A 288358-nucleotide genomic window follows, 5' to 3' on the forward strand; every position below is an offset into this window, starting at 1 on the left:
TTAAACCATTTTTCCTTGCATCTTTTTAAAATAATACACACTTTTAAAATTAATGATGTATTTAATATTGAAAATAAGCTAAAACAGGATGATAACGGGCAGACCATTTCAAATAGACGCAGAAGATCGCCACCTTGTGGCCACCATGGAATCTGCCACTTGGACTTGTACTGTTTTTTCTACTGCTAATTAAATTAAAGGACTCCTAATATGATCTTTTCCCATACAATTCACATCCCAGTCCTGCTCCTTCGCAGGTCAACTTGTGGAGATTTCCTGGCAGTTCGGGGGCAGGAGACTCTTCTAAGTGGCTTCAGTGGGTTAGCTGAAGGAAGCCTTTTGAGTCCCTAAACCTTGTTTTGGTCAAGAGAGGAAACAACTTCCTGGGAGCCGAGGTCTTTATTTTACTCAAACCCTATGTGCTCTAGATACATGTATCAGCATCTTTGAGGACGATATTAAAAAGCCAGGTTTCAGGGCTCCCCTATCCGAAGACCTGAGAATTGCAACGTCTAGGGATGGGTTCTGGGATTTGCATTTTTTAAAAACTCCTTAGGTGATTTTTCTGCACATTAAACGTCTAACAATTCTGAATTTTAATCTACCAAAGGAAGAAATTAGAGGACTGAAAAACTAAATGGGTTTGACCCTAAGGAGTCTCCCCAGACACTGGGGGGGAGGGGCATCCGGAGCAGAGGAGAGCTCAAGGGACCAATGCGGTGAGTTTCAGAAGCTCCTGCCAACCCGAATGTTTGCCGCTTGAACAAAGTCCCCTAGAGACTGCAGTGGCCCGCTGACTTCAGCTGAACCCTCTGAGAAGCCATCACCTACGGAAAGGGTGGCCCACTTGTGGAGGGCGCCACCCTCTGGCCAACGTAGGAAGCAGCAAACCTCAGCGAGACCAGGGAGAGACTCCCCACCCCTCCAGAAGCTCCTTGTCCTGCAATCACCGGGCTGCACCCTGGCCGGTTTCCGGGACGACTCTCCCACTGATCACTCCCACTGACCACTCGTGTGGACTTGGGCAGGTTGTCCTCTTCTGTAAAATGAGAGCACGTGCATGACCATTACTGATTTTCTTCCCAACTCTAGCATTCTGTGATCTCGTAATTTTGAGCTTTCAGTGGAAGACTCTTCCTGAGGAGTGATCTTAGGAGCCCTATATTCATTCCAAGCTCGGGATCAAGTCTTTGCTGTTTGAAAGAATTAATTCTTAGGAAGTGTCACAACCAAAGACAAGATCTGTCAACATGAAAATAACACACGTTTGCAATGTTACCTCTCTGTGGGAGAAAAACTGAGCACTGGGCCCAGAGCCCTTCAGATTGCCCCATAACCCCATGACTTCATCACTTCCTCTCCCCTCCCCCGCCACTACTGTCCAAAGACTTCAGCTCACCCTGTCATCACAGACTCCCTTCACATGCCCACCGCAGCCCTAGGCCTCTGGTCCGTGGACCCACCTCCTACCCAAGAGCCTATTTTGCAGGGCAACCAGATCCCTGCAAGAGATTGTCTAGTCAGAGGCTTCATCCGGCCCAACCTTCTTAGTCTTTCAAGCTCACTGCCACCAGGTGCCACTCCTCTGTGACTCCATTGCTACCTGGGCATACCTGGCTCAGTTCTTAACAGGTGACATCATCTGTTTATATGCGCATAGCCCTGGATGTAAGACCTGTGTCTGCCACACAGTGAATATTGATAAATATTTCATTGAATAAGTGAAACTAGGAATGAAAAATTGAGTGAGAAAAGAAATTAAAGAATTAAGGGGATAGAGGCTGGTTATAGTACGGAACCTCCACACCTGTTCTTCGAACAAGCCTGGTTGAAGAAAGAAGGACCTGGTCCAGACTTGATGGGCCCTGCAGTTTCTGGCGAGAAGCTGCGAGTGGGGGACTGTGCCTAGGGTTGAAGAAACATGGTGACATCATAACACTGTTTGTCAAAGTGCAAGTCACAGGCCATTAGAGGGTTGTGACATAAGTTTAGTGGATTTAGACCAAAATTTTAAAATGAAGTAGAGTAGAATAAAGTTAGAAAACACATCTCTTAGTAAGAGCAAACTGTTGTCATGGAGCTTTTGTCTTTATGAGCAAGTACTGCTTCATGAACTTTTGTCTTTATAAATAAGTGAATATATATATATATACATATATAAAATACCATATATAAATATATATACCCAATATATATCATGATGCAAAATATACTTCTATTCACGTGATGGTCAAAAATACTTAGAAGCACTGATCTAGGAAAGGTCATTTCTTTATACTTCACTGACTCCATTTGAAAAAATAACTTACTGGCTTATGGTGTGGCTTCCATTTATTGGAATGCAGGGACCTTTTTTTTTTAACATCTTTATTGGGGTATAATTGCTTTACAATGGTGTGTTAGTTTCTGCTTTATAACAAAGTGAATCAGTTATACATATACATATGTTCCCGTATCTCTTCCCTCTTGCGTCTCCCTCCCTCCCACCCTCCCTATCCCACCCCTCCAGGCAGTCACAAAGCACCGGCCGATATCCCTGTGCCATGCGGCTGCTTCTGCAGGGACCTTTTTGTAAGTAAGTGTACACGGATCCCATGACTCTTTGGAGATCAATATATTTTCTAATTATAAGAAATGATAATGATCTGATCTTACCTTATTTCAATTATGTCCAGAACAGGTAAAAATCCTTTCTAGAGATTATTATTGTAAGACATTTTTACTGAAAGAGACCTTACCCTTGTTTTTCCTTTGGTTTCTACCCATGTATTACCTTTCTATGATGATAGCATGACACCAGCTCTCCCCTCTTTTCCATTGGGGTGAAAAATCTATTTCTACTAAGAGTTAGTAGAAAGAAATGATAAAAGCAAATTAAAAACCTTAAATCCAAAAGCCAAACTTTTTTTAAAAAATCTATCTAAATATCTCAGTGGGAGATCACAGTGGAAAGTTGAGATGCTAAAATTAAAATCATAAAAGGAAGAAAACAGTTACTGACCTTGCTATGAACTTGAATCTAAGCACACGGGATACATACATCCTCTCCACCATGTTTTATCCTCTTCCATTGGACAAATGGCCATTTGTTAGCCTATCCCTGGTTTGGTCAAGACACTGTCCCCAGTCTTATCTGTTGAATCATACAGGATCTTGTTTACAAAAAGTCTCCTACCATCTCTAATATTATAAGAAGGTTTCGAAGTGGTGACCAGCAGACATGTGCTTAGGAAGACTGGCTCAGTGCTTAAAAAAAAAAAAAAATGTTGACACTCAAAAACTCAGAAAGCTTCATTTAAAAATTTAGAACTTGGCTTCTTTAAGAAAATCAAAATATTTGGCACTACGAGGCCCTTATTGCTGCACAGGGACAATAGTTCTTAACCTAGATCTATGGGATTCCTGTATTTTGATATAATTAATTTCCTTTGTAATCTTACATATTTTATTTCATTAAAAAACATCATCCTGAGATGGGATCCAGAAGCTTCACCCGGCTTCCAAAGGGGCCCAATAAATGTTAAGAACCCCAAGTCTATAACCAAAGAGCATCTGCCCCCTTTACCTATATCAGTGGCCACCATTCACGTCATTCTTTACTTGCTCTGAGGCTGTGCATTTGTTTCCATTTTCCACTGCACTGATGCTTTTTCAAGAGTCGTGAAATAGCTCCCTGTAATCGTGTCTTTTTCAAATGTTGGAAAAAGAGAAACGAACCAAGAGGATCTTGGAATTCTTATACTAGGCTGTCCCACTTATTTATGCTGCCTCAATGATCTCTGCCCACAAGGGTTACACTCAACACCATGGAACTTTGGTAGAGCACCAGGCTGACAATTGCAGACAGACAATTCTGGTGTGTGCCATCCAAACTTCAGTCCTGTGCCAGGAGTCCTTCTCATCCCTGGTGCACTGGGCTTCCCTAGCTCTCCGGACATCACTCCCTGCTGCATCCTCCCTTCTTCCTGGGATATCAGGGTGTCAGCAATGGGGCTGTTTAGAGCTTGCTTGCGAGTGTCAACACTTACAGTCTCCTGGGGAACTCAGAGAAGACCAACTCCGTTTCTGTTTTCTCCTTTCCAGCAAAGGAGCAGAGATGCCACCTCGAGCCTACCATCCAGTCTTTGGACTTGAGGGAACACAGAGCTGGTCCCAATAATATCCACACTTGTCATCCACAGAGTGGTTTACACAGCTCTCTCCCCAGACCTCACCTGAGGGGATCCTCATACCAACCCATCTGAGGAAAGAAAAGGAATGACCCCCACTTTGCAAAGGAGGACCACTGACGTCCAAGGAGAGTGAGATGCAATGTCAGAAGGAGAGCACAGACCTGCTGAATGTGAGTCTATCTGAACACCCTGAGGGAAAAACAAAACGCCGGCTCCTCAAGGAAAGTGACTTTTGGGGAATTCCACAGCAAGTGTTTAACAAGTATTGTTTAACTGAGTGCATTAACGTTTTAATAGAGTCTGGACCTTTCAAGTAAATCTATTTTCTTCCAAACAGCCACCTTAGCCTTTATGCTAATTACGGAGGAGGAGGGGAGAGACACCTTGGATCTTACAAGGGAGCTGGGCTTTTTTTTTTTTTCTTATCGCAGTAAAATGTTGTATTTTATTTTACTTTTAAAAATTATAATACAGTGAAATTGACTTTTTTGGGTATATAGCTCTATGAATTTTCATGTATGTATAGGTCTGTGTAACCACCTTCAGGATACAGATTCATCACTCCAAAAAGCTGCTTTACGCTAGCCCTTCGAAATGGTTTCAAAAATAATGACACTACAGGGATACTTGTAAACTAAAGTATGAATTTTGCTTGTAAGACAGAATTTCTGTGTGTATGTGTGTGTACGTGTCTTAAGGGATTTGATTTCCTTCCACTTGGGAGGATTTTAAATTGTTGAGAAATATCTGGCACAGGCCATCGTCGAAGAGTTTTTTCAATAATTTTTTAAAGGAAAATGATGGTTTGACTATTTTCAAATTGTGACAGAAGACCTTAGAGAAGTCCTGTGAACTGTGGGGTGAGGCCTAAAGTGGCCGCGGGAAGGAGGCCTGTGAGCACCCCCGTACAGTCCCCACGAAGGGCGGCTTGCCTCCTGCCCCACCTGCGGGGCTGCAGCCCCCAGCCCGCTCCCAGCGCAGGATCCTGGCGCCTCTCCACTTGCTCCTCTCTTCCTCTTTCGCCCTCCCCTCTCCCCCGCCACCTTGTAAATCCCACCTACTTGCCTCTTCCTTCCCTTTGCCGCTCTTCTCTGATTTTCTATATCTCCTACTCCTCTGGTGAGTATGATGGGAATGGAAGAGTCTATTGACAAAATGGAAAGGATTTCCTTTTCTCCTCCCACTAAAACTGTACCTAATACAGACTTCCTGTTCATCTAACATTACCTGAAATAAAGGGCAACTGTCTGCCCTGCCCACCTGCTTTTCAGCCAGAGAGACTAAGCAACGCACTTCCCCCGAAGCCACAGGGAAAATAACCAAACCCAAACCTTCCAGCCTTCCAGCCACTAAACTCATCTGGCTGCGTCCCCCCTTGACTTCTTCCCTTAGCAAGAAACTGAGGCTGGGAGTTAAGAGAGAAAAGAGAAGGGATGAGCAACTGAGTACAGATAAAAAGGAACCTAGTGCTCACACAGTAGAGTCCTACTGAGAAAAAAAGACAGTGCCACGTGCCTCGCCCTCTATGAATACTGAAACAGAGGGTGTTAGTCTTTTTTTTAATATTTATTTATTTATTTTATTTGGCTGTGCCAGGTCTTAGTTGTGGCATGCGGGATCTTTTAGTTGCGGCATGTGGGATCTAGTCCCCTGACCAGGGACCGAACCTGGGTCCCCTGAATTGGGAGTGCGAAGTCTTAGCCACTGGACCACCAGGGAAGTCCCCAGAGGGTATTAGTCTTAACCAGACCCCTGAATTCAGTAAACAGTTGCGTTCTTACTAAATGTTTTTGGAAGTAGATTTTTCATGAGAGTTCACAGAACTTTCGGTCAGTGACTTAGACTAGTGTCCTTTGGATAATGCTTCATATGGCACCACGTAAACGAAACTGTTTACTAAATACCTTTCATTGGTTATGACACAGTCTAGTTATCGTAGGTGACTTCAGTGGGAAAGAGAAGAAATAAATAGATGAATCACTTTCTCATTTTTAAAACACCATTGTCACTTTATCCAAACAAGATTACACATATTGCGTTAAGCTGAAGGCCATACCGTGTGTGTATGTACTTTATATATATATAAATATAGATATATTTAGTAGACTACAACTATTTTCAAAGAATGTAAGCTTAAAAAGAAGAAACAAAGGTAGAAAGTAAATTGTACTTCACTAAGAAATGTACAGGAGCTTGATATAATTGGAGAACCACAACTCAGTGATGAGACTGGCAATAAATAAAAAGCATTTGAGTATCTTTTTTTAAAATTAGTTAATTAATTAATTATTTTTGGCTGCGTTGGGTCTCCATTGCTGGGCACGGGCTTTCTCTAGCTGAGGCGGGCAGGGGCTACTCTTTGTTGTGGTGCGCGGGCTTCTCATTGCTGCGGCTTCTCTTGTTGCAGAGCACGGGCTCTAGGCATGCGGGCTCAGTAGGTGTTGCTCGCAGGCTCTAGAGCACAGGCTCAGTAGTTGTGGCGTGCTGGCTTAGTTGCTCCGCGGCATGTGGGATCTTCCCAGACCAGGGATCGAACCCATTTCCACTGCATTGGCAGGCGGTTTCTTAACCACTGCACTGCCAGGGAAGTCCGCACTTGAGTATCTTAATTAGTTTTTGGACTTAAAATTAGTTCTCCTTATGTGGGAACAAACTCATTCCACAGGCCTAAATCAGCTTTTGTATGTCCAAAAACAACATCTCTAAACCAGGTGTCGGGGGTATGAACTTTTCACAGTTTCAACACTCAGGTATACAAATATTTGACTTTCTCTAAGTTTCTATAATAAGTGGTGTTAGCTTTTGAATCCTTGTTTCAACTTGGTGGCAGAAAATTTAAGTTTGCCCATTTGAAGTACAATTCAGTCACTTCTGGAGTTAAAATCAGTATGTTTTGGGTAAATGGTCCATTCTAGATTCTTTCGTATTCCTCCTTCCCTCCAGGAGACATGTGAGTACAAAGAAGGCTTATGTATTGTCTAGAGGGGTGAATTTAATAGCTTAAATATGTTATTCTATAATTCACAAGGTACTTCTGGGTCACCTTTACTATAATAGTGGAGAATATTTTAAAAATAAAGTTAGGGCATACTCCATAAAAGTTTTATAGCTCACTTAAAATCATAGAAGAGCTGTATATTTCGAGATGAAGATTTAAACTGTGGTTATTTAGCAGGGTCTTGGGAGGCAGGAATTGCTGTGTCAACTGATGTTGTGTTCCATATTTCATTACTGCCTTTATGTTTTTTAAATACCTCAAGAATAAAGTTTATTCAAAATGTCACACTTTGCCAGCAGCACATTATGTTGTAGAGTATACTGGCGCCATTGCCGTTACTCTTATTTATTACGGTAGATTAGTTATGGACCCTCTGCCATGATATCTCGGCCTATTAACATATTGCATACGAAAAAGTGTAATGAATGTCCCCGTAATGAGCAGTTACAAAGTCTAGTCACTCCTCCTTGGCTCTCCTTTTTGTGCCGAGTGAAAAATTGAAGAGGACTGGACTTTTACCTGAAACATCGACCACCTGATTGAGCTTGTGAGGTGAGGAGGGAAGGGAACCATCTCTACACTTAATTATTGAGAAATCCTTGCTCTCGCTCCAGGGTTAGAGGTGAAGGCTAGCAATCATCAACGTTGCCTGAGCTAATCTCAAGTTCAAATTCCACAGGAAGAGGGGATAGGCTGGGTAATCGAGACCTAGGCCCGTAGCATTTGTTTATCGAACTCAGTTTTAAAAAATGAAGTGGCAGAAATACCCAAACAGTGTAGAACTCCACAGCACTATCTAGTTCACTAGAATATTTTTTGCTTACATAGATCGCCCATCAACTTCTGCACAGCTGGAGCCTTTTAAGAGATCCCTACGAGGTACTCAGTAAATACCAAGGACACTAAGAGAGGGTTTTAATGGAAAGGACTGATAAAAAATCTTTTCTCAGTTGACATTTTTAAAAAGGGATCTCTCATTTGAAAAAAATTGTTAGTTTTTTTAATGACCATAATCAAGATAAATTAGACGATGCTCCAAAGATTCCCTACGGGATAGCGATGTGGATAATTTTATTATCCATACTGTTGCTAGACCAGGTTTCCTGCCTCCTACAAATCAACTTAGCTAAGCATTCCAAGATACTCTATCACCATATAACCCAAGGATTCTTTTGGAATATAAGCATCATTTTCAAAAGAATTTGTGACCCAGCAGTTACCTGGAAACCAAATTTCCCTAGGAAACTCAATGGTTTGGTTGTTTTGTTGTGTCGGGGTGGAAGGTATGATAGAATTTGATCTGGTCCTGCTTGGGGGGCTGCTTCTGTGCTTTGATAATAGAGAATAGCTGTATCCACCTGTAGCAAATTATACGAGGCACATGTCTCACGTTTCATTGCTTAGTTTTATACTATGCGGCAGCAATTTGCCAACCACAGTCCTGTGCAGCAAAGGGAGCATTTATTATCAGAAACACATTTCTTTTCTGACATGAAGGGGAAAAAAAGGTCCAGATTAACTATACTTTTAATAGGAGATGGAGTGCTATTGGAAAACTGTTCAGGAAACTGTGGCTTTAGCTTGGATTCTGGGAAGCCTGTAACTTTACTAAACTTTACTAAACTTTACTAACTAAATACTAAATAACTTTACTAAACTTTACTACCTTCCAGCTTAATACTGCAGCAAAGCTTCTGCTCCAGGGCCCACCACTGCTTGAATAACTCTGGGGAAGATTGCTAGATGGGGTTCTAGGAGAGGCAGTCGCCTGCTGATGGGCTCCCCTGCTTAACTTTCTTAATTGATTCCACCAGACCCTCCTAGTAGACTAGCTGTCACCCCAACCCGTCTCCAGCCGTAGTCTGCCTCTTAATGCCGGCAGAGTCTTCTGAGACCACTTGCTGGTTCAGAGCTGGATCTCAGAGCTGAGGTTCAGCCTTGACGAGCAGATGCGTAGTAGAGGCTGCAGCCAAGTGCACAGCACATTTTCCGCTGTGGAAAGCCTGCATCAGAGACAGAACATTACTTAACAGTAGGTGGGCTGTTCATTCCGAAAATAGCTCAGTTCTTCCGCATCAGGGACCCTGCAGAAGCACACTTCTGCCAGCTGTGGGAGTAAGAGAGAGCTCTGGGAACTGCTGGGAGCACACAGTGGCTACAGAAGACAGTCTCTAGGGAAGCCCCCGTCTGTGACTTTCCTACGTAAACAACATAAAATAAAACCTCTGGGCTTGGGCTTCCCTGGTGGCGCAGTGGTAAGAATGCCAGTGCAGGGGACACGGGTTCGAGCCCTGGTCCGGGAGGATCCCACGTGCCACGGAGCAAATAAGCTCGTTTGCCACAACTACTGAGCCTGCGCTCTAGAGCCCACGAGCCACAACTACTGAAGCCCGCGGCTAGAGCCCGTACTCCGCAACAAGAGAAGCCACAGCAATGAGAAGCCCACGTGCCACAACGGAGAGTAGCCCCCGCTTGCCACAACTAGAGAAAGCCCGCGCACAGCAACGAAGACCCAACGCAGCCAAAAATAAATAAATAAAATAAATTTATTAGCAAAAAACCAGAAAAACCCTGGGCTTGCCTTCCATACAAACAAGCGGTACAAAACTTTCCTTCCCGTGCGTGTGCTCTTCTGCTGTTCGTCCTTCACAGCTCCCTTGGCTGCTGCTTAAAGCTGTTTTTGTCCAAATACAAAGGTGCCTAGGAGACCAATAGGTAAGCACCCGTCTCCTCAGGAAAAGAACTAATATTATTGAGTGCCTGTTGCGAGCAGTTAGAGAGCTGTGACGATGTGAGCCTGAAAACAGCAAAGAGCCAGTTAAGAAGCAGAGGAGAAAATGAGGCAACAAGCAAGGATACTCAGACACACCAGATGGAAAACGAGTTCTGCTAGCATTCAAATCCTCGCTTCAGCTCTCCCTGAGTGGACCACTTCTTCTGTCCCTCTGGCTGTTTTGTTACCTTCCTGTTCTTCGGATGCTAGTTCCAGTTGTGTTTCAGCCATGTGAAATCAGAGTTCTCCCCAGGGCAGGGGCCTGGCATTGCAAAGCTCTGTGTTAAGAGGTAAGGATACAGAGATGGGTAAGAAAGTCTCCCCAGTCTAGTGAAGCAGACAGGCACAAGGTCAAATGCTTTCGCAGGTTAATGAGGGAGCTGACGGTGCTCCCTCTGAGGGACCTTATCGCACTCCCTCTCAGCTTTTAACACAACTCTCCCTTCACCCATCATTAATTCAACCTGCATTTAGTGAATCCCTTCCATGTACTCCCCTCTCCTGCCTGTGACCTTTTAAACTGAATTGATGCATGCTCTTTCTTCTTTCCTGCTTAACTTCATCCAGCCTACAGCGAAAATGAAAAGAGAGGATCTTACTTCTGCCCGTAACTGTGAAAATGCAACGTATCTTTAGTGGAAAGTTTACAAATAACCACCAGATGGGGCTGCTACACAATGAAAGTAAAATTTTATGGGGTGCGAGGAGACGATGCAATATCGTCCAACTTCCAGAACCGAATATTTAAATCTTTCCTCACTAAAAACTAAGGAAAAATTATTTTATGGATGCATATGCTTCTAAACTTTTTATAAAATCAAAGCACTGCTTATAACAAATTTAGAAAACACTCCTTTTAAAAACCAAGTGATTCTTTTTTAGAAAAAAAAATACATGCTTATTACATTAGGTATTTTCCCCTCGGAGATTCTGCCCACATCAAGGTTGCTTGCTTGGCTTTCTTCCTGGTTTCATCTTCATTCCTCTGTCTCTATCAGTGAAAGACCATAATATGAAACGGAAATGCATTGATTTATTTTTCTGTTACAGATTTCTATGTGCTCTGCATTCAGTTTCAAAAATAAATGAATGACATTCGACATTTTCTATCAGCATGCTCTCGTTTCCGGGTCTCTTCCATCTCGACCTAATTTAAATCACTTTGACCTCACTACTTTTTCCTTCAGGTTTACAGTTTGAAGATCTAGACAATTCTTGATTAATAACGATAACAGAAGGTTGCCACTGTCTCAGAAAATCCAAAATAGACAAAAGGAGGGAGAGCCCCGAGTATGCCTTTGCTATCGCAGGGACCGTCCTCCTTAATAGGGCAAGGTGACCACAGGGGGGCGCCTAGCTGGATGGTGCCAATCCACCCCCGGGGTGCACGAAGCAGGGAGTCTACGGACAGAAGTAGGAAAACCGCAGAGAGGAGGCTTCCCTCCTCTTTCTACAGCACGATGCAGTCTGTGTCGCACTAACTCAAAACCCGGAATGTCCTGGTGAGAAATGGGAAACCTAAAAATAGATCTGCAGAAAGGACTTTGACCTTGGCTTGAAAGTCAGCCCAGTGCTATGACAAGAAAGACCTTTTCCATGAAGATTATGTTCTTAAAAGCCATATTTCATCTGCGTGCAGACTCGCTGTGAAACCACACTCAGAAAATCTGCATCTTGGCTATCCTTCAACTGTAAAATCATTATATTTTGGACATTAGATGTCTGTGTAAGGGTTTCATTTTCAAATTTCTCCCATAAAATGTTAGAGGTTATAAACTGGATTAATAGTGACATTTAAGCATGTCTGCTATTACTGTATGTATCCAGTACTTAATGATTTTTGGAAAGAATTCAAGGCCAGAGCAGGAAAATGTTGCATTCAAGTAATACAGAATGTACATGCTTTAGAATTAACTACAATAAATTAGTAACTTCTTTTTAAGAACTCTATCCAGAGTACCAAAAGAATATATATTTTTAAATTTTTAGTAAGTAAATCCAAAATTACAGGATACTGTCCTATAATTTCTTGCCTATGTTTGAGTTATAATATTTGAAATTTTCAATATCAAAGAACTTCAGGGGGCCTTTATATGTACTCCATATATATGTCAAGGATAACTTAAACTGATTTTTTTAAAGAGCTGTTAAACGGGAAAAAAACACTTTTATATACTTAGGTAACTTTCTAAGGAACAGCTGCCACCAATTAAACAACACATACTTTTTTTTTTTTTTTTTTGCGGTACGCGGGCCTCTCACTGCTGTGGCCTCTCCCGTTGCGGAGCACAGGCTCCGGACGCGCAGGCTCAGCGGCCATGGCTCACGGGCCCAGCCGCTCCGCGGCACGTGGGATCCTCCCGGACCGGGGCACGAACCCGTGTCCCCTGCATCGGCAGGCGGACTCTCAACCACTGCGCCACCAGGGAAGCCCACACATACTTTTTAAAGACTCTTGGGGGTTCAATGTGCCTTCAGTGGACTGAAAAATCTGGAAAAATGGACTTCATTAGCTACTAAAAAATTATTGAAAGGATATTTGAAATGGCGTTTAATACCTGCAAAGCCAGGAATAATCAGTGGTTTAAAGTTTCACCATAAAGATTGGTAAATAACACTGATTACAGGTCTTATTCAAATGGAAAATAATGAATATGTGATGAAAGGAGAATAATGGTCCAAATTGCTCTTAATCTTGGAACTGTGCCTATTGATTGGCCTAGAAATAATGGTGCTAATCGTATGGTAAGAAGGCCAAATGCTTGAGAAAGTCATTAACTTTGGGGAAACAGGATACCCACTACTTCATTGTACTAGTACAGTATTTTATTGAGTAAAGCCTTCAAACAACTGTGTGTTTAGGAAAACTTCCAGTGTTAACCCAAGTCAAACAACATTCCTTTCCACTTCTCCGGAATTTGTAAAAGCTATTTAGGTACTCTTTATAATTCATCAAACACTGACTGAACACCTACTGTATGCCTGGCACAGAATCAAACAAGTAATTTAGCATTCCGAAAGATAATTACTTATCTCGCATTGGCTTATTTCTAATAAGCTTAAGAAGTAATGATCTTCTCATAATAGTAAATTTACACTTTAGACTGGCTTTCCTGAAACACTTTGGCAAAGCGTCATGAACAGACATATGTACAATTGTCCTCTCTTATTCGCGGTTTTGCTTCCTATGCGTTCAGTTACTCAAAGTCAACTGTGGTCTGAAAATAGTAAAAGGAAAATTCCGTTAAGTGAACAATTAGTCAGTTTTAAATTGCAGGCCATCCTGAGTAGCATAATGAAATCTCGCGATGTTCTGAGTAGTGGTTAAATCTCGCGATATCCTGCCCGGGACTTGACTCTTAATTTGCCCGCGTATCACCTGTTGGTAATTGGGTTAACCTCTCGGTTGTCAGATCAAGTGTGAGGGTATTGCAGTGCTAGGGTTCAAGTAACCCTTATTTTACTTAATAATGACCCCAAAACGCAAGAGTAGTGATGCTGGCAATTAAGTTATGCGAAAGGGAAGCTGTAAAGTGCTTCCTTTAACTGAAAAGGTGAAAGTCCTCAGCTTAATGAGGAAAGGGAAAATACCATGTGCTGAGGTAGCTAAGGCCTGTGGTGAGACGGAATCTTCTCTGTGAAATTGTGAAGAAGGAAAAAGAAACTCGTGCTGGTTTTGCTGCCGCACCTCAAACTGCAAAAGTTATCGCCACAGTTCATGGTAAGTGCTTAGTTCAGTTGGGAAAGGCATTGCGTTTGTACAAGATATTTTGAGAGAGAGACCACGTTCACTTTAACTTTTATTACAGTATATTATTATAATTGTTCTATTTTATTATTAGTTGTTGTTGCTAATCGCTCACTGTGTCTAATTTACAAATTAAACTTTATCATAGGTATGCATGTGTATGAAAAAATATAGGGTTTCAGGCATCCACTGGGGGGCTTGAAACGTTTTCCCTGCAAATAAGGGGGGACTACCGTATAAGCAGGATAAAGAGATACGGTCCTTTAAAAAATTATAATTTCTCTAAAAAAAAATTATAATTTCTCATCTCTAGGAAAAGCCTCAAAGGATTCTGAATTTGAAATATTCTTACTTCCCATTAACTTTTCTTGAGGATCCATGTATCCAATTACAAGTTAAATTTACATTCTCTTTAATCCATTTTCGAGGCCTTAAGTATATTCTTAAGATTCTGGTCTTGACAATTTATCATTATTATTTTAATTTAAACAGTAATACATAAGCATGTGATTCATAGAAACAGACGTATACGGAAAAGTCACGCTACTCTTAGCAAATGTGTGTTGACCAAGGAGCTAATCCTTGTTAAGACTTGCCAGGTGAGGGCGGCAGAGAGCACTTGCAAAGCACGGGTTAGCTGAGAACCTCAAGGCCTGGTGGTTGCCAGGGAACCCTCAGGGCACTGGGGAACGGGGCAAGATCAATCTGTTGTGAGGAAATTAGCTGAATGGAGAGGCTGGTAACCGGAAGCACTGGCCAGGAGAAACAAGGGAAAGCAACAAGAAATGGCTGAATGCAAAGAGGAAAGAGCTTGGGCCTTGAAGTCACAAAAACCTGACTTCTGACACGAAGTGTGTCACATCAGGCAAAGGGCTTCATTTCATGGTTGGTGCTCTCTGTGTATAAAATGAGTACAGTGATCTATATTACTGTTTCCCGGAATTGATACAGGGTTATAAGACGATGCCTGTAAAGTGCTTACCACGTTGCCTACCAGTGTATGGAAGGGGCTTAACAGATATTGTGAGCCATTATTATTATTTACTGCTGCTGAGGCCAGAGAAGCTGGCAACGTGGAGCTGAGTGCCTGCCTCAGAGAAGGAAATAAACGGGTACCTTGAAGTCAGAGAGGAGAAGGAAGCAAGGCAAAGGGAGCCAGGATGGTGAGGACTCCCCTCACTACGCTTGAGTTGTGCTGATGGCTTATTTGGACACTTAAATCTTTCCTCTAGGGATGTCCACCCATCCCCACCCTGTCTTAGAGATACCTTCTGAGCCCAGTCATTGGTAGCAGCTGCTTTGGAAAGCAGAAGTTCTGATTAAGACCCAGCTATCTGACAAGTGCATTTATTAAATAAGAATGAGAGTGAAAAGTTAATTCCATAGAAAGGCTTCCTTAGGTACACATGGTAGGGCATTGACTGGAGATTGTTAGCTTGTTTATCCAAACAACTGATACTCGGAAGTTACTTTTATTTTTTATTTATGTAAATGGCCCCTTTATTTGCAAAAATGTGAAGCAAGTCCCTCTCTCTTATTCTTAGAGCAGGTGGTAAGGTTTCCACACATCTGAAGATAGATGCCACAGTTTGTGAGATGTGAAATGTTCTGCTTTGTAATGGGAATTATCGGCATTTTTAACTGGACTGTGCTCCAGAGCACTTTTTCTGGCCATAAAATGTTTGTAACCTGGACTATCCTCCACTTGCTGCAGTTTCAAAGTGGAGAGCCCAGACTTTGTAAAATGTTCTTGGGCACGTTTTGCTGATTACCTTAGCTGGGCAGTGTAGCTGAGGCCATCCTCTGTGGGGGGTGATTTTTCCCACCCTTAACCATCCTGAGATGGAAATGCACATGCCTCAGGATAGAAGAGAGAAACTGCTTTGCTTCAAGGGGACTGATGGCTTAGGGATGGAACTGAGGACATTTTACAGGTGAGTTTGAGCCGGTTCTGGCCACGCAGAAGTCTCCAGGGGCTAGCCTGGGACCCTGAGGTTTGTCTTAGGCCAGCTGTAAGCCCCAAAAGTACCCATTGGTCCCTGCAATGTCAAGCACTCAACTTGAGATTCCTTTAGCACTTAGTCAAGTTTTTATTAAACATCATGGTTTTTCCCTTTTTTTTTTTTCTTTTTTTTTTTGCGGTACGCGGGCCTCTCACTGCTGTGGCCTCTCCCGTTGCGGAGCACAGGCTCTGGACGCGCAGGCCCAGCAGCCGTGGCTCACAGGCCCAGCCGCTCCGCAGCATGTGGGATCGTCCCAGACCGGGGCACGAACCCGTGTCCCCTGCATCGGCAGGCGGACTCGCAACCACTGCGCCACCAGGGAAGCCCTGGTTTTTCCCCATTTTTAATAAATGACACAGCCATATAAATTCACCCACATGTTCAAGCTGGCAACTTCCCTACTCCTTCCCACTCCAGCATCAAATCCATCAGCAGTACTATCAGTTCTGCCTCCAAAACAGCCAAATCTCAAACCTGTGCTGCTTCCCTTTCCTCTCGGCCCTCCTGACCCTGCATCCACTATTTCCCACCCGGGTTACAGCAGGAGCATCACCACTCTCCCTGCTTCTTCTCTTGATTCTTAATCCCCATTCTTTACACAGCAACCTGAGAATTCTTTTTACAGTATAACTGAGGCCAAGTCATTCCCTTCTTAAAACTTTTCAGTTTCCTCAGTACTTTCAGGATAAAGACCCAAAGATTCAGCATATTCTGCAAGGCTAGGTCTGGACTTGGCATGCTTTGGAGAGGTTAGTGCGAGCTGTGGCCTCTGAGAAGAGTGACCTGGCACCCGATTACAGGGCAGTGCAAGGTGACTGTTCAAAGTGTGGGCTGCTGGGCAGGTGACAAGAGACCATGACAGGCTTCTTGGGATTCCTTCTGGAAGGTGACCCAGTAGAAGAATGGACTCCCCATTCCTGTGGGTGGGAGGTATGATAGGACAGTAAAGAAAACGTGACTTATGTCGTGGGAACAGGTTATTGAGGTCTGGGGACATATTGGTGATACACCCAACCTGGGGTAGGAAACAGCTTCCCTGTAAATCAAACCCACCCCCTTTCTCTTAGTCTCAAATTCGAGATCCCCAAATTGTACAACGTATACCTAATAATGGCTTCTGTTTATCAAGTACCTGCTAAGGGGCTGTCTTTATGCTGGGCACTTAATGTATTTGATTACAGCAAACTTACAATTATTGTTATCTCCATTTCAAAATTTTTTTTTGTTGGAGTGTAACTGCTTTACAATGTGTTAGTTTCTGCTGTACAGTGAAGTGAATCAGCTATATGTATACATATGTCCCCTCCCTCTTGGACCTTCATATGTGGAAACCCAGGCTCAAAAGTTTACTAAAAGTTAAATGATTGATAAGGCACACACTTTAAAAAATTACCAAATTACCTTTCTTAAGGTAAGAAGGGAAGGGACTGATCTCGTGTTTAACTTATCACCAAATAATGTATCATATAAGACTGAGTGTTTGTTTCTTATCAGTCTCTCACTAGAATGAGAGAGCCCCATGAGGGCAGGGGCACTGTTTACTTCACGGCTGCCTTCCTAGCACATCCAACAGTGACTGATCACAGCAGTCCTTAAATAGAGATTTGTCCACGGACTGAAGAAATGATTGAAAGAATGAATTTTGACAGCTGCTCTAATTACTCAGTGCATTTGATTCCGAGCTTTACAAAAATAGGAAAAATTAGTGTGAATATCTTTGTGTCCACAGATGTGGTTTTGGATATTTTTTCTTATACTCTCCACTCAAGAGCTGCTATTAAAATATAACTATGCCTGTTCAACCAGAGGTTTCCATTAGCAATGAGAATTAATTAAATTATGAGTCATCAGCAGATGACATACTGAGGCAGATTATCCCCCCAACAATTATTGTTTTTTGTTTTCCTAATTATAACAATAACATAATGAAGAACACAAGCTAGATTTATTAACTTTACAAAACAAGGTATGAACTGTTATGAAAAGATTTCCAAGATATATTTTTAGTGGAAAAAAACCCCCAAGATACAGAATAAGGTTCATGGTATGCTTTTATCCCAGGGGATAATAATAAGAATAGTTACTGAGAGCTGACTATGTGCCAGGCACTATATTGTACCCTCTCATTTAATTTGTTTAACAATATCATGTTGTTAGTACAATACCTCCATTTTAAAGAGTGCTTTTCTTTATTTTAGTTTTTATTTTGAAACAAGCCCAAACTTAGAAAAAGGTTGCAACATGCAAAGTATACACAAACTCATACAGGTACATTTTACGTATATTTACCCTGTATCTACATATATTAAAAACCATGAGATCATATGAATATCTATAATTCAATTCTTTTTTTTATAATGAATTTTATTTTTATTATTTACTTTTTTATTTTTGGCTGCATTGGGTCTTCGTTGCTGTGCGCGGGCTTTCTCTAGTTGTGGTGAGCAGGGGCTACTCTTCATTGTGGTGTGCGGGCTTCTCATTGTGGTGGCTTCTCTTGTTGCGGAGCATGGGCTCTAGGTGCGCAGGCTTCAGTAGTTGTGGCACGCAGGCTCAGTAGTTGTGGCTCGTGGGCGCTAGAGTACAGGCTCAGTAGTTGTGGCTCATGGGCTTAGTTGCTCTGCGGCATGTGGGATCTTCCCGGACCAGGGCTCCAACCCATGTCCCCTGCATTGGCAGGCGGATTCTTAACCACTGGACCACCAGGGAAGTCCCTATAATTCAATTCTTATATCAAGTTTTAGTTTTCTCTCCTTTTATATATTTACTTCTCTTTTCCAATAATAAGAATCCTAACTTCAATTGTCCTCAGTGTACTTTTATTTATTTTTTTTAACTAATTGGTTATTACTAGCTCTTAACTTTTAAAAAAATTTTTAAATTTATTTTTGGCTGCGTTGGGTCTTCATTGCTGCACGCGGGCCTTCTCTAGTTGTGGTGAGCAGGGGCTACTCTTTGTTGGGGTGCGTGGGCTTCTCATTGTGGTGGCTTCTCTTGTTGCGGAGCACAGGCTCTAGGCGCACGGGCTTCAGTAGTTGTGGCATGCGCGCTCTAGAGCACAGGCTCAGTGGTTGTGGCGTGGCGTGTGGGATCGCCACAGGCCGTGCTTAGTTGGTCCGCGTCTTGTGGGATCTTCCCGGACCAGGGCTTGTACCCGGGTCCCCTGCATTGGCAGGCGGATTCTTAACCACTGCGCCACCTGGGAAACCCCTCAATATACTTCTTATTAAATTGATCCCCTGCATATAACCAACCTCCTGTCACTTCTACTGTCCCCATCCCTGGCAAGGATGTCTTTCTCTTTCACCAGTCTCCCACACCCCACAGCAGCCCCTCCTGTACCCCCTTTCCTTCCCACCCAGGCTCCACCACCCCTACCAGCACAAAGCTCTGAGATCCTCCTTCCTCTGTGCCCGGCTCTCCCTACTCCACTTAGAATGTGACACTCCATGCCCCCAGCCAACCCCAACACAGCAGGGACAGCTCCCTTTTGCCCATTCAGGGGTAGCCATAAGAAAGTGCTCCTGGGGATCCAAAGTTTTGAAACTGGGTCAAGCTTAACATGTGTTAGCATCTTGGTGGCCCATTTTTGAAAAAAACAGAAGCATGGATGGCCATTTAGCCAGTCATGTGCATGAGGATGAAGCATGGAAGGTGAAAGAAGAAGAAGGAAAAAGAAAGGAAAAAAAAATTGTATCAGCGAGGAAAATATTTCCTGAGCTGAATCGCAAGCAGCCAAGTCACCACTGATGTCACAACAGTATTGCCAGCTAATAATGGGCTGCTTCTTAACTGTCGGGAAATGCAAACAGCACAACATTAAAATGGTTCTATTTTCTTCCATCCTTACAATAGCAACACAGCAACAGAGTGCTGATCTCCGAAAGACAAAGGCTGTGAAAATAAACATGCACTTGAGCCAGGGGGCACTTAGGTTATGAATTTTCTTTTGAAATATTAGGTAATATATCTAAACTATTCAAACCAACCCGGGACCATCTCTTGAGGTACCAGTCTGAGATCACCCACCAATCTCAAATGGCTCAGCAAAGCTTGTGGTCAGCCAGACAGCTGGGCTTCCTCTTTTCTTCACTTGCTTTGGCTGAGTTGCTTCCAAGGTGTTTCAGAGAGCAACATGCCAGATGCAAAAAAGAGCAGACACCCGGGCCAGGCCTGCATTTTCCTCTAACTGCGTTAACAGGCAGCTGCTTGGCCTCTGGTTCATCTGCCGCAGCCAAAGCCAGGCTAAGTCCTGCTCTTTCTCTGTAATTGCAGGATTGCCTGTGGTTCCTGAGTTGAAAGTTTATCTTTAGTTCTACTCCTTCCCCGTTTTGTTGTTACTTTGCTCATTCCCTTGACTTCATTTTTATCCATATATTTTTCCAACAACGTGTTTTTACCTCATCTCCCTCTCTTTTACTTGTATCATTATTTTTTATTACCTCTGCCCACATCCCTGGCTTCCTCTCTAAGGACTTTGGAAAACCAGGTAAATTTTGTGTCTGTGGAAGAGGCTGAGAGGCAGATCTTTAAACCTAACCCCAGTTTTCTCCTCCCACTTGAGTCCACATAAGGTGACAGCTCTCCTTTCTTGATGCGAATTCTTTCCAGTCCACCAGTAAAGCTGCCCCTTTCAAGAAATGGCTTGACTGAGGATGCACTCAAGGTTCACAACTAACGAACAAAACCTCCTGTTATGAGACTGCAAATTTCCAGGCACTTGTGACCTCATTGTCATAAATACGGACTGTATCTAGCAGTCTTCTACCCCATTCCAGGTTATAGAAGTTCAGTGTTCCCTACCTTAGGACCAGGGAAATCCTGAAAAGACATAGGTTTTGTGATCATGACCAGGAATAGATTATTCTTAGAACAGAGACAAAATGATGAGTCCAAAGGGACTGGGAAATCAACCAATAGGGTCAAATAGGTGTGATACACAACACCCAGAGAGAACCATCCAAACTAAGGCGACCTAGGGCATGCTGGACATTCTCCACTTGTTTCTCTAGTCTACTCTTCGCCACCCTTCTCCGTGTCCCAGGGAGCAGGCTGGCCTTGGACTGGAATGACAGGCTCCTGTGCCCTTTGGCTTCCTGTTAGATTCATCCAGTGGGAAACACAGGAGATCAGGAAGAGGTAGAGGTCTGGGTATTTATTCACTGGCTCCCTCTCCATGGGGTCACAGACTGGCTGAATATTCCAGCTCCTGTCATGTGTCTTCTTTCTCTGGTTTCAGTCACCATTCTGTCCTTTGTCGCTTCAGGCCTTGGAGAATAATAGTACCCTTCTATTAGCCCAGGTTACTGCACTACCCCTTGAGATTTCCCTATAACCTGCCAACACCTTTGTTAATAATTCCTTTATTAAACTCTTGTCAAATTACCCAACTCAAGTGGACCATCTGTTTCCTGCTACTAATTTGATGCTTACACAAGATCTCTGCTTAGGCAAGGCAGAAACAGGTATTTTGGAAAATTGTAATGGGAGATGATCAGGACCCAGCTACCTGGAAATTGAGGCCCCACAGGTAGGAATTTAAGTTACTCTTGACACAGAGGGACAAAGGAGAAACTTCTTTATTGAAAATTAGTGATGCAGAGAAGTGAATAAATTTACTGACACCTGGAGGTACCAAGCTCAGATTATTGATAATAATGTAAGATTTACTGTGCTTTTATCATAGGCCAGACATTGTGCTATGCTCTTAATACATTATTACATTTTAGATTATTTCACCCACTTTACTGGGTGAGAAAACTGGGTGCATTGATCATTGCTGTTTTGTCTACCCAGCATCCCTCCCTCAACATCTTCCAGTAACAAAACTGTTTTCTGCAAGGAACTCATTTTACATGTTTTAGGTAGGGCTAACTTTGGCCTTGCCAGAGTGCACCCCCCATGTGCAATATTTGGTTCAGTGATGAACATGTAACCCAGACAGACCAGTAAATCCTCCTTGAGTTGTTTTTGGTTTTTTTTGTTTGTTTTACAAATTTATTTACTTATTTATTTTTGGCTGCTTTGTGTCTTCATTGCTGTGCACAGGCTTTCTCTAGTTGCGGAGAGCGGGGGCTACTCTTCGTTGCGGTGCATGGGCTTCTCACTGTGGTGGCCTCTCTTGTTGTGGAGCATGGGCTCTAGGCGCATGGGCTTCAGTAGTTGTGGCTCGCGGGCTCTAGAGAGCAGGCTCAGTAGCTGTGGCACATGGGCTTAGTTGCTCCGCGGCATGTGGGATCTTCCGGACCGGGGTTCGAACCTGTGTCCCCTGCATTGGCAGGTGGATTCTTAACCACTGTGCCGCCAGGGAAGTCCCCTTCCTTGAGTTTTGATATATGAACTTAGGGAAAGAGCTAGAAGGATAATGATGTTAGCTGCCACTTCTCGTGGCCACCTTTCCCTAGGCTTGGAGGAAGCCATCTCCAGTAAGAAATCATACAGTATTATGCAAAGAGAACCAGCGAGAAGAGATAGGTGGAGAAAGCCAAGAGCAAGCCCAGGAGAGATGACCTCATTTCCTCCTGCATCCACTGTCGTCAAGTAGCTTCTATCCCTAGGTTTTTCTTATGAGCCAAAAAATATATATTTTTTTTACTTAATGTCAGCTGAGTTTCTGTTATTTATCATCAAAAATATCCTATAGGGCTTCCCTGGTGGCACAGTGGTTGAGAGTCCGCCTGCCGATGCAGGGGACACGGGTTCGTGCCCCGGTCTGGGAAGATCCCACATGCCGCGGAGCGGCTGGGCCCGTGAGCCATGGCCGCTGAGCCTGCGCGTCCAGAGCCTGTGCTCCTCAATGGGAGAGGCCACAACAGTGAGAGGCCCGCATACTGCAAAAAAAAAAAAAAAAAAAATCCTATAAATATATTGAGGTTTACTTAGAGATCCTTCAGCTGAGCAGTGATCAAGACATGTGTGTGAGGAAACAACCCAAGGTTGGGGAAAGACACTCAAATGGAGCAGGTGGAACCATCCTCAGAGCCCACATAGATTCAGAAATAGTTGGTGATCCCACAAGCCAGAATGAAAAAACTTTCTGATACATGGGACACCATGTAGAGTACTCAGAAATGTATTACATGGTTAGTAGGGAAAAACATCAGTCCTCAACCGTGTTTAGTCCTGCATAACAAACCTTAAACGCAAGCGTTAAAAGGATCAAACTGTTTCTAAGTAACTTAACTATATCCTAGAACAAAGCTCAAGAATACATACAGAAATACAAGAATATGCAGCATCTAAAAATGTAAAGGTCACACTTGCTGGTATCCAATCAAAAATTACCAGGCATGCAAAGAAGTAGGAAAATATAACCCATATGATGGAGAAAAACCAATTAAAACTAACCCAGAATGACACAGGTAATAGAACTAAGTAGTCAGGGGTGTGGTAACCACGTGTTCAAGAAAGTAGAGGAAGGCATAAATGTGTTAGGGGAAAAAAACAGATGATGGCATGAAAATGACCCAGATCAAACTCCTAGAGTTGAAAAATACAAGTCTAAAATGAAAAATATACTGAATGGAATTAAGTGCAGATCAGACACTGAAGGATAAAGCATTAGTGAATTCAAAGATATGTCAATAGAGACTATTCAGAATAAAACTCAGAGAGAAAATGACTAAAAAAAATCAGTAGAGCATCAGTGAGTTGTGGGACCAGCCCAAGCAGCCTCCTATACATGTAATTATAGTCCCCAAAGGAAAAGAGAGAGAATAGGGGACAAAAAAAGGATTTGAAGAAATAATGGCTGAAATTTTTCCAAATTCGTTGAAAAATGTAAACATCCAGATCTAAGAAACTCAGTAAACCCTAACGGAAAGAAGCATGGAGAACCCATACCAAAGCATATCATAATCAGATCAGGGAGCCTGTCTCAGTGGCAGCACTCCTGACAGTCATACCTGGCCTTCCAATGAGGGCAACCACAGAGTGTTTTAAAGATGCAGATATTCTTTTTTTAGTTGTTTTTATTTTGTTTTGTTTTGTTTTGTTTTGTTTTTTTGCGGTACACAGGCCTCTCACTGTTGTGGCCTCTCCCGTTGCGGAGCACAGGCTCCGGATGCGCAGGCTCAGTGGCCATGGCTCACGGGCCCAGCCGCTCAGCGGCATGTGGGATCTTCCCAGACCGGGGCACGAACCCGTGTCCCCTGCATCGGCAGGCGGACCCTCAACCACTGCACCACCAGGGAAGCCCGCCAGATATTCTTAATATCACTAGTTTATCACTCAGTGGCTTAATGAAAGGAATGAGTTTTGGGCCATCTAGTGGAACAGAAGTGGAGGGATGGATATGTAAGTTGCACATGGTAAATTCAGTCTAGTAGTCTTATCTCCCTCAGCCTGTGGATTCCCTCCTCCACATCATGCCAAGGAAGCTCTGGCCTGTCATCTCATTAAATGTAGGCCACCACCAAGTCCAAGTTTTAGTCAGTCAACCAAGGAAGATGTTAGAGTCACCTTCAGCTGCACAAGCTAACACATTAAATCTAAAATCTCTAGGGAAGTGCTCTTATATCAATGAGTTCAACCCAATCTACTGTTATATCTTCTTTGGACAAATGCCCTTAAAATGCACCACTACAAATGTTCCCCATGTTTCTGTTGATACACATAATTAGCAAGGCCTTGAAAGTCCTTGGGGGTATAAGTTATTTTCTCCTAGATCATAGCGCGTACCCATTCCCTGGAACGTGCTGGATTTGACCCAGTCCACAGGTTCAGTGGTAAGAGGGGAGGGTTTTGATAAGTTTTGCAGAGAATGGACATCCCCTTTCAAGGCATTTGCCCCAGAGAAAATTATCACAAGATTTTCCTAGCAAAAGAAGTATAACAATGGACTAAAAGCTCATGGAAATACATGGCCTTACCACAGACCCATTACTTAGAAAAGACTGGGCTATTGAAAGCTAGAATGGCTTACCAAAGACTCACATATGGTGGCAGTTGAGAGACAACAGCCTGCAAAGGTGTTCTGTATGTGCTTTAAATCGGTGACCATTAAATGATGGCATCTCCCCCATAGCCAATATACATAGATATGAAACCTAAGGAGCAGGAATAAAGGAACAATCGATCCTGAAAAGGGAATTCAAAAATTTATCTCTAGAGAAACCAGAATTTGCTACTATTTTTAAAATAGCTAATAGCCTTCTCTCCATTACTACTAAGAAACAGTGTTCTAAAAAACATTGAACTCCAACTTTAGCTACCTAAAAATGTGGGGGATCTTTATACATGTTCAATGTTGTATATTGTAAAATGATTACCTTATAATAAGAGAAATGAGCAAAGATGCCCAAAATGAGCAGTCGAGTACCTGGAAGCAAAACAAAAAATAGGAGAGCCAGAAACAAAATATTACGTGGTATCCCGAATATGTTTTATTAGTTCCCTAGTAAGTTCTCCAGTTCATCCTCCTATTTGATCTACTAATCAAACAGAGAAGCAGTCCTCCTGATGTTATAGGCAGACAAACTACCCTTAGTGTTTAGGGCAGTATTCCAAAGAAATGTTATGAGAAAACAATAGGGAAGGATCTCTGCATGTAGCCCTTCTTTATAAAGCCTGCAGCACTCTGCTACTACAGTGGTGTGAGGACACACTGCTGAGGTTAAAAGTTAAAGGTCAAGTTGATACTATTCTCTTGGTCCTTTAGTTGACTAAAAATGTTTGCTGAGATGCAAGCAATTAATGAAAAGAATTATGGTTACTTTATTAATATGACTGAACAAATGTCTCTTCAGAATGCAGTTTATCATTCAAAGCATATCATATTGCCTTAAAGTTACTTAGTCACTTTCTGGCCAGAAAAGGCTTCATTATAATAATTCCTTATTAAACTTCTCATTGATATGGGCCCTGATCAGTATGGCCTCCAGCAAAGCAAATCTAGGACTTGGAAAAGTGAACCCCTATGAGTACTAGCTGAACTTACCCAAAACATTGATTTTCAGGCTGCTTCTTCTATTTTGAATTCTAGAAAGCTCGAGAAGGATTTGATAGCCATGCAAATCCTCAAAGAACACCACTAAACCATAAAAATGGCTTTCAAAGGTTTAGAATTAATTGAAAGAATTATTTTCTTTAGGATCTATTTCTTATTTACAAGTCATTTTTAGGGGTTCAAACTTAGGCAACAATGTGACTAACTCTGACTTCATATTGGAAACCATTCATTTATTTGGTAAAGAGTAAACGAGTTCTGTGGGCAATAGGTGAGTGAATAAATTAATCATAAAATCATTTAGCAAGAAAAGAAAGGCTCAGAGAAAATTTGAACCTAGATGTTTTTAAAAAGTATGTTCAGGGAGTAGTCATGTCTCTTAACCAGAGCTATGGTAAATAAAGGTATAGCCAAAGCTATGGCAAGCCACGAAGGAAAGCTCTTCTCTTCAAAGGAGAGAGAATTATTGCCTCCACAATCGTGTGGACATAATGGGTGTGGTGCTATGGTCAGGCATCTCCTGCTCACCCAAGGTTCACAAGGTGCACCTCGGTTTGACAAGCAGTTAAAAACTAAATAGATTTAGATACAAACTTTAAAAAAAGGTTCATGCAAACAGGCATTCTCGCACTGAACTGGGATTATATATTGGTAAAACCAATCTGTAAGGCAGTTTAGCAAATATATCAAGGGCCTTAAAAGTATGCATGTCCTTTGAATAGGATATTTCACTTTAGCCTAAGAAAATAAGTTTTTTTTTACAATGGTCTTCATAGGAAAGAAAGAAAGGGAGGAAGGGAGGGAGGGAGGAAGGAAGGAAGAAAGAAAGAAAGGAAATGCCCAAGAAAACTGTTAAAGGTTTTTTAAAATTATTAATGCTCAGGAAGATCTTAGAATAATTTTTCTAGAGTTTTTGTATTTAAAAATTTTTCTGGAATGAAACAAAAAATTTTTGTTAAAAAGATTCAGAGTAGCCACCCACCTCAGAGTATTATGAATTCATGATTAAAGAAGCTGATTAAAAACAAGGCACCAGTGCAGTACTGCTCACATAGCATGTTCTTCCAAAATACCCTCCCCCATCTTCTATAATAGCTGCCTGCCTTTCAGTGGCCTGTAGCCTCAAAAAAGTTGTGAAACTGTGCCAATGTGTGTTCCACCATCCCTTAATTATTTGTGCCAACTGATGGGAGCTGAAATATGGAAAGCATCAGAAAGATAATCCTAAATTAATTTGTTCTTGGTCTTGGAACACGACCAGACACATGTGTTTAGACATGAATGTATTTACCCCCCACTAAACCTCATACCCTTTCCTCACCACTTCTTGGCTTGGCTCCCACTTACAGCACTGGGGAGGTCCCAGGAACCAAAGAAAATCTGAGCAAGGATTGTCTGGTGATGGAGATTTGGCTCTGAATTGTAGCTATTTGTATGTAGAAATGCAAAAGCATCCATATATAATTGTCCACATATTTATATTTCACATACAGTAGTTGATTTCCCATAGTTCTTTGATTAAAAGGAGAGTTTTATTTGTGCAGAATCCTCCAGATTTGGTGAAAGTGGTGACTGGGGTAATGAAAGAAGTCTTGGCAGGACTGGTTACCTAATTTATGAAACCCAGTGTAAAATAAAAATGTGGGACCTCTTGTTCTAAAATTACTAAGAATTTTAAGATGGTGACAGCAGAGCACTATACCAAGCCCAGAGCCCGGTATGAATGCACAGGTCACATGCCCATGAAGCCAGTACTGAGGCTTAGAGTCAGGTAGACATGACATCAAATTCTAGGTTTTTCATTTACAAGCTGAGTGTCTTGAGTAAGTTATTTAAACTTTTAAAGCTTCAGTTTTCTCCTCTGTAAAATAGGAATAATGATTATGTATCATTCTCAAGAGTATTGTGGTGATTAAGAGAGAACATTATACTAAGTGTATAGCATAGTGCCTGGCTTGTGGACACTCTGTCTTTTTTTGTCCTACATACTACAGTTAGAGTTCTAAAATGTAACCTTGAGGGTCTCTCCCCGACTTAAAACTAAAAACTATTTTTAGTTACCCCTTGTCTACGAAACAAAATGGAAATGCATATTATAGACAATGAACACCTTCGCTGTTCGGGTTTCATCCACTTTTCTAGACTTGCTACCTACCACTCTCACACGTGTATCAAGGTCCAAAATATAATTTGTGAGCATTTTCACTTTTCCTTAAGGGTCAGTAATTATAATAAACATAGGTGACATATGTTAACAAGACAGCAAGCCCAAAATGGGGTCACTTATGCTAAGTCCCAGGTCACCAAACCGAGAGTTAATTACAGTTTCCAGTCTCCCAGAAATGGAATCTTAAACCAGTCAATCAGGAATCTCCTGATCATCACTAGTTAGGTAATCTGCCCGATAGACTCCTTTCATCCCCTAAAGGAAAATACCTTTGCAATAACCAGCCTACTTTTTTGCCTAGTAAAAAAAAGCCTGCTCCTTTCTGCCTATAAAAATCTTTCATTTGGTATACAGCTCCTTGGAGCTCCTTTCTGTCTGCTAGATTGGATGCTGCCCAATTCAAACCGATTCTTGCTCAAATAAACTCTTAAAATTTTTAATATATCTCAATTTGTTTTCTGGCACATATAATAAATGTTTCTTTGTGCCAGGCGCTGTGCTAAACATTCTGCTGGAAGGAAGACTCATTGTCCGCTGCTGATGTTGTCTCCCATGAGAGGGAGCTCCATGAGCTGTAACCCTCCTGGATACATCCACCTCCTCACTTACCTTCCCTGGGAAGAGTGATTTATCTCATTGGTGAGCTTGGAAGAAACTGGGTATTTATAATCTAGCCTCTTCCTTTCTCTGTAGCAAATCCCCCCACAGGGAGCATGTGCTCCCAATTGATCTCAGGGAAACTGTAAGCTTAGTAGCAAAAACCTTTGCCCAGTGGGAGACCTATTGCCTAGGACTGTGACCAGGTGGTAAATCTATTTCTGGTGTTCCAGGTCAGGAAGCCTATACTCTCCAGTGTCAGCGTTATTGATGATATTGTCTGCTGTCTGCCTTACTCTTTGCCTATTTCTTAATTGGTTCAGGACTTGGGTGAGGAGAATGGGTATTTATAAAAGCTATGCAAATACCCCAATACAATCTACATCTATGAGCTCCTTTTAGTCTCATAACTACCATATGAGATAAGCATTTTTCTCATCCAGTTTTTTTACAGATAAGTGAGGAATACCGATCAAGTAAGTGGCGTAGTCAAGATCTGAACTAGGTCTATCTAATGCCGAAGATTATGCTCTTAAAATTTCCCATTTTGTTTTTGCGTGTAAGTTTCATAATAAACGATAAGAACATTCAAATTTTGGGTTGAAAAGAAAGCTAACACAGTATTATATCCAGTATACTTATATTCTATTTGGCAGAAAAGTAAGCCAAGCTAAACTTAAATTCAGCAAATGCTGAATTTTATTTTAGGAAGAGCAAGCTGCAACCATAACAAAGAACTGTATTTACAGCTAACAGCAATAACCATGTTACTGTATAGGTCTTACACTACGAACTGAAACTACATCTCATGATTTACAGGGTCTGAAAGGTAAACAGTAAAAGGTATTTTTTTGGAGATTTCTCATTAGCAACCACAAAACTAGCAATTTTGTGAGGAATTATGTTGTCTATCCTTCCTCAAAACACACGCAAGACATTTCTTTGATGGTGAACCCATTCTGATTCCAACATCCGACTATTTTCAACATTCTGGGAACTCCTCCACACCCTGCCTATCTCTGGGAAGGTTTGATTCCCTACCCACTTGGTGACAAGAAAGGAATTTAGAACATTTGAGGAAGCAGACTGCCTACTTATGACCTCCTGAGGAATGAGCTCTGCCTACCTAGTCCCTTCATGCAGGTACATGAATGAGTCATCAAAAATTCACTAACACTTCAGTTATTTATGCTGATGGCAGTTGTGCTAATAAGAAAAATGACAAAAGGGTGCAGTGCCCAAGAATTTGTAGATCTGGCAGATTTAATGCATCCACTTATATCTATAACTCAACCCCTCCTCCATACGATCCTGGTTATTGTGTTCCATAAGAATTCCCACCAAGACTCCACCCCAGTTCACCCCGCTCTCTTGTGGTCTTAAGAATGTCAATGCTATGCAGTATTTTCTTCTTTATCACGTCTATATCCCTTCATGCTTTGCTCACCAAGATGTGTTTTTCTCTCGTCATGTTTGTTTAATCCTATTGATTCAATGCATCATATTTCTACCAGGAAAGCAGTACTAACAAAATATGTAGTTTGACCCATACAAAGTACTGCCACGTATATACACACTTATGTCTGTATATATCTTTTCCTGCCTTTCCCATATACATTGCCTGACTTGACATTTCTTTTTTTTTTTAATAAAAAGCTTGCCACTCATGATTACCTCTTTAACATTCTATCCAAAATTGCAGCTGGAAAGGCAAAGAAAAGAAGGTGAAGGAAGGTAATTTGCACTTCTTGTAACCTTCATTATTTATCAAATACACTTTTTTTTTTTTTTATAACCATCTTTGTAGCACTTCAAGACATGCCTAACTGCCAGTGTTCACTTTTACAGGCCCAGTGGATAATGGAACTCCGAGAGAATCCTGGCTCGGAAAGGCAATCAATGAGGTTAGTTTGACACTACTCTCTATTGAAGGAATTGTCTTTTCTTTGAGAGAGAAGGTTGACTGATGGCAACCAGAAGGGGTTCTAGAGAGCAGCTGTAGACTCAGAGCACGGATTTTAGCCTGTGTGGGTGCAGCACCCTGTGTACAAAAAGGTTTCACTTTTATCACCTCACTGATATTCATATACCCCGGTGACATGGGGAATGTTTCGCCCATTTTTTAAATTGATAACTTGAGGCACAGACAGGTGAATGACTGGCTCAAGAACATGCAGAGAATTCAGGAGCATGGCACCAACATGGAAGGCTCTCCAACTCAAGGTTGAGAATTCCACATCAGGCTCTGTGGGCCTTTTACTCCCCCCAATAGTCTCTTGTTGCCTGCCTTCAATATTCTCCTGCCAACAGCGACCCTTACCTCTCTGGTTTAAGCAGGCGGTTCTAAATAGTTGTTGTTGGTTACCGTGGTAACAGATGCCTAGGTTTCAGCTTCAAATGCCCCTTTTAATGAGGCAATTTCAAGAATATTCATGATAAATTACCAGACCACAAACTTAACTGTGGGAAATTTTGCTTTGGAAAATCTAATAAAAAGAAAGCAGAAAGAATGAGCAGCAAATGCGCTAGAGAAAATGGGGCCAGATTTGGAGAGGCAAATGGAAGGGAAGCCAGGCCTGACTACCAAAAGCCAGATCAGCATCAATTCAAACCAGAGCTTTAAATTATAAATGGTCCCTGAAGGGCTACCCGCCAGGCGGAGCCAAGATTCCTCGGGAGGAAGAATGGTAAAATGAGAGGTGGAGAGGGCAGGAGTTGAGTACATCCTGCAGGAGGCTGTGTATTTTAAAGAGCTTCAGTTTTCTGTTTTATTGCTGACTGTGGTGACTAAATGTCAGCAACAATCTTCCTCTTGTTTCTCCATTTATGAAACCAAGAGACACTGTGACCTGGAGAGGACACACTTAACTAGACTGTGGAATTTGGCATACATGAACTTCATTAGCAACCTACGTCATCCACAAGTCCCAAAGACATAGCAGTCTTGATAATGTTCCAGGATTCTGTTATTCACCTCTTAGCTCTTCTACCTACTAAAAATCTCACAGAAAGGTAAAAGAAATTTAATACATCGCTACACTATTACATGGAAAGAAACATCATAATTGCCTAAAGGAAGACATGTCAATAATCCTTTTACGTTTTAATATAAAAACGTGCCTTGCCTATGTAGGATAGTAGAAGTGTATACTTCTACTATCGTTGAAGGCAAAAGGATAGCCTAAAAGGGCTTTCACAGACATTTAAAATCTCTGGCCAAGCTCCTTAGGTCGCTACAGGACCATCTTACTCTTGCTGCTCACAGAAAGCACCAGGGAACAGATGCATTACAGTTTGTGACAGGAGAACAGCCTGTGGATTCCGCCTACTCCCTCCAGTCCATCTGGGAGGTGGGTGAGACAGGGAGCCCACCGAGAGGGAGGCTCTCCTGGGAATCCCTGGGGGTACCATGGTTATTGGTGCTTTATTTTCAGTAGATGGCACTGTGTCTATTGAGATAAGCAAAAAGAGAGTCTAGATAGGAAATGTAATTGTTTCTGGAGAAAGCATACTGCATTTGAAAATAATGCATGGTATATATTTTTTTACTGAGTAACATGATAACACAAATACTATTTAGTATTCATGTTAGCACTCTCTTTTGGAGCTCAAGGAACTTTATGATTTATTATTCTGGCTCAGACTCAGGGCTGTGGTGGAGCCCAGGGCCATTCTATGAGGGATATAGTTGGGATAAGAGTAAATCACTCTGGGGCTTCCCTGGTGGCGCAGTGGTTGAGAGTCCGCCTGCCGATGCAGGGGACACGGGTTCGTGCCCCGGTCCGGGAAGATCCCACATGCCGCGGAGCAGCTGGGCCCGTGGGCCATGGACGCTGGGCCTGTGCGTCTGGAGCCTGTGCTCTGCAATGGGAGAGGCCACAGCAGTGAGAGGCCCGCATACTTCAAAAAAAAAAAAAAAAAGTAAATCACTCTGAATGTTCACCCACTTTACCACCCAAACACAGACATCAGCACCTGTACTCTATCTATGCCTGGATTCCCACCCTGGGCACTGGATTCCCCTTTACCTGAGACAGGACACTCTGACACTGTGGTTCCTGCCCAGCACACAGGAATCCTCACATCCCCAGAGTCAAAGCAACCAGATCAGTTTCTTACACATGGCTGGTCCTAGGTAGTAGATGCTGTAAGTTTCCCATGCATGCTTTTTCCGTTATAACAGACATCTAAGTATCTTTTCTCTCTTCTGAGTGCTTTCAGGAAAGTAGTCCCCAGCACCAGAAGATGAATCAAGTTTATTTTAGGCCGATTGTGGTCTCCCATTTAAAAATGGGAGAAGAACCTCAAGTTTGCTTCTTAGAAAATGAACTCTAGACACAGTGTGGAGGATAGAGTAGATGAAAAGAGGCTCTGTGAGTCAAGCACTGTGCTATGCACTTAATAGAATATTCTCTTTTATTCCTTATTATAATCTTGAGGTAGGTACTATGCTACCCATTTTACAGATGAGAAAACTGAAGCTCAGAAAGTTTAAACAACCTACCTAAAATGACCCTTGCTTTTGACTGAGCTTATGATGAGATTCTAACCATTAGAGACGTCTGCTGTGGGACTTCTGGGAAAGGGACATGCAAGTAGAAACCTCCCATTTCTGTCCCTTGACATGACCTTTTGAATATGACCCCTTAGACTGCAGCACTGATCTTGAGACAATTACAGGAGCCAACCTAAGAGAGTAAGACAGAAGTCTGAGGATGACAGAGTAGAATGATGCAAAGAACCTGGGATCTTGATGATGCTATGGAGCTCTGAATTAACCACCCCTCAAACTTCATATTTATGTTTCAGCCTCTTTGAAACATATCTTCTGTTACCTGTAGCACCAGCCTCCCAAATCCTAACTAATACAACCTAAGACCCTAGCCATAATTATTTAGAAAAATGATTAGTGCCTGAGCCAAAAGCAGCTAACCATAGGGTAACTGCCAAGGAGTCAGGATATGAGAGTCCACCCATCAGGACCTCTTTGCTGGATCACACCTAATGAGACCAATCAGACCCTTTCTGGGGGAGCCTGAATAGCATTTTCTCCCACCTCTTCAGGAACTTCCCTCCATCACTCTTCTGTATCGTCAGTGTTTTCTGCTTATACTAGCACATTCTTAAATACCATTTGAATTGTTCATAGTAAAAAAACTAACATAACACCTCTATCAAATATTGACTCTCTTACATATAACACTCTAACTAGCTTCTTTCTTTCACAATCAACTTAGTTGTCTCCAGTTCGTACCCTTCAAGTCACCCTTCAACCCACGGCAGTTGACACCTGCAGCGCTCCAACAGGACATCATCTCTTACGGATGTTACAGGATGGTCATAAAATAGGTTATCAACTGAGTAACAGACAGACCAAAAACATAGTCATTTAAAACAGCAGCCACTTGAGGTCTACTTTTTAAAATTTAAGAAAAAATTGCTCTGTGAACATATGACAGATAGTATGGCACAGTAGTTAAGAGCAAAAATGAGTTACAAAGTCAAACAGACCTGAACTGGTAATCCTAGATTCCTTAAGTAACAATGAATGGGTTTCTTAAATTCTCTATGTTTTTGTTTATTCAAATATAAAATGAGGAGAATACCAACTTACATGGTGGCCATAAGAATTCTACTACAAAGTCACAGCCTATCATTTTATTTATTTCACTCTGATCACAACAGTTGCTAGCCACCTGATACATTCTTCTTTATTTTTCTTTCATTGTCTATGACTACCAGCCCCACACTGGAATAGCAACTCCTTAAGAGCACAGATATTATTTGTCCTGTTCATCACTGCATTCCCAGTATGGGTACTAGTTCCAAGCACTCAGTAGATGCTCAGCAGATGGGTGATGAATGGAAAGAAGGAATGGAGGGAGGCAGGCAGAGAGGGATGGAATGAGAAGAAAAAGAGAGAAGGAAAGATGAAAAATGGAGAGTACTAAAATAAAACTTCAAAAAACGGTAAACAAAAACAAACAAACAAACAAAAAACTCGTTAGAAGCAGACCCCTCCACATGCCTCAAAGGGAAGATGCAGACGTGTATGTTTCAGGATCTTCCCACCAAAAACCCACACAATTCCTTTACTATTCCAGCCAAGTATGGCCTAGCCCTACCCTCATACCTGTTTTTCTTGGTTTACTAATAAAGAAACATAGATGGAAATAAAGAAGAGATATCAGGTAGAAAGATATAAAATAGTGGGAAAGATATTATAAGTGGAGTCAAGTACCACCACCATTTACTAGAAGTGAACTTTCAGCACCAATATTAATATGTTTTCCTGTTGTATCTGTAAAGTGATAATAAGTAATATGTACATAACAATTTTTAATTTACTCAAATCTCATTTTTATAACTAACTACTTCACAACAAGTAACATGCTAAGGCAACGTCAGTAGATGAAGAAAGGTAGTCCCTGGCCCCAAGCAATGTTGCCCAGGAGAAGACAGAGATATGTAAAAAATACAATACAGTATTGCGAGTGCAACAGTCAGGCATGCAGAAGTGCAGGGGTAGCAAAAAGGATCACAACACTAAAAAGGAAGACTGCACAAAAGACATAATATGTAAATTGAGTTTTGAAAAATGAAGTGGGTTTCCCAGGTGCCCCATAGGGAGAAAGGAATTCTTGGAGGAGGGAAAAGCATAATTGAAGACAGTGAATTGTTCATATAATCCAGAAGTGAAGTAGGCAATGGCAGGAGAAATGATTGGACACAGGCGTCATGAATACTTGTGTGTCTGCATTTTAGCAAGTCCATTCTAATGGAAACTTTGAGGATCAACTCGGGGGTGGGGGCCTGCGGCAGGACAGAACTAGTCATTCCTGCAAGAAACACTGGGACCAGTTTCTACCAACCCACCAAAAAAATGACTTCAAAGGCAACGTGATATCACAGGAAGGGCTTGTTTTATTGTTTCTTTGTTTTTAGTTCATTAGGCCTCACTTAAAATTCTGATTCCACAGTGCACTTGCTTTGGGATCTTGAACAACACTCATAACCTCTGCAAGATCCAGTATAGTAAGTTTATGTGATTACCTTCATCTGTAATATCCCTGCATTGCAATCTTAATGGAAACTCAAGTTCAGGTCAAAGACTAGTTTCTCTGTGACTTCTCCTCTGAATTGGTTCAAAAGCCATCTCTCCCGTGCTCATTTGGCTTCTCTTACGGAATCTGATAAGAACTTCTGTGACCTCTTTGGGGTTTTTTTTTTGTTGTTTGTTTGTTTTTTAATTGAAGTGTAGTTGATTTACAATGTCGTGTTACTTTCAGGTGTACAGCACAGTGATTCCTTTTTCACATTCTTTTCCCTTATAAGTTATTACAAAATATTGAGTATAGTTCCCTGTGCCATAGAGGAGATCCTTGTTGTATCTATTCTATGCCTTCTTTGAATGACCATAGCACTTGTTGTCTGTATCATTTTTGTCTGTTGTGGCTTTGTGACTGAAAATGAAAATTTTCTATTTGTTCAAAAAAAAAAAAAAACAGCAGCCATCGTTTATCGTTTTTCATGACTCTGCAGACTGACTAGGCACAAGTGGATAATTCTGTCCTGCAGTGTGTTGTCTGGAGCTGTGGTCATCTGGAGCCTTGACTGGACTAGAGCCTCTACTGTGGCTCATTCACAGGGCTGGTGGGTGGTGTTGGCACTTGGCCGGGAGCATGAGTCCTTCTCCTCATGGCACCTCCATATGTGGGGTTCCCACAGCATGAACGCTGGGTTTTTAGGGGGAGTGTTTCAAGCCTGTGAAAGTAGAAGCTGCCCAGTCTGAGAAGTTAAAGATCTCACTTCTGCCCCATTTTACTGGTCAATGCAAACACAATTCAGTCCAGAGTCAAGGGGAGGGAAATAGATTTCACCTCTTGTGGGAGGAATAGGAAAGAATTTGCAGCCAACCTTAATATATAACTGGTATTAATGGTCTTCCTTATTCCTAATTTCAGTGAAAATTATACGGTTTTTATTTTATGTGGCATCTCAATTACTGCAATATTTCGTTCTTTCAGCTTCCATGACAGCACACTCTTCTGGTTTTCTTGGTACCTCTGGAGCTACTCTCACCTTCTTGTGAAGAATCCTCTTCTTTCCCTCACACTCAAAATATTATTTCTTAGGATTCCATCCTTGGTCCTCTTCCGTTATCACTTTATATTTTTCTATTTATCTTATTGGACATTCTAATAAACTCTCAAGACTTCCATTACTGTATACATATTAATTATTCTCGAGTCTTTACTCATAGCTCCTACTGCTCACTTAAGTTCCAACCTAGGTATCCCATCTTCACTGAACATTTCCTATTTCCATTTAAGTATCTTATAATAACCATAAATACAAAATGTCCAAAATTGAGCTCATCATATTTTCACCCAAAGCTTCAATTTCAGTGTAATCTCTCTCTGTGAATAGCACCATAATTCCCTCAGTTACATAATGCAGAGAATTAATCATTTTTGACTCCTTTCTTTTGCTCAACCCTATATCGAGTCACGAAAGGTAGTTAATATTATCTCTTTAATATTTTTCAAATTTGTTAAGTTGCCTGCATCTCTTCTCCAGTACTGTAGTACTGAACTCTAGTTCAGACCACTATCATCTTTTACCTGATATATTTCAGCATCTTTTATCCAGCCTTCTCACATCAGATTGGCCTCCTCTTTAATTAATTTTCTACACTGAAACCAGAGTAGTTTTTTTTTGTCTTTTTGGGTTTTTTTGCCATACGCGGGCCTCTCACTGTTGTGGCCTCTCCCGTTGCGGAGCACAGGCTCCGGATGCGCAGGCTCAGTGGCCATGGCTCACGGGCGCAGCCACTCCGTGGCACATGGGCTCTTCCCGGACCAGGGCACAAACCTGTGTCCCCTGCATCGCCAGGCGGACTCTCAACCACTGCGCCACCAGGGAAGCCCCCAGAGTAGTTTTTAATGGCAATATTCCATCCTGTTGTGCTCAATTTGACAGCATATATACTGAAATTGGAACAATACAGACGAGACTAGCATGGCCCCTGTGCAAGAATGACAGATTTCTAAAGCATTCTTTATTTTTTTCTTTGTTGTTGGACACACAATCTATAAAGGTGTAATTTGCATGACAATAACAGCACAAATGAAGGGAGAGAGAAGATAAAGCCATGTAAGAGCAAAGTTTTTGTATACAATTGTAATTAAGTTGGTATTAATCTGAACTAGATTCTTATAAATTATTAATTGTAATCCTTATAGCAACTTCTAAGGAAATAACTCAGAAAATATAGTAAGAGAATCAATAAGGGGAATAAAATAGAAAATATCCTTTTAACACAAAAGTAGTCAACAATAGAGGCTGGAACCCCCCCAAAACACATAAGGCATATAGAAAACAAGTAGAAAATAGCAAATATAAACATGACTTTATCAGTAATTTCATTAAATGAGAAGGGATTGAATTGAAATGCAGAGATTAGCAGAATGGATTAAAAATACAAAATCCAACTATATACTGCCTATAAGAGGCACACTTTAGATTCAGAGACACAAAGAAGTTGAAGTACGGGAAATGACATACTAGGTGAACAATAACTGAAAGACCTAGAACGGCTATACTAATATCAGACAAAGTAGACTTTAGGACAAAAATTATTACTACAGACTAAAAAGAACATATGATAATAACAGAGTTAATCCATCAAGAAGATAAAACAATTATAAACATATTTACACCTGACAACCCCAAACTCAGGAATCAAAAACTAACAGAATTGAAGGGGAAAATGGGCAATTCAATAATAACAGTTGGAGATTTCTACATCTCACTTTCAATAATGGGTAGAACACCTAGACAGAAAATCATCAGGCAGATAGAAGACTTGAACAACATTATAATTCTATTAACAGAGACCTATAGGACACTCCATTCAACAACTACAGAATACACATTCTTCTCAAGTACACACGTGGAACATTTACCAGGATAGACTATATGTTAGGCCATGAAACAAGTGTAAATAAATTTTAAAAGATTGAAATCATATGAAGTGTGTGCTCTCCAATCACAGTGAAATGAAATTAGGAATTAATAACAAGGAAATTTGGCACATTCACAAATACGTGGAAATTAAACCCAATCATAAATAATCAGAGGGTCAAAAAGGAAAAAACAAAGGAAACTAGAAAATACTTTGAGATGAATGAAAATGAAAACACAACATACCAAATATTATGGGATGCAATGCAAATAGTGCCTAGAGGGAAACTTATAGCTGTATTTGCCTATATTTAAAAAGAAGAAAGACTGCAAATCAATAACCTAACACGCCACCCTAAGGAACGTGAAAAACAAGAGCAAACTAAATCTAAAGCAAGCAGGAAGAAGAAAATAATATAGGTTGCAGTGAAAATAAGTGGGGTAAAGAATAGAAAAACAATAAAGTCAACAAAACCAGAAGTTGGTTCATTGAAATGATCACAAAATTGACAAATCTTTAGCTGGCCTAATTAAGCAAAAAAAGAGAGAAGACTAAACTTACTAAAATCAGCAATAAAAGACGGGCTATTACTGCCAACCTCACATACACAGAAAGATTATAAGGTGTTATGGACTGAATGTTTGTATTCCTCAAAATTCATATATTGAAGTCCTAACACCCAGTGTGATGGTGTTTGGAGATAGGGCATTTGGGAAGTAATTAGGGATAGACTAAGTCATGAGGGTGGGGCTCTCATGATGAGACTAGTGGCTTTAGGAGAAGAGAAAGCTCTCTCCCTTCCTCCTTCCCTCCCTCCTTCCCTCCCTTCGACCCTCCCTTCTACTCCTCCCCCACTCCCAGCCCTGGTACATGCAAGGAAAGGCCATGTGAGGACATAGTGAAAATGTGGTTGTCCGTAAACCAGGAAGAGAGCTTTCACCAGGAACCAGATCAAATTGGCTGGCATCTTGGTCTTGGACCTCCCAACCTCCAGAACTGTGAAAAATATATTTCTACTGTTTAAGCTACTCAGTCTAGGTTATTTTTTATGGCAGCCTGAGATGACTAAGTCAACAAAGAAGATAACCTAGATGAAATGGATAAATTCCTAGAAACAGAAACTACCAAAGTTGATTAACAAAGAAATAGAAAAATCTGAAAAGATATATAACAAATAAATAGCTTAGGTTAGTAATCAAAAAAGTTCCAGCAAAGAAAAGCCCAGGGCTGTATGCCCTCACTGGTGAATTCTACCAAACATTTAAAGAAGAATTAACACCAATTCTTCATAAACTTTTACAAATAATAAGAGGGAACAGTTTCTAATTCATTTTTTTGAGTACAGTGTTCCCTGGTATCAAAGCAAGACAAAGACATCACAAGAAAAGAAAACTACAGACCAATATCCTTATAAATATAGAAACAGAATTCCTCAACCAAATACATACTAACAAACTAAATCCAGCAAAACATATAAAAGAATTTTATAACATTGCCAAGTGGGATTTATACTTGGTGCACCATATGAAAATCAGCTTAATATACCAAATTAATAGGATAAAGGGAAAAAACCCACATGATCATGTCAATAGATGCAGAAAAAGCATTTGACGAAATCCAACAGCTGGGACTTCCCTGGTGGTGCAGTGGTTAAGAATCCGCCTGCTAATGCAGGGGACACGGGTTCGAGCCCTGGTCCAGGAAGATCCCACATGCCGCGGAGCAACTAAGCCCGTGCGCCGCAACTATCGAGCCTGCCCTCTAGAGCCCGCAAGCCACAACTACTGAGCCCACGTGCTGCAACTACTGAAGCCCACGCCCCTAGAGCCCGTGCTCTGCAACAAGAGAAGCCACAGCAATAAGAAGCCCGCGCACCACAATGAAGTGTAGCCCCCGCTCGCATGCAGCAATGAAGACCCAACGCAGCCAAAAATCAATCAATAAATACATAAAAATTTAAAAAAAAATCCAACAGCCTTTCATGATAAAAAACAAGCTAACAAGCTAACAAACCAACCAACCAACAACCACTCAACAGAACTCCACAGCTAACGTAACAATGAAAGATGAGAAGTTTCCCCCCTAAGATCAGGTACAAGACAATCACACTCCAATCTGATATTACTTTATAATTTTAAAGTTATATGTGTGATAGTTAAAAGTACTTTTTGAATGGTATGATCCAGTTTTTATTCTTTAAATAAGTACATATGATGCACAGAAATGAGTTTGGAAGTCTGTACACCAAGAGGCTGGCAGTGGTAATCTTGGAATGGTGGCAATGGTGGTGATCTTTACATATGTTTTGTTTGTTTGTTTTTGGTTCTGTTTTTATAACAATATTATTGAGATGTAACTCGCATACCACATACTCCACTTATTAAGTGTACAGTTCAATGGTTTTTAGTGTACTTATGCAGTCATCACCTCTGTCCAATTCCAGAACATTTTCATTACTCCAAAAAGAAACCTTATACCCATTGGCAGTCACTCCCCACTTCCCCCTCACCCAACCGCTGACAACAACTCATCTAATTTCTGTTTGTATGGATTTGCCTATTCTGGACATATACCATATAAATAATATCATACATGACATCATGTTTTGTGTCTGACCTCTTTCATGTAGCATAGTGTTTTCAACATTCATCCATGTTGTGGCATGTATCAGCACATTCCTTTTTTTATGGCTGAATAATATTTCATTGTATGGACATACAAGATTTTATTAGACTCCATACATCGGGCTCTACTATTAGACTCCATACATTGGGCAGGCCTTAAGCTTTATCATCTGTCCCCAACCCCTACTTCCTGTGAAACCATTAAAAATGAAATATCAATATCACCAGAAGTTGACACATATGCCTATGGCAGAAGCCATCCCTGGTATTTCCTCACCTCCCAGGAGTTCAATGTTCACTTCAATTTTTGCCGCCTTAGAATCTTTGCTTTCTTGGCAGCTCAGTGATGTGTTTGAACGTTTTTGTTTGTTTCTTCATTTGTTTTTTACGTGTTCTATGGCAGTATTATTGCTTTCAGTTGGAGGATCACAATTTCCCTTGCAGCCAGCGCTAGCCATGTGATACAGTTCTGGCCAATAAGATAGAAGAGGAAGTCTGCTGACAATGATCCTTCCTTCTTCCTTCTGCTTTGAATACAGATGTAAGACCCAGAGATGCTGACATGATTTTTAATTCATGAAGTGATAAAATAACAGATTTGCCAAGAATGGCAAAATGGAAGGAAAATAGGAACCATAAACAATAACAACATCATGAGCTGTGGCACCAACCCTGGATGTATTACTCTAAACGTCTTAGTTAGAAAAAAATGTTATAAACCCTAATTTGTCTAAACTACAATTAGTTAGTTGGGTTTTCTGTTACTTGCCATCAAAAGTTAGTCATTTTTAGAAATACAATACTTATACATTCATTCATCCATCCAATCAATAAGCATGTATTAAACACATACTGAGTGCCAGGCACTGCTTATAGCAGAATTTGTCAATACATATGATAATTTGAGAGCATTTTAAACATTTGTGGGAAGGTTTCTATAGTGTTACGATAACTTGGGGCTACTACCATTTAATGGGTTGATACTTGGAATACAATATTTCTTTTTTTTTTTAACATCTTTATTGGGGTATAATTGCTTTACAATGGTGTGTTTGTTTCTGCTTTATAACAAAGTGAATCAGTTATACATATACATATGTTCCCATATCTCTTCCCTCTTGCGTCTCCCTCCCTCCCACCCTCCCTATCCCACCCCTCCAGGCGGTCACAAAGCACCGAGCCGATATCCCTGTGCCATGTGGCTGCTTCCCACTAGCTATCTACCTTACGTTTGTTAGTGTGTATATGTCCATGCCTCTCTCTCGCCCTGTCACAGCTCACCCTTCCCCCTCCCCATATCCTCAAGTCCGTTCTCCAGTAGGTCTGTGTCTTTATTCCTGTCTTACCCCTAGGTTCTTCATGACATTTTTTTCCCTTAAATTCCATATATATGTGTTAGCATACGGTATTTGTCTTTCTCTTTCTGACTTACTTCACTCTGTATGACAGACTCTAGTTCTATCCACCTCATTACAAATAGCTCAATTTCGTTTCTTTTTATGGCTGAGTAACATTCCATTGTATATATGTGCCACATCTTCTTTATCCATTCATCCGATGATGGGCACTTAGGTTGTTTCCATCTCCGGGCGGAATACAATATTTCTTAAAATGCATGGGACAGGCTCATGCAGTGAGAATTGTCCCATATCCTGCATACTTTTCGACACCCACAAAGACATACATTTAGGTAAAAATGGAGCTTTTAATTATCTGAACTTAGAACCTAACTCCATTTTACAAACAAATACCAAATATTTTCTGCACATGCTTAATAGATCCAAACTTTCTAGGAATATTTTGTTAGAAATTTACCGCAAGTTATTCAACCTCACAAGCAGCAATGCTGCATATGGTTTTTGAGTCTCCATTATAACACACCTGTATCAGTCTGCATTTATAGCGTTCTCATTTGCACTGATTCTACATATAGGTACAACCATTTGACTGTGTTATTATGTCTACCAGTCACACCTACACATTTTCAGATTGAAATACATATTATTTTATTATAAACAACTTCGCATTTATTACTCCTTTATAGACATTGTGTTTCTTTTTTGAAATCATGTTTATATGTAAGTTATATTAATTTAATTATTAATTTAATCTAGCAATTTAATCTCAGAATTGTAAGCAGGTCTTATAAAATATCTATCATCAAAAGGGGAGTTGGGCTTTGAGAGAGTTAAGAATTACTCGTTTTAATGGTAATTCCATATCTTTAAGAAATTGTTAAATAGCGTTTAGTATTTCTTATTAAGATGACAAGAAAATGTCTAAAGACAAAACTCCTGGTTGTTTGGAAAACTTGACCCTCAGCAAGGATTTCCTGCTTGTAGATTTTAAGTATGTGAGTTTATACCCTATGGCTGTTTGACTCAGATCACAGAAGTTCCTGCCCCTCTACCAACTGCCCCCATTCCTGGTACCTGCTGGGGATGGTGTGAAATCATCTTTCCAAGAATTTGGCTTTACTTCTCTTGAAGTGGGGCATCTTTCCTTTGAAGGGGGAACACAAGGAGGACCTACTGACTTAGAGAAAGAATGACAGGAGAAGTGTGACTTGGCTAAGGTCATGTAGAAGGTAGTGAGTGTTAAGAGCTAGGATGCAAATCCAAATTTTCATACTCCTGAGGCTAAATAAATTTTAATCAACTAGTATATGTTTCACATGTTGGGAAAAAACGTTGGGGGGATAGAGAAGAAGATGAGAATATCTATGAATGTTCAGGAAGAGCTCTTTCCTCTTTGAGGTTAATAACTTTAAAAAGGTGGCGGGCTTCCCTGGTGGCGCAGTGGTTGGGGGTCCGCCTGCCGATGTGGGGGATGCGGGTTTGTGCCCCGGTCCGGGAGCATCCCACATGCCACAGAGCGGCTGGGCCCGTGAGCCGTGGCCGCTGAGCCTGCGCGTCCGGAGCCTGTGCTCCGCAATGGGAGAGGCCACAGCAGTGAGAGGCCTGCGTACCGCAAATAAACAAAAAAAGGTGGCTCTCACTTCCATATGAACACCTCCTGTTGACCCTTTTCTTTTTCTAAGTAAGTGAGGAGAGTGAAAAAAAAGGAAAATCTCTAGGTCACAGGAATATTAATTGACAAGGTGGGGATCAAGCTCCCTGACATTCTAGGCAGACTTCTTTAATACAGTAAGGGAAGTTGATATTCACCTCTTATCAGGGCTTTAAAATGCTGTCATTAGCCAATTACACCAGTCCCCCATTCCTTCATCACCAGCCCCCACTAGTTCACCCTCATCTCTCTTACTGGGTACATGAAGGTTTCTTCCCTCTTTTACTGGAATCTTTCCACTTGGCTCTACCAGACACATTTTGTTTCAGAGAATTAGCAAAATCAGATGAGAAATTTGAAACACAGTGTGACACTTGGACTAGCCTAAGTCTTGGGCAAGTGTCTAAAACTCCCCAGACTCCAGTTCATCATAGCTTCATATATGTGATTATTTGTGCTTTATAAATACCCACTAGAAGATTATAATATCCCAGGTATTAATGGAGCCCATAAAGCTATTTTAGGTGGAAGATAAAGGGAAATGAGATGTATCTGGTTCTACTGGGAATCTAACAGGGTTTTGGCATTGTGGACTCTTTCCTGTTTTGCCTCTGAAAATAGTCCAAAACTAAAGTACAAAAACTCGTGAAGGGTATAGGGGTGAAATACAAGGCAGAAAAGTATAGAATGGAAAAGAAGAAGAATATATATATTGGACTTTCCTCGTGGTCCCGTGGTTAAGACTCCAAGCTTCCACTGCAAGGGGCACTGGTTCGATCCCTGGTCAGGGTACTAAGATCCTGCATGCTGGGCATGGTGTAGCCAAAAAAAAAAAAAAAAGATATTTTTTACATTTTGTAATTAAGAATGTAAAGACGAGTGCTCAAATAGTATCGCTATGAAACTATACTGACACTTTAGCAAATGGGATCATTTTGGCTGTAAATGACAGAAAACTCAACCAGTGGTGACTTAACCATTAAGACTATTCCTCAACTGACAGCAATCTGGAGGCAGGTGATCCCCAGTTGGTCTGAAAGCTCATGGTGTAGTCAGGGGTCCAGGCTTTCCCAATCTTTCTTCTGGGCCATCCTCAGCCTGTTGACGAAGTCCCCCATTGTGGTCATATAGAGACTGCTGGAACACCAAGCACAAAATCTCATATAACAGCTTTGATCAATACCTAAACAGGAAGGAAGTAGGAGTGAGCGAAAGGAGACTTTCTTTTCATGCCTTTCTCTTATCTGAGAGAATAGTCTTTTCCTAAAGTTCTCAGCAGAGCAGAGTGACATGCCCCTAGACCAATCAGAGAGAGAGAAATGGGATTGCCATAATGGCTTAAACCAATCATAATTCTTTTTTTTAAATTGAAGTATAGTTAATTTACAATGTTGTGTTAGTTTCTGGTGTACAGCAAAGTGATTCAGATATATATATATATATTTTTTTCTTTTTCATATTCTTTTCCATTATGGTTTATTATAGGATATTGAATATGGTTCCCTGTGCTATACAGTAGGACCTTGTTTATCTATGTTATATATAGTAGTTTGTATCTGTTAATCCCAAACTCCTAATTTATCCCTCCCCCCACCCTACCCCTTTGATAACCATAAGTTTGTTTTCTATGTCTGTGAGTCTGTTGCTGTTTTGTAAATAAGTTCATTTGTATCATAGTTTAGATTCCACATATAAGTGGTATCATATGATATTTGTCTTCCTCTTTCAGACTTCATTTAGTATGATACTCTCTAGGTCCATCCATGTTGCTACAAATGGCATTATTTCATTCTTTTTTATGGCTGAGTAATATTCCATTGTGTATATACACCACATCTTCTTTATCTATTCGTCTGTTGATGGGCACTTAGGTTGCTTCCATGTCCTGGCTATTGTGAACAGTGCTTCTGTGAATGTGGGGGTGCATGTGTCTTTTTGAATTATGGTTTTCTCAGGGTATATGCCCAGGAGTGGGATTGCTAGGTCATATGGTAATTCTATTTTTAGTTTTTTAAGAAACCTCCATACACTTTTCCATAGTAGCTGCACTGATTTACATTCCCACTAACAATGTAGGAGGGTTCCTATTTCTCCACACCCTCTCCAGCATTTATTACCTGTAGACTTTTTAATGGTGGCCATTCTGACCTATGTGTGGTGATACATCATTGTAGTTTTGATTTGCATTTCTCTATAATTAACAGTGTTGAGCATCTTGTCATGTGCCTATTGGCCATCTGTATGTCTTCTTTGGAGAAATGTCTATTTAGATCTTCTGCCCATTTTTTGATTGGGTTGTTTGGGTTTTTTTGTTATTGAGTTGTATAAGCTGTTTGTATGTTTCAGAAATTAAGCCCTTGTCAGTTGCATCATTTGCAAATATTTTCTCCTGTATGTAGGTTGTCTTTTCGTTTTGTTTATGGTTTCCTTTGCTGTGCAAAAGCTTATAAGTTTGATTAGGTCCCATTTGTTTATTTTTGCTTTTATTTCTATTGCCTTGGGAGACTAGTCTAAGAAAATGTTACTGTGATTTACGTCAGAGAATGTTTTGCCTATGTTCTCTTCTAGGAGTTTTATGGTGTTATGTCTCATATTTAAGTCCTTAAGACATTTTCAGTTTATCTTGTGTCAGGTGTGAGGGAGTGTTCTAACTTCACTGGTTTACATGCAGCTGTCCAAGTTTACCAACACCACTTGCTGAAGAGACTGTCTTTTCTCCTTTGTATATTCTTGCTTCCTTTGTCAAAGATTAATTGACCATAGGTGTGTGGGTTTATTTCTGGGTTCTCTATTCTGTTCCTTTGATCCATATATCTGTTGTTGTGCCAGTACCATGCTGTTTTGATTACTGTAGCTTTGTAGTATTGTCTGAAGTCTGGGAGGTTCTGCCTCCAGCTTTGTTCTTTTTCCTCAGGATTGCTTTGGCAATTCTGGGTCTTTTATGGTTTCATATAAATTTTAGGATTATTTGTTCTAGTTCTGTGAAAAATGTCATGGGTAATTTGATAGGGATTGCTTTAAATCTCTAGATAAACCAATCATAATCCTTGTCCTGGGATTAGACATATTACTACAAAAGAGAAGGTAAAAGAGCCAATGGGTAGGCAAACATCAGAGTCTGTCACATAATTAAACACACACACATGCATACATATACAAATACAAGTATACACGTGCACAGACTTGCAAATAAAGGTATACTAATACTTATTTTATATATTAGCCTCAATCTCAATGTTCTTTTTAAAAAATCTTAATATACTTCATAGATTTTTGTTTCTATCTTAGTACATATAGAGTCATCTCTTTTTAAAACTACTGCAGAGTATTCCATAGTATGAATGTGCCATTACTTATGTAGTCATTCTCTAAATGGTGGACATTTGTGTTACCATGTCCTTTTTAAACCTCCCTCCCCTGGTCCTGACTCCAGGATAAGCTGGGTAATTAAAAGATGTTTCATACCAACTGTGATTCTTTTATTTGATTCATTTCAATTCATATGTATTCAAGATACATTAAATGAGTAACTACTCTGTTCCAGGTACGGGACTTAACATGAGGAGTACAAAGATTAGTAATATAAATCCCTGACATTAAATAGCTTACAGTCTAGGAGGGAAGACGTATCCTTAAATAACTAAGTACTAAGATAGAGGTACATGATATTATGGGCATTTATTCCAAACTGGGAATTTACATCTCAGCTGAGTCTTGAAGGTGAGTCCATATCTGTCAAATCAAGAAAAGTGAACAGGAATTCTAGACAGAAAACACAGTGTGTTCAAAGATGTGAGACTTGAAAGAGCATAGCATATGGTTATGTTAAACAGTAGTGGTGAGAGCCTGCCTCACCAGGTTGGGCCCTAGTCATACCAACTTCACTGAAACTCTAGTAATACCTGTCTTACAAAACAGTTCCCAAAGGTACATAATATAAGACAGGCTATCGCCATTATTCTTTCATATTGTACTGCAGGTACTAGCTAGCTCTATAAAGAACAACAATAACAAAAAGGTAAGAGATAAAGATTTGAAAGAAGAAAAAAATATCTGTCATTTTTGTAGATGATGTGATCATCTATTTAAAACACACACACACACACACACACACACACACACACACATACTCACAACACAGATTCAACAAACTATCAGAACTAATAAGGAATTTTAACAAGGTTGACAGAAACATGACTGTACTAAAAATCGATTACCTTTACTCTCAGTAACTAAATTAAAAATTTTTTTAAAATAATTCCATTTTTTTTGCAACATAAGGAAATTATCTTAAAAGAAATCAAGATATTTTGTTAAAATTAACCAGTTGACCAAGAATACACAAGACATCCATGGAAGAAATTTTGAAATCTTAATAAAAGGCGTAGATATGACTTTAATACATGAAAAGACTTCATGCTCTCAACCTTTATATTTTAAAGATGCAATGTCTCCCCCAATTAATCAACAGATTTAATGCAGTTCGTCAAAACTCCAGTTAGATTTTGTGAGAAAATTTATACTCTTAAGTTTATATGGACAAGTAATGTCCTCAGATACCTATATTGCCTTTATAAAAATAGAATAAAACTTTATAATTTTAAAACAATAACAATAAAGAACAGGATGATATTTACATGAATGAGGAATGGAAAAGAAATGCAGAAACTCTGCTAGTGGTATACAATAATGATTTATCATAGTGTTAGACTCCATGCAGTTATGGGAGCTGGTAGAAGACTCTGTACAGCTGTTGCATCTGCATCTGGTGTTGAGCCTGAAGTCTTTACTGGTCAGATCAACCAGCATCTGGAAAAGAAAGCTAGATGTGGATGAGAGCAGACAAACTGGAACCGGTGAGGACACACTGAGACCCACAGGACAAAGGAGAACCAGCATCTGTCTCTCATCACCTTCAATCTCAATGCTGTGAGTGATCAGCAAAAGAAGGAAGCACATTTCACCATGGAGTTGACCATGCACTTGGGGCAGAACTTGGAGAAGATGTGACAGGAGCTGGAGGAGCTGATGTCTGGGTTGATTTAACAAGGTGAGCTAGCAGATGAGTGACAGCATGTGCAAGATGTCACTGTACCATTGACCTTCAGAGCATTAAAAAGAAAGAAAAAAAAAAAGAAAAGCTGCCCTTTCTTTTTTTGTGTGTGTGTGGTACGTGGGCCTCTCACTGTTATGGCCTCTCCCGCTGCGGAGCACAGACTCCAGACGCGCAGGCTCAGCGGCCATGGCTTACGGACCCAGCCCCTCCGCGGTATGTGGGATCTTCCCGGGCCGGGGCACGAACCCGTGTCCCGTGCATCAGCAGGCGGACTCTCAACCTGCGTGCCACCAGGGAAACCCTGCCCTTTCATTTTTTACTTTTCAAATATTACACAAAATGTCTCTCGTGGCCAACACTAAGTCAGAACCATACAGAAAAGAGAATTATAGGAAATGTACTTCAAGCATAGCTAATGTGACACAGTACAAAGCCACCACCACAGTAATGGTGGTTTGGTTCAAGAACAAACAGAGACAAGAAGGAGCAGAAGTGAGTGCCAGGGACATATTGATGAGGGAACTCAGTAGACACTAAAGAACAATGGCAGTAGGCACACAGATAAAACTGTATCTTTATGTAACACAACAAAAAGGATGGAGTCCAGGTAGATTTAAGAATAAATATGAAAGGTATAACTATAAATTAATAGAATAAAACATAAGAGAGCATCTTTGTGGCTTAGGTATGAGGACAGATTGCTTATACAAAACTTCAGAAGCACAAATCATAAAGCAAAAAAAAAAAGGAAATGATTTTGATTATATTTAATTTGAGGCTTTCTATTGAACAAAGAATACCTTGGACAAGTTAGTACATAGATGACCAAGTAGAAAGTCTAAAGATTATAAGAAATTAATATCTAGTATATCTAGTAGATAAAGATCAACTACAGGGTGAGCTGTGACAAAGCGAGAAAGAGGCATGGACATATATACACTACCAAACGTAAGGTAGATAGCTAGTGGGAAGCAGCCGCATAGCACAGGGAGATCAGCTCGGTGCTTTGTGACCGCCTGGAGGGGTGGGATAGGGAGGGTGGGAGGGAGGGAGACGCAAGAGGAAAGAGATATGGGAACATATGTATATGCATAACTGATTCACTTTGTTATAAAGCAGAAACTAACACACCATTGTAAAGCAATTATACCCCAATAAAGATGTTAAAGAAAAAAAAAAAAAGATCAACTACAAATCAAAATGAAAATACAGCAAGCTCAGGGGAAAATGGGACAATGGGTATCATTATAGCATGGGTTTCCCCCAAAACAGAGTCTGAGGCCAAGGTTTATGTGTACTATATTTTTAAGGAGTTCAATCCCACAGAACAGGAATGAGGGAAGGGCAAGTAAAGAAAAAAATAGAGGGAGAGAAAGAGAGGCTATTTATTTACACATATGTAGAGTCATAGTTTTCTATTTTATTCAATGGATTAGAGTCCTTTACATGCATAAATTATTCTCATGCTCAGATTTTTTCCTAATTTAGCCAGTGAACATCCCTTCAAGCTGGTTTCTGTTTCCCTGTTTTGTTTTGTTTTTTTGGTCTGCTCTTTATTTTTTTATACAATTTTGAAAGGTTACTTTCCATTTACAGTTACTACAAAATATTGATTACATTCCCCATGTTGTACACGACATCCTTGAGGGGCTTCCCTGGTGGCACAGTGGTTAAGAATCCGCCTGCCAATTCACGGGACACGGTTTTGAGCCCTGGCCTGGGAAGATTGCATATGCCACGGAGCAGCTAAGCCTGTGCGCCACAACTACTGAGCCTGCCCTCTAGAGCCCGTGAGCCACAACTACTGAGCCTGCGTGCCACAACTGCTGAAGCCTGCACACCCTAGAGCCCGTGCTCCACAATAAGAGAAGCCACTGCAATGAGAAGCCCGCACACCACAACAAAGAGTAGCCCACGCTCGCCGCAACCAGAGAAAGCCCGCGCACAGCAACAGAGACCCAACGCAGCCAAAAATAAAAATAAAAAATAAATTAAAAAAAAAAAAGGACATCTTTGAGCCTATCTTACAGCCAATAGTTTGTACCTCCCACTCCCCCACCCCTATCTTGCCCCTCCCACCCTTCTCCACTGGTAAGCACTGGTTTGTTTTCTATATCTGTGAGTCTGCTTCTTTTTTGTTATATTCACTAGTCTGTTGTAGTTTTTAGATTCCACATATAAGTGATACCGTACAGTATTTGTCTTTCTCTGTCTGCCTTATTTCACTTAGTATAATGCCCTCCAAGTCCATCCATGATGCTGCCAATGGCAAATTTTCATTCTTTTTTATATATAAAAAAAATTTATTCACTTATTTATTTTATATCCATTTAACTGTGGAGGGACACTTAGGTTTCTTCCATGTCTTGACTCTTGTAAAAAGCACTGCTATGAACATTGGGGTGCATGTATCTTTTCAAATTAGTGTTTTTGTTTTTTTGTGGATATATACCCAGGAGTGGAATTGCTGGGTCATGTGGTAGTTCTATTTTTAGTTTATTGAGAAACCTCCTTTTGATATTTCTTTACCATTCTTTGAGCATAGTTGGAAGATAATCTTCCATGGGTCTTTCATATTTCTGTACATCTTGTGAGCAGAAACTCTAACTGTGCTTTTGTTGTGGATCATCTTTTCAAGGATGTTTATATAGCAAAGACCTTGGAAGGTAGATACAGTAACTTCCTCCAGAGCAGAGGTCAGCTTGCTTACCATCTAATGTTATCAAAATAATGTCTCCCTTCAGCACGAAGGTCAGTCAGGTTGCATATGGCCTGTTATAAAAGTTCAGGTTCCCTAAACTCAGGGTTCCTCAGCTGTGACACAGACTCATTGCCTGTGTCAGGTCCCACAGGGGTTGGGAGGTCAGGGGCACTGGCACAAGTATGAAGTTCATGCTGCTTGCTGTTAGATATAAAGAACTTTCTGTGAGCATTGATGAAACCATGGCAGGCTAACTTGTTAGTTTGCAAGCAGGGTCAACTCTCTGACCCTTCACAATTCTTAACAAACACATGCTTTCCAGAAAAACAAGATGTTTTATGATCATCCTGTACTTTTCCTGCCCCAGCTCTGGAATCAGCCACTGCTTCAATGAATCCTAGTTCTCTTTGAGTGGAAAATGGTGTTTAAAAGCCACATGTGAGTGCTAAATGTGCTCCTTACTATTTGCATGCCACTGTTCCCAGTCCCTTTCAGTGGACACACAGAGGTGCATCTATTTTTTATTTCTATCTCTGTCTAAATCTATTAAAAACCAAGAGTTCACACCAACGCTTCCAATAACCCAAGATCAAGAGTTTATTCTAATTTTGTCTTTTCCTGTGTTTATACTTCCCTTCTCCAACAAGGGAAAAACTGGCTTCCACTATCTTTGGAATATTTACTTGTTTGATTAATTTTCCTGTATAGTAAATCTCCCAACTCTGCTGTCATTCTTTCTTCCACATATACGGTTTCGTCACCCTGATTAGCTCTTACTCTCCATTCCACACTGGATGGATACCCTCCTCACATTTTCAGAGCAGGGGGGTAAGGGTGGTATTATAGATATTATAGGTTGAGTTCTCCAGAAGCACACCTTGAGATAGAGTTTAATGTGAATCAGCTATTAGAAATCAACACTCATGGAAAGAAGGCGAAGGAAGTATGATTGTCAGAGGAAGAAGTTGAACTACAGTGTAATTCTGGCAGAATCTTAACAGCCTCACTGGGTGCTCTGGAATATAGACAATCACAGTTGTCCCACAGTAACCCCAAATGGCTAGGCTTTTATACCACCACGTGACAAATCATTGGATGTAGGTACGCTGAACAGGATGTGTTCTTGAGCAAGGCAATTGTAGCTGGGATTAACTCTGAAGGAGCTGAGGGATCCTTGTAGCTCATGTCCATATCCATTACAGTCCACGCTATGTGCCACTCAGATACATTTCTTCAGGTATATACATATAGATTTGGAGAGCTGTTCTTCCAGGATTCTGATGTACCTCTCTTCCCCAAAGAAACTTAGAAGGGAAAAGTCAGTGGGACAAATTAACAGCCCCTACCACTAGAGCTGGTCTTAGGACCATAACTGATACTTACCATCTTTCTCCTCTAATATCCATTCTAGATTACTGCTGCCTCAGCACAACTTCTGCTGGTTGTGGTGACTTATCTGATGGAATTACCCAGAACCTCATATCTGAGGGGTATGAGCCCCTGGACACCATGCTTTCCTGAGGCCAGGGTTGCTGACATGTCCCTTTATCATTACAGTTGAGCAAAGGGATAGAATGAAGCACTCAAGTATATTATCTGGATGTCATACATACTTATCACTGCCCCCGTAGTGTAAGAGCAGCTCTACTGCCTCCTGATAATCAGGGTCCGGGGTCCTGGCAGGGTCCCTGCCAAGATGGTAGCTCCTCTCCTTGTCTGCCAGTCCCTGGACACAAGGACCCTGGAGTGCCTAGGTGGTGGTGGTAGTCTGTATTTCAATGGGACACTTGCTGGGTCCCCCAGGAAAAGTGTGCCTCCTTTGGAAACCAGAAACTCTAACCCTACAGAGTCTAGAATTGTGGGGACAGAAAGGACAAAGTCCTCAGTGGGTCCTTGGGTGAGGTGATAATTGGAATCATTCCTGCTTCCATCCCTTGATTCCTAGACCTATGTATTAATCTTACTTAGGGATACAGTGTTATATAAATTTTTTGATTCAGTCTTCTGGAAGATGGATGGCTTTTCCTGTGAAGGGTTGCCTCTAAGCTAGCATTTTAACTGTGTCCTCAGCAGGTCTTTTCAATGCTCTATCAGGCAGGTAGCTTCTGAGCGGTATGGTATGTGATATGACCAGTGGATCCAGTAGTCATAGACCCACTCCCATACCTCCTTTGCAGTCAAGTGGGCTCCCCTCTCTGACACAATGTTATATAGGATATTTCCCCAGAGAAAAAATATCCTAAAAGTTCTTGGATGGTTATGGTGGCTGAAGACTTGTAGGCAGGAAAAGCAAACCCATTCCCAGAATATGTGTTTCTTCTTGTTTGAACAAGCCTCTGGCCTTTCCAGGATAGAAGAGACTCAGTGTGGTTATCTTGACACCAGTGGCCTTCTTGAGGAGAGCATTATATCAGGGACTCAGCCTTGGTGTCTGCCGCTGGCACGTTGGGCATTTGACGGCAGCTGCAATTAAACCAGCCTTGCTAAGTGGGAGCCCACGCTGTTGGACCCACGCACAGCGTTCCTCTCTCCTTACCATGGCCACGATATTCATGTATCCGCTGAGCTAGCACTGAAGTAGCTGATAACAGGCCTGGTGGAATAATCTTGTCTATTTAGCTATTTAGACCCTCCTCCATAGTTGATGCTCTCTCTGATGCTCTCTCGTGGGCTTTAACATACAATACAAAGATTTTCACACTTTGTTCCCACTCCCATATGTTCATCCGCCTCTTTGTTCCATTCTTTCAATCTTCGTCTTTCATGGGCACCTGCCCATGAGTCTGAATATAGTGTAATCTCAGGCCACCTCTTTCACATAAACTGGATAAACAGGTGCATTACCCAAAACTCTGCCCATTAGCAGAATTTTCCCTCACTACTGTCTTTCAAAGCCACTTCAGAATGAGGCTGCAGTGCAGCTGCTCCCATTTTTAAGCACCCACATACTAAGCTGTTCTATTTGTAAACCAAGCTTGGAGTTTTTGCTCTCCCATCAGCAGGTGATAAGGGATTCCCGATATGATCAGAGTGAGGTGAGGGAGAGGTGCTGGTGCACAGTGGTGAAGGCCATGGGGGTCTGGGCTACATGCTTATGCAGCTTGTTTTTGCTCTCTAGTCCTTCTCATGCTTGGGACTCATGCTCATTTTCCAACAAACTGCTACAGGGCTCAAGTGGTTTGACTTATGGACCCTTAAGCGAACCTGGCTTTGACTTGAGGGCTCTAGGTCAACCCAGCTCTTAATGGGCAGTTCTGGAGGCATAGCCATTTGGTGTCTCATGATCGGGCATTCCATCTGCATCAATGCCCAATAGCATGCAGAAGTTAGGATTGTTTTTTAAGTATATAATTCTCTTTGCGCCAGAATCTCAGGAGTCGCACTGTTATTTTTCCCACTGGAGCTTGCCATAAGCCCTGCTGCCACAGTGCATCTTTTCCTGCCACTGATATATCTAATACTACAGGACCTGCAGGGTTTTGTGGCCCAAGCAGAAGGGCTGCTTGCCCTGCTGCTTGGATTTGCTGCAGAATTCTTTTTTGACTAGGACCTACTCAAAGCTGGCAACGTTTCTTGTCACCTGGTATGTGGGGTGGACAATTATTCTCTGGTGTGGAATATGCTCTCCCTAGAACTGAGATCAACCTATCAGGCATAGGAGTTCCTTCTTTGTATGGGAGGTACGATATGTAATGATTTGTCTTTAACTTTGGAAGGTATGCCCTGGCACACCCCTGACTCCAAGACTACAAAATTTTACTCATGCATCACGGATACGATTCTTTACAGGGTTTATCTCACATGGAGCATGTATGTCTTACCAAGTCCTCCAGTGTGCTGACCATGTCTTATTCCTTAGCCCCACTTAGCGTAATATCATTGATGTAATGGATCAACGTGAAGTTCTATAGGATGTCCAGTTGGTCCAGATCTCTTTGGACTGTATTCTTATAGAAAGCAGAGAATTAACAGAGCTTTGGGAATAAAGTGTAAATATGTATTATTATCCACTCTATGTAAATGAAGACTATTCCTGATGCTATTTTTTGATCAAAATGTAAAAGAATGCATTTGCCAAGCCAGTGGCCACATAATACATACCTGAACCCATGTTAATCTGCTCTAGTAAAGATATTAATCATATTTAGTACTGCGACTGCAATTAGGGGAATAATTTGTTTAAATTTATAGTTAACAATCATTTTCCAAGATCCATCTGGTTTCTTCTGGGAGCCAGATTGGCAAATTCAATGGATATATGCTAGTGTCCACCATCCCTGCATTTTTTTTTATATCCTTAAAGATAGCACTGATTTTTGCTATCCCCCTACCCTGGGGTTGTGATATTGGTTTGGGTCCTTGGATGTGATTGGGGGGATGATTGAGTATTTTCAGAGGCTTCTACTTGGAATTCCCTATTCTGAGAGTTCTTATCCCCAAAAGGCAAAGAACCCAAAGTTGGAGCTCTATCAACTACTACATAGGTCGATCCCAAATATACATTTGGGGATCATGAAAATGACTGCTGGGTGGATCAGCAGATCCTGTAGAGTCACTGTAAGCAGGACCTTGGTCAAGACTCCATAAGCCTCCATTCTAACAGGGAGACGGTGATGATACTTTGGGTCTCCGAATATCAATATCAATTTAGTCCTTTGTTTCCCACAGTCTCCAGAATGATTGGGATACCTAACTATAAATGACTACTCAGTCAATGGGTTTTGTACCTAAAAAGTAACTCAGATCCAGGAGCTGAGCAAGCGATCATAACATTTAATTGTCCTCAGTCTAGTGGGCATCCTTCTTTTATTTATTCTGACAGTACAAGCTGCATTGTACCCTTGTTGGGTGCCCATCTATTTTGCCCCAAGGAATACTGTCTTCTCTTAACCATTTCCGTTACCCTCTGCATGTCAGCCCCCATTGGCTACCCTGTGACTCTGCCACTTATTAAGAAAATTACATCCACGTTGCTTTTGGCAGTTAAGTGCCACTACTTACTCTCTATTGTTTTGGAGTCCTAATGTCCCCATTGCTATCATTGAGCCTAATTCTGTAATGGCCTCTTCTACTGTTAACCCTGTCTTATAAACTTCTGAATGAGGCTGGTACTGCTCTCACCAGTGCATTACCTATGGCCTTGGCAATGATGAATACGATAGTCCTTCCCATGGTACATATCATCTGGTGTCTCTTCCAGCCTTACGGAGATACCTACTTCACATGCCCATTTCCCTTCACCTTTTAATCCCTTTCTCCACCGTCTACCATAGTAATTCTGGCATTTCAGCTTCATTTAGCATGAGACATCATTTTTTCCATGCTTCTAAGACCCATGCTAATGGTGAGTTCACACCATCTCCTCAGGTCCTTGACAGGGTGCTAAATCTTATATTTAGAGAGAGTGCCCACAAATCAATAAACTCTCCCCTATCCAATATATTGTTCCAGCTGCTTGGTGGAGCAGCCTCGGGATCCAGTCCCAGCTCCTACAGATACATTCTAGGTAGGTCTTGCAACTCCTTTGGGTAGGGTCCCTTTCATTCCTTATCAGTCCCAGCATGTCTCCAGCTATGTTATGTTGGAACTTAATCCTACTTATAGGCCTAGTGGCCAGGAAGGGAAATGGGGGCAGATCATAGAGAAGATGTATCATGCCTTCCTTCCTGGTTTTCAAACAAAGAATAAGTGCTAGCTCTTAATGGAGAGGGGTGGTCACTTCTGTAGGCCAGGAGGATTCAGAGAGGTCTGGGGTTCAAAATCTTAAATAACATTTACCCACATGTCCCCAGCTCGAGTGTAGTTTTCTTTTTTTTCCTAATCATGGCCCTGATCTTAGCATAACAGAGTTGCTTTGATTCAGCATTTAACCTTTTCCCATTATTGCTGTCAATTTAAAACAAAAAGCCTCTGTGTCTATACATGTACAACTGGACACACAGACATGTACATGCCAATGGACTTTGCGACCATTTAAAGAAATTTCTGGAGGAAAATATCAAACTTTTAACAGTGGTTAAACATATGGAAGGGAGTAAAATGGGGAGATGTGGAGAGAGGAACTTGAACTATTTACTACATAGTCTTTCGTGTTGTCTGAATTTTTTTTACAGACATTTGTATTAGAAAAATTTAAGTGATCATTGCCTTTGGGGGAGAGAACTGAAAGAAGTCTTTAGCAATGTTCCTGAATTCCCCCCAAGAGATTGGACCTCACTTGACCCCATCCCAAGGAGAAGGAAGGTATGGGTAAAGGCCACGTGCAGTGAACCAGTCTCCTGCTCCTGGAGAAGGTTATTATCTGTGATCAGCCACACTCTCATTCCTCCTTCAGAAGGGGCCTAAGGGCTTTCAAGTGGCAACTCAGATCCAGGGGCACAGAAACTGCATCAGAAGTAGATCAACCTGGGTGCCTGTTACAGAAGGGTGATTCAGCTGGGGGTGGTCTGTGAGTGATACCACAGGAGCGGTTGAATCTGTGCATTAACAACTCTTCTGAGCTTTTTGGCAAGTTAGCAGGATAGAAAAGGGCCAAAAAAAATCTATATAAATAGAACGAAGTTTCTGTTTCTTACAACTTTTGGTTAGACAGATTTTCAATACATTTGACAAATGTATTTAAGGTGGTGTATTAGTTTCCTGCAGCTGCTGTAACAAATTACCACAAACTTGGTGGCTTCTCACAACAGAAATTTATTCTCTCACAGCTCTGCAGGCCAGACATCAAAAGTTAGTTTCACTAAGCAGAAATCAAGGCATTGGTAGGGCCAAGCTCCCTCTGGAGGCTCTAGGGGAGAATCCTTTCCTTGACTCTTCCGGTTTCAGGTGGCTGTCAATATTTCTCGGCTTGTGGCTGCCTCACGCTGATCCCCCTCTGTCTTTACATTGCCTTCTCCTCTGTGTGTGGGTATAATCTCTCTCTGCCTTTCTCTTATGAGGACACGTGAGGCATTTGGGGCCCACCCAGATGATAATAATTAGGGCCCACCCAGGATAATCTCATCTCAAGATCCTTCACTTAATCACATCTGCAAAACCCTGGTTTCCTTACAAGTTAACATTTACAGGTTTCAAGGATGAGGACCTAGCATCTATGGGGGTCATTATTCAGCCTACTACAGATAGGCTGATTTAAAATACATAATACATGTGAAATCAGCTTTGGGGACTCTGGCTTTTTGAAGAGCAATCTGCTTCTAGAGCCTCAGACTGAGAAAATGTGAGTTTCATATATCTGCCAATCAGAAGGGGTTAAGACATCATGGATAGAGAAAGTAATCAGTGGTTTGAAACTTGAGCTCTAAACACCCCCTCCCCACCCCTGACGTACTGAATCAGAATCTCTCCATCTGATTCTCACCCTCACTAAAGACATAACAGTAGACACTAGTGTATAGGCTCCAGTTCACAGTCAAACTGTGTCTCACATGGGCAACTCCATATAGCTGACTTCTGGATAATTAGCAGAGATTAATTTGTTTACCATGTAGGATCCACCAAATAAGTCAAATTGAAGTAAAAAGTGTAGCTAACATTTATTAAGCATTTATTATATCCCTAGTACTGAGCAAATTACCTCACGTGTATCTTGTTTAATTCTCAGAGCTGACTTGGGAGGTAGATTGATTTTGCTAAGGCTCCTGGGTTGTATCCTAGGTAAACCAAGAAAAAAGATTTATCGGAAGGCCTCTGGACTGGTTCACAACCAGAAGAGCTGCACAAGTAGGGTTAGGAAAGAGAAGTGACAACAGCTCTGAGGAACTCAGTCTCAGCCCTTAGTGCTTTCCTCAGTCTATGGTGCTGTCGTCAGATAACTATCTAAGCTGCCTTCCACTTCTGTGGGTTTTCACTTGCAATTTGAATTCCAAGCAGAGTTAATCTGACGTTGCTGGGACAAAGCCACTGTCATTGGCCCCTGTCTGGGACAAAGCCCACCTTGCCAGAAGAGCGGGTTCAGTTATGAAAAAAGAGTTAAGAGGAAGAATGGACCAGACCAAAGTGATAATTGCTTCATAAATAATGTTACCTTCATTTTACAGATGGGGAAAAACCACGCCTCAGAGACTTTAAATTTAGTGGCAAGTTGTAAAGCCGTAATCTGAACCCAATTCTGCCCAATCCAGAGTCTCGTTTCTTAACCACTATTCTCATCCCCAAATCTGCCACAGCCCAGGAATCAAAACAGATTCTGAAGCAGTTTCCATGTGACGTTACCTGGAAGATTTGTGGTACTTTTGTGAATGTTGAGACCCAGGAAAGTATTTTGTAGAGTGAGATCTCTCTCTGTTCATTCATTTGGCGAGTATTGTGTGAGCACATGTTGATTGCTAAGCATTGGGAATGCAGCGTTGAACAAGGTGGGCACATTTCATAACTTAAGTCTGGTTGCAAAAAGCAAAAACTCAACTCAAACAAAATTAATCCAAACAGTATTTATTGACTCAAGGGAATGGGCAATCTAAGGGAGAAACAGGCTTCAGCAAAGCTAGATGCAGTGCCATCGGGGCTTCTCTCTCCCTCTCCATTGAAGGCAAAGATAGCCACCAGCATCAGCAGGTCTGCACCATCCCGACCGCCAGCAAGAACAAGGGAAGAAAACCTCTTTTCGCCCAGCATTTATGGCAATTCTGAAAAAAAAATCTGACTGGCCCCTCGTGGATCATGTGCTGAACAACAACTTAGACTGCAATCACTCTGACCAGGTAAATGGTGGACACATTCTGACCTGCTCTTCTGACTCCTGGGTCCATTTCCACGGTGGAGTTTGTGGGACCACATGATTGACAGACTCACCAGGATCACGCAGAGTAGGATAAAAGCACTCCGCCCAAATAAAAGAGAGGTGCCGTTGTAGAAAAGGGGGGAAGGGATGGCAGGCAGAAAAAATACCACATTATGTACAAACCATGATTCCCTGCTCTCGTGACCTAGAAACTCTACCTTCTCAAAGCTTTTTCTGTCTATGCCCGTCATAATCATAGGCACTGGAAGTATAAGCTCATCTTCCCTCTGCAGGGGAAAGTAAAAAAGTATATGAAACCCTTTCTGCAGATCAGCTAGTTAGAAAGGCTGAAAAACAAACCTATACCAGTGCGTTCAAAGTGGAATCTACCAACCAGTGGCAACACCATCACCTGAGAACTTGTTTGAAATGCAGGTCCTTCATCCCCACCTCACCTCATCAATCGGAATTACTTCTATATGATTCTTACACTAATGCCTGGTCTATACTGGAGTCTGCAAAATGAAAGTTCCAGAAGACACTGGGGAAAAATAAGATCATGTGGGAGAGAAGTAAATCAAAACTAGGATGAAACACAAAAAATAAAAGTATGAAATAAAGGGGAGAAAGGGAGAGGAAGAAAAGCAAAGATATCCACAGAAGTAGAAGCAGCATTTGGATGGACAAGGCATGTTCTCAGGAGTCAGACATAGCTTTCAAGCCTATGGGCTACTTTACCCTCAGGTATCTGAGGGTTTTGTGTAGAAGTGACGACTCTGCAGCACAAGAGTGGAAAGAGCATGGGCTCAGGAGGCAGAAAGGAGGCCTGGATGTGAATTCTCATTTTACCACCGATCAGCCTTATGAATTTAGGCAGATCACTCATCCTCTCTGACATCGATCTTCTGATCTGTAAATTGAGCATAATACTTTCCTCACAGTATCCTCCCAGAGGCTTGAGAGAGAAAATGTATGTAAAAAAATACCCAGCAAAATGGTTGTTTATTGTGTTCGTTGCCTCCTGTTTCTCTTAACCCTCTCTGCAGAACTAAGACTAAGAGGTGGAAAGAATTTGGAAAGAGACAGATTGGGACTCAATATTGTAAGGTCGGATCTTAACAAACGGCACCGCGAAACAGAGGAAAGCTTCAAGTGAGCTTTATTAGGGAGCGCTCCCGGGCGAGGTTCACTGGTGCGAGAGAAAGGGGCCAGAGAAGTCGCGCCCGGGGGGAGGGTTGGGCAAGATTTTATACGGGAAGAAGGGAAAGGGGTGTGGTGAATCTGGGAGGGCGCAGGGTATTCCTTATTTGGTGGTCTTTTCGGGTATCCTGGGGGACCATTAGTCCCGTCCCTCGAAAGGCCGGAAGGCTGGGCTGGTTTCAAAGTCCCCAGGGCAGTTTCTGGAACTGGGTGGTCGGGAGAATTTCGTTCTGATGCAACCTGTGAATCTGATTGTGTTCCCCTGCCTCGGGCCAGTTGGCCTAACAAATATGAGAAAGGGTTCATATGTTGGAACCCCGACCCCCAATGTGACTGTATTTGCAGATATGGCCCTCACGGAGGTAATTAAGGTGAAATGAGGTTATAAAGCTGGAACCCTGATCCAATAGGATTAGTGACCTTAAAAGAACAGATACCAGAGAACGCGTTCTCTCTCCACCATGTGAGGACGCAGCAAAGGGAGCCGTCACCAGGAACTGATTCCTGCCGGAACCTTGATCTTGGACTTTCCAGCTTCCACAGCTATGAGAAAATAAATTGCTGTTGTTTAAGCCACTCGGCCTATGGTATTTTATTATTGCAGCTGAAGCAAACTAAGATTCTCCCCTCACTGGAATCATTAAAACAAGCTGACAGTCACCTCTCAGAGATAGACAGGAACTTTCTGCAGGAGGACAGTGCATGAGAGCAAACGATCCCTAAAAGCCTATCCCAGGGCTTCTCAACCGTGGCTGCACATTAGAATCACCTGGGGAACTTTAAAAACAATACTGATGCCCAAGCTCTCCCTCCCAGGCCAATTAAATCAGGATCTCTGGGCATGTGCATTTTTAGATAGTGTCCCAGGTGATTTTACTGTTCAACCAAGGCAAGGTTGAGAATTACTCCCTTTAGAGATCTGAGACCCTTTCCAGCTCTGAGTTATTATTAGTTTATGCAGACTTACATCTGGTGATACAAGAATGGAATGTGTCATGAACCTCAGTTTACAGGTATGGGAGAGGGAAGGGATAGAATTGTGAAGGTAAACTCCCACGTCATAAGTGAGCTGATAGTGAAGTTATAATATCATATCTTTCTGTCTGTGACCTTTGGAACCCTCTAGTAAGATGCAAACTACTTTTAGCTGTGTAGTAGAAGTCTCTTGTTTTTGCTAGGCCAGCATCCCTACCCTTGTTTTGGAAGAAGCTTGTCTTTTGGGGGGACTACAACTTCTCAATTCTATGGAGTCTTACTAGGACTGTCAATCACAGGGCCCCCCCCATGACCCAAACTAAGCCAATCAGACTCTTTCTTCAGGGAGAATGACAGTGGGAATCTAGATTGTGGGTTGGATTGTTCCCGTGGCGCAACCTAAAGAAACAGCATGTACTCCTTACTAAGATCATGTTGCTCCCTGCTTTCCTTTCTTCCCAAGCCCTGGCTCTCAGCATTTCCTTTAATTATATGAACTATAAAGTCTGCTTCCAACAAATTCTATTTTCCACTTGGTGAGTCAGACCTTCTTTCAGTTGCTTGCATAAGTGGCTCAAAAATTGGTACCAGGCAGTGGACACAGCAAGAACAGGCTTTCAGCTGTGGAAATAGCAGAAGTAGGTAGGTGCAAGGCAGTAGGAATTCCCCGATTCAGTTGAGAAGGTTGAGCCAGTTCTTTTTCTTGAAATTCCCAGTTGTCACATGCACCAATAAATTTTCCTTTTGCTCAATCTAGTTCTGATTAATATAAACTACTTATTCGAGATGCAAGGAGTTACACTAGTAAGATGTTCTTCTTTGTCGTTATTTGGGGGATTGGAGGGCTGGGGCTGCCACTGGGTATGCCTGGTAGCACTTTTTTTTAACCCATTAGAGTAGGCTCTGTGCACAGCAAGCCCTGGCCCAAACCAAGCATTTTGCTTTTATAGCCCTCAAACCAATAAATGAGAACAGAAATGTAGGTACAGAGAGAAGTACCCAACCAAACTCCCCATCTTTCTAAGATTACTAGAAAGAGCCTATGGAAAGCAAAAAGGCAGAGCACAACAGGTGAACATCATAATTACGATGATGGCCACCATTTGTTAAGTCCGTACTATGTGCTAGACACTGGGTTTTATGTCATTTAATCCTAGGAGACTGATACTGTTTTGTTTTGTTTTGTTTCTAAGGTTGAGCTGCAGATGCCCAGAATTGAATTGATTCAATCAGTCGCTCTTCCGTTACTGACGTGATATAATCATCTGTCTAGACATGACCCCTCTTTTTTCTTATCTTTTTTATCCCTCATCCTTGAGTGTATCTCATGTGTGTCCTTCCAATCTATTTTCCATAGACTTACAGATCCACAAAAATATGTAGCGTAGTGTCTGCTTTTAAAATGTATATAAATGGATCATACTGCACGTCTCACTCTGCAATTTGCTTTTTTTATACAGCATTAAGTTTCTGAGATCCATCCATGTTGATATATATAGATAGAGCTAGTTCATCTGTTTAAACTGCTCCATTGTATACTATCATAATGATATACTATACCTTACCTATGAATTTTTTCCTAATGGATATCTAGACTGTTGCTAATTCCTGTTGTACAAAGTGCCTCAATGAATAAGCTTGTACACATCTCTCAATGCATTGTGCAGGAGTCTCTCTAGGATTTACCTAGAAGTGGAATTGCTGCACTTTAAGCTTCATGTATTTTCAGTTTTAGTAAATCCTGCCAAATTACTTTACAAAATAGCTTTACTAATTTACACTCCCACCAACAGTATATGAAAGTACTTGGAATAGATACTATTATTATCTCCATTTTGCAGATGAGGAAACATACAAAATGTCCAAAGTTAAGCACTGTATCTATCTGAACTATGTCTGTCTAGTTCCAGAACTATACCATACAATATATACTAAATAACAGTTGGAAATGCAAGTGACAGAACCCCCTAACAGTGGCTTAAGTAATATCGGCATTTATTATCTCACTTAACAAAGATATTAGAGGGAGGTAGTTCCAGAGCAGCTCAGCTGTATCATCAGCAAGATGGACACTTTTTTAATTTCACCATTCTTAGCTGTTGAATTTTCACCCTTATTCTGTCTCCTCTCAGCCCTAGGATGGCTGACATTGCTGACATCACTGCTGAGTTCAGAGCAGGAAAAAGAGGGAAGCAATGGCACTATGAAGCTCTGTTCTTGTTCTTATCCTTTTTCTAAGAAAGAAAAATGCCTTCCTTGAATCCCCACTCACCCCAATCTACTTCCTTTTTTGTCTCATTGATCAGAGCCTACTGTTGGACCAACCTTCAGGCAAAATGGAATGAGATTATTATGTCTAGTTTAGATCAACCATGACTCAGCCACTGAGGCTACAGGGAGCGTTTACCTTCCTGGATTTCAAATCATCTCCATGTCTAAAATCTGTTCTGTCAGCAAGAAAGAAAGGCAGTGACTGTTAGGTAGCAACTTGGTTTTTCTTCCATCTCTCTGGCCTTTTTCTTCCTTCAGACTTTTTTGCTGGCTTCTCCTGATCACTCAGATGTTAAATCCTTGCTTTGTCTTGGATCTTTTCTCTTCCCAACATACTTACAAGAAGACCAACAGATGGCCAGCAGGCCAAATTTGAGTTTGTGACCCCAACCGTATCCTTTCTCCCTATGCTGAGAGCATCCATCTTCATAGCTTCAATTACCAGTTACATATTGATAACTCCTAAATTTGTATCTTCCTCCTCATTCCTGAGCTTCAGATCCATATGTACCTACTTAGATATTCCTAAGACTCATCAAACTCAACATGTCCAAAACTGAGCTTTTCATCTCCCACCCAAACTCGCTCTTTCTTCTGGTGCATCCTATCTAAGTGAATACCACCCCCTTTCACCAGGTTGCTCAAGTCAGAGCTCTTTGAGACTTCCCACACGAGAGCTCTCAAATTTGTCTGCTTTTCTTCATCTCCACTGCAAACACCTTGATCTGAAACTCTGTTGCTACAGTGTTTGTTGTACGGACCAGAAGCGTGGGCACCTGCCTTGTAAATGCCGATCTTAAGCCCTACCCTAGACCTCCTGAATCAGAATCTGCTTGTTATCAAGGTCCCCAGGGAATTCATTCCAATTTGAGAAATTCTCATCTTGACTTTTGACAAGACAATATCTGGTCTCGCTGCATCAGTCTCTTGCCCCCTAAAATTCTCTCTCTGTACTGCAAACTGCATAAGTCACTTCCCTCATTGAATTCCATAACTAGCTCCCCATTGCTTTGCAGATAGAAGACAAAAGCTCATAGAATACAAAGCCCTACCGAAGTTCCCCTCCTGCCTAGTTCTGGTTTGCTCTCTGGGCTTCAGCCACATTTGTATTCTTCCAGTTCCTGTGCCAGGCCTCGTTTTTCCCCTCAGGGACTTTTTACCTGCTCCTTGGTGCATAGCTAACTCCTACCCCTTCACCTCCTCAGAGAAGCCCCCTCTCTTACAGCCCGTATGAGGTCAGCCACTCTCATGCTAAGCTCTCTTTGCACACTGTGCTCCTTCAAAAGTTTATCATAGTTGTACTTAAACAATGGAGCGTGTGTGTTTCATTGTTTAATAGCAGTCTGCCTCCATTGAATTGAAGCGCTCAGGGACTGCCACAGCTCTTGCATTGTTACATCCTTCCAGCGCCTAGCACAGTGCTTGATACATGTTACACATCAATGAGTAGCTGTTGACTTGATGAATATGAATGAATAATCATCCCCAGGGAGCTGTCCTGGCTCAGGGTGGCCTTGCTTTCTTAGTTCAACAGGAATCAAGAATCTGAAAAAGACTGAGGAGGGCCAAGGGAGTATAATTTGGCCACCAGCAAGCAAATTAGGATGAAAATGTCCAATTCTGACAGATGTACCCTGTGCACGTGCTGAAAAGAAAACAGAAGCAGCTCGCCTCAGAGTGATGGTAAACAGTTTGTTCCCTGGCCAGTACCCTCCTCCTCAATACACTCCGAAGCTGACCTTTGGAAGGACTTTTGTATAGTGGGAGGTCTCTTTTAACCTCCAGTGAATAAGGGTGTGAAGTGGTGTTTGCTTTTTTCCCTTTGTTCTCTGGCTAAGAAAAGTCTGGAGGCGGTTGAGTGAGGCTTAGTAATACAATTGCCTTCCCTTTCAAATGCTAAAAAGGGTTTTTGCTCCTGGTTTAGTATAATCTGAGCCTTGTAGAGGTCTGGAAGGGATCCACCCCCCTTCCTTTTGGCATCTTATTTCCTCCAGGCTAGGGACAACTTCACAATTAATAGAAAAACGAAAGCTGTAATAGTCAATATTGCCCTCCAAGCATCTCTGTGTGGTGAGCAGGCGTAGGAGAGTTAATCACTAAACTGACAGGGAAGGCCTCCAGGAGAAATGCAGGATGTATACAGTCCCACTGTCCTGGATCTGGCTAGAGATCCTGGCATCCGTGGCATTCTCTTCCAGAGGGAGCTGGAATCAGAGGTTGGCTGTTATCACAGCCTTTTAACTCCCATACAGGTGTGGATCTGGGGCTTGGGGGAGCACAGTGTTTATACAACTTGGAGGGCTCTCTTTAAGAAAGAACACAAAACTATGAATACAGTTAGATTTGAGGCTTTGAAAAGAACAACTGAGGGTCATCATTGGCTTCGTGATACCGTTACCCCAAAACAGGGTTCGCCTCCTGTTGGGTGTCGAGCCAAAAGACACAGCGAAGCCAAAGATCAGAAGGAAGGACTTATTTCTTGCAGCAAGTAAGGAGGACACTGGAGACCTTTCCCAAAGCAATGTCTCCCCCAACTGCAAAGTTGGGGGAGTTTTAAGCTAAGGGTACGTGCGTATCCATGAAGAGGGTTGGGGAGGTTTAGGTATATTCATAAAGGGCTTGAGAATTCAGCTTAGAATTGGGGCAAAGGTCGGCAGAATCCAGGCTTTAGTTGATTGAAGTCACAAGGGTCAGAAAAGGTCAGCGTCATCATATCTTAGGTTCTGACCAGCCTGGGGTCTCAGCATGTAGTTACCATCCTCCACCCGGGTGGGCGCCTTAGTTCCTGCAGAACTCAAAACTATGTATCGGATTGTGATGTATGTCCCTTCAGGAGTAACTAGGACTCTTTTATTGCTGAACTATTGTTTCCTGACTGCTTTTCCTCTGTTCCTGTATTCCCTCACTTCCCTTCCCATCATTAATTGCTGAGACCTGTTCAAAGGCAAGCATTGTGGTCAGGCTTGGAAAACAAAATGGCTTAGGCCAAAAATGGCTTCTCTTATGTCAAGAAAACTGCCTGGTTCTCTTTCTCCAGGGACCCTCTCTACTCTTTCTGCTTACAGGACCTCTGCTTCTGCACCCTAGCAAAGTATACTAGAAAAGCTGAGGCTTGCAAGCCCTTGGACAAGTTATTCCCTCCCTAGAGCCTTAATTGGGTAATCTGTAAAATGGGACCCTCTATATATAGAATTGATGGGCGGGAAAGACATATGAGAGAAAAGAAAGTATACCTAGTGTTTGATCGGAGGTACTTAATTAAAATGCCATTTTGGAGACCTCCTCTCTGGGAAGTTATGGATCTGTTCTGGGCTAGCTTCTCCTCTTCCTTGTCTCCTTTAGCTTTATTGAAGTTTTTTCAGGTATTATTGTAATCCACCTAGAATATATATTATTAGTTTGAGACTTAGCAGAAGTTCCCAAACTGGTAGCTGAAGTCAATACATTTTTTTGGAGATCGCAAGGATTTCTAACAAGTTTAATTTGTTTTACTTTTTAAAGAGCCAGTCCAAGGTAGTTGTTGCTATTGTTTTCTGTTGGGGCTTGTTTAATTTGATGTGTTGTTTAATTTTTTTGCCACTGTGCAAAAGGTAATCCAAAGGTCAGTCTGGTGTGTGGTATGTGGTGTGGTATGTGTGTGCGTGTGTGTGTGTGTGTGTGTACAGGCTGTGAATCATATTGTTTACCATCCCTAACGTCTGCCATCCCTCACCAGCTCCATGTTTATAATCCTGAAGACATCTGAGTTTATCATAAGTCAAAATCAGCTAGTAAATCTTCAGAGAAATGGAAAAGGAAGAAGGAAAATAAAAGGACACTGATGTGAAATCATAGGTCACAAGTAGGTCAATAGTACTGGGGTTAGTTGGGGAGTCCCTGGCCTTGTACTACCTTGTTCAACCCCCAGCCTTGCCACTTACCAGTTTTTAACCTATAACTATATTCATTTGAACTTTTAAAATTTCACTTTGCTCATCTGTAAAACTGGGATATTTATAGGACTTTCCTTAGAGGTTCACTGTGAGGATTAAATGAGAAAATCCTCTCAATGTGCAAAGAATAGTAATTGGAATAGGGTAAACCCTCAATAAATGGTAGTTATCATGAAGAGCACGTCCTGTATAGCCTATATTGTGCCTTATATACGTCACCTCATGTTCACAACACTGGGAGGTTAAATGACCTGCCCGAGATGGGGAAATGCAGTTTAGACAAGAACCTAGTTTTAACAAGTCTCCATTTACTGCTCTTTACCAAATCAAAGACCCATGGGTTTGTAAGATGAATGCCTATTTCCAAGTATTAAAATGTGGGGAAAAATATGTTTCTCAGAAATGAAATATAGTAGTGCTCTTTCCACCACACTACATCTTGCATCTCTCCCCCCAATTTCTCTCCATTAAAACTGTTAAAAGTTAAGCTGAGATATATTAAAATTTTTAAGAGTTTATTTGAGCAAAAATTGATTTGCATCTGGCAGCATCCAATCTAGCAGATAGAAAGGAGCTCCAAGGAGCTGTACCAAATGAAAAAGACTTTTATAGGCAGAAAGGAGCGGGCCTTTTTTATTAGGCAAAAAAGTGGGTTGGTTATCGCAAGGTTACTTTCTTTAGGGGACGGCAGGGATCTATAAAGCAGATTACCTAACCAGCAATGATCAGAGATTCCTGATTGGTTTAAAATTCCATTTCTGGTAGAGCGGAAACTGTAATTCAGTTAAGTCTCAGTTTGGTGACGTGCATTTTGGGCCATTAGTCTTGTTCTTTTTTTAAATAGCACATTGTTCAATAGTATATGCGCCCATTTCCGGCATTATTTATTAGCTGGATTGCATACAGAGACATCAGTGTTACATATAGGGACATCAGTGTGGGGTCCTGTAGAGTTCTCATTGTACCCTCCATTGTTATCACTTTTTTTTTTTTTTTTTTTTTTTTTGCGGTACGCGGGCCCCTCACTGCTGCGGCCTCTCCTGTTGCGGAGCACAGGCTCAGCGGCCATGGCTCACGGGCCCAGCCGCTCCGCGGCATGTGGGATCTTCCCGGACCGGGGCACGAACCCATGTCCCCTGCATCGGCAGGCGGACTCTCAACCACTGCGCCACCAGGGAAGCCCCACTGTTATCACTTTTAAGATGTGATCCAGATACATGGCAGATCAGGCTGGCAAGGCCACATTTTTCCTATCTCAGGAAAACTACTAGGCAACTTTGTGGTGATGTACAAACGTGTATCCTAATCCAAGTTTTAAACTGATAAACTCTGTAGGGCACTTTGGCTGAGGCTGGGGAGACCTGGATGTGGAAATCCCCCTGTGGGAAACACATGATGTAAGAAATAAACATGTTGTTTGGGATGGAGGAACCAAGTCCACCTGCAAATTCTTTAGCACAACAGCTTTGAGACTTCAGACAAATGACATTGTCTATAAAATGACACCAATAATCCCACCCTGCCTACTTCTGAACATCAGAGTGAGGATCCAAGAGATAACGCATGTGAAATATAATGTGTGTGGATGTGTGATACAGATGTAACCTTTTTTAATGTAATTTTTCATTGCTATAGCTTGTTATTTTTAGGGGAAATGAGATGGTGGAAGTTGGACAAGTTACATGTAGAAAAGGTACATGCATATATGATTGTGTGTGTATTCTAAAAAGCCTAGAAGGGCATATGTCAAATTGTTTATTGTGATGGGGTTTTCTTTTTTTTTTTTTTGGCCATGCAGCTTGTGGGATCTTAGTTTCCCCACTAGGAATCGAACCTGGGCCCTCGGCAGTGAGAGTGCAGAATCCTAACCCCTGGACTGCCAGGGAATTCCCCAGGGAGGGTTTTCATATTTACTTCTATGTTTGTGGATTGTTTGAATGATTTTTACAACAAACGTGTATTTTTATAACACTTCTATTTCAATAAATTCCTCAAAAGCAACAAAGAACCCCTGTGCTAAACAGAAGTTCTTTCAAAAGCTATGATTTGGACAAATTGAATCCATTTTAACACATCTTATTCTAGACCCCTACCCCACCCCCAATATGTTATCAGACCATGTGAAAACCAGCCCCTACTCACCTGCTTCTCTTTAAATTCCACAGCCTGATATTTGGTTGTTGTTGGTTTTATTAGATATCTAAATATCTATAGATAGATATTTAGTTAGATACCCTCATGTAAGATTGTAATACTAATTTTCATACCACTGAATACCAACATTTATAATCCAAAGGGATCCAATCAGAGCAGAGAATCAGCAATTTCCTCAAATCGGAAGCACAACATCTCTTAAATTAAAAGTTTCCCATAGAGTTCCCTGGTGGTCTAGTGGTTGGGATTTGGTGCTTTCACTGGTGTGGCCTGGGTTCTGTCCCTGGTCTGGGAACTACGATCCCTGCAAGCAGCGCAGCAGGGTCAAAAAAAAAGTTTCCCATAAAAGGTTAAGACAAAATTTACCTTTTAGGAAAACTGAAATATGTAATTTCACCTCAGTGGCCAGTCTTTGTCTGGCTCTTTTGCTAGTCAGACTTCTTCCTCTCATTTTAGAAATGGTCACATGTTTATAGCTCTGTCTTCAGACCAACCGACTCTCTAACGGACTTTTCGCTAGAGATCTCCTCCATTCCTCGATTCCCCATGTATCTAGTACTATCTCTTTGCATATAAATTCCAAATATTTTTCTCTAGCCAAACCACCCTTTTTTGTTTCTATAAGGGTTTTAAAATTATCGGGTCAATTTGGGTTCATTGCTGGTATCTCAACCCAAACAAACTGAAAGCCAAATTAATCTCTTTTTTTTTTTCCCCACACCATAATTCTCCCCAGTAAACCAGGGCTGGCCAAGACTGTCATTTATCTTTAACTTCTCCCTTCTCTGTGCCCCTCTTCCTCACAATGCTTTGCTTAGATTTTTATGACATCCTTTGCTTTTTCCCATGTCTACTCCCAGCTCCTGGTTCAGGCTTTTGCTTTCGCAAAAAGCAATGTGAGTGAAGAGAGACGAGCAACGGGAGGTCAGGAAGCCCTCACAATGGGACTAGCATGTGACTCAGAACTTGAAAGGTTTTCTCCTTAAGTGGAAAAAGTTATTCCAGAATAATGGAACAGCATCAATAGAGGCACCCCAGGCACAGAAATGCCTGGCATCATTAAAGAAAGGCAAGGAAGATGGTGGGGCTTTCAGGATGGGTATGTATAGATATTCTCAGGGATCAGGCTGGTTACGTATGTTCATTCCTGGAAGACTTTGAATTTCAATCTGTAAGTAGTGGAAAAATACAGACTTATGTGGCAAGAAAACCTGTTATAAAACTGTGTGATAGTTAAGGGGACAAATCATGCAAGCATTGATTATGGCAATAGGAATTGATACACAACATATTGGACTCTTAGAATCGATTGTTTGAGTGACTAGTTGCTCGTGGGAGCAGAAAGGGTGGGAGATGAAGGTGCCAGAGATGACTGCGTTTAGTAGCCTGGGTGTTTAGAAGCATGCCTTGCCTTGAGGAGAAATGCAAATTAAGCTTTGGGCTTGTGAATGACAGTCAAGCTCAGTTTTAGCCATGTAGAGTGTGATGTGTCGGTGAGATATACAGGTGGAGGTGTCTGAAACACCCTATTACCTCTGTGAGGATGATCGCCTAGGAAATCTATTCCTGGCTCCCTGTTGGATATATGGCTTTTATTTATATGTTCCATCAACGCAGAGACAACCTGTATAGTGCTGAACCCATCATGATTCATTCGCCACAAGCCACTTTCACCTTCCCACTGCCCCATGTTGGTTAATGATGTTTTCATTTCCTAGACTCCCTTGTCTACTACCTGTGGGTTGTTTTCAATTCCTGTCTCCTCTGATGCTCATGTTTATTTAGGCACCAAATTGTACTGATTTTTCTTTTACAGTGTCTCTCATGTCCACATGTCTTCTGCCTCTTCTAACTCTTTAAATTGCCTAATTGCCTGGTCCTTATTTTTTATAGCATAATACCCACCTTTTGATGAGACCCTTGTCTCCAGAATGTTTCCTAACAACCCATTCTGTCTACCACAATAAGGTTACTCTTCCAAAAACCCTAAACTGATCTTTTCATTCCCTTTCTCACAACTTTTGATTGACTTTCTGTCATCAACAAGAGAAAGTTCAAATTCCTTAATATTATGAAATTCATAATATATCTACTCTAGCATTCTCTCCAGCCAAACCGATCTATTTACCATCTGGGAACCTATTTTTCTCTCTCCCAGCCTTGCTTTATTGCTTGCAGTTTTATTGGAGTTCACAGAGAGTGAAAGATAAATTTATAGAAATACCTTGAAGTGTAAGAAGAGAGGGGCTTGGTATTCTGGCAGAGTCTCAAATGGGGCTCCACTGAATACACCCAGCTACCCTGGCATGCTGGTGGGCTCCAATTACAGACCTAAAGTCTAGGGAAGGGAAGGAAAAGAGAAAAGAAGAGGAAATGAGAAAAGAAGGGAAGGAAGAGGATATACAGGAAAGAGAGGTGTAGGAGTTAGCCAGGAATGGCACAAATATCAGAGTGCAAAATAACAGTCTTCATAAACTTCAAAGTGATTATCCTCTTGTCTCTGAGCTTCTCAAGGGCAGAAACCAGGTCTGATTTTCTTTGTCTCCCAGCACCCAGCACAAAGACTGACACATAGATGCTGCTCTGTCAAGAATTCTTACATGAATTGTCAGCAATTCTTGTCTTCTTCATTGAAAAGGTCTCCGTTCCTTCACTATCCCCCTCAGGTTGTATTTTGCAATCATAAAATTTTATTTTGCTTTTCATGTACCTTTTCTAAGATGTCCAGAACAATATTGAAGAAAAAAAAAGAGCACTTGAAAAAAGAGTTTTTTAAAATATGGCATATAATGGGAAAAATGATTTACCCCAACCTAGTCTTATTTTTTCATATATTTCCAGAAACATACTCGATTTTCTGTCCCATTTCCAGCAGCTTATGAGTAACTTTAACCATTAACTCTTTCCAGCAACTATCATTCATTGTTAGCCACTGCCCTTGTTATGCTGGTATATAATGTTTTCCCTCTTAATAAACATATTACTCTGTGCTCGTTGCTAATGACGTTCATTCTCTCTGACTCCACCTCTTCTCCATCTTGCCAGACCATTTGGAATTCTAATCCTGTCCTGGATGCCCGCCTTCCTAACTGACGATGGGTGTCATCTGCTAACAGCATGTATCATCTGTCAGCTCTAGGAGCTTACTTTCTGTTCTATCCATGTAAATCATTGATGAAATATTAAAGAATCAGTCCCAGAATAGGGTCCTGTGGGATATGGTTTCTAATATCCCTGAGTTTGACGTGAGTGCCATTGATAGCGAGCTCATAAGACTACCTACCACAGAGCCACACTTGCCCCAATGTGTTGATTGAATGCAGTCTTGGGGAAGATAACTAAGTCTTTCTGGGGCCAAAGAGCTATGGAGAAGTTTAGGGAGAAACTTAACATACTGACTGCCCACTTTTCTGCTAGGTACTTTACGTATATTAATTTAATCAATCCTTTCACAACTCTGTAAGGCAGTAAAGGGTAGTGGTTAACACCATGGATTCTAAGGTTGAACTGCCTGATGTTGCATTTTCACTCCATCAGTTTCTACCTTTCTGACTTGGTAAGATTTTTTTTTTTGCGGTACGCGGGCCTCTCACTGTTGTGGCCTCTCCCCTTGTGGAGCACAGGCTCCGGACGCGCAGGCTCAGCGGCCATGGCTCACGGGCCCAGCCGCTCCGCGGCATGTAGGATCTTCCTGGACCGGGGCATGAACCCGTGTCCCCTGCATCGGCAGGCGGACTCTCAACCACTGCACCACCAGGGAAGCCCTGACTTGATAAGATATTGAAATTTTCTGTGCTTTAGTTTTATCCTCTGAAAAATAAGAATAGAATTCACCTCAGAGGATTGTTTTGAGGATTCCATTGCACATAAAGCACTTAAATAGTCCCTGACACATAGAGAATCTTCTACAAATCTTGGCTGTTATTATCCCAGACTAAAATTGAAGAAACTGAGTTGGTATGCAGCAGAGTCAAAATCTGAGGCCCTGGGGTGTCTGACTCCAATTCTTAACCTCTTTCTACTCTAATGTGCAGACTTTTAAATTTGTATCCCACAAATTTCCAAAAGAGAGTTCAGATGAAAATGGCCATAGCAATCAGAAATGCATTTGATTTTATACCAAAACCTCATAATTTAAGCTGATACTTTTTGGTAGGGAGGTGTTTATATTTGATTAAAATCTTTTTAAAAGAGAAGTTATTTTATAAGAAAAAAAATCAACCTAAGTTTAAGATTATAAAATATTAGGTTTGAAAAACTATAGGGATCATCTATTTCAAACTACTAGCTAATAAGAGACTCTTTGGGAGTTTTTTTTTTTCTTTTTACATTTTTTCCCCTAATAACATAAGTGGTAAATGTTTGAAGTAGAAAACTTGGAAAACCCTGAGAAGCCCAGCAGAGGAAATTACCCATAATTCAAACACTCATGGTAATCACTATTAATGTTTTCTTATATGTACTGTTTAGTGTTATTTTTCTGTACATAAATTTTCTTTACAAAATGGTAACACAATATATATGCTATTTTAGTAGCCTGTTTTTTTCACTTAGTGATAGATTATAAGCATTTCTAACATCATTATTTTATTGATCTGTAAAATCTGTAAAAAATAAATCATGGGAGAGTACCATAAATAATCTAACTAATCCCCTATTGTTGGACATGTAGGTTGATCCTATTTTCTTTCCTACTATTATAAATAAAACTGTCATGAAGAATCTTGTATTATGTTGTTGCATAATTCTCTCATTATGCACAAATCCTTTTTATCCTTAACAGATGGTTAGCCAGCCTCTGTTTGATCACTTCCAGTAACAGGGAGCTCACTTCTTTGCCAGACAGCTCATTCCATTTATGGACAACTCTAATTGTTAGAAAGTTCTTTATTTTTAACCAAAATCTGTTCTCCTTAACTTACACTCATTGATTCTAGTTTTGTGGTCTGGAATTACCCAAAGCAATCTTTCCTTTTTGTACTTGGCAGCCCATCAAATACACGAAGAAGACCATAATGAAACTCCGTAAGTATTCTCTTCCTGAAGATAAATATCCATGCTTATGAGTCTTATGATAAAAAAGGATAAGGAATTGGTAGCAGTAGGGGGTTCCTCATATAGGATATAAATTTGGTAACATCATATTTCCCTTCTTGCTGTGGCCTACTGGAAGCTCAGAGCCTTATTGGTTGTCCCATCTTTGTAACAGTATGACCTTATCACCTCCATATATGTGCGCTCTTTTCCCTTTGGTCTAATCATCCTACTTTGCCTGTATTTTTCCTGGCTGTTATTTTTCCTTAAAAAAAATTTTTTTAACTGAAGTATATATCTCTGTAACCTCTGTACCTCTACGGTACAAGGTGTATCATAATCAAATAAGTTTCTCTATTTCCTTTAGCCATTCTTTGTATGAAATTAGTTGATCACTTTTGTTCCCTCTCGCCATTTAATATACATTCAAGTCTTTTACTCCCAAAAGCTACCAGAATAATGGAATAGTTTCAATTCCCTGCCCCTTTTCTCTGGTGGAGAAGCTTAATGGAATGGGAAGATAGAAAACATAATCTCAATCCTACTGAATCATTAATAGCTTCTATCAAATTCACACTATCTCCTCTGTCATCCAGCACCATTTTCTGCTCTTGAAAGAGCTTAGAATGCATATCTCACCAGCCTTCAGAGCAGTGATTAACATGCGTATGCCACCGCAGGGTTGACAAACCTTTCCATACCCACAAGAGGATGGATAATCCTCTCTGCAGCACCTCTGAGAGGATGGTAGTATTGTCCTCATCTTACCCTAAGGGAATAGAGGCTCCCAGAGGTGCGACTTGAACCCAGGTCCTCTAACTCTGAATCTGAGAGCCCAGCGCCGCCCCTGAAGCACACTGACTTCAGAAGAGCTCTGGCCTGGCCCGGACCACAAGGATTCCACTACTGTTGGACGGGAGGCAGGCGACTCTGCGTGTTCCTCCTTTTATTCGGAATCCAGCTCTGATTATCCTCTTCCCACAGAGAGAAGCGTGGTGGCTGCCAGTTGCATATGGCTTGACGAAGATAGGAGAGGACATAAAGGCGGCCCCCCTCCTCCCTGTGCTCCCGGATGAGAATCGAGCAGATTGTTTCCTATTTGGAGGAAGTGGATGTGAGAAACCTAAGGCAGCAGGCAAACCTCAGACGAGTGAGAATAAAAAATACTCCCATGACCCCCTTGCGAGGTTTTGCCTGGAGGAGCCAGGTATGAAGGCACCAGGCTGTCTGTGGGCCAGAGAGCTAGAATGTTTCTGCCCCAGGAGCTTCCTTCCTGATTATCCCCTCCTGAAGAGAGGCTGTGATTGCCTTCGGCCTCCCTGGAAGACCTCCGCGCTGGCAGGCTGGCCTGGTGTAACAGCTCAGAGTTGAAACCCTCTTAAAAATAGCTGTTCCCTTCTGGGTTTAGCAACTCACACTTGAAAAGCTCTTTATTCTTTATAATGAATAGAGAGCAGGGACTTTTCATTGAAGAAGAAGAGCTATAGCACAAAATAAAGGCAGGCTGAGGGTAGTTATTCTTTTGAAGTGGTGGACAGAGAGGAGGACCTCAGCACTCAGCTTTCACAGGTATCAACCCTTTCCTTGGATTATTCCTGGAATAGAGGCGTAGAGAGGCTTTCGAGCAGCTCTTGCTGTCAAAAGCCCGTGTGTGGTGGGCAGTATTTTAGGTGACAGCACTAGCTAGAGACCAGCCAAGCAGCCTGAAGCTGAAATTTCAATCTAATTAATTGGCTGAAGAAGCAAAAGACCTGAAGGCAAGGTTTAACTCTTTGCTACCCAAGCCTCTAAGGCTCGTGTCCATACCCTGGAAGGACTGAGAAGGGCTGAAAATAAAAGGATGGGAATGGGAGTTGAGGAAGCTGATGCCTACCTTGGTGGGAAGAACTACTGTTAGGTGTGTGATGGGGATTCTTGTTGGCCAGAAAGGCCAGATTCCTCAATTATGTCTTTTCCAGAAAGAAAAAGGAGTTCAGATGGAGAAATGAGGTAAAACTCTTAGTCTACAATGTCAAGTCTTGTTTCTAAGTAATGTATTTTCTTTAAGTCAAATGAAATGCAGCTTTCAGGATCCCATTGAGCCGGTGAGAAATTCAATCTCAGCTATTATCTGTAACTTCAGTTATAAGCATCTGGGAGGCATATGTGTTGCATGAGCAAGAGGGGTAAGACATCTGAATCAGGCGGTGTAATTAAAGCTAGTCATTAGGCAAAAGACTTCAAGTCACACTGTCTTACGATAAGAAGTTTATTTCTTACCCAGTCTAACGTGGATGTTTCTCGGTCAGGAAGCCATCCTGGGCAGCTCTCCTTAGGCGGTACCTCAGGGATCTGGGCTCCCTTCCATCATGGGCTCTTCCAGTCATTGTCTAGGCTTCACAGTCCTTTGTTTTCTGCCACTCAGACCAGAAGGGCGTTGGAGGTGGCAATGGAGAGATCATAAGGACGTCTTTAAGGGCCAGGCCTAAAAGCGGTGTACATTACTTCAGTCCCCATTGCATTAGCCAGACTTTGTCACTTGGCTCCTATTAGATGCAAGGGGGCTGGCAGAGAAATAGAGTTGACCCGTGTGCCTGGGAAGGAGGGGCAAAGTAGATTCTGATGAAACTTAGGAATCTCAACCAAAATATCTAATTTTCAAGCCACATGGTTCTTTCTGTTGTTCTCTCTGTTTACCCCCACGTGGTCCAAAGAAGGCTGGTGCTCTCTGTTGCAGTGGGATTTTTTTGTTTTTTGTTTTTTTGCTACTTTTCCCATATAATTTTTTAAAGTTGATATGTTGTATTTTCATTTTTATTCAGTTCAAGAAATTTTCTTTTTTTGGCCATGCAGCATGGGGGATCTTTGTTCCCCAACCAGGGATCAGACCCTCACCCCCTGCAGTGGAGTCCTAACCACTGGACCGCCAGGGACCCCCTGGGGTTTTTTCATATTTACTTCTATGTTTGTGGATTGTTTGAATTATCTTTACAACAAACATGTATTTTTATAATATTTTTATTTCAATAAAGTCGCAGCAGTGGGATTTAATGAGGCTGGAAGCCATATCCTCCGTGGTCTTGCCACTTCTCCTGGTAAGGGGCATCATGGACCCATCCAATTCTAATAACCCTTCTCTCTCTAAGGAAATCTATTTCTCCTTCTCTCTGATCTTCCTGTAGAACTCCTAGTACCACCTCTTCAACATGCTCAGCCTTTCACGGAAGATAAGAAGGAAAATTATCCTGAAACAGCTTTAGGTTCAGCCAACGAAAGACCCAGTAACCGAACCACCTTTTTAGAATGAAGGGAGGAGAAAAATACAGAGAGCACAACACAGATCTGTATCTCCATAAATCATCATGCCACAAAGTGCGTGAGCCCCTGGCATTCATGAGGCATCTGACTCAAGACCTTCAAGTTCAAGAATGTCATCTTTTTTTTTCTTTTTTTTAGCCTTTTTTACTTCCATCACAACAATAGGTGATAGCTTTTTGTTCAGCATCATTTTCATAAAGATGGAGAAGTTATAATCACCATGATAGGGTAAAGAGTAAGAACACAAAACACACAAACGAGATGGGGATATGCGGCAGTTGGTGAGGCCGTCACTAGCTAGGCACGCCGACGCCACTCACCATCATGAGAGTGAGCCAGAGCCAGGGGCCTCAGCAGAGTAGCAAATTCCTGACCATGGATCTCTGAGTCTCTCATAGAGAGTTGAAAATGGCGAAGTGATAACTGCCATAGTTTGTTTTAATTTTCCTAAGAGACAAGACTTGGTAGGAGTTCATCTGGTGGTTTTATGAGTCCAAGTCTGTGTCTCCTTGAGAATTCCATTCCATGGGACTGAAGGGAATTCAAGTGCTATTCCACAGCCACAGAAATCGCAGAGGAATTGTGCTTCACGGGAGTGGCTTTAAAAGACAAGGTATGGGAGAAGGAGTCTGATTTTTCAGAAAGGGGGAAAAGTGGGAATCATGGCAACTACGAATGTGTAACTTGGAGGCTGATTTGTTTTAATACTCATTTAGATTTTACTAATCAACAGGTGATTCATAACTTTTTAAAAGAACATAATAATTGCTATACACTGAATGTGTCCCCGCCCCCCCCCCCCAAATTCATATGTTGAAACCCTAATCTCCAATGAGATAGTATTTGGAGATGGGGCCTTTGGGTGGTAATTAGGTCATGACAGTGCAGCCATCATGATGGGATTAATGCCCTTGTAAGAAGAGACATCAGAGATCTTCCTCTCTCTCTCTTCCCTCCCCCCTCCCCCCACCACGTGAAGTCATAAGGAGAAGATAGCAAACCAGGAGGAGAGCTGTCACCAGAACCTGACCATGCTGGCACTGTAATCTTAGACTTCCCAGCCTCTAGAACTACGAGGAATACATTTCTGTTGTTTAAGCCAGCCGGCCTATGGTAATTTGTTATAGCAGTCCAAACTAATAAAGTAATCATTTCAAATTATGATGAGTTTACTCAAAATAAGCCATACCGAATTCATATCTTTTCCCTTTTGAGGTGGACTATTGTCAGATTAGGGGAGTATCGTAGACCTGCTTTAATCTTGATTAGGTTGAAGACCTCAATAGCTATATATTTTGGTGGATTTGAATCCGTTGAACAATCAAACGTAGAGCATTGTTTAAGATTGAGGTTTGGAAACAGTTTATTAATAATAAATTGTTCTTACCTGTATAAATTCTGAAGCAACAGATAAATAAATGCAGATATCAACCTGATAGAGAAAAAACCCTCAGCTATGTTTTCGGTAAAACTGATGGGAGAATATGGCTGGTTATGTGCCCACAAGCTATCCCCTAATCATTCCTAATATTCCAGTGCTCACACAGTTAGATATCCCTGTCCAGTCATAGGCTTAGCTGGACCACTGCGGGCTTCCCCCTAGGGGGCAGCTCAGAGCTTGGTGGAGGAGGAGATTTTATGAGTCCTGAGCGGAGAGACTGAGAGAGACTGCAAAGAACTCAGAGGCCTTGGGCAGGCATTTCATTGCCTTCTCCAAAATTCAGCAAGCGTGGTTGGAGGTAGATGGAGTGGACTAGAAGTGGTAGCTATTATGATCCTGACATTTCTGGAAGGGCAGAAGTTCTTATTTTACCAGCCAAGTTAGGAATGCAAGGAGAGAAATAGAGTGGTTACTTCTGGCAAACAATGAGGAACTTCGAGTCCGTCCTCTCTTCTTGCTGCTGTTTCAGTCCACATTTTGCTATTTGATTCATATGAAGATGCAGAAGGAATGCATATCTCTTTTGAAGTTGTTACCAAAATAGGAAGAGTAGCTGACATGATAAACGATGGAGCCCCAATTAAAAATCATCTCAACTGAGTGTGACCCAGGCTGGACTCTCTTAGAAACATTTGAATAGCAATAAATATCAAGGTTTTTATTTAGGTGAAAAATTTTTCAAAAAAAACTCCATACACAATGCAGCTGCTCAGATACAGGGTAGAGACAGACAGCTTTGACATAAATTTATATAAAAAATGTTCTGGAGTTTTATTTCATCTGAACTTAATATGACAACTATTATGTGTCTGCTAAAAATGTTAATGCAGTCTCCAGCTGCATATGTTCAATAAATGATTGCTTAGAGTGTCTTCTGTGGCAGGTACCATGCTGGGTCCTAGGAGCTGATGTAGCACAGTGTCTGGAGTAATCTGTCCAGTGAAGGGCACATAACTTTAAGAGCAGCATTAATGAATTAAAGTGGAGCATTGGTAGGTGGAGACTTAATTCTATTGCTTTAGGTTTCCATGAGGCAACTTCTAACCCGTGGGAATAACACTTGAGTATTTTATTGTTAAGAAATATTTTACCTGGAGATGACAGAAACACTGACATAACTAGCTTAAACGATAAGGAAATTAGTGTCTTTCAGAATAATACTAATAATAAATTCAAAGGTAGCACAAACATGTTATAATTGGAGCCAGAGATCTATATCTCTGCTCTACTTTGAACTCTTCCAGCCTCTGGGAAGAGGCTTTTTCTTCAGACCGTCTCCTCTTGTGCTTAGAAGATGGCTACCATCAGTCCTGGGACAGAATGCTTCCTCATTAGAAAATCTCTCTTCCAACCAGTGAATAAAAGTTCTCACCCTCAGTCTAATTAAGCTAGTTTGTATCATGCACCCATCCCTGGTCCAACAGCAGGCTCTAGGATAATGCCATGAACTGATTGGCTTAAGCTTACATTCTGGAACCAATCACTTGCCAAGGGGATTAGAGTTACTCTTACTGGCTTGAGTTGAGAATAGGATCAGCTTCCTGAGACATTTAGGCAACGTGAAAGAGAAGGGCTTATGTAAGTAACATCGGGGTTCTTTTTGAAAGGAGGAAAATAGTGGAGATGAATGCTAAACAGATACTAAATCTGGTCAGAGGAGAAGGAAAGTCTTATTGGATGTGTGGGTTTGGGGGAAGAGAAGCTACGTAGCTTTCCTTTCTTCTCTTTCAGGAAAACCTGTCCTCTCCTGACGGTGATACCTTTCTTTATGTGGTAACAGCTATAACTCTTACCCTTAAAGCCCTGCCCAATAGTGTAGATTCTGTTGTCCTGCTTCTCTGCATCTGACTGTGTCAGATTAATTCAGTTAGGTGGGGCTTAGTAGGAAGGGTGATTATGGTCAAGGTCTAGGTTCTACTCTCACTGTGTATTTACTGGAAATAAAGCTGACCATTTGATCTTCATCTGTTGGATTCCTGTGTCTATTTCTAATGAATTCATAACCAATAGGAGGTATGATTATCACCCCTAAAAACTTCAACAAGTGCACCCTCAGGAGCAAGCCAGAATCTAGAGGATTCTGAGAACTCTGTCACACAGAGGAAATGTAGAGTTCAATATTGAGACATTCAGCTGCCATCAGATATCTAGATATATCTAGATATTCAGAAAGTTCAAAGGGTGTGAATTTTCACAGGCATAGCTGTGGAGAAGGCTGTTCTGCTAGTAATGAGAACCCTGTCATTGGAAGTATTCACACACAGGCTGGATGGCAATCTTTCAAGTGTGCTTTAAAATGGAATTCTGCACATTTGGGAAGTTGAACACAGTTGTTTCTATAATAGAATCCAACTTTTAGTTCTGTGTAGTTCTGCTCTGTGGATATTTTAGACCTGTGGTTTTCAAAGTGTGGTCCCTGAGCAGCGTCAGCATGACCTGGGAAGTTGTTAGAAATGCACACTATCAGGTTTCACCCTAGACCCCTGTTACGGGTTGGATTGTGTCCCCCAAAAAAGATATGTTGAAGTCTTAACCCCCTAGTACATCAGAATGTAAAATAGGGTCACTGCAGATGTAAATTAGCTAAGTTAAGATGAGGTCATACTGGAGTAGGATGGGCCCTTAATGCAATATGACTGGTGTCCTTAAAAGAAGAGACGGACACAGAGGCACAGATACGTGAGAGGAGAATGCCATATGATGATGGAGGTGGGGATTGGAGTTATGCAGCTTCAAGCCGAGAATCATCAAAGATGGCCAGCAAACCACTGGAAGCTAGGAAGAGGCAAGGAAGCATTCTTTCCTACCCAAGGAAGGTTTCAGAGGGAGCATAGCCCTGCCAACACTAATTTCAGCCTTCTAGCCTCCAGAACTAAGAGAATACATTTCTCTTGTTTTAAACCATCTGATTTATAGTGATTTATTATGGCCTCCCTAGGAAACTAATACACCAGCTGATTCAGAAACTCTCATATTGATGCCCAGCAATCTGTGTTTAATCAGCCCTCTAGATGATTCTGATGCACACTAAAATGTGAGAACCCCTGATTTCTATTCTAGATGTAGACCAATGCCTTGCACTCAAATATGCATGTGAATGAATTGGGGATTTTGTTTAAATGCAGATTCTGATGCAGTGAACCTGGGGTAGGGCCTGAGGCTCTGCATTTCCAATAAGCTTCCAGGCAATACCATACCGCTGGCCAGAGGACCACACTTTGAGGAGCAAGGATCTTGATCAGTTTTGTCTAACAGAACTTTCTGTGATGATGGAAATGATCTCTCTCTGTGCTGCCCAATAAGAAAGTCACTGGCCACACGTAGCTACTAGACCCTCAAAATGTGGCTATTCTGAGAACGGAACTTGAACATTTTATTTAAGTTTAATTAACTTGAATTTCTATAGCCACATGTATTCAACAGGGCAGGTCACCATCTCCTTATTCCTAGACTTAACTGCCATGCACTGCAGAGCTTACAGGGCTCCTGACTTTTGTTTATCTGCATCATCACTAATTTAGTAGTCAGGACTGGTGGTAACGTGCAAGACTGTGTGCTCGATAGTACATTAGGAGCCACTGGAGAACATAAAATAAATAGATGACAGGGTCTTTGCCCTTAAGGAACGTCGTGTTTATAACTGACTCTCATTGTATGTCTACCAGTTTCTGCCAAGCCTGAAAGTGTTAGTTCAGTGTTAAAGGGGGGTGGGGTGGGGGGTGGAATTAAGCAATAATTAGAAGAGATGATGCTTGGCAGGGGCTTTTTTATCTCAAGGCTACCAGATTTTGTTCGTGGAATTTGAGAACATGAGTGATTTGCATATGTTGCATAAATTTGCATCTTGTATTCAAGCGACCTGACTCCAAGTCTGTGAAGTACAATTTAATTAATTAGTGGAACCTACTAGTGTTGTGTTAAGAACAGAATTCAGAGCATAACACACATGAAATAGTTAGCTGTTGACAGCAATTCAGGAGATTCCAGACCAGGTCAGGAGACATAGAAAAGAAGCAGAAGTTCACAGAGGAAGGGGAAAGAGAGGTACCAGGAGCTTTGTTATTATCCCTGCACCCCTGCCTTCTTTGTGCCTCAGGCCTTTGTGTCTTGGGTGGTGTATTTTCCACAAACTGCACTAGGTCAAGTGAAGTTCCGCAAATGAATGGAATTAGGATTCTGTGCTGACTAGTGTCCATTTCCTTGTCTTTGGCATATTCCACCCCCCTTGACTTGCTTCTTTGCCTACAACTGAATTCTGCATGGGTGTTAGCAGACATTTTAAAGAGAAAAGATCGAGTAAAAGAGATGATGCTAGGCCTTGGGGATAGAAAGTTAAATAACACAGAATCCTTGTCACAAAGGAGCTCCATACTACAGTAGGGGATCTGGACCTATGAACAGTAACTACCATGCTGTGTGAAAAGAACAATGATGAAGGCACGTCTTAGGAAGCGCAGGGCCAGAGGAGACAGACTCTACTCATGCGGAGGGGTGGGAGGAAAGTTTTCACACAGGAGGAGCTTAAAGAAAGAGAAGGACTGTGGGTGGGGTAGTGGATTCCAGGCAGAACAGTGTGTGCAGAAACAGCATGGTGTGTTTAGCAAACTGTAAGTGTCACTAAATGGGAAGGAGAGGAGGGAGGTCAGGGTGAAGTACAAAATCCAGATCAGCCTATAAATGCTTTATTAACTTGCTTTCTAGAGCAAAGGGAATGGAACTAAAATAGGCACTTTCGTCCACCTCACCTAGGAATGAAAACATGCCAGAAATCCAAATAGAAATCCAATAAGACATCTTCCCCCAGTGACAGTCATCCCCTCCTAGCTTCTCCTGACTTATGTTTGCTGTAAATCTGCCCTTAACCTTCTCTACATGTGCCTCTTGCTAGAAGAACCTGAGTTCTTTTATGACCCAAGTTGACTAGAAACAGGCACCTAAACAATATAAGTTCTGTCTGCTGCCTGTAACCAAATATACCCCTCAGCCTGCTGCGTGGCCTGTAGCGGTCAGTTAGAACGAGCTAAAGGGTCATCCAGAAATGATCATGCTAACCACCTGAAAGAGTCCCCTCAGATCATCCCATCTCTTTGTTGTGTTATTTACTCCTCCTTTCTTTTGAAACCTCAAAATCAAATGTGGCACCTGCATGCAGCCCCAGAGATACTGCAGATTCATTTGGTCCACCCAGTCACCAAACCTGAGAGCCACAGATCCCCCCATCACTGCCAAGCTAGTGGGATGGCACAAGGATAGAGACTAAGTGTAGTGCCTCCCCCTGCCTTACCCATGTAAATGTATCGTATGGGAATACTGGCTTCCATATCTCACTGATTTACTAAATATTTCAGAAAAACGCGCAAAGCATAGCGTATAAAATAACTAACACTCACATACCTGCTCCAGAAATAAACATTTTAAGATCAATTGAAGCCTTTGTGTATCCCTCCCTAGTCACATTCCTTTCCTACCTCTCAAGAAGTATTCATTATCCTGAATGTGTTTATCACACCAAATACTTGTCTTTATATGGTTACTATGGTATATTGTGTTTTAAATATTTTAATATTTATAAGAATGTTATCCAGTAGTATCCTGGTAAATATTTAATAGCATTTACTAGGGAGGTTCTCCAAGGAGGAAAAAAAAAAAAAGACCTGATTTAAAGCATCTGCCAATTTCCGTGGTGTAAACATTACCACGCTGGCCAACTTCAAGCTACTGCGTGATGTCAGTGCATGAGGAAGTGGGAAGAGATGAGCCCACTAAATGTGAGCCAGTCCCAGCACCCCACTGACTTGTTCTCCTGCTCTATGTGTCCTTCAGTCACCTGATTTTTTATTGTTTTGCGGTACGCGGGCCTCTCACCACTGTGGCCTCTCCCGCTGCGGAGCACAGGCTCCGGACGCGCAGGCTCAGCGGCCGTGGCTCACGGGCCTAGCCACTCCGCGGCATGTGGGATCTTCCCGGACCGGGGCACGAACCCGTGTCCCCTGCATTGGCAGGCGGACTCTCAACCACTGTGCCATCAGGGAAGCCCACCTGATTTTTTTAAACAGGAGAAATCGAACAGAAGGTTAATAACATGTATACATAGGAGAGACCCAGGAAAACTGAGTAACTCGCCGAAATGGCTGAAGCCCTCACCTTAAATACCATCTTCCACTATAGACTATAATATCTTGGGAAGGATTTTTCATTGGCTTGATTTGGATCACGTGCCATTCCCACGTTCAGTCATTCCAGCTAGAAGGGTGGGCTACTGTGGTAGCCAAGCCTGGGGCCTAAGCCCTCATCTGTAGCCAGGGAGTTGCTCCAGTTGAGGTTTGCATTGTGTTATAATCCCACAATGGTATTGTGACTGGCAAACCTGCTAAAACTACATGGAGGGTAGAAGATCAAATCCACTAAAGAAGGGATCTTGATAAATACAAATAGAATCTCCGGTGAAGCCACCCCTACTTCTCTAGCCCTCCTCACTCCTCTCTACTTCTGAACTGATACTATATCTAGAGTGTCTGTCTCTACTTATCAAATATCTTATGTTTCCTGCTAAATTATATTCTTCTTAAAGTGAGTGGTTATGTCTTCACTTCTGTGTATCCTCTGTAGCCCCTAACAGAGAACTGAGCTTATATGAGGCATCTGATAAATACTGATTCTTAGAACCTGTGGCCTGCTATTTCTAATGGGAGCAGATCTTTTCAATCCAGTCCTATTGACTTCAAACATAGTTTTAACTCAGATTAGAACTTTGACATTATAATGAGATTCTGGAGATAGTAACACTACCAAAAGTGTGTACAGTGCATTGCAATTTAGGAAATACTCTCACATTCTTTGATCCTTACAACTGGATAGAAGGCAGGTGCTATCCCCATTCTATAGTGAAGAAACTGGGGCTCAGCATGGTTAAATGTCTTGCCCAAAGTAGACTGGCTGGTAAGTGGCAGAAACAGATTAGCCACCTTCTAACTGGGCTTTGGGAGCAAAGTTTTCTGTCACGTTCCCTAGAGAGAGCTGAGTGTTATGGGAGGTGTGATGAGGGACTCTTCTGGAAACAGCACTCTGGGGGGCTGCCCTTGAGAAGCTTTGATCGCCTCTCCATCATGTGACGCGTCCATGAATGGATCAGCCTTTGGAGACTCTACCTACATTTGGGCATTCATCACCTGGAACATGTGTTTGAAGCCTGGAGCTAAAGCATCTTTGTGGCCCCGGAGGTTACTAAGGAGAGATTCAGCCCACGTTTAAATGCCAGATGATAGAAGCCAGTGGCCAGGCCATGCAGGCATTTTTGCCAAGTTGGAATGGGAGCAAGTGTGACTAAGCCAATGGGACTAGAGGTGGCAAACAATTCGTGTCTGGTTGGAACCAAGCACCGTGGTGTTGGCGATAACACTTCCAGAACAAGCAAGGGTGACCATAAACCCGTGTTCCAAGGAGCACTGTAAAGGAATGAGCTGCACACACTTCTGTTATTTAACAGAAATTCACCAGGGGGCCCATCTTCTAACCTCAGCAAGAACGGAAATGTTGGCAATGTCACCGTCAGGCCTTCCCCGCCTGCTGCTAGCCTGGCAGAAGCTTGTAAAGGCAGAACTTTGGGGCCCAGACATCTTGTTTCTGTTGCTTTTGCCAGAGAGTTGCTCCAGAGGAGGCTTGCATTGTGTTATAATCACATGGTTTGCAAAATGATAGTTAAGAATCTGTTAGCATTTCCACCCCAAACCTCATATTTTCAGCTGCTCACAGTGACTCAAATATAAGAATTCTCTTTAGGCTGAAATTTGGCACACAGGGTCTCAGGCCCAGCTGGGGAGCAATTTCAACCTTTTTTGGGACCGGATTTCAATAACATCCATTTGGCTGTTTTTGAATAACAGCAGAAGCACAACAGAAGAGAAGTTAGCATTTTTATAGCAAAACGTTGCCATTATATGACTCAAAAACTGGTATTGGGAGTAGGGGGGAACCCACCCTAACAGCTCTCAATACACTCTGGCAGGTGATTAGCCTTTGAGTGGACTAGGCATGTATACTATTTTCTTAAATCTATATCAAATAAAACCCAACCACTAGTCTGTTGTTCAGAACAGAAGAAAGATTTTGTTTAATAACAGATTGTGTTTTTGAAAAGCAAAGTTGACTCAGGAACAATGACACATACCAGTGGATATTGAATTTCTGCTACACCCACTCCTTGGTGCAGTTTGGGCAGTGGCAAATTGTAGGATGCAACCGAATTCCCAAATATAAAGGGAAAAAAATGGCAAGGGAGTAGGGGACAGGGGAGAGGAAGGCAGCACCATGACTGCCACCATGACTGCAAAGATATGAGGAATATCGATGATGATATAAGATCAGGGACCCAAGATCTTGTCCTTTCTTCTTTTTTTTTTTTTTTTAATAAATTCGTTTTGTTTATTTATTTGGCTGCGTTGGGTCTTCGTTTCTGTGCGAGGGCTTTCTCTGGTTGCGGCGAGCAGGGGCCACTCTTCATCGCGGTGCGCGGGCCTCTCACTGTCGCGGCCTCTCCTGTTGCGGAGCACAGGCTCCAGATGCGCAGGCTCAGTAGTTGTGGCTCATGGCCCAGTTGCTCCGCGGCATGTGGGATCTTCCCAGACCAGGGCTCGAACCCATGTCCCCTGCATTGGCAGGCAGATTCTCAACCACTGCGCCACCCGGGAAACCCTTGTCCTTTCTTCTTGCAGAAGGGAGGCATCAGACCTCAAATCCTCTTCTCCGCCTCTCTGCTCACTAATGATAACTCAACAAATTACAAACAACAGATTCCAAACAAGCAAAATGATACCAAACTTATTTTTGTTAATGAAATATTTCAGAAAATAATAAAAGAAGGCATAGAGAATAATACAGCACACACTCATGTGCCCACTACTCAGTGTATTAAATAAAACATTGCAAATATGATTGAGTCTTCTCTGTGTATTTATCAGCTTTTGTGATGACTTCCTTGTCTCTTAATACAAAGATTATTATTGTTCTTTATATAGGATGCTATGCCTCCAGTTTGTATTTCATAGGAGTAATTACCTATGATTCCTCTTCCTCCTACATTATTAAAGTTTATCTAAATTCTGTTTAAATTTATGTTTTTCCCAGAAGTTCCTAGGTTCCACCCCTGAATAATAGTCACCTAAATCAAGGTAGGGAACTTGAGACTCAAAAGCACCTTTCTTGGTTAAAGACAAATGAAGACAGTTTTCCTCAATCTCTGCCAAAATGGTGCCCCAACATACCTGAAGAACTTTCTGACAGTTCCATCGTAGGGACTTATACCCAGAGCCTGTAAATTCCAGCCTTTGCATGCTTTCTGCCATATCAAACTTCTGTTTTTTAGGAAAACTGCCTGTTGACTTGGCCATCACCCCTTCCGTGTTGGTCAGTGCCTTTGCAAATAGAAACCTTGATTACGGACGCCTTGATTCTGTGTGTGCTACCCCAGGTTCTCTCCTGGTTCATCTCCTAACCATGACCTCTAGGAGAGCGTCTAACCAATAAATAATTGGATAGTAATTAGAGTGTCAATTTTAAGACCCAGAGATACATTTGTCCCAAGAAATCTCAATGCAACAGGCTGTAGAAGTCACGGTAGTTCCTCTCTAGAAGCATCCCCCGCCTACTTCTGGCTCATAGACCCCTGATTTTGTTTGGGTATCAGGCAACCATATGCATCAGGGAGCTTGGACCCCTCCAGCCCTAGGGCAAGAAGCGGCACTACACACCAGCTAAGAATCTAGGCTCATGATTCCTCCATTAGTAATTGTGTGGCTCTAGGTAAATGACTACAACTTGTGTGTCTCAGTTCTACTTCTCTTGTCAGAGATTGTTATAGCTGACATGCTGGGTTTGGCAGAGTTAAAAAACCAAAAAAACAGGGGCTTCCCTGGTGGCGCAGTGGTTGGGAGTCCGCCTGCCGATGCAGGGGACACGGGTTCGTGCCCCGGTCCGGGAAGATCCCACATACCGCGGAGCGGCTGGGCCCGTAAGCCATGGCCCCTGAGCCTGCGCGTCCGGAGCCTGTGCTCCGCAATGGGAGGGGCCACAACAGTGAGAGGCCTGAGAACCAAAAAAAAAAAAGAAACAAAAAAACTCAAAACACAAAAACCCTGGTAACTTGTTAATGTTGTTGAGTCCCTGAATTAACCAACCACAGGGATTTTTGTCTGCTGTATTCACTCAAACATCTCCAACACATAAAGAAATACTGGCACATAGAAGATGATCAATAAATACTGGTTGAATTGAATTGACTTGAATCTCAGACTCACCAAATTTCAGACAAGTTGTTTTGTTATGTAAGATAGTAAATATCCTCTTACTTCTAGCTGAAAGCATCTTGATATACAGATATCATTTGTCTAGAAAACAACATTCTTTTCTAGGTATGACTGTCCCTTATACCTAAACAAAGATTGTTATGATGATTGCTAAGTTAATATAATGTGACTCCCTGGGCACAGTTAGTTCATTTGGGGTGGGGGGGTACTTAAAACCCCAAATGGGCCAATCATAGTCCTTCCCCAGGAGTTTGGAATTAGACTGAGAGATTCAAGTTCAGTCTTGCTGCTTTTTAAAATGAAAGAAAGGTGTTGGCAATTGTATTTCCTGAGTTAACTCAATGGTGAGCGCTATCAGCAGGTTAGCAGTCAGCAAGAGGATGGAGTGAAGCAGATTGATGGAAAAACAAAGACAGAAGATAGAGAACACTCATGGTATTTGTGTAGTTCCAGTTGTTTTTGAAACCCACCTACATTTCAGTTCTTGGCATCTGGGAAAAGCATGAATTTTCTCTTAATAAAGTCTCCCTTTTCATTGGGGTGTTCTGAGTTGGGTTCCTGCTAATTGCAGAGAAGAAACCCTAAGAGTGTTTTATTTAAGTATAGTTATGAATTCTGAGCAAACAGCACCTTACTTCCTATAACTTATATGCACCCAAGAGAAGTAAAAATGTTACATAAAGTAGAAACACTGAAGGACAAATATAACCCAAAACATAACTGTAAACTTTGGGAAACTTACACCAAGAACGAGCTATATGAAGCTAGTTGTCTCAAGTCTACCTTTAAGCCATCTTTTATAACCCTCTCATTCCAACTCTCTTTGTCTATACAAACGTGGTGACCAGTCTGAAATTCTTCAAGGTTTATTTACAATGCTGTGATCCACTACATGCCCTGGTTTTCCCATGTAGCACACTCTGTAACTGAAACCCTGTCTATTCTAGCTGTTCAGTACTTAACTCCTGCAGTTCTCCTTTTTTGGATTAGCTTCAAATAACTTCATGGTTTTCCTTTTATTTTTCTTTGAGGATTCAATGTACCGTTCCAAGACTACCTACCTTTATCAACCTGATACTATTGCTGGGTTCCATGTCAATAATTTTTCACTAGCCCACAGGGACCATCTGGTCTAATGCCCTGACTCTGTTTGCCATTTGTGCAGCTGCCTGCACATCTGTATGTTCTGATGAATCCTTTTATTATTTTCTGCTTTCCATTGCATGTTGTCAAAGGCCTGGGGACTGAATCTGTTTGAATTTTGTCTGTAGGGCTCTGAGCATTGAGCAGTGTGTGGCTTGGAAAACAGAAAACATTACCTCCAGCAAACTGGATTCATGGAGTCATGATGAATGGAAATGATGAGAGAGATTTGAATCCAGGACTGGGACTGGATTCCATATTCAACTCCTAGCTAAGAAAGATTATTTTAAATGTTCTTACACTGAACTACCATTTCAATGCTTTGAGCTGAGACCTACTCACACAATGGTTATTTCCTTGTAAGTACTTGTTATTTACTTGTGTTAGCTGTTTAAATATTAAGAGTTTTTATATTGGCTTTTTAGAATTGCTCACGATACATTCTTACTCTTTAACATGTATTCCCTACTCTCACTCCCTCTCTCTCTCTCTCTCTCTCTCTCTCTCTCTCTCTCTCTCTCTCCCTCCACACACACACACACACACACACACACACACACACACACAGACACAGGTGATCATTTGAAAAATCAGGCCTTAAGGCTGGATCTATACTTGGCCAACATCTTCAAGGTCACTGATTTTACTTCTTCTCTCTGCTGTGCAGGAGCCAAAGAGAGTGAGTCATCAGGGTGAATAATGCCTCTGTAATACTACCAGATTGTGTTTGTCTCCACTTCAAAGCTCTTAGTTTTAACAGAATAGTATTTCTCCACCCGCCCACCCAAACAGCAGTCTGGATAGCTGAGAGGCAACAGTTAGATGAACAGTAGCATCATTTCCATAGGATGGACTATGTCCCACCCCACCCACGCCCCCGCAAAAATCTAGCAGCACCCCTTACAGAAGTTCTCAGGCCAAATCCTAGTCAGGTTTTGGCTGACTAGTGATTGCATCTCATCACCGTCTTTTCTTTTTCTTTCTCTCCTCCCTCTCTTCCCTCCCTCCCTCCGTCCCTTCCTTCCTTCCTTTCTTTTCTTCTTTCTTCCTTTGTTTTCACCTCACCCAGGATTATAAATATGCCTTTCTTGATCAGTCTTCTGTCACTACTCATTCCTTTATCCCTTTACTTTCTTTCCATCCAAAAAACAATTTGTGACTTTGAGTTTGTCAGGAAAGAAAGAAAGGAAGGAAGGAAGGGAAGGAAGGAAGGAAGGAAGGAAGGAAGAAAGAAAGACGGAAGGAGGAAGAAAGAAAGTTTTCATATCCTAGAATCTATTCCCATTTCCACAGCACCCTCATGACTCCTCTTGCAAGGACTCGTTACTTTAAAAGTCATGTCTCTTTGGTGGAATTACAGTGTGGAGTGGCCATGATGGAAAGAATAATAGCAGAGCTACCACTATTGAGCACCTAATCATGGTGCCAGGTACTTTATACACATATTTCATGAAATCCTCACAATTGAAGTAGCCTTATTATCTTTCACACACATGATTAAAGTGAGGTTTGGAGAGATTGAATAACTTGCCCAGGGTCACAGCCAGTAAGCAGAAAGGTAAATAATATCTAACTGTATATGGTGCCAAGATCTGTGAGTTTTTGCTCAGCTGCTTCATTGAGAGGGGAGATATTAACCAGTCTAGAGTTCTAGCTTTTCCAAGCCTTTCTTTTCTTGATGCTAATTTATAGAATAACTTGAAAGAAAACAATTTTCTTTGATCATTCCTATGTCAGTTCAGCCCAAAGCACCTCCTCATTGTTGCTGATGGTATTTAAGGTTATCCTTCCTACAGGAGAATAACATGTCTAAGATATTTTGCCAGTCCTCTTTCGTGTCCTACAGGTGCTAGTCAAAGTTCCTCTAGACCTAAGATAATAATATAATTAATCATTCAAACTGGGACACTTTTAAAAATGAAAAGAAGTGCTTTAATAACTATGCTGGGCACTCTGGGGCTGCCACAGGCAAACTGGAATGAATGGCCACCCTCTTACAACAAACTATAACCAAGCGAGTGTCTCCTGTGGACAAAGAGAGTATTGATGATGGTCCACCCTTAACTAAACACTATGCAAAGCAAGAGAACAGAGGCATGGGGAAGAGAAGCTGGAACAACCAGACCCAAAGCCCTGTCTCACAAGCAGTTACTGCACTTCTGGGCCTGGCTGTGTGTGGTGGGAGAGTGAAGGTAGCTGGAAATGACTCAAAATTAGAATGATCATTGTTCCTGTTGCTTTAGGAAGAGGTTCTACAATTTCAGTGTACTTAAGAATCACCATCGGGCTTCCCTGGTGGCGCAGTGGTCGAGAGTCCGCCTGCCGGTCCGGGAGGATCCCACGTGCCATGGAGCGGCTGGGCCCGTGAGCCATGGCCGCTGAGCCTGCGTGTCTGGAGCCTGTGCTCTGCAACGGGAGAGGCCACAGCAGTGAGAGGCCCGCGTACCACAAAAAAAAAAAAAAAAAAAAAAAAAAAAGAATCACCATCATTTTTATTTAAAATTGGGATCCCTGAACTCCATAACTTAGAGATGTTGAAACTGTAGTCTGAGGTGGGCCCAGGAAACTGCATTTTAACATCCCCCCCCCCCCCCCCGCCCCCATAGAGATTTTGATCTAGGTAATTTATGAACTACCCTGGGGAGGAAAACAGTGTTCTATGATACAAAGTCTCTGCATACTAACTCTACAAAGATGGGCACGGTGGCAGAGGAATTCCCTGCAGGACTTAATAACACAAGTATTTACAACATGAAGATTTGTTCACAGGTAACGTCTGTTTGACCTGGATCACCATTTGGATCAAATAATTTGAACTATGTTAACCTTATAATTACTTTCAACATAGATTCTCAGAGATTCTCAGCCATATATGTGTATATACATATACATATATATATATATTCTCATTATCTTTATACTGAATTCAAAGAAGAGAGAGAACATGTTCCATGTTTTCTGATAATCACTATAATAATAGTTGCCATTCATTGAGCAATGCTCTTGTGCCAGGCATTTATCTACATTACCTCGAATACCAACACCCTCAGAAGTAAGTCGTGTTAGCTGTTTTATAGATGATGGACCCCTGGCTTGGAGAAGGTGACTTTCCTGAGGTGTTGCAGCTAGTACCTGGCAGACCTGCCGATTGATACCAGATCAGCTGCCTCACCCTTGAAATATTTAGTGAACTCAAAAGCACCGTGTGAGCACTGAAAAATACTTGTTGGAAGGCCCCATCATGCATGTGAGCTAGCATGATCCGCTGCAAGAAGAATTCCTAGACAGAGTAAACACTTGAATGGTGACTTTGAAAAATGCTGAGGCATCGCTTTGATATAAAAAGGCAGGATAAAGCCGATTCTCAGTCAACATTTGGGAAGCTTGGGGGTACATCTCACTGTTTACCAGGCTGGCCTCTGGATTTATTTCTCCTTTGCTGGCTGTGCTGCTGCTACGCTCTTTATTCATATTTTCAAGGAAACACAAGTAAAGCGACTGTTCTTTCACTGCGCTCCCTTCCCATAGTCAGCCTGCTTCTCCAAGTGCCACGGGCTGGTTCCACACGCAGCATGTCTTGTCGAAGGGCTGGTGGCAGCTGCAAGTTGGTGTGTGACACATTGAGTAGTCATATTTCTCTTCTCTGTGGCCCTCCAAAGCCCTTTCCAACATAACTTTTCCCCATCTGTTCTCGTTTGCACTGCATAATAGGGGACAGGTTTTGGAACTTGGGATTCAAAAAACATTAAGAGAAAATAAAAATGAGATGGAATTTGAGTAGAAAGAAACTCACTGGCTCCTCCCTCCCCCTCCTCAGTTACTGGGATCATTACCAGAGTATTAAATTGATCAAGGTTTTCCTCTAGTCGATTCTCTTTATGTGGTAGTGGAGAAATGTGAGAGCATTTAAAAATCTCTTTAAACTGTCTGCATAGCAATGAGATAGACAGCATGGCCGAGTCATTAGCAGATACAGCATTGCCCAGTACCTGACTTAAAGTTTTCCCCCATTTGCTTAGAATCTCTAATTTGCGTTAATTGCCTCATGCCTCAGGTTCCTCCCCTATAAAATTGAATGCGTGATGTGAATTTTAGAATACTTAGAGACAGGGTTTTCTAAAGTGCTGTAAGCCCACCTCTGTGCATGCAATAAATGATTTTGGAAATGATACATCATTAAATTTTAAAAGTAATAAATTTCTTCTGACATACACTAGGAAAAAAACTGCACATGGTACAATATACCCATGATTTCACAGATATTTTTGCATAAGATGAGGCTAAACTAGGCATTTAAGTTTTAAAAGTGAACAAATTTAAAGAAGAATATTCAGCAAATAATAATAAAGGTGAATATGGCAAAACAAAAACAAAAGTATAAGCTTAGCGGCTTAGGAAGCAACTATAGAAGAGCAGTCGTTCTTTTATCCTTTACGTTTATTTTAGGAAAACCTTTATTGTGTGGGCCTCGGGTTCCCAATGTTGGATGAATCGCACTATCATCGTCACTCTAGCAGGGGCTTCTAATCCTTTTGAGATCAGCCCTCTTTGAGAATCTGAGTAAAGTTATGGCTTTCCCCTGAACATGCGTATTACCATATACAAACACACTTCTGCATATAATTTCTCCGTTTTCAAGACCACTTAGAGTCCATCTTTGGACTCCTGGAGATTGGGGGCACATAAATTCAAGGTTGTGTCCACTTGCTTGACAACCTCATTCTCTGCTTTCTTAAGTTCACAGGTCAGTTGAGCCTTTAAGCCACACCTTCTATATTTCTGCAAGGAACACCATCTTCCTTCACTGCCTGCCCAGGGCAAAGCCAGCCAGCCTGCTGCCTACAGTTGTGTAGATAGTACAGAAAATAGTCTCTCTCGCCCCACTTTAAAAAAAATCAGAAATAATACAGAAAGTTCCATAGTTGAGACATGTTGTTGTTTGCCCCAAGCCAGACCAATCAGTGTCTTTTTCCATTTTCCATCAGAACTTGGAAAGAGAGGTACATGATATGAAACTCAGGAAAGGGTCCTTATTTGTTAATTCTGCAGAGAAGCATGCCAGGTATCAGAGAGGTGATCTGTAAATACTTTTGATGATATTGGTCCCTTCAGCAAACTCCTTTGGAGCTGAAAATGCTCTGTTTTAGTAAATTACTCCCATAACCCATTTTCCACCCTCTTCTCCAAATATCCAGTTATTAGTGAGAAAGCCGGTGGTAATATTACTGAGAAGAGTAATGGTGACCACCTGCACTTCATGAACATATCCCAGGCACTGTACCTCCTGCACTGCGGGTTATATGTGTCCCTCATTTAATATCCTCAACTCCCTCATGAGGCAGGTGGTATTATCTTCTCCATTTCACAGATGAGGAAACTGAGGTTATAGAGTCAGAAAGTGCTAGAACCAGTAATCAGAACCAGGACTGCCTCCCTCCAGACCTAGCAGTTTTTTCTTCTAAACTCTGAACTTTTTCCTTTTCAAAGTAGTGAAACATCTTATCCTGTCCCTGTCTTTCTATTGTTTCCATCCTCCCCCATCCTGCCATCTCCAAGAATTTTTGTCCAATTATACTAGCCAATATAGATGTATATCTCTCCTTTTTAAACTCAAATGGTAGCATATGATCCAATTTCCTGAAGTTTGCTCCCCCCCACCCCAGTTATCACTATATTGAGGAGCTCAGTTCATAGCAATACATCAAGAATTTCCTTATTATTTTTAAAGCTTCATAGTGGCTTATTATAAGTATGTATCATAATTTAGGGACTCACTATCCTATTGATAGATATTTAGGTGGTTTTCAACCTTGCATTTTTACATATAGCACTGCAACAAAAACCTTTCACATACATCACTTCACAGTTGGGTGAGGATATGTGCAGGAAATAGTCCTAGAATGGAATTGCAGGGTCAAAGGGCATGGGCATTTGTAATTTTGCAATACAATGTCAAATTGCCCTTCACAGACCTTGTACCAACTTCCAATTTGACCATAATGCATGAGGGTAAGTAATAGTATTCTTGATAATTTCACGTTCTTTTTCTACTCCCACATTATGTAAGTTTCATCTTCTGTAAAATGTCTCAAATTATTTCAGTAAAAAGAAAAACATAAGGCTTACACTTGGTTTCTGCTCCCTGGTCACATACACACATATACAGAATTTTTCCTGTTGCACGTTTTCACCTACTGTGCTTAGAGCTCCCCCTAACTTCCAAAGGAAGCTCAGAGGTTACACGGTTTAAGGAGTGACTCTCAGCAAGTTAGTCCTGGTGGACCACCCAACTTACCACTAAGCCTTTCCGGGAGTTTCCAGTAACATCTTCTTCCTCCCTATATCCCCAACCATCCCTCCTCTCAGTCCACTGTCAGGCACGCCCACCACAAAGCCCCCTGACTCCAGCCTTCCTAGTGGACCAATTCCGTCTGTGCTGCCATGCCACTCTATTTCTTCTTCACATTTCTTTGGGAGGTTAATGGCTGTGGAAATCTAAAACAGCCCCTCTTCAGGAAGTGGTAAAGTCTCTTGGAATAATAGAAACCAGCCTTGAAAGAGCTCCTGAATTCATCAGCATTTTCAATTAATTAGAAACCTTAGAGAAGTAATGATATGCATAAAAATTCAAGATGGTAGAATGAGCAGTGACCAAAACCTGGTAAATTAATATGGATACTGTAACCTTTAAGTATGAACAATAAAAAAAAAAAATCTAAAGGACAAGCAGAAGCACCTTCCTCCATCTCTCTTCTTCACAAATTCACATCCCTTGTCTTCCTTTAAATTATTTTTAGATATCAATTATGTAGCAAAGAAGAAGAACCAGAAGCAGAAGAGCCAGAACTGCTCCTCTTCTTAGTAATAAGGCTTTGTCTTTACAGGAACTCAAGTTCAGTTCAGAAACTTTCAAACGTGGCTTTAAAGGCTTTTGTGAGTCAACTGTTAGTGAATCACACAAAAGGGGCCTTTATTAATAAGCATATTCTGTTCATTATAAAGAAATGAAAGCCTCAGAATAATTTGCCAAATGTTTAAAGAGAAAACAAAAAACAATGTGGTAAACATATCAGGACTTGATGAGCTGTCTAGGTAATTGGTTGTTTCTATGCACCTGGTTCCAAAGACAATATTTAATGTGTAATCTGTTTCATTTTGCTTGGGGAAGTAAGTGTAACTCTACCCCCTGGATCACATCTGCATTAAAATTAGGGGAGGCAGTCTTGTTTCAGTGAGTGGAAATTTATGCACATGAGTTGTCTTTTACATGGAGACAGCAATTATACCCCTAGAAATGCAGTCTGTGGGAGAAAATGACATATTCAATGCTGGGGAACAAAAGCCTAATGCGAAGGGGACATTAACAAGGTTGGGAACCCCTTCCCAACCATTAACATGATCATTTACAAAATCTGCAATGTATAAAATTATTTTAAAAACATGTTTTTCAAAACAATGTGTTTTGCTCCTTCCTTCTCAAAAAAAAAAAAAAAATGGAAGAAAGAAAAACAGATTCAGCAGCAGCCATGCAGAATCTATTCCACTGTAACACACATTTTTAAATTGCTTCAGATATATTTAAGGACTGAAATAAACAAACTCCAGTGAGTGGTAGGTGACCCCTGGTTTAACAGCCTTATAAGGACTGAGGGGAAAATGTGGCCAAGAATTTTTCGTTTTTATGTGAGGAAGCTGTGGTGTTTGAAAGTAACAATTCCTAATCAGAGTTCTTGAACTCAGGAAGATTGCATACAGCATATGCAAATAAAAGTCTTTATTAGCTAAAACTAGTTTTTAAAAAATGATTTGTTGGTTGACTTATTAAAAAGGACAAAGCTGGAGCCATTAAAATGGATTTAAGTTTTGGTTTCTTCACTCCATCTTCTCTGGAGACTGCAAGAAAGGGATGAGGGAAGATATGTTTTTGGCCCTCATTTCCCTTGTGTTCTCTCTACCTTCGTGCTTCCTGGGAACATATGAACTACTAATGATCACATTTTATCTCATGTACTAATTGTATCACCAGTAGAAAATTACAAGCCCTGCTTAACTAAAATAGGTTTTTGTAAATCAATTTGTTTTTGAGGTTTTCTGAGTTTTTAATGCTTGATCTTAATTTTTGGTGCATTTTTGTTTGACTAGTTTTGCTTCAAATTCAAAGCACTAGTACTTTTTATTAATCTGCTATGAGTTTTTATTTTATTTTGATTTTTGATAACTTAAGTCTTTCAATTAGTTTTGGTATATTTTCAGAAAGTAACATTTATAGAGCAACTTCAATGGGCCAGGCATTGGGGAAATGCGAGCTGCAAATTGTAAATCCTGACTAACTTTTAGAAAATAGTAGGAATTTTAAATGTGAATAAACATAGAAGAAATAAAGTTTGAAATGTTTCTAATATTTTCTGAACCACTAGAACACTGAAATCATAGATACTGTAAAACAGCGTGACAACATGATATATGGGAAAGGGCATGGTAGAATGGGGTTAGGAGCTCTGAATCTACTGTATATTGATTAACTACCTCTTTGGGGGGAATTCACTCAAGTTCTTTAAGCCTCTATTTCCTCTACAGTTAAAAAGTTAAAATGGAGGTAGAGCCCATTGACCTGGTCTCCTCAACAGATCAATGGCATCAGCATCACCACTGCCACCACCACCAAGAACAAAAATGGGTGGGGTTGGGGTAGGGAGGGAGGACTAAATATTCTCAAAATTAAAAGAGACTTAATAAAAGGCCAAACAACTACATGATACAAGCAGGTATTGTCTGGGTCCTGATCTGATGAAAGACCTTTCTGAGAAAATCTAGGCAATTAGAATCTGAACTGGGGATGTACCAAGTAATCATTAATTTTGTTAGGTATGTTAGTGGCATTACGGTTGGGTAAGAAAATGTCCATATGTTTTAGAGATGCTTGCTGAAATCTGTAGGAATGGAATGACATGACGGCTGAAGTTTACTTCTAAATAAGACCCCATCCCCCCCCCCCAAAAAAAGGGGGTGTGAAAGAGGGCATGGGAAATAGATGAATCAAGTCTGGCCTAATCTTGATCATTGTTCGACCTGGTGATAGGTATATGGGGCTCATTATTCTATTTTTTTCTTTTATGTTTATCTTTGAAAGTTTTCATTAAAAAGTAACCATAACATCATGAAATCCTCAAAAAAAAACAGGAAAAAGAACAAGAAAAGTGGAGTTGTACTAAATTTTTCTAAATTCTTTTCAAAATAGAAAACCCCATCATTCTATTTCAAAGTCTGAACAATGATCACTGTAAAAATATAAAGCAATTTTTGTTTTGATTTTCAAAATCAAATAGTATCTAATTAAGGCTGTGTTCTGATTATTACGTTTCACTGACACCTAATACACAATTAACTGAAAATCAAGTAGAAGCAGACAATTCACAGTAGAAGAACTTCTGATGAACGTTTGATTTGTCAACAAATCTTTGCTTGATTTGTCAACAGGGTACCCCGACCTTTAGCAGCAGTAGAGTAAGCTTTTCTAAATTGAAAGCTCATCTCAGCTCTTTGAGAGGTTGCATGGAATGGCCTTTGCTGTGTGTTCACTCAGATCAATAAATTGCCTTTTTCCTCTCTCTTCACCAAATGGGTTACGTACGTGGCCATTTTCTATCCAGGAATAATCGCTGTCATCCATACTTTTTCCTTGCTGTTTGTGTATTTCTTTTCTCTTCCAAGGTCCTGAAGAGATTCAAATGTTTTCACATCCCACATGTTGAAACTCCAGTTTCTTAGCTGTGATCAGTATAACATCTTTAGCTGCTAAAGAATGATACGTTTGCTTTCTTCATTCCACACTGGATCTCTGTGTTAGAAACTGGAGGATTTGGGAACCTTTTGTATTCTGTGATGAAGCACTGGGAGGAACTGAGTCAGAGTTAATCTTCAGGCTGTTAATGAACACAACATTGTGAATCAACTCTACTACAGTAAAAGAAAGTTAATATCACACACACACAAATTCAGACTGTTCATTGGCTTTAAAACTCATGTTTGTCAAAAAGAAAAATGGAGTGCGACTTGAGTGCATTTTATATATCCTAGTATATGTGGCCCAGTGTTGATGTTACCTTTTACAGGGGTGGGCTGAACACAAGTTACCTGACAACTTAGGAAAATCAAAGCTTATTAAAACAGTTTTTTATATTATTGGTAGTAAATACAGTATGATTTTGGGAGCTTTAGAATGAAATTGTTGAACTGTTTTATCAAACTGCAAGGAACTTCAAAGAAGTTAGCAATTTCTTAAGTAAAATAGGAAAGAGTCCCCGTAAAGAAAGGCAGCCAGTCCCATTGCAAAAATGTGAGAAATAATAAGTGGAAACCAAGTCAATCTTTAAAAGTTGTTGATAGATTGGAATTTCTACCTGGTCGATGCTCAGCAGGAGAGAAAAATAGAAAGCTCTTTATACTCTTATCAATAAAAATAACACTAACATTCCAATGGAATAATAGGTAAAGGGCATTAACTGAAAAGAAAATTAGAAAAATACAAACAGTTGATATATTTATGAGCAAGGTACAACCTCATTAGCAATCAAGAGGATGCAAATTAAAACATAGAAGTTTTTAAATTTCCAAATTGGCAAGGATAATAGAGGGTGTGGTGACAAAGACAGCAAAGGGTATGGTGAGATGGACAAGCCACTGGAAGCAGTTCAAATTACTTAGCAATTGGAAATATGATCTAGGTTTCTACTTTGAGGAACCTATCCTAAGGAAATAATGAGAAGCTGTAAAAGGTTGTGGTTTATCCATAGGCTTAAATCAGGCAAAAAAATCATACTCAGAGAATATCTAATGACTTGGGAAAATGCTAATAATATAACTAAGACAAGTAGGAGAAAACTATGCTTATTTCCTTGTAATATATAAATATGCACAGAAAAGACCAAGAGAAAATTTCCCCAAATTTATATCTATTTATATCAGAAATAGTAAAATTAAGTGATTTTATCTCCTTTGAAATACTTTTCTCTATTTCCTCTGTATATTTTCATAGTGAATATTGCATTATTTTAATTTTCTTTCTAATAGATTTGTTTGTTTTTATTATAACAGTACCAATTACTTTAAAATTTTTAGGAAATACAACATAAGAATAAAAAGCGTAAATATGGTGAGCTAATGTGTACAGGGTATCTTTTGGAGGTAATGAAAATGTTTTAAAATTGATTGTAGTGATGGCTGTAAAACTCCGTGAATATACTAAAAACCATTGAATTGTACACTCAAATGGGTCAATTATACGGTATGTGACTTTAACCTCAATAAACTTGCTATAAAAACCAAAAAAGTATAAAGATCACCCACATTGCCAAGATTACCACTGACAGCATCTTATTCCATATCTTCCAAACTCATTTCTGTGCATCACACATATCTGTTTAAAAATTAAAAATCAGATCATACCATGCATATCATTTAAAAAGCATTTTTAATTACAACATGTGTAACTTTCTAATCAAAGTATAAAGGGACCTAAAGGTGATTAGGACAGCCGAGAGTTCCGAATCCAGCCTTACCTTAAGGAGCTGTGAGACCTTGAGGAATCACATGACTTTTCAGCAATAAACTTTTTCCTTGTAAAAGACAGAGCTGGGACTAGATGAGATTTTGGTCCCTTCCAGTCTTAGACTTCTGTGAATCTATGCTTACTTGAAGGGGGGAACAATAATAGTAGTAAAACTTGTAATTACTTCGTTGTGATAGCAAAGACTATTTAACAATAGGGCCTAGTATTATTGATATGGTGATAAAGGAAGCAAAGGACAGAAGAGTGCACATGTATAGTTTCATACGTCTACAATGTTTCTGTAAGGAAGCATTAAGAGGGTGGGTGGCTGGGAAAATGGTGATTCTGGAATTTACTTTTTGTTATACAATATATCCTTTTGTATTTGCATAATTTGTATCTTTTTTTTTTAAAACAAAATATATATATATATTTTTTGGTACCGCGGGCCTCTCACTGTTGTGGCCTCTCCCGTTGCGGAGCACAGGCTCCGGACGCGCAGGCTCAGCGGCCATGGCTCACGGGCCCAGCCGCTCCGCGGCATGTGGGATCTTTCCGGACCGGGGCACGAATCCGTGTCCCCTGCATCGGCAGGCGGACTCTCAACCACTGCGCCACCAGGGAAGCCCTAAACAAAATAATTATTAGGGGAAAAATCTTGTTAACAAAGGAGTACAGATGTCTTGGGTGTAATGATAAATGACATCGAGCAAATTGTCACTCACTCCTTTGCTTAAACCCCTTTAATCACTTCCCTGGCTCTAGTGAGACCTGCATGAATGGGCTGGGCCACCGCAGTCTTCTCTGGTCACTTCACCATATGCTCCTTTCATTCCAGTCCCACTGGCCTTCTGTTAGTTCCTAGAGAATCTTAAGCTCTTCGTCCCCCAAAATGTCAAACACAGCATCAACAATTGCAGATAATAAGCTTCTTAGTAATTCTAACTTGAGTCGTGGAATTTTGAAACTAAGAGACCTCTGAAATGCAACTCACCCCTCACTTTCCACCTGAGGAGAAGCTAGGCTGAAGCTAGGCTCTGCAATCTGAAGTTACCTGCCTAAGGTCACATAGCTAGTCCTCCGCTATATGTAATTAACCTTACTTAGCAGCTGATCTCTGGAGTTTCATTAAACAAAAGTAGGTTAATAAAGAGGAAGCCTTTGGATTTTAGATATTGGTAGAGTAGGGCTACACTAGGACTTGGAAAATTAATTTGATTTCTTATCCATGAAAATGTCTTCATGATGCCAGTGTTCGGAGGGACCAGTCAGGCAAAGGAATGTTCCTTAAAAACAAAAAGCCACTGTAAGGCTGGATTCTACCAAGAACTACACAGTTACATTCAAAATATATTTGTTTAATTTGAGGAAGGAATTAATTTGGTTGTCCTGAGGGCATTCACCAACAGGGAGTAGCTTTTAAAAATCCACATCTCTACAATGTAGCAAAATTAACCATAGTTAAGCGAATTAGAGACTCAAGCAGCTTCAGAATGTGTGCAAGACCGAGGACAGGGCTGATGGGCATCTAGCCCTCAAGGTTGCAAGGAAATGAGTCACAAAGAGACCGAGATGCAGGCAAAGAATGAGACAAGGCTCTGAGGCCTCTGGGAAATTTTCTTCTGAAAGATATGGACCTACCAGCAGAGCACAAAAATGCCTAATTTGAATTCTATTCTCTAATTCCTAACTCCCGCTTCACACATATAAGTCCATATACATTCCTCACCAGTTAGGTTTGTTCCATGATCGTCAGACCCTTTAAAAATATATGCATTTCTATTTTTATAATGATTATTTCTGCTTATGAAAGTAATATAGAAAACTTACAACACACAGACATGTGTAAAGAAGAAAATACGTTAACCCTATCCATGATTCAAAGATAATTACCACACATCTGAAATAATTTCCTTCTAGTCTTTCATCTTTGTGTATATGTGAGTGTGAGGGATTCGTGTGTTTATAAGGGTCATGGAATTGGAATATTATCTTGGTATCCTATTTTTTCAACTTATGCTTTATTTTTGGCATTTCCAAAATTATTAGATGATGGTCATTCTTTTATATAAATCTTTGTGTGATTATTATTTTCATAGAATAAATTCCTGAAATGGGATTAAAGTATCAGGTTATAAATATTTTTAAGGTATTTGATACATATCATTTAATTATCTTCAAGAAACTGGTTTCCAGTTTACACTCTCCACAGCAACTGAATGTCCTTTAAAAGTCAATCTTACCAACAGATAAGATGCTCACTTGCTGGCAAATTGTGTAAAACATTTTATCTCAGTTTTGTTTGCACTACCCTTTTAATTTTTAGAGTAAACTTTTTCCTAATGTTCATATGTAAAATTTATTTTTCCTTGTCTGTTATGACGTCTACCCAACTTTCTATTAAAAGGTCCATTTTGTTGATTGGTAAGTTTTTTTTTAATATATTAAAGATTTTAACCCTTTTGAGTATATGTTGTAAGGAGCTTCACTCCTTGGCTCCCCCCACCCCGTTTTATCTGTTTGCTTGTTCCCTAAGACATTTTAAGGAAAAAAATTTACATAGTCAAACAAACCAATCTTTTTTATTTCTTCCATAGCTTTTATTTAGAAAGTCCTTTCTGGGAATTCCCTGGCAGTCCAGTGGTTAAGAATTGGCATTTTCACTGCTGTGGGCCTGGATTCGATTCCTGGTCTGGGATCCTGCAAGCCCTGTGGTGGAACCAAAAAAAAAAAAGTCCTTTCCTCATCCAAAGGTATCTACCTATATTTGCTTTGAGTTAATTTATAATTTAAAAAATATGTTTAACTCTTTATTCCTTCTGGAAATATTTTCAGGAATGGTGTGAGAAGATGCAATAACAGGATTTTATCCAAGTGCCTCAACATTGTTTAATGAATAATCTTTCCTTTCTGCAATGGTTTTGTAATGCCTCTTTTATCACGTGGTTGGCTCATAGCCGCACACTGGTTTGCATGTAACCCGCTGTGCCAGGAATCACTGGATGAACTTTCCCAAGTGGGAAGTGGCTGTAGCTCCCACAGTTCTTTGAATACGGTGGATGTCCAATAAAGTCTTGTATGAAATGAACAATTAACGAGTCATTCACACACCTGGGAAAGTTTAACTGGAAGATAAACAAGTGTCTGTCCTACCTGGTTAAATGTTTACCTTTTGAGGAAAAGGGTGCCAGTCCTGATAGGATTTTTAGTGACCCTTTCAGGTTATGATTTCCCTTCCACCTCTTACTGTTCTGATCCAGTCATTTCAATCTTTGGAACATAATATTGGTTTCTTATGGGCCTCAGTATTAGGACTAAATTCTAGATCTCAGGGTCTTTTAATTCATCATTCGCCAGGAATAGTTATGATGCAGCTTGGTCAGTATTTCTCACACTTGAGTAATGTATGGACACCTTCAAAAGGAAAAAAATTCCATGGACCTTCAGTGATGCCTTAAATAATTTTTATAAAATTTCATTTAAATAAACTTCATGTTCTTTACAGGTACATAGCAAAAAAAGGGTAGTGGAATCATGGTTGCATGGTAAACATTTATATGATCCAGAATATGCATCATATTAATTACTTTAATATGGTATTGGGCTTCCCTGGTGGCGCAGTGGTTGAGAATCTGCCTGCTAATGCAGGGGACACGGGTTTGAGCCCTGGTCTGGGAAGATCCCACTTGCCGTGGAGCAACTAGGCCCGTGAGCCACAACTACTGAGCCTGCGCGTCTGGAGCCTGTGCTCCGCAACAGGAGAGGCCGCGACAGTGAGAGGCCCGCGCACCGCGATGAAGAGTGACCCCCGCTTGCCACAACTAGAGAAAGCCCTCGCACAGAAACGAAGACCCAACACAGTCAAAAATTTAAAAATAAATAAATTAATTAAAAGAAGGCTCAACATTTAAAAAAAAAATATGGTATTAATTCCTTTTAAAAATATTGTAACTGAAGCAAAAGAACAAATTTCACAGAGAACTTGGAGATCCCCTAAGAGTATGTGTCCTAGTTCCAGTCTAACAAAACAGAAATGGGAGAATTGCTTTACCATAAACCACATCCAGCCCTCAAACCGTGTGCTTTTTCTAAGCAGTTTGGATGCCTACCCAGCCTTCAACGCTCAACTTAGATGTGAATGACCACTCAGCTAGATGTAAACTAATCTCCATATGCCTGTAACCATTACACAACTTTACAACCAAAACTAAATATGAACAAAACTATAAAACCAATGCTTCAAATAACTATTTAATAAGACAGATGATATTGTCTTGCTGAACACAAATGTCTGCTCGCATGGTAAACATGGTACTGTTGCCTGCTGGGAGCAGGGATTTTTTTTGGTTCTACATGCCCAAATCAACCACTAATCTTTATTTTTCTTCCAGAAACCTCTAGCAATTGAACTGCAGCACATCAATCCATCATGATTCTCATCAACACCAGCTCTCAAACATCCCACCAATATTCTTCTAAAGAATTTGCTTGTAAAAGTTGATATATATAACTAAGCTGAATTTTGCTTTATAGGTTTTAATAAGCCATGTTCCTTTATACGATTATGAAAGGAAAACACTCTGGGAGCCAAAAAGAAATGGCTTTGAGATGAGAGAAAATCACTCACTGTAGTTGCTTAGATATTTTAAATGAAATCATTTCTAAAAATTATAATTTATATTCTGTATCACAATCTGCAAAATTTTATGGAATAAATTTCCCTGATTTTATAGGAAAATATTGTACAGGACTCTTAGGTTGCTCAAGACTCTGTTTCCTAATAGTTTTTGAAAGCTGTTGACTTTTAGAAATGAACATGTTGATCTGGGTGTAAAGGAGGAGGATATGCAGAAAACAGAAGAGTTGCCAATTCACAATGCAGCCGGCAATTAATTAACAAGAGTCCTGCTCCTTGAAACATACGATGGAAGAGATCTGGGAATCTGAGAATAACAGAAGATGTATTTCCTCCAAGTTACTTTACTAGTGTGATTTTCCACCAGAGTTAAATCAGTGGGTTAGATGTTGGGGTAAGTCGTGGTTCTCAATGGGCAGTGATTTTGCTTCCTCCCACCTCCCTAGGCATTTGGCAATGTCTGGAGACATTTTTGGTTGTCATGACTGTGGAGGGAGTCCTATTTACATGTAATGGATAGAGGTCAAGGATGCTGCAAAACCTCTTACACTGCACAGGACAGCACCCCACAATAATTATCCAACCAAAGATGTCTATAGCACCAAGGTTGAGAAACCCTGGATTAAGGTATCCAAGCCAAAGGTCTGTATTTGGGCTGTATCCTTGGTGGGCCTTGTGTGAAGGGCTGTATCCTTGTGTATCCTCCTGTTTTATACACACACACACACACACACACACACACACACTCTATCAATTTATCTATGTTACAAGGCTGCAAGAAGTACTCAGAATCCTCCCAGAGAGTCTCCTGGAATACAACTTAGTTTACATGAGGGTTGAGTTAGAGGGTTCTGCATTGAGCCAGCCACACAATAAGACCACTGTGAAGTTACAGATAAAAGGAACAGTCAAAAGCTTAACAGGATTCATTAGTTCATTTATTGACTTACTCAGCAAACCTTCATTGAGTACTCACATGTGCTACTCTGCTAGGCATGAAGATACATGGTAGATACAACCAAACTTGGTTCCTGCCCTCCTGGAGCTTACAGCCTAGAGGATACTACAAAGCAGCTTACCAAGAAGAGGTCAGTAACATGAGAACGCTGTAAATGGACCCGACTGAGGAATATTCCACACAGCAGCTTGAGAAGCTCCCACATGTGTGTAATCTCATTTGAACCGCACAACAAACTTCATGAGACAGGCTATATTCCCTCTTAAAGAGGGTCAAAATGGACCCAAAGTCACACAGTTTGTAAGTGGCAGGGCTGACGCTTCAGCCAAGTGACACTGAGGTACATGCCACATTGTTCTACAGAGCCAGAATACATACAGGCACTCTTGCTGGGCTGACCTGTAATTTCCTCTCCTGATTCCCACCAGTCATACAGGTACAAAGCCCTTCCCCTTATGGAAAAATGCCCCCAGCCTTCTACATCTTCTTGCTTGTATAGTACCTGGGGATTCTTTTCTAGGGGTTTCACGTATATTTGCCTTGTGTTTCTAATTAGATTGTAAACTCCTGACCTGCAGGGACCAGATCTTCCATTTTCTTTGCAGCCTTTTGCAGTACTGCAGACAGTCACCCTGTAAATGCCTGCTGCATGAATGAACCTGTAGAGATAAAAATACTTTATGGTATTCCCATTTATTAGCTTCACGCTTTTATTTGGCTTTGTGATAGAACTGTGCATTCTAAACTTCTAGAGGGCAGAGAAAATGGCTTGGTGCTTTCCTTACACTCAGCAGGCACCATGCAAAATTTGATCCTCACATGCCTTTTTGATGCTCTGGATAATATTAGCACACTGGTGTGTTTTGTGTATCTAAGGACCGAGGTTGTCAGCCTCCCTGTGGCGGGGAATGTCCCTTCCTATCCACTGTAAGCTCTCATGGCGCCTAGGACAGGGCCAGATTACCGCAGAACCCCCTCCCCCCGCCCCAAATGCATATTTTTATTACTAAGGAGGCGGACTGCAAAAATGGCAAGCTCTTGCATAACCCCAGACCTTACGAGGAAATGAGCCAAGTGGAAGGGGATCTGAAGACAGGTCAGAAGTGGCCTGGATGAGAATCCCGAGGCTTCTCTCCGAGAATCCAGCCTAAGTCTGTCAAGCTGGACTCCAGCCGCACGCCGCCCGAAGTCCCGGGCCCGGGAGGCAGCCCGCCGGGCTGCCGGCCCGCCGGCCCGCCCGCCCCGCGCGCCCCCGGGAGCTGTCCAGACGGCCCCGCCCGCGCCTACCTGGGCACTCACCCCGCTGCGCAGCCTCTCCACCTCCCACCCTGGCCGCGGGAGCCTGGCTCGGGCCTGCCCCGCCGCCTCCCCGCCTCTGAGGAGCCCCGCGGGCGGCGCGCTCGCAGCCTCCTCCTTGCCGGCCAGACAGCGCCAGGCGTGCCGGGGTCGGCTCGGCCAGGCTCGGCGGGGCTCGGCGGGCTCGCCCCCGGCTAGGCGCCTGCAGGGGGCGCGGGGACTGCCCCGCCCCGCCGCCTTCCCTCTCCCTCCCGGCTCCCTGGATCCGCGCCGGGAGGAAATGATGTGTTGCTGCCTGGTTAATCACAGCTCCAGACACTCATTGGCCGAGCGCTCCGCAGCCACTTCCTTCTCCTCCTCCTCCCGCTCCTCCCGCTCCGGCTCCTGCTCTTTGCAGCCGCCGCCGCCGCAGCCTCCCCCTCGGCGCTGGGGGAACTTTTCTACTCTCCAGTGACCGTCCTCCCCCCCCGCCCCCGCCGCCCCCCGGGCCAGCCCCCACCCGGCCCGCCCGCGGCCGTCTTTCCAGCCCGTGCCGCAGCGCCTCGGGAAGTTTATTCCGCCCGCCCTCCTCCCCTTCCTTCTCCGCCTCCTCTTCACCCCGCCTCCCCTCCCTCCTCCGGCTCTTTCCCCGGGGTGGCTGCCGCTGCCGCCGCCGCTGCCAGGCTGCTCCTCGACCAGCCGCGCCGGCCCCAGGGCTGGAAAGCCCCCGGCGCCCCGCACCGGCTCGCCGCAGCCGCCCGCCGCAGCCGCCGCCGCTGCCGCTCTGGGCCGGCCGCCGGCCCTCGGCCCCGCGGAGTTCCGGGCTCCCTCGCCGGCTGCACCGCCCCGCCCCGCGCCGCGCCGCGCCGACCTGCAGCGCCCGGCTGGCTCGCACTCCGCCTCCCCCGGCTCGGCCCCCCGCCGCCGCGGGACCAGAGGTTAGTGCAGGTCGTCGGCCGCGTCTGCCGGAACCGGGAGGACCGAGGGAAGAGGGAGCCTAGCGGGAGAAGGGGCAGGAATTGGGGGTGGGAGGGTGGGCGTCTGAGGTGCCTCCCCCTCGCTTTCATTCCTTTCTCCCCCAAGCCGATTCACTCTCGGTGGGGGAAGCCGCCGCGGAACAAAACTGTCTTGCTGTGGGCCTGAACTGCCGGTGGGATGTGGCAGAGGGCAGAGGCGCGGAGTGCGGTGGTCTCTGGTTTGCAGTGTGTGTGTGTGTGTGTGTGTGTGTGTGTGTGTGTGTGCGCGCGTGTGTGTGTGCGCGCGTGTGTGTGCATGTAGTGAACTCCTTCAGGGTGCGCGCCTCTGACTTGTAAATCGATCTGACCGCCTGGCCACGGGGCTCACCTTCCTAGCTGAGCTTGGTAGAGAGTAAAGGGATGGGCGAATCACTCCCACCCTCAAAATATCCGTCTCTTCCAAGAGGAATTTTCTGCTGGAAAGACAGCCAATAAACTCTGCTCAACGCCCTCCCTCCCTCCGTTCTCCCTAGCTGCAGTTTCAAAAAGCTTGAAAGCCAGGAATGTGGGATTCATCTTCCGATCCCCAGAAGGCAAATGTGGTTACAGATGTTGCACGGTACTTTGCCAAGTTTAAAACCCTTCCTTCAACACGGTCACCAAAACAGCGAGGCTAGACCCTTGGGTGCGCTGGGGAGAGATGTGGGCCTCTGGGGCTGCCGGACTCCCTAACTTCCGTCGGGTTCTAGACTGCCTCAGCTCTGTCCAGTTTGTGCCACATAAGTCTCCCACTCTCCCCAGACTCCCCTTCTTTTCCCCGGGAGTTTTGAACGCTCCTTGCATGGGAGAGAAACTGTAGAAGAAGCTACTTAGCGAAGAAAACATTCCACTTAGTAGGAAAAGAAAAGTCTTGGTTAAAAAGTTGTGCTTAATGTGGCTTTGGGAGAGAGGTAGCAAAGTAGTACAATGGGTTTGTAAATTTTATTGGGCTTTCTTTCTTTTTTGAAGTGTGTGAGGTGGGAGTTCGATGATGATGAGAAAAGGGACTGATCTCATACGTACTTCGTATATTTTTGAAAAGAGGCCCTGGCATTTAGACACGGACTTAACCCAGTGGTTTTAAAGAATCCTGTCCCACAGATGCAGACTGCTCTGACAGCCCAAGGAAAGGCGGTGGCAAAAAATAGACACCACCTCCCTTTTCCCCCCAAAAAATTCTTCCTGGAAAGGTGGTGGTAAGAAATTTCAAGAGCTGGGCTGATCCAAGTGGCGAGCCTTAAATGGAAACACTATAGTATGTCCTGGCACTTGTCTCTGGAGGTGGGTGGCTGGCAGGGGGCCCGGGCTCGGGCAGCCAGCAGACACTAGACTTGTGCTGACCTCAGACACTGGCCTCACCACCCAGTTTTACAGTGTGCTTGAGTATGAATTATGGATCTGCACCATGTCACTGATGGGGACACAGGGGTTGGGAGGTTATCTTAGGCCTGGTCAGGACTTGAATCACCTGGCTTCTAAGACCAAGTCTCCTTTCTTGTGATTCAGTTGTTTTTGTTTTCTGTCCTGGGATTAAAAAAACAAAAGTCTTTTGAGGCTGAGATGTGTAGGCCTTAGACTGATTGCATTGTGTGTTGGATAATCGCATTTCTACCGTCACCCCTTCTGAAAATACTCAAAGGTGGTGAATGATGTTGCAATAAATTCTGCATAGATGGCAAAAAAAAAGTCAAGGGCTGGGATGGGTTCATTCTCTCCTTTTCTAGAAGTATGGGTAAGTTTTACTTGAAATGGAGAGAGTAGTTTTAAATAAAACTTGATATAGGTAGTAGTTTTACAACTTTCGTACCTTGGAAGAGAGTGATCATTTGAATCCGAATAAGTTTCTTGTTACCTCTAAGTAATTTAAAAGGATACTAAGGATGCAGAGTGAAGATGGAGGAGTATGCCATATTCAGGAATGTGGCGAATTAATTTCAGAAGTAAGGAACTTAATTCCGTTAATAGTACTGTAATGTTTTGTTTCCAAAGTAGTGATTTACCAAATTTTGTGCATTTGTCGACAGAACGGATAATAGTGATTGAATCAGTAAATAGAGACTATGCCTCTATCTTACCCTAGATTGCACAGAACTAGTCCCGTGATGATCGTGATAGGCTTCTAGGTAAGGTTGGATTGAGTAGTCCAGCTTTCTGGGGGAGGGAGGGATGGGGTAGAAATGGATTTGAAAAATGATCCTGCTATTCAAGGTCACGAGGTGAAGATGGAATCGATGCGTAAATAGTGTACTTTAGGCAAACAGGAGCTGGGACTGGAACCTCTCCTCTGTGCTTGCTCTGCTGTTGGATCCCTGACTCTTGATTTATTTTTACATGTTAGAAATTAGGGAGAAGTAAACTACTGATGGTGGGACAATCCTCTGATATGTTTTGAGTGAATTTAATGAGAGATACGTTGATTTGGGGAGGAGGTGGACTGGATACAACATGCCAGGCACTGTGCTCAGCTCTTTACACGCACTTTTTCATTATATTTTCACAACAACCATATGGTTTATTATCATTTCATTCCTTTACAACAAGAAATAGAGGCTTGGCAAAATTAAGTTGCCCTAAGCTGTAGAGCTAGTCAGTGGTGGAGTGGGGGATTTGAACCAGGAGTTTGTGGGACTGTGGAACCCATGTTCTCGGCCATTCTTGCCAGTGTTTGCCAAAGGTCATTCGTTTGTACACTGTCTTCATGAGTTTACCATAGATAAGTCTGTCTCAGTCTATTAATTAGTTAGTATTTGTCTTTAAAGCAACGATTCACCTTAAAAAAAAAACCCTTAAAGACATCATCTTTTAAGAAGAAACAATATAACACTGCTGTATTTGGAAAGCCAACTCACTGGTTATGATTAGGAAATAATCCTAAAGATGCATTCATACTTTTTCTTAAAAAATTATTTATTTAGTTAGTTATTTTTGGCTGCGTTGGGTCTTTGTTGCTGCACGCGGGCTTTCTTTTTTCTAGTTGCGGCGAGCGGGGGCTACTCTTCCTTGCAGTGCGCAGGCCTCTCATTGCGGTGGCTTCTCTTGTTGCGGAGCACGGGCTCTAGGCGCGCGGGCTTCATTAGTTGTGGCGTGCGGGCTCAGTAGTTGTGGCTCGCGGGCTCTAGATTGCAGGCTCGGTAGTTGTGGTGCATGGGCTTAGTTGCTTCGCGGCACGTGGGATCTTCCCGGACCAGGGCTCGAACCCGTGTCTCCTGCGTTAGCAGGTGGATTCTTAACCACTGCGCCACCAGGGAAGCCCAATGCATTCGTACTTAGATTGAAACCCAAGTTCAGGACAATGAATTCCGTGTGTGTGTGTGTGTGTGTGTGTGTGTGTGTGTGTGTGTGTGTTGCGGGGACCTGGGGATTTGGGTGGGGTGGGGGAGGTAGGTAGATGATACAGTATTGGGTGATATTCTGGTTTTTGGATTAAGTGATGTGTTCATGGGTGCTGATTTTATTTTTAGACTTTATAACCTACATACACGATGCATACTTTTTTATAAAAAGATAAAGGAAATTAAACACATAACCATTAACATAATGATTACTTGGGGAGTATGTCACTGCACTATGTAGACTTAGCTTGGTGCCTGTGTGAAGTAGGCACGCAAGAACTGTTGGCTGATTGACAAGACCCCAGGTGATAATTTTAAAGTAAGCTGATTGTTGTCATACCTGAATAAGATTGCGGTATGTCTCCCCTGCCCCCTACCCATTTTCTCCTGCTTCCACTCTCATTTCCAATATCGTGACTAGAATAATAGCATGGACTGTTGCGTGGTCTCTCCTGACTGCGGTTATGGGAGACATGGGCTGGGCTGAAGCTGGCATTTCTCAGCATCACCTTGTCTTATATATCTAGTGCTCAGGATGGGGCAAAGAGCGCTGTCATGAAGTGTTAAAACGCTTTCGGTTTTACCCAGTGTAAGTGTGACCGTTCAGACTGGGAAGCCGCTATTTACGTTAAAGCAGTGCCTGGCTAAAACGTTCGCGGCATTAAACTGGCGAGGCTCTGAAATGAAACCATCAGAGATTTTAATTGGAGTCCACATAGTCTCCTGTTTTATTTTCCCAAGCAAATATTGGGCACTGCGGCTTTATTCCTGGAAATGAGGATTTGAATTGGGTTTCCTGGTACAAAATGCTTTCTTTGATCTCTTGGAGTGAAAACTTTGTGTTTCTTTCTGTGGCCAACTCCAGCTCTTAAAAGAACCAAATGGAATACTTACCTCTTCTTTTTTACTACTTGGCCGTAGACTGCTCTTGCTTGCCATGCTAGTTTAAGAATCAGAAATTACAAACCAGGATTTGTCTATTGGGACAAATAGAGACCCAAATTAAAGACCCCTTGTGAAAGAGCTTCGTCAAGAGTTGGTGTGGTCGGCACATCACAGCCTTTGGTTCAGATAGAAGGTAGTTTTACTTGAACTTATGCTCTCAAAATTAATAGGAGACCCAGCAGCTTCCTTTTTGAAGTTGAAACAAATATTTCCCCCTACCCCCAGTATTCAAACCGACTGCACAGTTGAATAATATTCTTGTGCTCTTGTATGTGTTTCTGGAAATCTGAGCTTGTTTATATGTCTAAAAGACTCTCCTGTGATCCAGGAGAGCTTTTTTCTCCGGAGCCACCGCCACTCAGTTGTTTGATTTTTGGGTTTCAGTCTTTGACCAACATTCCACTTTGCCCATTGGAATTGCTTCATTGTTTGCTCTGGGTATTTGACCTTTATTTCTGTGACTGGGAAAGTGGCTTTACATTTTAGCCTTTCCAAATTTTGTGGAGGGTCATGCAGCAGGTGAAGTTTGTTTTTGGAGGATGGGCTAGGTCAGAGGGTCCGATTTAGCACAGGTGCCCTGATGGATTTGCAGGAGTTCAGCTCTCTCATCATAAGGCTAAACCTTGGCTGCCCTATCCCTCTTTCTCCCACTTTTGAGGACAGTCAGATCCTTCAGGGCTCAGAATGGTTGGTCACTGCAAGCAAGAATGCTTCCTGGATTTTGCCTTTTGACATTCTTTTAGGGTTTGGTCATCTTCACTACTCATTCTGGGACTTGATTGATCTCTTTGAGGGCAAGGACTTCAAGTTATTCATTCCTCCATTTTTAAAGTTCTACACAATTCTTTTCTCTTCACCAATTTAAAACTTTTCAAATTCTCTTACTGGGCTCCTTGAGGGCAAGGACTGTGTCGTATTCGTCTTCCGTGTATCTGTTGCAACTAATATAATACCTGGCCCGGACCACACAGTCAGTAAATTGTTTTTTAATTGCTGAGAGAATGATTGGATGGTTGCACGTGAAAGGAGCAAAGGAAGCCAGTACTGTAGACAGTCAGGGAGGTGGTCGCAAGAGAAGATGATGCCAGACACAAGTCCTTAAGTGTGTTTGGGAACCAGGGACAAAAGACACTCTAGGTTGAACGAACTGTTTTTTTTTTTGTTTGTTTGTTTGTTTTTTAGCGGTGTGCGGGCCTCTCACTGTTGTGGCCTCTCCCGTTGCGGAGCACAGGCTCCGGACGCGCAGGCTCAGCGGCCATGGCTCACGGGACCAGCCGCTCCGCGGCATATGGGATCTTCCCAGACCGGGGCACGAACCCGTGTCCCCTGCATTGGCAGGCGGACTCTCAACCACTGCGCCACCAGGGAAGCCCTGGTTCCTTTTTTTGATTGTTTTTGGAGTTCAGGATGCCACCTCTTTTTTTGGGGAAAAATATCTCAACTAATTTTTCCTAGCCTGCAGAGCCAGGACTCCTGCAGTACCATGTGTGTGGCTGGGACTCAAACACTGGTGAATTGACTCCTCGACACTAACTTTCTCCTGTTGCATATGTTCTCAAACAGTTGACCGTGAAAATAGTGTGGTAGACAGTGCTGATGTGAGAGGTGGATGACCTCTTGGGAAAATGGACAGAATCCAAAGTAAAGTCCTCTTTCGGTAGGTTTTTAAGGGCTGATTTGAGTGGGTGTCCCACGTAGACCTTTTCCACTCGAACGTGTGACAGCTGGGTGCCTTGCTCATCTATGAAAGCCGGATGGGCCTTTGTGGCTACCATGCAGCATGGATGCCATTGAAAATAAGATTGCTCTAGTTTTTGTTTCTTTTTTAGGCATTTATGGAAGAATTATTGACTGAACTAAAAAATAACCTTGAGTTTGAAGAGAAATGTGCAGAGGGGATAAAGGAAGGTAGGGGTAATCTCAGACAAAGCTAGATATTAGATGTGGGATGATACTTGGCGTTTGGAGAGCAGGTACTGAGAAAAATGTGCCGTAAAAAGAACTTGAGGAAAAGCATTTCTGGTCTAGAGGGGATAGGTTGAGGAGCTATTTTAAACCAAGTTCTGAATCTTCACTTTTGCTGTGATTGATAAGTGGTGTTACACTCTGGGTGAAAATCCAGTGTGCTTGTTCACTCTCCTTAAGTGATAGTTCAGTGCTTATAAGCAAATAACCACCAAGAGAGCCAGAGCTTTTGGACTTGTAACTTGAGGTCAGGGACTGACAAGAGAGAGAAATATATGGAGGGACAACCAGTAGCAAGAAAAAGTGTAGGTGGTTTTCTAGAGTGACTCTCACCTTCCTCTATGGGAATAGGAAAGTGGTAAGGGAAAAGTGTGCCGAATGATACATATATATATATATATATATATATATATATATATATTTTGCGGTGTGTGGGCCTCTCACTGTTGTGGCCTCTCCCGTTGCGGAGCACAGGCTCCGGATGCGCAGGCTCAGCGGCCATGGCTCACGGGCCCAGCCGCTCCGCGGCATGTGGGATCTTCCCGGACCGGCGCACGAACCCGTGTCCCCTGCATCGGCAGGCGGACTCTCAACCACTGCGCCACCAGGGAAGCCCCAAATGATATTTTTTTAGGCTTTTTTGAGCTTGAAGAACTGAACTATTGTGCACAACAGGTGGCAAGAACAAACATTCTCCTATTTTATGAGTGTGGCATAGTAAAAAATGGAAAATCTTAGTCCCCAGAGATTATATAAACGCAAACGTTCTATTTGAGTATTTTAAAAACATTTTTGACTCTCAGCAGTTGAGTTTATATCATGACTGAGTGCACATACACACATACGCATGCATATTAAAGATAAAGCTGGATTACACATTTTACAAAACACTATTGCAATGCTTTCTAATTTCTGTTCAATTTTTGTTACAAAAAAATCTGGTCTCTATCTACCAAATTGATTTCACAACTTGCTAATGGGTTGTAAGCAGCTGTTTAGAAAAACCTATTCTAGGTATTGTGAAAATCAGCCTTAATTTGTTTATTCTAATCTGGGTGAGAATTCTGGTTTTCTTCTTGTATGAGTCTCAGTCACTTTGCAGATGGTCCGTGCCCCTCTGCTGCTCCCCCATCATCCCCCCAATCCTGGTGTTCTTCTCTCTGTGTAGGGGTCCAATCCTGGTGTTCTTCTCTCTGTGTAGGGGTCTTTGCTTGTTTCTCCAAATCAGATTAAAGTGACTAATATGTGTTTTGGACCAGCTTCAAGCGTGCATCATTATCTTGATCCCAATCAGCATCGAAGTTGGGACTCATTAATTTAAACTGGTGGCAGGAGCCACTTAGCTCCCTGTTTATTTAGATTATGTTTGAATGGGAGGGTGACTTTTCACATAATATGGGGACAGCAGGAGTGCCTATGCAGAGAGAGAGAGAGAGAGAGAGAGAGAGAGAGAGAGAGAGAGATGGGGAAGATACCCCTGTACATTTATTGTTCAGAAACGCAACACGTGGTTAGTAGGGTACAGCTCTTTGCATTCAACGATGTAAGTAAGAGCACAGTCCCATGGCGGCGACCATCACTGTTGTCATTGTCCTTATCATTAACATTTCCCTGCCCTGCTGCTGCTTCTGCTTCATCTTTTCCCCCTCTTTGTCCTTCATTTATTAAGCATTTGTCAAGTTCAGTAAAACCAAGTTGATCTTAAGGTGCACTTGAGTAAGGGGTTGAAGAATCACGCATGTAACTATAAAGGGCAGAACTCTGAGTATCCTGATCACAAGATACAGGGGGATAAGGATCAGCCAACACCTTTGAGGAAGTAGCTGTTTGGCTGGCCTTGGAAAGAGGTACCATTTTGGTGTTATCATTTGGAGAGGTATCTATATGTGTGTAGACTGTGGAATAGGCAACATTCCAAAACCAGGGAATGGGGCAAGTAAATACAAGATAGTTGGCTTTTGTTTGAGTCAAGTTGTAAAAAATAGAGTTGTACATATATTTTTTAAAATAAATTTATTCATTTATTTTATTTTTGGCTGTGTTGGGTCTTCGTTGCTGAGCACAGGTTTTTCTCTAGTTGTGGTGAGCGGGGGGCTACTCTTCGTTGTGGTGCATGGGCTTTTCATTGTGGTGGCTTCTCTTGTTGCGGAGCACGGGCTCTAGGTGCGCGGGCTTCAGGAGTTGTGGCATGCAGGCTCAGTAGTTGTGGCTCCTGCTTTAGAGCACAGGCTCAGTAGTTGTGGTGCACGGGCTTAGTTGCTCCACAGCATGTGGGATCTTCCCGGACCAGGGCTTGAACCTGTGTCGCCTGCATTGGCAGGCGGACTCCTAACCACTGTGCCACCAGGGAAGTCCCAGAGTTGTACATATTTTTAATCACCAGAATCAGACTCAGTGCCTTGAGGTGTAGCTTCTTGGAGAGGCATTAAGACCTGAGACATCTCAAAGGAACAGCAGATTCATGTCTCTGAGTTTGCACTAATTTCCAGGCCAAAGTGTCCTGAGCAGAATGGCCAGTGCTGTTTAAATGGTTACATTGCATACCCTGTCTCACTTTTATTTATTTTTATTTTTTGCCAAGCATATATGGTAATTCCTGGAAGTTATAAAAGTTAAAAGCTCTTTGTGATGTGATTGGCGTACCTTAAGGTGAGAGCACTTTAGAAGAAAACTTAGGGAGATTCAGAGCCAAATTATGGTTTCCTTTGAATGTCAGACTAGAGGTTTTAGACTTGATTTTTAAAGAGCAGCAATAAGATAATAATACCTGTGAAGGAGGACCTGATCAGGCCCCTACTTGCATTCTCTCATTTAAGGCTCATACAACTCTGTGAGATACTTCATCTTATTATCCCCATTCTACAGCCGGAGAGACTGAGACTCAGAGGGGTGATGGAGGATGTCTAAGGTCCCACGCCTGAGCTTTAACCCATCCCCAAGTCACCATGCTTTATAGCAGAGGTTGAAAACTAGATGGCCCGTGGGCTGAATACACCTCAGAGTTGTGTCCTGTTTGATACTGCATTCAAAACATTTTTTTAAATGGTTGCCAACATTTAAATATGGGGAAATTTCCCACAAAAAGTCCAAATTTCCACCTACTCCTGTAAAATTGAAAGCTCTGGCAGCAGCAGGCCCATATTCCTGCAGGAAACCTGTGATTGTGATTGTGTCTGTCTGAGGGGACGTGTGTGCTGTGTTTACCACAGTCCTGGCTCATCCTGTTTTCCTCTGGGTACTGAGGCCCAGCATCAGTTGCTGTTTATTCTTTATTTCTTTAGACTCCTAGCCTGCCTGCCTCACTACTGTGTGCTAACTGCATTGTCCCTTATAGGCATATGAGTGTGAGACCCCTGTTATATAGCCTTCCGTTGGCAACTAATGATTAGTTTAGTGGTGAAGGTAGATGGCCAGCACCTAAGAGGAAATGAAAGTAGGTAGAATTGGGTTTTGGGCTGGAGAAGCTGTAGAGTGAATGAATCATTTTTTGTGAAGAGAGGGAGGGATGGGTGGTGGACAAACGTATCTGACTTTTGGAACCTGGGTGACTAGGAGAATGGTGTTGATCTTAAAAGAAAGCAGAAGGTTGGTAAGAGGGGCTGGTTTGAGATGGGGCATGGCACTAGCATTGAGGTTCTGGTGGGACACAGACATAGAAGAGGGCTTAGCTGAGTCTAGTGAGTTGACAGGAGCCCTGTCAAATATGATACTGGAACCCTGGAGATAAGGGCTTGGAGCTGTGGAAGAGGATGGAAATGCCTTTTGGAAATGGGAAGAAGTGGGCTAAGGTCTGAATGATAAAATGAACCAGGTACAAACAGTTCAAAGTCTCTTATTGACTTTTTTGGGTCAAGTTCCCTGTCTTGCAAATAAACCAAATGTTTATCCTGACAAAGGAGTACAATAACAATCTTCAACTTTTAAACTTGGGAACTAATGAACATCTGCTCATAGAATCAAAGGCAGATATGCTTTTTGATGAGTGACACCTGTAACTTATGTTTATGCCTATTTTGCTAAGCCTTATTTAGGTGAAAAGGATTCAAGCAATGACTTTCTCTTTTCTTTTCTTTTTTTCTTTTCTTTTTGGTACACAGGTGATAGAAAATGTTCCTGAGATGGGGGGAAAATGTCAGAGAATGGTTCAGTTTAGAATGGAATGTCCTTTTCAAATTCAGATGAGGTTTTTTTTTTTTTTTTTTTCCTTCTCTTGGCTTGTTTGTTTAGGATTCCCTCCAACTCATTGTTACTTAATCAGTTTAGGTCCACCTCAGCTACTCTCCTTCTCCCCTTGTTCCCTTTTAATCCCTAAGGGTCTTATTGTTTTAGGACATTCTAAGCACTGGTGGAGTGAATCTTTTTCAGATGTGGATATTGAACATGGAAATCTTCCAGGAGGGCTTTTCTTTTGTTCTCATAAAGACTTTTATCTTGGATATTTCAGTCTCCTTTTTGGGCCATCTTACTCTTAAAAATTTTTTTTTCAAATTGGTGTTTTTATTTCTAATACACACATAGCTTTATTTCATTACATATATATGTTAATATGGGTTCTTATAAGTTTTTTCTTAAAAATCATATATATATATATATTTTTTTTTTTTTTGTGGTACGTGGGCCTCTCACTGTTGTGGCCTCTCCCGTTGCAGAGCACAGGCTCCGGACGCGCAGGCTCAGTGGCCATGGCTCACGGGCCCAGCCGCTCCGTGGCATGTGAGATCTTCCCGGATCGGGGCATGAACCCGTGTCCCCTGCATCGGCAAGCGGACTCTCAACCACTGCGCCACCAGGGAAACCCCATATATTTTTATTCATTAAAATATTTTCTGTTCTAGAAGCGAAATTTATATTATGTTACATATGCTCAAGGCAAGACTTGAAGTATAGGAAGGGTATATAGTGAAAGGTAACTTTTGTCCTCCAGCCTTCTACTTTACCTTCCTGGAGAAAAACCATGATTAAAACTAATTGTGTATCCTTCCAGTGATAGCTTTTACATTTACAAACACATACTAATGTGTTTTTCCTATACGCTGTATCATAATGTGCACATTTCAATTCTATACCTGACTTTTTAAATTTAATTTATTTTGGAAATGTTTTGCTATCACTACCGTGGAATTTCCTCATTCTTTTGAAAGGTATTTCGTTTTGTGGATGTATCATAATGTATTCAGCCAGTCTTTCGCTTGTTATTTTAGGTAACATTATGTGTTACAATGTTTCAGTGACTGTCTTTACATTTACTACTATATCTACATATTGATTTAGATATAGAGTATATGTAGATGGATCTGTCTTTCTGTCTATCTCCTGTATATCTGGGGGTAAATATCTAGGATTGGAATTGCTGAATTAAAGGGTATTTACATTTGAAATTACGGTATAGGTTGTATCATGAATTGGATATTGGGTTGTGTCAGTGAAGCAAAATGGCATGGTGGAAATGAGGAAGTAACCCATAAGATTCAAGCACTAGTCTGTCCTCTGGTGTAAACCAATTTTGTGGCCCAAGAAAGTCACTTTATCAACCTTTTTCTTTGTGGTACTTTTCTTTCCTCATCTGTGAAGAAGGGCATAGACTCAGCTCTTTCTAAAGTTTGATAATTTGTTGATTCTCTCAGTCTTCCTCCGTTTTGGTCCTCCCAGTAAGTGGAGCTTGATGATTTTTTTTTTTTCCTGTGTAAGTTTAAGTCTATGAAGAACCCTGGGCTTTGGGAGCCTTGCTAACCACAGCTTTACTTTGATTGTTTTAAAGCACTGGATCTGGTTTGTGCTTTATGTTAAAAGCAGAGCTTATACGATTGGTTGTCTCTCTCTCTTTTTCTTTCTTTTCTTTTTTTTAAATACAGTGAGTGGTAAGTAGGCATTAGTGACCAAGAAACCCATATAGTCAGCTTTCTATTATTGATCAAGAATAGAGGCAATGGATTTTTAGACTTAGGGAAAAATATTTTATTTTTATAATAGCTTTCTTAAAAAAGCAATAGGCCTATAATAGACAGTCTTTAAGAAACAGCAACATTTTATTTATGACTTTGGAACAGACCAGAGCAGACTGCTTTAGCTCTTTCAAAGTATTTTATAATATGAAGAAGGTAAAATAGAGGATTATTTAATATTTTAAGGTATTTAACTGGTATAGGTTAATAAGATGATTGGATTTCCTGGTGGTTACCAAATTAGATGTATTTAAAAATTCAAAACCAAGTAAATAAAATGTAATGTAAAATTCATGTTTATTCCCTGTACTGCATTTTTTCTTTGGAATTGGTTCCCCTAAAATTAAGCAACATGCTTGGATTTTTTCATTTGAAAGACTTGGAAATTTTGGGCTGCTAATATAAATGTAATTTTTCTGGAAAAGATTTTGAGCCCTTGGTTACTCATCAAAAAAAAAAAAAAAGCACTACAGCTCTTTAAGTGTACAAATTTATTCAAGTCTCTGTAGAGTAGCGAAAAAGAAAAAAATGGAAATGACTTAAATGTTCTACAATAACCTGTAAAGGTTAAGTATGTATACACAAAGACTGTGTGTGTGTGTGTGTGTGTGTGTGTGTGTGTATGTACACTGTTAGTATATCTGTGGGGTAAATATTGAGAACAGGGACTATGTCTATCTATTACTCCCTGTGTGTGTATCCTGTCCCTAGTTTACTGCCTTATCCATTGTAGGCACAAAGAAAATTTTGGAATGAGTAGAATGACCATGGAGGTTATATAAAACAACATTAAGTAGAAAAAGCAGGACACTAAAACAGTATAATTCCATATACATAAATTATGTACAATTCCATAAACATAAACCACAGTACAATTCAGGTTTGTAGTTATATACTATATGGATATAGAGAAAAAAAGACTAGTAGGAAATAAACTGGAATGTTAATAGTTATTATTTCTGGGCTGTGCGGGTCATGCATAATTTTGAAGAGAAAATCTTTAAATACAAAGAGGTGAAGTAAATATTGGAAGATTTTTGTCACCTTGGTAATATATTTTACCCTTTCAGCATTAAAGGTGGTCACCTTACCTAAAATGATGTATTACAATACTGTGGCCTTTTCTCCTCTTGAGTAAAATGTACTTTATCTCAGTAGTGTGACAGGTTTTATATCTACTTTAGAATTAAATTATGTTCTGAGAGTTGGACTTTCAAGAAACCGGTTTTAATTTCACATCAGTTGAAGGTAAAGGGCAGTGAAAGTATATTAGATCTGGTACAAGTGTCTAATTATAATTATTGACACATTTTCGAATGCTCTCTTTCTTAAGTGTGATACATTGCCCGTGATTTTGACAGCTGTGACTACATTAAACCTGCTCGAGTACGCTTTTCACAAAGGTTTGTTTAAACTTAGAATTGTCAGAAGGATTCTCTGTAAAGTAGATGAACGCAGATTTAGAGGTCAACGGTGTTGCATTTTCCACTGTGCCTGGTGATTTTAGTCTGTTAAATGTTAATCAGAAGATTATCTGGGTTTCGTTTTCACTTTGAGAAAATTGGGAATTTTATTGTTTTGTATCCTATAAAAAAATAGGCGATGATAGTCCTTTGTGGTTTGACTCTGTGCAATGATAGCATAAAAATTCTGCTTGTTTCTCTTGCTGGAGATCCTCAACCACAAAACTCCAAGCTGAAAATTGGATTCTGTGTAATAACCTCATTTTCTAAAAGTCTTCCCTAGACCAAGTTCATGCATTTCTTTCGTGTAGCCACTCCTTCCTTCTGTATAGATTTGTTGACTAGCTACCGTGTGCTAGGCCCTGGGAATATAAAGACAGAAAGGCTGTGAGAGAGCTCCGTTTGGGAGAGACAGAAAAATAGTCAAGCTACACCAGCGTGAAGCACCAGAATGGAGCTGTAAACATAAAGTTGGAATGTGCAGTTCTGTTTGAGAGGGCAGCAAGGTCGTCATCTCAGGATAATGATGTTCTCAAGCATCTTGAGGGATGAGTAGGAAGGCATCGGGTGGGAAAAGGGCCTTCGAGGCACAGAGGCTTGTAGGGAAGATAGCATCCTTTAGAACTGAGTGTGACCAGAGCCATGCTACTTAAATGTGGTCCTTGGATCAGCAGTAATGGCATCATTTGGGAGTTAGCCTCACTAGAAATGCAGAGTCTTAGGCCCACTCCAGTACTACTGAATCAGAATCAGCACTGCAACACTATCTCCAAGTGATTTGGGTGCTTCTAAAAATTTGAAAAACATTAGAACACAGGAAGGGAAAAGATGGGAGAGCTGGGAAAGTAGACCACTGCCAAGGAGTTTGGCCTTTTTTTTTTTTTTTTTAAGCATGAACTTGATAATGAGGAAGTGACATTATCAGATTCACTTTTTCCCAGAATTGCCTGGAAGTTCAAGTGAGGCAACATTTAACAAAAAGTTTCTTGAAACCTCAATCGTATAGTGCTCCACAAAAAAGGTCCTCATATGAGCTTGAGAAACGCAGGATATGTCCTTCTCTCAGACACTGTAAATGACCAGAGTGCACTGGAAGTTCCGAGAAGCTGGCGTTGAGGAAAACCATTAATTTAATCATCTATCCTGGGATATCCCTGGGGTCTTTCAAGTTTATTCCACAGTGGAACCCTTTATAGCCACACAGCTGTTCACACCCCAGGGAGAGTGGATGGTATTTTGCTGAACATGTTTTGGGAAATGCTAGCACTCATTCCCCAAACTTCAGAGGCTGCTTCATCTGAGTAGCGTGACCAACTATCCTAGTTTGCCTGGGACAGAGAGCTATCCTAGGATTTTCAGTGCTGGAATCCTGGGCAAACAAGCGTGCCCTTGGGCACCCTTCCTATTTGTTTACCATACCTTTGACTAATTACTTCATTTTTCTTTAAATGGGCACAGCCTTTTTCCATAAATACCTGTTTCAGGTTCATTCTAATGGAGTCATTCCCAAATTCGTCTGCACATTGGAAGCATGTGGGAATTTCCAAACCTGATGCCCATCCCCCTGCCCAGGGGGATTTAATTGGTCTGGGATGTATTTTTAAAGGTCCCCAGGTTCTTCCAATGTGTATGAAAGTCTGTTCAAAGCAACTGTCCTTGTGGAAATGTGGTCTCGATGTGCACCTTAAGAATTTATTTTAATATGTAATAGGAAAAACATTAACCATTGGAAAGAAAAATAAATTAAGAACCATGGAGCATCATGTTGGGGGACCACCAGTAGAACATGTCCCACACTTCGGGGACACTCATGTGGAGGCAGGGGAACAGCAGTCTGGTCAAGAAACAGTGACAAATGTGGCTGGAGAGGACAGTAGAGATTTCAGGGCTGTTGAGGGAGTTGAGCTGACTGATCTGCTCTTTGCGGTGAGGTAGAAGGAGGAGAATCTCAGCTTGCAGCGGGGGTGGGCAGCGATCACAGAACAGAATAGGGAGGCGCAGGGGATTCTATAAGGGGACAGGTTCAATTTGATAAGTCCTGCTTGAGCGGCTCTGGGACATCCAGGGGGAGTTGTCAGAAGAAAAGTGGTCATAGCTCGGGACAAAGGGCTGGGCTGGAGACCACTGAGAGCTTCTCCAGGTCCGGGCATGAAGTTCAAGGTGGGGATCAACCTGCCTGGGGAGAAGGGCTGAGGGGGTGATCTGCCCTGGGGTCCATGGGGTGAGTGCAGGGAGAAGGGCCGAGTCTGGGAACTGGGGGAGCGGGAGGGACGTCAAGGGGAGTGTCTTCTTCATCCACCTGGAGGAAGGGGAGGTTCTGTTCTCCCAGGGAGTCTTGTGACCCAAACGGATAAGGGTTCTCCAGGGCAGTTTGTCTTGGTAATCTAGGGTGGCATTAGTCCTGTTTGTGTAAGTTTAGCATGAGGGAAGAAATGAGATTAGAGTGGGTTGAGAGGGAGAAGACTTGCTAGAGCAAATGACTCTAGAAGTTCTAACTGCAGAAAAAGCCTGGCATAGCATGGGGCCTTAGGGAGTAAATCTGGGTTTGTTTGGGGAGTAGTCATCTTTGTGGTTACTCATGGACGTGACTTCAACAAGGAATAACGATTACAAGGAATATTCAGATATTCACAGGAAAATTGCCAGAACTCTCCGGAGCCCCATGAAACTGCTTTAGTTTCAAGTCATAGCCGTAAACCTTTTCTCCCCTCCTTTTCTTATTATTCCCTGGACACAACAATATCAAGTTCTGAATTTATATGTTTATAAATGTTACTGACTTTTTTTTATGGTTGATGATAAGGCAGCATATGATGAAGTATTCAACCTTCGTTCCTACGTAGCTCACATTTGTGGAGGGCTTTGCCGTTTACCAAAACACCACCACATCTTATGTGAGCCTCTAAATAACCTTTGCACAGAAGGCAGGGCCAAGATTAGTATTTTTCCATTTTACAGGAAAAAGAAAGAGAAAACCCTGAAGTTTAAATGTATTGAAGAGGACTTGCCCAAGATTAAAGACTTGGTGAGGGATCAGTCAGTGACGGATGCTGTATGGAATCCTGGTCTCCTGGTGCAATACTTCTTCCATTATATTTGGAGAGGGATGGGAGTGGAGAGTGTGTCTTCTTTTTTTTTTTTCCAACTAGTTTGTAAATTCCTTGAGGACAGAGACCTTATGTTCACTGTTGAGTTGTTTACTGACTCTTCCACTCACTGCTTTGTAGGGACCTTGGGAGGCGGTGGTGGACACGAGCGCCCATTGGTCCAAGCGTCCACTCTCAAGGGCCTTCACATTGGTCTTGACATTACTTTTGAATGATAGAGCCCCAGAAATATACCGACAGGATTGAAAGGAGGCATCCTGGATCATACAGCTTTGGACTTGTGTCTCATTACTGGACCGTGTAATTATCTTGAGACCAGCCCAGTAATATTGCCTGGCATGTTTTGTAAATATTTAAAACATACACAGTTTTTGTCACTCTGTCTTGACATTTCTTTACATAATACCAGAAGTCATCACAGTGGAAGAGGCCCAAACCTCTGTGGACTTCAGAGGGGCCCTCCTTTATGTATGAGATGCTCTGATGAGCTGAGTGGAGGGACGCGGGGATGAATCAGCTCCTCTCACAAAGCTCACAGCTTTGTTGAAAGCTGATCTTGTTTGGTAGCCCTTACAGGGCACACAGTGGGCCCTCAATAAATACTTGTTATTTTGAATCAAGGGAGCTGTTATTTTGTGTTACGCATTCTCTACTGTATCACAATGGACCACTGTCAATTTTTTTTTTTTTTTATGATCTTTTCCATGAATCATTAAAGATCCGGTGTTAGGATTTGGGGAAGGGGAATGATGAAAGAGAGTAAAGAAATAGAATCAGCAAGCTTTAGGACAAGAGAGGAGAGGCTTTGAGTGAGTGGTGAAAGTTGAAAGCAGGACGGAGTCGCTCAGGGGCAACTGGACAGATGTGGAGGCTCTTTTGAAAGAGCACACCCAGGGGAGATGAGAACGAGACAGGAGTCATTCGAATCTGATGATGTCCTAGAGGGGAAAACCGAAGGCCTTTTCAACCTTAATTGTAGCCACAGGACAAAAGCATATTAGAGCACTTTTTTTTTTTACCTCTTCTAAGGGCTAGTAGTGGATAATCTCTTTTGTAGAGTCATGTCTAAAAATCTGCTCTTCGGATTACATTAAAGTTTATTATTTTTTAGGGTGTTGTGGAAGAAGCATAAAAATTTGAGCTCCCTTTCTTGTATTTACACTACAATTTCAAGCTACTGGTTTATTATGAAGCAAGGAACTTTTTAGTCATTGAGCAGATTTCAGCGGATGAGTTAATGTTTGGTCATCGGAAAATGTATCATTAGAGCTTGTTTCTCTTGAGAGGAGAAAAAGGCAAAATATGAGTCAGATGCAGCATCAAGTCATTTCCCTTCTCTTAATTAAGCCACCCTCCTGCCGAAGGACCATCACCCCGCAAGGGTAATTCAGACGGTAACAACCGCTGGCCTTTGTAGTGGGCTTTACAGTTTATAAAGCACAGTTTTGCTCTGACTCCTGTATATAAAGTTGGCATTTCTGATGAGGGAGGCTCAAGTGAGTTGTTTTTCTAGGGAAGATGCTTTAATCAATTTATACCTAAAAGTGCCCTCTGCAAGTCTGAATGAGATGTTTTGTCTGGTGAGGGGTCCACCAGTTGTTCATTGGCGTTTATGAAAAATGTTAAAAGGTAGTAAACTAACCCGTGACATTGGGAGAGTGTAAAGTTTGTTTTACAGATAAACACTCTGCTGTGTGTTCTGTGTTTGCCTATTCTATTCATTCTCTTCCTGTCTCTTTGCTCTTGACTCTGTAGTGATTTCTATGTTGTGTTCCATTTTGCTGGTGACTGAGATAATCACCAAAACTTTGTGCAAATTTCTAACTAACTAGAAATATGTCTATGGGAGATGAATATGAAATGTTGGGAATAAAAACTGCTTCCATCTTCTTTCATTTTCTGTTTTCAAACTCTTTTATGGTCTATTTGATTCATGTTTTTAATCTGTTCTTTTTTTTTTTTGTTTTTTTTTGGAATACTGACTGTGTGTTAGGCCTTGTGCTGATGACACAGGGACCAAAGGTGCTATTCCTGGCCTCAGGAGAATTCACAGCTTAGTAAGGGAGACACATGAATCAGCGGTTCAAGTACAGCTTGGCAAGTGCTGTCTATCACAGAGGTGGGCAGAAGATCCAGCAGTGAGTCCAGAGGAGGAACACCTAACCCGCTTTGGGGGGAAGGGTGTAGGGAAGGTTCTGACTCAAGGAGGTTATTAAGTGCACACTTTAAGAATAAGTGCAACTAAGCCTGGCAATGTAGAGGCAGAATATTCGAGTGTAGGGGACATTCAGTCTAAAGGTAGAAGGCAGAAGGAGAGTGTGGTGCATGCTGGGAGTGGCAGGTAGTTTAGTTTAACCATAGCTTAGGGTACATGTGGGAATTGATATGACATAAAGCTGGAGAGGTGGGTGAAGACTACATCGTGAGGACTCCTTATTCTGTGCTGAACAATTCAGATCCTACTCCCAAACTATGCTAAGTATTAGGGAATTTTAGGGAGGAAAGGATCTGGTTAGATTTGGATTTTGGAGCAATCACTGGTAGCAGTTTTTGAGGATGATCTTGAAAAATGTTATCTATCTGTGCTCTGGACTGAATTACGTGTGTTTCCCCCAAATTCATATGTGGAAGCTCCAACTCCCAATGTGATAGTATTTGAAGATGGGGTCTTTGGGAGATAAGTAGGGTTAGATAAGATTATGAGGGTGGGGCCTTCCTGATGGGATTAGTGCCCTAAGAAGGCACACCAGAGAGCTTGCTGTCTCTTTGCCACATGAGGACACAGCAAGAAGGCAACCATCTGCAAGCCAGAAAGAGAGTCCTCCTCAGGCACTGAATTGGCCAGCACCTTGGTCTTGGACTTCCCAGCCTCCAGAATTGTGAGAAAATATATGTCTGTTGTCTAAACCAGCCAGCATATGGTGTTTTGTTATGACATTCTGAGCAGACTAATACAATCTATTTTATGTATTTGGGTAATTGTGAAACTAGGAACAGGAAGGATATTACAATAATTCAAGTAAGTAACAGTCATTTGGTTTAGTCTGTTTTGGAAAATATTTGACTGTGGAACTATTCATGTTAAACTTAAAGAATCTAGTTTTGAGATATTATTGTTAGAACATCACTTCTGTGATAAGTCTTATGGGAGAATTTTCTTAAACATCTCAACATACTACCTTTTATTAAAGTAATCCACTCATGCCTCGAATTTTTTTTAAATTGTCTTTTATTTTGCATATTGGTACAGCCCAGTTATCAGTACCTAATGCCTCAGGGTTAAGTCTGTTGGACAGTCCTCCCCTGCTTCATCTAATTTTGATACTATGACATGTAGACTGTTTTAAAGGAATCTTGATGTTTGTATGGTTTTAGGAATTCCATGCAAGATGCCATGATCTTCTATCATTTAGAAGATCATGGAACTATGGCAGACTGTGATATTTGTTGTAAAACTGGTACCAATCTTGGGTGTGTTTGCATAACTATTTAAAAGAGAATAATTTTAAATGCTTTTGTTTGTACGTGTGAGGATGTGTCTTAAACATGTTATCCAGCACTTAACTTTGTGCCAGAAATTTTCAGGTTGAGTCTAGTCTCCTTTCCCAAGGTCTTGCTCTTTATTTTTTCTCTGCCCTTTTCCCCCAAGCTCCTTCAATTTATCCTCTTTGTTGGCTTTTTCCCTTGAGCTTAGAAATAGGCTTACGTCTTTCCTGTCATTAAACAAAATGTTTTGAACCCTATGACTTTCATAAGCTGTTTCCTGAGGAAGCATTTTAGAAAACGAGTCTGCATTCATTGCTGCTGCTCCCTCTTCAGCCCCTGTCTGTCTTCTCCGAAATATAATGTCCTTTCTCTCTCTGTATTCTTCTCAAGTTGCTCCCATTCATTAGATGTTTCTGAAGAGATATGAGTGTCTCAGGAGTGTTAATCCTTTTCTTCAGTGGCCTCTTCTTAGTGGTAGAGTCACAAGGTTGGGAGGAGTTATTTAATCCAACCATCCAGGGTCTGCAGTGCTCTGCATCGTACCCTCTGAGTGAACCCCCAGGCTTTGCAGAAATTCTGCAAAGTTGAGGGATGCAGTTTCTACTACGAGCTCATTCTACCTTTGGACAACGCTGACTATCAGAAGGTTGGGTTTTTTGGTCTATAATAAGTGCAGCGTCTGTTTATCCTTTGGTCATAGTTCTTTTTCCAGCTATAAGTAAGAGAGTACAATACTATATTTACATGATTAGACCTATCACGTTCATCCTGATATTCTTTTATCTGAGCAAAATCTCTCCAGAGCTTTCCAGTGGTCACCGCCATCCTGCCCACCTTTTTGCTCATGCTTCTGTTTGGTTGAAAGCCTTTAAAAATTGGTTTTTAGAACTGATTGCAGTATTCTTGAGTGGGTTTTCTCTCCTCTTAATTTTTTTTTGACTTCCATGCTTGTACGCATGGAAACTGCTGTATTTCAAGAAGCACATTGTCCTACGTACTGAGTTGACTACCCACAGAAATCTCAAAGTTTCTCATATCATATCTATCTCATATCATAGATGCTGCTGTTTTCCTCACATTCTCCTTGTCTACTTGTGTCCTTGTCTTTTATTTCCTTTACTATATGTAGGACCTTAAATTTACCTTGATTAATCTCTAGTTTGTCAGGTCTCGCCCATAGCACTAGCCTGTTGAATATGTTGGACTCCATTTCTATCACGTTGGGAAGAGATGAGTTCTCCTTCTGTACCCTTTGAATGCAGTAACTCATGGGTACATCTGCTTATCTTTTTGACCATCTTGACCACAGATATTTCATGAGATACTTTGTCAGCTGCCTTGCTAAAATCTGTGTTTCCTTGCACTTCTAGTTTGGGAATCTTATTGAAAAAGGAAGTTAGGTTCATCTTGCATGACTTGCTCTTAGTATTGAGATCCCCAGGAATTATCTCTTGCTAAGTGTTTGAAATGCATTCTCAAATTTGCCTGGGACTTTGGTCTATGTCTGTAGACCTTGACATTTTCCCCTCACTTTTATTTTTCCAAAACATCTATTGATCACTTAATCCTTTCTGACTTGGTTTTTGCTGACTTCCTTTCCTTTTCCTCCCAGTTTTGGAATTTTCTGAGATAGCTTGTTTATCTCTTTTTCAATTTCCATCCTCTAAGGGTCTTGATACTTGCATTGCCCAGGAGGCAGCCACTAGCCACAATCTACATAGAGATTGTATTGGCTCTCAGAAAACTACTGACTTCAAGTTGAAAGCCAGAGCAGGAAACGCTGACACATGGAGTAGAAGGTTAAGGTTGACTATTCTGGGAATCCAGGGAAGAGCACACGGAGAGAAGAGGTCACGATTTAACCAGTCGGACATGTGTGTTGCTATTGCTGGGTTACACTTGTATAGTGTGTTCGTGGCCCGACGACTGCAAACAAAGATTCATTTTGCGAATAAACGTTAATAAATTTTTGTGTAGGGTATTTTTTAAAATAAAATCCTGTGTGTAGTGTGCCAAGAGATAACACGTTTTGGAAGCAAAATACGTCCTTAAATTGGCTATTGTGACATGTGATTCTCCATAGTGCTGCTAACCGTGCTAGGTTATTCAAATACTGTACAATAATGTTTGCCGCCATTATCCAGTGTCTGAATGTTTTCTCTATGCTTCAGTTTTTGTAAATACTACTAAGCATTCTTAGTTAAACAATATTAAAAAGATACTCACAATAGTAAAGAGTGAAGAATGTTGGTAATATTTTAAAAATGATTTGTGATTTCAAGAATTCTCAGGAATTTTATTTTCTTGTTCCCACATCCCAAAGATTGATATCTGTAGGGAATTTGGAAATGATAGCCCATAGTGCTTATCCCAAGAGGTATTTGTATCTGATCTATTATGTGATAGGTACAGAAGTTGGGTTTATGTGTTCAGAAACTGTTAGGGCACTTTGACATTGCCATGATTTAACATGTGATCAGTGGACCCAACTCACTGGACAGGGTGTTGTACAGAATTATTCTTTGATTGTGGTGTTTTACAGAATTATTCTTTGATTGTGGATGGTAAATTTAGTTGGATAATCACTGGTCTAGGTGAGAGATAGTGATGGCTTGGACCAGGCTTGGAGTTATGAGAGGAAGTTGGTTGGAATCAGGATATATTTTGAAGACAGAGCCAGTGGGTTTTGCTACTGAATTAGATGTCAGATTATTCTAGATGATCTTCACCTCTCAAGCACTTCATTTGTAAAATGGGGACAATTAGGAGATCTACACTTAAGATTATCATATCTATGTCAAGCGTTTCTCTGAGCTTGCTGGAGAAACTGCTGCTAATATAACTTCCTAATCCAGTCATATAATTCCCTTGACCTTCAGCCCTTCAGCTGCTCACCAAGGCATATAGAAGAAATTTTAAACTGTTTAGATTGACTTTAAGATATGTGGCATCTTCCTTCAGACTCTTTTCCATGGTTATCTTCGACCACATCCTCTTATACCCTTGACTGTACTGTTCCAGTCGATCTATTGCTGCACGGTAAACCGCCTCAAATGTAGTGGCATAAAACAAAACCCATTTTACTCTACTCACAGTTTAGCAAAGCAGGGATTTGGAAAGTGCACAGCAAGGACAGCTCGTCTCTGTTCCACAATGTCTGGGGCCTCAGCTGGGAATGCTTGAAGGTTGGGGGCTGGAATCGTCTGGAGGCTCATTCAGTCACATGTCTGGCTTGTGATGCTGGCTGTCAGCTAAAACACCTACATGTGGTCTCTCTACATGGGCTATTCTGAGCTTCCTTAGAGCATGGCGGCTGAGTTCCAAGAGCAAGTGTTGCAAGAGACAGGAAATGGAAGTTGCTAGTTGCTTAAGGCTTGGTCCTGGAGACTGGTACGGTGCCACTTCTACTGCAGTCTGTTGGTCAAGCGGTCACAGAGCCCAGATTCAAGGGTGGGGGGGAGGGGCACACAGATCCCACCTCTTTTCTTTTTAAATGGAAGTACAATTGATTTACAATGTTGTGTCAGTTTCAGATGCACAGCAAAGTGATTCAGTATATGTGTGTGTGTGTGTGTGTGTGTGTGTATTCTTTTTCAGATTCTTTTCCATTATAGGTTATTACTAGATATTGAATATAGTTCCCTGTGCTATACAGTAGGTCCTTGTTGTTTCTCTATTTTATATATAGTAGTATGTATCTGTTAATCCCAAACTTCTCATTTATCATTCCCCTACTTTCCCCTTTGGTAACCATAAGTTTGTTTTCTACGCCTGTGGGTCTGTTTCTGTTTTGTAAGTAAGTTGATTTGTATCATTTTTTTAGATTCCACATTTAAGTGATATCATATGATATTTGTCTTTCTCTTACTTCACTTTGTATGATAATCTCTAGGTCCATCCATGTAGCTGCAAATGGCATTATTTCCTTCTTTTTTAGGGCTGAATAATATTCCATTGTGAGTGCGTGTGCGTGTGTGTGTGTGTGTGTGTGTGCGCGCCACATCTTCTTTATCCACTCATTCATCTGTCAGTGGACACTTAGGTTGCTTCCATGTCTTGGCTATTGTAAATAATGCTGCTATGAACATTGGGGTGCATGTATCTTACCGAATTAGAGTTTTCATCTTTTCTGGATATATGCCCAGGAGTAGGATTGCTGGATCATATGGTAACTATTTTTAGTTTTTTAAGGAACCTCCATACTGAACTCCACGTGGCTGCACCAGTTTGCATTCCCACCAACAGTGTAGGAGGGTTCCCTTTTTTCCACACCCTCTCCAGCATTTATTATTTGTAGACTTTTTGATGATGGCCATTCTGACCGGTGTGAGGTGATACCTCATTGTAGTTTTGATTTGCATTTCTCTAATGACTAGCATAGATTCCACCTCTTAATGGCAAGAGAGCCAAAGAATTTGGGGGCCATGTTTTGAATCTGCCACAGCCAACGATTTATTTGCCAGCTTCCTCTGTACATTTTTGTGTCTAAATGCCTCAATATGTCAACCGCTTTCCCCCTCTACTCTCTACCCTCTCGCCAGTTCAAATGCCATTTCTTTCTCCATACAGCCTTTGTCATACCTCATCTTCTGGCTAAAAACAGTTTCTCCTTCCTTAGTGTTCCCACAACATTACTGTTTGTAATTGCTCTGTATTTTTCACTTTCTTTCTTTATTGGTAGATTATGAACTCTTTGAAGGTAAGGATTATATCTTGTTTACCTTTTCATATCTCATAACATATAGGTTCATTGAATTGAAGATTCAATATCGAATTGTCTCAAAATTGGGATGCTTATGGCTGGGACTTGGCAGTGGTCAAGAAGAAAATTATTATTTTTTTTAATTTTATTTTTTTTGGCTGCATTGGGTCTTCGTTGCTGTGCGTGGACTTTTCTCTAGTTGCTGTTGTCTTCGTTGTGGTGCTCGGGCTTCTCCTTGCAGTGGCTTCTCTTGTAGTGGAGCAGGGGCTCTAGGCACGTGGGCTTCAGTAGTTGTGGCACACAGGCTTAGTTGCTCCACGGCATGTGGGATCTTCCCGGATCAGGGCTTGAACCCATGTCGCCTGCATTGGCAGGCAGATTCTTAACCACTGCGCCACCAGGGAAGCCCAAGAAGAAAATTTTAATGAGCGTATTAAAAACTTTCCTTTTAATACAGATTGTTTCCTTTTTTTTTTTTTTTTAAAGCTGACCTCCCTTTTCTTTACCTGGATCAACCCTATTTATTTATTTATATTTGGCCACACCATGCAGCTTGTGGGATCTCAGTTCCTTGACTAGGAATTGAACCTGGGCCACAGCAGTGGAAGTGCCGAATCCTAACCACTGGACCACCAGGGAACTCCCAGGTTGTTTCCTTTTAATACAAATTGTTTCAAAGCTTTTTTTTTTTTTAAATTGGCTCTCTGTTGTAAAGTAAAACTTTTAAACTTTTCTCCCCTGTAGCCATAAAATTAGAGGAGAGTTGCCTTTTGATGTTATCATCTTCCTGTCCAGTTGAACTCCTGCTACCTGGGCCTTATTGTTTTTGCAAACTGGGTTGCAGTCTATTACTGGATCAATTTAATGAGTCAGACTCAGCGTTAGAAATAAAAGTTTTAAATAAAAACTCATGTGTTGCAATGGTAAGAAGTACTTCATGAAATTTTAATTTCAGTTTTATATATGTATGGGTGCAATGAGTTGAAATGTAACATTTTTTACTACAGTTGGGGGTCAAAAATTTTTGGAAGGTACTTCTATGTAGATGCTTTCTAAATGCTTGGTATTTCTAGTTCATTTCTTTTGTTTCTATATTTTTAGTTTATTCCTTTTGATGTCCTTTCTAAGGGCTAATCTGTAGGTCCCTTCTGGGGACCATATATACACTTTCTTTTATGCTCAACTTTTTCTTCACCCATCCAGCCTCTTTTTAAAATAAACCTCAGTGGCTCTGTGTGATAAATGTTACTTTCCCTCTTCTTATTTGGAGACTTTAAGCTTACTCTCCTGCCCTCAAGAGGAGAAGAGGTGGAATCAGCTTTTTTTTTTTTTTCTCTCTTTTATGTTTTTATTGAGATATAGCACACATACAGTAAAATACACAAATCTAAACCTACAACTCAATGCATTTTTTCATCTGTGTTCATCCATATTAGCATCACGCGGATGAAGATAGAAAGCATTTTCATTGCCCCAGAAGGAACCAGCTTATTCTTAAATTCCTTCTGGAACAAGATGGGTGGGTAAGTAAATTACTAGGTTCTCTCTACCTCCCTTGTAGGGCATATACTGGTAATAATGTTGAGCTTTGAAGTACACAGAAGTCTGAAGCAGCTCAGGAGGTGTTAAAACAGAGGATGCTGAACGTGAACTTCGGAAGAATAAAATGGAACCAGCTTGGGTGAGCCGGGGGGAGAAGCAAGAAAGGGGAAGAGCTCAGGGGAAGAAAGGTTTATCTGAATTTCATGGGAGGGAACATAAAGCTTAGTTTGCTGTTGCCACTGTGACAAGGCATGATACACTTTTAATATCTTGAAACAACGTAAATTTATCCTCATAGTTCTGGAGGCACTGAGGAGAATCTGTTTCCTTTGGCTTGTAGCTCCTTCCTCCAGATTCAAAGCACATGGCTTCATTGCCTTGTCTCACACTGTCTTCTTTCTGCAGTAAACCTCCCTTTGCCCTCTTCTTAAAAGGACCCTCGTGATTACATCCTACCCGCGCCCCCCCCCCCCGATAATCCGGGATAATCTCCCCATCTCAAGAGCTTTAATTTAATCACATCTGCGGAAGTTCCTTTGTCATATAAGGTAGCATTCATAGATTCTGAGGATTAGAACGTGGGTATTTGGTTTCTGTTCTTCAGGAATCTTTCTTCACAAAAGGATACTCTGCTGGATATTTGTTTCTAGTTCAGCCTGCTTTTCAATATTAGATTAATTTTCCTAAAACACCACGTTGTACATTTTATTCCCTTGCTCAGACGTCTTCGGTGACTCCGCTATTAGCTAATAAAATTAATATGACCTAGATAGGCATTCAAGTTGCTGTTTCATCCAAGTACGTTTCAGGCTCCTCTCTCACATTGTTCCTCCACCCGCAGCTTGTCTCTCTTGCCGTGTATGGTCTCTCCCTCCTGCCTGCCTGCCTGTAGTTCCTTGCCCCTGCTCTTTAAGGCCTTCCCGGCGGCATTCCCCTCACCATCTGTATTATATTCCTAGGGCTTCCATAACAAATCACCACAAACATGGTGGCTTAAACCAACAAAAGTGTGTTCTTTCATGGTTGTGAGGACCAGAGTCTGAAATCAGGATGTCGGGCCTGGCCAGGCCCTCTCAGAGCGCTCTGGGGGAGGGCCCTGCCTTACCTCTCTGGTCCAGAGTCTGCTGGCTGCAGGCATTTCCCGGCTTGTGCCTGTATTACTCCAGTCTCTGCCTCCATCTTCACATGGTCTTTCCCTCTTCTTTCTGTGATTCCTTTGTGTGTCTCCTATAGGGACACCTGTCATTGTATTTAGGGGCTACCGGGATAATCTAGGACAGCGGCATCTCGAGATCCTTAATTTAATTATATCTGCAGAGATCCTTTTCCCAAATAAAGTCACATTCACAGGTTCTAGGAGTTAGGATGTGGAAGTATCTCTCGTGGGTGGGGAGGGAGTATCATTCAACCCAGTACAGCACCTCAGTCATCAGTCATGGTTTATGTCTTTGACCTTGTGACATCACTGTCATAATTACATAATTTGGAACCCCTCGTCTCTGTTCTCTTATTTTGCACAGCCAGACTCTAAGCGCTTGAGGGCAAGAATGCTCTTTTGCTCTGCAACCCTTAGGTACTGGCAGGGTGCTTAAGAAACTGATATAAAGATTTTTTTTTTTAAATAAAAAGCGGCATGTAAAAATGTTGGCATAGTGATTATCGGGATGCTGTTTTGAAAGTGCTTTCTCACCTCAAGTTTTTTCTTAATTTCTGGTACTCTTTTTGGGGGAGCTTTTTATTTCTCAGGAACCTTAAGTGAGTAGCTGGGAGAGAGCAGAGCTGATAGTGGAATTGCAGAGCTGAAACAGAACAGAGAAACGCAAGGGCAAACCTAGTGGGCAACAGTGGGTTTGGAGGTCGGCCAGGGAAAGCTTTGAGGCTGATGGTGGCAGATATGTCTCTGTTGGTTGGGTCTGCCTGGTCTCTTGGAAGTGTTGCTCTCCACTGGAATCCTGTCCAGTGGATTTTATAAACCTAGAAGACAGTTCTTATAGGCACCTGAACTTGATCTTCCTCGGCACAGTGGAGGGCCATGCCGAGGGCAGCCCCCAGCCTTGCTTTCCCTGAGGAGATGCCTTCACAGGGTCATCGGCCCTACAGGCTCATTCCTCCCTGGCCTTGCCCTGTAAGCATAGCTGCGTTTTAAAGCTTAGCAGTGAGCACAGGTCTTAGGCTGTTTTCCCAACTGTTTTCTTCATTTGGCTTAATTTCAAGGTTATCTGATAATAATCTTCTTTTTTCTTTCTCTTTAGTCTCAGTCTTACCTTGAATGGATGCTGGCAGTCTAACCCTATTAAAGTTTGAGTGGCGCTCTGACGTTTTTTGTACTAAACATTTGAAGGTGACTGCTTTTCGGCCTTTTTGGTATTTTCAAGCTGGTGATACCTTCATCTGGAGTTTTATTATATCCACGAATCCTAATAAAACTGCTTGAGTCTGTGAAATGTAGCCATTGCTTTTAGTGATAGCGTTACATAGCAGGATTGCTCATAAGGTGCATGTTAATCTTCTCCCATGATATCCTGCCTGGAAAGGAACGCAGAGACTTTAAGGTAGTGGTTAAGAATGGCTGGTGGTGTCAGGCGGGTGTGGGTTTCAATTTCATTCTGCCACTTTTCCAGCTTTGTGACATTCAGGAAGTTACTTAACCTCTCTGAGCTTCAGTCTTATCCTCTGCAAAATGGAGATAGTAGTTCCTCTTTGTATGGTTATGCATGCTGGGAGGATTAAGTGTGGTAATATGCATGCAGATGTCTAGCAGAGCAGTGTCTGGTACCCGAGAAGTGTTCAGAAAATTGTGGCTGCTGTTATTATTTACTTTGCAAGGAAAATCAGGACACTAGTGGTATTGAGGAATGTTTCCATGTTACCCACAGTCAGATTCTAACTCGCAGGATTTAGTAAACAGTCCAGCATGTAGTGGGGGGTAGTGTAGCATTGAATACGTCAGTCATTGCAATCTGTATGGTATTGATTTGGCTGGTTTGTGGAAAGAAAAATGACAGGAATAAAAACATACTTAGTGGCTGTATTCCTGAGCTGACACTTTGATCATGTTTGCTCTGTAAAGCTACACCTCTCATTAGTTTAAGGCTCCTACCTCCAAACTCAATGGGAGGATAGAGTTTAGAGTATGGTTTAATTAGTATTAAATTTGTATTTTTAGCAATAATTTTGTGACTGTTAAGGTCTGAGAAGTTTATTCCGTATCACTTTATCATAGAGATTACAATACATTGTACTTTGTACTAGGAAACCTTGAATTCATCCGCTGCCTTGCTGGTTTCCAGACTGAAGAAAAGAAATCATAGCAGATGAGCCTTAGAACAGTTTCCTGCCCAGAGGCAATATTTTGGATTAAAATTCCTTCCTCTAAGCCCTTCAGTGTATCAGATAATTTCAGGGCTGGTGGGTGGTGGGGGGGGAAGATAGGGCACAGAGTGCTACAAATAGAGTAAATTGGGCCATCAGCTGACATTGAATATTGGTTTTGTGACTAGAGGTCAAAGACTTTTGCCAGAGTTATTTGGCTCATGAGTTAAAGTACTCCTTATATAGGGGCATGTGTTCTTTTTTTTTTTTTTTTTGCGGTACGCGGGCCTCTCACTGCTGTGGCCTCTAGTTGCGGAGCACAGGCTCCAGACGCGCAGGCTCAGCGGCCATGGCTCACGGGCCCAGCCGCTCCGTGGCACGTGGGATCTTCCCGGACCGGGGCACGAACCCATGTCCCCTGCATCAGCAGGCGGACTCTCAACCACTGCGCCACCAGGGAAGCCGGGGGCATGTGTTCCTATAATGGAGGGAATCTTCTTGGATTTAGGGCCTTATAGCAGGAGATACATGGTTACATGCATGAAAGAACTTCTACGTGGAGTTTTCTGCCTGAATGTAAACTGCACGAGGGTAGGAACTTGGTTACATTTGCTGTCATACCTCCAGTGCCTAAAACCGTGCCTGGCTCCTTGTAGGTGCTCAGTACCTGCTGGTTAAGTAGACGAATGGCTACGGGGAGGAAGGGCAGTGAACTTGGTAGGGTTCAGAATGCCCTTTTTACTCTATGCAGTTTATTTCTAAATTGGCCTTTCCTAGGGGTCAAGAAGCTGTTTGGAAGAGAAATCCCTCCATGCTGGGGGCAGTTACATGTTGGGACACCAACTGTGTGCCAGAGCTGGGGAGGAAATGGTTCAGAAGACCTTATCAGGATCTTCTTCAGGATTTGCATCATAGTTATGGTTTCTGTTTCACAGCAGTGGAGGTAACAAGAGATATTTCCCTAGAATGACCGCCCCTAAAGCACTGGGGTGATATCTGGGTTCAGGAGATTGGACAGATCTTTAACCATTGAGCGTAAGTCAGTCCTGAGAATTTTGGTCCCTGAGAAGCAGCTGGGTAATTGTGGTCATTTATTTACATGATTTCCCTGTCTTAGTGGCCTTCTGTGCTTCTTTCTGCCCACCCCCCCTGCCCCGTCCCCTGCCTGCCCCAGGTGGGGAGTCAGAGCAGGTTCATCCCTCACCCCTATCCCGCCCACTTAGATCCTCAGATAAAAGAATGAATGTGAGGGTCTGGAATTCCTTAATGAGCTTACGATGAAAAGGGATTGAGAGTGAGTTGGCCTTCTTATGCCCGCCCGCCCTCCCTCCCATCACAATTTTGAGCCTGTGTGTTCTACAGTTTTTTCTAAGCACCAGGCTGAGATCTTACATGATTTTCAGCTTTAAAGTCTCCTTTTTTGATCTCTGGGGATCAGAAGCCAAGTATGGACAAGAGCGGGATGGGAAACAAGGCTTGCCCAGGGCATTGAGTAAGCTCGTGTGCACGTTTCATCGTTTTTGCCATACCTGGTTGGTTGTGCTGAATTTCTTGGGGGAAAAGGCCTGCAGTTCTTTTACCAACAGGGAGCAGGCATTGTGGTTGCTGTCAGGCGGACAGCCAGGAGGATATTTATAGTCACAGTGAGTGGCTGTGGACCCACCATGGTTCTGGATACGCCTCCTGCCTTAAAGTTCCCGGTGTTCTTGAGCTGAACCCTGCCCTTGTTGGCCAGACAGTGGTTAATGATAAAACGAACGGCTGCAGGATGTGGCGCGCAGGATGACCTGGGCGGCTTACAGCCTGCAGGTGCTGGTGCTTTGACCGACCTGAACCCTTAGCGGCAGAGCTGGTGTCCCCCTCCCCCTTCTGGTCAGGGCTGCGAGGGGTTCCTGGCCTTTCCCTGAGTTGGCTTCATTGACGTGGCACTGATGCGACCATTCACTAACTAGAGTCCACTTTCTCTATGCCACACGGGCCAGGTTGTGTAAAGGTTTATGACACCAAAAGAAATTGCGGATCGTGATTTTATCTTCCTTATCTCTCCTTGAATTCAGGTCAGATATTTAGACTTGCCTTGCAGAGGAGGCCAGAATCAGGTGATGCTTTGCATGTGTTAGCTCACATTAGGGTATAAGGACTAGAAGGGAGACATGAAAGAGTAAGTTCTCATAGGAAATGACCAAAAATGCAAATTTTTTTCTTGTTTATGTGGTAAGGTATAGCATAAGCTTTTGTGTTCACTCGTGGGTGTTCTTAGGATGGCATTGTGGTTCATCTATTAGTTTGCATTTGCAAGGGGCAGAAAACAACCGAGGTTAAGCCTTAGTAAGATGAAAATCTAATGGTGGCCATCCTGGGGAGTCTAGGGTAGGGCGGGTTTTAGATCTGGGTTGACCCAGGACTCCAGCAGTGTCCCTGGGACGCTATTTCCCCCCTAATTCTTCTTCGTCAGTTCCATTCTCAGGCAGGCTCTCCCTTCTTGGTAGCAAAATGACTATGGCATATTCTCCGAGGTTCAAATGTAATGGGAAAATCAAACTTTCTTTTCCAGCAGTTCCCGTAAAATCCCAAGAGTCACTCTGATTGGACCAGCATAAGCCACATCCCACCCCTCAGTAGAATGCAGTGTGCTGGTCGGTCTAGTCGCCCTACTCTACCATCCTCTCAAAATAGGAGGAGCTATATCCCCAGCCCAAAGTCAGGGGTTGTTGCCGGAAGGCGGGAGGTGGTGTGGACAGAAACTGGGGAGGCAAACGGTTCCTACAAAATGCTTCTGTAAATCACATATTGGGGGCCTCACGGAAGAGTATTGTTTTTCCATCTCCTGGATTGTTACTTGATGGTTACCACCTTCTAAGTTCTGGGTGTGTTTTCTAGGTAAGTCTCTGACATCCCCTGGAAGCACAGGGCCAGTGATTTTGCTGATGCCCCGGGGATGCTCACTGCAGGGTATCGAATTACAGTAGGTCTTAATGGATGCCACACTTGGTAGCTCTATGGTGTGACATTAGCACGATTAGCTTTCCCTGTATGCCATTACATCAAAGATTGTAGCTGGACAGCCAGTCTTGACATACGTTTTGTTTGTCCCTGAAAGCACGTGTCCTGTTTCTCTCTGGCCATTCCCATTCATTTTGGGTGACGGCCTTGTCAGCTCAGAGCTGGGGAGAAGTGAGGAGAGGCTGCGTTTTGGCAGTGCTTCAAGCCCGGAGCAGCGTCCTGCAGCCAGCACCATAAGCTGGATAATTTGTCCACAGAGGCCTATGCATTATAGAAATGAAAATTCCTTCTCTGACAGCATTCACTGCTTAGCACGCAGCAATTTGGCTGTCAGAAACAGCTGGCCCTGCAGGGTGGGACAATGGAAAGGCGAGACCCCAGAGAGGCCAGTGCTTACTCAAGTCTCCCACTGTGAGAGGATCAGGTTACTGAGACTGTCATTAACAGCAGACTGCCAGGGGCTCTAAGGCAAAGCTTCCAGTGAGCGGGAGCCTGCGGCTCAGACAGTTTAGTGATTTCCTCCTCTTTTTGCTGAATGGAATGAAAAGATAAATTAAAAATAAACTATTAACCTTTGCTGACACTCAGATTTTGGTTTTCCTTAAATGTTCTGTTCTGATTGTGTCTTCTCCTTGGTGATAAGCAAGTCTGGGGAAGTAAATCCCTTCTAACCTAAGTAGAGTTGTTCTTGGTGCATTCTAGAAAACTCAGGAGTAGGGGTGAGGTGCATGACGGGTTGCTAGACATCTGCATATTTAGGTCTGTAACTTTTAGGTTGTGGTTATGTAGAAGCAATGCTCAAAGGACCACCACTGGAGACCCCACGAGGCATGTTCAAGCGTGAGGTAGAAAGCGGGTGTGCATTTTCCCCAGATGCATGTGCCAGGGACAGGAAAGGGACAGAGGAGCTGCGGGGGCTTGAACCTGCTCTATTGTGTGAATCTGCAGTGTGGCTGGCTCTGTGCATTTTCCTGTATTGATTCCACGACGCACGGAGCATGATCTAAGCAAAAAACGCACTTAAAGGACAGAGGAGACAGCTGTCTGTTACAGGAGGACGTGTTTTCTGGCTTTAGTGGCTCCAGTTTTTTCCTATTAGTTTGTATACTAGAGATGTACTCACCAGTAGTGTCTCAAAAAGGGTCTTTATTTTTTCTTCCTTTTTGGAAAAAAGTTCATTCTTTAAAAAATTATGTTCTAAATGTGATTCTTTATTTCACAAGTGAACTTGAGGAAAGCAGCAATAAAATGTTCTTTTTCCTTTTTTTTTTTTCAAAGCTACATGTTGGGAATTCCCTGGTGGTCCAGTGGTTAGGACTCGACACTTTCACTGCCTTGGTCCGGGTTCAATCCCTGGTCGGGGAACTAAGACCCTGCAAGCCTCGAGGTGCAGGCAAAAAAAATTTTTTTTAATTTAAAAAGCTACATGTCAAAATGGGATATTTTCCATATAGTGCAGGTCAAGAGGAGGTTTAAAGCAATGTGGTGGAAAGTACCTTGCCTTTTGAAGTGAACAGTGTTTCAGTGATAATAGGTGTCTCCAGATAAGCTTGGCTGTTGGAATTTGGTTGTTGTTCAGTGTGGCTGGAACTGTACTGCCCCCCGCCCTTTCCCTCTAAATCTGTTTCCCTTTTATGTGATAGAGGCTAGAGTTCCCAGATGTTGTTTGGATTAAAGAGTGTGTGTGGAGAAGGAAAAAAAAAAAAGCTTTCTTAATGATAATAACAGAGTCAGACTGGCTGGTACTGTACTGACAGGAAAATGGAGAGATAAAAACTCCATTAATGGTGTGTGCACTGCCTAAGTAGCCAATAAAACAATGCTGTCCTCACTGGAAGCTGGTCCCAGACTGGCAGCACTTCATGCCAACTGCGGGAGACAACAGCTGCAAAGAGGGGCAGAAGTGTTCAGTCAGGAGTCTGTGTAACAGGGCTGGCTTGGGGGCAGTTCTTTTGTTCTGTTCCTCCCCCTCCTCCTCCCCCCTCCTCCTCCCCCCTCCTCCCCCTCCTCCCCTCCTCCCTCTCCTCCTCCTCCCCTCCCCTCCCCCTCCTCCCCTCCTCCCCTCCCCCTCCTCCCCTCCTCCCCCTCCTCGTCCTCCTCCCCCTCCTCCCCCTCCTCCCCCCTCCTCCTCATCTTCCTCCCCTCCTCATCCTCCTCCCCTCCTCGCCCTCCTTGCCCTCCTCCCCCTCCTCCCCCTCCCCCTCCCCTCCCCCTCCCCCTCCCCTCCCCTCCCCCTCCTCCCCTCCCCCTCCCCCTCCCCCTCCTCCCCCTCCCCCTCCCCCTCCTCCACCCTCCTCCCCCATCCCCCCACCCCTCCTCCTTTGCTTCCCACTTTTGCCCGCTTTCTTTGAGGAGCCCTTCTTAATGCTCGCTGTTGCAGAAATTGAACCGCAACCTGATTAAAACTTAATGGTTACTCACAGAATGAAGTTGGCTGGTAGTTTCCAGGCCTGTTTGTCTGGGCTAGTTTGGGTTTGTGACAATAGAAACTTGTTAATTTATATAAAATGCATCTAAGTATTATGATCCTTGTAGTTTGAGAGTTCTACTTAAGAACCAGGAGAAGTCCTTGGTCACAGATGTAATGCTCTAGTTTCCCCACAAGTATCTTTGAATTTCCATGCTCAAACTTAGCAAAAAATTAAAGTAAAAAAAAAAAATCTCATTTTGGAGAGTGGCAAAGGCTTGGTTTACTTACATTCATTCTCTGTACTTTCTGAGCCCATTCTCTGAGTCACGCCCTCTGCTTGGACCCTGGGCCAGGCAAGGCTGCTAGCAGGAGACCTGACTTTGGGCACTTACTATCCCGCAGCCATGTAAGCCCTGGGGTCTCCAGAGAAGCAAAGGAAAGAAGTGCTATGTGAGTGGTGTAGAGAGCAGCTCTGAAAATTCAAAAGAAAGGTTCCGATGCCCGAGTCCTGTCTCTGTTTCCTGTGAGTTTGAAATCTAAGTTACTCTGACTCTTTAATGTATGGTGTATGATGGTGAGGGAACAGATATTTGGGTGTTTACTTTTGTGCCAAGTCTTATGCCACAGACTTTACATATGTTAGGAAGTTGGTATCTGTAGCCTCATTTTACAGGTGAAAGAAACATAAAGCTTGAGGAATTAACTTCCTTAAGGCTGCTCCTGTTCTTTGGTGCAGCTGGAATGAAACAAATTATAAAAGAACCAGTGATTTGGTATTTATTGTGTATTGCAGTGGGCATCCAGAAGAGGAGCTGGGGTGTTCTTTATCTAGACCTGTCAGAATGGGGGAGGGTAGGGGTATACAGTGCTTTTAAATCCAGGAAAGCTCCGTGGAGGAGGAGAGACAGTTATTTTTTAGCACACTTCCTTGAGTGCATGCCCTGTGCCAGGCACCATGCCAGGGCCTGGGGACTCAGAGCTGAAGAAGGCAAAGTCCTGCTGGCAGAGGGTGGCTGTCGCTTCCTGGTGGGCAAAGCCAGGGCAGGGCACGTGTGTCCAAGCACCCTGGGGGGAGTGAACCTTGACAAAAATACCTGGTGGTGGCTTGGCTGGGAGTGAAGCTTGCCCAGGTTACCCTCCTGAAATGGAGGGCTTTGATCGCAGAGTGAAGATGTTGGGTAAAACGTAAAGGGAAGAGCAGTAAGTCATGGCTTTAGGTGCCACCTGTGTTCCCCTTTTGGAAACTCCATGTGGATTGTGAGTGGTCTCAAGATTCCTGGCTGTAGACCTCTCTGTCCAGGCCACTTCCAGGCCACACCAAGTGGCGGTGGCCATCGTATCTCAAGTATGGTTTCTTCTCCTGTGACTAAAGTAAGATCCAAGGGCAGACTATGTTCTTTTAGGTAAGCCTTCCTGTTAGGCATTTTTTTTTTAAAAAGTGTGTGGTCTTTCCTAGTATAGTTTTTATTTAGCTGGCAAACTAGAGAGACCATTTTGAGGAAATATGATTCCTCAGTGATTAATGCTAGATATTGAATGGCCTTTATTTAACATGTCACGCTTCCACTACTGTGCCAGCTTGTGTTTTTCTAAATGTCGGGGCATCACTGTGTTAATTTTATATGTTTGAAGGACTTGGGTGAGTTCCAGATGTGACACTTTTCTTTTCATTTTTAGATTTTATAGTATAAATGGCTCCATAGTGTTCTTGATAGATGTTCACCTATGCACCCCTATTGAGTAGTACGTGTACTAAATTAAAGACGTCAGTTGGCTAGTTGGTTGGTGGTGACTTGCTTTTAGTGACCTCCTCACTAGATAACCCTTGGGGGATGGAATCTGCATACTCATTATCAGTGTGAAGGTTTCCCTTTAGTCTACCAATAAACTCTATTTTTAGAGTTTGAGGGATCCTTGGACTTACCATTCGTTTTCAGTCCTGCCTTGCAGCAGAGCTACACTGCAGTTCATTGTGCGTATTGCAGGATTGTTCTTGAGGTCAAGAAGTTCTGGTGTCCGTTAGAGCCATTTCAGTACCACCCTCTCCCGTGCATTCTATTAATGTCTTGCAGAGTCAGAGAAGACGGGAATTCAAAGACAAGTCAAAGTCTTTACCAGCCAAGTCAGAGTAACACTATTTTTTAGTCCTTAAAAGGTAAGAACTATTGAGAAAAACAAGGAAGTGAATATCACAAAAGTCAAGATTCTGGTTCTGATAATAAGAACAGCATCAATAATAGTGATGGCTTACCCTTTCACGGTGCTCCTGGTTGAGGTTCTGCCCTGAGTGCTTTGCATATATTCATTCATTTAGCCCTTAACGATTATCACTCTGGGAAGCAGGTCCAATTCTTTTTATCTTAATTTTACAGATGAAGGAAATGAGTTATGTGCCTAAGGTGCTAAACGTAGCAAATGGCAGGGCCTGAAATCTAGCTCAGGCAGTGCGGCCTCCGTTCCAGGTTTTACCCACAGTGTAGGAGAGAAAAAAACATTATGATGGAGGACACCTGAGAATGGGGTAGGGCATGGAGTGCTGGTAATTTCCTTAAAAAAAAAAAAAATTAGAGCCTTCACTAAAGGTTGTTGCATTTTTATTATATATGGATTGATTATATATTCATATAGTGTGTATTAAATGTGGATATATATACATATCCATGAATTCATAGTTATTTGAGAAATGACAGTAAATGTGTATGAGATACTAAGTTTCCTTAACAGTCTTTTTTATTTTTCTTTTCTTTTATTTTTTTATGCCGTATGCGGGCCTCTCACTGTTGTGGCCTCTCCCGTTGCGGAGCACAGGCTCCGGACGCGCAGGCTCAGCGGCCATGGCTCACGGGCCCAGCCGCTCCATGGCATGTGAGATCCTCCCGGACCGGGGCACGAACCCGTGTCCCCTGCATCCGGCAGGCGGACTCTCAACCACTGCGCCACCAGGGAAGCCCCCCTTAACATTCTTGATGTTTGATGTACAATAAACCTCAGAGTTGGGAACCACTTACCTCTCTTTAGAGACAGAATATATTCACATATAGAAGCTATGGAAGGTTTTCCCAACCTGACAGGCCCCTATTTCTATGGAATATTTATATTTATTTGCCTTTTTTTCCCCTAAATTATCTTACATATTGGATCTTGTGTTTGCTAATGGCATGAGGAGTTGACTGCAACTCTGAAGTAGCAGTTAAAGCATGGTGTGTGTGTGTGTGTGTGTGTGTGTGTGTTTGTAGGAAAGTTCACCGTACAAAATTATGTTTGAAATAAAATAGCTTCTAGACATGTATCTGACCCACTCTTCATATGTCCAACATGAAAAACTGTGGAAGGACACCTTCCGGTTGTGTTAAGCCAGTCTAAATTTGGCTATAAATCTAGGAGACTCAGTTGAATGTATGCTAGAATGTGTTGTCTTAAGATAAACCTGACTGCACAGCAATGCTAGTAGAAGCAACAAAAATGCACCTGAGACAACTAAAATGTAAAAAAAAAAAAAAAAAAAAGGTTATTATCTGAGAGGTCCCTCCCCTAATACTTAACACTTTCAAAATTAGAACTAACAGAAGCTAGCCTTTCCTTCCTTCCAATTTTAGAAACGAAGCCATTCTAACACTTATAGAACATTATCATTTCCCTCTGGGATTTAAAAAGTAAAAAAGCAAAATCAGGAGACAAATATTTATGAAACGGACAAGGGTTTAGTGACCTGAAAAAGCTCAGTGGAATGTTTCTCAGAATTGTTGACAGTGTGGATGGCAAACAGAGACAATTGCTAATGTTTGGTTGTTTTTTTTTCATACTAATCTCCTGGCGCCTTAAAGTGCTGCTGAGGAGGACTAGTTTGTTAACCTGTTGGTCTCTCGAGCAACTTGGAGTGAGAGAATTTAGTTGGCTGTGGTGTAGGCGCTACTTGCGGGGAGGACAGGACAACTTGCTCATCTTTTTACCTCTTCTGGAATTGCTTTTCGATGGTAGAAACGTGTGGCATAAAGTTTATATGTTTTTAAAATATATATATGTGTATGTGTACATTCACATGGACATATATACACACTATATATATATGTATACATATAATTTTTTCTTTTAATTGCTGCTTGGCAAATAGTGCACATTTTAAATGAGAATGATGTTATTAAAACCACTCTAAAGACTTTCACATTAGAAATTCTGGCCCAGTTGGGAATTTGTGTTATTGATGGTAAATATAGATTGTTTGTATTAATTGTCAGGTAAGTTGCTTCTTAAGAGTTGCAATACCACAAATGATGGAAAAGCTGAAGTTTCAGCTTGTGCTGATGTAAGTTAATCACAGGTGTGGAATCTTGAGGCTTGCGATGAAAAGACTGCTAATACACTCAACTTCAGGCATGTTTTATTGTATAGAATTAATCTATAAAAAATGAATCCTGGTGGAAAGCTATGTGTTCTGATTAACAGCAACCCAAATCAAGAGGCTATAATTCCATTAGTGGACTGAATGCTTAATGACACGTGAGGAGATGAAAAGTATAGAAAATGTCTCTGCTTTGTGGTTACTCATATAAAATTACTTGAGTAAGAATCCTGAGATTTAAGTATCCATAGATAAGGTAGTCTTGATAATAGCGCTTGCTCTGCAAACAGCCCTATCCTCACCCTCCCACTTCACATCACCACCACCCCATAGCATCATTGGAACCAAAAAGAAGATTCCAGAAGGGTTTGCCCTAATTCTAGGCAAGGCTGGCTTTGGTCCTGACTCTGCATTTGCCACATCCTTCCGGCTTTTGCATCTACCCTTTTGTCTCATCCCCGCCATACATCTTTTCTTAGAGCCCATCCCATTTTATTTTCTGCCAGTTACCATCAGTCTGAGCTTGGTGGTGATTTGCAGATTCACAGTCCTCTCATCTGATAGGTAGGTAGTGTCTGCTTGTTTTATAGCTGGGGACTGGGGCTCAGACAGTAATGTGCTCAAGATCCCAGAGCCTGGGAAGTGACAGAGCTAGGTTCAGTTCCCAAGCTGTGTGATTCCAATGTTTTGGCTCTTTCCACAAAATGAATCGGGAGACAGCGTATGCCCATGCAGTTAGCAGGCACTGCACAGCATACACGCAAGGTCTAAGTTATATAGAAAAAGGCGTAAGAGCTTTAAGAGTGATTTTTTAAAATAACAGTTTTATTGACTTAGTTCATATACCAAAACATTCACTCTTTTGTGATGTACAATTCAGTGGCTTTTAGTGTTCAGAGTTGTGCAACTGTCAACACTATCTAATATTAGAACATATTCATCATCCCCCAAAAGAAACCACCAGCATGTAAGACTGATTTTGAAGCTAAGATCATTGAAGTAGAAGTTGAAGTTTGGGCTCCCAATCGTCCTGTGAACTAAGTGAGAGTAGAAGCCAAGTTCCTGGACCAACCCCCTGGTTGACACCAGTTTTTGTTGACAGAATCTTCTAGAACAGTAACTTCTCAATCTTTTGTTTTTTAAACCTCTGTTCAATTTTGATAAACTAAGAGATCTCAAATTCTTCTGCCCGTTTGTAATGAGAAAGCAACCAGATTAAAAAAAATTTTTTTTTAATTCAAATTTTTTTATTGACCTATAGTTGATTTACAGTGTAGTGCCAATCTCTGCTGTATAGCAAAGTGACTCAGTTACACACATATAGACATTCTTTTCCATTATGGTTTATCACAGGATATTGAATGTAGTTCCCGTGTGGTATACCTTGTTGTTTATCCATTCTAAATGTAATAGTTTGCATCTACCAACCCCAAATTCCCAATCCATCCCTCCCCCTCCCCCTTCCCTCTTGGCAACCACAAGTCTGTTCTCTATGTCTGTGAGTCTGTTTCTGTTTTGTAGATAGGTTCATTTGTGCCATATTTTAGGTTCCACATGTAAGTGATATCCTATGGTATTTGTCTTTCTGACTTCACTCAGTATGATAATCTCTAGTTGCATCCATGTTGCTGCAAATGGCATTATTTCATTCTCTTTTATGTAAAAATTTTCTGAACATTTATTTATGGTTTTGATTTTCAAAATATGTCTGCCACCCCCCTTATTTTGATTGGATAATCATCTGCGTCTCAGGGCTTCTAGGTCACCTTCATCGCAGGTTTGCTTGAACACATTAAATGAATCAATACATCATGATTTGAAATGACTCATGCCTTAAGCAATTTTATGTGTAAACTTCAAGTGATCCCGGGCAGCCAGTGCTAATAACAGGCAAGCTTGTTCTCGGCATCTTCCTTCTCTTTTCCGTAGCATTCAGCTTTGGCCATGGGCTCCTTTCTCTTACCTTCTTTATGCTTACTGAGTTCAGTTGCATTATATAGCAATTCATGTATTTATTCTTTTCTTCCCACCGTGCGGTGTAAAAAGGTTGAGGTTGGGGAAATGGGTTGGCTGGGGAGAACCATTAAGAAGGTAGCATTGTCATGGGAAGAAGGACTCATCTTTTTCCCACTCTGGCCCCCAGCACCTTGACTGAAGACATCTGGAGGGAGGCCAGTGAGTGAGAGCCTAGCTTTGGGAATTGTGTGGAGGCCTGGCTCCACATGACCACCTTGGGAATAATTTTCTCGGAAAAAAAATTAACATTATTCTTGTAAGATGAATCATTTCCCTTCTTACATTTTATTGACATCTTAATTTCCAGTAACGTTACAGGGTTAGCATGGTATTTGAGTGTAGCTCTCAAGCTATTTTTCTGTATATATGTAATTTAGAAAAAGATTATGGTCTAAACTGTTGGAGTAGGGAATACTTCCTTGTTTTCATATGTAAGTCAGTAGGAAGCTATGGTTTAGTGTGTACGTTTAGTTTACGTACTGTCTTTTTGTATGAAATAAACACTTTAGTTCTCTCTTAGTCTCTTTAACCTAGGATCTGGGGGAGTTGTTTTGCTTTGAATGAAAAGCCATGACAACCCTAAACGTGGATTCTGGTAGGCCTACCTCCTTTTTTCCATTAGCATAATTATTTCTCAATTTTTACTGTTCATATTTCCCTTAGAGTGTTCCTCTTCTGCTTTGAATCCATTATCAGGGTTCACCCATTCATTCATAAACATTTATTAAGGACCTTTTGTTTATAAGACTATCCCTGATGATTCAGAAATGAAAAAATACTACTTATCTTTGAGGAATTCACAGGCTCATTAGGCAGTGAAATAAAAAAAAAAATTGAAGTGCACTTTTTAGGTGCCGTGATAACAACAGATGAGGGTGCATGTATCTTAGACAGGGTGTGGTTGGTCGTGGGGGCTTCAGGGAAGATTTCCATAGGGAGGTGATTCTTGACCTGATCCTGAAGTATACGAATTGACAGAAAAAACATTTCAGGCGGACAAGTACAAAGGCAGAAGGCGAACAAGAAGGACGCGTCCTCAGGGAGCTGTAAGGTGCAGTTAGGGTCAGAGTGCCTGGGGAGTGGTAACTGGATGAGGTGGGAGAAGTCTCAGGCCAGGTCCTAGAAATCAGGAATTTGCACATGCTCAGAAGAGCCATTGTTGGCACTGTTGGCAGGTTCTTAGAAGAAATCACTGAGAAAGAGTTGGAGTGCTGCTGGTGTGAGACAGGAAGGGCTGGGTGGTTCCACTGCATGAGATAGGACATAAACGAAGGTTAGCAGCTTTGGGTGGTGGGTGATGTAGACACGCTGACTTGAGTTTCGTTAATCCAGATTCCTTGTCTTGGGAACTGGACATATTCCCATACCCCTTGAGAGACTGGCCGTGATAGACACCGCCTCCCTCCCCGCACCCCGCCACTGTTATTCTGCACCCTTTTGTGCATTTTCTTACTCAGTTATTCTTCAGTTGGCAAACAAATTATTGGTAGGCAAATTAAATTAAAAGCAAACCTCGGTGAGTTAAGAACTAAATTGCTAAATTAAATGAAAAATGTTATTATTTTTTAATGAGCGGGTTGGTTCGCATTTCAATACAGGAGTAGATTGGAAAACCATCTTTAATTAAAGAGGTAGCCTTTCCTGTTAGCATAATTCTTACGGAATCCTGCTAGCAATTGTAAAAGAAATATCTAAACAGAGAATCTTTTAGGTAGGAGGAAACTTAGCAACTTGGGCCACCACTCTCAATTTCTAGGTAGGAAAAATGGATGCCGGAGAACACAGGTGACTTACCAGTGTCACACAGCTGTGGTGCAGGGGTGTGTCTGGCTCATTAATGTAATGTTTTCTCCACTGTGCCTGATGACCCCCTGCAATAGTCCTATCGAGATGATAGAGCAGGCTTTGAAGAAACCTAATGTTCAAGGCTGCTCGGGGAGTGATAGACCCAGAGTCCCCTGGATTCCTGACTTTAATCTTATTTTAAATTAATCTCATCATTGTTCTTCAGTCAGCAAGTATTTGTTGATTGTCTAGTATTGAAGGGATGGTACCCAATTATTATAAAGCTAAACAGTAAATAAGAAGCTATTTTCCTCTTCAAGAAGCTTGCATGTTAGTTTTTCAGATAACTCACTGCAGGTCTGGCAACTGCTTGTAAAATGCATAGCTTGTCTGACATAATTATGGATATTAGTACACACACGTAGCACACAACAAGAAAACACAGCCATACAAGATATTGTTCACTCTTAATTTTTTTAAACTTTACTGGATCTTTTTCTGTTTGTTACCTTGTTCTGTCCGCAAGACAGAACAGGGGGCAAGCGGTTTCCTGCCTAGCCTTGGAAGTGCCTATGGGTAAATGAAAATTAAACCAAACAATTAGAAAAAGAATGTTGATTGCCTTTTTTTAAAAAATTCTCATTGAATCTTAATTAGGGAGAATGATCTGGTGAAAATTTTATTTAGGCTGGTAATTGACATAAATACTTGCAAGAGGGCATTGGAAGAATGGTTTTTAAAAGCATTAGTTCTCTGTTCTTTATTTTGGTGCCCCTCTTTTGTAATAACCCCCTTCAGTGTTTCTGGAAATTTCTGTAGATATGGTTCTGAAAAACTTAACCTTAATGTGTAGTAGTTGTTTGGTGAATACATGTACTAGGAAAACTTACAGCCATTCTAAAATGAAGACTGCTTTTATGAAATAGTAACTTCTATAATTCTTTATATGTTTTTTTTTGTGTGTGTGTGTGGTAAGTGGGCCTCTCACCATCGTGGCCTGTCCCGTTGCGGAGCACAGGCTCCGGACGCGCAGGCTCAGCGGCCATGGCTCACGGGCCCAGCCGCTCCGCGGCATGTGGGATCTTCCCGGACCGGGGCACGAACCCGTGTCCCCTGCATCGGCAGGCGGACTCTCAACCACTGCGCCACCAGGGAAGCCCCATTGGATTTCTTTATCGAGCTACCAGCTGCTCTACAAGGCCTGCAGAAAGGCTTGCCATGCAGCTGGTAACATCAGCTGACCAGAAATGCTGTGTTTCCTTCCCAAAATGGTTAACAAAAGTCACCTTTGGGCCTTGTGTGGGGAAAGAAATAAGGAAAGAAAAGGAGAGAGCAGGAATGGAGAAGGAAGAGAGAGAACAAGTGAATTACATGGGCTACGTGTGAGCGAGGGTGTGTGTGTGTGTTTCTGTCTTTCTGTCTGTCTCTGTTGAATCTTCTCTTCCCTGAAGTCACACCTCCTATCTGGTGAGGAGTTGACGAAGGTGTTTTCTATTTTAGTCTGTAGCCTTCCCATCTGGTGTCTGGATTTCTTCTAAGGTGCCACCAGTGGAGGAATGAGTATGGGGTATTAGTCTTCCATGTTCTCTCCTTTCAGGCTTCTTTTATAATATTTATTTTTAAATTACTAGTTTTATGAGTCAAATGGTCAAATTTTGGCAGTTTCCTACGATTCAACCTATTAATTCAACCCTTGTGATTCTCATTCTTCCTCACTGTTTCCTCTTCTTTACACCTGCTCCTTAAATATTAAATTTTTATTAATAGCTATCATCTATTACCACCCACCGCATGCCGCGTACTTCACATATGGCCACTCTGCACGGGCGTCCTGATGCCCATTTTGCCTGGGAGAGACGGCAGCTCAGTTGGCCCAAGACTACCTGTGTAGTGACTGACAGGGCTGGGATTCAGCCCAGGACTCTGTGGTTCAAGTCTGGAACCCTCTTGCTGCTACTCTATCCCACTGCCTTTGTTTCCTTGAGTTTTATTATGATCCTCATGCTTTATATTTCTGGCACAAATAAATAAGCCTTTAAAAGGCTGGACAGAGAAATGGGATTTTGATAGGGTTCCAAACCACTTTGGATGAGGATGTTTGAAGTTATAATTTATAAGCATGTTATCTTCAGAAATACAGTCTGGTACTTAATTGCACTCACTCCTGTCATGGTCCACAGTAGATGCCTCTCATCTTAGCCAAATTGTAATTTAAATTCTGGAGGAGAAAGGTGCTCTGAAATTTGGACCTTAAATCCATCCCAGGGGCCAAAGCATTAGGAAATCTTGCTTTCTTCCTGTCTCCGCTTTGGTTGGTCTTCTTCCTAGGCTTTGAGACAGACCTTAATCTTTCCCTTGAAACATCCTGGAGACTTGGTTCATCCTCATGCTTGCCTCCTCTCCCCAACTCTTTTTCTGGTGTTGGATTCCTACTCAGCATCTAAATATACACCTGAAGAGAATAGTGCTTTCATGGTAGAATTCCTTCCCAGGATTTCTTGGGAAATTTATATTTTTCCAAATCCCCAGAAAAATCCGTTAAGAAAAAAGGTAAATGGGAAAAAGTGTTGACATTCTCCTGTGAGAATTAAAACAATCAACACAGAGACATAAGTACATGAAAGGAATCCACTGATGTCAAGTTGAAAGCTAGCCTACGGAACTGAAGGATAAGATTGACATTTCCCAGAGCCAGGTCAGGATAGGAGCGCAGAGGAGAGAATTGGTCATGATTGCTTGTAGCTGTTGCTATGTTATAAGTGGTATTCATGGCCCTGTCTGCTGCTACTGGTGAGTCATCCTTGCAAATAAAATAAATATAAATTTATATGCACAGCGTGTTGTTTACAAATCCTGTGAGTGGTATTCCAAGAAATACGTTTCCAAAGCAAAATAAGCCTTTAAGATGGCAGTTTCAACATGTGATTCTGTGTCGTGCTGTTAACCTGCATTTGGATCTGCGAGGAAGGTTATTTCAGGGATCAACAAACCTTTTCTCTAAAGGGCCAGATCATAAATATTTTAGGCTTTGCAAGCCATATGGACTCTGTCACAACTATCAACTCTGCTGTTTCGTGTGAAAGCAGCCACAGACTATACGTGAAATGAACAAGTGGGGCTGTGTTCCAGTAAAACTTTTATTTACCAAAACAAACTGAGGGCTGGATTTGGCTTGCTATTTGAATGCTATTAATGCTCCAATAATGCTCACTGACATTCTCTAGCATTTGAACATTTGTTACAGACTACGATTCTTTGGAAATACTATTAAGTTTATTTCTTATTTATTTAACCTTTCTTTTAGATATCCATAATAATGAGTAAAGGGTGTTTGGAAGTGTTTGTTGAATAACTTATCACTTGGGGAATTCTGGGGAACTTCCTGGACATTCCCATTTCTCATTCCCAAATCCCAAAGCATAATGTCTACAGGGAATTGGAAAATTTCTGGAGAACGAGATTTGCCGTATCCTTGTGCTCCTCTCTGCTTCCTGATTCAATCAGCATTTATCTTTCCTCAACTTATGTGGCTCTCCTTGTTCTTTGAGCTCTGTGGTGTCCCCCAAGCTTGTCTAGGGTGTGTGACCTATTGTTTTCCCCACTGGGAGATTGGGAATCTTGGGAACTGGTTGATATCTCTGTTGCCTTTTTTCAGAATTACTGATAGATAATACCCAGTATTATCTTGCCCACGTATTCAGGTATCTGGAGTAGATTATTCTTCAAGGATCCTTGACGTTTATATGCTTGGTTGTAGCGTTGTTATTTTAGAGCCAGAACAAGAGGACATTTGTAGTATCATGTGGCTGATTTGTGTTATTGTTTGGGATTGGTATACTTTATGCTTTTCTACCATGCTGCTTTAGCACTTTTATTATTTTAAGAGGTAGAAAACAGTAAAGGGGCCTAAGAATATTTACTACAAGAATTCATTTCAGTTCTTACAAATAGTCAAGATACAGTTTAACTTACAGGCAATTAAGAACACAGATTTTGGACTCAGCATAACTTGAGTTGATTTGTTTTACCACATATTTCAAAAGCGTGATCTTGGGACAGTTTTACTTAACCTCTCTATCACTGGTTTCTTATCTTTCAAGTAGGAATACTAATACCTTCCTCTCCATTTTTGTGGTGTTAGGATTAAATCAGATAATGCAATTGTGTGGTTAGCACAGTTCTAGAACTAAATGATAATTGGCATTATTACTGACTCTTAAAGATGGGAGATATTAACCTTGTTTTGTGGCAGAGGAAACTGAAACACACGGGTTAAATGATTTGTATAAGATCACATTTATTAGGTTAGAAAACTGGGTTTGGCTCTTTCCTAAGTCCATGTTCTTGCTACCATACGCTGCTTAAAGTAATTTCAGTTAACAGTAATTCTATATCAAAGATACACACACCATGGTTTATGAGGCTGGGTGGATAGACGGGGAAGGTATGAGATGATGTCTTTTGTCTTTTTTTTTTTTTTTAAATTGAGGCATAATTGACATATAACATTATGTTAGTTTCAGGTATACATTGCAGTGATTCGATACTTGTGTATATTGCAAAATGATCACCACAGTAAGTCTCATTAACATCCATCACCATACAAGGGATGATGTCTTGAAAGAGCAAGGATTTGTAGTATTTGAAAGCCACAGTTTCTAGAAGCCAAGGATATAGTTATAATTAAAAAGTTGAGAAAACTTGCCCCGATTTCCCTGTCGCTTAGCTGCTGTATTGACTGCCAAGAACATGTTAGATTTTAAGTACCTTTTATGCTTGCCTGTTATCAGTCCCATCATATCACCATGACTTTTAAGAAACTATGCATGTTATCTTAATTGGATGAAAGAAAAATGTACTACTATGTTAAGCCTGCCACTGGAGTTAGAATGTTTTTTGTATTTCTCCTTTCCCCCTTCCTCACTCCCACCCTCCACCACTTCACAGGAATGTGCCTCTAACCTTTATGGGTCAGATTTTCACGTGGCATGGTTAGTTGCCAATAATTAAACCTCCATAGCTAAACAAATAAATTGGCCAAGGTTTCGGAGAAACTCAGCTCAATGAAAGTTTTGTGACAAGTTGCTGCAGTTTGCTGTATGCACATGGTCTCTGACTTACGATGGTTTGACTTAACAATTTTTCAGTGTTAAGATGGTGCGAAAGTGATACGCATTCAGTAGAAAGTGTACTTTGAATGGTGAATTTTGATCTTTTCCCGGGCCAACGACATGAGACATGCAGTACGACCCTCTCTTATGAGGCAGGGCAGCGGCGGCTCCTACTCAGTCACGTGAGCACGAGGGTAAACAATTGATACACTTAGAGGCATTCTGTTCTTCACTTTCTGTACAGTATTCAGTAAAGTACATGAGGTATTCAACACTTTATTATAAAATAGGCTTTGTGTTAGGTGAATTTGCCCAACCGTAGGCTGATGTAAGTGTTGAGCAAGTTTAAATTAGGCTGGGCTCAACTATGAGGATTGGTAGGTAAGAAATAGTGAATGCATTTTCAACTTACAATGGGTTTATTGGAATGTAACCACATTGTAAGTCGAAGGATATCTGTATAGATATTTATTTTATCTTACTGATTTTTTTTTTTTCTTTGCTGTACGTGGGCCTCTCACTGTTGTGGCCCCTCCCGTTGCGGAGCACAGGCTCCGGACACGCAGGCTCAGTGGCCATGGCTCATGGGCCTAGCCACTCCGTGGCATGTGGGATCTTCCCCGACTGGGGCACGAACCCATGTCCCCTGCATCGGCAGGCGGACTCTCAACCACTGCGCCACCAGGGAAGCCCTACACCACAGTTTTGACTTCAATCCATGGGTTATTTGACAGGCTGATAATTTTAAGACAAATATTCAACTATGCTTAATTTGAAGACTTGATTTTTATCCAGTAACTCTTGAGCACCAACTGTATGCGAGTCGAAGAAGAAGAAAATGTGATCCTCGCCTATTTTTTGTTTGTTTTGAGACAAACCCAGTTCAAGGAAGAGGATTAAGTACCAGCTCATACAGAATTGAGTCCTATAGAATATTAATACAAGAGGAATTAGAATGGAAAGATCTGGAAAACGTGAGAATCATTAGGGAAGGCTGAGCGAGGCAGGAGAACCTGAGCACGTTCTTGAAGGAATTCTCTGAGAGAGCTGGGAAGTTGGAAGGGAAATTAGAAGTACTTCTGTAATTAAAAAAAAAAAATCTCTGATTTTTAAAAAGAATCAGAAAAATACGCACCAGTATTTCCTTCTTTTCTTGCTTATCTAAAGCTCCTCTCCGAATAGTACCTGTAACTTGAAGACGTGGCCGGCCCCAGGCAGAGCGGCCGCCAAGGCCCCTTTGCACTCGCCCCTTCTAAATTGCAGTTGGTCTTCGGCAGGTGGGGAGGCACCTTCCGCGTGAATCTGCCAAACTCCCCTGTCCCGGCATCTAGGAAAACACCAGGATTTCCACGGTTTGCTCTGAAACTCAAGGGTTGTGGGTGCCGCTTAGCTGAAGAGTTTGTTTTTAAGGATGTCCACTCTAGAAATGGCTTTTTACTCTTTAACTTCACTAAATGATTGCTGGAAATGTCAAGCTTCTGGTTGACCTTTCTACGGGGGGATATTTTTATCTGTCTTATTTTAGTGTCTTATTTTTTGTGTGTCTGATTTTTACATTCGCGATTCTCTTTTCAAATTGATTCTGAGGCTCAATTTAAACTGAAGCGAGGCAAGTTTTGATATTATTTGTAAAGCATTTCCCTTGAATTTCAAGGTTGATGTGAATTTTTTTTTAATTGTGTGATTTTACTTCCAAATAATTATTGAGGAGTGCTGTATTTTGGATTTCTTTTCTGCTTTGATTTATTTACATGAAAGTTTTCTTGGCAAAGTGTCCCTTGAGGTTAAAAAATAAAAAGGTGCTCTTTTCCAAAAGGAGTACGTTTTTCAGTGTTTTGTGTTGCTCAGCTATTTGAATGGGAAAGTTTGGTTCTAATAAAAATTTCCTCTTCCTTTGACAAATGTTGATGTTTTTAAAGTCTTCCTAAAGGAAAAAGGAGCTTGGGTGGCTTTTTGTTTTTTTTGATAGTTATCTAGAGCCCCCTTCCTTTCCTCTGTGTGATCCTAACCCCACCATTGTTTTATGGGTCTTTGAACTAGATCTGTCTACAGCTGAGAGTGGTGGTTGAAAATGGACCCAAACCAGGTTATTTTGGGGTGGATACACGAGAAACTGGTTACTGTGGTACATGGGGTGTCTCTAGGAGCAGCCAGGGGTCTGGAGAGAGACTTTCATTCTATACTTGTGGACGGTTTGAACTTTGTTTTTCCCAGGTACATATCATAGTTGATATATGCAAAGCCTTTGTTTTTTTGTTTGTTTTTGTAATGGCTAGAGTACGTGGTATATGGACTTTAAAGGAGCTTGATTTTGAAGTTTACCAACTGCAGGTTCCACTGGGTTTTGTGTCATTTAGAAAAATATTTAAGATCGGTACGGACCTATGACCTCAACTTACCGCGTGTCTGTTTTCCAACCCTTTCCATCCTTGCTGCAATTGTAAATCGGCCTTGGTTTTGTGGTCTCAATTGAAAGGCTTGTCAAGTGTGCACTTCCTTTAGCCTGCACATTCACAACTACAGACTTTTCTTCTGCTTAGCTGGTTTTCTTTCTTCTTCCCCTCCACAGCCCCGAGCCGCTTGTGAGCGTCACATTGCCAGCGCGAGAGCTACTGGAGAATTCTCATTATTCCAGGAGACTCTGGGAGCGCCTCTCCCACCTCCAAGGCTCCAGGAGCAAGTGAGCGGAGCTCTGAGGAAGAGCCACTGCTGGAAGGACTGCGGGAGGAGATGCCCCGGAGCCGGCCCTAAGGTAGCCAAGCCAGCTTTTTACCTAGGAGCTCTCAGTGGCCTTGCCGGGGCCAGCAGCAGAGACATTTCAACAGATCACCTCTTTTACTGTTCCTTGGCAGAGATCAAATTGACACGGTCAATTCTTAGCCACGATGATCATATCGTTGTTTTGTATGAATCCAACATAAGAGAGATAGGACCAAACCCAATGGTTCTTGATTTTTGCATTACCTTGAATGTAGGCTTTTTTTGGTGGAGCTGCTCAGTTATCTTTGAACTCTGGCCAAGTTGTTCAAACACCACCACCATTTCCCTACGTATAAAGTGCTTCTGCCATTCTTTTCACCTTATAGGACCACTTTCTAAAATTTTTCTTTCCTTCTAAAGAGGCTACGTTTTAGAGCAGTTTTAGGTTCACGGCAAACCTGAGCAGAAAATACAGAGAGTTCTCATAGGCGCCCCTGTCCCCCACACACCCGGCCTTCCCCAGACTCTGTCTCCCCAGCAGAGTGGTCCATTTACTGTAGTAGTTGATCCGCACTAACACGTCATTATCACCCAGAGCCCACGATTTACATTAGGATCTGCCCTTGTGCATTCTGTGGGTCTGGACACATGTATAGTAATATGCATCCCCCATTATAGTACCCTACAGAAGAGTTTTACCGCCCTAAAAATCCTGTGCTCTATTAGTCCCTGCCCCCTACCCGCTCCTTGGCCACCACTGATCTTTTTATTGTCTCCATACTTTTACCTTTCCCGGAACTACATTTTCATAATATGCTTCCTTGGAGTACTTTGAAATCTCTGTAAAGAAGTCTTGCTCTCAGGATGAAATGCTATTAAGGTTGTGTTAAGCTACGGGGGTAACACAAATACCAACTTTAGAATAGTCTGTAAGATGTTTCTATGAGGGGAGGCCTGAAGTGCTAACTGTATGTGGGAGTGTCTCTGAGTTAAAAGTCGGGATTGCCTGGATATGGTTTGAAACTTGTACATAGAGACAGAAGCATGAGGTCTCTGTGGCCTCTTTAGGTTCAGAACTTTGGGGGAAGGTCTCTAGTAGCTGTCAAGTGCTCTCTCTTTTTTTTTGCGATACGCGGGCCTCTCACTGCTGTGGCCTCTCCCGTTGCGGAGCACAGGCTCCGGATGCGCAGGCTCAGCGGCCATGGCTCACGGGCCCAGCCGCTCCGCGGCATGTGGGATCTTCCCAGACCGGGGCACGAACCCACGTCCCCTGCATCGGCAGGCGGACTCTCAACCACTGCACCGCCAGGGAAGCCCAAGTGCTCTCTTTTTTAAGGAAAGTCTAATTTATTATTTTCAAGAATTTTATTCTTTTATGTAAAAGTTTATTTTTGATTATTTAATTTCAAGTAGTACAAAACAGTCTAAAGATAAAATTTCCTCCCTTCCTTTTCTCTTTTACCCACAGGTAATAATTTGGAACACACAATTTTTCACATACAAACTTTTCATAGACACACAAATTATGTGTATTAATTATGTTTAAAAATGGGTGGAACGTGGCTACACATTTGGTTCTACAACTTGCTTTTTCCTTTCACTTGATATGCTTTGGATATTTTCCCTTTTAAGCAGAATCTCAATATAAGTAATGACTTCTTAGTGTTCCTTATATGGCTGTAACGTAATAACAATCAGTCCTCAAGTGATGGGGTTAGCCTACAATTTAAAGGGGGATATGGGGGGGGTGGAGACCTTTCACATTAGGGAAAAGACAAAAGCCGTGACTGTTGACTTTGAACTCTTAGTCACTGAGGATGTGAGTTTTTATTTTCCAGGGCAGATGATGCACAGCTTTGGGCTGTTGCCGAGGTGTCACTTATGTCAGGTTTTTATCTTCTGGTTGCCTGGAAGGAACATCCTTGGCACTAGGCTGTGTTCATGTATTAGCGTAGTTGTTAGTTCTGGCTACCATCCTTGGAGCACTATGAGATATTTTCATGCCCATTTAAGGTGGCATGAGGTTCAATGAGTTCTAAGAGAAAGTAATGAATAACAGGGGTGGAATTAAGAGACTGACTTTATTTTGCACATATATTTATTTGAGGGAGGAGGAGGAGATGATGGTGTTAGTTAATTGCTAACCCTGTGATTCTTAATTATGAAACAGGGTTAAAATTGTTCAGCTCAATAGCTTCCTAGCGTGGTTGACAGCGAGAATCGCCAGACAAGTTTTTAGATATCTGGGGCCGATATGAATATTTGTATTGTTATTATTTTATAAAATATTTATTTCTAGGAAGGTAATAATATAATCAATGTTTATAAGGTTTAAAAGGTACAAAAAGAGTGAGAAATAAGTCTCCCTCCTCCCTCTCTCCCAGTTACTCTTCCTGGAGACAACCATTGTTACCAATTTCTTATATATTCTTTCAGAGATTTCAGGCATATACCAGCAATAATCTAAAGATTATTGCAATTTCTTTCTTTTTTTTTTTAACCCAAGTGAAAAAGCATTCCACTTAGAGATGGGCTGGAATTTATTTAACCAGTACTATATTGATGACCATATAGATCATTTCCAGTTTTATTATCATAAACAAGGCTTTAGGGGATAACCTTGTACATATATCATTTTAAACATGTTTGTGAACGTATCTATAGGATCCATTTCTAATAGTGGAATTGCTGGGTCAAAGATAGGCACATTTTAATTTTGGTAGAAATATTGCCAAATTGCTCTGTTCATAGAGCTTGCAAAGTTTTAGATTCCACCAGCAATGGATGAAAACTCTGCTTCCTCATACCCTTGCCAATCACAGTATAATTGTCAAACTGATCATTTCTTCTCTGCCAAATCTATAGGTGAAAAATGACAGTTTAATGGAGCTTTAATTTGCATTTTTTCTTATTTTGATTGACATTGAGCATCTTTTCATAAGTTTAAAGGCCATTTGTATTTCCTGTTCTGTTCCCTGTATGTTAGTGTCCTTTGTCTATTTTCCTATTGGGTTATTGATCTTTTTATTATCAGTTCACAGGAGCTCCTATGCATTAACAGATTAGCACCGCCCCCCCTTCTCTCCTTGTGATATGTGATATTTTACTTGGTAATTTGTGTAAAAATAATTATTTTGCAGTGTGGATTATTTAAAATTTTGTATACTTAAATTTACCAATTCATTCAACAAATATTTATTGAATGCCTCTTATGCATTAAGCACTTATTCCTGGCAGTAGGTTATACAATAGTGAAGAAAATAGATCCCAGTTCTTGCTCCATGGAGCTTACGTCCTAGTGAAAGAGACAGTAGATAAAAGACGTTTAAAAATATTAGTTATAGAGGGAATTCCCTGATGGTCCAGTGGTTAGGATTCGGCGCTGTCACTGCCGGGGCCCGGGTTCGATCCCTGGTCGGGGAACTGAGATCCCACAAGCCATGCGGCAACCCCCCCACCCCCTGCCCACCGGCTCCCACCGCCTCCCCATAATATTTATAGAGATAAATATATATTTAGCCTTTTTGTGGCTTCAGGACTTTGTAATACAGTTAAAAGACCTTTTCCATTCTTAGAGTTAAAAACTTATCTTTCCTTGTAGTGTCTTGTGGTTCTTTTTTTAGGCTTAAATCTTTGATCCATCTGGAATGTTAGGTATGAATCCAACTTAATTTTTCTCTGGGTGCTCTATTAATTAGGGTAAGGCTGAGTTGCTGCAACCAAGGGACTGAAATATGCTATGGTTCAAAGAACAGAGGAGTTGACTTTTTTCTTCACTTTACAGTTCCAGTGTGAGCAAAGCAAGTCAGCAGAACTGCCCGTATCCGCTGGTCGTTGAGAGTCAGGTTCCTTCTGTCCTGTGGCTCTAGGAATTGTCACTGTACTTATCTGCATGGTCATAGCTGGGTTGCTACCATAGCTGGGTTCCCTCCATGTGAAGGACGAAGGAGAAAGTTCAGGGCAAGTGATCACATGTCACTTCCTGCTTCCATTGGTGAGAACATAGTCTTGTGGGCACACCTGGCTGTGAGGGAGTGTGGGGAATGCAGTCCGTGCTGGTCAGCATGTGGCCAAGAAGAAGTGAAGAAGGAATTTTAGTGGAAAGTAAGCAGTCTCTGTCCCATTGGCTAGTCATTCCAATTTTACTGAATAGTCCCAAATTTTCCCTTTTGATTTCTTTTGTATTATAAATTCCCATGTACATTGTGGTCTATTTCTGGGATATCCATTTAGTTTAATTGAGCTCTTTGCCTGTGTGTGTAGTAGGATCACACTGTTTTTCTTAAACTCTTGGAGCTTAATACTTTTTTTTTCTTTTGTAGGGGTAATTCCTGAATTACTGAATTTTACTGAATTTTATTGAATTTTCATATTTATTTTAAGTTCCCTTTTACAGAACTTTAAAGTTTCATGTTACAGAATTTTCATATTTATTTGTGTGTGTGTGGTTTGTAAAAAAATATATGAACTTTAAAATTATCATATGTAGTCACCACTCCCTCCCTGCTAAGAAGCAAACCTGTTAGTATGATTATTGGGATTGTGTTAAATGTCTAGATAAGTTTTGTGAGGGAGGTTTCACAATTTTATGGTGTTAATTTTTCTTATTTGGTGATAACGTTGCACAGTGTTTGGGAAACACTGATCTGGACTCTCCAGTCTTTTGATATCCTTGACCCATGAAATTTATGTAATTGGAGTGGGAGAGAGGAAGGACCAACTTATCATAAGATGCTGTGTTACTTTTTTAGTTTAATACTTGATTTCTGATAATGACTAGGTAAGTGAAGCCTATTTCTCTATTAAAAATTAATGAACTTGTAACTTGAAAAAACAATTTTCCTGTCTGAAGGTAAAAAACAGTTGACATTTCAGGAGGTTATTATATAAACTTATTTGTAACACAAACCTGGTTTTTTGCATATATGTGTGATATGCAGTGCTGTTACTTCCTCCGAGTGTGTGTGTGTGTGTGTGTGTGTGTGTGTGTTAGTCTGCATCTTTTTTTGAACAACACACATTCCTCTTCAGTCTTCTCCTTTTTACCTTTTTATTATAAAGTGAAACACAGATATCACACAAAGTATACATAGCTTAGTTAATTTTACAAGGTAAATGTTTTTTGTGACCACCACACAGGTCAAGAGAGTATTAGCGGCCTCCCTAGAGCCCCTTGGCATGTCCCATGACTGTCATGGTCCCTCTCTCTCTCCAGAGGTAACCACTCTCCTGACTTCTATAGTAATTGCTTCGTTGCCTTTCTGTATGGTCTTATCACCTGCCTGTGCATGTCTAGCCACTGTAGTTTAGTCTTGCACACCTTTTTATGTCTTTGAAGTCTAAAGCTCAGGTTCCCCCTCCAGCCCTTTCCTTTTCTTACAGTTTATCTGTCGAAGAACTCAGCCACTTGACCTCTAATTTCCAACTGGCTGGATTTGGTGATTGCATCCTCATGGTTCAGTTCAACTTGTTCTCTTTCTTTTAGTGGGAAATGGTAGTTTAACCCCACAGTCTAGGTATCCGGAATGCTCACTGCTACTGGGTAGGTCATCGTTTCTAGGCCTTTTTAGTGGACAGAGGAAATATGTATGTATAAAATACTCAGTGAGTTCATACTGTTGCTTCCAATTCAAATTCAGTTTATATGGTTCTTACTTAACCTTAGCTGAATTACATCTCTAACTCCCTTATTCCACGCAGAAAATTTAGGTTCTCCAGAACAGCAGGGAACAATAGTATTTGAATAGGCCATAGTTAGGCATCTGCTGTCTTCCACACATTACACACAGTATTCTCCACACCACCACAATCCCAACACCGCACCACGAGTGATGATAACTGAAAGGCGAGAAAAACAGTTCTCTTTTTGTGTGCTTATCCCCATTCTCCTCGCAATTTTCAGGGGGAGGAGTGGGGGATGTTTATAGTTGTTGAAAACTGGGCAAATTTAAACACTGATTAGCTTTTAGATGATATTTGGAGGAGGAATACTTTTAATTTTGTTACATGAGATGTTGGTTTTATAGTTATGTTTAGAATAAGTCCTTATCTGTTAAAGAATTTGTGGGTGAAATGATGTGAGTTCTGGGATTCTCATTAAAATACATCAGGAAGAAAATGGGCAGAATAGAGGAAATAAGATTTCTTATTTTTGGAACTGAGTGGTAGGATGTGGCTTATTTTTGAAACTGGGAGGTCAAAAATAGGGTTTATTATCCTTTTTCTCAATGTAACTTGAAATGCCTGTTATGCAAAATTTTTTACAATTAATCTTATAAACAGTGAAAAGACAAGGGCCTACGATAGGGAAGGAAGGTGATAAGGAAGGAATATTCAGGGAAGTGGAAAAATGAGTAAAGAATCCTAACCTGGTGGTTCCGTTTGGCTCAGTGGCCTTGAAGCTGGGTAACATCTTGAATGAGAAGAAGGGAGGGCTGAGATGTGAGGCCTCAAGGGAAACCAGCGTTTAAGATACGAGTGGCAGAAGAGGAAACTCCCATCCAAGGAAACTGAGCAGATCCAACCCATAAAAGTAAAGATAGCAGAGAGATGGCGCCTCTGAATCCCAGCTAGGGAAGAACCAGGGAATGGACCAGTTGATGCCACCCTCAGCGTTCTCAGCATCACCCAAATTGCCGGGGGACTGGGGGATTCCTAGGCCTCAGGTCAATCAAATACAGATCTCGGTGGGTGAGGCTTCAGAGTCTGACTTCTGAGGAAGCTCCCCGGTGAATCTGAAGGATAAGGTAAGGTTACAAAGAGTTAGAACCTTAGCCAGAGGCATTTTGGTGATGGACCGGGTGGAGAGGGGAGATGTGGAAGGAGCTTTGTGTAGTGCTCTTTCTAGAAAGTTTTCTGCGAGGGTATGAAGAGGGTAGATATGGGAGGACTTGGGGCCGAGGGAGGTGGTGGTTGCTGAAATAGTTGTTGCTTATAATAATGTAAGAGAGGTTTGCCTGTAAATGTGGAGGATGTGAATGGTTCCTTATGCAGGATGATGACTGAGTGGTCAGGCCAAGCATGAGGTTAGGCGCCCCCCCTCACCCCCCACCCCAGTACCAGATAGGTTATTTTTATTTTTATTTATTTATTCTTTTTTGTGGTACGCGGGCCTCTCACTGCTGTGGCCTCTCCCGTTGCGGAGCACAGGCTCCGGACGCGCAGGCTCAGCGGCCATGGCCCACGGGCCCAGCCCCTCCGCGGCATGTGGGATCTTCCTGGACCGGGGCACGAACCCGTGTCCCCTGCATCGGCAGGCAGACTCTCAACCACTGCGCCACCAGGGAAGCCCGATAGGTTATTTTTTTGCCAAGCACGTGAGTTTCGATGGTTCGGGGGAAAGCTTGAAAATGGTCATCATGAATTAGATGTTCTTTCTATTTGTTAATGTTTTGAATTACACATTAACGGAGAGGTACTCAAGTCTTTGCATAGGGACCTCTGCTTCTCAAGTTCTGACTGGGCCTTTGGGCCCCTCCCCGAGGAAGAAGGAAGGAGTGGGGTTTTTACGGCTGACATTGGCCCTGTTTTCTTATTCAGCACTCCTGCTCTTCTTCACATTCTGTTTTCTCTTTTTTGGTTTCCTTTTCTTCGTGTTCAGGTGACACTCTTATACGCGTAGAACCTCCGAGAGGGGTTGCCTGGTACAGGGTGGTGCTTTCCAGTTATTTGCTTTGGGACTGACTGTTGGAGGGATCCCTACATTTTCTGGATTTCCTAATGTCTGACTTCGAAGGTTGTGGGGAGAGGACTGAGGTGAGTACCCTGTTCCTCCTGTTTTTCTCTGCCTCCATGTCTTTGTTCTTCATAATAGGTTGGATTCATCATTTCTACCCTGTAGACTTTCTACCCCTGTGTACTTGGGAGCATCTTCTGTCTCCTAGATTTCGTTTCTTTCTCCCCACTTAGTAGAGTGCATTTATTTTTACTTTTAACATGCCATTAATTTCTAATTTAGGTCAATTGAGCATTTTGATTTTTTTTAAAAAATAAATTTATTGATCTTATTTATTTATATTTTTGGCTGTGTTGGGTCTTCGTTGCTGCGTGCGGGCTTTCTCTAGTTGTGGCGAGCGGGGACTACTCTTCATTGCGGTGCGCAGGCTTCTCACCGCGGTGGCTTCTCTTGTTGCGGAGCACGGGCTCTAGGCACGCAGGCTTCAGTAGTTGTGGCACGCGGGCTCAGTAGTTGTGGCACATGGGCTTAGCTGCTCCGCGGCATGTGGGATCTTCCCGGACCAGGACTTGAACCCGTGTCCCCTGCATTGGCAGGCGGATTCTTAACTACCGCGCCACCAGGGAAGTCCGAGCGTTTTGGTTTGGGTGGGTGGTTTTTTGGTTATGAAAGTTTTCTGGTCTCTTTCTGTGTGGTATCAGAGCCTCTCCCTGTCTTATTTCCCCTCCTCTTTGTTTTCTGTTGTGGTTACTTCGATGCTAACTTGTTCCACTTGTACACTGACCCTGTGTACACGGCTCGTTTTCTTTCTCATGATCATATTTATACTTTTGATGGATATATTTAAATGAACAGCTGTGCATTTGTTGAGTCATACCACAATTATCTGATTCTGCCTTAGCTGCTCCAGGGGCAAAAGCATATTTCAAGCTAAGTTGTGAGAGAATTCCGTTAATCACATTCTAACTGGGGGAGGGGAGAGGAGAAAGACCACTAAGAAAAGTCTTTTGAAAGATGAATGTTAATTAGTTGTTCAGTTATTTTAGAATAGATTGATTTGGTTGCTATTTAAGGTGTCACCTGAAGAAACTTTATAACGATGTAAATAACTGTAAAGGTTTAATGATATCAGACAGGCTAAATTCTCTGGAATTGTTGATGTGGGGATAAACTTAGTAGCTGGTTTATTTAAATAGATAAGCGGTCTTTAAAAGAGTTTCTTTCTGTAAAGACTGGTGTTCTTGACTCAGCATTCCTTGAATTCATTGGCTAAATATTTTGTTTTAAGCTTCCTGAACAGATAACATTACAGAAAACGTTACAACTTTCTTTTTCTTCAAATCTATTAATTGCTAATTATAACCTCTGATTGAGTCTTTGGCTTCCATCAGCCAGATCTATTTTTCTCTTGACACTTCCTCATGGTTTTCTGAAGGTTATTAATAGGCATGGAAGCATGGCTTTCCAAATAGCGTCAATAACTGTTAGGAGACTAGTGGGGGGCAGAGTGGGGGGAGATGATATGTCAATTCCTGACTCGTAGGAGGTGTATTTTCAAGCTACAGAAGCTGTCTCAGAGGTCACTGGGGATGGCTCTGGGCAGATCAGCTGGTGTCTGCAACTAGAGATCCAAGCAGTCCTATCCAAATGGGATACTGTCCACCAGGGAGTTGTCTGCTCTACCCAGAGTCTGCCAGCCGTCTTTTTGTTTGGCTGCTTCTCTTGGATGACACCCTTGAAAACTGAAATCCAGGTTACAAATGATATCTTTTAATTTATCTCCAGTACCTGGTTGGAGCTATATTACATTGAGGATGAAGAGCAGCCCTCTCCCCCAGTCATTTCCTGGCCAGCCTGTAAAACATTCCTTAAACCTCCCTCTCCTCTCCCCACCCAAACCAAAGTGTAACGTAGACTAAGATGTTAGAATTAATGTGTTTTAATTTCCATTGAGTGCCTCGTATGTGCCAGGATGGCGATGTAGCCATGATCCAGGCAGAGTCCTCACTCTCACGCTGCTTAAATTTTGGTGTGTGGAGTAAGGACGGATGGGAGAGGGAGAGACATAATAAAGACCAATAAACTAATACATAAATGACAGATGTCACGCAGCGTTAAGTGCTGTGAAGAAGACGGCAGGGCGCTGTGGGCTGAGTGTGGGGAGGTCTGAGGCAGGAATGGGCTTGAGTGTGTGTGGGGTACGGAGGAGAAGGGGTCTGGTCAGGCTGGTGTATAAAGGGTGGTTTTTCTCACCTCCACAGAAATCTGCTCTAGTGCTTCCCATTTTAAAAAGAGAGAGAGAGAAATAGACCTCCTTGGTGCTGACGTCTTTTTTATTTAATTTCCCCCGACCCTTCAAATTATTACGCGTTGGTCATGTTAGCCTTAGAATTGGGACAGTTGTGTCAGATGGCAGTGCCTGAGATACCATTTGTCTGGTAACAGGAGGGATAGGAAGGGTCTGAACTCTTAGGCTAAAGGGGAAACTGCAGGCAGTGAGAAATGCCGCAGAGGGCCGAGAAGGCATCTAACTGAGGGCTTTGGGAGGAGGTGGGATTTTAGATGGACTTCACAGTTACTCATCTAAGAGTTTCACTGGTGGAGTTGGGGGTGAGGGTAGGGGGAATAATAGGGTCCTTTCTACCGGTAGGTAAAAAAAATACATAAATAAAATAAAAGAAAGTCCCAGTTTGTAAACTGGAGGGAGAGGAGCCCTGAGCTGCCTAAGAGAATAGAACAAAACAGCTGGGAGATGATGGGTACTATCAGTTGAAACAAAGCGGAGAGCTGTGGCTATTTGATACAGAGGGAATGAAGTGGAAGACGAGGGACAGTTTCCATGTAGTCAAGCGCGTCAAAATAAAACCGAGACTTGAGATACCAGTAAGGCATGCCGTGGGTGATCAAAACGTTGGAATCTCAGAAGCTTAGCTTAGTTATTATCTTTATATTTGGTAGGGGTGTAGCAAAGTCAGTTTCGTCCTGTGTACAATGAAAGTAAGTCTATGGGGTTTCTTCGGTTCTAACATGGTAGCTTATCCTTTTACTGATTTTCGTTCAGTTAAACCTCATTTACCTACCCTTGCCTTTTTTTTTTTTTTAAACCAGATTATATTATTCTTTTCCTGGCCTTTCCAAACCATATCTTGGGTCCATCTGTCACAGCTGGAATGTTTGTAGTGTAACTCTTTCAGTCAGAACCCTTTCTTTCCTGAAATAATCTGTAATTATTTCCTCTAACTACAGGATGAACTGATCCAGGGGCTGGATTTCAGTACTATAGGACTTGTCCAAGAAGCTATTTGTATTCATCTATCTTGAAAGATCAAATTACATGCTAATATTCTGAAAGTAACACCCCACCAGAAACCCCCCCCCCCCCCCCCCCCCGCAGCAGTGAAGTCTATATAAAACCAAGCCCTGGCAACTTGCACATTGCCAGTTCAGACAGAGTGTGGTGTTAAAAATATTTCACAGGTCATTTGTGAACTGGAGAAAAGACCCTGACTTAACTTATATGGTATGATGCTTTGGTTTAGCCTTTCTTTGCAGCTATAACTGACAGCCCATGTCTCTCTCCACACTTTCCAAAGTCCCAGGTAGTTTGGAGCAAGCTGTCCTTGGGTTCTCTCTCTGCTTGTTGACCACAGAAGAGACATAACTATTGTCACATAATGGCTGATTTTTGTCCCCCTTGGAGGTGGTGGTTGTAAGTATACCTTCCCTCAAGATTGTATATTTAGAGTCTGTCTTGCCGGATCTAATTTGCCCCCCAAATGTGCCCGACCTAACGCTAATGCCTGTTTTTATTTTATGATGCGTCACAAGAGAACTGAAGAATGGGGATGGGAGGGAGGAGGTAGCAACCACTTGTGTACTAGCAACGTGGCTTGTCTTTCCTTTCACATCAAGATTTCCCCCCCCCCCCCTCAGGGGCAGGGGAGATAATGCGAGGTTACAGGGTATATGAAATTAGAGGTTAGAGAAATGCAAAGACGGCATGATAAAGGTGGCCCAAATAACCATGAGTAAAGATGGTTTTCTGAGAGGAAAATCAAGATGGGTAAAGAGCACAACGTGTTGAAGCTTGGATAAAATGTTAAGGAGGACTGTGGTTAGTTCCATAGTTTAGGAAGCTAAACTATGGCTGGCTGGTTTAACGAAGGTTGTGAGCGTTTGTTAATTAGGACCTGGACTCTGGTCACGTGGCTTTGGGTTTGACTTTGTGTGCTCGAGCAAGGTACTTCTAGCTACCCATTTTCTCATCTGTAGGCTGGGATTAATAGGAGTATTTCTTTTCGAGTGTTTTGGGGAGAGGTTGAAAGAGATAACGTATAGGATCTCTAAGCACGGCGCCTGGCTGCTGAGTAAGTGGCACTGCTGTTACTGTAATAATGATGTGCTGTTGACAGATGACTAAGGGAAAGCAGAGTCACTCTACTTCTTTTCTGCTTTGCCTCTACCTTTTATATTAAAGAGAAAGATTTGTTTTTTCTTATGGAAGGCGTAGCATAGGCCACATAAAAGAGACGTAAAGAAACAACTGTCATGGAACAGTTGTGATAGCCCTCACCGACGGTGAGTGAGCGACTTCACGTGGATGGTGAAAAAGTCATTCAAAATAGGGATGGGTGAAGGTACAATCCATCTTTCAAGATTCTTTCTAACTTGGAGAGTGTTAGAAATTGAATTGAGAAGAGCATCAAGGAAGTCCCTATTGAACGAGTAGGTGCTCAGTAGATTATGTGTTGAACAAATGGACAAACCAAATGAGTCTAGGCTACCAGGCCAGACAAATGAACATTTTGTAGAATCTTCTGATGGGAACGAATCTCAGGGTTCATCTTACAGCTTTGCTTTCATCCTCAGCACACAGATAACAAGTTGTTTGCTGTTCATAACTTTAGGTTTGAGAAATATCTTTTATTCTTACAGTAGATTATCAACTAGATTGCTTAATATGAGTTCTCAAGGTTGAATATAGAAGTGCAGTATACTCCTGGTTATTCTGTGACTGACATCAGAATGCTTTGTGATTTTGGGGGGGATGTACTGCAGTATATCTGTGGCTTTATCCAGCTGTAAAATTGTGATGAGCGAAAGAAGTACCAAACTTGGTCTCAAGCCCACATGTGTTAAAAATTGAGCTAAACGCTAGCTCCCTAACTGGATGTCAGTCTGATCTATAAATGGAGTTCGAAAAGTACCATAGGATTTGGAAAGCAGCTCTGTTTTGCCCTGGTGGTTTGCCTGTTTTGAGTACAATATCATGGGACTGTCCTGTCTCCCAAGGGAGTAGTCCTGAGACACTGTAAAAGATGGCACTGATTTAAGACCCGAGGTCCCTAACCTTTTTCTGCATAGCTCTTTGCCATGTGTCTGAAATATTAAGATCAGTTACCAGGGCTAGAGGGCCTTATCCAGGAACAGAAAGGAGGTGGTATATACTGGGGCAAAAATTTATACTCCAAACCCTTCAGATAATATTCTGTAACCCCCAGTAGCCTATGAGTTTTCGCAGTCAGGGATTTTAGCCTTAGAATATTGCATAAGGATTTGGTTGGACCAAAAGGAGATGGACGCTGGAGTACCTTCTGATCACAGTTTTATGTCTCATTTAAAAAGTATTTCGTTGTGCACATAAAGTATTATTCCTACATGAAATAGATATCTGATGCCTTCTCCCTTGACCACTAGACTTATTGTTGACTTCCTTGAGGTTAGAGAGTTTAAAGAGATTTCTAAACCTGTGGAGCAGTAACGTTTTTGTCAGGTATTGAGCCAATGCCCAGCCTAAAATGTCTGGTGCCATCTGGTTACCTGGTATGGTAGAAGGACTGATCATTTAAGAGTAAGGCAGTGCTTCTCAAAGCGTGGTCCGAGATCCTCTGGAGTTTCCAAGACTTCCTCAGGGGTTCCACAGGGTCCTCCTTCTTCCAGTCACATATACGTCTTCATGTACGAAGTTGGATTCTCTTTTCTTCAGCTGATACAGCATGTCATTCCAGATTGAATGCAGAATCATACATGAGAATCCAGTTGCCTTCTACTAAGCCAGACATTATAGAGATTTGCAAAAATGCAAAGTAATGCCACTTTTTCCTCATTAGAGCTTTCTGTGGGGGAAAATACAGTTCTTTTTTTAATTTAGAAAAAATAGAGTAATATGTTTATTGTTATTTTAAAACAAATAGAGTATTGAAAACATTCTCCATTTTAATTTCTAATAGAGTAAATATTGGTAGAAATAACTTACATAGACAAGTTCCTTAGAGTCCTTAGTAATTTTCAAGAGTATAAAGAGATTCTGAGACCAAAAATTTTTAAAACTATTGGAGTAAAGCATCCCTGAACTATTGAATTATTGCCACTCTCTTTTCCCACTACCAGCCAGCCCACATCTGAAACTCCTTAGCCAAAAATACTTGAGTGCAAGGGAGTTGAACATTACTTGTAAAGACAATGTTTCCTTTTTAGTATATTTAAAAATTCGAAGTAGATCCTTGGGGCTTCAAGTTGGGACTTCAGCATATTGATGTTCTTTATATGTAAAATATGATCGGGACATTTATTCCAGAACATTCTCCTCCCTACATTTCTTTTCCCTTTCCTTTCGAAAGTTCCATTTTTAATAGCTGAATTAACTGGTCAGCAGAGACACTCCAGACACTGAACAGAATGGCAACCAGTAAATGCTGCTGACATTTTTTCCCAAAGATTTTTGGCAGATTTTGAGCTATCTGTCTATAAACAGCAGATTAGTTTGGAAGACTGAATTTATACCTCCTTTTTTCCCCTGTTTTCCGTTTAGGAGCCTAAATTATTGTTTTAATTTTGCTTGCACAATAATAATCAGTTAAAAGGTGTTTAAGGGCATGGGCTTTTGTTGGCTTTGTGACAAGGAAAAATTGTCAGTGGTGATGGTGTTTTAGAATTCTTTTTTAAAATAGTGAAAGAACTCTTGATTTCGAAGCTTGAAACTTGTTAACTGCTGACTTTTATTATTACCTGAACTAAATTCTAGAGATTAGAGTTAACAGAGATGATAAATGTCTTAATCCTGCTATTCCTTTGCAGGTGTGTATGTGCTTTTGTGTTAACGGGTGGTCGGGGGGGGGGTAATTTCTAATTCTTTGGAAATTAAAATTAAATTGAGCCGATTAGTTCAGGGAGAATTTGAATTCAAGGAGTATTAAATGTGCACCTACTTGGCTCTAGTAGCGATGAACAAAACAGACTATAGATTTTACTACCATGAAGTTTACAGTCCAGTGAGGGAGACAGATGTTCAAAAGCACACACTCAAATATGAATATGTAATTATTAATTATGATAAGTGCTATAAATAAAAATTAACACAGTGGTGTATGAGAGTGTAATGAGAGCATATGAGGGTTTAGGCAAGCTTCTAGAAGGAAGTGACATTTAAGTTGAGGCTTGAAGGTTGAATAGGAATTTGCCAGGTTGGGTCCTGAAAGAAGGGCTCAATCACTGGGAGCTTCATATATACAGAGGTCCAGAGATAGGCAGGGAGATGGCTAGTTGGTGTGCCTGGGAGAATGGGGTGGAGAGGCGCCTTGACAACAACGAATGTAGGGAGCTTACTAGGGCTTACCATGTTTTACCCAGGTTCTGGCTAGGGGCTACCTCTCCAGCCTTCTTGGGTTTTCTCTCCTTATCACTCTTCTCTCTAGGCTCCCTATGTCCTAGGCTGGTGTTTTTTTTTCACATGTGATATATGTTTTAAGTCCTCAGGAAACACCAAGCTTCCCCTGGCCCCAGGACCCGTGTAGAAGCCGAGAAGCTGTGCCTTTTTCCTTAAATGCCCTCCTGTCTCCACCACAGAGTGCTCCCCACCCCACCCCAACACACACACACACACACACACACACACACACACACACGAGCTCACATACTCTTATCCTTTTTGTAGTACCTTCTACTCACCTTTCTGGTTCCTGTTTATATATAATCTACCCTGTTTATATATAATCTCCTCCACCCGCCAAAAAATCTTAAATTGTTTTGTTAGCAGTCTTATTTAACCATGTTTCTTTCTAACACTTAAATCAGTTTTTAATTGTGCAGTCTTTTGGATGATTATTTGACTACCACCATAGATAGATTGTGTAAGTTCTGTAATAGTAAGGACCATGTTTGTATATCTTTATCATTCTAAGTTTCTAATTTCTAGTACATAGCAGGCTCTCAGTAGTTGTTGAGGGAAGGAAGGGAGGGAGGGAGGGAGGAAGGGAGGGAGGGAGGGAGGGAGGAAGGAAGGAAGGAAGGAAGGAAGGAAGGAAGGAAGGAAGGAAGGAAGGAAGGAAGGAAGGACGGACCGGGAATTCAAAGATAAGACTGAGATATAGTTCAATACTTTTGAAAGGCTTTTAATGATATATCCCATCAGTTAAAAAGTTTTTTGAGGGCTTCCCTGGTGGCGCAGTGGTTGAGAGTCCGCCTTCCGATGCAGGGGACACAGGTTCATGCCCCGGTCCGGGAGGATCCCACATGCCGCAGAGCGGCTGGGCCCGTGAGCCATGGCCACTGAGCCTGTGCGTCTGGAGCCTGTGCTCCACAACAGCAGAGGCCACAACAGTGAGAGGCCCGCGTACCGCAAAAAAAAAAAAAAAAAAAAGTTTTTTGAGTGTGTACCCTCAATATGTAGCTTATAAGTTTTATATAAAGTAAAACTATGTGTTATAAGACATACATAAAATAGAAATTTTAAAAAGATTTAAGATGAAATATTTGAGGTGTGGCTAATGGTAATGACATTGTATTATTGACAAAAATCTCAGGCTACTCAGGATAATGTTTATTGTTTATGATACTGGATGCAAATCAGTTTTTAATGTATTTTTAAATTCTGAATTTGGTGAGCCTGCTTCATGTCACAGTGAACTGGAATGTTAATTGATTTTCTTTAAAATGATTAACAAAGAACCACTAGGAATAGCCATATAAGTTCCACCATTTTCTTAGTCTTCTCTGGTACTTTCATTAACAACATATTCAATCTGTAGTTTCTTTAATGGATTTAGAACACTTGCAATTTGGGGAGGGCTCATTTCATTATATCTAGCCATTACAACCTGTAATTCCACTTCAGTAAACTCTCAAGAGTATAGCACATGGCTGTATTCTATAAGCAAACAATGTCCACTCTTTCACATTGTGTAACTCCCACTTCTTCTGCAAGATACCTCTTGTAGTGGACTGTCCTAAGGGACTGAGACAGAGACCAAATAAAGGATCAAGTTATTTATCACTCTGTTAGATTAAATCAGTTTTTATAAGATACAAGTTTTAGTATTTTCATCCCATAATTTAATGCATTGTCTTGTGTGGCCCTTGGATGCATGCACCCCCTTTTGGGGGCAAGTAGGCTAGCTAGTGCTGGAGATTGACATAGACAGATGATTGATTTGGAGTGGTGTTAGACAAATGATTGATTTGGAGTGGTGTTGGGGCTGGGGGGTTGAAATCACTGCTGATGGAGAGGTGTTGCACCAAGCATTTGCCTTTTGAGCTAGATCGTGGATGACAGGAAGAGGGAGTTGGGTAGGAGAGAGGTGGAGGGGGAGGCTCAAGGCATCTGGGGTGGAGGGAACCAACAGTGCGTTTCTGTTCAAAGGCACAGAGATGAGATGGTGATGGAGGGGTCAGTACTGGTTATGAGGGTTCCAGGGTGAAGTGAGGCATTTGTATTTATATCAAACAAGGGCTTGCTCTAGAAAAGATCTATGTGAACATGGAAATAATAGTAATAATAACAACAGCAACAGTAGAAAGGGAGTCACTCAGGTTCCACGTGCTTTTAAAAATGTAAAAGGAAGGTCCATTAAACTCTCCTTTACTCCCTTCCCTCACCTTGCTGTTAGAGAAGGGTTAGTCTGAAATACAGTTGTAGACAAATGGAAGTGAGGGATGGTAAGATAGAATAGAGGTGCGGGGAATGAACAGTCAGACTACTAACCAAAAAACTGATTTTAAGAAGATGAGTCAGAAGGTGTCCATTCCAAACAGCTTAGATAGCAGTGGGCTTTTGCTCTTTTCTTTGAAGCTTTAAGAGTAAGATAGCACATGAACCTATTCACTAAAGAACTTCACCAGTTTTCTCTTTATTTTACCATCAGAAAATTGCAGCTAGTTCAAGGTTTAATTTTTTAAAATTATTTTTTGTAATAAAGAATTAGTATAGCCAAACTCTCAACATATTTCCAAAATTTTATAGGAATTATTCAGATGGAAAAGTTCTTTGTTGTAACCCCTTGACTCAGAACATTGAGCTTCTGCCAATGTAGTTTTAGGGCAATATCAACTTAAAATTTATAGCAAGTATCTTATTTTCTCTCTGTTATAGTTTCATATATTAAGATTTTACATGATTTCTTCATGTCTTGATTGTGTCTATGCTCTGTTAAATTTGAGGTTAATGTAAGAATACATTGCTTTGCCATTGATGAGGGATAAGTTACAGTTTTGTGTTTTGTTTTCTTTTTCGGGGCTGTATGATGATGTAGGTTGCTTCACTTCTAATCCTTTTGAACGAAGGCTCAAACATGGTAATTTGGTTTGGATTATTCAGTCATTTAATCTTTAACATCGTGTTAGAACAGTCTATTCGTGCTTCTTAGAGTTTTTAACTTGGTGCCAACCTTGCATTCCATGGCATAAAATAAAATTCAAACCTAAAGTCCTTTAGGAATGCCTGGCCTTACAGCTGAGAATTTTTCATGTCCCTTTTGAGCTCTTTGTTAGTGGGTAGACTCAGGGAACGTTGCCTCAGAGTGGCCCACCAGGAGGAGGTAAATCTGATTAACTCTTCAAGATGATTTATTTAGATCCATGTAAAGGGTATATGTTTAAATGTACTAAGAAATAAGGCAACATATGTGAGGGGGATTTGTAAGAAAGGCCTTGAACGGCAGTTTGAAGATGGTATGCTTAATTTAATTTGTCATCCTGCAGTTAAATTTTGTTGTTTCACTGATATCTCTTTTTTTCCCTCCACAGTTGTACAATGGTAGATGGAGTGATGATTCTTCCTGTGCTAATGATGATTGCTTTCCCTTCCCCTAGTATGGAAGGTAAGTGGCTCAACTACTTGGGGCAGGACCAGTATACTGTGTATTGTTTGGCTTACCGTAAACTAGTTTCTTCTTAATCCTATCAGATTTAGCAATCCTCCCCTCCCCCCATTTTTAAGACTTTATTTTTTTAAAGCTGTTTTTTAGGTTCACAGCAAAATTGAGAGGACGATACAGAGATTTCTTATATACCCCCTGCCCCGACACATGTATAGCCTCCCCCATTATCAACATCCCCCCAACCAAAGTGGTACATTTGTTATAATTGATGAACCTACATTGACACGTCATAATCACCCCAGTCCGTAATTTACATTAGGGTTCACTCTTGGTGGTGTACATTCTGTGGGTTATAATGACATGTATAATGACATGTATCCATCATTATAGTATCATACAGAGTATTTCACTGCCCTAAAAATCCTCTGAGCTCCACCTATTCCTCTCTCTCCACCTCTGCAACCCCTGCCAACCACTGATTCTTTTACTGCCTCCATAGTTTTGCCTTTTCCAGAATGTCATGTAGTTGGATTCATACAGTATATATAGCCTTTTCATATTGGCTTCTTTCACTTAGTATTTTACATTTAAGGTTCCTTCGTGTCTCTTCGTGGCTCAGTAGTTCATTTCTTTTTAGTGCTGAGTAATGTTTCATTGTCTGGATGGACCACAGTTTATCCATTCACCTACCGAAGGCAATCTTGATTGCTTCCAAGTTTTGGTAATTATGAATAAAGCTGCTATAAACATCCATGTGCAGGTTTTTGTGTAGATATAAGTTTTCAACTCCTTTGGGTAAACACCAAGGATTGTGATTGCTGGATTGTATGGTAGAGTATGTTTAGTTTTGTTAGAAACTGCTAAGCTGTCTTCCAAAGTGGCTGTTCCGTTTTGCATTCCCACCACCAACGTCTGAGAGTTCCTGTTGCTCCACATCCTCACTAGCATGTGGTGTTAGCAGTGTTCTGGATTTTGGCCATTCTTATAGGTATGTGGTGGTGTCTCATTGTTTTAATTTGCATTTCCCTGATGATGTATGATGTGGGGCATCTTTTCGTGTGCTTATTTGCCATCTGTATATCTTTACCGAGGTGTCTTTAAGGTCTTTGGCCCATTTTTTACTTGGGCTCTTTGTTTTCTTATTGTTGAGTTTTCAGAGTTCTTGGTATATTTTGGATAACAGTCCTTGATCAGACATGTCTTTTGCATATATTTTCTCCCAGTCTGTGGTTTGTCTTGTCATTCTTTTGACATTGTCTTTCACAGAGCAGAAGTTTTAATTTTAATGGAGTCCAGCTTATTAATTATTTTTTTCATGGATCATGCCTCTAAAAAGTTATTGACAAAAAAAAAAAAGTTATTGTCATACTCAGTGAGGTAATGTAGGTTTTCTCCTATGTTATCTAATAGGAGTTTTATAGTGTTGTGTTGTACATTTAGATCTGTGATCTGTTAATTGAATAATTTTTATGAAGGGTATAAGGTCTGTGTCTAGACTTCTTTTTGTTTTGCATGTGAACATCCCCTTTTTATACATATTTGATAATGTCCCTTGATTTTCTTGGAGTGCAACCTATATACACCGTACCTTTCTTATAAACATAAATTTAAAAAATTCAATATAATTTGCTATCTGAAATGAAGAGAAAATTCTCTGAAAATAATATGTAATTAAATATGTCATATAATTAAAATAGTACGTATAGACAAATGTAATATAATCTAGTGTAGTTGGGCATGAGTACACTAGAAGATGTAATGAAGTAACAAATGTGTGTATAAAAATATATACCTATACACACACACACACACACACACACACACACACATATAATAATCTTTGATGTCTTAGAAAACAGAAAACATTGGTACTAGTGTGTTGTATCGGTGACTTAATTATCACAAGGGATCTTGCCTGCAGTGCTTGAATTTTCTGACTTGGTGAACAAATTTTGGTAGAATCCCAACAAAACAGAGAACTGTTTGTCCCTTGATTTACACAGTGGTTATATTTTGAGAAAATTTTGTATACATTAAGACAGTATAAGACATACTTTGTATTTTTATGTATAAAAGAGTTAGGTATTAGGTTCAATTAATTATACAGCGGTTTTCATGTAAATGAATGCTTAGTGGGGGGGCCAGTGAGAACCTGAAGGGGCACAGGGTAACTCTCAGTTGTGTGGGATCACACAGGCATTTTAGGGCCTAACTCATTGTCACTATCCTCCTTTCTCCCCATCTGCAAAAAGCTACTTAGGGATGGCACTGCCTCTGTGGAGTCCACAAGAGATAATCAAGAGAAAAAGAAAATAAAAAGTTGCCTATAATTCCCTGCACTTACATGTGATTGCTTTTAGCATGTTGGTGTAAATCTTTCTAGATGTGTAAACAAACTCTTATTTTATTGCGCATTGAGCAGTTTGCACTTTATTTTATAAGAGTTGCTCCATGAGGAGTGGTGCTTACGGTGTGAATCTCAGCCTTGCTGTGATCAGATGGGCCAGTAAGACTAATCCCCCTCTTACAGGCTCTTGGGGGTATAGTGATCAGTTTTATACACTTGATAAGTTTCCGCGGAGGCATATAATATAGGTTAATGTAGCCAACACTGTGGAAAAATCAGTGCTTGATGTACTAGAAATCTATTTTGTTATGTATTAGGTGTATAATATTTGATCTGTTCCTCCCTCCTTCCCATGTTCATTGACATGTATTATAGTCAGGGAGCCACTAGCCACATGTTGAGCACTCAAAGTGCAGCTGATACAAGCCGAGATATGCCTTAAGTGTAAAGTACACACTGGGTTTTGAAGACAATAAAAAATGTGAATTTTATCTGTTCCTTTTTACTACTATGAAAATTTACAATTATATAAAGCAGCTTACATTAAGTTTCTGTTAAAAAACGCTATCGTCAACCACTTTAGGTATCCATAGTCTATATTCTTCTCTAAGCAGTGTTGATTGATAGAGTCCAATAATATTGCAATCATTTTAATTAGTGCCAAAAAGATATGAAATAAGGATCCTGCGTGGCAAGTTTAAAGGAGTAGGAGGTGTTTAACCAGAAGAGAGTTGGGTCCTAGGTTGAAAGAATTACTAAGAAGAAATGGGCTGGGAATATTTGGTGGGTTAATAGTAGTTCTCATCTGAGGGGTTAATTTTATCCCCCAAGGGACACTTGACAACGTCTGGAGACGTAATAGGCAAGTTGCTAGGATTTTTCCTCTTTTTAGTTGCTACATAATATGATCAGTTAAAAAAAAAAAAAAAAAGAATGTTGTGAAATGAAGTCCCTCCAAATTCTGTGTGCTCCCCTAGGTACAGTAGCAGTTCTGTGTGGTCGGACAATCCTTCAGGTTTCATGTGCTGTCCTGGTGGACTCTTGGTGTGGGCACGATAGAAAAAAAAAAGAGTGGAAGAGAAATTGAGGTGGAAATGTAATATGGATAGAGAAGGGGAAGTGGGAAAGAATGGGGAAAGAGGAGGTGAAAAGGGCATTTATGGAACAGTGTTAGCAACCCAGCCATTGGTTGTTTTTTCCTGCTTTAAGCTCTTAAGCTGCCCAAAGGATCCAGCAAATGACCTCTTAATGCCAGAGTGAAGATCTGTAATGAAACAAGTTAGTCTGGCTGAAATGGAAATGGATGCCACTAAGGTTTTGCTATTGAATATAACACCAGCACTAGGATGTTTACAGATATGGAAAAGAACACATCATCCTTTCGCTGCGATAGCTTTTTTTTTTTTAAAAAACAATATCCAGTGAGTGCTACAACCTAGAGTACTCGGATCTTAATAGTGGTGGCCTTAGTCTTGTCTTCCCTCAATGACTCAACTCCTAGTTAACTATCAATAGCATATTCTATGAAAAGACTCTTTGTTTTTGCATATTTACTAGAAAATTTTTTTTTTAAAAAAACCACTGAGAACTAATTGTAATATACTCAACATTAGTCATAAAGCAAATGTCGAGTACAAAATACTTAACCGAAAGAGGTAAATAACAGGGCAAATAACTAAAAACTTTATGTTAGCCTCATAGATTGTCTAGTGCAGGGCTTTAAACTACCAAGTTTTTTGTTTGTTTTTTTGTTTTAATTAATTAATTAATTATTTTGGCTACGTTGGGTCTTCATCGTTGTGCACAGGCTTTCTCTAGTTGCGGCGAGCAGGGGCTACTCTTCCTTGAGGTGTGCGGGCTTCTCATTGTGGTGGCTTCTCTTGTTGCGGAGCACGGGCTCTAGGTACACGGGCTTCAGTAGTTGTGGCACATGGGCTCTAGAGCTCAGGCTCAGTAGTTGGGGCGCACGGGTTTAGTTGTTGCACGGCATGTGGGATCTTCCTGGACCAGGGCTTGAACCCGTGTCCCCTGCATTGGCAGATGGATTCTTAACCACTGCGCCACCAGGGAAGCCCTAGACTACCAAGTTTAAAAGGAAACAGACCCAGGTTTGATGTTTGCAGAGCAGCTACGGCACCTTATTAATTGGGCTTCAGTGGAGCTAATGGCATTCTTGGTGCATAAATAAGAAAGTAATAGAGATTTTGTTCTAATATGTTTTGTTGGGTATTGTACTCCTCTTAGTCTATTAAAAACAAACCAAAAAAACAGAAAGCTTCTTTCGTCTCCCCAGTTACTCCCAGATGTCTTTTAAATATTGATTAGATACAGTGTCAACATGTCAAATAAGAAGTCCCAAAGAGTACTTTTGGCAGAGTTTGACTAGTATGTGTGTACTTTAGAACATTTCTCAATTTCTGTGGAATTCTAAATGCTCTGGGGCCAAAAAGACCCAGTAAGTTTGGAAAATACTGCATGCTAGAACTATCTCTTTGATGATTTATAGGTAATATTGAGTGGTTAATATGTGCCCAATGTTGTTTTATGTTCGTTATTTCCCATAATCCTCATCATTACCCTAATGAGATACGTTAGTGGGGATGTGCTTTTTAATTGGTTAAAACTCTTGCTTAAGGTTATACAGCCAACAAAAGGTGTGTTATACTTTGAGGATTGGTATTCAAGAGTTTCAGTCATTATCGGTCGTCTTCAGAATTTTGTATTTTTTGGTACCCTAAATTAGCTACATCCACATTCATATTACATCTGGTACATGCTAGAATACAGCTCAATCCAGTCCATTTGAGAGGCTGAGGTGAGAGCTTCCAATAACAAATGATGAATCCCTTTTACCTGGGTTTGTGTTTTTTATTTCTCTCTCATACCAATATTCATTTTTCATGTTCATTATATATACAACTCCAGCTGCAGGAAGATTTTTATTTGCTCTCACAGAGAAGAGCACTTGAGCCCTAATTACCCGTATATCCTTCCTTTTCCTTCCCATTAATAAGACTAATCATGCTCTAATACTGCTATTATGCCACCCGGGAGAAGTCCATTTTTGTTCCAGAACCTGCTTGTTTGGTTTTACCTTTGTCCCTGTGAGCATTTGCAGGGACGACCATGACACAAATAACTTAAAGTGGAATACTGCTCCTTCAAAAATATTTCAAAGCTAAGATGACCCACATTTTATTAAATTTGCAAGCCGTAGTTAGATTTTATTGCAGCAAGGAAGGCTGGACTTTTGCAGAGTTTTGTTGCAAGAGATTTCGGCCTGTCTTAGAGAAGATTGCTAAGTACTAAATTATTTTCTGGGTTGACTTGATTTTAGTATTTCCAAAGCCATCACTACTCAGACTTTCCAGCCCAATTACCCAATGAGAGAAGGAAGGAGATCACTTCAATAGACTTTTTGTTAGGGTCCACAAAGGTGCCCCTCTTTGCCACTGGGGGTGAAGAATAGAATAAGCCTTTCTTTGAATTTCTCATTATTGAGAATTCAGGAAGTTCGTGAAGGGGTGAATGAATGTAAGAGAAATGTCTCAGTATTAAATTTGTTGCCCTCATTTCTCATGACTCTAATTTATCCCTTTTGTTCAGAATCAAATCTTTTTCTTTGACACATCATCATATGAGAGATTTGTTGGGGAGAGAGATGAGATGTACTGAGCTATTGGCCACTATGAGGACCTAAAATGTAAATATCAGGTGAAGCTGTACACTTTTAAGATACTGCTTCTTTATTGTCACATTTTCTCACCTAACAGAATGAGTATATTATTGATGCAAGGTGAGCTGTGACAAAGCTTCCTTTCAGCTTTTCATTTCTGGGGAATGTTTGTTTCAGCTGTGGGTAGTTAAACTGAAGCCACATCCAATTTTTTTTTGTCCCAGTGAACATTATAAAATGTTCATATTCAATGCATTTATATGAGAGGAGTTAGTGGTAGGGTGTGGAGAGGACTCTGAAAATTCAATCAGGGGCTTCCCTGGTGGCGCAGTGGTTGAGAGTCCGCCTGCCGATGCAGGGGACACGGGTTCGTGCCCTGGTCCGGGAAGATCGCACATGCTGCGGAGCGGCTGGGCCCATGAGCCATGGCTACTGAGCCTGTGCGTCCGGAGCCTGTGCTCCGCAGCGGGAGAGGCCACAACAGTGAGAGGCCCGTGTACCGCAAAAAAAAAAAAAAATTTCAATCAGAGTCAAATATTGAATGGATGGGAAAACAAATCCAAGGCCCTAGCTCATTAAATGGTTTCCTTGTGGTCAACAGTGAGTGGGCAGTGCAATAGCTTCTAAGCTTCTGTTTTATAAAGATGGGTCTCAAGGGGGAGAGGGTGGATGCCATCTCCTCTTTATGGAAAAACTGGTGAAGCAGGAGATTTGTAGGGATGGAATGTGTGCTACTTTTGCTCTTGAAAAGTAAACACCAAGGAAAACAAAACATTTAAAAATTAATTTGTAGACTCGGGAAGTAGAAAACAAACTTATGGTTACCAAAGGGGAAAGGGGGTGAGGGAGGGATAAATTAGGAGTGTGGGATTAGCAGATACAAATTACTATATATAAAATAGATAAACAACAAGGTCCTACTGTATAGCACAGGGAAATATATTCAATATCCTATAATAAACCATAATGGAAAAGAATATGAAAAAGAATATAATGTATGTATAACTGAATCACTTTGCTGGGTACTGGAAACTAACACAACGTTGTAAATCAACTATACTTCAATAAAAAATTTTAAAAATTAATTTGTAATTCCCAAACATTACCAACTGTCCTCCAGAACTTCTCTCTGTAGCCCAGCATGACCTCAGGCAAGCTTCCATAGATAATGGTTATATGAAATAGTCATAATTACTCAGAGCTCATGTCGATTCCAAGATAGTGTAAGACACAGGGCAGGGAAGCCTTCAAAATTTTCACTGTGACTCACAGTAAGAAACATTTTAGAGTTGGACCCAGTGCATCTACATTTAGAAACATTTTGGAGTATGACCCACATGCATCTGAAAAGAAAATTTCATGAAAGAGTGATTACTCTTACTATGCTAATGTACTCCTGCTTCTTCTCTTTTTTATTCTATTCAGTTTTATTTCATTTAGAAAGAAAGAAAGAAACCTTGTCTTGAACCACTAAATCAATTTCACTACCCACAAATGGGTCATAACCCACAGTTTAAGAAAGACACCTCCAGTCTGCTCCCAAGAGCTCGCTGCCGGGAAGTCCTGGCTGCCCTCAGGTGAAAGCTCTGACAGCTAACCCAGATAGTCTCCGGCAGAGCTGGCCCAGACCTTTTTAAAATTTATTTATTTATTTATTTTTATGACTTCATGTAGCCTGACCATCCTCTCTCTGCAAGCCAGTGATTTACAGGAAGAGGGAAGTTTACATATGTGCCTTCTCAGCCGTGGTCATAACACTGGAACAGCTGCTCCCTGATTCTAATCAGCTGAATCTGAGCTCTGCAGAGCTGGGTGTTTCCTAGATCCACGGTAATGCTGCATCTAATTCTTTGTTATGGGTTAGAGGGGAACATGGACTTTCTGAGGATATGTGTATTTGGGGCATGTGGGAAGGAGAGAAGGGATAGGAGGCAGAAGGAGAAATTCCTCTTGGAAGGGGGTGGTAAAATTCACCTTAAAGCAAGAACAAAAACCTCTGCTTATATATATATATTTATTTATTTATTTATTTATTTATTTTTTGCGGTACGCGGGCCTCTCACTGCTGTGGCCTCTCCCGCTGCGGAGCACAGGCTCCGGACGCGCAGGCTCAGCGGCCATGGCTCACGGGCCCAGCCGCTCCGCGGCATGTGGGATCTTCCCGGACCGGGGCACGAACCCGTGTCCCCTGCATCGGCAGGCGGACTCTCAACCACTGCGCCACCAGGGAAGCCCACTCTGCTTATATTTTTTATTCAAACGGTGATTTGGAGCAGGGAGTAGCCTCTTTTATTTATTTGCTGCATTTGTTTACCTTCTGAATTCTGGTATTTACACTAAGCCAATATAAATGGAAAAAAAAATCACACCCATTCAGTAAAGCTATAAGGAAGAGAGAGAGAAAAGAAGAAAAACCCAACAGTCCAGTTTAACCTTTGGCTCCTGTGATGTATAATATGCTGCAGGATGCCATGCAGAGTTACGCAGTGTTTATCTTTAACATTATGTCCTAGTTCATATGCTTCACGCTGTCAGTTTTGCAGAGGGTTAGGGTAATTTTTGATAATTCAGTGGTGTTGCTAATCAGAGTGTCTTCTGAAGGGAAGGCTCTTGGCCATGCATAGGAGTCAAGCCTTTCTCAGGAGAGAGGCAGAGTCAGACACCATCGTGAGCCTCCTTCTTCCTTCTTCCTGTGTTTCTGTACGTGGGTTACCTGAGCTCTCAAGAGCCGTTACCGCAGAGCCATGCTTAGCAGTAGCAGAGTGGTGGTGAGAAGTCAGCCATGCAAAGTGAGGCCTAGGGTGAGAGAGGCCAGGACTTGGTGGTGGTGTTTTCTCACTAGTGTCTAAAACAGCTCCTGGCATGTATTTGGTGCTCAGTGAATATCTGACAAATGAATGAATAAATAATTATCATAATACAGAAAAGGTAATAAGAGACCCAGGAACTGATCTGGGCTGGGGACAGGGTAAGAAAGGACATCATCCTTTCAAAGAATGTATTCCAAGTTTGGGAAAAGAGAATCAGTGATAAGACAATCTTACATTCTTGCAGTTGATAAATTACCAGGCTGGGATTGGGGACAGGCAGGGTTTGGGAGGATGAACAGGCATTAGACCAGCAAAGGAAGGACTGAGAAGGACTTTTTAGGCAGGGGAAGGGCCAGGCCCAGAGAAGTGGGGGGATACAGGTCACCACCCGGGTGGTCCAGCATGGCCAGAGCAGCCTCCCAGAAGGCGTTTGGGTTGAGATTTGAGGCCCTACTAGCCTGGCAGGGCCTTGTGCATGAGGCGTTTGTCTTTGATCCTGAGGGCAGCGAGAACTATTGAAAGATTCATTAGATGCGCTTTGTGTGCTTTGAAAGAATTTTCTGGTAGAAGTGGATCACAGGCACAGCAGGATTAGAGGTGAAGGGACGGGAAAAACTACTCCCCCTGCAGGGTCGGGGCAGACAGGCCCACGTGCTGCCTTTTCAAAGGCATCCCAACTATAGCAACTTGACGGTGGCCAACAAAACAAAAACAAAACAAAAACAAAACCCTTAGTTCCAAGAGAAGACCTCTGTTGCAGGTAGCTCACAAATAATAACAGCAGCAGCGAACGACAATAATCTAACACTAATTTCCGTTATGAAAGCAGAAGGCTGAGCTGCTGACTTTCTTAGCAACTTTTGCAAGACATTTAAATCCCTCTAGCTGGTCCTTTGTTCCTGTGTTGCCATGGAGTGTCAATAAGCCCAGCTCAGAATAACCCGGGCAGTGACATGAGAGGTGCAGCTTGCTCGCTGGCACGGTGGCTGGCCAGGTTACGCTGTTTTCATTGCTCCCGTCTTGGGAGGAGGACCGAGCAGCTGGTTGCCCGGGCAGCTGTGAAAGGTGTATGTCTCTTGGCTGCCCAGAGTTTGAAAGGCAACCCAAACTTGCCTGCCTCCTGAGCATGTGCAGCTCGCGTTTGAGCAGATAGCAACTGAAAATAGCCCACTGCACACCTGTCCCTTGTACACCAGCCCCTGGCCGACTGCCATTTAGGACAGTGTGGGCTCCCTGGGTGGATAGGTGAGGGGCTGAGCGGATCTCAGGGGTTCTTAGGAAGATCCTGGGAACTTTGGCCCTGGCTTAAAAGGAAACGAAAAAGCAGCAGGCTCCTCTGAGCAGTTCCACTGGGCACTTGTGTGGTTAGTGGGTGGCCGCAGTGCTTGCATACGTGCAGTACGTGCTGAAGATGCGATGCCAGTTCTCCGTGCTCAGCCAGACTGGGGTCCGACAGACAGACTGAGAGGTGTATGTTTTCTCCTGGAGGGAAAGGCTTTCCTCAAACACTCCTAGACGGTAGCCGTCATGGAGAACCCTGCCTCGGTTTTAGAGAGGGGAGGCACTGAGTGAAAACTATCTTGTTTGATTTTCTACGTGCTCTTTAATCCCCAATGATTGTCAGTAGATCACTTCTACAAGGTGGCTCTCTGCGAGATGATTCTTTCTCAGCAGTCCAAATGTGGGCACAGAATAGAATCAGCATGTCGGGAGCTGTCTGTTTCCCTTTGGGACTCTTTCCATGTCCTTCCGGGCTTTCATCTCTGCCGCGGGCTTGCCATCGTTGGGCAGGCTTGGCACGCCGATGTGGATGGAAGCAGGCTCTGGAAGGAAATACTTCTGAAATGACTGGTGGTACTCAAGCTGCTATTTAAAAGTGACCCTTCTTAGAGTCTTGGGTTATCTTTAGGCCGTCAGTGCTCTCCAGCCACAGGAGCCAAAAGGGAGTCTGTGGAAACTCTGGCCTGTTGCTCTCGCCTTGGTTTGTGTTTAGATATCGTTGCTCCTCAGCCAGTGGCCTCGTGACACATCTCAGATTTAGCTGCCTTTCTTCTGCCAAGCTCCAAGATTATTGTGGAAGCTGGGAACGGTGTGCTGTGCCACAGAGGCTGGGGTGTGGGGGGAAGGCATGTGTGTTTAAAAAGCCAGCTCTGGTTCACAGCATTCTGAAGAAAGTCTTTCTGTTTCTACCTTCAGTGTCGGCACCTGGGGCCTTTCTGTGGGTTCTGGGGTGAAAAAGAATAAGCTCAAAATGACCTACACTCAACTGTCTTATGGTGACTGTAGGATCTTTCGTCTCTGATGAGGAAGCCAATCTTAAGCGTGTTGAACTTGGGAGTTAATGAATTCTTGTGAACCATATTAGTTAGACTGATGGGGTAAAGAAGATAGGCGAGACAAAGATCAAGTTATAAAGGCTGGAATACAGATGCACAGGGCATGTACTCATGGGACTGAAGACATGGGATTCCTTCTTTCTTTGACCTTTCATGGAGATCTGGACCTGGTAGGGCCTTGGGACATGACTGGGAAATTGGGAGATAGGGAAGCAGCAATATCAGAGGCTTGGGCTCTGCCCCAGTTTTTCACCCTTGGATATCTTGATCTCTTTGGCTTCATCTGGGCTGGAAAGAAAATAGTCTGGAAATTACCTTGTTCCCTCTGCGCTTTTCTCTGGGATGGGGTAGGGTAGGGAGCTAGAGAGGAAGAATTTAGCTGAAATTAACTAATTCTAGACATTTTCGCCTTTAGCTCTGGGTGCCACGATGCCTAGAGGCTGGCATTCTAAGACTGTTGTTAACACATTGGAGCCGTGCCCATCTTTTGAAGGGTTTATCTCTGTGATTTGAAAGCTTCCGGAAAGGGTGTGGGGATGTGGTGGCGGCTGGCGGCTGGTAAGCAGAGCAAAGGTTGGCAGTCTTGGAGGCTCTGTCCCTGATTCTCAGAGAAAAAGGTCGCGTAGGGCAGTGGAGGAGAAACAGAAGTGGGAGCTGGGCCTTCTCTGCTGTCCGTTCCCGTGTAGAGCCCTCGTTTAGGGTGTCCTGTAAAACCAGAATTTTCAGTGTAGAGCCTGGGTAGGAAAACCTTGCTGGAGCAGCCGTGCACTCCCCAGATATCCCGGGAGGAAGGGGAGACAACCAGAAAGAGTCAGGAACACCTTTGCCCACACTGTGATCGGAGCTTCTAGCCTAAGACATGCTGTAGATGGTACCACATCACTGGCTCTCCTGAATCTGAACAAGGAATGACTTCTCTGAAATGTTTATAATTCCTCAGCTTTTTTCCCCTTCTTCAGTCTGTGGTCCTCACTGTTACTCTCCCAACAAGTAGAGCTTCACTCAGATGCAAGAATTGTCAACACTATGTGGCGTGGGCTGCGGTGGGGTGCTTTCCATTAGGCCTCGTAATCATCTGTTTCTCTGAAGCGACGATTCAAGAAGTTTGAAGACAAAATGAAGAAAGGGGTCATTATTTCCCCCCTTGTGAAGGAGTCGCTTCACAGACATGGCATATGTGTTAAAGCTAAGTCTTTGCTATGTTCAGGGAGTCATAAAAAGCATGGAAGAGACAGACCGGTATCGTCTTAGATCATACCCCACAGCGCTCTATAACTTGTTAGTCATTTAAACACAGACTGAGTTTATGGCTTTGAAGTAGAAGGTGAGACTGCTGCAATAGGCTTAACTTACACGGATTATTTCAGAGACCAGGAGTCAGCCCGGCCACAAAATAAACAGATGGAATTCTTTTTTATTTTTTTCCCCCCCTCTCAGCTTCAGCAGTTCAAATGCAGGGTGACTTAGGAATCCTTATCACCTTCAGCAAAGCAAGAAGGGGAAAATGATGTAATTCACTCTTCCTCACTCCCTGCTGAAAATGCCATTGTTTTCACTGATAGGAGAAAAAGGGCAGCAGAGACCAGGGGCATCTTTTTTCCCTGCTGAGCAGGCAAGTCCTGCAGGACGTCCCTAAACTGGCTGAAGCCAAGTCACTCGTTGTGTTTTGGTCATCCTCATCACTGTAGCATCATCGTAGCCAAAGGTCCTCAAATCGGTCATCCAAGGAAGGACCTCCCATAAAAGCCTTGCTGTTCTATTGATGTGTTAAATTATGCCTTGTTTTTGGAACTCTTGCATTGTACCTCTTTCTTCCAACACACAAACAAGCAAACACAAAACCCACCGCACCACAAAAAGTACTAATTTTCCACACTTGTAAGCCCGAGGAGGTGAGCAGGTGTGACGCTGTGGCGAGCTCCTGTAGGGAGAAGGGGTTTGCACAGACACGCTGGCTTGGTGACTAAGCCTTGCCTGAAGATCTCTGCTGACATTTAAAGACTTTATAGGCTCAGTCTTCTCTGAAAACCAGCATCATGTCTCTTCCCACCTCTAAATCCTGTCTGTGAAGAGAAAATTCATTCTGAAACAAACATTCATCAGGCTTGTCCTCCTGCCAAATGCTGAGGCAGCTGCGGAGAGCGTAGCAGTGAGCAAAGCAGGCTCCGTTCCTTCCCTCATGGGGCTCACAGTCTGCAGGGAAGACCTGGACGGTCGGCGGCCACGCAGACACACGTATGTGAGTGTAGACAGGTGTGTGAACAAATGCTTACATTTGGGCGTGTGAACAAATGCTTCTCTGAGGAGGTAACAGGTGAGGTGAGATCTCGGGGGAAGATGGGCACACACTGGGTGGATGGGGGCGTCGGCAGGGAGAGAGCCGATCATCCCACGTGGAGGGGATTCCACACCTAACGGACCTGAGCTCCTGAAGCAGGAGGAGCCCTTCCCAGAACTGAGGGGATCTGAGGCAGAAAGCAGGTCAACCAGGGCTTTTGTAGGCCGGGGTGACCACTGTGTCTCCCTTTTTTTTTTGGCAGCTTGCGCAGCTTGAGGGATCTTACTTCCCTGACCAGGGATTGAACCTGGGCCACGGCAGTGAAAGCACCGAGTCCTAACCACTGGACTGTCAGGAAATTCCCTGCATCTCCTTTTTTAGGGTCGTGGAATCAAGCTTGTTCATCTGAGTGGGGGTGAGTCTGGTCAGCTCAGTGAGGGAACACTGGAGGAAGAACACACTTGGAGTGGAGGCATGATGAGTTCCAAACCGTGGAAACCCTACCATCGTTTTTGGTTGTCATTATTCTACTTTGTATGTGATCCTATTCAAACGCCTCTATTCTCTCTCTCAACTCCTGGAACATATTTGCTTCTTGGCTTTTACAGCTTTACCAAGTATCAATTTTTTCTGATCAGGAAAAAAAAATATGATTTGGTTTCTCTAAGTGGATGTTTTATTATGATGAGAGCATTTAGGTACTTGGGTGTCTTTTATTTCTGGGCATATAGCCTGCCTTCTTGCCAGGCCATCAAATGCCCTTCACTAGGCATTCCGGACAGACCTTTGTGTTTCCGTCTTAGGAGCAGGCTTGCTGGCAGTGATACCTGGCATTGCAAAATCCTTCCGTAAGCCTTTGTTTAATGCCAGAGATCTCAGATGCTTTCAGATTCTGGAGAGGTGCCACGCTGCACTCTCGGATTAGGAGCTGATGGAAGGACTCCCATATCTATGAGCCTAATATAAGCTGTCATTTCAAATGAATGAATCGTTTATACTGTTGGAAAGAGTCCAGGGATGTTTGGGGTTCCTTTTTTAGCCTATAAAGTTCTGAGCTATTGGACTCTTATAGCAGTAGTCTAATAACTGCCTATTATTTGTGCTGCTTTGAGATGAGCCTACAAGAGATTCAGCCTGTTTCTTTTGCTGACTCCTGGGATCACGGCTACAGGCTGGTTGACTTGGACCATTTTCTCATTTGTCTTTTCTGTCAAGGACTTTAGTGGGAAACATGGGGTTTTGTTCACCATTTAGAATGATAATCGGTTTAAATGCCTTAGCGTATTCTGGAGTGCATGACTGGGCAGGTGGGCGGGAGAGCCTGGAGAGCCGTTTGTAGCTTGTGCCCAGATTGCTCCAGTCCCACTTAAGACATAAATGCGGGTACCCTTACTACGAGGCACGAGATTATCCCAAACTGTGGACAGTCTTAAAAAGGTCCTTGATGCTCTTTGCTCTGCCTCTTCCTCTGCCAGTTTAGGATTAGGCTGTGAGAGTAGGTGTGTCCAGATGGTGAGCGTATCGCCCAGAACAAGAAAAATCTTTTAAAAGTTTTGGCTGCGGTGAACCCCTGGGATTCCGAGCCTGTACCTCTGGTGGCAGAGCCAGCCCTGGCTCCTTCTCGGTGGTGCCGAGGACTCCCTGCTGCTCCCAGCCAGACGCGGGCTGCGAGTGTGTTCACACGGGCCTGGTTCTGGGGCTACAGAGGGCACAGGGTGCCAGCCATGACACTGAGTAATGCCGGGAGGTGCCTTTAGAACAGACAGTGTGGGTGAGCACCGCACACAGGGAATACCTCTGGCTTGACGTTTCCATTACTGCATTATTTAAATGAGTGTCAATTAGGTAGCGTAGACTGGCTGCCTTCTGCCAGGGCACCTCCTAGTCATTAGCACAGGCAGGTGTAAAATGCTTCATATCAGATGTGGTGCTTCCTGGCTGGACTGTTGAAAATCAGTCACAGAAGGTGATTATCCTTCCTCGGCGTTCCCTGACGTGCAGAGTATTTATATCCTGGCCTGAGAGATTAGAGGTCCACAGACCCTTGCTTGGGGCCCTAAAAAAGCTTTGTGATAATTCTCACACCTCCCCGACCCACCACTGCTACCCCAAATAAGATATCACAGGCCCACACGTTATGGTTATTCCTAAATTTTAACAAGACCCAAACAGTGAGTCATAGGCATTTGGGGGGCCTGCCGTGTTCCTTAGACTTGTGGATATTAAGATCTGAAAATGTTACTACCTCGCTTTTAACCTGCTTTGTTGAATTAGTAATCCTAGCTCAGAAAATCCTTTTGGCATCTCTTCGACTAATCCACTCTGTCGGATGAAATTGCCAAAGTGGCGTTTAACCAAAGTGTGTGCGTACGTGCAGACATGTGCATGGGTGTATGGGGTCGTTCTCGTGAATTTAGGGTCTTCATTTATATCTGGCTGAATATAAAAGAATTGATTCACGAAGGGCTCTGCTAATTAGTTATATGGGAATATACAAATTAAGAAGATTAAATGTTGGTGAAAAGCAAAATAGGAAGCGAAGTTGTTGGTTTTGTACTTTCCCATTTGCTAACTGCTGAACTGGGCTTATGGTCCCTCCATAGCAGGGATTGAGTTAATTATTACATATTACTGAGCTGTCTTTCTTCCTCTTTTTCCCTTTTTCCTGATTGTGGTGGGGAAGATGTGAAAACCTTGGTTTTCGACTTCGTTTATGACCCCACAGGATAAGATCTGATTAAGATCTATACCTCATTAAGCCTGGATGCCCTGCAGAGTTGCCTGTAGTGGGTTGAATCTTACTAAAGATGGTATTTACTTGAGGCTGCTCAATTCTGGCAAAATTCTCTAGGCTACAGTTTAAACATCTGTCAGACAGTCCCCACATCCTTTCAAAAGCTAGAGACCTTGGAAAGGCAGTAGGCCTCTTGCACCTGTGCACATAGAGTTCAGTTGGGGCTGGAACTTTAAGAGCAGAGTTCACTCTGAGGGCACACCAGAGAAATTATTATTGTTGTTATTTTTTTTAATTGACAGTTTTTTATTTGAACCACAGAGTGTCATTAATTCTTTGGTACCCTGGACCATCCATTCCCATAGGATCAGTGATGAGTGAACCCTGTATGGTCTACAGTTATTGTTTGCTGTTGTTCCTGGGGGACCGTAGGTGCAGCGAGTGAATGATTCATACTCCTCAATTCATTATCAGCCTGTGATCAGCTCCTCTCCTATATTATTCTCACTTTACCCCTTCATCCTAACACTAACCTCACCTCCCCAACCCAGCATCGATAGGTACAGCCTCCTTAATGTGTTAAGTATGTATTTTTGGGTATCAGTGACCTTTAACAATTATTTAGGGTTTTGAAGTACATGTTTGTGTGTCAAATTCACATAAATTGCTTTATTGCCCAGTTTTTGAATATAGTCTTTTTAATTCTCTGCTGTGCTCACAAATCAATATGACACCACTAACTCTGCCCCTCACCCCACCCATCCGTTTCCCTCCAAAGAATCATCACCTGTTGGGCAGCATAGCTGGCAACTCTCAGCCCAGCTTTGTGCCATTTGAGAGTGGCAAGCATGTCTAGACTCCCTAGAAATATTATCTTTCAACTTGCTTTTGGCAAGTGTAAACTTTTTGCTGGATTATGTCAACAGATATATATGTTTCTCATCCTCATAGAAATAGCTTGGTGCTGGAATTTCTCTTGGATTTCTCTAGGCAGGGAGAAAGAAAGACCGTCCCTTGGCTCATTAAAGTTATTGCTCATTAAAAATGTCTGCGGGCTCTTGATCCTCGGGGGTGAGTCTGGTGACACACATATACTGTCAGCGGCTATTTTGGATTTTCTGCTTTCGGGCATGTCTTTGCTCTTGGATGAGCCCCTTGTGGTTTTCAAAAGACCTAGCAAGTCAATTATAAATAGAAGGCTCGTGTCTGTGTGTCTGCATGCCCTTGCTCTGTGGGACAAGGCACCCACATTACAGTGGGCAGTGAACTATTTTTCACTCCTTTGAAGAGGGAAGAAGAAAGATGAAGAATGCTTTTTCTCTTTCTGAGATAACCCACACACCTCTACACACACCCACACAGATCTGTGTAAATGAACTTGACATTTTCAAAGACCTTACCTTAAGGTCTCCTCTTGAAAGCACAGCCATCCAACCTGTTATATTTTAAGAAAGCAGCAGTTCTCTCACAGACCTGCTGCAGAGGGTTCAGGGATTAGAAGGCAGCCTATCTGTGCTGTAGACCTTCGGAGGGAGTTTTGAGAGCTGACTCTCTTTATGTGAACAGTGCTTTGGTGAAAGTGGTCTCATCAGGCTAATCAGTGGCCTCTGGGACTTGGCTGTTTACATTCTGTCTTCACTTTCCTTCCCCACTGGTGGAAACTGTTGGGACCCGCAAGTCTGAACTAATTATTCTAACAAAAGAGGGGAAAAGAAAGAGTGATTTGAAAGGTGAAACTGCAAATGAGTGTTTTCAGAAAGAGGCGATTAGGAGGTCTGGTTCGGTGTGATTCACTGATGATCCATGTTGCACCTTGGACCCACCTGTGTGGGCTATGCCTTTGGTCCCACTTGTTACCTTACTGTTCAGACACTGTTTTATTCCCTTTGTCTTTTTGTGCCCTCATCCTCAATAATTGGTGCCAACTTTTTTCTGCCAGTTGAAAAGGTTTAAGCAGTGTTTAGCCTCGTAATTAATGTGAAAACTTCAGTGTTGTACTACTGAAAAATTACTCGACATTTAGCTGACAATATTGATAATATGGATATGTAAGTATAGACCGTGCATCCTTGGGAACTCTTACTGTACTGATGTGTTTCTGAAGCAGACAGGTGATGGCAGCAATGTCAGCAATCCTGTATTAGTAGTTGGTGGAGGCTTGTGTGGAGATAACGGGAACTGGTATTGACAGACGCCATGTATTTAGGAGCCTTGTTTTAAAACACAAAATAAAGGTGATGAGCGTTACGTTCTGGTAAAACATTTTATTTTGGTTCAAGAATCGGGATGTGAGAGCCCATCAGACCAAAGATACCATGAAAACCACAGTGGGAGAAGTTCATTTTCAGAAACCTGTGGCCAGATCATAATCATTCTTTGGCCTAGTATAGGATATAAAAGAGTACCCAGCTTATATCAGCACATTCATATCTTGAGATGTGATTATTATTTGGTGGTTGGTCAGCTGAGAGTTACAAGACAGCAGAAATATGGAAATCATGGCCAGTGGTGATACTTCACCTGACTTTGGTTAACGTGTTTGTAATGGTCTTGGAGAGACTCTATCGTTCCCCCAATGGGGTTAAAACCCATGCAGTGATTTTTTTTTGTTTTCCTTCCTCTCTTCCCTTTGCAGATGAGAAGCCCAAGGTTAACCCTAGACTTTACATGTGTGTGTGTGAAGGCCTCTCCTGTGGAAATGAGGACCACTGTGAAGGCCAGCAGTGCTTTTCCTCGCTGAGCATAAACGATGGCTTCCACGTCTACCAGAAAGGCTGCTTCCAGGTCTATGAGCAGGGGAAGATGACCTGTAAGACCCCGCCGTCACCCGGCCAAGCTGTGGAGTGCTGCCAAGGGGACTGGTGTAACAGGAACATCACCGCCCAGCTGCCCACTAAAGGTTCCCATGGACTTTTCTATTTCTATATCAAGGGTTTTTGTTAGTATTGTCCTGATTCTGTGTGGGTTAAAGATGTAAGTAGCCAGAAGGCTTTCCTCCTGCTCTTCCAACAGTGGGTGACAAGGGAAGTCCCTCTGGTGAGGAGGAGAAAGGCATGGCCTTTTGGAATCTACAAGGAGGATGGATGTTTTTGGGAAAGTGAGCATGGTGATGTCTACCTTGGGGATGGCTTCGCTGACCAGATCTCTCTTGGTGGTCATGAGCAGGTGAACAGCTCCTGACATCCTTTTCTGAAAGGAGCTATGATGTCATAATTTCTGAGACAGTTCTGCTTTGTAAATGCTCATCTCTGTGTTGAGTGTGTAGGGAGGAAAGTGGAACATAAGACTCTGATGTCTGAGTGGAATACCTTCCCTTCTTTACGAGGAAGGAGACAGCCTCTATGCCCTGCAATCTATCACCCATCTGATGCCCAGCAATCTATCACCGAAACTTGAAGCTGGGTGAGATTTCACATCAACCTTGTAGTTTATGTGGAATCTTCTCCGTATTATAGTCAATATGGACTTCAGTCCTCCTCTGAAACTGTTTCCTCATAAAATGAGCCCTAAATTGCTCTCTCAGAGTCCCTACAAACATGAATGTACCTTGGTCTTTGTAGACTCATTCCAAGCCAAATTTACTCTCTTAATATATAGTACATTTTTAATAGACATACTTAACCAATTTTGCACTGACAAAAGAAGAAATAAACGGTAGAAGAGGCTACTAAGAGCATCCACGGCGAGAAATGTCAGCCAGAAAGGGAGGAGACAGAAAAATGTAAAAAACTGATACAAGATCATGTTCCATAATTCATACGTTTTGAAGTTATGGTGAGGACCTTAAGCCATATAGAAAAGGTTAAAGTCTGATAAGCAAATAGGGTTCAATAATAAAAGAGAGTTTTTAATAAAAAGAGATGTTTTTATAAGCGAGGTCAGGTATTTAATGGTTAAACCTAAAAGGGTACTTGATGGGATAAATTCTTAAACCTTGTGAGTTTGTTATTAATAGAGTGGATGGACCATGAAGAAATGTCTGCATTCATGTAGAAATGATATCTGCAGGGTGAAAAGTTTCTAATCTGCAGAACAGTCTGTCAGATTAGAGTTGTAACACAGAATTTATTTTCTTAAGGAATTTCTGATTTAATTAGGGAGGCGCAATATTCATAACTTAATGCTGTACATAATTAGCTTTACACTTTATCATACAAGCGACATGTGCCAAGTTGTTGATTAATTTGGATTTGGAAAGTTAAAAGAAATTTATAAAGGAAGTTCGGCTTGAGATTGGATGGCTGAAGAGGCCAGGGACGTGGAAAGAGTAAGGCATACGTGGGGAACAGGGCTTGGTGACGTGCTGTCAGGAAAGGGTCTGAAATTCAGAGGTGATTATCGCCTTGGGATCTTTTAATTATGGACCTTCACTAGGCAACTGAGAAACTTTGATTTAACTCAAAAGTGAATATTTGCTTGAGTGACATGTGAGTATTCGAGTGAATGCACAAATGTTTGAATGGGTATGTAATAATGTCTGAGCCAGAGAGTGAATGAGTGATTAGGTGCGTGAGTGAATCAAGGATAGAACGTTTTGAGTGAGTGAATGAATGTTGAATAAGCGAGTTAGAGAACAGGTGAATGAATAGGTTCCTAGGCAGAAATCATGACGTAATAGCAATGAGAATTCAGCAGTAGACCTCCGAGATACATTGAAGAGAGAGACCACAGATTGGATCATTTGGTCTTAACTCAGATAGCACTTTCTCATAGGAATATTACAGCACAGTGTCTGTCCGTAAGGGCTTGATGGTAAAACGTCCTTACAGATCAAATCCAGGTTAATAAGGATAGTATCAGAGATCTGTGTAGTACTTTCTATTTTAAAAACACTTTTCACATAGATGCGTTAATAAATTGGTTCTCAGTGGAATTTTTTCAAACTCCTATTGTGTCTAAATGAATCATGGTTAAATGACTGGGCCGTTGGCCAGGTATTAGGAAGTCTTTCAGTTTCGACACTCTGTGGCTTGTGAGACTGTGTGGTCAGGGTCAGGAGCGAGCTACTTGTCAGGCATTGGTTATGCTAAATAATACGTAAACAATGAGCCTTACGGCCAGTTACCCTTCTCTCTCCCATCTCCAGGGAAATCCTTTCCTGGAACCCAGAATTTCCACTTGGAGGTTGGCCTCATCATTCTGTCTGTAGTGTTTGCAGTCTGCCTTCTAGCCTGCCTGCTGGGAGTTGCTCTCCGAAAATTTAAAAGGCGCAACCAAGAACGCCTCAACCCCAGAGATGTGGAGTATGGCGCCATCGAAGGGCTCATCACCACCAATGTCGGAGACAGCACGTTAGCAGTGAGTTTGTGGCCCCAGGGGACCCCGAGCATAACGCAGATGGCTGAAGATGCTTTCTTATTTCAAGCACGAAATGCTGACCAGTAACTGGTGACTGGACAGTGAGTGCACACATGCTCCTGGTCACTTATGTCTTCAGCAAGTATATGCCGGCACCCCTATGTGAGTTCAGTCTCCTCTACCTGAGAACATTTATTTTAGACAGACATTTACATTAAAGGAGGGAGTGGATTTATTTTAGTCGATCCTTGGTAGTTATTTTTCTTTGGGGAGTAAGGGGACAGGGACAGACAATGGTTGCCTATAATTTTGATGGTGGGGGAGGGCTTGGAATTTATGGTACTCAGTTCCTCTATTTTTAGCAGTAAAAGTGCTTTAAAAAAAAAGCACCTTTTGCTTAATATTAAAAATCACTTTCCCTTCTAGATTATTTCAGCGCCCTGTAATTGAAGACTTTTAAAACCTGACATCCAAAAAAGCAGCTATGAAATTTTTCATGCTCCTGTGCCGCCCCCTTGTGGACTGCACTCATTTGGTTAAACCAGTGCTGTCCAATAGCAATACGTGCGGCACATCTGTTAATTTAAAATGTTCTAGTAGCCATCTTAAGAAAAGTTCAAAAAAACCTCACAGGTGATATTAATTTTAAGAATATACTTAACCTAACATATATAATTATTATCATTTCAACATATAATTAAAGAATTATTAATGAGATATTTTGCATCTTTTTTTTAAACTAAATTTTAAAAATCTGTGTATTTTATACGTACAGCACATATCGGTTCAGATCAGCCACATTTCACTGTCTCAGTGTCAGCGTGTGGCTAGCAGCTACCCTAGCACAGGGTTTGGAACCATTGTACTTGTATGTTTTAAAGTTACTCTTTTGCACATTCTAAAATGATGAAATCACATTGAAAGCAACTGTCTTCCTTTTTTCACTCTTTAAAATTGTTTGTCAAGTGTTAATTTTAAAGCACCTTTAAACTTTAAGTGAGAAAAGGGATTGCGTGCTATTGAATAGGTTACCATCGAGTGCCGAAAGGAGAAGTAATAACATTCTACAGGGGTACTGTGCTGAGTAGGATGCCCCCTTTAAAAAAAGGTGAAGATTTGTGTTAGAAAGATGTTAAAGTCATGCCAGTACTAAATCGAGACTCTCCTTGTCATTGGCTGATGAATTGAAAGACGGTCAAGGTGGTAGCTTTTAATGTGATTCAGTGTTATTTAATGCCATCACGTAAGATCATCTGTATTAAGTCTTTGTTCTGCTAGACGACAGACTTAAAAGTGTCCGGGAGTTCTGCAGTTAAGCCTTTTTGCTGGAGAAGACTTGCCCTCACCAGTCATTGTAGCTCAGGTGCTACACCTGGACTACTACCCTTGGCGAGTTATTAAAACATTTGATGGTGGCTGATACAGGCTGGGAAATATCCCATCCTACTGCCTTCCCCATGACTGGACCACAGTCAAGTGTACTTTTTTTGTATGAAAAAAAAGGGGAAGGAACCTTGTTTAGCTTCCTTTTACCTACCTATTTAATTGTGCTACAGTGAAACTGGGAAAAGAGGAGAAAAGGACATTTCATTCAAAAAGTAGAAAAATATCGTTTTTCTTTAGAAGTGTATTTAGAAGTTTGTTTCAAGTTTTAAGGCAAATTAAATGAATTCATTGAGTTTGGAGCAAGGACGATACAACGCTGAATCTTGACAAAACTTTAGCAGTAGTCAGAACTTTGTTCCTCAGAACTGCTAACATAGCTAATCACATTGGGCACTGATAGGAATCTCTAGTGTAAATTATTATTTAAATGGCTTCTATAATTTTGAAAGCAGAATGCTTTCAAATATGCTAAAATAGTCTTCTCAACTCAACCGTTTTAGATGACAGTATATCACGATATAATGACACAGTAAACAACACTGTTTAAAAACAAGTTGTCATTATTGGTCTACATACTTGCTTATTTAAGTGATATTCTCATTTATATGACTCAGCAAGGCGTACCTTACTAAACAGCTCTCCTACACTGAAAAAGAAGTCTTGGGATCCAAGAGTTGAAGTAGATGTTTGTTAGTCTTTGGTCGATTCCGCCCGCCCTGAAGTCTATGAACTAGGTTTAGAACCAGGATTGTACATTATGAAAAAACAACACATTAGTTCTATAGTAATTTCAGAATTATTCTCTCAAAAAAATTGAATGAATAAAGAGAAAAACGAACAGCAAAAGAGATAGGGAGATGTGAAACCCTACTTCATCTACATTCAGTTTCTTGTTGAATATCCATTTTGCGGCTTTTAAGGATTCTAAATTTCTTCCTTTAGATGTTCAGGTTTTGGTAATTTTGCTGATCAACAGTACTTCACAGTGGTGCCCAGAGTAAGTAAAAGACAATGAAACTCAAACAAGGCAATGTATTCATGTAACAGGCCAGCTAAAATGTTTGGGAAAGGACAGCTTTGGGGAGTGTTAGATCAACATTACTGCAACCTTCCCACGATCACCATGGGCACAATATTGTTTATTATAGATAATCCATTCCTGATTCAAAAATGCTTCTGCTTCTTGGCTTGCACTGAGAGTAAGAAGGGAAAATTTATGAATGAACTAATTGGGAATCTTTTTTGCAGTGTGTTCATTTTTAGAAGTAGATTTGGGGCATGGTTTTATGTTTCAATGAAAGTCGTATTTTTTCTCTCTGCTTTGTGGGTAACTGACATTGAGAATGACGTACAGTATATGAAATCACGTGTGAGAAACTTGAAAATTGTAAAGCACTATAGAATTTAAGAGTCTTTCAATAAAAAATTTTTTTTTTTTTAAAAGTAGACAACTGTTAACAAAAAAAAGAGAAATGACATAGAGGTGTTAATTTTGTGATTCTTGTTCCCCACCTACCTAGTAACCTCCATCCAGGTAGCCCTCTCTGCTTGAGTGTACCAGTCTGAGGACTCAGATGGCCACTGGGGTCTTTACAAGATAAACAGCATTAGAGTCATTTGGTTCTTATTCCTAATTTGTTTGTTCCTTATTAGAGTTCCTTGGCATGTCAACTAAAGTGCATCCTTTGATAGGTATTCTGAGCAGGGCCGAATATGGTCAATTTTGCTCAGCTCTTGGACTTGAAGGCCTTTGATTTTTGCTCCATTTTCTCTTCTAGCTACTGTTTCCCCTTGGGCTCAGCCCCGCATGTTGGACTTTTTAATTTACATCTTTGACTTTGTCCACTCAGCTTCTTTCTTTATATATTTTCTTCTAAGACTCTGGATACAAGAAAGGACTACTCATCCCTCAGGAAAACCTATCCCATATTAGGGAAAGGGCTAGCTTCTGGTTTTCCTAAGAAGTGAAACCAGTTCTTCCTCCAGTGGGGCTTTCCATGCACACGAACGGGCCATGTGTCCAAGACCACTGCCTCCATGCCAGTTACACCCACGTGCGCGCTCATACTCTAACCTGGGAGCAGTTCCTCAATACTTTCTCTTTCTCCTTGTTTTGAACCGCAGGATTTATTGGATCATTCGTGTACGTCGGGAAGCGGCTCTGGTCTTCCTTTTCTGGTACAAAGAACGGTAGCCCGTCAGATCACACTGCTGGAGTGTGTTGGTAATTCTTTTTTCCCTTTCTTTGCGGGTTATGTGCGGTGGTTCTAGAAGTAGGATGGACCTTGGAAAATCTGCTTCGTGTTGCCTCTTGCTTCTTAAACGTCAGGAGATGTGAGGTAGCCATGTGGTAGTATGCCTCTAATCTGTGACTTGTGTTGGAGCACTTGAACTTGGTGAAGTTCTTGTTAAAGAACTAGTATCCACTAGGCAGGATACAGAGTGCCCAGTCAAAAGATTTCAGTTTTAAGTAGACCCTTCCGGATGATGGGAATGCTTGAAAATGAACTAACACGGCTGCTCCAGACCATAGGCATTGGGGAATCTGAGGTAAGTCGGCTTTTGGACAGTAAACTTGATTATTGCAATTTTATACTTCCTCACTCTTCCCCTGCCTTAAAAAAAAATGAAATAAATGTACCAAAGCTATCCTTCATAACTGCTTTATTTAAATAAGAGCTGTGTACATTTCTCTGTGGCCTCTCACATTTTTTCCCATATTGGAACATATCTGTATAGAGATATAATCATAGTGTGTGTATAATTTGTCCCTGTTTTCAGTTTTAAGCTCACACACATTTTCATGTATTTGTACACGTCACAGGTATTTTAAAGTTTATGTAATTGTCTATTGCGTGATAACTTTAACAATACTGTTTGAAAAATGTTTTGCACATGTTGCTTCTTTTGAGTACGCAGAATAAACTTCTAGGAATTGGGGTTCCTGGGTCAAAATTCGTGACTTTTTATGGCTTGTCTTATATATTGCCGGATTGCCCTCTAGGAAGGTGGTGCAAATGCTTTTTTCTTTAAAGTCCTGATTTTTATTAGTTTTAGTTTTATGAGGTGGGCATTTGCAAGTCACATGACAGTTTTCATTAATTTCTCCTTTAGATGGCATGCAGGGGTGGCCACAGGAGCAATGATGGATTAGAAACATCTCCATACTCTCCTGGTTCTCCCAGTTTTGGGGGGCTGGCTTTGCAGCTCTTGCCGTATCATCTTTTGCTTTTGGGAGGTGACGGGCCAACATAGGCTGCCTTCACCACTTGGCTACTATCCTCTGACTTTTCTTCCTGTTTTCATGGAAACCAGGACACCCCCAAATGCAGTAGTGGAAGGGGGTGGCGGGCAGAGGTAGTAGAAGTGACTGCCACCTTCAGGCACACAGGTGGCCAGCAGGAGCCTGTTGCCTTTTCTCTACGTCTGTAGCTACTGCAACTGTTTCTGAACTCCAGCTTCATGCTTCTCCTCCACGGTGGACTGTGTGTAGAGAAACTAAAAATGGAAAAGCCCCCAGTGTGCTCACTGCTTACAACCAGAGTTGTCCTCTTGTACCAGCTAACATCCTATTTGATTCTGAACAAGGGTACCTGGGTAGGGGTAAGAAGTGAAGGGGGACATTACCCCCCATCCTCCTGTCCCATGGCCACTCACCATTCACAGAGCAGCAGCTCTCATGACCGGTCCTCAGAGATGGACCCCAGAGTCCAAAGGGCAAAATAATACTGCACCTTTAAAAATGCATAGTGTTTCCGGTTGTATAGATATTCTTCAGCATATTTTGAAATAGTTTATGTTCAGTTACAGTATTTTATTGGTTCAGTGCTAAAGAGCCGTGCCTTTCAGTAGCATCTAGTTGGTGTTCATGTAGTACAGGCTTGCATAAAAATGTATGTAATGAACTGTTCGGATGTTACCATTTTTGGTTGAAAAACATGAGAAGTTGGACTAGATCCGTTGTTACAGATGGTGATCAATGAATCTCCAAATTTTAGGTGCTTTAGGGGACCCCCCCCTCTTTTGGGTCTCCATGGCCAGGACTTTTGGGCAGCTCTGCTTCTGTTTTCAGGGACTTCTGCATAAGGTTGCATTTGCAAAAAGCATTTGACAACTTAACAGCCTTTGAAAACCATTTAAGTAGGTTTCTGTTTCAATTCTGTCTACTTACGCTGACATCTATCTCTGTTTGCTCTAAAACAAAGGATTTAAGGCAACTGTATAGTAATGTCCACAATGCTCTGGGATATTTTTCTCTCCTTCCTAATGAGAATATGAGGACAAAGGGCAAATAAAGATACAGAATGGAACCAAAGGCAGGAATAGATGAGCCTTCTCTTTTGTAGCAGTCGATTTTGTAGATCTTAGCACTAGCCTTCATCTTAAACTACAAATGCTGGGCAATTACTATGACTTTATTCCAGTTAATCCTGCACTAAATACTATTTTTGTGACTTGACAGTGGCCCACAAAAGACCACTTACTGGCTTCATTTAACGCTCTTTTGGATTAGTCACTGGTATTTAGTAGGGACATTGCTTATCGTAAGGGAATCTAGATTGAGCAGTTTTGATTATGTTTTGATTATGTCCAGACATAATCTCCTGGACAGACATGCTTTCTCTCTCCGTGTTTGGGTTCTCAGCGACTTAGTTTTCCAGCGAAGAGCTGCATTCCTGTATATATAGGTGGTGCTGCAGCAGCTTATTACCAGCTGGGATTCCCAGCAGCCACTTGCCTTGGTAGAAAGCCCTGCTGCCCTGCACCTCGTATCTCCTGCTGCATCGTTTTCCAGGTGCCACGTCTGCCTTCACCTTGATCATACCCCGTGTCGATCCCCCCAGTCTCGCGGTAATTCCCTCCTCCTCCCACCCTCCCTGATCACCTACCTGTCATTAAGGAGAAAAACGGGAGCAGACATAATCAAAACATAATCAAGGGCTTCCCTGGTGGCTCAGTGGTTGAGAGTCCGCCTGCCGATGCAGGGGACACGGGTTCGTGCCCTGGTCCGGGAAGATCCCACATGCCTCGGAGCGGCTGGGCTCGTGAGCCATGGCCGCTGGGCCTGCGCGTCCGGAGCCTGTGCTCCGCAACGGGAGAGGCCACAGCAGTGAGAGGCCCGCGTACTGCAAAAAAAATAAAACAAAATAAAATAATCAAAACTGCTCAATCTAGATTCCCTTATGATAAGCAATGTCCCTACTAAATACCAGTGACTAATGCAAAAGAGCATGTAGTTGACAAGCTGACAGTTGTGCTGGGGCTGCAGGAGGGGGCACGAACTCCTCAGGTCAGATCACAACTCGTCACCGTTTTTTGAAAATGTTTTCTCCAAGTGTCTTTTTCAGTGTCACCCACTTGTGGCATCACAGGGACTGTCTTGCAGGCGAACACCCATGACCAGTGTCAGAAATCGGGACTGTTCTGGGATTATGTGTTTAAGACTTTGCAAATCCTCTTTTGAAATATATCCTCCGCCAAGAAATCCTTTAAGGACGGCAGTGGCTGTCTGTCGATCTCCTACACAGCATTGCTCTGTGTGTGCGTGCGCGTGTGTGTTAATCCTTCAGAACACATATCTCAAACTCAGTGATCTCTTCGGTGAAAAATATAAATGCATATGTAAATTCACAAATGTGGACTCTTAGAAAATGCCGATGTTGATCCTTTATTAAGGGAAGGAATCAAGTAAGTCACTCAGTTAAGCCCCATACACGCTTTTTGGCTTTCATCAACATTGAAATTTCTAAGTTTTACTAACTTTCATGTGCTTTTACAAACCATATGCATTTCATACCTTTTCACAGAGGAATGTAAAGGTAAACTTTGTAATTAGCAGCTCATTGTACAGATGCAGATTCTGAGAGTGTTTCATTTGATAGCACAGTAGGGTGGCCGGGAGGGGCAGTTTCCACCTTATTTTTGGATGTCTTTACAGGCAAAAAGTAGTGGTATTTATACCCCTGAGTTGTGTTTTTCCATGGGAGGGGTTAAGAGTTGCTAGCATGAAGTTCGTTGGCTACCTGTCCTGTTCTGCTGTCCAATGTCACCTCTGTGTTGCTTTCCACAGGGAAAGGCAGGTATGGTGAGGTGTGGAGGGGCAGTTGGCAGGGGGAGAATGTCGCTGTGAAGATCTTCTCCTCCCGGGATGAGAAGTCGTGGTTCAGGGAAACAGAGTTGTACAACACTGTGATGCTGAGGCATGAAAATATTTTAGGTAAGTACAAAAATTATCCCCTCATTAATTTTCTTCTAGGAAGAAATAATTGCCTGCCTTTGCCCTCTCAGATTTGGTGTGTCTGAATTCGCAAGTCTCTCCTAAATGGTGACATAGGGACCATCAGCATTTATACGCTGTTTAATTTTCTTTCCACATGAATTGCTTGTGTAAGTCTGCGAAGAAGCTAAGTTTGAAGATTCTCTGGATGATGAAAAGGAAATTGTTATTGCTAAGTCTTCCTCTGCAGGTTGTTACGTAAATAACAAAAACTTGCCCCATATTGTTCACTTCAAGGCTTCCTCTGTAGTTCTGCTTACCCCACCCTTTTTGAATATTTATTACTTGAATCAAACTAAGAAAGATCTTTGGACGATTTCCTAGAGATTCATAGCTCCCAGGGATATCGTAATTAAATGCACATTCCTTCAAACAAGGCATCGTTTTTAAAGCCCAGATTTCGAGAAGGATTTAGCATACATTTTAATTTGGAAACTAAAGCTTGGAAACATTTGTGAAATATGTGAAGAGCCCATTGAAATACTGCTATGGAAGTATAAAGGGTTAGAATATTCCTTTAGCCTGTTGACTTCTTTGTTTTTGAAAAGTTTTTCTACATGTGTTTATACTAATACATATATGATGAATGCTGCCTGGGGTGCTTCTTTAATAGTGGCTATAAAGTTTCTATAGAACTGGACTCTTTATAGGATAGTGTTGGCCACTGCATGGCTACGGGATCAGGTCTGGCTTATAGGAAGGCCACTGCCAGAATTCATTTCTATTCCAGGATTGCCAGTTTAGTATTAAGCCTGAGTCAGGTTGTCTACAAATCATGGCTTGACAGTTGTCCAAAGGTTTGCTTTAACAGTTTGGTGGTATGTTCCATCTCAGACTTGTCTCAGTTGCTGTTGTCATTTTCTCCCCTGCCCTTCCCCCTTGGGCCCTCACCATCACCTAGGCCTCCTCACTAGTATCGTTGCTATGGGTCTCCCCTCTCCAGTCCATCTTGCCACACTGAATTATCTTCCACTGGGGAGCTGAGACACTTCTGCTCAGAGTGTCTTTGATGACTCCCACATCACTTGCAACATTTATGACTTCTGAGCCTGGCATTCCAGACTCCCTATTTTGGGGTCCCAAGAGGACTCTGCTACTTCCTGTACAAATATGCCCACGTGCAGTCAGTTCCAATATCTGTCACTCCTTGGGATTGCCCTTGAACATTCAGCTGTCTGTGTCTTCATTCATGTTGCTCTTGGCCACCCACTATCCCCATTCCACCCTCTACCCACTCCTTCCTTCATCAAAACTTCTTAGTTCCCTTCCAGACTCTCCCAAGGGATTTACTTGGGCTTTTCTGCACTCCTGCACTTTTTACCTCCTATATAACTCTTATCGTGACCGCCTTGTATTGCAGTTAGATGCATGTGTGTTAACAACAACAATGACTATTGTTACTATGCAGTAAGCACTGCTTTGTGTCATGCACATTTTCTCATTTAATCTTCACCATGACTGTAAGAGGGCAGATATCCTTATTTTCCTGGTTGTAACTGATAAGGTAACGGAGGTACAGAGAGGTTAACATCACCCAGCAGGTTAAATAATGGAGCTGAGAATCACACCGGATGGTCTAACTCTTAACCACATGGTAGTTATTAGCTCATGGAATTGCTTCTTAGATTCTAGAGTCATAGTGTGAGGTGAAAATTCATCTACAGTCAAAATTACCTTTAAATGTCCCAATATTTCCTCTGACACTGGAACAGACTGAGGTTGGGTAACAGATAAACCACTGGCTGTATTAAAAGTCATGATGGAAAAAAAAAAAAAAGTCATGATGTACAAGAAGTACTTATCTTTAAACAGTAGAAGTACTCTTTTTTTTTTTTAACATCTTTATTGGGGTATAATTGCTTTACAGTGGTGTGTTAGTTTCTGCTTTATAACAAAGTGAATCAGTTATACATATACATATGTTCCCATATCTCTTCCCTCTTGCGTCTCCCTCCCTCCCACCCTCCCTATCCCACCCCTCCAGGCGGTCACAAAGCACGGAGCTGATCTCCCTGTGCTATGCGGCTGCTTCCCACTAGCTATCTACCTTACGTTTGGTAGTGTATATATGTCCATGCCTGTCTCTCGCTTTGTCACAGCTTACCCTTCCCCCTCCCCATATCCTCAAGTCCGTTCTCTAGTAGGTCTGCGTCTTTATTCCTGTCTTACCCCTTGGTTCTTCATGACATTTTTTTTCTTAAATTCCATGTATATGTGTTAGCATACGGTATTTGTCTTTCTCTTTCTGACTTACTTCACTCTGTATGACAGACTCTAGGTCTATCCACCTCATTACAAATAGCTCAATTTCATTTCTTTTCATGGCTGATTAATATTCCATTGTATATATGTGTCACATCTTAGTAGAAGTACTCTTAACGGGCAGGTGCACGTACTCTGAGAAGCACGTGGGGTCTGAGACTCACTGAAGGAAGGGCATGTTCAGGCAGCCCCTCTCTTCTCATGGGCTCATGGGCTTATGGGCTCATTGATCAAAATGCTCTAGATGTTGCCGTGCTATGCAAGTAGTCACTTTATCCATGCTCTTGAGTTAAATGACCTGTGATACCACTCCACTGTACACCCAGTACAAGAATTATTTCCATTGTTTTTGCTTTCACACCCAGTCCTGAGGACAGTTCCCTGCACGTGGTAGGTGCTTAGTAAATATTGATTAAATTGGATTTAATCACACAGGAAATTTGAAAGTCACCTTTGCAGTATGATTCATGTGAGAGAAGTTAGGTTCCCTTAGTGTGATCACAGAAGGCAAAACATTGTCCACTTATTACATAATGACCCATGGAAGCTGTGAATTCATGAGATCTTGTTACTCTCATCATAATTACAGCTGTATGGATTAATTTTACTGTGTAGTCGGTCCTCTTAGTTGAGACAGCTCGTAGAAATGTACCACCTTTTTTTTTGGTAAACTTCTTTCCCTGCCTTAGCAGTTTTTTTGGATGTAGAGACTTTAAGGTTTTCTGTGACATTTTCTTTTCTATCAAAAGATTGTTTTGAATATCAGATCATGATTTCCCCCACCCTTGAGTATTGCTAACTCTAGCCCCCTCGAAATACATAATTAAATTACACACACGTATAAAATTATGGGCCCTCATTGTTTATCCCCCCCAAAATGATATCTTTCCAATGACTAGTTTGGATTTCAGCTGTTCCTTCTGCTGTGTCTGGTGTAGAAGTCAGCAGAGAAGTGAATGACGGGAGGCTCTGTTTGGTGGTTGGAACAGTGTCTGGGAGTTTGGGAAGCCAGTTTCTATTCTCAGCATCATTACAGGCCCACTCTGTGACTCTGGGCCAAAGTTGTATGTTTCTGAGCATCCTTTTCCTCATGACTGAAACCAGGGAGTTTCAGTTAATATGACAATTTCACTCCAAAGTCTCATCTTACACTCTTTAAAAAAAAAAAAATGGTACATATGATATCACTTATATCTAAAATATGACATAAATGAACTTATCTATGAAACAGGAGCAGACTCACAGACATAGAGAACAGACTTGTGGTTGCCAAGGGAGAGGGGAGTAGGGGAGTTCAGAATTAGCAGAGGCAAACTAATATATATAGGATGGATAAACAACAAGGTCCTACTGTATTGCACAGGAATATTCAAGATCCTGTGATAAACCGTAATGGAAAAGAATATGAAAAAGAATATATATAACTGAATCACTGTGCTGTACAGCAGAAATTAACACATTGTAAATCAACTCTACTTCAATAAAATAAATTTTTAAGAGCGATTATAGCACTAAAAGAAATGGTGCAGTATCCATTAAGTTGACCATTTTAATCATATAAGCGAGATTTAAGTACAGTCATATTGTGCAACCGTCACCACCCTCCATCTCCAGAACTGCCACATACTCTTAAAAGGTACTGCTTAACCATTTAATCAGTCAGAATTCCTTGAGACCAATTGGAAGTGAAGGAAACTACCTGAAAAAGATATTAAATTACAAACTTTGGGGCTGTAATTGAACCCAGGACGATTTTGAACTATAATAGTAACCAGCTACTCTCGAACACTTACTGTGTGGTAGGCATCATATGAAACATTCTACCTACAATAACTCTTTATTTTCACAGTAACCCTTTGAGATACAGGACGGTGCTATCCATATCTTATAAATGAGGAAACCAAGGTGACGATTTTATGTGGCACACGTGGGATCACCCAGCTCAGGATGGTGAGCCGTGTGGATGCCCAGTAGTCTGGCTCTGGGGTTCAACACTCTCAAGCCCTGTGCTCCCCAGCATGGTGGCCTCACTCCTCAGGTATCAGAGCTGCCCAGCACCTGGTTCCCACGAGAGCTGGAGTGAGAGGCTTACAAGGGCACTGCTTACCTCACTTAAGATTTGGGGTTTTATTTTAGTTTATGAGGCACCTGGAAGGATGACTTTGGCTGTTATGTAAGATGCTTTTGCCCTTATCACGTTCTCTCAGTGTTATGAACATGTCCAATGGCTGGGCCAGGCTTCCAGTGTATGGGCACCTGTTCAGTCTCCACTAACAGTAGAGTGCTTTGACTCAAAATACAAAAGTCCCATAAAAATGGTCTAGCATGTTGAAGCAAATGTAGTTGTACAATTCACACTAGAGTGGTAAATAGTTTTATAAAAAATCTTACCTATTTAAAAGTCAGTTTTCTTGAAGGTCTAGAGCCTAACTAACGGGACAGACAAAAATCCTTCTCTAAGAACTTGGGGACTTAGAGAAGGTGAGAGAATAAATTGTATTTATTTATTTATTTAATCAATCACTCAGTCAATCAGATGCTGCTCTCCCTTGGCCAGAGGAATCAGTGAAGGCTACGCAAATACATAGCAGTAATTTAGTTTCTTTTGAGTGGTGCTTCTATAGTTTGGGATATTCATTTTGGAGAAAGTTATTAAAGATGAATATCATGTGGTTTACATATGATCATCTCAATAGATGCAGAAAAAGCTTTCGACAAAATTCAACACCAATTTGTGATAAAAACTCTCAAGAAAGTAGGCACAAAGGGAACCTACCTCAACATAGTAAAGGCCATATATGACAAACCCACAGCCAACATCGTTCTCAGTGGTGAAAAACTGAAGCCATTTCCTCTAAGGTCAGGAACAAGACAAGGTTGCCCACTCTCACCACTATTATTCAAAATAGTATTGGAAGTTTTAGCCACAGCCATGACAGAAGAAAAAGAAGTAAAAGGAATCCAGATCGGAAAAGAAGAAGTAAAACTGTCACTGTTTGCAGGTAACATGATACTATACAAAACAGAATCCTAAAGATGCTATGAGAACACTACTAGAGCTAATCAATGAATTTGGTAAAGTAGCAGGATACAAAATTAATGCACAGAAATCTCTTGCATTCCTATACACTAATGACGAAAAATCTGAAAGAGAAGTTAAGGAAACACTCCCATTTACCACTGCAACAAAAAGAGTAAAATACCTAGGTATAAACCTACCTAAGGACACACAAAAGACCTGTATGCAGAAAACTATAAGACACTGATGAAAGAAATTAAAGGTGATACAAGCAGATGGAGAGATATACCATGTTCTTGGATTGGAAGAATCAACATTGTGAAAATGACTATACTACGCAGAGCAGCCTACAGATTCAGCGCAATCCCTATCAAACTACCACTGGCATTTTTCACAGAACTAGAACAAAAAAAAGTCACAATTTGTATGGAAACACAAAAGACCTTGAATAGCCAAAGCAATCTTGAGAAAGAAAAATGGAGCTGGAGGAATCAGGCTCCCTGACTTCAGACTCTACTATAAAGGTACAGTAATCAAAACAGTGTGGTTCTGGCACAAAAACAGAAATACAGATCAATGGAACAGGATAGAAAGCCCAGAGATAAACCCAGGCACATATGGTCACCTTATTTTTGATAAAGGAGGCAGGAATATACAGTGGAGAAAAGACAGCCTGTTCAGTAAGTGGTGCTGGGAAAACTGGACAGCTACATGTCAAAGAATGAAATTAGAACAGTCCCTAACACCATATACAAAAACTCAAAATGGATTAAAGACCTAAATGTAAGGCCAGACACTATCAAACTCTTAGAGGAAAACATAGGCAGAACACTCTATGACATAAAACCACAGCAAGATCCTTTTTGACCCACCTCCTAGAGGAATGGAAATAAAAAGAAACAAATGGGACCTAATGAAACAAGCTTTTGCACCATAAAAAGCAAAGGAAACCATAAACAAGACGAAAAGACAACACTCAGAATGGGAGAAAATATTTGCAAACGAAGCAACTGACAAAGGATTAATCTCCAAAATATACAAGCAGCTTATGCAGCTCAATATCAAGAAAACAAACAACCCAATCCAAAAATGGGCAGAAGACCTAAATAGACATTTCTCCCAAGAAGATATACAGATTGCCAACAAACACATGAAAGGATGCTCAACATCACTAATTATTAGAGAAATGCAAATCAATACTACAATGAGGTATCACCTCACACCAGTTAGAATGGCCATCAAAAAATGTGCAAACAGGGCTTTGCTGGTGGCACAGTGGTTGAGAGTCCACCTGCTGATGCAGGGGACACGGGTTCGTGCCCTAGTCTGGGAAGATCCAACATGCCGCGGAGTGGCTGGGCCCGTGAGCTATGGCCGCTGAGCCTGCACGTCCGGAGCCTGCCCTCCGCAAGGGGAGAGGCCACAACAGTGAGAGGCTCACGTACCGCAAAAAAAAAAAAAAAAAAGAAGTGCAAACAGTAAATGCTGGAGAGGGTGTGGAGAAAAGGAGACCCTCTTGCACTATTGGTGGGAATGTAAATTGATACTGTCACTATGGAGAACAGTATGGTGGTTCCTTAAGAAACTAAAAATAGAACTACCATATGACCCAGCAATCCCACTACTGGGCATATACCCTGAGAAAACCATAATTCCAAAAGAGTCATGTACCACAATGTTCATTGCAGCACTATTTACAATAGCCAGGACATGGAAGCAACCTAAGTGTCCATCGACAGATGAATGGATAAAGAAGATGTGGCACATATATACAATGGAATATTATGCCATAAAAAGAAACGAAATTGAGTTATTTATAGTGAGGTGGATGGACCTAGAGTCTGTTATAAAGAGTGAAGTAAGTCAGAAAGAGAAAAATAAATACCGTATGCTAACACACATATATGGAATCTAAAAAAAAATGGTTCTGATGAACCTAGGGGCAGGACAGGAATAAAGACCTACATAGATGTAGAGAATGGACTTGAGGACACGGGGAGGGTGAAAGGTAAGCTGGGACGAAGTGAGAGAGTAGCATTGACATATATACACTACCAAATGTAAAAAAGATAGCTAGTGGGAAGCAGCCGCATAGCACAGGGAGATCAGCTCGGTGCTTTGTGACCACCTAGAGGGGTGGGATAGGGAGGGTGGGAGGAAGATGCAAGAGGGAGGGGATATGGGGATACATGTATACTTATAGCTGATTCACTTTGTTATACAGCAGAAACTAACACAACATTGTGAAGCAATTATACTCCAATAAAGATGTTAAAAAAATAAAAATAAAATTAAGATGAATATCATGTGGTTTAAAGTGATAAAGCGGAAACATTTTGTGTGTGTGTGTGTGGTACGCGGGCCTCTCACTGTTGTGGCCTCTCCCGTTGCGGAGCACAGGCTCCGGACGCGCAGGCTCAGTGGCCATGGCTCATGGGCCCAGCCGGTCCGCGGCATGTGGGATCCTCCCGGACCGGGGCACGAACCCGTGTCGCCTGCATCGACAGGCGGACTCTCAACCACTGCGCCACCAGGGAAGCCCGGAAACATTTTTTTTAATTGAAGTACAGTTGATTTACAGTGTTGTGCCCATCTCTGCTGTACAGCAAAGTGATATAACTGATTATATACATACAGACCTTCTTTTTTATATTCTTTTCCATTATGGTTTATCTCAGTATATTGAATGTAATTCCCCGTGCTATACAGTAGGACCTTGTTGTAGCAGAAAGAGTTTCTTTAGCAAGAATAAATAAATGTCTAAGTGCACATTTTCTTTGATATTATGGCCAGCTAAGGGTTCTAAGAGAATCAGCTATGGGGAGACAGAGGCAGGTGGGATAACAGGGAAGAGTGAGAGACTAAGTCTGGCTGTGGGGACCAGCTTAGAGGAAGAGGGAGAAAGAGATGGGGATTAAAGTGCGGAAGTGTTATTCGGTTCACTTTACAGATATCCCACAGGTACAAATGTCAGATTGTCTTTCTCGAGTAGAAGCCAGCTTGTTTGAGGGCAGGATGATATGGTGGGTAAGAGTATGGGTTCTGGTGCCAGATTGCTGGGGACGGTTAGTGACCTTAATGTCAGTGATGTAATCTGCCCCCTTCATGTGGTTGTTGGAGGATTGCATGTAGGATTTTTAGAACTGTGCCTGGCACATTGCTGATTCTCACTAATTATTAGCTGCTTCTGTTGTCGATGATGATGATGATCAAATAGGGAAACGTTTCTTTGTTCCCAGAACTTTCCTATGCGAGGTATGGTGTATCAGAGCAGCTGGCAGCAAATTTGGAGTTGGTAGCAACTTAATAGCTGTATGATCATTAGCTGTGTGATCCTTGGCACCTCCCAGCAGCAACTTCATCATGTGTAAAATGAGTATAATATTCATCTTTCTGGTCTACTGAGAAAAATTCCATGAGAAAATATCTGTGCAAGTGATAAATTTTATATAAAGTACTTTATATAAAGTACGGCATGTTTATGTATTCTCCTTTTCCTTTACACTTTCACAAGTCATTTAATTCTTCAAGCCATATCTGTCTTGAAAAAAAAATCCCCTTGTATTTCTAAGTTCCAAATTTCACTGTCCATGTGGGTGTCTATAAGGTATAGATCTATAACGCTAGGAAAGCACCTCTGTAGCAGGAAAGACAGGCACGCACACCACCATTTACTTCATAGGTTAGGAAGTACCTCCGACTGCGAGTTCTTTCAGTGTGCTGAAAAGTCCCCTTAGAATGTCTAGAAAAATTTCTTCCTTCCTCTTTATCTACATCTTTCAATATCTCACTTTTTAAAAAAATTTTATTGAAGTATAGATGATTTACAGTGTTGTGTTAATTTCTGCTGTACAGCAAAGTGACTCAGTTATACATATATATTCTTTTTCGTGTTTACAGTTTATCACAGGATCAGTATCTCACTTCTTTTCAAGACGACTTCAGTTGTCACTTCATGATGGAAGCCTACTGTAACATCTAGTCTGAATTATTATGATTCCCTGCTCTGGGCTTCTGTTATCCTTTGCACATATATATTACAGGACTTTTCACATTATATCATACTTTTTCCATTTTAACTCTGTCTTCTTTTCTAGCCAACAAACACCATCATCTTGGTTTTCCTGTGTGACTGACGAAGAGCATCCTAGGTGCCTGTTATATTTGATAGGTTCCTTTTTTAAATCGATGAATCAGTCACATTTAATATAAACTCACTCCTTGATTTTATAGCAGAGACAATCCAAAGAGCCCAAATGAGTTGCCTAATGTTATAAAGCAGATCACAGGCAGATCAAGACTAGAACACAGGTGTCTAGGTTCTAGGCTTTGTGTTCTTTCTGGGTGGTTGATGAACGATCTGTGCCTGGAATGTCAACATGATAAAGGGTTTAACACTCTCATTATGGGTAAACACAAAGACATTATTTCTATCTGAATCTTTTTTTTTTTTTTTTTTTTTCTTTTTGCCGTACGAGGGCCTCTCACTGTTGCGGCCTCTCCCGTGGCAGAGCACAGGCTCCGGACACGCAGGCTCAGCGGCCATGGCTCACGGGCCCAGCCGCTCCGTGGCATGTGGGATCTTCCCGGACCGGGGCACAAACCCGTGTCCCCTACATCGGCAGGCGGACTCTCAACCACTGTGCCACCAGGGAAGCCCCTTCTATCTGAATCTTAATGCAATGTAAAAAAAATTTCAAAGGATTATTTACAATGGAAATGAATATGAAAATTTCCTATTCACTAGCAGTGTCTTCTTAAGGTATAAATACATTATTTTTCTCTGTTGATGCCTCTGTAAACCTCCTTTTATGGCAGTTGGTAAGTTTAGTATTTTTTGTTATAGGTGATCTCTACTGTATGGGTCACTATTTCTGTATAGTAAATTAAGCTGTAATGTGAAATTCTCACATGTCTATTAATTTTGTTCTTGCTGTCTCCAGGTTTCATTGCTTCAGACATGACATCAAGACACTCCAGTACACAGTTGTGGTTAATCACACATTATCATGAAATGGGATCGCTGTATGACTACCTTCAGCTTACTACTCTGGATACAGTGAGCTGCCTGCGAATAGTGCTGTCCATAGCTAGTGGTCTCGCACATTTACACATAGAGATCTTTGGGACCCAAGGGAAACCAGCCATTGCTCACCGAGATTTAAAAAGCAAAAACATCCTGGTTAAGAAGAATGGACAGTGTTGCATAGCAGATTTGGGTAAATTTTTTAAAAATATTTTTAAATTACTGTTTTAACTTTTGTTGTCTTCTCTTGTTTAGCCAGGTTGCATCTTTTTCCCTCCAAACACTTTGTTATGAAAAATTTCAAGCATGCAAATTGAAAGGGCTTCACGGTGAACACCTGTATATTTACCACCTAGATTCTCCCATGAACATTTTACTGTTATCACATATCCAGCCTCCATTTATCAATACAGCTTAATCTTTGATACATTTCAAAGTAAACTGCAGACAAAAGAGCCCTTCCCTCCAGTGGCTTCAGCATACACACCAATATATCATTCACTGGAGTTCTTTACTTTTTTTCTCTTTTCAGGTAAAATTTATATTTCACATGAAATGCACAGATCTTAAGTACACACTCTCAGATTTTTGACAGATGCTGTAAAATCCAAATCGCTGTCAAGATACAGACCTTCCCATTACTCTAGAAAGTCACCTCGTGCTGGTTCAGTCCGTTCCTGCCCCAGCCCACCCTGAGAGGCAACCAGTACTGTTGCATTCTGATTTCACAAGCCTTACACAAAGTAGGTACACAATGAAATAACCTATGGAATGAATTTGTCTTAAAAATGGTTTATAACATTGTTCTGTAACCAAGGCAAAATTATCAATCAAAGAAAGAGGGGAAAAAAAAAAAATCCCCAAACTAATTTACCATTTGCCCTGCTGGCATATCTCATTCTTACGGTGTTAGGGTGATGCTTAATGTAGCTTTAACTGCATTATAAATAAGATTATTTTCATTTATAGTGGCATTCTCTATAAAGCCTATTCATCCTAGACCCCTAGAATATTGGCTGAATAATTATGCTAACGAGAACTGAATTGTAATTTTGGTTATTCATTTCAGTGGACTACTGAGGATACTCACTCTCCTTGAATAAAAAATGGTCGCTCTTATTTTCATATCATTATAGTTATTGTTACATGGATAAACGTTTAGGCAGTGTTAGCTCTAATTACATAGATGATAAAATTGTTTTTAAACACAAGGGATTTGACATATCAGGAAAATTTCTTTCAAATAAATTTTTTTCAAATAAAATTTTTCTTTATCCCTTTAAAGTCCTTGTGTTCATGTTGAGAAATTATTTGACGGTGTTTTCCAAGTATAAGGAGGCATGACCCTAACGTTTTTGTTGTGGTGTAGAAGACTTATGGCTGTGCCATGGCTCATGGAGCTAAGGTGATTTGAGTTTCCCAATTATTGACCCAGTTTTGTTTGTTTTTTTTTTTGCGGTATGCGGGCCTCTCACTGTCGTGGCCTCTCCCGTTGCGGAGCACAGGCTCCGGACGCGCAGGCCCAGCGGCCATGGCTCACCGGCCCAGCCGCTCCGCAGCATGTGGGATCTTCCCGGACCGGGGCACGAACCCACGTTCCCTGCATCGGCAGGCGGACTCTCAACCACTGTGCCACCAGGGAAGCCCGACCCAGTATTTTTTTAATTAATAAATTTATGTTTGGCTGCATTGGGTCTTCTTTGCTGCACGCGGGCTTTCTCTAGTTGCGGCGAGCGGGGGCTACTCTTCGTTGCGGTGCGCGGGCTTCTCATTGTGGTGGCTTCTCTTGTTGCAGAGCACGGGCTTTAGGCGTGCGGGCTCAGTAGTTGTGGCTCGCGGGCTCCAGAGCGCAGGCTCAGTAGTTGTGGCGCATGGGCTTAGTTGCTCCACGGCATGTGGGACCTTCCCAGACCAGGGCTCGAACCCACGTCCCCTGCATTGGCAGGCAGATTCTTAACCACTGCGCCACCAGAGAAGTCCCTGATCCAGTATTTTTGTACAGGTTTTTTCATCTATCTATTTACCTGCCCTAAGTGCTGACCTGCTTACACTCAGGGCAAGGGTGGGGGGCTTAGCAAGGGGGACTTCAGTGTTTGACGCCGTGCCTTGAATGTCTCTGTTGTTTGAAACTTTTATAATAGTGTGTTTATGTATTATTCATGTTACTAAAAGTCAATTATGCCCACCTCACACAATTCTTGTGAGATTCAGAAATTTTATAAATGCTTGGCAAATAGTCATTCAAATGGTAGCTGCTGTTCTAGTCCTGAGGCCAAGGGAAGATAGACACATTGAGGCAGCTGTTGGTTTTGGTTTATGGGACTTGGGGGGAATTAGCAAATCCAACTAATTAATTATTTAATTACATTTATTTTGACCTATAGCTTTCCAGCTGTATTCACGGTTTCATACAGAAATCTGTGTTAAGGGGTCATTATTCAGGGAAGTAGATTGGTAGTACAGGAGACAGCTCCTGTAAGACTGCAATTTATATTAATTTTTTACTTTATACCTAGAAATTAAGGATCACTTGTTAGAAATTATGTTCTATTATTAATACTGTAAAACTTCCAGTATTTTAGCAAAAATACCAGTATTGTATTTTCCTCACTTTTGATCACAGAAAAATTCAAGCATTAAGAAAGATTGAAAAAGTAGTATGATGGTCATTCATATCCACAACACCTAGATTCAACAGTTATTAAAATGTTGCCAAATTTGCTTTATTTGTATGTGGCTGAGTGTATATGTTTGCAAATTCATTTGAAAATAAGTTGCAGGGCTCCCCTGGTGGCATAGTGGTTGAGGGTCCGCCTGCCAATGCAGGGGACACGGGTTCATGCCCTGGTCCGGGAAGATCCCACATACCGCGGAGCGGCTGGGCCCGTGAGCCATGGCCGCTGGGCCTGCGCGTCCGGAGCCTGTGCTCCGCAACGGGAGAGGCCACAGCAGTGACAGGCCCGCGTACCGCAAAAAAAAAAAAAAAAAGAAAAGAAAAGTTGCAAAGTCACAACTCTTTACTACTAAATACTTCAAAGTGCATCCCCTAAATATACTTCTCTTGCATAATCACAGTTTATCACACCTAAAAGTTATTGATTATGCTTTAATATCATTTAATAGCCATTTTCAAATTTTTCCAGTTTTTTCAAACAAGAATTGAGGCACGTTGCATTTGGTTGGTTTGTCTCTTTAGTTAGTGTAATAATTATGGATTACTGGGAAACAAATTACCTCTAAAACTTAGCAGCTTAAAATAACACAAGTTTATTATCTCACACAGTCGGTCAGCAGTCTTGGAACAACTCAGGTCTGTGGTTCTGGCTCAGGATCTGACAGGGGTAACAGTCATACCATCAGTCAGGGCTGCAGGCATCTGAAGGCTTGGTCGGGCCTGGAGGAACTTCTAGGATGGCTCACTCACATGGCTGTTGATGGGAAGCCTCAGTTCCTTGTCATGTGGTCCTGTCCACTGGGCTGCTTGAGTGTCCTCATAACACTACGAATGAGCCCAGAGAGAGCAAACAGGAAGCCATATGCCTTCTATGCCCTAATCTTAAAGATACACACACTCTTCGGCCATATTCTGTTTGGTAGTCCAGCCCACGCTCAAGGCATGAGGAATTGAGTTTCCCCTCGTGAAGGGAGAAGTTTCAAAACACTTGTGGGTGTATTTTTAAACCACCACAGCTAGTATTTCTATTCTCTATTTACACTTCACCTTTTTTGTATTCTGTTATCTTTACTCTGTGGTTCTGGAAATGGTGGAGGGGCATTATCGTTTGTGAAATGTTCGTAATGGTCATAGAATCTTAGGGTTGCTTATAAAAATGAGAAGAGGAACCAGTCTGATTTAGTCAAACGCAGTTGCCAGTATCTTTGGTATTGAGGCTGAGATAACATATGTGCTATCTCCCTTGCTTTATATGGAGTCATCATCTCACCCACGCAAAGCCACGGAGTGGGAGGAGAAGCATTCTCCATAGATGACTTGAGGGATCCCCGCTGGGTTACAAAGGTGTACATGGTCTGCTTGCTCCAGTTTGGCAATTTTCATTATTTTGAGTGTTACAGGCATCACCTTCAGTTGGTCTGCACATGCATCAAAAAGTAATTCCATTCTCAAATAAACCATGCACGAATCTGTCTATTACCCTTGGTCTGTGAGGAATGCTGGGTCTCTCTAATTGGCTGAGGAATTCGGACATGAGTCATGGTTTAAGATAGTGCTTCAAAATCATTTAACGTGATAGTTGTGCTTTGAATTGAGGGCCAGCTTAATGTTCTCTGTACATGTGGCTGCAGAGAAAGCCCTGTGGGTTTGGTCCACGTTACTGTTCAGATGAGCGGCCCTTTTTCAGGGATGGAGCAGGGCCCGGGGCAGTCGGCCCTTTATGTAATGATAAATTACCTCAAAGTCCCTGCCTCACATGGTTTGAAGTTTGTGTTTGCAGTCTAGTGGGAGCTGTGCTGGAGCCTGAGAGCTTAATTTGCTCCTTGTTATTTAAGCCACTTGGAGGCTCCCATTTGACAAGTGAGTCTGTTTTCCTGTGCATTTCAAACACTGGCCTCCTATTGGTTTGGTGTATTAGTTTATTATTTACCCCAAACTTTTTGTCTCTGAGGTTCATCTATTAACCTAAGAGCCTCAGAATGTTTCTGGCATCAGCCCTATTTCCTGCTCTCAACGGAAGTCATCACAAGGGTACTCCAGAGATGACTCTGGGTGTAATGCGGCAGTCACCATGGATGCCACAAGAGGGCGCTGTTCGTTGGGTTTGGTTTAAAATCCTTCAGCAGCCATCTATGAGAAAGGAAGGGAGCAGATTGACAATGTTGTCTTCTTCCTTTCAGGCCTGGCAGTCATGCATTCCCAGAGCACCAATCAGCTCGACGTGGGGAACAACCCCCGTGTGGGCACCAAACGCTACATGGCCCCCGAAGTTCTAGATGAAACCATCCAGGTGGATTGTTTCGATTCTTATAAGAGAGTCGATATTTGGGCCTTTGGACTTGTCTTGTGGGAAGTGGCCCGGCGGATGGTGAGCAATGGTAGGTATCTGATCTCAGATAATATTGCCCTTGTCTGAGTCCTCTTGGTTCTGCTACCTTTAAAAGGGCAAAGGAAATATTTAAGTACACACTGTTGCGTGAATCATGCTTGTGAAGCTGTTGGCATTTATACTTGCTTTATGGCTGGTAGGTAGAAGGCGCATGATGGCAGTCTGTTTTAACTGCAGGAGGGGAAACCGTGGTGGAAAAAGTATTTCTGCAAGAGACTGCTTATTCCTTGGTTTGTTTTTATCAGTCCATATTTTATTTTTCCTTCCTCCGTCCTTATTCTGCCTTTTTTTCCCACCCTTCCTCCTTCTTTGCTCTTTTCCCAAGTGAGTTTTATCGTGAGAGCTTCAAGGAAATCTAAGTGTGAATTCTGCTATTATAGATATTTTTACTTCTTAAGTTTGGATTACTGAGAAAAGATTCAGGTTGCACACTCAGAATTCACTCGTTTGTAAGAAGCAGGCTGTACCTGCAAAGTAAGTGAAGTTTACATTCAGGAAGCCCTGAATAGGAGGCTCGTGCTGGTCCTCTTATAAATAAGCTTTATGAAACGGTGTTGCCTTAGCAGCTAGGGAAGCATATGTCTATCGATAATTTTTTACCCATATTCCCTACAGTGAACTTTCACCTCCATCTTTCAAATCAGCCACAAATATTGTTGAACTTTAAGTTCACTGTATTCTGAAAGCACTACATATCCTCATTCAAATAGCACATGCCCCATCTACCCACAAAGTGGTTATTATAGCAGAATCTCTCGAATCGACTAAATTGACCTCTTCATACCTTCACAACTGGAAGTCCTATTGCAAAAAGAATGTGTCTGAAATTGTTCCAGGAAAACAGAAGAAAATGCTATATACTTAAATTAATATTCATTTTCAGGAGATATTTTACCCTCCTGGGACCCACTGGAATCCTAGATTTGAAATATTAAATAGTGCATGAAGTCACTGACATATGTGCTCCATCCCACCTTCCACTCATAGTTTCTTGTAAGGATTGAAATTTTGGGGGTAACTTACAATTTTTAAGAATAATAGCCAGAGAGTGGAAGTTCTGGTTCTGTGAGCTAAGTGAAATTGGGGTAATGTAACATAGTTTTAGTGTGCAATAATTTAAATTGGCAAGGCTTTGTGGTAGTTTTTTTTCCTCCCTAACAGCAGCAGAGTGTGTTTGCTTTTAACACTCTTAAGGGTATCAAAGACAATGTTTTAAATTAAACATAAACATACATGCATTGTAACCAGACAGTGCTTTTAAAGTTTTTTTTTGTTTTTTGTTTTTGGAAGGAGTCATGAACATTTTCTGGGTAACTGTTTCTCAATTGTTGAGAGCTACTGACTTGCATTTTGTGCCATTCAAGTGCCTTGAGAATTGTTTGCAACAGAGTGATTGTTTTGCTGATTTATCAAGTTCTGAACTTTGCCTGAAATTGCACAGCGACTTCATTTCCCCATCCCCATCCCTTATAATTCTTGAGTGCCTTAGAGTTGAAAATCAGATTCTAATTAGTTTATTTTAAACACTTTAGAGAAGGACTGGTGTCATTATAAACTGTGTGTGGGGGAACTTGCCCCAGACGAAGAGGAAGTTAATATTCCAAGGCCAGGATAGTCCAGTCCAGCTATGGGTGCTGGAGCCATGCCAGGCAAGCCTGCGTGATGAAAGGCAAACTTGGCAGAAACTTGGGCTTTGGGCTTTGTAAGAACTCATGTTGCACATTTGTTCCCTGTGTCGCAGGCTTAAACCCAAATGGCTTTCAAAGATCAGCTGTGATTAATAGGAGTCAGTTGGAGAATAGAGCCGTCAGTTTAAAATATAGCTCAACAAATAGTTTTCTTGATCTATCCTGTGTTTAACATTATTTTTGGAAAAAATATCGTGAAGGGTAGAGGAAGAGAGACTATTTTGGTTGCTTTCTGATTTACTGATCTCCCCCTTACGTCATGGTTTAGATTGTTCCTAAAATTTTGTGGGTTGCGCTTCTGTTCTATGGTGTGGTTTGATTTTTAGGGGGAGGTAAGGGTATGTCATGTCTCATTTTAAATCAGCTACTGTCCCTTGGCAATGACTAATTTGATATTTCCCCTTCTCTTTCTCTAGTCCTCCTTCTTCCATGAATATTCACATGCACACACACACACAAATCAGTTTATCCAAACTCAAACTTGAAAGTGTTCAGTGCTGCTTGCATACCTGTTAATATTTTCGTTATTACTATACCCCCAAACAGAAAAATGAGTAGAAAGAAAAATTTGCCTTTACCTTCCAGTATTCATGTTTCTTTCCCCTTCTTCTCTATGCAACCATGTACATATTTTTTTACTTAGTTGTAATCATAGTGTAAATATAATTCTGTATCATCTTTTTCATTTCTGTTTTTTAAATGTTAGTCTGTTTTTATTTTAGATGGTCTCATGATATTTCATTAATTTAACCATTTCTATGTTGTCAGACATCCTCTTTCCTCCATGTAGACATCTTTGTTCATACAACTTTTTCATTTGGGGAATTCTTCTTAATCTGAAGGAAAGTAGACCTATTTGGTCAAAGAATTTGGATGTTTTTATGGCTTCACACGTAACTGCCAAGTTGCTTTCCATATGAGTTGTTCTAATTTATAATATCCCGCTCACCCCAGGGTGTGATGTACCTATTTCACTTTCTTACTAGCTTTAAGAACTGACATTAAAGGATATATATATTTGAAATTATTGCATACTAAATGTACCTCATTTAAATATATGAATATATTAGGGAGGTCATTATAATTATGCATCTTTGAGTTTCTGAGTCCATTATAAAAATTGATGACCAGATAGTTCTCTTGGAGTAATACAGTCCTCAAGTGAACCATGAGTATAAAAATATGTCGCATTTTGTGTTTTCATAGGAATTTTACATTTCTTTGCTAATAATAATAAACTTCCTGCTGTTTCTGTACAGGAAATGAGAGTTAAGTCCATTTTCACATCTGAAAATTTCTCAGTAGTGTCTTTTGGAATTTACTGTTTGTGTTTGACACTGAATTTGGAATTGGTCAGAAGGAAAGCCATTTTCTCACCATTTCCGGGTGAATTTTCTATATGAATCTAAGGCAGGGGTTTGCTTGAATCACTAGTTCTTAAGCCAGAGAGTGTGCAGCAGAATCACCTAGAAACACAGAGTACTGAACCGTCCCCAAGAGTTTCTGATTTAGTAGGTCTAGGTTTGGACCCAGGATCTCCCTTTCTAGCAGGGCCCCAGGTGATGCTGTGCTGCTAGGTCAGCGACCGTACTCTTGGGATCTCAGGTTAAAATGGAATATATCGGTCTCACCCAGGCCAGGAAATAAAGACTGTCCCTGGGATACTGACACAGCCCATCTGAGCAGGATTTCCTGATTTGTGTTCTTATGCTTCAGGTGAAGCTTCCTCTCTCTTCCAAGCTGAAGAGGGGTCCCTTTCTCCTTTGAGTCTTGTAGCTAGGCCTTGGCCTTTCTTTCAAGATTTTTGCTACTTCTCTGGCAAAAATACTTTTATAGTTCTGCAGACACACTGATTTCTGGTTACCTGGGTTCAGTGTGGTGTGAAGACAGAAATTGACACGTGGATTCCACAGATAAATGGGTGCATCATGGCTCTTCACGTGTGCCATTTAGCTTTGGTCTGATCAGAAACTTCTAGTAGCCCCATCCAAGCATCCTGCAGCAGTTCCCTCTTGAGATTAGAAGTCCTCTCTCTGGAACCTCAGCCTTCGGTGTCACACCTTGGTTGGATCCCTGTATGCAGAAACGCCAGAGTTGTTTTGCACTAATACTGTGGCCACAGCTGCTCATGGATTTAAAAGCTAACGAAAATGATCTTCCCTGATCCTCCTGTAGCACATCTTTGACTGTGGCATCATGCAGGCAGCATGAGCCTCTGCTATACCCTTCACGTGTCTCCTCTTCGCTGCCCACAGGAGGGCTATGTGGACATATTTTTGTTTCAGTGACTGGCTTTGGTTATTCCATTTTGTGATGGAATCCAGTGTTGAAATGTGTCAAAAAGCACTTGTATCTCGTTGAAAAAACCCTGCTGGCTGAGCTGCATCTCTTAATGGGGTGGGGACTAGGGAATACTTGTTAGAATAAGCTTATGTTTGGCGCACATACTTTGGAAAACCTCTTCTAAGAAGCCCTTGGGCTTGCTAAATAAGGAATGGCGTGTGCTTCAAGTTCCTGAGCACAATGGGCTTGTATATGGAAACCATGACAACTCTGATTTTCTTCAGCAACTTAATATCCAGTGTGTTTCACGATTTCATTTCACTACCTTAGTGTATATTAAGGTTTGAACAAAGGGAAGACTCATATTAGGGAAAATTTTTAGTATTCATTCAAGCAATTTCTTTCAGGTTTGTTTTATTTCGTTTGAGCTTTTAGGTGAGTGGTTGGGGGCAGGAATATGGAGGTGGGATTTTTCTCTCACTGATTCCTGGAATTTTGTGTCCCTGGTTTAAAGATCTAGACCAAAGGAGGGCAGTCAACTGACGTCACGACAAAATAAGCAGAGGCCAGCAGAACTTTACTGGGTATTGTTCACTGCTTACTGGTCTCGCTTCCCTGACACATCTTTAACAGCAGGTGTCCCCAGGACACCAGGACAAGTATCTGTGGTGTCAACCTTGGAACAGCCCCAGCATCCGGTGATTGATACCTTCTTCTTCTCATGAGACCTCTACAGATAGCAAACGCTTGGAAGTCTTCTGGAGCTTCTCCCTCTAGGTCTGAGGGTGTGTGAGATGTAAGGCGTCTTGTCAAAGCTTAACTCAGAGCATGGCTGTGCATCTCTCCTAGGCCCTTTGACCTAGGCCCTTTGACCTTTCTTCTGACAACTGTCACATTCATAAATATTTTTAGTAGGGCCTGTGAAGCAATCTGTGAACCATTTATTTTGGCTATGCCACACTGCTGAGAATCCCAGTAACAGAAATTACTTTTAACAGATTTCAGATAATGCGTTTAGTCTTGATTTGAATAATGTGCATGGTTCCATATGCCCATGAATTGTAGGGGGGATAGCAGGATGAGGTCATCACTGCCACACAGATACTTCACTTAGCAGGGAACAGAGCTGTCCTGCCAGCTCTGTTCCTGTTTCTGAAAGGAGTACCTGCCTTGGGGAGAGGCAGGGCTTCCCAGCTAGTGCGCCTGGTTGGTTACAGGAGTGCCTGAGGTACTGGTTCTCTGAAACCTCCAGCAGCAAGGCAGCACCAAGGGCCACCAGAACCTCCTGGGCTGTCGTCCCCTCTGCTGTGAACATCTCCATCCGTTTATATATTCGTCGTTTTTGATGTTGGCCATGGCTTGAAAACTGTGTTTGAAATCCTTCTGTGAGGAATGTTAAGCAAAGAGACACAAATAGTTGATATACCTTTTTGAATCCTCTTCCTACCAGGAAAAAAATGCCTCTCTGAAAACAGTGTTTCCCACGATTCTCTCATACACGTACTACCTTTATGATTTCTTTTCATATCCAAATGCCCCTTGTACCATTATTTTCTTAATCATTTAAGTCAGCTAACTTTTTCAAACATTTCTTTTTAAAAGGAAATTAACGTCACTACTGGAAGTGGGAAAACCAGTTATCCCATGGCATTAAATGGAAGGTAACGTTAATAATACATACGCAGTTATTTAATAAGACAAAAAAGTTTTGTCCTTGAACCATATCTAATTTTCTCACAGGCCACCCCTGACGGAAACACTGTATTAACTTAGGGTACTATCAGAAGCCCAACATGAACCACTCTCATTCTCTGTAAAATGGCTTTAGTCGTAATGTTCCAGTCTCTGAAGGGCTTCATAGTTCCTGTAGGAGTTCACTGTTAATAGCAGCTCTCTGCAGGGATGCGGATGCTGGGGATCCTGCCCCCCTTGCCTGTTACCTGGGTGTCCACCCAAGCTGCAGTGCAGTGAAGAGAGACCGCGGACATGAAGTGAGCAGGCCCTTGTGACGAGATCAATGCATTATCCCATTGTGGGCTTGTTGGGAAGAATTCTAGAATACAAACAGGGAATTGGATTCAGGTTAATGTTTGTCATTAGGTAGCTGTGGACTTGGACAAGTACGTTTCCCCTGGGTGGTCCTCAGCTTCTTTTTCTGAAGGAAAGGCAGGCTGTGATCTGCATGATTCTGACATCCCCTGCATCTGTCTTTGCCTCACCTTCAGATTATTCAAATGATGGCCAAGTCCACAGCCCCTTATCTGCAATTGAGAAATCCCCAAAGCTTTGAGAGCCCAAAGCTATTGGTTTGGGTAGGGAGGGTCATGAGGAAGGCCTTGTTTCCAGAGACTTGCATTTTTAGAAAGAACCCTCTGGCATTTCATGGGGTTTGAAGGTTGTTTCTAGGTTGTTCTTATTAATCTGCACATTCGCTTTGTGATGTGTACTTTAAAGGTGTTGGAACTAAGGCCAGGCAATTAAGGGGTTTACTCAGAATCATGCAGCAAATTAATGATAGGGATATTGCTGGTAAAGATATATTTGCCCCAGAGAAGAGAAAACTTTCAGTTAGACACATGTCCAGGAAAAAAAAAATTGTATAAATCAGATATACATGCCCAAAGCTGTGGGGAGGAGGTTATGAATAGTTTCTCTGATTCTTTCCGCGGCCCTTCGAGTCGCAGCCCCTACCGCGGAAAAGTGAGGGCTGGCACAGTTCGTCCTTCCTGACCACTGTTTAAGAGCTTCTCTTCCACTGCATTCCTGGATCCTCTGTTGCTTGTACCACTCCTTTGGCACTCGAAGTCCTTTGTATTTTTAGTCACTTTTCCTGAATTCACGCTGTTCTGTTCGCTGGCTCACGATTTGGCAGTTGTTGGGTGCTGTTGTAAAAGGACTGAGAGTCCACTTTTTCTCTGGCAGAGTGAGGAACAGTTGTAAGTAACTTCCTACCTTGACAACACAGGTAATTTCACAGTCCGACCCTGACCGCTCACCCTCTCCACCACCGTGTGCACTGATTTCAGCTACAGGGAATTTCCCTCCTCTCCAACACGGGAGGATCATTTGTAACCCCTTGTCTTTGTCCCATATCACCGGCCCCCAACCTGGATTGCCCCCTCTCCTTGGCGTATTCTTGTCCCATCCTCTCCTCTTTCTTGAAAACTCATCTTTCTATGTTCAGCCAGGCCCTAGCTCCCAGAAAGCTTACTTGTGCTTCCATGGCACCTGGTTTATATCTGGTATTTAAACCACACAGGTGTTTAGTTCTCTGAAACCCATTGAACACCATGCCCCCCCCACCTCTTCTCCCTGGTCCTACTTTGTAATTTTTTTTCGTGTCTTCCTTTCCCATTAGTCTCATCACCAACATCACATCTTTATTTTTATATCCCTAGTGCCAAGGACAACCTCTGGCTCATACAGTTTAAGGGACCAAAATGGTTTTTGAGCCAATTTAGGAACTCGCAAGTAAAACTTAGTGAGAATTTCCAATCTATCTTTGCCTTTCAAGATATAAAGTATACAAAGGGGTGAAAAACATTTTTGAGGTTTTGTTTTTTTTTTTTAAACAAGATTTCCATTATCTAAAGTAGAAAAGAGAGGGACCTGTTCTCATCTTCCACTAGACTTTGAGTTCCTTGAAAACTGAGAGTATGTCTTATACTTTTATATGCTCAACATTTAGAATGGTGTTCCACACATGGTCAGTATGTAATATACTTTATATTGATTGAAATAATTGCTTTCCTTGACCAGAGGGTGTTCCATATAACTGCTGGAGTTTAATACCAGGTTTATTTTATGCTGGGAAAGCACGACCAACATCAGATGGAAACAGTCAACAATTTGACCAATGGTTGACAAAAAAGGCATGACTAAGTTCCAGGCATGATCAACTAAATGGTCTTTTTAAACTTGATTCCTTTTGTTAAAACATGGCAGTATTTCATAAGATTAAAATATGGGAAATATAAACCCAAGGGAAAACTTCATCTTTGTATAGTGAATTTTATTGTTGAGTATCCCCAGATCCTATGTTTTAAAAATCCAGCCATGCTTTTTTTCTTTTGCATTTATAGAAAAATTGATGTTCCCATAACCCTTCCCAAGCTAGCCAGGCAAATTACTTGAAATAGCTGGCTGTTATGCTAGATTTTTAAAGACTGAAGCCAGGCTATTAAATATATTCTCCTTCAGAAAAGTTGAGAGGTGGTGACGGGCACAATCCTACTGTTTCTTATAAGTTCATGTGGCCCTTATAAAGGTATAAATTATCTTGCTGGTCTGTGTCCAGCTGTATTTTATGTGATGTCTCCTAGTAATACAGGTACTGAAAAGAATTAAAATATTGTTGAATGCTTCCTGGGGTCCTTACAAGAGAAGTAGGTGAGGTCTCTGAGATGAGGTATCTCAAGACTTCTGAAAGCAGTGGTTTATGCCCAATCTGAACTGTTTACCATTTGTCAGGAAAGGTTTTACTCCACTGACTAATACACATTACAAACACAGTCAAGCAATGTGGGTAAGTTAATGGTAAGTCTTAATATCAACTAGAATTTTTAAATTTAGACTACATTCCATTTTTAAAATAAACTCTTGAATCTATGTAGTTTAACAAAACTCTAGTATTTAACAGATGTTCCTTATCATGAGTAATCTTTTTCATAAATGGTTTGTCTTTATGCGGGATTTGTGAGAGCAACTTCTCACTGTTAATTTCTTTGATAAATGAAAAGGCGATTGAAGCTTTTCAGGTAGCTTACAGGAGCTAGAAAAACTTAAAAATTATTAAAACAGCCTCCTCCCACCTGTGCCAACAATCACTCTGGTAGGTATTTAGGAACAGAAGAAAGTTACATGGAGGAAGGAGAGAGGGCAGTAAACTAATCCACTGTCCTCACTGTTGAGGCCTTTGATGATGAGAGAAAAATAAGGGATTTTCTGGGTCTCACTTCTATAAAGGAAAGAATCAACTTTCTAATTCTAAATTATTGCTTTAAATTTTTCTCTTTGTGGAACTACTTTCTTTGTGAAAAGTAAGGAACTGATGTAATTTTACTGGGAAAAAAGGTTTCTAAGGCATTGGAAACCATGCAGGGGCAGAAGCTGAAATTAGCGACTTTCACATTTGCTTGGGAGTAAGGGAAAAGTTCATTCTTTTCAGCCATTCTTCTGCCTTTCCAAAAGACTGTCCTCTGCATTTTATTTTGTGCCTTTGATCTGAGAGGAATTAATAGAGCCATCAAACAGACAGCTGTGAATGACAGAGGGTACTCAGAACATACAGAATGAATGAGTGAGGAAATAGTATTTCATATTACATTACTTGCATCCTCCCGGTTGGAGGGATTATTTTATAGCAATGCATTTACCCCTAATCATAAAAAAAGGGGTATTTTGATGATGGCCTTGGATTGTTTGTTTGCCTCCAGCTCTAGTTGTGGCCAACTTTTTATTTCAGTTTATGGTTTGAAAACACTAGATTCGTGTACCTTCTTTAGGTATTTTGTCCTTTTTAATCACTGAAGGGACTCTTGTTCTGTCTCCTGTGCCCTGTTGGGCACCGCAGAGCTGTTTGTATGCACTCTTGGAGCGTTTTGTTATAATTACATGAGAGGTAGTCATGTTTTCTTCTAACAATTATTGTTCCTCCAGTTCTCTGCAGGGCTTCTATTTATTGCTTTGTTTTCCACTTATTTTAAGACCTACCTGTACCTTTCAGAATCACCCTGAAGTTTGAGGAAGGTGATCAGTACTTTTTCTGTCAACGCTGTAACCTGCGGCAACCCTCAGTACAACCCTGGGAACCTCTACTCTTTTGCTAACCCAACACAATTCTTGTCCATGTGTGTAGGTATTGTGGAGGATTACAAGCCACCGTTCTATGATGTGGTTCCCAATGACCCAAGTTTTGAAGATATGAGGAAGGTGGTCTGTGTAGATCAACAGAGGCCCAACATACCCAACAGATGGTTCTCAGACCCGGTAAGAGCAATGCTTTCTTAGTTTTAGAGCTATACTTAGCCGTTTGCTATTTGCATTCTCTTGATTTTTCAGCTGGTAGAGTTCTTGAGTGATCTGCCCTGTTTCTTTCTCTCCCTATTTTATGTAGAAGAGCTTTAGACCTAGTTGAGCAGGTTCACAAAATGGTCTCATTCTTGAAAGAGCCATTTCTGATAGATCTTGCCAATGAATGACAACATTCACAAGATTTTCTACCCTTGATTAGCTCCAGGAATTGGGAGACGCATTACTATGCCACTGGCCCTAGGACTGCAATTTCACATGTAAACCAAGAGACCTGAGTGATGCTTTTTAACCTCTTTTCTATCTCTGCATCTCTTCCAAACATAGGCTGTTTAATGCTGACAATCCTTATTGCTGCTGTTAAGTAGTAAGTAGCAAATCTAAGGCATTGAGAAATGACCCTATTTGCATATTTCAGTTTTAACTCTGGGTTACTGTTATGGCTTTTAGCGCCATCAAACCATCAACCTGTGTTGTGTAACTGACTTGATGGTCAGTTGGTAGCATTAGGAGTCCAAAGGGCAGAGTTTAAGAAACTCAAGAGTGGTTTATCAGTGGCTAAGGCCTTGATTATTTGTGTAAGGAAAATGGTAATAACATCACTTGAACTTCACAAGACCTGTAGAGCCCTGCGAAACAGTTGACGTAACATCTGCCCAGCTACTTTTTCACTGTGGTGTTGGTTCTTTCTCTCCTCAGACATTAACCTCCCTGGCCAAGCTGATGAAAGAATGCTGGTATCAAAATCCATCTGCCAGACTCACAGCCCTGCGTATCAAAAAGACTTTGACCAAAATTGATAATTCCCTAGACAAATTGAAAACTGACTGTTGACATTTTCACGGTGTCAAGAAGGAAGGTCTGACGTTGTCCAGCTGGGACCTAATGCTGACCTGACTGGTTGTCAGAACAGAATCCATCTGTCTCCCTCCCCAAATGACTGCTTTGACAAGGCCGACATCTTACCCGGCTGTGTGCTGGGGAGACACCAAAACCACCCTAACCTCGCTCAATGACTGTGAACTGGGCATTTCACAAACTGTTCACGCTGCAGAGACTCATGTTGGACAGACACTGTTGCAAAGGTAGGGAACTGGAGGAACACAGAGAAATCCTAAAAGAGATCTGGGCATTAAGACAGTGGCTTTGCATATCTTCACAGGTCTCCTAGACACTCCCCACGGGAAACTCAAGGAGGTGGTGAATTTTTAATCAGCAATATTGCCTGTGCTTCTCTTCTTTATTGCACTAGGAATTCTTTGCATTCCTTACTTGCACTGTTACTCTTAATTTTAAAGACCCAACTTGCGGAAACATTGGCTCCGTACTCCACTGGTCTGTCTTTGGATAATAGGAATTCAATTTGGCAAAACAAAATATAATGTCAGACTTTGCTGCATTTTACACATGTGCTGATGTTTACAATGACGCTGAACATTAGGAATTGTTTATACACAACTTTGCAAATTATTTATTACTTGTGCAGTAGCAGTTTTTACAAAACTGCTTCATGCATATGTTAAAGCTTATTTTTATGTGGTCTTATGATTTTATTACTGAAATGTTTTTAACACTATACTCTGAAATGGACATTTTCTTTTATTATCCGTTAAATTCACATTTTAAGTGCTTCACATTTATGTGTGTAGACTGTAACTTTTTTTTTCAGTTCATATGCAGAACGTATTTAGCCATTACCCATGTGACACCACCGAATATATTACTGATTTAGAAGCAAAGATTTCAGTAGAATTTTAGTCCTGAACGCTGTGGGGAAAATGCATTTTCTTCAGAATTATCCATTATGTGCATTTAAACTCTGCCAGAAAAAAATAACTATTTTGTTTTAATCTACTTTTTGTATTTAGTAGTTATTTGTATAAATTAAATAAAATGTTTTCAAGTCAAAGTGAATTTTTTCAACATGTAAAAAAGATCTACATATTATAAAGCATTTTCTTGTGGGAACAATAGAAGCACAAAATTAACTTGTAAGTCGAATTTGCTTTTTAAGTCTATTAATGAGCCTGAGGGTTCTAGGGCGATGTCTTCCAGTTTGAATTTGGTATCAGAAAATTTAGATTTTGGGTTTTTTTTGGGGGGGGGGTGGCTGTGATTTTATTTTTTTCTTGTTCAGTTTCCCCAGCTTTGAAGTGAGGGTAACAGACTTGTCTGAGCTGCCTCCTTCACAGGGATAAGTGGAGGAAGGAGGTCAAAGCATTTTGTTTAGTATAAGGTCCTGTGTGAGAGGAAAGTGGTCTTATGCATCTCACCTTGCTGCTTTGGGAGAGTCCACTGTTGGCTTTTTTCACTTCTTGAAGTATTCAGCGGGATTGAAAATGTAGAGTTTCAAGTATCTCAGTAAGAGTAGAGGTGTTAAAATTCTGGAATTTTCACCAGAGGTAAGTTAATAACTTCATTAGTATATTTACTAATATATATTAAAGTCACATTTAACTTTTAAAAAATTGTGGTAAAATGCACATAAATTTTACCATCTTACCTATTTTTAGGTATACAGTTCAGTGGTATCAAGTACATTCACACTGTTACGCTGCCATTGCCACCATCCATCCACAGAACTCTTTTCATCTTGCAAAACTGAAACTCTATCAAACAATAGCTCTTCATTTCTCACTATTTTCAATCCCTGGCAACCATCATTCTAGGCCTTTTAGTTTGTCTACTCTAAGTACCTCATAGGAGTGGAATCACTCATATTTGTCCTTTTGTGAGACTGTCTTATTTCACTTAGCATAATGTCCTCAAGGTTCATCTTTGTTATAGCATATATCAGAATTTACTTCCTTTTTATAGTTGATAATACTCCACTGTATGTGTATACAACATTCTGTTTATCCATTCATCTGCTGATGGACACTTGGGTTGCTTCCCCTTTTTGGCTATTGTGAGTAATGCTGCCATGAACTTGGGTGTATAAATTTCTCTTTGTCCTTCCTTTCAATTATTTTGGCTATATACCCACCAAAAGTGGAGTGGAGTCACATTTAAAGTTTGTTGAAGTATTATATACATATATAAAATTGTACAGCTTGATACATTTTTATAAAAAAATTCTTTTTATAAATTTATTTATTTATTTATTTATTTATGGCTACATTGGGTCTTCGTTGCTGCGCACGGGCTTTCTCTAGTTGTGGGTAGCAGGATCTACTCTTCATTGCGGTGCAAGGGCTTCTCGTTGCGGTGGCTTCTCTTGTTGCAGAGCATGGGCTCTAGGCGTGCAGGCTTCAGTAGTTGTTGTGGTGCGCAGGCTCAGTAGTTGTGGCTCATGGGCTCTAGAGTGCAGGCCCAGTAGTTGTGGCACACAGGCTTAGTTGCTCTGCGGCATGTGGGATCTTCCTGGACCAGGGCTCGAACCCATGTCCCCTGCATTGGCAGGCAGATTCTTAACCACTGCACCACCAGGGAAGTCCCTTATAAATTTTTATACATTGGTTGTACCCATGGAAGCAGCATCTAGATCAAGAAGCAGAACACTGACTTCTCTGGAGTGATGTCAGGACCATGGCAGCATGAGTTGTTCCTTTTTTCTCTCCTCTTTGGTGTATAACTAATTACACGTCCATAACTGAACAAAAGTGCTTCTGCACATTATACCAGGACAGCAGGTGATTACTATGCTCCTCTGCATCTGAAAGTAGGTGGAGAGGACCTCAGAGGGGGCTGTGGATACAAGAGAGTCAGTGAGCCTGCCCCACCCCCACTTGCCATGATCGGGAAAAGGGGAACCTGGAGAGTACAAAACTGAGTGGATGCTCATGGGAGATGGAGAATTTGTGGAGGTCCAGCCAACCTGACAGGAGATCCCAGGACACCATCAGAGCTGGACAGAGATGAGTTTGAAGGCAGAGGAGAGAAAGGAACCCACTGAGGCACCTGTTTCCCCCAGGGTGACACTGCAGTGCTCTACACTCTTGTTGGGGTCAGTGTCTACCTCTTTGCCAGAGGAAGTGGAAAGCACAAATGGTGAGTGACAGACTGCCTGGCTGCATGGGTAGTAGCTGGAGGTACCTGTTTGTCTCCAGCAGCACTTGCATTTCTGAGGAGGGATTTCTGTGACTGGAAGGTAGGAGAGGAAGGGGAAGGAAGCAGACAAGAATGTCAAAGGGCATTGAAATAATGTGTTTCCTGCTGTCTGCTTTGGGTTTCATTTAGAGGTCCACTCATGGATCTCTGAGAGTATCCCACTTGTGGATCTCCCTGTCAGGTCATGGGCACCCCCCAAAGCCCCAAGTGCTAAGCCCACACTTCCCAGCTTTTTTTGTGCACTCCTGAGTGCAGCCTTGAGAACTAACCCTGGTAAGAAAAAATCAAAAACTTGAGCTATAGCATCATCTTCTGGAACACAAAAGAAGATTTTTAAATGCCAGCCTGCTGACCTGTAACAGCCAAAGTAAACAAATCCTTCACTAAGAAAAGTGTCTGCAATTTCAAAAGCAAAAGGAGAGGTGCATAACCTCAAACACTATGAAAAATCAAGCAAATATGGTATCACAAAAAGAAAATGGTAATTCTCCAGCAACTGAACTCAAAGGCATAAAATATTGTGATCTAACTGATAAAGAATGCAAAACAGTTATTATGAAGAAATTCAACATGCTATAAATGAACACAGGAATGAATTTAATGACCATAAGTTCTTTATCAAAGAGACTGAAATTTTGTAAAAGAATCAAATTCTATAGCAGAAGAATTCAGTGAATGAGATGAAGAATGCATTAGCAAGCATAAGTAATAGATCTGATGGAAGAAGGAATTAAGTGACTTGAAGGATAGGAGTTTAGAAATGATTCAGTTAGAGAGAACTAAGATTTTTAGAAAGTGAAGAAACTCTGAGAGCTATCAGATTCTATCAGAAAAGCAAATACAAGATGAATTGTATTTGAAAGAGAAGAGAGCGGGAAGGGGGTAGAGTTTATTTAAAGAAATAATAGCTGAGAACTTCCCAAACTTGGGGAAGGAATTGGACATACAGGTCCACGAAGCTAATAAAACACTCTCTTATCCCACTGCAAAAAGACTGTCTCCAAGACACAGTCTAATGAAACTGTCAAAAATAAATGATAAAGAATCTTAGGGTGGGGGGGGGTGGGATGAATGGGGAGATTGGGATTGGACATATATACATTAATATGTATAAAATAGATAACTAATAAGAACCTGCTGTATAGCACAGAGAACTCCACTTCACTGTATAGTAGAAACTGACACAACACTGTAAAACAACTATACCCCAATTAAAAAAAAAAAGAAAAGAGAAGAATAAGGCAATTAAAAAGAATGGAGCAAATAAAGATGTAAAAGCATCATTTAATTAAAAAAAATATCTTAAAAGCAACCGGGGAAAAAAGTAACCTACAAAGGAACCCCCAAATAAGCTATCAGTGGACTTCTCTGCATAAACTCTACAGGCCAGAAGAGAGAGGAATGACATATTCAGTGTTGAAGGATAAAAATTGCCAACCAAAAATATACAGCAAAGCTATCCTTCAGTTATGAGGAGAAATAAAAACTTTCCCAAATGAAAACTGAGGGAGTTCATAAATAGACTTGCCTTGCAAGAAATGCTAAAAGAGTTCTTCAAGCTGAAATGAAAAGATGCCAGTTAGTCACACAAAAACATATAGAAGTACATAAATACTCTGGTAAAGGTGAAAATTAGAATGAGAAAACTGTAACTTTACGTTAGAATGGTTTGTTAACCACTTATAGTATGAAGTTTATATAAAACAAAAAATAACTATAGCTACTATAACATTAATGAATTTATGGCATAAAAAAGTAAACTGTGATATCAAAAATATAATAGGGGAAGAATAAAAGAGTGGAACCTCTATAGGTAAACAAAGATAAGCTGCTATCAGAATAAAAAGGACTGTTTTATCTATAAGATCTTTTCTGTTTCTGGTAACCACAAAGCAAAAATCTATTATAGAGTCATAAAACATTAAAAAAAAAAGGTGGGGGGAGACTGAGCAAATCACCAGTGAAAACCACCAATTTGCTAAGGTATGCAGAAGAAGAGGAAAAAAACCAAGGGAGATAGTAAACAACCAGAAGGCAAATGATAAGTCCTTACATAATCACTCTAAATGTAAATGGACTGAATTCACCAGTTGAAAGGCAGAGAGTGGCTGGGTGGATAAAAAAAACCAAGACCCAACAATATGCTGCCTAAGGAGACTCATTTCAGCCCTGAAGACACACAAGGCTCAAAGTGAAAGGATGGAAGAGGATAGTTCATGTAAATGGAAACCAAGAGAAAGTAAGCAGCCATACTTATGTCAGACAAAACACACTTTAAGCCAAAAGTGGTAACAAGAAACAAAGATCATTATATAATGATAAAAGGGACAATAATACATCAAGAAGATACAACAACCAAATATACATGCACCCAACATCAGAACGCTGAAATAAACAGATGATGAAAAAGATGGCAAAGTAGAAGGACCTTGGGCTCACCTCCTCTCTTGAGCACACCAGAAACACAACTAACTGCTGAACAGCCATTGATAAAAAAGACTGGAACCTGCCAAAAAAGATATTCTACATCCAAGGATGTAAAGAAGAAACCACAAAACCGTAGGAGGGGTGAACTTGCATTATAATCAAATCCCATACCTCCTGGATAAGCGATCCACAAACTGGAGAATAATTATATCACAGAAGTTCTCCCACAGGAGTGAAAGTTCTGAGCCCCATGTCAGGCTCCCCAGCATGGGGTCTGGCATTGGGGGGAGGAGCCCCCAAAGTATTTGGCTTTGATTGCCAGCAGGGCTTGATTGCAGGAGCTCCACAGGACTGGGGGAACTGGAGACTCCACTCTAGGAGGGTGCACACAGGTCTCACCCATACTGGGACCCAAGGCAAAGGCAGTGACTTCATAGGAGCCTTAGCTGGACCTACATGCTGGTCTTGGAGGGTCTCCTGGGGAAGCGGAGGTGTGGCTGTGGCTTTTCCTGGGGATATGGACACTGGTGGTGGAGATTTTGGGGAGTGCTCAGCTATGTGAGGAGCCAGACATCTTGCTTGGGTCATTAGCACCAAGACCTGGCCCCACCCAACAGCCTGTAGGCTCCAGTGCTGGGATACCTCAAGCCAAACAACCAAGAGGGTGGGAACACTGTTCCACCCATCAGCAGACAGGCTGCCTGAAAACTTCCTGAGCCCATGGCCACCTCTTGACACAGTCCTGCCCATCAGTGGGCAGGCACTGGCCCCTCCCACCAGGAAGCCTGCACAAGCCTCTAGACCAGCATCACCCACCAGGGGGGCAGACCCAGAAGCAAGAATACTACAGTCGAGCAGTCTGCAGAACTGAGTCCACAAACACAGAAATTTAGACAAAATGAGATGGGAGAGGAATATGTTCAAGACAAAGGAACAAGATAAAACCCCAGAAGAACAACTAAGTGAAGTGGAAACAGGCAATCTACCAGAGAAAAACTTCGGAATAATGATCATAAAGATGATCCAGGATCTTGGAAAAAGAATGGATGCACAGTGTGAGAAGTTACAAGAAAGTTTTAGCAAAGATTTAGAAAATATAAAGAACAACCAAACAGTGTTGAAGAATACAATAACTGAAATGAAAAATACACCAGAAGGAATCAATAGTAGCAGAATAAATGAGTCAGAAGAACAGATAAGTGAGCTGGAAGACAGAATGGGAGAAATCAATACCACGGAACAGAATAAAGAAAAAAGAATGAAAAATGAAAACAGTTTAAGAGACCTCTGGGACAACATTAAACACACAAACATTCGCATTATAGGGACCTGAGAAGGAGAAGAGAGAGCGCCTGAGAAAATATTTGAAGAGATAATAGCTGAAAACGTTCCTAACATGGGAAAGGAAACAGTCACCCAAGTCCAGGAAGAGCAGAGTCCCAGGCAGGATTAACCCAAGGAGGAACACACTGAGACACATATTAATCAAACTGACAAAAACTAAAGAAAAATAGAAAATATTAAAAGCAACAAGGGAAAAGCAACAAATAATATACAAGGGAATCCCCATAAGGTTATCAGCTGAGTTTTCAGCAGAAACTCTGCAGGCCAGAAGGGAGTGGCACAATATATTTAAAGTGATGAGAAGAAACAACCTACAACCAAGAACACTCAACCCAGCAAGACTGTCGTTCAGATTCAGTGGAGAAATCAAAAGCTTTACAGACAAGCAAAAGTTAAAAGAATTCAGCACCACCAAACTAGCTTTATAACAAATGTTAAAGGACCTTCTCTAGGTGGAAAAGAAAAGGCCACAACTAGAAACAAGAAAATTACATAATGGAAAAGCTCACCATTAAAGGCATATAGTAAAGGTGGGAAATCATCCACAAATATATCAAAACCAGTAATCGTGAGAAGAAGAGAATACAAATGGAGGATATTTGAAATGCATTTGAAATTAAGAGATCAGCAACTTAAAACAATCATGTATTTATATAGACTGCTATATCAAAACCTCATGGTAACTGCAAACCAAAAATCTATAATAGATATACACAAAGAAAGAAAAAGGAATTTGAATACAATACTAAAAATAGTTATCAAATCACAAGAGAACAAAAGAGGAAGGGAAGAAAAAAGATCTACAAATCAGATCCGAAACAATTAACAAAATGGCAATAAAAACATACATATTGATAATTATCTTAAATGTAAATGGATTAAATGCACCAACCAAAAGACACAAACTGGCTGAATTGATACAGAAATAAGACACATATGCTGTCTCAAGAGACCCACTTCAGATCTAGGGACATATACACACTGAAATGGAAAACGGAAATCAAAAGAAACCTGGAGTAGCAATACTCATATCAGACAAAATAGACTTTAACATAAAGACTGTTACAAGAGACAAAGAAGGACACTATATAATGATCAAGGGACCAATCCAAGAAGAAGACACAACAATTATAAATATATCAATATATGCCTCAACACAGGAGCACCTCAATTTAAAAGGCAAATGTTAACAGATGTAAAAGGAGAAATTGACAGTAACACAATAATGGTGGGGGACTTTAACAACCCACTTACATCAATGGGCAGATCATCCAGACAGAAAATCAATAAGGAAACACAGGCCTTAAGTAACATATTAGACCAGATGGACTTAATTGGTATCTATAGAGCATTCCATCCTAAAGCAGCAGAATATGCATTCTTCTCAAGTGCCCATGGAACATTCTCCAGGATAGATCAAATGCCAGGCTACAAAGAAAGCCTCGGTAAATTTAAGAAAATTCAAATCATATCAAGCATCTTTTCCAGCCATAATACTATGAGATTAGAAATCACCTATAAGAAAATAACTGCAAAAACGCAAACATGTGGAGGCTAAACAATATTCTACTAAACAACCAATGGATCACTAAAGAAATCAAAGAGGAAATTAAAAAAAATACACCTAGAGGCAAGTGAAAATGAAAACACGATGATCCAAAACCTATGGGATGCAGCAAAAGCAGTTCTAAGAGGGAAATTTATAATGATACAGGCTTACCTTAAAAAAGAAGAAAAATCTCAAACAACTCAATCTTACAACTAAAGCAACTAGAGAGAGAAAAACAAAACCCAAAGTTAGTAGAAGGAAAGAAATCATAAAGATCAGAGCAGAGATAAATGAAACAGAGACTAAGAAAACAATAGAAAAGATCAATGAAATTAAAACCTGGTTCTTTGAAAAGATAAACAAAATTGATAAACGTTTAGCCAGACTCATCAAGAAAAAAAGGGAGAGGGCCCAAATCAATAAAATCAGAAGTGAAAAAGGAAAAATTATAATTGACATCAAAGAAATACAGTAAGTCCCCTATATGTGAACGAGTGCTGTTCCGAGAGCGTGTCCGTAAGTCCAATTTGTTCATAAGTCCAACAAAGCTAGCCTAGGTACCCAACTAACACAATTGGCTATAGAGTACTGTACTGTAATAGGTTTATAATACTTTTCACACAAATAATACATAAAAAACAAACAAAAATAAAACATTTTAAATCTTACAGTACAGTACCTTGAAAAGTACAGTAGCACAGTACAACAGCTGGCATACAGGGGCTGGCATCAAGTGAACAGGCAAGAAGAGTTACTGACTGGAGGAGGGAGAGGAAGTGGGAGATGGTAGAGCTGAAGGATCGTCAGCAATAGGAGACAGAGGGCAAGCTGCAGTTACACTCATGCCTGACGTTGATGGCACAGGTTCTCATTCTTTGCTGGATTTAACTCTACCCTCTTGAAAAAAACAATCCAGTGATGTCAGGGTAGTAGCTCTTTTTTTCTTGTCATAGATGACATGGTAGCACTGGATTGCATTCTGAATGGCTGCTGCAACCTTCGTGTACCGTTCTACATCACGGTCCTATGCCTCAAAAACTAACAGTGCCTCCTCAAATAAAGAAAATCCCCTTGCCATTTCCTGCCTCATGAATCTCTTTGTTCTTCAGTTATTTCTTCTTCCTCTTGTCTCTCCTTCATCCCTTCTTTGGGCCTCCAATTCCATCAGGTCTTCGTAAGTAAGCTCCTTATGTTGCACAGCAAGGAGTTCAATGAAGTTGTTCTCTTGCACATCTATCTCCAGCTTCTCACTGAGGGTCACTAAGTTGCTGAAGACCTCTTTGGACTCCTCATCTGAAAGCATATTTGCATCTTTGAAAGTTCACAACTTGAAGGTTCGTATGTAGGGGACTTACTGTACAAAGGATTGTAAGAGACTACTATGAGCAACTATACGTCAATAAAATGGACAACGTAGAAGAAATGGACAAATTCTTAGAAAGGTACAGCCTCCCAAGTCTGAACCAGGAAGAAATATAAAATATGAACAGACCAATTTCAAGTACTGAAATTGAATCTGTGATTAAAAACCTTTCAAAAAACAAAAGTCCAGGATCAGATGGCTTCACAGGCAAATTCTACCAAACATTTAGAGAAGAGTTAACAACTATCCTTCTGAAACTATTCCAAAAAATTACAGAGGAAGGAATACTTCCAGACTCATTCTATTAAGCCAGAATCACAATGATACTAAAACCAGGCAAACATACCACACAAAAAAAGAAAATTACAGGCCAGTATCACTGATGAGCATAGACGTAAAAATTTTCATCAAAATACTAGCAAAGCAAATCCAACTATACATTAAAAGAATCATACACCATGATCAAGTGGGATTTATCCCAGGGATGCAAGGATTTTTCAATATCTGCAAATCAATCAGTGTGATACACCATATTAACAAATTGAAGAATAAAAAGCATGATCATCTCAATAAATGAAGAAAAAGCTTTGGATAAAATTGAGCATCCATTTATGAAAAAAACTCTCCAGAAAGTGGGCACAGAGGGAACATACCTCAATATAATAAAGGCCATATATGACAAACCGACAGCTACCATCATACTCAACAGTGAAAAGCTGAAAGCATTTCCTCTAAGATCAGGAACAAGACAAGGATGTCCACTCATGCCACTTTTATTCAAAGTCAATAATCAGAAGAAAAAGAAAAAGGAATCCAAATTGGAAGAGAAGATGTAAAACTGTCACTGTTTGCAGATGACATGATAGTATACATAGAAAATCCTAAAGATGCCACCAGAAAACTACGAGGGCTCATCATTGAATTTGGTAAAGTTTCAGGATACAAAATTAACACACAGAAATCTGTTAGATTTCTATGCACTACAACAAAAGATCAGAAAGGGAAATTAAGGAAACAATCCCATTTACCATTGCATCAAAAAGAATAAAATACCTAGGAATAAACCTACCCAAGAAGGTAAAGACCTATACTCAGAAAACTATAAGACACTGATGTAAGAAATCAAAGATGATACAAATACATGGAAAGATATACCATGATCTGGGATTTGAAGAATCAATATTGTCAAAATGACTATACTGCCAAAGCAATCTACAGATTCAACGCAATCCTTATCAAATTACCGATGGCATTTTTCACAGAATTAGAACAAAATTTTTAAAAATTTGTATAGAAACACAAAAGACTCCCAATAGTCAAAGCAATCTTGAGGGAAAAAAAAAAAAAAGGAGCTGGTGGAATCAGGCTCTCTGAGTTCACACTATACTACAAAGCTACAATCATCAAAACAGTATGGTACTGGCACAGAAACAGAAATATAGATCAATGGAATAGGATAGAGAGCACAGTAATAAACCCACGCACCTATGGTCAATTAATCTACAACAAAGGAGGCAAGAATACACAATGGAGAAAAGACAGTCTCTTCAATAAGTGATGCTGGAAAACTGGACAGCTACATCTAAAAGAATGAAATTAGAACATTCTCTAACACCATGCACAGAACCAAACTCGAAGTGGATTAAAGACCTAAATGTAGTACTGGATAATAGAACTCCTCGAGGAAAACATAGGCAGGACACAATTTGACATAAATTGCAGCAGTATCTTTTTGGATCTGTCTCCTAGAGTAATGGAAATAAAAACAAAAATAAACAAATGGGATCTAATTAAACTTAAAATTTTTTGTACAGCAAAGAAAACCATAAACAAAAAGACAACCTATGGAATGGGAGGAAATATTTGCAAACTATGCAACCAACAAGGGATCAATCTCCAAAATACACAAACAGCTCATACAGCTCCATTTCAAAAAAACTAACAACCCAATCAAAAAATGGACAGATCTAAATAGACATTTCTCAAAAGAGGGCATACAGATGGCCAAAAGGCACATGAAGAGATGCTCGTCATCAGTAATTCTTAGAGAAATGCAAATCAAAACTACAATGAGGTATCACCTCACACCAGTCAGAATGGCCATCATCAAAAAATCTACAAATAATAAATGCTGGACAGCATGTGGAGAAACGGGAACCCTCCTCCCTCCACTCTTGGTGGGAATGTAAATTGGTACAGCCACTATGGAGAACAGTATGGAGGTTCCTTAAAAAACTAAAAGTAGAGTTAACATATGATCCTGCAATCCTACTCCTGTGCATATATCTGGAGAAAACCATAACTCGAAAAGATACCCCAATGTTCATTGCATTGCTATTTACAATAGCCAAGACATGGCAGCAACCTAAATGTATATGTGTGTTTGTGTATACATATGTATGTGTGTGTGTGTGTATATATATATATATATATATATATATATATATATATAACTGAATTGCTTTGCTGTACACCTGAAACACACACAACATTGGAAATCAACTATACTTCAAAAAGTTTTTTAAAAATTAAAAAAAAGAGTACTGAAGTATATTAAGCAAATATCAATATTAACATATTTAAACAGATAAAGAAACAATATAATAATAGGGGATTTCAATACTGCACTGTTAGCAATGTATAGGCCATCCAGACAGAAAACAAGGAAACATTTGAATTGAACCATACTTTAGAACAAAAGGGTTTAACAGACATTTATAGAATATTCCATCCAACAGCAACAGAATACACATTCTTCATGAATGCACACAAAACAATCTCCAGAATACATCATATAATAGGACACAAAACAAATTTTAGCAAATTTAAGAAGATTGAAATCAAACCAGCTATCTTTTCTGACCACGACAGTATAAAACTAGAAAACAGGGGAAAGGTGGAAAATCTACATATATGTGAATCAAACAACACACTTCTGAACAACCAATGGGTCAAGAAGAAATCAAAGGGGAAATAAATTATCTCAAAACAAATGAAAATGTAAATACAACATATCAAAACTCATGGGATGCAGCAAAAATGGTTCATAAGAGAAAGTTTATAATGAAAAAATGCATATATTAAAAAATTAGATCTGAAATAAATAACCTAAATTTACACAAGGGAGTAGAAAAAGAAGAACAAATTAAGCCCAAATTTAGCAGAAGGAAGGAAATAAGGATCAGAACAGAAATAAATGAAATAGAGACCAGAAAATCAAAAGATCAATGAAATTAAGAGCCAATTCTTCTAAAAGATAAAATAAACACACTTTCAGCTAGACTAAAAAAAAAGAGAAAACTCAAGTAAAATCAAAATTGAAAGAAGAGACATTACATCTGATACTATAGAAATAAATAGGGTCGTAAAAGACTATTATGAATAATTATGTGCCAAAAAATTAGATAAACTCGAAGAAATGGATAAATTTCTAGAAACACGCAACCTACCAAGACTGAATCAGGAAGAAATAGAACATTGGAACAAAGCAATAACAATAAAGAGATTGAATAAGAAACCTCCCAACACGGAAAACCCCAGGATCAGATGGTTTCACTAGTGAATTCTACCAAACATTTAAAAAAGAATTAAGACCCATTCTCCTCAAGCTTCCAAAAAAGTCGGAAAGACGGAACACTTTCAAATGTATTCTACAAGGCCAGTGTTACCCTGATACAAAAGCAAGATAAGGACACCACAAGAAAACTAGACTATTTCTGATAAATATAAATGCAAAAATTCTCAATATTAGCAAACTTATTTCAAGAACACATTAAAAAGTTTGTATACAATGACCAAGTAGGATTTATCCCAGGGATACAAGGATGGTTTGCCATACACAAATCAATAAATGTAATACATCACATTAACATAATGAAAGATAAAAATCGCATGATCATCTAGTATGCAGAGAAAAAGTGTCTGACAAAATACAACAACATTCCATGGTAAAAACCCTCAAAAAACGAGGTATAGAAGGAATATACCTCAACATAATAAAGGCCATATTCAACAAACCCGAAGCTAAATCATACTCAATGGTGAAAGGTTGAAAGTTTCCCTCTAAGATCAGGAACAGCAGAAGGATGCTCACTCTCACCACTTTTATTCAATATAGTAGTGGAAGTCCTAGCTAGAGCAATTAGGTAAGACAAATAAATGACATACAAATTGGAAAGGAATAAGTAGAATTGGTGCTATTTGCAGATGCTATTTGATTTTGTACATAAAAATGCCAAAGACTCAACCAAAAAAGTGTTGGAAATAACCAAAAATTTTATTAAAGTTGCAGGATACAAAATCAACGTACAGAAATCAATTGCTTTTCTATACAGTAATGATGAAGCATCTGAAAAATAAAATGATTTCAGTCACACTGGCACCAAAATCAATACTTAGAAATAAATTTAATTAAGGAAGTGAAAGATCTATATAATAAAATTATAAGACTTTGCTGAAAGAAATCAAAGAGGACACAAACAGATGGCAAGACATCCTATGTTCATGGATCGGAAGAGTTATTGTTCTAATGTCCACACTATCCAAAGCCATTTATAGATTTAATGCAAAGCCCATCAAAATACCAATGGCATTCTTCACAGAAGTAGGAAAAGCAATCCTAAGATTTGTATGAAACCACAAAAGACTTTAAATAGCCAAAGCAATACTGAATAACAAAGGCAGAGGTATCACACTTCCTAATTTCAAACTGTACCACAAAGCTATAGTAATAAAAACAATATGGTATTGGCACAAAAATAGACATAGACCAATTGAACAGAACAGAAAGCCCAGAATTAAACCCCTGGATATACGGTCAATTAAAACTTGACAAAGAGGCCAAGAAACCCAATGGGGAAAGGATAGTCTCTTTAACAAATGGTGTTGGGAAAACTGGATAAACACATGCAGAACAATAAAAGTGGACCCCTCTCTTATACCACTCACAAAAATTAACTTGAAATGGATCAAAGACTTAAACTTAAGACCTGATACTATAAAACTCCTAGAAAAAATGTAGGAAGAATCTCCTCAACATTGATCTTAGCAATGATTTTTTGGATATGACACTAAAAAGCACAAACAACTAAAGCAAAAATCAACAAATGGGACTACACCAAACTTTAAAACTTCTGCACAGCAAAAGAAACAATTAAAAAAATGAAAATGCAATCTAGAGAATGGGAGAAAAGTTTTACAAACCATACATTAGACAAAAGGCTAATATCTAAAATATATAAAGAACTCATAAAACTCAATAACAGAATAAAATCCAATTAAAAATACTTTGGAAGACCTAAGTAGTTTTCCAAAGAAGACATCCAAATGGCCAACAGGTACATGAAAAATGCTTAATATCACTAATCAGGAAAATGAAAGTCAAAACCACGAGCTATCGCCTCACACCTGTTACAATGGTTATCAACAAGAACACAAGAAATAAGGGCTGGTGATGATGTGGAGGAGAGAGAACCCTTGCACACTGTTGGTGAGAATGTAAATTTGTTCAACCACCACAGAAAACAATATGGAGATTCCTCAAAAAAAATTAAAATAGATTTACCAAGGAAAAATGAGGGGGATATCAAGACGGCAGAGTAGAAGGATGTAGAACTCACCTCCCCCCACAAACACATGAAAAATATATCTACATGTGGAACAATTCTCACAGAACACTAATTGGATAGTGGCAGAGGAAATCCTATACAACCAAACCTGTGAAAAAGATCTCCATATACCTGGGTAGGATGGGGGGAAAAATGGCATTAGCTTGGGACGTGCACGCATTGGAGTGATCTATAAGAAAAAGAAGGTCCACACAGGTGGGCCCTCATCTTGAAGAATGAGCAGGGTGAGCTACAATCTGGGCATCCTAGTCCTGGGGTCCTGCATGGAGGAGATAAGCCCCCTTGCCTGCTGGGAAATCTGCTGAGGCAGATAGAAGGGCTGGAGAAGCCTAGACTCTACTCACGAGTAGTCCACAGTCAAGGGAGAGAAAAGCCCTGCACTGGTAACTGCAATCTCACTGCACATCCCAATCTGAAAGCGTGAACACCCCAACCCTGCTCACTCCACACCACAGCCTGGCACAAGATCTGGGCAAAGATTTTGTCTAGCTATGCAGAGACAGACTGGAGCGCCTGGGGTGTGATCTGCGTCGAGGCCCAGAGCCCACTGTCAGTGCAAACATCGGGTAGTGGGTGGGGCTGCAGTGGACACTGACAGCACACACAGTGGGCAGCTCCTCAAGAGCATGCAACAACTGAGTGCTGAGTCTTGGGTAGACAGGTCCTGGGCAGGAGTACACAGTGGCTTGCTTCCCATGAGAATGCCCAGCTCCGCCCACTCCACACCACAGCTAAGCAGTAGATCTGGGGCAGATCAATTGGGAGAAGTCTGCCAGAGGCAGCCTAGATCTCAGGCAGCAGTGGCACCCCAACAATTCCTGAAGCCACAATGCCCCAACTCCCAACCACAGCCTATTCCACACCACAATCTTGCACTAGATTTGGGACAAACCAAACAGAGAAAGAGATGCAACCCTGGGCTGTTCTGAGCAGAACTATGGACATCTATACAGGCGGTGCATAGGTCGTCTGTGACCGAACAGGCCTGACTTGCTTCAGCAATAACCTCCTTTGAGGTAGGGCACACACTCGAGGACAATGGAGCCTGACTGAACCTGAGCCTCAGTGCTGCTACTCCAACAACTAGGGAGCAAACGCCGCCCCCAACAGGGCAGTGACAGCCACAGAGCAAAGAGTAAGCCCCACGTCACATCCTGCACAGGCTCTAGATACTACAACACAAATCACACCCCCTATCAAAGAGATAATGGCCAGCACACTCTGAGGAAAGACGTGGCTGGCATCCATAACGAAACCAGCCCTGTATCACAAATATTGGACATATATAATCTATACAAGGACTCTCCCACATAAAAACACCCCTTCAAGACCACAGTAGATAACTACCTCTGTCTCTATGAATTTAGGAGAACGTTAAGTAAAATGAAAAAGCAGAGGAACTATTTTCAATCAAAAAAGAACAAGTGAAATCTCCCAAAAGAATAATGAAACAGACCTCACCAATCTACTAGACCCTGAGTTCAAAAAGGAGGTAATGAAAATGCTAAAGGAATTAAGAAAGATTATTGATAAAAATGCAGATCACTGTAATGAGGAACTAGAAACTATGAAGAGGAACCAATCGAAATTAGGTAACTCAATTGTCATGATAAAAACCAATCTAGAAGCAATGAATAGCAGACTAAATGACATAGAAAAACAAATAAGTGATCTGGAAGATAGAGTAATGGAAATAACCCAATCAGAATAGCTGATAGGAAGACAAATGAAAAAAAAGATAACAACATATGAGATAATATAAAACGTACCAATCAATGCATAATAGAGGTCCCAGAAGGAGAAGACAGAGTGTGAAGGGAATTGAAAATGTATTTGAAGGAATTATGGCTGAAAACTTCTCAAACCTACAGAAGGAAACAGATATCCAGGTACAGGAAGAACAGAGGGTCCCAAAAAGGTGACTCCAAACAGACTCACACCAAACACATGAAAAAAGTTAAAGAGAAGATTCTAAAGACAGCAAGAGAAAAACAAAGAGTCAGTTACAAGGGAACCCCCATCAAGCTATCAGCTGACTTCTCTACAGAAACCTTGCAGGCCAGAAGAGAGTGGCATAATATATTCAAAGTACTGAAAGGGAAAACTCTACAACCTAGGATACTCTACCCATCAAGATTATCATTTAGAATAGAAGGGGAGATAAATAATTTTTCAGTCAAGTTAACTAAATGAATTCAGCAATTCCAAACCTACCCTAAAAGAAATACTGAAGGGTCTCTAAATAGAAAAGAAGCAAGACTCCATAGAAAAGGGAAAAATCACAATAGGAAAGGCAACTATATAAAGAGATTGAAGATCACTTAAATAAGCCAGAACATAGATTAAAAGCAATCAAAAAGTTATAGAAGTGATTATAACTACAATAAACAGTAAAAGGATAAGCATGAAGATGAAAATAGGACATCAAAACTCACAAAATGTGGGAGAGGAGAGTATAAAAATGTAGATCTTCTAGAAGGTGTTTGAATTTGAATGACTCACTTTAAAGCAAGCAGATGTAGTCATGGGTCAACATACTTGATTTCCATGGTAACCATAAATCAAAAATGAACAATAGGGTCACGAAAACCAAAAAGAAAGGAGCTCAAGCATTATACAAAAGAAAGTCATCAAACCACAAAAGGAAGAACAAAAAGAAAAAGAAATTTTAAAAAAAGAACTACAAAAACAACTGGAAAACAAAGTTTAAAATGGCAATACATACTTTTCAATAATTACTTTAAATGTCAATGGACTAAATCCTCCAATCAAAAGATGCAGAATGGCAGACTGGATAAAAATACAAGAATCTACTACATGCTGCCTACAAGAGACTCACCTCAGGGAGAAAGACACACAGAGACTGAACGGAGGTGATGGAAAATGATATTTCATGCAAATGGAAACAACAAGAAAATGGGTAGCAATACTCAAACAAAATAGACTATAAAACAAAGGCCACAAAGAAAAAGAAGGAGCATTATATAATAATAAAAGGATCAATAAAGAAGAGGATGTTACACTCATCAATATATATGCATCCAATATAGGAGAACATAAATATATAAAACAAATACTACCAGGCATAAAGGGAGAAATTGACAATAATACAATAATAGTAGGCGATTTTAACCCTCTGCTGACATCAGTGGACAGATCATCCAGACAGAAAGTCAGTAAGGCAACAGAGGTCTTAAATGACACAACAGACCAGCTGGAATTAACTGATATCTAAAGGACACTACATCTCCCCCAAACCAGAATACACATTCTTTTCAAGTGCACATGGAATGTTCTCTAGGATAGACAACATGCTAGGTCACAAAACACACCTCAACTAATTTAAGAGGATAGAAATTATTTCAAGCATCTTTTCTGATCACAACTGTATGAAACTAGAAGTCAGTAACGAAAAGAAAAATGGGAAAAGAACAAACACATGGAGACTAAACAACATGCTATTAAAAACCCAAAGGGTCAATGGTGAAGTCAAAGAAGAAGTCAGAAAATACCGAGACGAACAAAGATGAAAACACAACCTTACAAACTCTGTGTGATGCAGCAAAAGTAATTCTAAGAGGAAGTTCTTAAGTGATACAGGACTTCCTCAAAAAACAAAAAAATCTCAAACAAGTTAACATACCATCTAAAATAACTAGAAAGAGAAGAATCCCCCTCCACAGAAAAACCCCAAAGTCAACAGAAGGAATGAAATAATAATGATCAGAAGATGGCAGTGGAGTAGGTGGAGGTGAAGTTCATCTCTCTCCAAGAGTGCAGCAGGAATAAATCTATAGATGAATCAATTCTCACAGAACACAGGCTGAAAACTAGCAGAAGACCTTGGACACTGGAAAGTGCTATAAAGATCCCTGCATAACTGGGTAGGACAGAGGGATGGGACCTGCACCCTGGGCCGGGGGAGCTGAAGCAGAGAGATTCCCGAATTCAGGGAAACCCCCTCTCCAACAGAGAAATTGATTGGGACAGAGAGAAGCATTTGAGGCTATCAGAAGAGGGTGAAGCGGCTGATCTGTGGCAGACGGGACAGAGTGAGAAATACACAGACAGTCTGTACCTCGGCCCTACGTGCTCTGGACTGGGACGTGTTCACAGGTGTGCAAGGGGCTGGGAGCTCGTGTGTGGGGGATTGGAGAACAGGCCCAGAGCGAGAACTGCTGTTGGCTGTGGGGAGATGGACCGAGGGGATGGGAGGGAGGAAATCCACAGCAGGGAATGCCTCTGGAGGAAGATGGGACTGCTATGGAAGCAGGGCATTATTGCTGAGTCACACGCAGGAGGAGGAGCCACTATTGTAGCCTCTCTCTCCCCACATGCCGGCACCTGCCGATGACAATAAAAGAAGCCCACTCAGGACTGGCTCTTGCATGCCGCTGCCAAGCAATAAAAAAAAAGCCCCCTCAGAGGTGGCCCTCATGCGTTGCTTACAGGGCAAAAAAAAAAAAAAAGCCCTCTCAGGGCTGGCCCTCACGCGCCTGCTGCCAGGCACCAGAAAAACCCCAGCCAGGTCTGGCCCTCATGTACCAGAAAAGGCACTTACTAGGGCCATATCTTTTGTGCCCATGGCCGCTGGCTTCCCTGTGCATTTGGTGCTGCCAGGGCTCCTATGATCCAAGCAGTAATACCACCTCTGTGCCTGGTCCACACAGGGGGAGACCCAAGAGATCCAAGGCAGCTTCAGGACCAAACTCCTGTGAGTGGACAACGTGCAGACGTGGGGATAAAACCAAAGCTGAACCCCAGGGATGGGGTGACAACGGAAGAAGATTGAAAATCTTTCCATCAGCTGTACAAGCTGCAGATTAACCCCCCATGATCTGCTAGGTAGACCCTATGTCTATGGAATATCTGAGTAGACAATGAGTGTTCCCACAAATGAAAACAGTTTAGCTCAGGCAGCTGTGGACTTTGGGAGCAGCACACAGAAATTGGGCCAGATCAGATTCTGAGTGCCTCCCACAGGGCGCAGAGCAGGTCCAGAGGCCAGCCCAGAGGCAGAGGAGAGCCTCTTGGGGAAGCAGAGGTGGGCTGTGGCTCATGGCGTGTGCAAGGACACTTACAGCAGAGACCCCAGGGAAACATAATTATTACTATTAACTTTATCATGTTTTGATTCATTCTGTTGTTGGTTCTGGCTTTTTTTTTTTTTGGCTTCTTTTTCTTTATTTGTTGTTCATTTGTAGTTGCTTTAGTTTTTTTTTGTTGTTGTTGTTTTGTTTTTTGTGGTATGCGGGCCTCTCATTGTTGTGGTCTCTCCCGTTGCAGAGCACAGGCTCCGGACACGCAGGCTCTGCAGCATGTGGGATCTTCCCGGACCGGGGCACAAACCCGTGTCCCCTGCATCGGTAGGTGGACTCTCAACCACTGTGCCACCAGGGAAGCCCCTAGTTTTTATTTTATTTAGTCTTTTGGGATCTCCATGTTTTATAACATATTTTTAATTTTTTCTTATATGTTTCTATGTTTACTTTGCTTTTCTGTTGTTCTGTGTTCTCTTCCTTATTTTTCTTCTCCTTTTTCTTTATTATACTTTTCTTAATATCTCCATTTCTGCTTTGCTTTTCTGTTGTCCTGTGTTTTTTCCCTTTTTATTTCATTTTATTTTATTTTACTTTATGATTTTTAAAATCATTTTTATCGGTTTGTTCTGTTTCCTTGCTTTATTCTTCAGTTGGCACACTGCTTTGGTTTTGTTTTTAGGTTATTTTGCTAGTTTTAATCAAAACTGATTTCATTCTTGGGTTCTTTTGTTTGTCTGTTGTTCTCTTGCTTTTTGTTTTATTTGGCTCTGTTTTTGTTTCTTTTACGTGTGTGTTTCCTTGTTTCTGTTTTTTTCTTTTGTTTGTTTGATTTGTTTTTACCATTTCTCTGGGGTTTTGTCTTTTTTTTCTTTTATTTTCTATTTTTCGTTTTTATTTCTATGTTGCTTTTCTGTTGTTCTGTCTTCTTTCCTCTTTCTCTTTTTTAAAATTTATTTTTTTTTTATCATTTTTGTCAGTTTCTTTTGTTTCTTTACTTCATTCTTCAGTTGGCACTCTGGTTTTCTTCTTTGGTTTTGCGTTTTTGTCAGCTTTCTTTTTAAATGTTTGATTTCGTTCTTGGGTTCTTTTGTTTGTCTGGTTGTTCTCTTGCTTCTTGATTTATTTGGTTCTGTTTTTGTTTCTTTTGTGTGTGTGCGTGTTTCCTTCTTTCTGATTCTTTTGTTTGATTTTATTTTTTCCATTTCTGTGGGGTTTTGGTAGTCTTTTTTTAAAAATCCCCTTTATTGCTGGGATGAGTGACTTGTGGGGTCTTGGTCACTTGACCAGAAGTCGGGCCTGAGGCTCTGGGGTGGGAATACCAAGTCCAGGGTGCTGGATCACTAGAGAATTCCTGGCCTCAGGGAAGATTAATCACTGAGAGCTCTCACGGAGGCCTCTATTTGAATCCAAGACCCAGCTCCAACCAACTTCCAGCAGCTCCCAGCACTGGACGCCTCACACTAAACAACAAAGAAGACAGGAATGAAACCCACCCATCAGCACAAAGACTACCTAAAGTTATACTAAGCTCAGAGACACCCCAAAACACACCATCTGACACGGTCCTACTCATCAGAGGAAAAAGACACAGCTCCACTGACCAGAATGCAGGCCCAGTCACTCCCATCAGGAAGCCGACACAAGCCACTGGACAAACCTCACCACTGGGGCAGAGAACAGAAGCAAGAGGAATTACGACCCTGCAGCCTAGGGAAAGGAGACCTCAAATACTGTAAATAAGACAGAATGAGAAGATGGAGAGATATCTTACAGGCAAAGGATAAAAACCCACAGGACCAAATAAATGAAGAGGAAATAGGCAAATGACCTGAAAAAGAATTCAGAGCAATGATAGTAAAGATGAACCAAAATCTTAGAAATAGACTAGAGAAAATATAAGAAATGTTTAACAAGGACCTAGAAGAACTAAAGAGCAAACAAACAGTAATGAACAACACAATAACTGAAATTAAAAATACTCAAGAAGGAATCAATAGCAGAATAACTGAGGCAGAAGAATGGATAAGTGAGCTGGAAGATAAAATGGTGGAAAAAACTGCTGAGGAGCAGAATAAAGAAAAAACAAGGTAAAGAATGGAGGACAGTCTCAGAGACCTCTGGGACAACATTAAGTGCACCAACATTCAAATTATAGGCGTCCCAGAAGAAGAAAAAAAGAAAGAGTCTAAGAAAATATTTGAAGAGATTATAGTCAAAAATTTCCCAACATGGGAAAGAGTCAATCAAGTCCAGGATTCCCAGAGAGTCCCATACAGGATAAACCCAAGGAAAAACACGCTGAACCACATATTAATCAAATTAACAAAAAGAAAAAATATTAAAAGCAGCATGGGAAAAGCAACAAATAATATACAAGGGAATACCCATAAGGTTAACAGCTCATCTTTCAGCAGAAACTCTGCAAGCCAGAAGAGAGTGGCAAAATATATTTAAAGTGATGAAACGGAAGAACCTACAACCAAGATTACTCTACCCAGAAGGCTCTCATTCAGATTCGCCAGAGAAATCAAAAGCTTTACAGACAAGCAAAAGCTAAGAGAACTCAGCAAATCAAACCAGCTTTACAACAAATGCTAAAGAAACTTCTCTAGGCAGGAACACAAGAGACTTACAAAACAAACACAAAACAATTAAGAAAATGGTAATAGGCACATACGTATCAATAATTACCTTAAATGTAAATGGATTGAATGCCCCAACCAAAAGACACAGACTGGCTGAATGGATACAAAAATAAGACCCATATATATGCTGTCTACAAGAGACCCACTTCAGACCTAGGGACTCATACAGAATGAAAGTGAGGGAATGGAAAAAGATATTCCATTCAAATGGAAATCAAAAGAAAGCTGGAGTAACAATACTCATATCAGACAAAATAGACTTTAAAATAAAGACTAGTGACTTCCCTGGTGGCACGGTGGTTGAGGGTCCACCTGCTGATGCAGGAGACACGGGTTTGGGCCCTGGTCCAGGAGGATCTCACATGCCACGGAGAAACTGAGCCCGTGCTCCACAACTACTGAAGCCTGCGTGCCTCAACTACTGAGGCCTGCATGCCTGGAGCCCGTGTTCCGCAACGGGAGGGGCCGCCGCAGTGAGAAGCCCGTGTGCACCGCAACACTCACCGCGGCTGGAGGGAGCCTGTGCACAGCAACGAAGACTTGACACAGCCAAAAAAATAAATTAATTAATTAAAAATAAAATAAAATAAAGACTATTACAAGACAAGGAAGGACACTATATAAGGATCAAGGGATCAATCCAAGAAGAAGATATAACAATTATAAATATCTATGTACCCAACATAGGAGCCCCTCAATATATAAGGCAAATGCTAACAGCCACAAAAGGGAAAATCGACAGTAACACAATAATACTAGGCAACTTTAACACCCCACTTACATAAATGGACAGATCTTCCAAACAGAAAATAAATAAGGAAACACAAGCTTTAAATGACACATTAAACAAGATTGACTTAATTGATATTTAGAGGACATTCCATCCAAAACCAACGGAACACACGTTCTTCTCAAGTGCACATGGAACATTCTCCAGGATAGATCACATCTTGTGTCACAAATCAAGACTTGGTAAATTTTAAAAAACTGAAATCGTATCAAGCATCTTTTCCAACCACAGTGCTATGAGACTAGATATCAATTACTGGAGAAAAAAACTGTAAATATACAAATACGTGGAGACTAAACAATGCACGACTAAACATCCAACAGATCACTGAAGAAATCAAAGAGGAAATAAAAAAAATACCTAGAAAAAAATGACAATGAAAACACAACGACCCAAAACCTATGGGAAGCAGCAAAAGCAGTTCTAAGAGGGAAGTTTATAGCAATACAAACCTACCTCAAGAAACAAGAAAAATCTCAAATAAACAACCTAACCTTATATCTAAAGCAATTAGAGAAAGAAGAACAATAAAACCCAAAGTTAGCAGAAGGAAAGAAACCATAAAGATCAGACCAGAAATAAATGAAAAAGAAATGAACAAAACAATAGCACAGATCAATAAAACTAAAAGCTAATTCTTTGAGAAGATAAACAAAACTGATAAACCATTAGCCAGACCCAGCAGAGAAAAAGGGAGAAGACTCAAATCAATAGAATTAGAAATGAAAAAGGAGAAGTAACAACTGATGCTACAGAAATACAAAGGATCATGAGAGATTACTACCAGCAACTATATGCCAATAAAATGGACAACCTGGAAGAAATGGACCAATTCTTAGAAAAGTACAACCTTCCAAAACGGAACCAGGAAGAAACAGAAAATATAAACACCAATCACAAGCACTGGAATTGAAACTGTGATTAAAAAACTTCCAAAAAACAAAAGCCCAGGGCTAGATGGCTTCACAGGTGAATTCTATCAAACACGTAGAGAAGAGTTAACACCTATCCTTCTCAAATTCTTCCAAAATATAGCAGAGGGAGGAAAACTCCCAAACTCATTCTACGAGGCCACCATCACCCTGATATCAAAAATAGACAAAAGATGTCACAAAAAAAGAAAATTACAGGCCAATATCACTGATGAACATAGATGTAAAAATCCTCAACAAAATACTAGCAAACAGAATCCAACAGCACATTAAAAGAATAATACACCACAATCAAGTGGGGTTTATCTCAGGAATACAAGCATTCTTCCCTATACACAAATCAATCAATGTGATACACCACATTAACAAACTGAAGGATAAAAACCATATGATTGTTTAAATAGATGCAGAAAAAGCTTTTGACAAAATTCAACACCCATTTATGATAAAAACTCTCCAGAAAGTGGGCATAGAGGGAACTTACTTCAATATAATAAAAGCCATATATGACAAACCCACAGCAAACATCATTCTCAATGGTGAAAAACTGTAATCATTTCATCTAAGATTAGGAAGAAGACAAGGGTACCCACTCTCATCACTATTATTCAACATAGTTTTGGAAGTCCTAGCCACGCCAATCAGGGAAGAAAAAGAAATGAAAGGAATCCAAATTGGAGAAGAAGAAGTAAAACTGTCATTGTTTGCAGACGACATGATACTATACATAGAAAATCCTAAAGATGACACCAGAAAACTACTAGAGCTAATCAATGAATTTGGTAAAGTTGCAAGATACAAAATTAACGCACAGAAATCTCTTACATTCTCATACACTAACAATGAAAAATCAGAAAGAGAAATTAAGGAAACAGTTCCATTTCCCAATGCAACAAAAAGAATAAAATACCTAGGAATAAACCTACCTAAGGAGGCAAAAGACCTATATGCAGAAAACTATAAGACACTGATGAGAGAAATCAAAGACGATACAAACTGATGAAGAGATATACCATGTTCTTGGATTGGAAGAATCAACATTGTGAAAATGACTATACTACCCAAAGCAATCTACTGATTCAATGCAATCCCTATCAAGTTATCAATGGCATTTTTCACAGAACTAGAACAAAAGATTTTACAATTTGTATGGAAACACAAAAGACCCCAAATAGCCAAAGCAATCTTGAGAAAGAAAAACAGAGCTGGGGAATCAGGCTGCCTGACTTCAGACTCTACTACAAAGCTACACTAATCAAGACAATGGTACTAGCACAAAAACAGATATATAGATCAATGGAACAGGATAGAAAGCCCAGAGATAAACCCACGCACTTATGGTCACCTTGTTTTTGATAAAGGAGGCAAGAATATACAATGCAGAAAAGACAGCCTCTTCAATAAGTGGTGCTGGGAAAACTGGACAGCTACACATGAAAGAATGAAATTAGAACACTTCCTAACACCATACACAAAAATAAACTCAAAAATGGATTAAAGACCTAAATGTAAGGCCAGACACTATAAAACTCTTAGAGGAAAACATAGGCAGATCACTCTATGACATAAACCACAGCAAGATCCTTTTTGACCCACCTCCCTAGAGAAATGGAAATAAAAACAAAAAGAAACAAATGGGACCTAATGAAACAAGCTTTTGCACGGCAAAGGAAACCATAAAGAAGACGAAAAGACAACTCTCAGAAAGGGAGAAAATATTTGTAAATGAAGCAACTGACAAAGGGATGATCTCCAAAACATACAAGCAGGTCATGCAGCTCAACATCAAGAAAACAAACAACCCAATCTAAAAATGGGTGGAACACCTAAATAGACGTTTCTCCAAAGTAGACATACAGATTGCCAACAAACACATGAGAAGATGCTCAACATCACTAATCATTAGAGAAATACAAATCAAAACTACAATGAGGTAACACCTCTCACCGGTCAGCATGGCCATCATCAAAAAATCTACAAATAATAAATGCTGGAGAGGGTGTAGAGAAAAGGGAACCCTCCTGCACTGTTGGTGGGATGTAACTTGATACAGCCACGATGGAGAACAGTATGGAGATTACTTAAAAAAACGAAAAACAGAACTACCATATAACCCAGCAATCCCACTACTGGGCATATACCCAGAGAAAACCATGAATTCAAAAGGACAGATGTACCACAATGTTCATTGCAGCACTATTTACTAAAGCCAGGACATGGAAGCAACCTAAATGTCTATTGGCAGATGAATGGATAAAGAAGATGTGGCACACATATACAATGGAATATTACTCAGTCATAAAAGGAACAAAACTGAGTTATTTGTAATGAGGTAGGTGGAACTAGAGTCTGTCATACAGTGTGAAGTATGTCAGAAAGAGAAAAAGAAATACTGTATGCTAACGCACATATATGGAATATAGAAAAATGGTATTAATGAACCTAGTGGCAGGGCAGGAATAAAGACGCAGATGTAGAGATCTGACTTGAGGACACGGTGGGGGAAGGGGAACCTGGGATGAAGTGAAAGCATAGCATTGATATATATACATAATAAATGTAAAATGGATGGCTAATGGGAAGCTGCTGCATAGCACAGGGAGATCCGCTTGATGCTTTGTGATGATCAAGAGGGGTGGGATAGGGAGGGTGGGAGGGAGACGCAAGAGGGAAGGGATATGGGGATATATGTCTACATATAGCTGATTCACTTTGTTGTACAGCAGAAACTAACACAACATTGTAAAGCAATTATACTCCAATAAAGATGTTAAAAAAAGAAATAATAACTATCAGAGGAAACAAATAAAATAGAGATTAAAAAAATAGAAAAGATCAATAAAATCAAGAGTTGGCTTTTTCAAAAGCAAAACAATATCAACAAACCTCTAGCCAGGCTCACCAAGAAGAAAAGAGAGAGGACCCAAATAAAATAAGAAATGAAAGAGGAAAAATAACAACTGATACACAGAAATACAAAAAAATCATAAGAGAATACTATGAACAGTTATATGCCAACGAATTGGACAACCTAGAAGCAATGGACAAGTTTCTAGAAACATACAGCCCGCCAAGACAGAATCAAGAAGAAACAGATAATTTGAACAGACTGATCACTAGAAGTGAAATAGAATTTGTAATAATAAAGTTCCCTGCAAATAAACAGTACAGAACTGATGGCTTCACTGGGGGATTTTAACAGACATGCAAGAAGAACTTATACCTAATCTTCTCAAACTATTCCAAAAGACTGAAGAAGAGGGAACAGTCCCAAAGTCATTCTATGGAGCATTCATCACCCTGATAACAAAACCAGATAAAATCACTACAAAAAATAAATAAAGGCCAATATCTATGATGAATATAGATGCAAAATCGTCAATAAAATATTAGCAAACCAAATCCAGCAATACATAAAAAGAATCATACATCAGGATCACGTCAGATTCATTCCAGGGTTGGAAGGGTGATTCAACATAATCAGCATGATACACCACATTAACAAAAGGAAAGACAAAAACCACATGATCATCTCAATCGACACAGAAACAGTATTTGACAAAATTCAACATTCACTCATGATAAAAACTCTCACCAAAATGGGTCTGGAGGGAACATATCTCAACATAATAAAAGCCATTTATAGCAAACCCACAGACAACATAATACTCAACTTTGATCAGCTTTACAATCACTACCCTGAATGAACTCTTTCTCAGGTAGACTGCCTATCTTCACTTGACTTAGTTCTTCTTTTGGCATTCTTTTCCCTTCATCTGAAAAATGTTCCTCTGTTGCCTCATTTTGCCTAAGTTGCTGTTTGTATTTTCATGTATCTGGTAGGTTAATTATGTTTCCCAACCTGGGAGAACTAGCCTTTTGTAGCAGATGTCCTATGCATACCAACAGTGTACTCCCCTCTCATCATCCAAGTTATATGCTTCAGGGATTCCCCCTCTGAGGGCTGCATGGATCCATCTGTCGTGGTGGACTATGTGGGTGATCTTGCAGGCTTGGTTGGACCCCGATGTGATTAGTTGCCAGGCCCTGCCTTGTGCAGAGGCTACCAGCCACTGGTTGGTGGGAATGGGTCAAGAGGCAGCTGACTGCAGAACCCCATGGGGCCCTAGGGCTAGTGCTGGTCACTGGTGGGTAGAGTCAGGATCCAGAAGAGTCCAAGGCTGTTGCCTGCCCCCTGGAGGGAGAAGCCAGGTTCTGGGGTTAGTGCCGGACTACTGGGAGGCAGAGCCCTCTCCTGGAGTCTGGTTGCAGGGCCCAGGGATCACAGAGCTGGCATCAGATCACTGGCTGGGGGTGGGGTGGGGGTGGAGAGTCCCTGACACAGTTGGGTATGGAGTTTGAGGTGTCCTAAAGCTTGTGTTGGCCTACTAGTGGGCAAGGCTGGGGCCCAGCTGGTCCACAGGCAGGGTTTGGCCTACTGTGGGCAGGCTGGCCTGCAGGCTGGGGACTGCAGTTTTCTTGCATCTGGTCTGCCCCCTGGTGGATGAGGTTGGTCCAGGGACTAGAGCGGACTTCCTACAGGGCAGGGCTGGGGCCCAGGGGATTTGGGGGCTAGTGCATGCCCACTGGGGGGTAGAGTTGGGTCCTGCCTGGGCCCTTTGGTAGGCAGGGCCATTTCTAGAGGTGGCTGTGGGCTCAGGTGGTCTTTAGGCACCCTGTCTGCTGATAGGCAGGGCTATGTTCCTGTCTAGTTAGTACCTTGGCCTGAGGTGTCTCAGCACTGGTGCTTACAGGCTGTTGGGTAGAGCCAGGTCTTGGCACTAAGCAGCTAAAGGGACGACTCCACAACGGCACTCACCAGCACCAGCACCAGCACCAGCATCCACACGGTAGAAGGAGACCCCAACACAGCTGCTGCCATTGTCCACATCCCTATGGTAAGCCATAGCTGCACCTGCACCTCCCCAGGAGAGTCACCAAGACCAGCAGGTAGGTCTGGCCCAGGCTCCTATAAAATTACTGCTTTTGCCCTAGGTCCTGGAGTGTGTGAGATTTTGTGTGTACCCTTTAAGAGTGAAGTCTCTATTTCCCCCATCCCTCTGGGACTCCTAAAAGTAAGCCCTGCTGGCCTTTGAAGCTAAATGTTCTGGGGGCTCAACTTCCCCAGTGCAGGACCCCCAGGCTGGGGAGACAGACATGGAGCTCCGAAAAATCACTCCTGTGGGAGAACCTCTGCAATATAATTATTCTCTAGTTTGTGGGTCACCTACCCTTGGGTATGGAACTTGAGTAAGTCATGAGTCCACCTCTCCTACCTGTCACATTGTGGTTCCTTCTTTATATCTTTAGTTATAGAAGATGTTTTCTGATTGGTTCCTGTCTTTTTCATCAATGGTTGTTCTGCAAGTAGTTGAGATTTTGATGTGCTTGTGAGAGGAGAGGATGTTGAATCATCCTTGCATCCCTGGAATAAATCCCACTTGATCATGGTGTATGATCTCTTTAATGTATTGTTAAGTTTGGTTTGTCAATGTTTCATGAGTATTTCTGCAACTACGTTCATCAGGTATATTGGTCTGTAATTTTCTTTCCTTGTGGTGTTTATCTAATTTTGGTATCAGGGTAATGCTGGCCTCCTAAAATGAGTTTGGAAGTTTTCCCTCCCTTATATTTCTTGGAACAGTTTGAGAAGGATTGGTATTACTTCTTTGTATGTTGGTAGAATTCATCAGTGAAGCCATCTGGTCCTGGACTTTATTTCATTGGGAAGTTTTTGATTACTGATTCAATTTCCTTACATGTAATTGGTCTATTCAGATTTTTTATTTCTTCATGATTCAGTCTTAGAAGGTTGTATGTTTCTAGGAGTTTATCCATTTCTTCTAATTTGTCCAATTTGTTTGCATACAATTGTTTGTAGTAGTCTCCTATGATCCTTCATATTTCTGTGGTATCAGTTGTAATGTCTCCTCTTTCATTTATGATTTTACTAATTTGAATTCTCTGTTTTTCTTAGTGAGTCTAGCTAAAGGTTTGTCAATTTCATCTTGGTCAAAGAACCACCTCTTTGTTTCAATGATCTTTTCAATTATGTTTTTATTCTCTATTTCATTTGTTTCTGCTCTGATCTTTTTTTCCCTCCTTTTGCTCTGGGCTTTATTTGTTCTTCTTCTAGTTCCTTGAGGTGTAATTTTAGATTGTTCATCTGATATTTTCCTTGTTTCTTGAGGTAAGCATTTAAGACTAAAACCTTCCCTCTTAAAATTATTTTTACTGCATCCCATAAGTTTTGATATGTTGTATTTCTATTTTCATTTGTCTCTAGGTCTTTTTTAAAATTTCTTTTTGGTGTCTTTGATCCATTGGTTGTTCAGTAGTATGTTGTTTAATCTTTACATATTTGTGAATTTTCTGTTTTTCTAGTTTTGTAGCATTTTGATCAGAAAAGATGCTTGATATAATTTCAGTCTTCTTAAATTTGTTAAGACTTGTTTTGTGGCTTAACATGTGATGCAATCCTGGAGAATGTTCTATGCGTACTTGAGAAGAATGTGTATTTTCTTGCTTTTGGATGAAATATTCTGTCTGTATCTTTAAAGCCATTTGGCCTAACATGTCTTTTAAGGCTGATATTTCCTTACTGATTTTCTGATTGGATGATCTATCCATTGATGTAAGTGGGGTGTTAAAGTTCTCTACTATTATTGAACTGCTATCTACTTCTCCCTTTAGGTCTGTTAATAGTTTCTTTGTATATTTAAGTGCTCCTATGTTGGGATGCATAAAGTATTTACAAATGTTATATCCTCTGGTTGATTGACTCCTTTTTTATTATGTAATATCCTTCCTTGTCTCTTATTATAGTCTTTGTTTTAAAGTGTATTTTGGGGGCTTCCCTGGTGGTGCAGTGGTTAAGAATCCGCCTGCCAATGCAGGGGACACGGGTTCGAGCCCTGGTCCAGGAAGATCCCACATGCCAAGGAGCAATTAAGCCCATGCGCCACAACTACTGAGCCTGTGCTCTAGAGCCCACGAGCCACAACTACTGAGCCTGCATGCCACAACTACTGAAGCCCACATGCCTAGAGCCCATGCTCCACAACAAAAGAAGCTACTGCAATGAGAAGCCTGTGCACCACAATGAAGAGTAGCCCCCACTTGCTGCAACTAGAGAAAGCCCACGGGCAGCAATGAAGACCCAATGCAGCCAAAAATAAGTAAATAATTTAAAATTTTTTAAAAAATAAAGTGTATTTTGTGGGATTAAATATAGCTACCACAGCTTACTTTTGGTTTCCATTTGCCTAGAATATCTTTTTCCATCACTTCATTTTCAGTGTGTGTGTCCTTACATCTGAAGTGAATCTCTTGTAGGTAGCATATAGATGGGTCTTTTTGTTTTTAATCCACTCAGCCACTCTGTCTTTTGATTGGAGAATTTAATCCATTTATATTACAGTAAATTTTGATAGGTATGTATTTATTGCCATTTTGTTAATTGTTTTCTGGCTGTTTTATAGTTCCTCTGTTCTTTCTTCTGCTGCTGCTCTTTTTCTCCCTGATTTTTTACTTTCTTTAGTGACATACTTAGACAAAAGATAATTAGAAAGGAATATATCTCCTGTAGGTTTTTGCTTTGTGGTTACCATGAGGCTTACATATAGCAACTTACATGTATAATTGTCTATTTTAAGTTGATAACTTAAGTTTGAAGGAATTCTAAAGCTCTGCATGTTAACTTTTTCCACCCACATTCAGGTTTTGATGTCACATTTTACATCTTTTTATCTTGGGCATCACTTAACTAATTATTGCAGTTTCAGTTATTTTATTTTGTCTTTTAACCTTCATACTAGCTTTAAAAGTAATTAATCTACTACCTTTACTGTGTATTTACCTTTACCAGTGAGATGTATGCTTTCATTTTTTGTTACTAATTAGCACCCTTTTTTGTCAACTTAAAGATGTCTTTTTAACATTTCTTACAAAACCAGTTTAATGGTAATGAGCCCTTTAGCTTTTGCTTGTCTAGAAAACTCTTTATCTCTTTATTTCTCCTTCATTTCTGAATGATAATTTTGCTGGGCATAGAATTTTGGTTGGAGATTTTTTTTCTTTCAGCATTTTGAATATATCGTGCCACTGCATTCTGGTATGCAATGTTTCTGATGAAAAATCAGCTGATAGTCTTTTGGGAGCTCCCTTGCATGTAACAAGTTGCTTCCTCTTGCCACTTTTAGGATTTAATCCTTCAACTTTTGACATTTTAATTGTAATATGTCTTGGTGTGGATCTCTTTAGGAAGAGCTATTGAATCCCTTTTGTGTATCTTTTAGTTCAGTTATGATTCTTCAGCTCTGTTACTTCCCTTTGGTCCTTCCTTATATTTTCTGTTTTCTGAAGTTCTCACTGTGTTCATCCATTCTTCTCCCAAGTTCAGTGAACATCTTTTTAAAAAATATTTATTTATTTTCCTTATCTTTTTTTTTTGGCTGCATCTGGTCTTAGTTGTGGCACATGGGATCTTTGAGGCATGTGAGATCTTTTTGTTACAGCGCACAGTCTGCTTGGGTTTCTAGTTGTGGCATGCGGGCTTCTCTCTAGTTGTGGCATGCTGGTTTTCTCTCTCTAGTTTTGGCATGCGGGCTCCAGGGTGTGCGGGCTATGTATTTTGTGGCATGTGGGCTCTCTCGTTGAGGCGCGCGAGCTCAGTAGTTGTGGCATGCAGGCTTAGTTGCCCTGTGGCATGTGGGATCTTAGTTCCCCTGACCCAAAATTGAACTGCGTCCCCTGCATTGGAAGGTGGATACTTTACCACGGACCACCAAGGAAGTACCCAGTGAGCATCTTTATGACCATTACTTAGAACTCTTTTATTAGGTAAGTTACTTATCTCCATCTCATTGAGTTGTTTTTTCTGAGGTTTCGTTTTGTTCTTTTGTTTGAAACATAGTCCTCTGTTTCTTCATTTTGCTTGACTCCCTGTGTTGTTTTCTATGCATTAGATGAAAATGCCACCTTTCCTAGTCTTAAATCGTTGGTCCTGTGTATGACATAAAACTTATTGTTCAACCTTGCCCTAGCTCATGACTATCTCTCAAACCTTTGTGATTCTTTAAGCAGCCTATTTTACTTTCAATAGCTCCCAGTAGTTGCAGGTATGTTTAGAACCGTCAGTGTCTTAAAGGAGAGGATCTCAGTCAGCCACTAGATTCAGGCTGATTAGAACTCAGGTCCTCAGGCAGAGGTTCATAAAGTGTGCAAATATATACAGTTTTGTGGGACCCAAGTGTAAGCCCCACTGGCCACCAGAGCCAGGTGATCTGGAGATGTCTCCTGAGTAGCTGTCAGAATAATTGGAGTCCAAGTGAGTGTACAAGCTCCTTTCTGGGAGATTCTGGTGAGCTGTAGCAAGGTAGAAGGAGAATGTAATGATGGTGCCTCCTGGCCTATATTCCCTAAGAGAATTTCCATAGCCTCTAGTTAGGGGCAGCCTTCAGTTTGGCACACAAGGCTGAAGTTCCAGGACAAGCTAGTAGGCCTCTTTCACAGAAAGACTGGTTGTGTGTTTCAGTCTGCTGTCTCTGCAGTACCTGCCAAGAACTGTTTCTCTGATTGTTATAATCCTGTGGGACCCTGGAATGCAAACCTACCCTGGCCACCAGAGCCAGGCAATTAAGGAGTATCCCTGAGTGGCAGCCGCAAAAAACGACATCAGATGTAAAACTGGGTCACTGGACACATATAGAAAATCACCTCCAGGAGATTTGGCACTCTAAAGCATGGCGGAGTGAGTGTGAAGACAGTGCCTGCCCTCTGAAGTTTTGAAAGGTTTATAGTCATCCCTTATATGTGTTTTAATTAGAAGCCTACTGTCAGGCTGCAGTTATGATTACTAGTTAATAGGCCTTTTTTTTTTTACAGAGACTGAACTCCTGGGTCTGTAGCTTCTTGCTGTATCCTGGTGGTGGTACCTGTTTAAGAACTCTTCTCCAGGCTCTCAAAAATGTATCTGAAGAAATTATGGCTGAAAATTTCACAAACCTGAATAAGGAAACAGATATCAAGATACAGGAAGCACAGAGGGTTCCAAATGAGATGAACCCAAACAGACTTGCACACCAAGACATATCATAATTAAAATGGCCAACATGAAAGTTAAATAGAAAATTCTAAAGGCAGGAAGAGAAAAAAGTCATATACAAGGGAACCCACATAAGGCCATCAGCTAATTTCTCAGCAGAAATTCTGCAGGCCAGAAGGGAGTGGCATAATTTATTCAAAGTAATGAAAGGGAAAAACCTGCAACCTAGAATATTCTACCCAGCAAGATTATCATTTAGAATAGAGATAAAGAACTCAGACAAGCAAAAATTAAAAGAATTTAGCAATACTACACTTACCCTAAAAGAAATGTTAAAGCTTTCTCTAAATGGAAAAGAGGTAAGAATCTGTAGGAAAGGGGATTCCAGTAGGAAAGGCAAACATATAGTAAGGATTGAAGATCACTTAAATAAGTGAGTATATAGATTAAGAGACAAAAATTTGTAAAAGCAACTATAACTACAATAAACAGTAAAGACATAAGAAGATATAAAATATGACATCAAAAACACAAAATGTGGGGGAGGAGTATAAAAGTGTATATCTTTTAGAACTTAAATGAGTATCAGTTTAAATCAAGCAGATATAATTATGGGTCAACATATGAACCCCATGGTAACCACAAATCAAAAACCTACAAAAGATACACCAAAACCAAAAAGAAAGGAACCCAAACATACTACAAAAGAAAATCATCAAACCACAATGAGAGAAATAAAAAGAAGAAATGAACAGAAAACTTCAAAAACAACCAGGAAACAATAAAAATGGCCTTAAGTACATAACTAGAAATTATTTTAAATGTCAGTGGACTAAATGCTCCAGTCAAAAGATAGAGTGGCTGATTGGATTGAAAAACAAGACCCTTCAAAATGCTGCCTACAAGAGATGCACTTTGGAGCAAAAACACACACAGACTTAAAGTGACAAAATGGAGAAAGATATTTTGTGCAAGTGGAAACAACAAGAAAGCAGGGATAGCAATATTAATATCAGACAAAATTTATTTTTAAAACAAAGGCTATAACAAAATGACAAAGAAGGGCATTATGTAATGGTAAAGGGATGAATACAAGAAGAGAATATTACACTCCTTAACATACATGCATCCAGTGCAGGAGCAGCTAAATATATAAAGCAAATACTAACAGACATAAATGGAGAAATTGACAATATACATTAACAGTAGGAGACTTTAACACTCCACCGACATCAATGGACAGATCATCCAGATAGGCAGTAAGGCAACTGTGGTCTTAAATGACACAATAGACCAGTGGATTTAATTGATATCTACAGGACATTATAAACAGCATCAGAATACACATTCATTTCAAGTGCACGTGAATTTTCTCCATCACATACTAGATCACAAATCAAGCCTTAACAAATTTAAGAGAACAGAAATTACATCAAGCATTTTCTCTGCCCACAATGATAAGAAACTAGAAATCAACCACAGAAAGAAAAATGAGAAAAGAACAAACACATGGAGACTAAATAACATGTTACCAAATAAAAAACTAAAAAACAGAAAAACAAAAATGGGTCAACAATGAAATCAAAGGGGAAATGAGAAATTATCTCTAGACAAATGAAAATAAACACAACTCTCCAAAATCTATGGGATTCAACAAAAGCAGTTCTGAGTGGAAGTTCACAGTGATACAGTCCTTCCTCAAAAAATAAGAAAAACCTCAAACTAACCTATCACCTAAAAGAATTAGAAAAACAAAGCCCAAAGTGAGAAGGAATGAAATAATAAAGATTGGAAAGGAAATAAATGAAATAGAGATTTAAAAATCAATAGAAAAGATCAATGAAGCCTTGAGTTGGTTTTTTGAAAAGATAACAAAATTGATAAACATTTAACCATGCTCACCAAGAATTAAAGACAGAGGACCCAAATAAAATAGGAAATGAAAGAGGAGAAAGAAAAACTGATACAACAGAGATACAAAAAAAATCACACTATAAACAGAGAATACTGGAGTTACATGCCAACAAATTCAACAACTCAGGAGAAATGGACAAATTTCTAGAAACACAGAGCCTGCCAAGACTGAGTCAAGATGAAGACACAGACAATTTGAACAGAATGATCACTAGAAGTGAAATTGAATTTGTAGTAACATAAATGCCTAGCAAACAAAAGTCCAAAACCAGACAGCTTCACAGGGGATTTCTACCAAACATATGAAGAAGAACTAATACCTATACTTTGCAAACTATTCCAAAAATTGAAGAGGAGGGAACACTCCCAAACTGATTCTCTGAGGCCACCCTCACCCTGATACCAAAACCAGCCAAGGACACCACAAAAAATGAGAAAATTACAGGCCAATATCTTTGAATACAGATGCAAAAATCCTCAACAAAATATTAGCAAACTGAATCCAACAGTATATATAAAGGATCATACACCATGATCTACTTGGATTCATTCCAGGGTCACAAGAATGGTTCAACATTCGCAAATCAAGCAATGTTATCCGCCACATAAAAGTAATGAAAAAAAAACACATGATAATATCAATTGACACAGAAAAAATATTTGACAAAATTCACCATCCATTCATGATTAAAAAAACAAAAACTCTCACCAAAGTGGGTGCTGAGGGAACATATCTCACCATAATAAAAGCAATTTATGACAAACTTACAGCCAACATAACACTCAATGGTGAAAAGCTGAAAGTGTTCCCACTAAATTCAGGAATAGCCCAAGGAGGCTCACTTTTGCCACTTCTATTTGACATAGTATTGGCAGTCCTAGCCACAGCAGTCAAACAGAAAAAAATAAATAAAATGTATTCAAATTGGAAAGGAAGAGGTAAAATTATTACTATTTTCAGATGACATGTTACTTTATATAGAGAACCCTAAAGTTACCACCCCAAAACTATTAAAACTAATAAATGAATTCATCAAGGTTTCAGGATACAAGATTAATACACAGAAATTTATTGCATTTCTATACACTAATGAAATATCAGAATGAGAAAAGTTTAAAAAAAAAAAAACCAAAAAAACCTAGGAATAAGTTTAACTAAGAAGGTGAAAGACCTGTACACTAAAAACTATAAAACATTAATAAAGGAAATTGATTCAAAGAAATGGAAATATATCCTGTGTTTTGGTTTGGAAGAATTAATAGTTAAAATGGCCACACTACTCAAAGCAATCTACAATTTTAATGCAATCACTGTCAAAACACCCATGCCATTTTTCACAGAACTAGAACAAATAATCCTAAAATTCATATGGAACCACAAAAGACTGCAAATTGCTAAAGCAATCCTGAGAAAAAAGAATAAAGCTGGAAGTATAACCCTCCCAAACTTCAGACTATACTACAAAACTACAGTAATCAAAAAACAGTGAGGTATTGGCACAAAAACAGACACATAGATCAATGGAACATAATAAAGAGCCCAGAAACAAACTCACGCACCTATGGTCAATCTACAACAAAGGAAGCAAAAATATACAGTGGAGAAAAGACAGTCTCTTCAACAAGTGGTGCTGGGATAAATGAAACAGCCACATGTAAAACAATGAGATTAGAACATTCCTTCACACCATATACAAAAAAACTCAAAATAGTTTAAAGGCCTAAATGTAAGACCTGAAACCATGAAACTCCTAGAAGAGAACACAAAGCAAACACTCTGACACAAATTGTAACAATATTTTCATAAATCAGACTCTAATGCAAAAGAAATAAAAGCAAAAGTAAGCAAATGGGACCTAACTAAACTTAAAAGCTCTTGCACAACAAAGGAAACCATCAACAAAATGAAAAGAAAACCTATTGAATGGGAGACAACATTTGCAAAGGATGCAGCTGACAAGGTGTTAATATCCAAAATATACACACAGCTCATACAACTCGATATCAAAAAAAACAACCCAATCAAAAAATGAGCAGAGGACCTGAAAAGACATTTTTTCGAAGAAGATATAAGCAGCTGGCTAACAGGCACATGTATCTACATATAAAATAAGTAACAAGGATATACTGTATAGCACAGGGAATTACACTCAGTATTTTGTAATAATGTATCACGGAGTATAATCTGCAAAAATACTCAATCACCATGCTGTAGACTTGAAACTAACATAGTATTGTAAATCAACTGTACTTCAATTAAAAAATTACACTTTTTCCATTGGTTACAGTCCTGTGAGATTCATGAGCGTAAGCCTCACTTCACTGGTCACCAGAGCCAGGCAATGTAGAGGTGCCTCTTGGAAGCAGCTACAAAAATTCATGGCACCAGGCAAGATATAACCTCCTTTCTTGAATATATCAATGATCTCGAGCAAGGAAGAGGTAGAGTACAAAATTTGTAATTACCTTTATTCCCTGAGAGCATCTGTAGGCCTCTATAAGTGAGTCAAACCAGAAGCCTGTCCCTCTGCCCAAAGCTGCTGGACAAGCAAATAGGCCTCTTTCTCAGAAACACTGAAGGTAAGTTTAAGTCTACTGTCTGTGCAGTGCCTGGGAGTAATAGTCCACCAAAAACTGTCTTTCCAACTGCTACAGTCCCTTGAGACCCAGGAATGCAAGTCCCCCTGACCTCCAGGCAACAAGGGGGACCCCAAGGGGGATCCCCTGGGTGGCAGCCATAAAGACAGGGTCCTTAGACATAAAAACCAGGGCACCAGATGGGGCTCCTCCTAGGAGATATTGGCACTCTAGAGCACAGCAGAGGGAGAGTGCAAAGATGGTACGCATTAACTGAAGCAAGGCAGAGGGGGAGTACAAAGACGGCATCCACTGAGAAAGAAAAATGGAATAGGAGAAAAGGAAAAAACAGGAAGAAATTTCAAAAGAGAAATAAGAGGGGGAATAAAAGGATGGCACCCGCCAGCTTTAGAAGGTAGAGGGAGAGCAGGAAGACGGCACCCACCAGCCTCTGTCCCCAGAGAGTATCCCAGTAGGTTCTGGCCCCTCAGACCAACACTTTAAAAGGAGTAAATGAGTCTTTTTCACAAAATCTGGGCATTTTTCAGAGAGCTGCTTCTGTCTGGGCCCTGGGATGGGTGAGTTTGCCCATGAACTATTTTAGAGCTGTTTCAGAGTTTTCCACAGCCCCATGGGTCTCATGAATGGGAGCCTACTTGGTCTTCAAAGCCAGATGTTTTGGGAGTTCATCTGTCAGGTGGAGGTCTTCAAAGTTGGGGTGCCCAACGTGGCTTACAAAACATTCATTCCTCAGGGAGAAGCTCCGGGTTTTGAGTTTCCTCCCAATTCTGGGTTACCATGCAAGAGGTGGAGTTTATGGCAAGATTGTGTTTCAGGTTTTCCTGCCTGCTTCAGTGTGGTTTTTCTCTCCTTGCCTGATGTGAAGGGGTTGCTGGGCCAGTTTTTAGGTTTTTTTTTCAGAGGAACTTGTTCCATATGTAGCTGTCTATTTGTTGTCTTGTGGGAGGAGGTGAATTTAGGATCTTCCTATACTGCCATCTTGAAATGGAACCTCTTCTTTCCTGTTAATTAAGTAGATCTCATCCCCTGTAGATGCAACAGCTGAAAAGTCAAAGCCTGAGAAAAATTTAAAAGATGGTCAAAATGATCAGCAAACCCCAAGAAGGGAGCCGCTTTCCTGAAGGCAGTTGCCTGCAGAGATAGCCCCTGAGTGTCTCTGACCCTGATGACCAAACAAGTACCACTGAGTCCTAGATCCATGGGCAATCATTGTTCTTCTAAGAACCAAACCAAAAATTCATAAAACTGCCACACTATAAGAAAAATACAAGGTAGAGAGTAGAAAGAATAGGATTTTGAGAGTCGTGATGGTCCTCAAAGAGTACAGTTCTTCTCTTTAGATGCTCTTGCCAACCACAGTAGTCACCAGATGGATTAGTTACAGAGACATTATATCTTGCTGCATGGCTGTTTGATTTAAAAATCTACCATTGGGAAGCATGGCAGTTAAGAATCCTTTAGACTCAAAGATTGTGTGTTAGATGTCTATATTTTTTAGACCCCTTCCTACACATGAAGACTCAAATAGCCTTTTCTGCAGGATAGGCCCAGAAATGAACTTCAGAAAACTATATCAATACCCAGTTGGGCATACCCAGTTCCTCCTCCCAGAAGGAATTAGCTTATTTCCAGTCATTAGGCATAAACTCCCTGCCATTGCAGACTGGGCTCTTCCTAACTCCACCTCATATGCATTTCAAACTCACCAAAGCCACCACCCTCATTTCTGTTACTCTGAGTCTCTACATTTATTTGCGCTTTCCCCTTTTTGGGTTCTGCTATATAGGTGGCTCATTTAGCGCCCCGTTCAAAAGTCAATAAAATATGTTTGAAATTTAAAAAAAAAATTTTTTTTAAGTCTACCATGGGGTGATAAAAGTTTGATGTCACTTAATTTAGGTTCAATTTCTGACTATGGATTGATACAATGGTTAACTCTTAAGGATTATTTTCTCTGGACCTCAATTTTTAAGTTTCTATAAGAATTGAGATAAACTGCTCCTACAAACATCTTGGGCGATGGAAATGTTAATGCTAATTCTGAAAGAATTTTCAACCCACGCTTGAGGGAAAAAGAAAAAACTTCTGCCCTGCAGGTGATTAACATTAGAATGTTAGCACTAAGGAAGACCTTAAAGTAGGTCATCTCTCATCCAATCTTTCAGTTTTACTGAATAGGCATGGGGAAAAGTCAAGTGCCTTACCCAGATAAGTAGCCTGGCAGGGAGATACCTGAACTTAGAACTCCTGATTTCCTGTCTAGCATGTTTCCCCTACCAGTGGTTCCATAGTGAATGGGGATGACAATAACTGTCTTTGAATCACTAAGGTGATGTTAAAAATGCAAACTCCTGGAGCCTAGCCAGGATGACATATCTGGTGTTATAATCAGAGACTCCATGTTTTTAATTTTTAGCACCCAAGATGCCTGATATACAGCTAGATTTCTAATTACTGCCTGATATGCAGCTAGATTTCTAATTACTGCCTCCTGCTGCTTGGGATCTGAGTTAGTTAGCCCAGTGATGGTGAGAAAAGGAGGTTTCCAAAGAGCAGACTATGGGGTCCATATATTGCAGAGATGCATAAGATGATCCACTGAAATGTAGGAAGAAATTTCTATGTATATATATTTATTTTACACCTAGAAAACGATTTTAAGCATTACTAATACTAACCGAGGAGTGGACACTGACAGCATTACTTGTGTTACAAATAATACAGAGAAGCCTGGAAGATCCCCCATGTAGAAGGGCTGACAGAGCACCCCTTCCCCCAAGCATTTGCTTGTTTTCAATGTATTGAAATGACTTGTTCCTAAGGTTTATTCAGTTAAGTGGATTTATTGATTATGTATCTACTTCTATGCAAATTAACTGTTATAAAATAACAATTGACTTGAAAGGATTCATACAAGAAACTTTCAGGTAAAATGTAATACTAATAATGCAAGCAAAACTGAACAAAAACATGGCAAAGATCACACTTTTCCTATTCTTTTGCGGGTGTGGGGGGCAATGAGCAACCAACTTGATTTTTTTTCCATGTTTTTAATTGAGGTATAGTTGATGTATAATATTATATTAGTTTCATGTATACAACATAATGGTTCACAATTTTTAAAGGCTATATTCCACATACAGTTATTATAAAATATTGGCTATGTTTTTTATGCTGTACAATGAGTCCTTGTTGATTTTATACACGGTAGTTTGTGCCTCTTAATACCTTCCCCCTATCATGCCCCTCCCCACTTCCCTTTCCCCACTGGTAACCACTAAGTCATTCTCTATAACTGTGAGTCTGTTTCTTTTTTGTTATATTCACTAGTTTGTTGTATTTCTTAGATTCCACATAAATATAAGTGATATCATACTGTATTTGTCTCTCTCTGATTTATTTTACTTACATAAAACCCTCCAAGTCCATCCATGTTGTTACAAATGGCAGGATTTCATTTTTCATGGTTAAGTAATATTCCATTGCATATATATATAATATATATATATTATATATATATACATACCACACCTTTATCCATTCATCTGTCGAAGGACACTTAAGTTGCTTCTATATCTTGGCAATTATAAATAATGCTGCTATGAACATTGAGGTACATGTATCTTTTCAAATTAGTGTCTTCTTATTTTTTCAGATATATACCCAAGAATGGAATTGCTGTAACATATGGAAGTTCTACGTCTAGTTTTCTGAGGAATCTCCATACTGTTTTCCACAGTGGCTACACCAATTTACATTCCAGCCAAGAGTGTAGACAGGATCCCTTTTCTCCACATCCTTGCCAACATCTGTTGTGTTCTTTTTGATAGCCATTCTGACAGGTGTGAGGTGATATCTCACTGTGGTTTTTATTTGCATTTCCCTGATGACTGATGACGTTGAACATTTTTTCTTGTGTCTGTTTGCCATTTGTACAGTATGTCTTCTTTGGAAAAATGTCTATTAGGTCTTCTGTCCATTTTTTTGATTGGGTTGTTTTTTTGATGTTGAGTTGTATGAGCTGTTTATGTATGTTGGGTTTTAATTCCTTATCAGTCATATCATTTAAAAGTGTATTCTCCCATCCAGTAGGTTGTCTTTTTATCGTCAGTGGCTTTCTTTACTGTGCAGAAGCTTTTAATTTTAATTAGGTCTATTTGTTTATTTTTGTTTTTATTTCCTTTACTTCAGGAGATGGATCCAAAAAAATATTGCTGTGATTTATATCAAAGAGTGTTATGCTTGTGCTTTTCTCTAGGAGTTTTATAGTATCTCATCTTACATTTAGGTCTTTAATCTATTTTGAGTTTGTTTCTGTAAATTGTGTTACAGAATGTCATTACTTCATTCTTTTACATGTAGCTGTCCAGTTTTCCCAGCACCACTTGTTGAAGAGACTGTCTTTTCTCCAGTGTATATTCTTGCCTCCTTTGTTGTAGATTAATTGCCAATAAGTGCATAGGTTTATTGCTGGGCTCTCTATCCTGTTCCATTGATCTATGTGACTGTTTTTGTCCCAGTATCATACTCTTTTGATTACTGTAGGTCTGTCGTATAGTCTGAAGTCAGGGAGCATCATTCCTCTATCATTCCTCATTCTTCTTTCTCAAAATTGTTTTAGCTATTTGGTGTCTTTTGTGTTTCCATACAAATTTTAAGATTATTTGGTCTAGCTCTGTGAGAAAAGGCCATTGGTATTTTGATAGGGATGGCATTGAATCTGTAGATTGCCTTGGGTAGTATGATCCTTTAAACAATATTGATTCTTCCAATCCAAGAACACAGTCTATATCTTTCCATCTATTTGTGATGTCTTGAATTTTTTTCATCAGTGTCTTATAGTTTTTGGAGTATAGATCTTTTGCCTCCTTAGGTAGGTTTTTTCCTGAGTATTTTATTCTTTTTGATGCAGTGGTAAATGGGATTATTTCCTTAATTTCTCTTTCTGATCTTTTGTTGTTAGTGTATAGAAATGCAACAGATTTCTGTGCATTAATTTTGTATCCTGAAGTTTTATCAAATTCATGGATGAACTCTAGCAGTTTTCTGGTGGCATCTTTAGGATTTTCAATGTATATTATCATATGCAAACAGTGACAGCTTTACTTCTTCTCTCCCAATTTGGATTCCTTTTATTTATTTTTCTTCTCTGATTGCTGTGGCTAGGACTTCCAAAACTACTTTGAATAAAAGTGGCAAAAGTGGGTATCCTTGTCTTGTTCCTGATCTTAGAGGAAATGCTTTCAGCTTTTCACAATTATGATGTTAGCTGTAGTTCTGTCATATATGACTTTCATTATGTTGAGGTATTAGGTAGGCCAAAAGGTTAGTTTGGTTTTTTCCATAAGATGGCTCTAGTAGCACTTAGTTGTCTTTAACTTCATTTGAAACAATTTTGTTAGTTTGTATTTGACAGCTGTCATATCAGCATGCATTTAAAAAAAGACATCAAAATTGGTGAGTTTTTGTGTAGCCATTTTAATATTGAAGATGGAAGAGAAAAAGCAACATTTTCAGCATATTATGCTTTATTATTTCAAGAAAGGTTAAAACGCAACTGAAATGCAAAAAAAAAAGTTTTGTACAGTGTATGGAGAAGGTGCTGTCACTGATCGAATGTGTCAAAAGTGGTTTGCAAAGTTTCATGCTGGAGATTTCTCACTGGACAATGCTCCACTGTAGGGTAGACTAGTTGAAGTTGATAGCGATCAAATCAAAATAATAATTGAGAACAATCAATGTTATAACATGCAGAAGGTAGCTGACATACTCAAAATATCCAAATCAAGTGCTGAAAATCATTTACACCAGCTTGGTTATGTGAATCGCTTTGATGTTTGGGTTCCAACATAAGTTAAGTGAAAAAACTCTTCTTGACCATGTTTCCACGTGTAATTCTCTACTGAAATGTAATGAAAATGTTCTATTTTTAAACCAAATTTTGATGGTAATGAAAAGCAGATACTGTACAACAATGTGGAATGGAAGAGATCATGGGGGAAGTGAGATGAAACACCACCAACAACACCAAACGCCGGTCTTCAACCAAAGAGGGTGATGTGTATATGGTGTGATTGGAAGGGAGTCCTCTATTATGAGCTCCTTCTGGAAAACCAAACAATTAATTCCAACAAGTACTGCTCCCAATTAGACCAATTGCAAGCAGCACTCGACAAAAACCATCCAGAATTAGTAAACAGAAAACGCACAACCTTCCATCAGGATAACGCAAGACAGAATGTTTCTTTGATGACCAGGCAAAAACTGTTACATCTTGGCTGGGAAGTTCTGATTCATCCACCGTATCCATCAAATATTGCACCTTTGGATTTCCATTTATTTCAGTCTTTACAAAATTCTCTTAATGGAAAAATTTTCAATTCTCTGGAAGACTGTAAAAGGCACCTGGAACAATTCTTTGCTCAAAAAGATAAAAGTTTTGGGAAGATGGAATTATGAAGTTGCCTGAAAAATGGCAGAAGTTAGTGGAACAAAAGGGCGGTATGTTATTCAGTAAAGTTCTTGGTGAAAATGAAAAATGTATCTTTTATTTTTACTTAAAAAACTGAAGGCACTTTTTGGCCCACCCAGTATATTCCCTCTTTGCCCATTTTCTGGAGAATTTTTTTTTTTTAATCATAAATTCATGTTGAATTTTGTCAAAAGCTTTTTCTGCATCTATTGAGATGATCATACAGTTTTTATTCTTCAATTTGTAAATGTGGTGTGTCACATTGATTGATCTGCAAATATTAACAAAAAAATCTTTGCATCCCTCGGATAAAGGCCACTTGATCATGGTTTATAAATCTTTTGATGTATTATTGGACTTGATTTGCTAATATCTTATTGAGGATTTTTTGCATCTATGTTCATCAGTGATATTGGCCTGTAATTTTATTGTGATATCTTTGGTTTTGTTATGAGGGTGATGCTGGGCTCATAGAATGAGTTCAAATGCATTCCTTCCTCTGCAATTTTTTTTGTCATAGGTTGAGAAGGATAGGTGTCAACACTCTTCACTAAATGTTCTGGCCCTGGACTTTTTGTTTGTTGGGAGTCTTTAAGTTACTGATTGAATTTTAATACTGGTAAATTGTGGTTGATTTTTTTCATTCTTTCAATATTTTTAAATAAATCATAACATTCTCTGCTGGCCTGAAAACTTTATGTTGAGAAAGTCTGATGACAGTCTTATGGGGGTTCTTGTATAATTCCTATTTTTTCTCTTGCTGTTCTTAAATTTTTTGGTCTTTGACTTTTGACAATGTAACTATTATGTGTTTTGGTGGGCTCTATTCAGGTTTAACCCATTTGGGATTCTTTCAGCTTTATGGATCTGGATGTCTATTTCTCTCCTCAGGCTTGGGAAATTTTCAGCCATTATTATCTTAAATATGCTTTCTAGTCCTTTCTCTTTTCTCTTTCTAGAACTTTCATAATGTGGACATTTTTTGATTGTGTCTTATAAGTCCTGTAGCCTTCTTCATTCTTTTTCATACTTTTTTCTTCTATTACAATATAATTTCAGATGTCCTATGTTCTAGGTCACTAGTTCTTTCTTCTGCATGGTTGAGTCTGCTCTTGAAGCTCTCTATTGAGTTCTTCAGTTTAGTCATTGCGTATTTCAGCTCTAAGATTTGTTTTGATGGTTTCTATTCTTTGAACTTCTTGTTTTGCTAACGCATTGTGTTCCTTATTTTGTTTAGTTGTCTGTGTGTTCTTGTACTTCACTACTTTAAAATGATTATTCTGAACTTTTTGTCTGACAGTTCATAAATCTCCATTTCTTTAGGGTCAGCTATTAGAGCTTTATTAATTTCTTTGGTGTCATGTTTACCTGATTTTCCATGATCCTTGATTCCTTACGTTGGTATCTGTGCATTTGAGTAAGCAATTTCTGCTTCCAGACTTTACAGGTTCACTTTGGCAGAGACAGTTATTCACTACAGCTCAACATGGGTTTCTGGACATTACTGCTGGTAATGTCCTAGGGCTCACTATCAGGGTTTTGTTATGGGCGAGGCCACTGCTTAGGCTCTGAGGTCGGGGGTTGGGGGACTGCCACTGACTAAGAACAGTTGGATAGGACTGCTGGCTTTGTTCCCTGCCCAAGCAAAGGCTTTAGGGTGGGCTCCATCATTGCCTGGGTTCATTGATCAGACTTCCTAGATTATCCTCAGCAGTAACTGGAGCTATGGATTAACTTCCCTGCCTTGACAGATCATCAAGATGTGTCCCAGGGCCTACGCAGCTTGTTTGGGGGACCTAAATCAGGCAAGACTATGCACTGAATCCTGGCCACATAGGACCACTGGTTTTTCTTTGCTGATGGGAAAAGCCACAGGCTTTGCTCCCTGTACAAGTACCCCTATAAGCAAGGCTGTTAGATGAGCTATGCAGCTTTCTGTGTGATCTGGTTAGGTTTCCTGGTTGGGCAGACTGCAGGATGCATTCAACAGTGGACAGGGCTCTGAATCATTTACCTGCCTGGGCAGAGTGAGAGAACCAACTCCAAGGTTGGTAAGGCTCTTTGTGGTCTTGACTCAAGCTGACCCATGCCCCAAGCTCCTTGGCCAAATAGGGTCACTGCCTTGGCTCTACAGCCTATCAGCTCTGTCTGCTGTACTCTCTGCTCAAACATTGCTGAGCTACACAGCTTCCAGGTGCTCTTGGCCGCCTTTCCGTTGATACAGTGTCAGGAGATACATTCAGCAGTGGGCCAGGCTATGACTCAGCCTCCCTGCCTGAGTGGAGGCAGACCAGGCTTGAGGGCTGGCAAGTCTTTGTTTGAGGACCCAAATCTAACAGACTTGCACCTCATCAAGTACCCTGGTCAGTCTGTGCCAATGACGTGGCTCTGAAGAGGAGCAAAAAGCCTCTGGTTGGGACTACTACTTGGGTGCTGCAGGTAGGAATTCAGTCTGCCAAGGTCCAGTTGCTGGTTGTTGCAAGCTCCTTCCCTTTCTCCATCATAATCAGATTCCCAGTGTTCAGATCCCTCAGATTCTCCTGCAGTTCCCATGGGGTGAGACCAGAGTGGGGGCTCCCAAAAAGGAACCCACAACACTGGGGGCACTGGATAACCATCTTGGGCTTTCTTTTCCCCCTGCTGCAACTGTAGGCTCAGGAGAGACCTCTCTGTGTGATCCTGCATCAGCCTGGGGGATGGGTAATGCAGTCAGGATAAGCCACTCCTCTTACCCTTCTAATGCAATCTGTCTCAGTCTCTGTGTTGCAGGGGTGTGTCAGCCTCACCCCATGTTCTAGGATTTTCTCAGTGGTGTTTTGTCCATGAAGAGCTGTTAGTTATTGTTCTTGGCTGGGGAGGGGAGCAAAGTCAGGAATGTTCTATATCACCATCTTGGTGATGTACTCTGGACTGCTACTTTTTACTATAAACCTTGTAGAACTATTATATTAATCTTTTTAAACAATGATATGTATAATTTAGAAAAAATGAAATTATGAATTCACTAAAAGAATTATTAGTCGCCCACTAAGTCTCTTGGTAATTAGCAGACTGACCTGACTTCCCAAACCAGCAGAAAACTGCCATTCCAACATTCTATAATACATTTTTCATTATAGAAAGATGGAAAATAGAGCAAATATGAAGAAATAACCTGGAGTAGCACCACTCAAAGATAATAGTTAAATATTTTAGTATAATCTGAGTTTTTTTAGGCATTTTTTCAACAAGCGAGTTCATATCTGGCAAGTACATTTGTGTCCTATATTCATATCTAAAAATGTCGAAACTATGTAAGATCATTTGTTGGGGGAAAAAAAAAGAACCCAACCTCTCATACACATAGTACAGCAATTTAGCATACATATTCTACTCAGGAGAAGACTGGATGCACAGAATGAAAAGTTTGAAGTTTTTAACAAAGAGTTAAAAATATAAAGAACAACCAAACAGCAATGAAGCATACAATAACTGAAATGAAAAATACACTAGAAGGAATCAATAGTAGACTAAATGATATGGAGGAATGGATCAGTGAGCTAGAAGACAGAGTAGTGGAAATCGCTGATGCTGAACACAGAAAAGAAAAAAGAATGAAAAGAAATGAGGACAGTTTAAGGGACCTTTGTGACAACATCAAGCACACTGGTATTTGCATTATTGGGGTCCCAGAAGAAGAGAGAGAAAGAAAGGGGCTGAGAACATATTTGAAGACATAATAGCTGAAAACTCCCCTAACCTAGTAAAGGAAACAGTGATCCAAGCCCAGAAAGTGTAGATAGTCCCATACAAGATTAACCCAAAGAAGAACACACCAAGACAGATTTTAATTAACATGGCAAAAATTAAAGATAAAGAGAGAATACTAAAAGCAGCAAGGGAAACACAACAAATAACATACAAAGGCCCTCCCATAAGGTTATCAGCTGACTTTTCAGCAGAAAATCTGCAGGCCAGATGAGAGTGGCATGATGTATTTAAAGTAATAAAAGGAAAAAGTCTACAACCAAGGATACTTTATCCAGTAAGGGTCCTAATTAGACCTGATGGAGAGATCAAAAGGTTTACAGACAAGCAAAAGTTAAACAGTTTAGCAACACTAAACCAGCTTAACAAGAAATGTTAAAGGATCTTCTCTAAGCGAAAAAGAAAACTCCACAACAGGTAACATGAATATTACAAAATGAAAACACCCAATAGTAAAGGCAAACATACCGTAAAGGTAGGAAATCATCCTCACACAAAGCTATTATGGAAGTTAAAAGACAAATAGTAAAATCATCTATATCCACATAACCAGTTAAGGGATACATAAAACAATTAGATGTAAGATATAACATCAAAAACAGTAATCATGAGGAGAGAAGAGTACACATACAGTGCTGTTAAAATGCATTTGAAATTAAGATATTAGCAACTTAGAATTATCACATATGTATATAGATTGCTATATAAAAACCTCATTATAACCACAAACCAGAAATCTATAATAGATATACACACAAAAAAGAAAAAGGAATCCAAACATATCACTAAAAATAGTCATCAAATCACGAGAACAAAAGAAGGCAAAAAAAAACCAGACCTACAAAACAACCCCCAAACAATGAACAAAATGGCAATAAAAACATACTATCAGTAATTATCTTAAATTTAAATGGACTAAATATCCCAATCAAAAGACATAGAGTGGCTGAATGCATACAAAAACAAGACACGTATATGTGCTGCCTATAAGAGACTCACTTCAGATCTAAAGACACACAGACTGAAAGTGAGGGGATGGAAAAAAGTATTCCATGCAAAAGGAAATCGCAAGTAATCCAGGATATGAATACCTATGTTAGATAAAATAGACTTTAAAATACTGTTACAAGAGCCAAAAAGATATTACATAATGATCAAGGGATCAATCCAAGAAAAAGATTTCAATTGTAAATATATATGCATCCAACATTGGAGCACCTCAATACATAAAGCAAATATTAATGGACATAAAGGGAGAAACTGATAGTAACACAATAATAGTAGGGGAATTTAACACCTCACTTGCATCAATGTACAGATCACCCAGAAAGAAAATCAACAAGGAAACACTGGCCTTAAATAACACATTAGACCAGATGGACTTAATTGCCATCTGAAAGCAGAAGAATACACATTCTCTTCAAGTGCACATGGAACATTCTCTAGGATAAATAACATGCTAGGCCACAAAACAAGCCTTGGTAAATTTAAGAAAACTGAAATCATATCAAGCATATTTTCTGACAATAATGTTGTGAGACTAGAAATAAACTCTTGGAAAAAATTGCAAAAACACACAAACACCTGGAGGCTAAACAATATGCTACTAAACAATCAATGGACCACTGAAGAAACCAAAGATATTAAAAAAAACCAAGATGTAAATGAAAATGAGAACACAATGATCCAAAATCTATAGGCTGCAGCAAAAATACTTCTATGAGGGAAG

At 41.1% G+C, this 288358-nt stretch overlaps 1 protein-coding gene, 1 long non-coding RNA gene and 2 other non-coding genes across 5 annotated transcripts; all 4 read left to right on the plus strand.

The window, feature by feature from the left end:
- Positions 1-7026: 7026 nt before the first annotated feature.
- On the plus strand, positions 7027-108731 carry LOC138414127 (uncharacterized). Of its 2 annotated transcripts, none has more exons than XR_011246530.1 (4): positions 7027-7122; positions 30253-30308; positions 106377-106532; positions 108171-108731. It is a non-coding gene; the product is annotated as an uncharacterized lncRNA (long non-coding RNA). The 2 variants fall into 2 exon arrangements; XR_011246529.1 differs by lacking the exons at positions 106377-106532; positions 108171-108731 and adding exons at positions 92360-92590; positions 94475-94585.
- On the plus strand, positions 37371-37473 carry LOC132428863 (U6 spliceosomal RNA). The gene has a single exon (XR_009520250.1). It is a non-coding gene; the product is annotated as a U6 spliceosomal RNA (small nuclear RNA).
- Positions 108732-111302: 2571 nt separating the features above from the next.
- On the plus strand, positions 111303-239170 carry ACVR1 (activin A receptor type 1). The gene is made up of 11 exons (XM_060016767.1): positions 111303-111586; positions 162673-162855; positions 181498-181571; positions 200388-200651; positions 202839-203050; positions 206561-206660; positions 210507-210653; positions 220938-221213; positions 225875-226072; positions 235912-236042; positions 236784-239170. Exons 3-11 carry the CDS (start codon positions 181505-181507, stop codon positions 236916-236918), a joined length of 1530 nt encoding a protein of 509 aa, XP_059872750.1. The 5' UTR covers positions 111303-111586; positions 162673-162855; positions 181498-181504; the 3' UTR covers positions 236919-239170.
- On the plus strand, positions 166155-166226 carry TRNAD-GUC (transfer RNA aspartic acid (anticodon GUC)). The gene has a single exon. It is a non-coding gene; the product is annotated as a tRNA-Asp (tRNA).
- Positions 239171-288358: the final 49188 nt, after the last annotated feature.

Source organism: Delphinus delphis, chromosome 7, assembly GCF_949987515.2.
Source record: "Delphinus delphis chromosome 7, mDelDel1.2, whole genome shotgun sequence".
NCBI lineage: Eukaryota > Metazoa > Chordata > Mammalia > Artiodactyla > Delphinidae > Delphinus > Delphinus delphis.

Excerpts from the sequence above, each read along its gene's own strand:
- ACVR1 (XM_060016767.1), top strand. The coding sequence starts at position 181,505 with ATGGTAGATGGAGTGATGATTCTTCCTGTGCTAATGATGATTGCTTTC. Across the intron at positions 210,654-220,937 it reads GAGGCATGAAAATATTTTAG|GTTTCATTGCTTCAGACATG; the intron begins GTAAGTACAAAA and ends TGCTGTCTCCAG. Across the intron at positions 221,214-225,874 it reads GTGTTGCATAGCAGATTTGG|GCCTGGCAGTCATGCATTCC; the intron begins GTAAATTTTTTA and ends TCTTCCTTTCAG.